The 288,358-nt window shown below is 44.0% G+C and overlaps 1 pseudogene; it reads left to right on the forward strand.

Moving 5' to 3' along the window:
• The first annotated feature begins 41,461 nt into the window (after positions 1-41,461).
• Positions 41,462-185,736, forward strand: LOC148436087 (death-inducer obliterator 1-like; annotated as a pseudogene).
• The last annotated feature ends 102,622 nt before the right edge of the window (positions 185,737-288,358 follow it).

Raw genomic sequence — 288,358 nt, forward strand, 5'->3', positions numbered from 1 at the left:
TAATGAGATCACAGTGTAACAGGTGGGAGGGACAGGTAAGATAGCAGAATAACACCATACAATGATATGATGCTGGGGATGAGCCTACACTAATGAGATCACAGTGTAACAGGTGGGAGGGACAGGTAAGATAGCAGAATAACACCATACAATGATATGATGCTGGGGATGAGCCTACACTAATGAGATCACAGTGTAACAGGTGGGAGGGACAGGTAAGATAGCAGAATAACACCATACAATGATATGATGCTGGGGATGAGCCTACACTAATGAGATCACAGTGTAACAGGTGGGAAGGACAGGTAAGATAGCAGAATAACACCATACAATGATATGATGCTGGGGATGAGCCTACACTAATGAGATCACAGTGTAACAGGTGGGAAGGACAGGTAAGATAGCAGAATAACACCATACAATGACATGATGCTGGGGATGAGCCTACACTAATGAGATCACAGTGTAACAGGTGGGAGGGACAGGTAAGATAGCAGAATAACATCATACAATGACATGATGCTGGGGATGAGCCTACACTAATGAGATCACAGTGTAACAGGTGGGAGGGACAGGTAAGATAGCAGAATAACACCATACAATGACATGATGCTGGGGATGAGCCTACGCTAATGAGATCACAGTGTAACAGGTGGGAGGGACAGGTAAGATAGCAGAATAATACTATACAATGACATGATGCTGGGGATGAGCCTACACTAATGAGATCACAGTGTAACAGGTGGGAGGGACAGGTAAGATAGCAGAATAACACCATACAATGATATGATGCTGGGGATGAGCCTACACTAATGAGATCACAGTGTAACAGGTGGGAGGGACAGGTAAGATAGCAGAATAACACCATACAATGATATGATGCTGGGGATGAGCCTACACTAATGAGATCACAGTGTAACAGGTGGGAGGGACAGGTAAGATAGCAGAGTAACACCATACAATGACATGATGCTGGGGATGAGCCTACACTAATGAGATCACAGTGTAACAGGTGGGAAGGACAGGTAAGATAGCAGAATAACACCATACAATGACATGATGCTGGGGATGAGCCTACACTAATGAGATCACAGTGTAACAGGTGGGAGGGACAGGTAAGATAGCAGAGTAACACCATACAATGACATGATGCTGGGGATGAGCCTACACTAATGAGATCACAGTGTAACAGGTGGGAAGGACAGGTAAGATAGCAGAATAACACCATACAATGACATGATGCTGGGGATGTGCCTACACTAATGAGATCACAGTGTAACAGGTGGGAGGGACAGGTAAGATAGCAGAATAACACCATACAATGACATGATGCTGGGGATGAGCCTACACTAATGAGATCACAGTGTAACAGGTGGGAGGGACAGGTAAGATAGCAGAATAACACCATACAATGATATGATGCTGGGGATGAGCCTACACTAATGACATCACAGTGTAACAGGTGGGAGGGACAGGTAAGATAGCAGAATAACACCATACAATGATATGATGCTGGGGATGAGCCTACACTAATGAGATCACAGTGTAACAGGTGGGAGGGACAGGTAAGATAGCAGAATAACACCATACAATGACATGATGCTGGGGATGAGCCTACACTAATGAGATCACAGTGTAACAGGTGGGGGGGACAGGTAAGATAGCAGAATAACACCATACAATGACATGATGCTGGGGATGAGCCTACACTAATGAGATCACAGTGTAACAGGTGGGAGGGACAGGTAAGATAGCAGAATAACACCATACAATGATATGATGCTGGGGATGAGCCTACACTAATGAGATCACAGTGTAACAGGTGGGAGGGACAGGTAAGATAGCAGAATAACACCATACAATGATATGATGCTGGGGATGAGCCTACACTAATGACATCACAGTATAACAGGTGGGAAGGACAGGTAAGATAGCAGAATAACACCATACAATGACATGATGCTGGGGATGAGCCTACACTAATGAGATCACAGTGTAACAGGTGGGAGGGACAGGTAAGATAGCAGAATAACACCATACAATGACATGATGCTGGGGATGAGCCTACGCTAATGAGATAACAGTGTAACAGGTGAGAGGGACAGGTAAGATAGCAGAATAACACCATACAATGACATGATGCTGGGGATGAGCCTACACTAATGATATCACAGTGTAACAGGTGGGAGGGACAGGTAAGATAGCAGAATAACACCATACAATGATATGATGCTGGGGATGAGCCTACACTAATGACATCACAGTGTAACAGGTGGGAGGGACAGGTAAGATAGCAGAATAACACCATACAATGATATGATGCTGGGGATGAGCCTACACTAATGACATCACAGTGTAACAGGTGGGGGGGACAGGTAAGATAGCAGAATAACACCATACAATGACATGATGCTGGGGATGAGCCTACACTAATGAGATCACAGTGTAACAGGTGGGAGGGACAGGTAAGATAGCAGAATAACACCATACAATGATATGATGCTGGGGATGAGCCTACACTAATGAGATCACAGTGTAACAGGTGGGAGGGACAGGTAAGATAGCAGAATAACACCATACAATGATATGATGCTGGGGATGAGCCTACACTAATGACATCACAGTATAACAGGTGGGAAGGACAGGTAAGATAGCAGAATAACACCATACAATGACATGATGCTGGGGATGAGCCTACACTAATGAGATCACAGTGTAACAGGTGGGAGGGACAGGTAAGATAGCAGAATAACACCATACAATGACATGATGCTGGGGATGAGCCTACACTAATGAGATCACAGTGTAACAGGTGGGAGGGACAGGTAAGATAGCAGAATAACACCATACAATGATATGATGCTGGGGATGAGCCTACACTAATGACATCACAGTATAACAGGTGGGAAGGACAGGTAAGATAGCAGAATAACACCATACAATGACATGATGCTGGGGATGAGCCTACACTAATGAGATCACAGTGTAACAGGTGGGAAGGACAGGTAAGATAGCAGAATAACACCATACAATGACATGATGCTGGGGATGAGCCTACACTAATGAGATCACAGTGTAACAGGTGGGAGGGACAGGTAAGATAGCAGAATAACACCATACAATGACATGATGCTGGGGATGAGCCTACACTAATGAGATCACAGTGTAACAGGTGGGAAGGACAGGTAAGATAGCAGAATAACACCATACAATGACATGATGCTGGGGATGAGCCTACACTAATGAGATCACAGTGTAACAGGTGGGAAGGACAGGTAAGATAGCAGAATAACACCATACAATGATATGATGCTGGGGATGAGCCTACACTAATGACATCACAGTATAACAGGTGGGAGGGACAGGTAAGATAGCAGAATAACACCATACAATGACATGATGCTGGGGATGAGCCTACACTAATGAGATCACAGTGTAACAGGTGGGAGGGACAGGTAAGATAGCAGAATAACACCATACAATGATATGATGCTGGGGATGAGCCTACACTAATGAGATCACAGTGTAACAGGTGGGAAGGACAGGTAAGATAGCAGAATAACACCATACAATGATATGATGCTGGGGATGAGCCTACACTAATGATCTCACAGTTTAACAGGTGGGAGGGACAGGTAAGATAGCAGAATAACACCATATAATGATATGATGCTGGGGATGAGCCTACACTAATGAGATCACAGTGTAACAGGTGGGAGGGACAGGTAAGATAGCAGAATAACACCATACAATGACATGATGCTGGGGATGAGCCTACACTAATGAGATCACAGTGTAACAGGTGGGAGGGACAGGTAAGATAGCAGAATAACACCATACAATGATATGATGTTCGGGATGAGCCTACGCTAATGAGATCACAGTGTAACAGGTGAGAGGGACAGGTAAGATAGCAGAATAACACCATACAATGACATGATGCTGGGGATGAGCCTACGCTAATGAGATCACAGTGTAACAGGTGGGAGGGACAGGTAAGATAGCAGAATAACACCATACAATGACATGATGCTGGGGATGAGCCTACACTAATGACATCACAGTGTAACAGGTGGGAGGGACAGGTAAGATAGCAGAATAACACCATACAATGATATGATGCTGGGGATGAGCCTACACTAATGAGATCACAGTGTAACAGGTGGGAGGGACAGGTAAGATAGCAGAATAACACCATACAATGACATGATGCTGGGGATGAGCCTACACTAATGACATCACAGTGTAACAGGTGGGAGGGACAGGTAAGATAGCAGAGTAACACCATACAATGACATGATGCTGGGGATGAGCCTACACTAATGAGATCACAGTGTAACAGGTGGGAGGGACAGGTAAGATAGCAGAATAACACCATACAATGACATGATGCTGGGGATGAGCCTACGCTAATGAGATCACAGTGTAACAGGTGGGAGGGACAGGTAAGATAGCAGAATAACACCATACAATGACATGATGCTGGGGATGAGCCTACGCTAATGAGATCACAGTGTAACAGGTGGGAAGGACAGGTAAGATAGCAGAATAACACCATGCAATGACATGATGCTGGGGATGAGCCTACACTAATGAGATCACAGTGTAACAGGTGGGAGGGACAGGTAAGATAGCAGAATAACACCATACAATGATATGATGCTGGGGATGAGCCTACACTAATTATCTCACAGTGTAACAGGTGGGAGGGACAGGTAAGATAGCAGAATAACACCATACAATGATATGATGCTGGGGATGAGCCTACACTAATGAGATCACAGTGTAACAGGTGGGAAGGACAGGTAAGATAGCAGAATAACACCATACAATGACATGATGCTGGGGATCAGCCTACACTAATGAGATCACAGTGTAACAGGTGGGAGGGACAGGTAAGATAGCAGAATAACACCATACAATGATATGATGCTGGGGATGAGCCTACACTAATGACATCACAGTGTAACAGGTGGGAGGGACAGGTAAGATAGCAGAATAACACCATACAATGATATGATGCTGGGGATGAGCCTACACTAATGACATCACAGTGTAACAGGTGGGAGGGACAGGTAAGATAGCAGAATAACACCATACAATGACATGATGCTGGGGATGAGCCTACACTAATGAGATCACAGTGTAACAGGTGGGAGGGACAGGTAAGGTAGCAGAATAACACCATACAATGACATGATGCTGGGGATGAGCCTACACTAATGAGATCACAGTGTAACAGGTGGGAGGGACAGGTAAGATAGCAGAATAACACCATACAATGACATGATGCTGGGGATGAGCCTACACTAATGAGATCACAGTGTAACAGGTGGGAGGGACAGGTAAGATAGCAGAATAACACCATACAATGATATGATGCTGGGGATGAGCCTACACTAATTATCTCACAGTGTAACAGGTGGGAGGGACAGGTAAGATAGCAGAATAACACCATACAATGATATGATGCTGGGGATGAGCCTACACTAATGAGATCACAGTGTAACAGGTGGGAAGGACAGGTAAGATAGCAGAATAACACCATACAATGATATGATGCTGGGGATGAGCCTACACTAATGAGATCACAGTGTAACAGGTGGGAGGGACAGGTAAGATAGCAGAATAACACCATACAATGACATGATGCTGGGGATGAGCCTACACTAATGATCTCACAGTGTAACAGGTGGGAGGGACAGGTAAGATAGCAGAGTAACACCATACAATGATATGATGCTGGGGATGAGCCTACACTAATGAGATCACAGTGTAACAGGTGGGAAGGACAGGTAAGATAGCAGAGTAACACCATACAATGATATGATGCTGGGGATGAGCCTACACTAATGAGATCACAGTGTAACAGGTGGGAGGGACAGGTAAGATAGCAGAATAACACCATACAATGACATGATGCTGGGGATGAGCCTACACTAATGAGATCACAGTGTAACAGGTGGGAGGGACAGGTAAGATAGCAGAATAACACCATACAATGACATGATGCTGGGGATGAGCCTACATTAATGAGATCACAGTGTAACAGGTGGGAGGGACAGGTAAGATAGCAGAATAACACCATACAATGACATGATGCTGGGGATGAGCCTACACTAATGAGATCACAGTGTAACAGGTGGGAGGGACAGGTAAGATAGCAGAATAACACCATACAATGACATGATGCTGGGGATGAGCCTACACTAATGAGATCACAGTGTAACAGGTGGGAGGGACAGGTAAGATAGCAGAATAACACCATACAATGACATGATGCTGGGGATGAGCCTACACTAATGAGATCACAGTGTAACAGGTGGGAGGGACAGGTAAGATAGCAGAATAACACCATACAATGATATGATGCTGGGGATGAGCCTACACTAATGAGATCACAGTGTAACAGGTGGGAGGGACAGGTAAGATAGCAGAATAACACCATACAATGATATGATGCTGGGGATGAGCCTACGCTAATGAGATCACAGTGTAACAGGTGGGAGGGACAGGTAAGATAGCAGAATAACACCATACAATGATATGATGCTGGGGATGAGCCTACGCTAATGAGATCACAGTGTAACAGGTGGGAGGGACAGGTAAGATAGCAGAGTAACACCATACAATGACATGATGCTGGGGATGAGCCTACGCTAATGAGATCACAGTGTAACAGGTGGGAGGGACAGGTAAGATAGCAGAATAACACCATACAATGATATGATGCTGGGGATGAGCCTACACTAATGAGATCACAGTGTAACAGGTGGGAGGGACAGGTAAGATAGCAGAATAACACCATACAATGACATGATGCTGGGGATGAGCCTACACTAATGAGATCACAGTGTAACAGGTGGGAGGGACAGGTAAGATAGCAGAATAACACCATACAATGACATGATGCTGGGGATGAGCCTACACTAATGAGATCACAGTGTAACAGGTGGGAGGGACAGGTAAGATAGCAGAATAACACCATACAATGACATGATGCTGGGGATGAGCCTACACTAATGATATCACAGTGTAACAGGTGGGAGGGACAGGTAAGATAGCAGAATAACACCATACAATGATATGATGCTGGGGATGAGCCTACACTAATGAGATCACAGTGTAACAGGTGGGAGGGACAGGTAAGATAGCAGAATAACACCATACAATGACATGATGCTGGGGATGAGCCTACACTAATGAGATCACAGTGTAACAGGTGGGAGGGACAGGTAAGATAGCAGAATAACACCATACAATGACATGATGCTGGGGATGAGCCTACACTAATGAGATCACAGTGTAACAGGTGGGAGGGACAGGTAAGATAGCAGAATAACACCATACAATGACATGATGCTGGGGATGAGCCTACACTAATGAGATCACAGTGTAACAGGTGGGAGGGACAGGTAAGATAGCAGAATAACACCATACAATGATATGATGCTGGGGATGAGCCTACACTAATGAGATCACAGTGTAACAGGTGGGAGGGACAGGTAAGATAGCAGAATAACACCATACAATGATATGATGCTGGGGATGAGCCTACACTAATGAGATCACAGTGTAACAGGTGGGAGGGACAGGTAAGATAGCAGAATAACACCATACAATGATATGATGCTGGGGATGAGCCTACACTAATGAGATCACAGTGTAACAGGTGGGAGGGACAGGTAAGGTAGCAGAATAACACCATACAATGACATGATGCTGGGGATGAGCCTACACTAATGAGATCACAGTGTAACAGGTGGGAGGGACAGGTAAGATAGCAGAATAACACCATACAATGATATGATGCTGGGGATGAGCCTACACTAATGACATCACAGTATAACAGGTGGGAAGGACAGGTAAGATAGCAGAATAACATCATACAATGACATGATGCTGGGGATGAGCCTACACTAATGACATCACAGTGTAACAGGTGGGAGGGACAGGTAAGATAGCAGAATAACACCATACAATGATATGATGCTGGGGATGAGCCTACACTAATGAGATCACAGTGTAACAGGTGGGAAGGACAGGTAAGATAGCAGAATAACACCATACAATGACATGATGCTGGGGATGAGCCTACACTAATGAGATCACAGTGTAACAGGTGGGAGGGACAGGTAAGATAGCAGAATAACACCATACAATGATATGATGCTGGGGATGAGCCTACACTAATGAGATCACAGTGTAACAGGTGGGAAGGACAGGTAAGATAGCAGAATAACACCATACAATGACATGATGCTGGGGATGAGCCTACACTAATGAGATCACAGTGTAACAGGTGGGAAGGACAGGTAAGATAGCAGAATAACACCATACAATGATATGATGCTGGGGATGAGCCTACACTAATGAGATCACAGTGTAACAGGTGGGAGGGACAGGTAAGATAGCAGAATAACACCATACAATGACATGATGCTGGGGATGAGCCTACACTAATGAGATCACAGTGTAACAGGTGGGAAGGACAGGTAAGATAGCAGAATAACACCATACAATGACATGATGCTGGGGATGAGCCTACACTAATGAGATCACAGTGTAACAGGTGGGGGGGACAGGTAAGATAGCAGAATAACACCATACAATGACATGATGCTGGGGATGAGCCTACACTAATGAGATCACAGTGTAACAGGTGGGAGGGACAGGTAAGATAGCAGAATAACACCATACAATGACATGATGCTGGGGATGAGCCTACACTAATGAGATCACAGTGTAACAGGTGGGAGGGACAGGTAAGATAGCAGAATAACACCATACAATGACATGATGCTGGGGATGAGCCTACACTAATGAGATCACAGTGTAACAGGTGGGAGGGACAGGTAAGATAGCAGAATAACACCATACAATGACATGATGCTGGGGATGAGCCTACACTAATGAGATCACAGTGTAACAGGTGGGAAGGACAGGTAAGATAGCAGAATAACACCATACAATGACATGATGCTGGGGATGAGCCTACACTAATGAGATCACAGTGTAACAGGTGGGAGGGACAGGTAAGATAGCAGAATAACACCATACAATGATATCATGCTGGGGATGAGCCTACACTAATGAGATCACATTGTAACAGGTGGGAGGGACAGGTAAGAGCCTACACTAATGAGATCACAGTGTAACAGGTGGGAGGGACAGGTAAGATAGCAGAATAACACCATACAATGACATGATGCTGGGGATGAGCCTACACTAATGAGATCACAGTGTAACAGGTGGGAGGGACAGGTAAGATAGCAGAATAACACCATACAATGATATGATGCTGGGGATGAGCCTACGCTAATGAGATCACAGTGTAACAGGTGAGAGGGACAGGTAAGATAGCAGAATAACACCATACAATGACATGATGCTGGGGATGAGCCTACGCTAATGAGATCACAGTGTAACAGGTGGGAGGGACAGGTAAGATAGCAGAATAACACCATACAATGATATGATGCTGGGGATGAGCCTACACTAATGAGATCACAGTGTAACAGGTGGGAGGGACAGGTAAGATAGCAGAATAACACCATACAATGACATGATGCTGGGGATGAGCCTACAGTAATGAGATCACAGTGTAACAGGTGGGAGGGACAGGTAAGGTAGCAGAATAACACCATACAATGACATGATGCTGGGGATGAGCCTACACTAATGAGATCACAGTGTAACAGGTGGGAAGGACAGGTAAGATAGCAGAATAACACCATACAATGATATGATGCTGGGGATGAGCCTACACTAATGAGATCACAGTGTAACAGGTGGGAAGGACAGGTAAGATAGCAGAATAACAGTTGTAGCTATAGGTGGGGGAACCTATACATGGTACAGACACTGCACTAATTTGTGGCTCCAGGCTGTAGAGCTGGGGTGGGGATTCTTTTTTCTGCCGAGGGCCATTTTGATATATATATATAATGCTACTCTTAGGCCCGATGCAGGCCAGGCCCCTCCGTGTGATGTCACAAGGGGGACGGGCCACAATCTCCTTTGACTACAGCAATGCCCGGATCATCTTGAGGATGCTCCGGGGAGCTGTAAGGGCAGCGATGTGACCATCTGACGCATCCTAAGGTTGCTCCAGGTGACACTGCTGTATAGGTTCTGGTTGCACCACTCTGGGCACCCTGATAGCCAGATGAGGCTAGCAGAGAAAAGCTCCGAGGGCCAGACCAAATGATTCCGGGGGCTTTATACACCCCCCGGGCCTGAGGTTCCCCATCCGTGCTGTAGGTAGATACAGGAACTATCATCGTTATGCGACCAACATCCAATCACATCAGAAAGTAAAAATATTTTCCATTCCTCACAAATTCTTAAACTTTTTGCCCGAGCTCCTAAATTTCACATTAGTTTGTGCCGGACGCTCTACGCCTGATATATTATCGCCATATTATCGCCATATTATCGCCAGCGCTGCTGAGTCTGCAATGCCTGGTAACAAATGATGTCATTGTACTCTGCTTCTTTATATTGGGTGAGTGGTCCCCATAAGGTGAGATTAGAGGCTGGTTTTTACTGACCTGATATAATGTTCTTCCCATGATCCACTGGTGCTTACTGGTTACATAATAAGTTTGATTCATGTTAATCTCCATAGTGTGCGACTTTCTGCATGTAGAATGACTATTGCACCACGTTATTGGGCTCTATAGGCAGACCCTCCAACGTGACCCATTCCATTAGGTATAAAATGCTCTGCTCCTGGACTTCTCTCTTATTTATGATTGCAGCCACCTGTGGTGAAACACCTGTATCACCAATTACCTAGCTCAACACAGGTGACTGCAATTATACATTAGGTGGGAAGTCCAGGAGCAGAGCATTTTGTACCTAATGGAACGGGTCACGTTGGAGGGTAGGTATAGGTCGCCAGATCCCAAGTAAAACGTTGAACCCCTCAGGAGCTGTTTGTGCTGTATGAGGCTCAGGCTGTAGTTAGACATTATTAATGACATTGGATTAGGATTAGCAGTAAGAGATCAGTGAGCCGGTCACGTGTATCTTTGATGGGCCCGGCCCCGAATCTGACGCCTCACATTGTACGTCTGCTCTGGTGAGAGCCGCTGGGTTGGACTAATGTCTGTGGTTTTAGTGTAAACCGTGAATTTCCGTACTGCACATGCACACAGAACACGTGTGTGCCCAACGTCCGTGTGCATCTTACACATAGGCAGCCAATGATACACTGAGGGTGTTTTCTTGTTAATGCAGCTGAGACCTGGACACAGCTACAAATACCCCTGTGAGCGCTGGGGCAACGATTCTGCACAGTGTACAGGAATCAATATTTCTTCTACAGGGTCCATAGGGAGACCTTGGGGTGTAGGTGTTGGAACTGAGGCCTTGATTCAGAGCCGGACGCTCTGACAGAGCGCTCGCTCTGAATCAGGGCCGGCCTTCTGGTTTTTTAGAGCGGCATCCTGGCCGCTCGCTTAGCTGTGGGTGACCACCCACAGCTATAGCGAGCGGCCATGATGATGGTTGCGATGGTCAAGACCATCGCGACCATCGGGCTTGCGACGAGACCCTTGTGGTAGGGTCTCGTTGCCGCAAGCCTCAGAGAGATTTAGGCTCAAACAGAGCCGAAAGCTCTCCCACTGACATCACTAGTGATGTCAGTGGGGCCGGCCCCAGACGGGAGGCGTTCCCATGGGAACGCCTCCGTCTAGGCAGCCACGCCCCCGACCCACCCACCAAAAGGGGGCGTGCTGTCACTCAACATCGACAGCATGCCCCCTTTGGTACGAGAGCATGTGCACTGGGCCACCATGGACCCGCTTGCGAGCACATAGCGCTCACGAGCGGGTCTGAATCAGGCCCTGAATCCAGGCACCCCGCAGTTAAAGCTTTCAGCTCCCAGGATGCACTGGGTCCACTCTCCTTATACCCCGCCCCTGAGGCAGCTCAGTTTTGTTGACGCACGGCCGGAGTCCGGTCTCTTACATGAGTGCGCAGCAGCAGACTGTCCGTGGGACCTCTGCGCTGCCGCCCCGCCACCCCTCTGGAGCTGTGATGCCAGTACTGATCTGGGGATCTTGGCGGGCATTCCTGGGGTCAGCGCTAGCCAAGGCCCCCGCGGAGGACCCAGACATCAGGGGACAGGTCGGCAGTCTATACCTCCGGTCACAGGGGTCAGACCGGAGGTCGCTGGGTGTGGACGCAGGCTCTAGCCACTGCAATCCACTTAACCCCTGGGACGCTGGTTCCCGCACCTAATGTTCCTGGTGGTCAACAACCAACCAGGGAAGACAGCTTCCTCGTTTTAGCGGCTCCCCTCAGCTCACGGCGCCATTCAACTGCGGTCTCTATTCTCTGAGCTGTTCTCCTCGGCCACGCCCCCTCTGAGGTCTCCGGCGGCCATTTTCTTCAGTGGTGCAGTCGCAGCTCTCTCAGGACAGCGCGTGGTTGGTACCACTACATACCTGCCCCCGGAGTAAGCGTATGTAGCGCTATAGCCTATAGTATCTCTGCATTGTATGTGACTTGTGCTAGCGCTGCCTGTCTGTGTCTATTTCTATATCTGTACCCCATTATTTCACTCTACCCTAACGTACAGGTGTAGTCAGGGTGTTTCTTGTACCTCATATCTATAAGACTTCATATTTGTGAGGTTGGTCACCTACAGTTGTGCTTTGCACTCTGCCATATCTGGCTGTGTGTTCCTGCAGCTTGCACCAAGCATCAGACAGGGTCGCTATATTGCTTTTTATTATTATTATCGTTTATTTATATGGTGCCACAAGTGTTCCGCAGCAACTTACACAGTACATAACCAAGAAGGAGACTTAGAGTACAACACAATGCAGAACATGGACATTAATAATATACATTAGTGCCCATAACACCCAGATAAGCAACAGAACATAAGCACCAAGTGTTAGGTGTCCTGGTGGGGAGTAAGAAGTGGATGAAGGTAGAGTAAGGAGAAGCACAAGAGGATAGAGGGCCCTGCTCATAAGAGCTTACATTCTAAAGGGGAGGGGCAGACAGACAGACGTGATACAGAAGGGGAGGAGCAGACAGACAGGGGTGACACAGATGGGGAGGGGCAGACAGACAGGGGTGACACAGATGGGAGGGGCAGACAGACAGGGGTGACACAGATGGGGAGGGGCAGATAGCCAGGGGTGACACAGAAGGAGAGGGGCAGACAGACAGGCGTGACACAGAAGGGGGGGCAGACAGACAGACGTGACACAGAAGGGGAGGGGCAGACAGACAGGCGTGACACAGAAGGGGAGGGGCAGACAGACAGACGTGACACAGAAGGGGAGGGGCAGACAGACAGGGGTGACACAGATGGGGAGGGGCAGATAGCCAGGGGTGACACAGATGGGGAGGGGCAGATAGCCAGGGGTGACACAGAAGGAGAGGGGCAGACAGACAGGCGTGACACAGAAGGGGGGGCAGACAGACAGACGTGACACAGAAGGGGAGGGGCAGACAGACAGGGGTGACACAGAAGGGGGGGCAGACAGACAGACGTGACACAGAAGGGGAGGGGCAGACAGACAGGCGTGACACAGAAGGGGAGGGGCAGACAGACAGGGGTGACACAGAAGGGGAGGGGCAGACAGACAGGGGTGACACAGAAGGGGAGGGGCAGACAGACAGGGGTGACACAGAAGGGGGGGGCAGACAGACAGGGGTGACACAGAAGGGGAGGGGCAGACAGACAGGCATGACACAGAAGGGGAGGGGCAGACAGACAGGCGTGACACAGAAGGGGAGGGGCAGATAGACAGGGGTGACACAGATGGGGAGGGGCAGACAGACAGGGGTGACACAGAAGGGGAGGGGCAGACAGACAGGGGTGACACAGATGGGGTGGGTCAGACAGACAGACGTGACACAGATGGGGAGGAACAGACAGGGGTGACACAGATGGGGAGGGGCAGACAGACAGGCGTGACACAGATGGGGAGGGGCAGACAGACAGACGTGATACAGAAGGGGAGGGGCAGATAGACAGGGGTGACACAGATGGGGAGGGGCAGACAGACAGGGGTGACACAGATGGGGTGGGTCAGACAGACAGGGGTGATACAGATGGGGAGGAACAGACAGGGGTGACACAGATGGGGAGGGGCAGACAGACAGGCGTGACACAGATGGGGAGGGGCAGACAGACAGACGTGATACAGAAGGGGAGGGGCAGATAGACAGGGGTGACACAGATGGGGAGGGGCAGACAGACAGGGGTGACACAGAAGGGGAGGGGCAGACAGACAGACGTGACACAGAAGGGGAGGGGCAGACAGACAGGGGTGACACAGATGGGGAGGGGCAGACAGACAGGGGTGACACAGATGGGGAGGGGCAGATAGCCAGGGGTGACACAGAAGGAGAGGGGCAGACAGACAGGGGTGATACAGAAGGGGAGGACGGGGAGGAGGGAGCATGTATCAGGGAGTTATAATAATTAGCATTTCTACGGGTATCTTACATACTCAGTGGTTGCATTATACCCAGCACCAGATCGCCCTGCAGTTTTGGCTGGCAGAGGAAAGGATAATGAGCAAACTTCTGCCCTAACATACAGGTGTATTCAAGTGTTATCCTGTACCTCACATATACAGAACTGTGGGGCCTATTCATCAACACTAAAATAACGTTTTTAAGGACATTTTCCTTAAATAACGTTATTTTGGTATTCATGAACAGACTTAACACAGGAGATATCACAGATATCTCCTTACTAAGTTCCCCTGCGTTAATTTCCACACTCCCCATACATTAGTACATTAATATTAGTACATTAGTACATTAGTATTAGTACATTAGTACATTAATATTAGTACATTAATATTAGTACATTAGTACATTAGTATTAGTACATTAATATTAGTACATTAGTATTAGTACATTAGTACATTAGTACATTAATATTAGTACATTAGTATTAGTACATTAGTACATTAGTACATTAATATTAGTACATTAGTATTAGTACATTAGTATTTTTACATTAGTACATTAGTATTAGTACATTAGTATTAGTATTAGTACATTAGTACATTAGTACATTAGTATTAGTACATTAGTATTAGTACATTAGTACATTAGTATTAGTACATTAGTATTAGTACATTAGTACATTAGTACATTAATATTAGTACATTAGTATTAGTACATTAGTACATTAGTACATTAATATTAGTACATTAGTATTAGTACATTAGTATTTTTACATTAGTACATTAGTATTAGTACATTAGTATTAGTACATTAGTACATTAGTACATTAGTATTAGTACATTAGTATTAGTACATTAGTACATTAGTATTAGTACATTAGTATTAGTACATTAGTACATTAGTACATTAGTATTAGTACATTAGTATTAGTACATTAGTATTAGTACATTAGTATGGGGATATTAGTACATTAGTATTAGTATTAGTATTAGTACATTAGTACATTAGTATGGGTACATTAGTACATTAGTACATTAGTATTAGTACATTAGTATTAGTACATTAGTACATTAGTATGGGTACATTAGTACATTAGTACATTAGTATTAGTACATTAGTACATTAGTATTAGTACATTAGTATGGGGATATTAGTACATTAGTATTAGTATTAGTACATTAGTACATTAGTATGGGGATGTGGAAATTATGGTATTCATCAAATTCCGAAAATCATGAATTTTCGGAATTTGATGCAGTTACTATTCGCCACTGTGAGGTGGCAAATAGCAGAATCCACTTACCTGTATCCGCGTGTGCAGGTCCCCCGACGAGTCCCTCCGGCGCTCTGCTCCGTCCTCAGGCTCCGGAGGCTGGTCGGACATGTGTGCTCCCAGCAGAACACAAGAAAGTTTAGAAAAAGAAAAAAAAAATTTAATTTTTTTTCTAATCTGTCATGTGGTCTGCTGGGAAACCACATGACAGACCAGCAGGACGGAGCCGGAGGCTGCTGCGCAGACAGGTAAGTCGGGGGGGGGGGGGGGAAGGTGAGCGGAGGGGGGATCGGGGGAGTACGAAACTTAACGCATCTGTAGGCAGTGCTGCGCATGCGCTGGTTTTACAGATGTAACAGCACATGCGCAGCACTGTTTCCAGATGCGATAAGGTAGTGTAGGCAGGAAAAGTATCTATTTCCCGAAAAGCTGTCATCGCAGAAATGACAGGTACCGGAATAGATACTTATGGAGAGGTGGAATGATGAATCCCACCTATAATTAGCTAGAACTCCATGAGAGTTCTAAAGCTAATTATCTCTAGAGAATTTTTAGGTTTAATGAATAGGCCCCTAAGTATTGAGGATATAGATGTGTTATCCTGTACCTCACATATACAGAACTAAGTATTTGTGAGGTTTGTCACATACAGTTGGTCGTTGCACTGTGCCATATTTGGGCTGTGTGCTCCTGCAGCTTACCCAGGCATAAGACGGGACCAGTATATTGCATTACTACTAGTACCCTACATACAGTGGTTGCATTATACCCAGTGCCATATTGTGTGCCAGATTACTCTGCAGCTGTGTCTAGTAAAGGTAAGAGTAACAAACAGGGATCTGCCCCCATACTGCTGTCATGTAACTATGTGCTGCCGGCTTGAGTGAGGAGGATTTGATACAAGAGATGGGTTATGTAGTAAGTGTTATACTTCACCAGGCCCATCAGACAAGAACCCCCCTGTGCTTCATTTTCTCAGGTTCTGGCCACCGGACCCCCTGACGGTTCTGGCTGTCATTCCCCCTATGAGGTTATCACAGCAGGACGTAATGTTACCAGGTGAGAAGCCCTTATCCAGTAAGCCCTCCTAGCGTCTGGTGTTATCGTCACTGTCCACGCATCTCTCAGATTCTGAATATCCTCCGTGGAGGCAGAAGATGCTGATCTCTCTAATCCTGACCCCACTCTGGAGGAGGATGAGAGTCGGTCAAATATAATATTCCTGCCTTGGTGCGAGCTGTCAGATCCATCTTATTAGTAGAAGATGACGAGCAGCCCCTAAATCCAAGCACCCTCTGTACAAACGACAGAAAGTAGCCTCAAGCAGAATTCCCTCTATGGGATCATCTAGCTGAACTCATGGCTGCAGCCGGGCAATCGCCTGGTAAGAGGTTTCATACTGACTAGCATTCCCGCTAGGCTGTTTTAGCGGGGCTCGGCGCCCTGCCCTCCTTCTGGAGGGCAAAAAGCACCCTACCCTCCAGGAGGAGGGCAAAAAGCGCCCTGCCCTCACAGCCTGCGGGAGCCGTTCTCACCCACGGGACGCAGTGTCCCGCGGGTGGACAAACATGCGGTGATCCGGTCGCCGCCGGAGAATAGACGCTGGGCGCATGCGCCCGGCATCTATTCTCCCTTTCTGCAGCGCTTGGGGGCTGCCCGGCATGTCCGTAAGCGCCGGGCACGCCCCCAAGTATGACAAAAAGGGGACGCGTCTTATAGACACGCCCCCTTTTCATAACCACGCCCCCTTTTCATACGCGCGCGCCTTCAGCGCGCTCACAAGATTGCCCTCTCTAGCTCCGGCGCCCTGCCTGCCGCCAGAGCTAGAGGGAACACTACTGACCTCACGTTACTCTCTTCCTGAGGCTCATTGTGCAAAATGGGAAACACCCCCTGCGGTGGATTCACATGTTACACGTTTAATTAAAGCGCTACGTTGCCTATTTCTACAGTTACTTCCTTTTAACGGATTGGAAAGTAGAAACTTCTCTGAAATCGATATACTCTCTTTCAGGGGCCGTTGCCCATCCTGCGATGGCTATTACATGGGTGGCTAACGCTATAGAGAGCTGGGCTGACGCACTTAAAGACTCTTTTCCCTCAGACGCTTTTAGGGATCAGATGTCGTTTGTTGCTCACATTCGAGATCTAAAAAAAGGAAGAAAACTACCCAACTCCCGGCGCTGATAAAAAAGAATATGAACTGTATTAGTGATCAGCCGCAAATGCTTGGCGTTTGGTGTGAAAATATATATATAGAACAACACAGGCAGTGCGCTGCAATCACAGCTGACTATACGCAGTGATCTTTCATACAATTATACACACGCTGAATAAATGTGAATAAATGGATTTTACTTGTAGATACTAATAAAAGGATACAATGTACATACAATACATGAAACATAAAAAGACTTTACGTATAGATATAAAAAAAAATGTAGCAGAAAATGAGTCCTCTAATGAACAAATATAAAACAGTTACAATGTAGCAAATCACTTCAATCGGGTCATATCAAATTCTAGCAGTGATTGGACTGGATATGTCCTTCTGCAAAAGAGTATAAATGCTGTATAAAAATTCTGCATTCTGCATCCATATAAATGAAGAAACTGAAGCTGCTGCTTTTATACCTGTGTATAGGCGGAATATCAATGAGCCGTCCTGGCGTCCCAGCGCAATGACTAGCTCTGATAAATCCAATATTTAGGACTTCTAATAGTGTTTTGAAGTCTCCCCGTAGGAGAGTATGTCCGCCGGCGCAGATGCTGATTTAGCGGCAGACAGGTGGTTTCACTCTCTCGGTGTAGATGTAAAGGAGAGTATGTCTTACCGCTGTGGGGAGCTGGATAGTGGCGCTCCGTGAGACCAATGTCTCAGCTGTCTGTATCTCCACGGTCAATTGATTCGGAAGTCTCTCCGGGGGAACAGGTGTAGAATTTGAAGTGGATGGACTCAACGGCAATGACGTCAACGCGTTTCGTCTCTATATTCTAATGAGTTTTTCAAGACTATAGTCTTGTAGGAGCGCCACTGTCCAGCTCCCCACAGCGGTAAGACACACTCTCTCCTTTACATCTACACCGAGAGAGTGAAACCACCTGTCTGCCGCTAAATCAGCATCTGCGCCGGCGGACATACTCTCCTACGGGGAGACTTCAAAACACTATTAGAAGTCCTAAATATTGGATTTATCAGAGCTAGTCATTACGCTGGGACGCCAGGACGGCTCATTGATATTCCGCCTATACACAGGTATAAAAGCAGCAGCTTCAGTTTGTTCATTTATATGGATGCAGAATGCAGAATTTTTATACAGCATTTATACTCTTTTGCACATCCGAGATGCAGTTTCCTATTTTGGAGCAGAGATGCCAGTCTCCTAACCGCCAGGGTCGTGGCTGAGGCTGTGTCTACCCGCCGTACCCTGTGGCTACACTCATGGAAGGCTGATGCGGATTCCAAGAAAGGCCTAGAAGGTTACCCTACAATGAGGATATCTTGTTGGGTATAGACTTTGACAAGATTGTAACTACTTCTACTAGGCCTCGAAACGCCTAAAGGTCAGTCCTTACCTAGGCAGCCGGTTTCCACTAAGGCATCCAAAGCCAGGACCAAGCAGACCTGGAACACCAGACGGCACGGGCTTCCCTCTGGGATATCCAAGAGTGGGAGGCCAACTTCGTCAGTTCGCCCAGTGCGGGTGTCAAACCACCATGGATACTTGGGTACGAGAAGTGGTCTCAAACAGGTACACCCTCTAATTTCTCAGAAGGTCTTTCCACCAGTGTTTTTACACAAGTCCTCATTTAGACCCGAACAAAGTCTTACAGATCCAGAAAGCCATACAGACCTTGCTGCATACAGGGGTAATTGTACCAGAGAACCAATGTTAATAAATGTGCTCATACTGGTAACACACGGTAAGGAAAAGCAGTATGGCGGCATATACAGAGATACCAGACTAGGGGTAGAGAACCAATGTTAGTAAATGTGCTCATACTGGTAACACACGGTAAGGAAAAGCAGTATGGCGGCATATACAGAGATACCAGACTAGGGGTAGAGAACCAATGTTAGTAAATGTGCTCATGCTGGTAACACACGGTAAGGAAAAGCAGTATGGCGGCATATACAGAGATACCAGACTAGGGGTAGAGAACCAATGTTAGTAAATGTGCTCATACTGGTAACACACGGTAAGGAAAAGGAGTATGGCGGTATATACAGAGATACCAGACTAGGGGTAGAGAACCAATGTTAGTAAATGTGCTCATACTGGTAACACACGGTAAGGAAAAGCAGTATGGCGGCATATACAGAGATACCAGACTAGGGGTAGAGAACCAATGTTAGTAAATGTGCTCATACTGGTAACACACGGTAAGGAAAAGCAGTATGGCGGCATATACAGAGATACCAGACTAGGGGTAGAGAACCAATGTTAGTAAATGTGCTCATACTGGTAACACACGGTAAGGAAAAGGAGTATGGCGGTATATACAGAGATTCCAGACTAGGGGTAGAGAACCAATGTTAGTAAATGTGATCATACTGGTAACACACGGTAAGGAAAAGCAGTATGGCGGCACATACAGAGATACCAGACTAGGGGTAGAGAACCAATGTTAGTAAATGTGCTCATACTGGTAACACACAGTAAGGAAAAGCAGTATGGCGGCATATACAGAGATACCAGACATGGGGTAGAGAACCAATGTTAGTAAATGTGCTCATACTGGTAACACACGGTAAGGAAAAGGAGTATGGCGGCATATACAGAGATTCCAGACTAGGGGTAGAGAACCAATGTTAGTAAATGTGCTCATACTGGTAACACACGATAAGGAAAAGCAGTATGGCGGTATATACAGAGATTCCAGACTAGGGGTAGAGAACCAATGTTAGTAAATGTGCTCATACTGGTAACATACGATAAGGAAAAGCAGTATGGCGGCATATACAGAGATTCCAGACTAGGGGTAGAGAACCAATGTTAGTAATTGTGCTCATACTGGTAACACACGGTAAGGAAAAGCAGTATGGCGGCATATACAGAGATTCCAGACTAGGGGTAGAGAACCAATGTTAGTAAATGTGCTCATGCTGGTAACACACGGTAAGCAAAAGCAGTATGGCGGCATATACAGAGATTCCAGACTAGGGGTAGAGAACCAATGTTAGTAATTGTGCTCATACTGGTAACACATGGTAAGGAAAAGCAGTACGGCGGCATATACAGAGATACCAGACTAGGGGTAGGGAACCAATGTTAGTAAATGTGCTCATACTGGTAACACATGGTAAGGAAAAGCAGTATGGCGGTATATACAGAGATTCCAGACTAGGGGTGGAGAACCAATGTTAGTAAATGTGCTCATACTGGTAACACACGGTAAGGAAAAGCAGTATGGCGGCACATACAGAGATACCAGACATGGGGTAGAGAACCAATGTTAGTAAATGTGCTCATACTGGTAACACACGGTAAGGAAAAGCAGTATGGCGGCACATACAGAAATAACAGACTAGGGGTAGAGAACCAATGTTAGTAAATGTGCTCATACTGGTAACACACGGTAAGGAAAATCAGTATGGCGGTATATACAGAGATACCAGACTAGGGGTAGAGAACCAATGTTAGTAAATGTGCTCATACTGGTAACACACGGTAAGGAAAATCAGTATGGCGGCATATACAGAGATACCAGACTAGGGGTAGAGAACCAATGTTAGTAAATGTGCTCATACTGGTAACAAACGGTAAGGAAAATGAGTATGGCAGCATATACAGAGATACCAGACTAGGGGTAGAGAACCAATGTTAGTAAATGTGCTCATACTGGTAACACACGGTAAGGAAAAGCAGTATGGCGGCATATACAGAGATACCAGACTAGGGGTAGAGAACCAATGTTAGTAAATGTGCTCATACTGGTAACACACAGTAAGGAAAAGCAGTATGGCGGTATATACAGAAATACCAGACTAGGGGTAGAGAACCAATGTTAGTAAATGTGCTCATACTGGTAACACACAGTAAGGAAAAGCAGTATGGCGGCATATACAGAGATTCCAGACTAGGGGTAGAGAACCAATGTTAGTAAATGTGCTCATACTGGTAACACACGGTAAGGAAAAGCAGTATGGTGGCATATACAGAGATACCAGACTAGGGGTAGAGAACCAATGTTAGTAAATGTGCTCATACTGGTAACACACAGTAAGGAAAAGCAGTATGGCGGCATATACAGAGATACCAGACTAGGGGTAGAGAACCAATGTTAGTAAATGTGCTCATACTGGTAACACACGGTAAGGAAAAGCAGTATGGCGGTATATACAGAGATTCCAGACTAGGGGTAGAGAACCAATGTTAGTAAATGTGCTCATACTGGTAACACACAGTAAGGAAAAGGAGTATGGCGGTATATACAGAGATACCAGACTAGGGGTAGAGAACCAATGTTAGTAAATGTGCTCATACTGGTAACACACGGTAAGGAAAAGCAGTATGGCGGCATATACAGAGATACCAGACTAGGGGTAGAGAACCAATGTTAGTAAATGTGCTCATACTGGTAACACACGGTAAGGAAAAGCAGTATGGCGGCATATACAGAGATACCAGACTAGGGGTAGAGAACCAATGTTAGTAAATGTGCTCATACTGGTAACACACGGTAAGGAAAAGGAGTATGGCGGTATATACAGAGATTCCAGACTAGGGGTAGAGAACCAATGTTAGTAAATGTGATCATACTGGTAACACACGGTAAGGAAAAGCAGTATGGCGGCACATACAGAGATACCAGACTAGGGGTAGAGAACCAATGTTAGTAAATGTGCTCATACTGGTAACACACAGTAAGGAAAAGCAGTATGGCGGCATATACAGAGATACCAGACATGGGGTAGAGAACCAATGTTAGTAAATGTGCTCATACTGGTAACACACGGTAAGGAAAAGGAGTATGGCGGCATATACAGAGATTCCAGACTAGGGGTAGAGAACCAATGTTAGTAAATGTGCTCATACTGGTAACACACGATAAGGAAAAGCAGTATGGCGGTATATACAGAGATTCCAGACTAGGGGTAGAGAACCAATGTTAGTAAATGTGCTCATACTGGTAACATACGATAAGGAAAAGCAGTATGGCGGCATATACAGAGATTCCAGACTAGGGGTAGAGAACCAATGTTAGTAATTGTGCTCATACTGGTAACACACGGTAAGGAAAAGCAGTATGGCGGCATATACAGAGATTCCAGACTAGGGGTAGAGAACCAATGTTAGTAAATGTGCTCATGCTGGTAACACACGGTAAGCAAAAGCAGTATGGCGGCATATACAGAGATTCCAGACTAGGGGTAGAGAACCAATGTTAGTAATTGTGCTCATACTGGTAACACACGGTAAGGAAAAGCAGTACGGCGGCATATACAGAGATACCAGACTAGGGGTAGGGAACCAATGTTAGTAAATGTGCTCATACTGGTAACACATGGTAAGGAAAAGCAGTATGGCGGTATATACAGAGATTCCAGACTAGGGGTGGAGAACCAATGTTAGTAAATGTGCTCATACTGGTAACACACGGTAAGGAAAAGCAGTATGGCGGCACATACAGAGATACCAGACATGGGGTAGAGAACCAATGTTAGTAAATGTGCTCATACTGGTAACACACGGTAAGGAAAAGCAGTATGGCGGCACATACAGAAATAACAGACTAGGGGTAGAGAACCAATGTTAGTAAATGTGCTCATACTGGTAACACACGGTAAGGAAAATCAGTATGGCGGTATATACAGAGATACCAGACTAGGGGTAGAGAACCAATGTTAGTAAATGTGCTCATACTGGTAACACACGGTAAGGAAAATCAGTATGGCGGCATATACAGAGATACCAGACTAGGGGTAGAGAACCAATGTTAGTAAATGTGCTCATACTGGTAACAAACGGTAAGGAAAATGAGTATGGCAGCATATACAGAGATACCAGACTAGGGGTAGAGAACCAATGTTAGTAAATGTGCTCATACTGGTAACACACGGTAAGGAAAAGCAGTATGGCGGCATATACAGAGATACCAGACTAGGGGTAGAGAACCAATGTTAGTAAATGTGCTCATACTGGTAACACACAGTAAGGAAAAGCAGTATGGCGGTATATACAGAAATACCAGACTAGGGGTAGAGAACCAATGTTAGTAAATGTGCTCATACTGGTAACACACAGTAAGGAAAAGCAGTATGGCGGTATATACAGAGATTCCAGACTAGGGGTAGAGAACCAATGTTAGTAAATGTGCTCATACTGGTAACACACGGTAAGGAAAAGCAGTATGGCGGCATATACAGAGATACCAGACTAGGGGTAGAGAACCAATGTTAGTAAATGTGCTCATACTGGTAACACACAGTAAGGAAAAGCAGTATGGCGGCATATACAGAGATACCAGACTAGGGGTAGAGAACCAATGTTAGTAAATGTGCTCATACTGGTAACACACGGTAAGGAAAAGCAGTATGGCGGTATATACAGAGATTCCAGACTAGGGGTAGAGAACCAATGTTAGTAAATGTGCTCATACTGGTAACACACGGTAAGGAAAAGCAGTATGGCGGCATTTACAGCGATACCAGACTAGGGGTAGAGAACCAATGTTAGTAAATGTGCTCATACTGGAGGGATCAGTATGATTTACCACCAGCCGCATGTAAATATCGGCTTTGCAATGATCTCTGATTTAGGCCCTGTGTTTGGAGATGAGATGTATCACTTCCCTACAGGTGTTATTTAGTACGTGATAATGGAGTTTATATGATTAGATTATAAAAATCTTGGTTCCAATTATTTGTATTAAAAAATAAACGGCAGAAATGTTTCTGCCCAGAGGGTTCCGGATAGATGGGAGAGGCGGGCGACGAAAGCCAGTGAGGAAGAGGTTACAATAGCTGAGGAGGGAGATATGGAGCATGTGAGTTATAAACCTCAGCGGTGATAAAAGAAATAAAATACATTGATTTACCTTTGAGAGTCTCGTGGCGGACCCTAGGTTTCCTGCCAAACCAAATAAAGTGTCTAACTAATTTATGGAGGTCTCTAAAAAAGGATGGGGGACCCCAATAGGGAGTATTTGGAAATAACACAAAATTATTGGGAGAATATTCATCTTGATTATATTAACTCTCCCAATCCATGAAACATTTTTGGGTTGCCAACCTGGAGATCAGAACCAAGTGGGTAAAATTAGCCTTAAACAGGTCACTAATATCTTTCGTCAACTGGATGCCCGGATATTGGATTAGTGAAGGCTGCTGGCTGAATGAGAAGGACAATTGTAAACCCTGAACCACAGAACCTGGAGCAGCTAAATTAAGGGCCACAGACATTGAGTAGTTAATTTTGAAAATGGACAAAGTGCCAAATTTCTGAAATTCACCTGTCAGATTAGGAAGCGAGACTCCTGGGTGAGAGACAATCGCAAGTAAATCGTGTGCAAAGAGCGCTAATTTGTATTCCATGGATCCCAACCTCACTCCCAGAATGTCCAGGTTACAGCGTATGGCACGTGCAAGAGCCTCCATACACAGTATGAATATAATAGGAGGCAATGGACAACCCTGTCTAGTCCCATTCAAAATCGAGAAAGGGTTAGATAACAACCCATTCCCTTTAACCCATGGCATACAGGACCAAGGCCCACATGCCAGGGCACACCAGTCATAAAATGCCAATCCACCCTATCAAAGGCTGTCTCAGCGTCAGTGGATAGCAACATTGTAGCAATTTGTGATTATACAGCCATAAACATTGGGTCAATCATTTTTTCGTATTATCATTGTATTTGTTGCCTCTCTCCCAAGAACAAAGCCAACTTGATCATTGTGAATTAAAGCAAGGGTTTGAGACGATTTTCTAGCACGTTTGCATATAGCTAAGGTCCACATTGAGCAATGATATTGGCCGGTAGCTCGAACACAGGGTCGGATCTTTGCCTACCTTAGGAATAACAGTAACATGGACTACGAACATTTGGGCAGAAAAATGTTCACGTCAACCTCATTGGATGCCTGGAGCAAAAGAGGAGCCAGATGGGCTTGGAACAATTTGTAATAGGACATGGTAAACCCAACAAGACCTGGGCTCTTGCCAAGTGCAGTAGACTTAATCGCCAACTCCAGCTCAGATAGTGAAATTGTTCTAAATGGTTTTTGTGCTTCATCTGAGATTCTAGGAAAATGAATGGAGGATAAATACTCCTCTACCTCTTTGATACGCAGTGATAGTTGGTCCGCGGACATGAGGAGAGAGGGAGTATAAACCAGAATATTTATGGAAGCAATCTGCTCCGTAAGGAAGCTAACAATACCTTGAAAGTTCCTAATTTTGGAGATAAAGGTTAAAGCTCTCGGGGGGTCATTCAGACCCGCTCGTGAGCGGCAGTACGCTCGCAAGCAGGTCGATGTCCCCAACTGCACATGCGCATGACGGAGGGAGCTCCGTTGTGCGCATGCGCGAGACCCGGAGAGCGACGGGCTCTCCATCGCTCCGGGTCTCGCACCAAAGGGGGCGTGCTGTCGATGTTGATTGACAGCACGCCCCCTTTGGTGGGCATGCTGGGGGCGTTCCTGCCAGACGGAGGCGTTCCCATGGGAACGCCTACCGTCTCAAGCCGGCCCCACTGACATCACTAGTGATGTCAGTGGGAGTGATTTTGGCTCTGATAAAGCCAAAATCACTCCAGGGCTTGCGGCAGCGAGACCCTACCACAGGGTCTCCATCGCAAGCCCGATGGTCGCGATGGTCTTGACCATCGCGACCATCATCATGGACGCTCGCTATAGCTGTGGGTGGTAACCCACAGCTATGCGAGCGTCCATGAGGACGCTCCAAAAAAAGGTAGGAGGGCCCTGATTCAGAGCGAGCGCTCTGGTCAGAGCGTTCAGCTCTGAATCAGGCCCTCTGTTCCCTCAAGAAACATGCAATAAGTTTCCCACATTTGTTGCCCCGTTGGAAATACTTACTGTATATCAGTATTTCCGAATAGCCAGTTTAGTCTTATCCAATAACAATTTATTTAAAATCGGATCAAGTTTTTGCCAACTCCATGCCCACAGTGACATCTACAGAGGATTTGTGTGATGATTCTAAAGCACGGATTGTACACAAGAGCCTCTTCCTAAGCTTCCCTCTCGTTTTTAGCTAAGGAGCCCAATTGGATACGTTTTCCTCGGACCACACATTTCTGAGCTTCCAATGAGGAACATTTACTAACATCAGAAGTATTATTAAAGGTCAGATACTCCTCAATAGTTTTAATACTGATATCTTTATATTTTGGGAGCTGAATTAAACTTTCACAATTTCCAGGACCAACATTTAGGTTTAGACTCCAAAACAAAAACATGTAAAGAAGCTGGAGCATGGTCTGACCACGCGATAGAACCAATGGGCACGTGAGTAATGAGATGTAGGTGTCTATGAGAATATACATTGTGAGGGTGAGAGAAAAAGGTGACATCTTTTACTTTAGGGTGTTGTGTTCTCCAGACATCCAACAACTGGTGACCATGAAAAGTTACCTTACCTTACGCAGATCTTTATAGGATACATTAGAGATAGACCTAGATGTCCAGAGTCGGTCAGATGTCCAGTTGAAGTCAGCACCTATAACAATAATACCCTGTTGCATCGATTCAGCATATTGCAGTACTATAACAAAGAAGCCAGGTTGACCCTTATTTGGAGCATAGATAATTTCAAACGTATACATTTGGTGAGTTTCCCTATAACAACCAAGACTCGCCCTTCAATCACACAATGTGTGACAACTTCTGTGAGGGGGGGCGTCTAGAAAATAAAACGGCAACACCTTTAGTTTTGCCCTCCGGGTTGTCGCTGGTATATGCCCACGGATAATAGTGGTTTATAAATGAAGGGTCATTTCCCTGTTTAAAGTGAATTTCCTGTACAAATTTAATATCAAGCTTTACATTACGGAACTCACAGAGCACAGAGAACCTCTTCTCAGGGACGTTTAATCCCTCCACATTAATGGAAGAAAGTTTTAATATGTCAGAAGCAGGCATAGGGACAAGTCACAGGGATAAACCATATACTAGGGCCCAGAGTACCCGAGGCCCAGAAACGGAACACATAGTGGAACCCGGTGAGTAGACAGAGAGTACGCCACCTGTGGAGACCTAGAGCAACAAGGAAAAAACAAAAGGAGCGCAGACAATACAATAAAAAAAGAAAAACATTTTGTAACATTAATGAAAAACTGATTAAACCTTCTATCGGATGAGGTGTTGTCATGTGTGCAAACCACTTATCATATTAACTTAAAATAAAGACACTGAGACGTGGATTTGGCAGATAACTTGATGGCGATTTATTGGAGCAAATAAATTATTATTATTTATTATTTATTTAAGGATGTATGGTGGCAAAGAAAGGACGGCCAGAAATCAGCCAGATGTGCTATGCCCACACACAAACAACAAAAGGCATAGCAGGCGTAGATCGCCCAGAGTGCATACACATAACCATGTAACTCATATCATCAACAAAGTTAACGCTCACCCCCATCTTGACTTCCCACCCGTTTAAGTGGTGATACTGCCCCCTGTTAGATTGGTACATCCAACTACCAGTCAACGAAGGGAGTGCCCTTAAATCATAATTGCACCCGGACTGGTGCCCTGCCGTTCTTTCCCGCCACCCAAAACCAAACCCACAACATACCAAAATTTATAGGGGAGGGAGGGTGGGGAATCTGGAACAAAGAGGCTTTGCCCCACACTTCTAGCCCTTTATATAATGTTCCTATTGCAAACCCGCCCCTGACTGCCATAGGCTAACTCCCACAAGTCATTTGCATACATGCCTGCCCCCATCCTAGAGGTTTAAATCACCTCTTCTCTTATGTAATCTTTCGGTTTCTCTTACACAAACAAGTACAAGAAATTCGCCCTGGAGAACATGACGCGTCCGAATACACCCATGGCCAGCTAAGAATATGGTGACAAAACATAGGAAAAGAGAGGGGTGGGTAGAGGCAAAGACCCCACAACCTATTACACAATAAAATAAACATAATTTGGACTAGAAAGTTCCTGCACCAGAACTTCAATAATCAGCTACGGAGGAAAAAACAATCCAAGAACCAGAATTGAAATGGATTAAAGCTTCTGTGGAAAGTTCATGACACAAATCACCTATAAATGCAGAACATACTGAACGTCCCTTGGGCAAGTAAAACGATAATACAATCACACAGAAATCTTATAATGTGGTAGAATTTCAGAAGAGACTCCAAAGCAATAGAACAAAATATAATAACATTTATATAGGTAGGATGCCGCTAGGGGCAAATAGGACCATATTGCATACAATTAGGATTATGTCCAGCTGCATGATGGGAGAGAGAAGGGAACCACGTCTCTTTCCACGCACAGTGCGCCATTGTTTAGCTCCAGGAATACTAGGCATGGGCGGGGGATCAGAACGGAAAGATAAGGCAGATGATTTGGGGAGCTCAATCCGAGAAATCTGTAGAAATCACAGAAAGTGGCATTTGCAATTGTGCGCTAGGTTGAGCAAGGAAAAAACCTCGCACCCAATTTAGTAATGCGCGCTCCCGATACCCGCGGTATTCAATTTTAAAAATAGTGGTTGCAGGGTTTTCAGCTCTGAAAACCCAGCGCCATGTAAAAATATGTAAAAATTCTTCACCTACCTGGCCGGGGGTCTCCAGTGGTCTCCGCGGCTTCCGGTGTCTTCCCCTCTCTCTTACTGGAGAGGGGGCTCCCGGGAGTCCCTGGGGCTCCTAGGAGGCTCTAGAGCCTGGTGGGAGGGGCAAGGGCTACTGGGAGATTTAGTTCTCCCAGTGCCCATTCTGGGGGCCACACGGACACTGGGGGGGGCACACTGACAGTGGGGAGTCACACACCCACAACACTCATGCATACACACTTACAAACACCACACACACTGACATACTCACCCTGCCACAGAAGAGCCGGCTCCCGACGCTGGATGAAGAAGACAGCGCTGCAGATGGTAAATAATTAAGGACTAATTAAGCTAATTGGAAATTTCCAATTGCTTAATTAGTCCTAAGGGGGGGTGCCGCCAGGGGCCCAGAGCAAGTCCCACTGATTTTCCCTAAAATTAACGATTTGCAGGAATCACCTCACAGGTGCGGGTTTTTTGCTATTCTCACACCCAATTGAATATGCCCCAAAGAGTGAAAATCCTCTGAATATTTGAGGTAATGGAGAGTACCATTGTGATGTACTAAGATACTTAGTATTTTAGCTGAGTTTCTTTAGTTCATCAGTCAACGGAACCAGAAAATGCCGTTGTTGCAGCGTTTGAAGAGAGATCCCGATAGATTTGTACGAAAGAGCCATTGAAGTCGATGCCCTGTATCTGCAAAATATTGAAGTCGGCATATAATATCACGTGGTTTCTCCTGCTGCACATTTCTAGGTTTAAGCGCCCTACGGGCTCTAACAAACACTATTGGAGCATCCAGAGCCCACTCGAGGACTTCGAATGATGAGAAAGCCAATATTGTCCTGAGTTTGTATATCTTCAGGTATCCCCTGTACCTGCAAGTTGTTTCGCCTGCCATAGTTGTCCATATCATCGGGCCGGCTCTGCATGAGCCGTAATTCGGAGGCATGGGTTGCAGCTGTAAAATGGAAAAAACGGTGATATTCCTCCAGTTGTTCTACCGGTCCTTCAATTCTAATAAGCGATCAGCGACCTGGGCAATAATGGCCTGTAAGACATCACAGAGGCGCTGTTCAGAGGCTAGCAAATCCTGTTTTGTAGAGAGAGAATCCAAACGTTGATGGATGGTGACCAGGTCGCCTTTGGGAGTCAGAGTGTTGGGCTATGATGCCATGGAACAGTCCATGTCAGACAAAGGAGCAGGGACTCGGCCTGGAGAGATAGAGGCCATGGAACAGTCCATGTCAGACAAAGGAGCAGGGACTCGGCCTGGAGATATAGACGCCATGGAACAGTCCATGTCAGACAAAGGAGCAGGAACTCGGCCTGGAGAGATAGAGGCCTGTCAGGGTTCAGCCTAGGATCGGCCTCTCTCACCTCCTTGCCGGCTTCCCCGGACTTCCTTGCGGTCAGACGTCTGGTGCAGTGATGGATGTGAGCTGAGAATTCTGCCTTAGGTGCTTTTTGCAAGCTTCCATGGGCGGCTGTGTGTGCTGGGGATCGGAGTTCCCATCATGGGCTCCGCCATGACAGTTCCTCTCATGTGACAGTACTCCTAACCTATGGTAGCATGATTTCAGTCAGCTGATGCTGTGCTCCAGTAATCTGCTACCCCTGGGTATAAATCCGCCTCCAGAACTCCAGGAAGACGCTGTTCAACTTCGTTATTCCAAGTGCCTGTGTTACTCCCACTGTTGCTCTCTGCTGTCTTTCAGTGTGTTGCTTCAGCCTGCTCACAGTTTCCCAGTTTCCTGTATTAGCTTCCATGCTAAACCTTACTCTGAGACTTTAGCTTTCTCACAAGTACTTCAGTGTTTCATGTCCCTTCCCTGTGTGTCTTTGTATATGTGCTGCTAATTCTATTGCAGCTTTCCTGTGGCTATTACCCTGTATCACGGAAGTGTCAGATTACCTGCTGGTATTAATTAGCTCACAGCTCGTCCTCCCAGCACACGTCTGTGTCAATCTGCTCTGTGTCTTGTCAGTGCAAATCTGCACTTGCAGTTAGCACTCTCCCAGTGTATGCCTATCTTCTCTATATGTCTTGTCTGTGCAATCTGCACCTACATATATAATTATTCCCAGTATTTTGCCCAGTACCAGCATTTCTAGCTCTCCCAGTATTTGGCCTTTGTCCAGTACCACATTTCTAGCATTCCCATTATATTCCTTGAGTCCACTCTACTCTTGTATGTGCAATCCCCAGTATATGTTTGTGCTTTCCTGCAAATTTAGCAAACTCCAGTACCTGTCTATGTCCACATCTCCCTGAGCTGCTGAACTAGTCAGCTCCTGGATTTCTTAGTGATTCTCAGTACTTTCTCAGTAATCTCATGCAAGCCGGTGATCAGGATTTCTAATTGTGTTCCAGTGTATCTCCAGTGTTCTAGCAATAACTTAATATAGTTTCCGGTCTTCTGCCATTCCCAGGTACCTGTCCAGAGGGCCGCGACCTGCTCACTTGGTGCAGCGGAAAACCAAATCCCAATTGGAGGGGTCACTGGAGAAAACCACCAAGTGAGTTAGACTCCGCACCTCTGGGCAGGTCTAGCCAAACCTGGGTTCGGCCGCAAATAGGAGACCTAGCCTCAGTCACTCCGATAGTCACCTGAACCCCCCGGCTCACCGTCCTCCACAGAGGATCACTTTCACCGGATTGTGACAGTTTGAACAGCCTAATATGCAAGCCGCCGGGTTCCAGGTTGAAGCAGGTTTTCAGGATTTACTCTTTCGTGTGTCTGCACAGGAGACAGCTTTGCAATCTGTCAGACAGCAGCTGCAAGAACTCTCTAGTCAAATGACGGTTATTCATTCAGTTCTAGCTGCTTTGTCCCCAGACACACCGCAAGTTCCGCCAGTGAATTCTCCACAGTTCCGTTACGAAGTTTCAATTACCCCTACAGATGAATAATTTTCTGTGCAAGCTAGTGAACCTCTCAAGTGTCCTCTGGTTCCCCAATTTTCTGATATTCGTGACCCTGAACCTTTCAAGAGTTTCTACTGGCTTCTAGAACAACTACAAAATCTCTGTCCTAAAATTTTTCAAGTTATTTCCAAGCTTTCTAGTGCTACTCCTGACTTGACTAACAACTTTTCCAAGCAAACTAAAGTAAAGCATCAAAGTTACCTGCGCCCTAAACTTACTGAGGTTGAACGTCAGCGACGCCAGGAATTGCATCTGTGTTTATATTGCGGTTATGATGATCACTTTCTTAAGGACTGTACTCTGCGCCCACTGAGAAGTGGGGACAAGTGTGTGACTCCTAATGTCTGCGTTTTCAGTTCTCCCCATCATCCATCAGTGATTCCCATTTCTTCAGTTACAGATAAGGAGGTGATGTCCACTAAGCAAAAGAAAGTTCAAGTTTTCGATTGGGGCCCTGCTACAAGATGCTTCAACCCTCGTCTAAGAAATATTGGGAGGATATTTCAACCTTCTAAAGTCAGGGACACTACTCATTCCATTTCTACTGGTCACGGCCCGGACTCCATTTCCATCGGTCCCAGTCCGGATTCTGTTTTTCCCAATATGGGACTCCAGTCAGTAGCCCCAGGAGGGGTCTCAACTTCCTTACCCCGAGTGGAGGTCCCAAGTCTTGCACCCCAGGAGGGGGTCCCAAGTCTCGCTCCTCAAGAGGGGGTCTCAAGTTCCATGCCCCAGAAGGGGGCCTTCATTTCAAGTTTCATGCCCCAGGAGGGGGTTTCAAATCTCTCACCCCAGAAGAGGGTTACAAGTGTTGTACCCCAAGAGGGGGCTTTCATTTCAAGTTTCACGCCCCAGGGAGGGGTCTTCGTTTCGAGTTTCATGCCCCAGGAGGGGGCCTTCGTTTCGAGTTACACGCCTCAAGAGGAGGCCTTCGTTTTGAGTTTCACACCCCAGGAGAGGGCCTTCATTTCAAGTTTCATGCCTCAAGGTGAGGCCTTCGTTTCGAGTGTTATGCCCCAGGAGCGGACCGTAATTTCAAGTGTTACTCCCCAAGAAAGGGTCTCAAGTTCCATACCTCAAGAGGGGGTTCTGAGCCACTCACCCCAGGAGGAAGTTTGTGTTCTTGCATCCCAAAAGGGGGTTTCATATTGCGTACCCCAAAAGGAAAAGCCAAGTCAGCTTCCCCAGAAGGGGGTTTTAGGTCCCATACTCCAACATGGAGTGTCAAGTTCTGTACTCCAGGAGGGGGCCTTGAGTCTCTCACCCCAAAAGAAGGTTTCAAATCTTGTTTCCCAGGAAGGGGACTCAAATGCTATCCCCCAGGAGGGTGTTTCTAGTGTTATACCCCAAGAAGGGATTTCAAGTGTCACGCCCCAAGAGGAAATCCTCATTTCAAGTTCTTTATCCCAGGAGGGGGTTTCAAGCCTCTTACCCAGAGAGAGGGTTCCTAGTGTCCTTCCCCTAGAGGGGACTTCAAGTGTCTCACCCCAGGATGGGGTTCCTAGTGTAATACCCCAGGAGGGGATTTTCAGTGTTACTTTTCAAGAGAAAGTTCTTGTTTCAAGTTCTTCACCCCAGGACAAGGGTCCAAGTATCCTACCCCAGGATGGGGTTTCCAGTGTTATACCCCAGGAGGGGATTTCAAGTGTTACGTTTCAAGAGAAAGTCCTTATTTCAAGTTCTTCACCCCAGGAGGGGGTTTCAAGCCTCGCACCCCAAGAGGGGGTTTCAGTTTCCTCACCCCAGAAGGGGATTTCAAGTGTCTCACCCCAGGATGGGGTTCCCAGTGTTGTGCCCCAAGGGGGAATTTCAAGTGTTATTCTCCAAGATGGGACCTCAAGTGTCTCACCCCAGGATGGGGTTCCAAGTGTTATACCTCAAGATGGGATTCCCAGTGTTATACCCCAGGAGGGGATTTCAAGTGCCTCATCCCAGGATGGGGTTCCCAGTGTAATGCCCCAAGATGGGGTTCGTGGTGCTATTCCCCTGCAGGGGACTTCAAGTGTCTCACCCCACGATGGGATTCCTAGTGCCATCCCCCAGGGGGGGATTTAGAGTATTACATTTCCGAAGAAGAGTTCAAGTGTCTTACCCCAGGAGGGGGTCTCAAGTCTTGTACCCCAAGAACAAGGGTTTCCAAGTGTTACTCCCCAAGATGGGGGGTCAAGCATCATACCTCCAGAGGAGGTTTCTAGTTATGTACCCTGGCAGGGGGTAACAAGTCTCATAGTCCAGGGGAAAGTCTCAAGTCTTACATCTCAAAAAGGGATTTCAAAATCTGTATCCCAAGGAAAGATCTCCGGTTCTTTACTCAAGGAAGAATCTTCTAGTGTTGTGTCAAAGTCAAATGTTTTAGTGCCCCATCAGTTAAGAGGTTCACAAAATGACGCTACCACTATATCTATGGGTATCCTTCAGGATCCATCTGAAGTTTCTATGCCCATTCTTTTTTTTTTTTTTTTTTAAACTCTTTTTAATGAGCAAATCACAGAAAAAACAGTACATTCCAATATTCAAAAATAAGGATTAACACATAACATACTTTTATAGTGGGAACTGTACTATTTCAGAATAATAATATGATATAGTAGAAAATTTTCTCATTATAAAAAAGAGAAGGAATACAGAAGCAAGAGAAAGATCTTGCAGCAACGGTGTGGCAATCCGTTTAAGAAATAGAGAAAAAAATAAAGAGGAAAAAGGAAAAGAAAGACTTTAGGAAAGACAAAGGAGAATAAGAGGATAAGAGGGTGGGCGGACTCCATATAGGATCACTTTCTTTCAGATTAAACATATTAGAGAAAAAATATAAAAGGAAAAAATTAATTGTTAAATGGAGAGGAAACATTTTGGTATGTCAGCCAAGGAGACCATATTTTATCAAAGGTTTTGGATGTATTACGTAATAAAGCTGTCATATATTCCATCTTGTATATATACCAGATGCGTGATAATATTGCCTGCATCGGAGAGGGATGAGGGTTTTCCAATCCGCTGCAATTTGGCAGGTCATAGCAGACACTATATGTCGGAATAACCTATTCTGACACCGGGACAGAGAAGGCAGACCCAAGGGAAGTAGAAAATGCCGAGGATCAGAGGGAATCGTAATATCAAAGAGGTGCGAGAGGAGAGCAAGAACCTCCTGCCATATTCTAGATAGTTTGGGACAAGTCCACCAGATATGCAAAAAACTGCCCTCTCCACCGCAACCCCTCCAACATCTATCCGAAGCATCGGGAAACATTGCTTGTAGCCGCGATGGTACATAATACCATCGGTATAGCAATTTATAAACATTTTCTTTAATTTTGACGCAAATAGAGCTGGTGGCAGCATTGTCCCATATCTCCGTCCAATCCTCAGCGTCTATAGGGTGTCCCAAATCTCGTTCCCACGCTAACTCATGAGGGTCTCGATTAGAGCTTACTTCTTCCCCTAGTAAGGAATAAATAGTAGAAATAAGACCCCTAGTGGAGGGTCTTCTCCAACATAAGGACTCAAAAGAAGTCAAAGGTCTGCTAATCAGAATCGAGCTAATTTTGGAGTGGAAATGTCTAATTTGTAGGAACCGAAAAAAATCTTTGGATGGAACCGCTGCTCTATCCCGGAAGTCAGAAAATTGTGGGAAATTAGTATCTATAGTAATATCATTTACATAATAGATATTGCTCGATGACCAGGCAGTAAAAGATGACTTACATAAACCAGGAGGAAAAGATGGATTATGAAGTAGAGGTATCAAAGGGGACGGGGCCGGAGCTAACTTAAAACATCTATTGGTTAAATCCCAAATTGCTAAAGAACGGGAAATTACAGGATGAGAAGAAACTGTCCGGGGACGATGAATCTTAGGGATCCACAAGAGGGAGGATACAGTAGCCAGTCCCAGCTCCTCGGCCTCGATAGCCGCCCAGACCTTCCCCGCACCGAAGTTACACCACTGAGCACAATGAGAGAGCTGCGCAGCATAATAATATTTTTTAAAATCAGGAATTGCCAAACCCCCACCCCTAGAAGGCCGCTGAAGCAACTTTAGTCTGATCCGCGGGCGTTTCCGGTTCCATATGAAATATGAGGTTTGGTACTGAAGGAATTTGAACACGTATGGAGGGATGCAGATCGGAAGGGTCTGAAATAGATACAAGAGCCGAGGGAGAACGCTCATCTTAACTGAATGTATTCTACCTATCCAAGAAATAAAATAATTGGACCAGTCACACAAATCAGACTTAATACAATCTAGAAGGCGGGGAAAATTTGCCTGAAACAGCTGATGATGATGATGAGTTAGGAAAACACCAAGATATTTAATCTTTTTTTTATGCCAGGTACAAGGGAGCATGGCCTCCAGTGTTTGCTTTAGGGTAGCAGGGATATAGAAATCAAGAACTTCAGTCTTGGTGACATTAATTTTATAACCCGAGTGTTGGGAATATGAATTTATTTCCTCTAGAAGTGAATTTAGGGATCGAGCTGGGTCAGTGAGAGAGACTAAAATATCGTCAGCATATAATGCGATTTTATATTCCGAAGGGCCAGTGGATACTCCCGAGATAGCTCTATTACAACGGATCTTTGCCGCTAGGGGTTCCATAATAAGAGCAAATATTAAGGGAGAGAGGGGACAACCCTGCCGAGTACCGTTAGTTATTCCAAAACTAGAGGAATAGACACCATTAACCAAAACTCGTGCTGAGGGGGAACGGTAAAGTGCTGCAACGCCATCTAAAAATTTGCCTGAAAATCCCATTTTGTCTAAGACAGCGATTATGAAGGGCCAGGAGATGCGATCGAAGGCCTTCTCCGCGTCAAGAGCTAAAATCAGAGAAGGAAGTTTCCTTTTATGAATAGAATGTATCAGATCAATGGCCCGTCTGGTGTTGTCCGATGCCTGACGTCCAGGTATAAACCCGACCTGATCCGGATGTATCAAATAAGAAAGCAAAGGAGCTAACCTAGTCGCTAGGATTTTAGCATAAATTTTCAGGTCGACGTTTAATAATGAAATCGGTCTATAGTTAATACAATGAGTAGGATCATGATCAGGTTTAGGGATCACTACAATGTCTGCCCGAGTTGTATCAGGAGCAAAAGGAGCGCCCTCCAAAATATCATTAAATAGAGATGTAAGATGTGGGGCAAGTTCCTTTGCAAACAGTTTATAATATTGGGCTGTAAATCCATCAGGGCCTGGGGCGGCAGAGGAACGCATTGATCTAATAGCAGCTATTGTCTCTTCATCTGAAATACGGTCATTGAGAGTAGATAATTGGGATTCTGAGAGCCTCGGAAGGAAAGTAGAGGACAAATATGAGTGCACCCCCTCGGCTCCAGCAGAAGTGGGATAAGAAGAATCTGATAAGTTATAAAGGGAACTATAAAAGGTTCGAAACTCCTCAGCCATAACCTCAGGATCATAAGTTAGAGAACCAGAAGACGGAGAGTGTAGTTTGTCTATCGCACCTAATGCTTGTCTGCGACGCAGTTTATTAGCTAACAAAGAATCAATTTTGTCAGATTTATCATAAAAGCGTTGACGAAGTTTTTGCAAGATAAGCGCAGCGCGACGAGACAGAAGGGCATTAAGCTGACCTCGTAGTTTCTCAATTTGGGTTAGCACGGAGGCGCTAGGGGATGTTTTATGCTGAATCAATAGTACTGAAATTTGTGACTCAAGGGAAGTAATTTCTTGTGCAGCCGCTTTCCTAACCGCTGAGGTTTTAGAAATAAGAAAACCCCGTATAGTAGCTTTATGGGCTTCCCAGAGGATACTAGAGGAAATATCAGGGGAGGTATTCTCCTCAAAATAGCGGGTCATCGCCAATTTTATTTCTAGCAGAGCGGGGGATGTTGTAAAAGGGAGTCATCAAGACGCCAGTTACGCCTCCTACGAGGAGAGCGATGTACATTAAAAGAATATAGACACCTGCATGGTCTGTCCATGTAAAGGGGGAAATACCGGCTTCCGTAACTAGAGAGGTAATAGTGGAGGAAATGTGGATCATATCTATGCTGGAATAATGTTGGTGTGGAGCTGAAAAATGAGTATAGTCTTTGCTGTGAGGATGTTTAAGACGCCAGGTATCACTAAGGCCATAATGTTTAAGGGAGGCCAGGAGAGTACGAGAAGCTCTAGGAAGAGACATCCCCGAGGAGTTTGAAGGCGGGTTTGATCTGTCTAACAGGGGGTCAATAATGGTATTAAAATCCCCACATAAAATAATATGGCCCTGCGCAACTCTGCTAATACGCCTGAACAGAGAATCAAAGAATTGGGGCTGGTCTTGATTAGGAGCGTACACTGACACCAGAGTGAAAATCTCAGTACGGAGAGTACCGATCACTATAAGAAATCGACCCTCTGGGTCTGTCACAGTTTTAATGTGGACAAAAGGGATATTACGCCTAATTAAAATGGCTACCCCACGTTTTTTACAATTCGCTGAAGCAAAGAAGGTCTGGGCAAACCACCTACCTCGGAGCTGAGAATGCGGGCCCGTAAGATGCGTCTCTTGTAGAAATGCAACATCGGCGTTCTCCCTCCTACAAGCCCCCAAGAGAACAGTACGTTTCTTAGGAGAATTAAGACCGTTTACATTAACTGATAGCAATTTAAGAGACATGGAAAAATATATAAAGAGGTGCTGCTGACATAACACACAGATATAATAAGTCAAAAATTTGGCCCAAGTAGAGCCACCCTTAGGGACAGAAAGAAGAAAAAAAAAAATTGGAAAAAGAAACAGAAGAGAGCCACAGAGAAAGAAAGGCACACAAAAAAAGGAGAGAAACAGAGAACCCATTCGGGTAACAACCCTGGTAAATTGGGTCCCAATCAAGGACCGCAATAATATCAATCAACATAACATTAATCAAAAATATCAAAGGGAGCATGGGGGGTGGTGAAAGGACCGTCCAATAGAATCAGGACTGCCTGGACCCTTAAATATAAGATCGGCTAAAACCAAATCAAACAAAAATCCCTGTAAAACAGGGATCATAAACCTGTGTCAGTATATAGAAACAAAACAAAACAAAACAAAAAACAAAAAAACAAAAAAAAAGGGGAGGGAGGGAGAAGGAAAATGGGAAAGACAAGGGGAAAAGAGAAAAATTATCTAAACATCGGGATATTCATACAAATAATAACTATTTATGTCGCAGAGAACCACGAGGGGAGGACTGTTCCTCCTAGCAAAATTCAAAAAGAACATTGTAGGGAGCTTAAACCCTATTATAAAGAGAGTATACACCAGGGAGTGACCGAACAGTTCAAGTGGGGTCACAGTCCTTAGCATGGTGACGGGAAACCCTGGTCCAGTCCGGTGAAGGAGGATGGGAGCGTTGAGGTTTGGGAGAGGCTGCATCAGTCACCGGATCAGAAGTCGGTGTCGGAAAAAGATTAAGCTTGGCTAATAAATCTTGACCTTGAGTGAGAGTCTTGACACTATGTACAGTGTTGTTTGCTGAAACCTGAAGCATAAAGGGGAATCCCCAGCGATATCGGATTTGATGCTGCCATAAAATCTTAGTGACTGGCTGAAGATCCCGCCGTTTCTGAATAGTAGAGGGAGCCAGGTCCTGGAAGATTTGTAACTGCATATCTTGGAAAGGAATCACTGGAGAGTCTCGAGTAGCTAACAAGATCCGTTCCTTTGTACGAAAATAGTGCAGGCGAACTATGATGTCTCTAGGAGGTTGAGTAGGAGAGGGCTTCGATCGGAGTGCTCTATGGGCTCTATCACATAAACAATCTTCATTTGTAAGGGCTGGAACTAAGTGTTGAAAAAAGTCTTTTAGAAATGACGGTAAGGAGGGACCAAGGATTGATTCTGCTATATTACGGATACGTAAGTTGTTGCGACGGGAACGATTCTCTTGGTCCTCTTGTCTTTCTTTGAGTGTCTCCACCTCATCATGAAGTCTAGAGAGTTCTTTATCAAGACGATTTTGGGAGCGGCATAAGTCGTCCGATTTAGATTCCAGCGCGTCCGTTCTGTTGCCAAGAGATGTCAATTCTGATTTAAATTCTGTTATAGCCTTTGACAGTTCTTGCTTGAATGCGGATTGAACTCCCTCCAACAAACCAGTCATAACCGCTTGAATTTGAGGATCAATACCAGCTTCGGATGAGCAAGGGGAGGAGGGGGATTCTGGGGGTAATGATGAACTCTGTGAACCCTTGGATTTAGATCCGAAGAAATTTGCAGAGGATGGTGGAGGTTTCTTACCTCTCTGCGACATAGTGAAATAATACAAAAAAAACAAAACAAACTACGGTATAAAAGGTGAGACACAGGGCTCTACAATAATCGTCCAGGCACGTTTGGTGATAATATTAAGCGAACATCTTTAACTCCAGAGGGTTAGTTCTCCATCCAGGAGAACTTCAGCCTCAGAAAAAAGAGTGTGAAAGGCTGGCAGAAAATATAATAGCACATGGAGGTTCGCTAATTGTGGCTGCAAATTGTACTTGAGGTAATTATCACAGAAGACCACAAGAGGGAGCCAGCGTAGAGTAAATGGCAAATATCCACCAGCACAAAAGTAAAAAATGTCAGGGAAAGAGCAAGCTAAGTAGCTGATATGGTTTGAACCTGTTAGGCTAGTGAAAAATAAACTGGATATGTATAGGTGGTCATATAGGAGCTCCAGACATAGAGAGAAGGGCCAACAGGTCACGTGACAATGGAGCAGGTGGAGCAGTGGGATATAGAAATACAATATAATATAATCTCCCCTCAGGGACTCACCACCCTCCCCTTACTCCAGGGAGTCACAGGTAGCAGATAATCCTGTCAGCAAGCGGGGTTGCACTGCCAGTATCCTGGCAGCAATAACCAGCAGCAGCATCAGCGTGGGAGAGAATCAAAGATGGCCGCCGGAGGCTTCAGAACGCTGGGGCTTCCTCCCAAAGATGTCTCCCGGGAGTCCCCAGAAGCAGGGACACCAGCCCTGACACAGCAGCAGGGTAGCCGAGGCTAGAGGGCCGGAGAGGGGTCACGCGATGTGCGGCAGAGAGGACTCCGTCGGGCGCACACCACAGAAATGCCGCCGCCGCCGGAAGTCCACAGCCGCCAGTCCGCGCGCTCCAGTCCCCGGCTCAAAGGGCAGCAGGCCAGCTGCAACCCGCGGAAGCGCCTATTGCGCCTCCCGATTCCGCAGCTTTCACCCACTGGGCCAGTGACAAACCAGGGGAAGGTAAGCAAAGGTCTGGAGGTGTCCGCTGACCGGGATGGGGCTATAGAGGCTAAATTTCCTCTGCACTGGCCCGGAGCTCTAACGAGATGCGGCTTCCTCCATTAACGGTCAGGCCACGCCCCCCCATGCCCATTCTTTTTGATGGAGATATAACGCAGTATTATGCCTTGGTGGATCATTTCATCACTATTATGAAATCCTCGCCATGGTCTGAAATCAAGCCTACTAATGTAGTAAAATTTATAATTTCATCTTTCCGAGGTAAAGCTTGGGACCGGGTTGAGCCTATTTATGATTCAAAGGATCCGATGCTGTCAGATTTAGTAGCCCTTACTGCGGCAGTCATTAAAGAATTTGGTCCAACTTACCCTTACAGTTCTCTCGAGGATACTCATCTCAACAAAGTCTCCAGTTCTGGGGTACCACCCTCTGCTATTAAGCTCAGATGCATTTCTTTGAGTCCTTCTCAAAAAGATCCAGTACAAAAACAACCTGTCCAGAAGGATAAGACTCAAGGAGGCATAAGGATGATGAATTATAACACAGATTCTGACTATGATCCTGAGTACGATGAAAAATCAATGTCGGTAGTTCCCATGAAAGACACTTTGCAACTTAAGTCTTCTTCTTCTTCAAGTGGTTCGAAAAAGTCTCGGAAAAAAAAGAAGAATCGATGACTTCCTGGTGACCAACCTTTCTTGGACCAAGTTGACTATTTTGTCCAATTATTAGTCTCAGAATCCATCTGGTATTGGGAACCTTGCTCTTTTAAATTTTCCAGTTCTTATTGTATCTTCAATCAAGATTTTCAAGTTTCCTGTGTTTTTCAAATATATTTTTTGTGTCTTTCTGAGGAGTTCCAGTTGAGCCTTTATGGGTGTTCGGTGCCCACCCTAAAAGGAGGGGGTACTGTCAGGGTTCAGCCTAGGATCAGCCTCTCTCACCTCCTTGCCGGTTTTCCCTGACTTCCTTGTGGTCAGACGTCTGGTGCAGTGATGGATGTGGGCTGAGTATTCTGCCTTAGGTGCTTTTTGCGAGCTTCCATGGTTGGCTGTGTGTGCTGGGGATCGGAGTTCCCATCATGGGCGCCGCCATGACAGTTCCTCTCATGTGACAGTACTCCTAACCTATGGTAGCATGATTTCAGTCAGCTGATGCTGTGCTCCAGTAATCTGCTACCCCTGGGTATAAATCCACCTCCAGAACTTCAGGAAGACGCTGTTCAACTTCGTTATTCCAAGTGCCTGTGTTACTCCCACTGTTGCTTCAGCCTGCTCACAGTTTCCCAGTTTCCTGTAAAGGAGCAGGGACTCGGCCTGGAGAGATAGAGGCCATGGAACAGTCCATGTCAGACAAAGGAGCAGGGACTCGGCCTGGAGATATAGACGCCATGGAACAGTCCATGTCAGACAAAGGAGCAGGAACTCGGCCTGGAGAGATAGAGGCCTGTCAGGGTTCAGCCTAGGATCGGCCTCTCTCACCTCCTTGCCGGCTTCCCCGGACTTCCTTGCGGTCAGACGTCTGGTGCAGTGATGGATGTGAGCTGAGAATTCTGCCTTAGGTGCTTTTTGCGAGATTCCATGGGCGGCTGTGTGTGCTGGGGATCGGAGTTCCCATCATGGGCTCCGCCATGACAGTTCCTCTCATGTGACAGTACTCCTAACCTATGGTAGCATGATTTCAGTCAGCTGATGCTGTGCTCCAGTAATCTGCTACCCCTGGGTATAAATCCGCCTCCAGAACTCCAGGAAGACGCTGTTCAACTTCGTTATTCCAAGTGCCTGTGTTACTCCCACTGTTGCTCTCTGCTGTCTTTCAGTGTGTTGCTTCAGCCTGCTCACAGTTTCCCAGTTTCCTGTATTAGCTTCCATGCTAAACCACTCTGAGACTTTAGCTTTCTCACAAGTACTTCAGTGTTTCATGTCCCTTCCCTGTGTATCTTTGTATATGTGCTGCTAATTCTATTGCAGCTTTCCTGTGGCTATTACCCTGTATCACGGAAGTGTCAGATTACCTGCTGGTATTAATTAGCTCACAGCTGGTCCTCCCAGCACATGTCTGTGTCAATCTGCTCTGTGTCTTGTCAGTGCAAATCTGCACTTGCAGTTAGCACTCTCCCAGTGTATGCCTATCTTCTCTATATGTCTTGTCTGTGCAATCTGCACCTACATATATAATTATTCCCAGTATTTTGCCCAGTACCAGCATTTCTAGCTCTCCCAGGATTTGGCCTTTGTCCAGTACCACATTTCTAGCATTCCCAATATATACCTTGAGTCCACTCTACTCTTGTATGTGCAATCCCCAGTATATGTTTGCGCTTTCCTGCAAATTTAGCAAACTCCAGTACCTGTCTGTGTCCACATCTCCCTGAGCTGCTGAACTAGTCAGCTCCTGGATTTCTTAGTGATTCTCAGTACTTTCTCAGTAATCTCATGCTAGCCGGTGATCAGGATTTCTAATTGTGTTCCAGTGTATCTCCAGTGTTCTAGCAATAACTTAATATAGTTTCCGGTCTTCTGCCATTCCCAGGTACCTGTCCAGAGGGCCGCGACCTGCTCACTTGGTGCAGCGGAAAACCAAATCCCAATTGGAGGGGTCACTGGAGAAAACCACCAAGTGAGTTAGACTCCGCACCTCTGGGCAGGTCTAGCCAAACCTGGGTTCAGCCGGAAATAGGAGACCTAGCCTCAGTCACTCCGATAGTCACCTGAACCCCCCGGCTCACCGTCCTCCACAGAGGATTACTTTCACCGGATTGTGACAAGGACATGGAACAGTCCATGTCAGACAAAGGAGCAGGGACTCGGCCTGGAGAGATAGAGGCCAATGGAACAGTTCGTGTCAGACAAAGGAGCAGGGACTCGGCCTGGAGAGATAGAGGCGGATGTATTAGTAGATGTGAGAAAATGTTCCAGTTTTGATCGGAGCTATGGGGAAAATTGAGGTTTGCCTTGAGTACTATGGCAAGCAGAGTTCCTTCCTTTCGTCATTCGATAAATTCCAGTGCAGATGTGAGTACTATTGCGAAAAGTATGACATCATTTGTAACAGGAGTGTAGATCCAGGCCCCCCCCCCAATAATTGTTTATATGAGTATCATAAACATTGGCTTGTGAGGATGAGGGTCGAGACAGCCCAGGGTGGATACATATCTGTGCTGCTTCCGAGCTTAATAGCAAAAACGGGACTATTCATCATCGAGGGGCGAATGGCCCCCGATCAGTAAGTATCCAAATCACAGCGGGGGATAGTTTACACCGGAACAATGAATTGCCCTGGTGCGGGTACAAATGCTCAGAATAGCAGCTGTCCCCTCAGTTAGTATCACAGCTACAGAAGTAGCTAATTACTTACCTCCCACGTCAGTGCGTCTACGCATATGTGACCCGAGGTCATGCATGCGCAAAGCCACTGGGGAGGTAGTGAGGAGGCGGCAGAGGAATCCCCTGGAATTCCTCTTCGCATCCCCAGAACTCTATAGATGGAGCTTGTTCTCATAAGCAAACGGAAAGCTTTCAGTTCTCGGCGTTTGCTGAATATCAGGTGATCCATTATTGACCCTGATGATGAATTTCCTGGTAACTTAAATATGCGGAAACTAGCTTCTCTGCATGATTGCCAGGCCGTTTATTGTTTGATGAATAGGCCCCTTTGTGTAAGTAAAAGTGAGCAAGTATGGCTTTAGTATACGTGCAGCTGGCAGCCACCAGGTGGAGCTCCAACAAAGGCTCAGTGACAACTGCTCATTCAGGAATTCTGGAGAGATCCTGAGAGCTGCTTTGAAGCTGAATGGATACCTGAGAAAATGAAGGAGGGGAGCAGAACGGGGAGGATCAGGAGAGATCTAAGTCTAGGGCAAAGGAGTATGGTAGGTAGGAGTGCGATCAGGAGAGATCTAAGTCTAGGGCAAAGGAGTATGGTAGGTAGGAGTGTGATCAGGATAGATCTAAGTCTAGGGCAAAGGAGTATGGTAGGTAGGAGTGCAGCAACCCGACATGCAGTACTTGGCAGAGATCCAACAAATACAGCCGGCACCGAGCTATTGTGTGAGTTGTGGCTGTGGCACTTCCTTTCCCCCCGGCAAAGCAGCGTGGGACTCATGGGGGACCCTTACCACACACTAGATGATTTTCTGCATGATTTGCCCGATTTTGACACATTGGAATGACAAATCGCACATAATATGTGCAAATCGTTAGTTTCCACTGATGATGACATTGCGCGTACCTGCGGGTTGTTGTCGTATCTTCAGATCTTGCCTACAGCAGGCAAGATCTGGCAATCTCGTACACGACGCACTGGAAATCATTAAGGACGCACAATAGGTCGTTGGTCAGTTTGGACACTCCTGGTCCTGGAGTGCCAGGGAGAGTTCAAGGGAAATCATTCACGACATTGCATTGTTTGGTAGTCGTTAGTGTGAGGCCATGTTTAGTATTAGAGGTTAGGGCAGGCTGCATGCAAGAACAAGTTGAGTATACTGCTTTGGTCAGGGCAGGAAACAAGCAAGATCCAAAGACATGTGACAACTAGGAAAATGTCAGGAACACAGGACCAGCACACTGGGTCAGACTGAAGAATTATCACCAGGACAGGTGCTAATAATGCCGCATGTCACATTATCCAGCCAAAAGGTCTCCTAGGTAATAAGCAGCAATATCCGCCAAATTTTATGGGAAGAGGGAGAGAGGTGAAGATGGCTGCTGGCATCTAGCAACCAGCACGGAAAGCCGGAGGAGCTGTGATGGCAGGCTGCATGACGCCGGCCCCCACCTGCACCCTGTGTAATGTAAGCGATATCTGGGGGTCATTCAGACCCGCTCGCGAGCAAAGGTCGCTCGCAAGCGGGTCGATGTTGCGCGAATGCGCATGCGCACGACGGAGGGAGCTCCATCGTGCGTATGCACGAGACCCGGCGAGCGACGAGAAATACGTCGCTCAGGGTCTCGCACCAAAGGGGGCGTGCTGTCGATGGTGACTGACAGCACACCCCCTTTGGTGGGCGTGCCGGAGGCGTGGCTGCCAGATGGAGGCGTTCCCATGGGAACGCCTACTGTCTGAGTCCGGCCCCACTGACATCAGTAATGTCAGTGGGAGTGACTTTGGCTCTGATAGAGCCAAAATCACTCCTGGGCTTGCGGCAGTGAGACCCTACTGCAGGGTCTCGTCGCAAGCCCGATGGTCGCGATGGTCTTTGACCATCGCGACCATCATCATGGATGCTCGCATAAGCTGTGGGTGGTAACCCACAGCTATGCGAGCGTCCAAAAGGCCGCTCCACATTTAAATAGGACGGCCCTGATTCAGAGCGAGCGCTCTGGTCAGAGCGTTCAGCTCTGAATCAGGCCCTCTGTCCTGATATTTCTATGTGCAGATTAAGGAATAAACAGCTCTTCCTACTGAAACTTCCCATTTACAAAAATACGTAAAGAATTGTCTGGTCAAGAAGGGACAAATCATTGAGTTATAAAACAGAGTAACTTAATGGCAGCGAGAACATGTCCATCCTATAGTGAGAGAGGCTACATTCAGACTATTGTACCTATACATCCAGAGCACTAACTTGGATCATTCTCCTTTAAAACAAAAACACTCTAGAGAAAAGTAAATAAGTTACCAGAGAAACGACGCTGCCTTACGCTAGATGTCACCATCGTCTCACCCAGGCAGAGCGCCGCAGTTACAGCAAAGCTCCTCAGACATATATAATATATATTTACATTTATTGTGCTCAAAACATTTGTGATTTCCTGGGAGTTTGGGATTTGCATGAATTGTGAATTTGTATGAGATAGAAAAGCCGAAGCTAATATAGGTGCAGAGTGACAGATGAATGACATGACAGACCTCCTGCGCATTATAGCCAGGTACAAGAGCACCTTTACTACATACACACTAATTATACATGTAAACCGTAACCACACTATATACAGTATATACAGGGAGCACTAACATCAACCACATGTAAAGACTAAGACTATTATAAAAAACACACAAAAGAACCCTTCCCCCCTAGACAGTCAATAATCACCTCAGGACTATGTGAGCACGGACCGCTGCACAGCTGTGAGACTCTGGTGGGCATGGTGCTGCTGGGAGGGGTACTGCTGAACGACTTGCTGGTCTCAGCCACTTGGCCCGAAGGAATTCCGCTACTCGCGAGAGTAGGGCACGCTGCACACATCACCCAGCTCCAGCTGGCACACTAATTGCGTATCTGTCCCTGGTCTCCCTTTGATGAAGTCCGTTGCTGGAAGTCGGTAGGGTCTGCAATCCTGGCTGGGTCTGGAGGTGCCTCAGAAACTCCACGTTGGTCCTGCCTCCATGGCCAGGAACCCCCGAACAAAGAACACAGAGGCCCTTCTCCAGTCCCTTTTTATCCCCCCAGCCCTGTGCAGAGATTGGGTGGATTTTGAATCCCCAGATGTAACTGTCCCTGAGCTGCTGGGACCCCCTGCTGGGCTGCTGCCTGTGTGTATAGTTTATGGCCAGCCAACATTCCTGAGGTGGGATCTGGGCTAGGAGTGAATAACAGGCAGGAGAGAGTTCTCTGGTCACTGGGTGCAATTTAAGAACCAAGGTATTGCCCACACATTCTCTAGCAGAGGTTTGGCAGATTGCTGAGGGGCACCTGCAGTTGTCCGGGTAACTTCCGTGTGATCCCTGTAAAGGAAAAAGGGATCATCACATAGGGGATCCTCACATACCTCCTGTTATGACCAGGATATCTCTTCCCAGGAGCCTGCGGTGCTTACCAGTGTGGACGCTGTGGTGTGGTCCTTCCGGCGGGGGAGCTGGTACTTGGAGACTGGCGCTGGGTGTACGCGGGAGTCTGATGTCTGTGAGTCCTGCTGGCAGGGTAAGGCTATCAGTATCACCATGGTGCGGGTGTCTAGGCGCGGCCATCTTGCCTCAGGGCATGTGACATAGGGAGCCAATCCTGATGCATCAGGTGATCTCTCTCAGCCACTCACGCTCTGCTGCTGGGTACTTAAGGGGGTTTGGAGCTCCCTGTAGTTGCCAGTGCAATGTGTTTCACAGCTTGCTGTGAGAGAGTTTCTGTGCTCCTAAGCCTTGCTCCTGCTCCGGTGCTACCTCTGCCTCCTGTCAGCTAATCAGCTACCACAGATCTCCCAGCACCGCTCTGACCAGTCCCACAGTCTCCAGTCTGGTGGTGACTGCTCTGTCTCCCACAGGTTACCCACTCCTGTGTCCTGAGCCTGTCGTTAACCCCTCATTCAGCCATTCAACAGGATATCAGGATATCTCATTCAAGTCATTCCACAGCATATCAGGATATCTCATTCAGCCATATTTACATCATTTCTGGATTTCACTTCAAACATCTCTGCCACTTTTCTGGACATTGACTTTGTTCTCTCCCACAACAGTGACCTATCATCCACATACCCCGGATCTAAGTTTATTTATATGGGGACTCTACTTACTATTAGAGATCTGCACTGACCCCCGTGTTTTGGTTTTAGATCTGGATCTCCCCTGGTTTTAGATCAGAATTGGTTTTTGCCAAAACCTCACCTCCGTGTTTTGTTTTTCAGCTTTGGTTTTGGATCTGGATTTTTCTTTAAAAATCATCAAAACAGCTAAAATCACATAAAATGGGCCTTTTTTGTTCCTACAGTATTATTAACCTCAATAACATTTATTTCCACTCATTTCCAGTCAATTTTGACCACCTCACAGCTCACTATATTGTTTTCATCCATGCAGGCCAAAAATTTGCACCAAGCTAGCTGGCTGACTAAGATAAGCTGCAGCAGTGGGTGGCACAAACACGTGGCAGTACAACTTCCAACATGGCACATCAGGAAACACTTTTATTATTCAAGAGAGGCCTGAGGGAGTTGGAGTATGTATGTAGATGAAGGCAGGGCAGGGAATGGTTGATTTGATTGTTAGTAAATTTCATTTCATTTTTTGATTTCGAAGAAAATTTATGAGGGAGAAGGGGAGGGGAGGAGGCATTTACAAAAAAAATGTGATACATTCACATCAGTCTTTACCACAGAAGAATCCTTGAACATGGCTGCTGCTGCTGGGAGTTGATTTTCTCATCCCAGAAGGGGAACAGGAAGACTTGTAGTAGTGCTTTCTGCATGAAAAAGCATTTCCAAACCTGTACAGGGACATTAAAAAAACATACTTAGTGGCCTCAAGTGTAAGATCTATGATTTAAGGAAGGGGTAGTCATCTGTGGTCCTCGAGAGCTACCAACAATGCATGTTTGCCAGCTCTCAGAGAATCACAACTATAATAATTAACTCCACCTGTAATCTTTCTAAATGTGTTGGTGAGTAATGAATACACCTGTAGACCAGCTAGGTCATCTGGAAAATGTGAGCTCTCGTGGACCGAGGTTGGCTACCCCTGATTTAAGGCCTTACGTTTTGTCTTTCTTGAGAATCATGTGCCTGCTTCTGTGGCTAGGAGTGGATTTTCATCCCAGAAGGGGACCAGGAAGAGTGCTTCCAAAAACAATTTACTTAAATAATCCGTTGGATTATCTTCTATAAAGGCATTTCCCAACCTGTACAGGGACAGTAAAGAAAACAGAATTAGTTTTAGTGGCCTTAGGGGGTCATTCAGACCCGTTCGCAAGCAAAGGATGCTCGCAAATGGGTCGAAGTTGCCCCACTGCGCATGCACACGACGGAGGGAGCTCCGTCGTGCGCAAGCGCGAGACCCTGACTGCGACAGCCAAGCTGTCGCTCCGGGTCTCGCACCAAAGGGGGCGTGTTGTCGATGTTGATTGACAGCACGCCCCCTTTGGTGGGCGTGCCGGGGGCGTGCCTGCCAGACGGAGGCGTTCCCATGGGAACGCCTACCGTCTCAAGCCGGCCCCACTGACATCACTAGTGATGTCAGTGGGAGTGATTTTGGCTCTGATAGAGCCAAAATCACTCCAGGGTTTGCGGCAGCGAGACCCTACCGCAAGGTCTCCATCGCAAGCCCGATGGTCGCGATGGTCAAGACCATCGTGACCATCATCATGGACGCTCGCTATAGCTGTGGGTGGTAACCCACAGCTATGCGAGCGTCCATGAGAACGCTCCAAAAAAAGGTAGGAGGGCCCTGATTCAGAGCGAGCGTTCTGGTCAGAGCGTTCAGCTCTGAATCAGGCCATTAGTTCAAACTGCCATTGTTCTCACGGTCTACTTAACCATATCAGATATGTGAACAAGCGGAACAGAGCATTAAATGCAACATTTCTTATTTAAGATTTAAATGACGTTGTATCTTTCTTGGGAATTCTTGAGCACCATGCCTGCTTGCTGGGAGTGGATTTTTTTCATCCCAGAAGGGGACCAGGAAGAGTGCTTTCCAAAAAGAAATAAACAATTGACTTAAATAATCCTTTGGATTAGCTTCTGTAAAGGCATTTCCCAACCTATACAGGGACATTAAAAAAAACAGAGTTAGTTAGTGGCCTTCAAATTTAAGCCATAGAAGCGATGGCCACGCTGCCACACCTGGTTTATTATCTGTGACAGCTCCAGAGAAAGCGGTGCGGAGGTGTATCAAGACAGTGAGAAAATGGAAAAACCATTTTATGTGGAACCCGCTAACCCTGCTGTGTCACCACAGAACCATGAATGTTACAGCCCATTGTGATTATTTGAGAAGTTTGGGGTGGAAACTCCATTTAACACCTTGTCTGATCCTAATCCCGATGTACAGTTTATCTCCGTGCTGTAATCTCATGTGAAATGGCAGACAAAGTATTCTTTGGATAACCATATTTCTAAAAATGTGAATGCACTTACTCTGAACAATACCTCAGTGATGGAGAAGATATGCTGGATGATGAAAGAGTCTCTCCTGTTAAAACTAAGAAAGAAGATCAAACTTGCCAGCTGCTAGGATACTGGAATGCAGATTGCAAAGAGTACAGATACTGGATGAGCTGGAGAGTTGTTCTGACTAGATGGGTCAGGGAGAGCACATTTTCATCCAGGATGATGATGATGATGATGGTGACATAATATGTTAAGAGAATGGAGAACAATCTCAGACACACTTAACCACTATGCTTGATACAAAAAGGACAAGAGACCTGTTGGCGAGTCCAGAATCCCTAAACGTACCATAAGAAAGTCAAAAAAGAAAATGTGTAAAAGAATGAAGGTTCTCCTCTCCCTGATGCTGGCTTCAGGCTAGTCACCTAAAGAGATTCGGACAACCACAGTACAGACGCTATATGAAGTTCTGCTGAAGAGAGTTCAGGAGACAAAAAATCTTGATGCGCATCTGGAAACATTGAAAAAAATTGGCAAAGAATGTAGAGAATGAAATTTACAACTTGTATAATACTGGTGTGAGGTACAAAAATAAGTACAGAAGTCTCCTCTTCAATCTGAAAGACCCCAAAAATAAGATTTTCTTTCACCGTGTGGTACTAGGGGAGACCACCCCACAATGTCTTGTGCAGTTGAGCCCAACAGAAATGGCTGGATTGGAGCTGACAAATTGGAGAAACCAAGAGAGACAGAATACTCTGGAGATCATTGAGAAAACAGAAAAAGAGCTCCACCACAAGTGGCAGAAGACTAAACTCACACACAAAGGTTTAATAGAAATAGATACAACACCAGATCAGATGTTTACCCTGGAGGATCTGTCTGATTCATCATGGTGCCCCCAAGATTGTGCAAATTCTGCCAAAAGAGAGACTGACACCGCGGTTAATCATAAGAGTCACCTTCTGGATATGATTGTCTCATTTGCATGGGGACAACCCAACTCTCAGATGAGATGAAAATCACCATTAAAAGTCACAATGGAAGACTACAGTATGGAGAATCTTTCTTCAGTCAGGAGAGGCCTCAGAGAACATGAAAAAAGATGCTCTAGGTGTTGAACTTTAAGGGATTTTTCCATCATGTTCTGCAGTATGAAAAGGTTTCATTCACATGTTTTCTATAAAGCAGTTCAAAGTTACAGCCTTCAAAGTGTCTGGTAATTCCTGCCAAAGGTGGGTGTTATAGATATATGAAGATGGGCGGTAGAACTGCGCTCTCGTTGACCAGGGGGTGGTGTGTTGTGGTTTCGGGGTGTTGCACCTTTGTGTGGGAGTACTTTTCCCACACTGAAAACGTATGGGGGTAGGGGGGGTAAGGTGCGCTCTTCCTGCTAGTAGTGGTGATGGTGATGACTTGTGTGTGTTTGTGAGTGGTGTTAATTAGAATGTTTCTTCTGGTGGTGGTGGTGTTTTGGGAGTGAGGAGGGTGTGATTGGGTATGGAGTGTAGTAGGGAGTAATGTGAAAAGGGGAATGGAATAGGATCAAAATGAGGCCAGCGAGACACAGTAATTTGGGGCAAAATCCTTTATTGAGTAGTCACAATGCTGCTCTGTTAAGATCCCGGGCAGGTGGGTGGGGTTCAGTGATGAGTGGTGATGAGACTGGGGAGGTAGGTGGGCCCTTTTAGGGGGCTCCTTCCCATGTGGTTCAGTGACCTTGCACGTCACCCCTGCTGGACCTATGGTCGACAGTCTAGGAAGTCTCGGGTGGTGGGGGGATTTGCAGAGTGGGTTGGAACACTTGTGCGGCGTCCCGCGTGTTGGTGTGAGTCTTGGCAGTACTTACCTACTGGTAGGTATTTTGTTATGGTGATGTAGGTCGACTTTGCGGCCATTGCAGATAGGTTGGAAGCTGCGGGTTTGTTGGTGAGCTGGATCAGCGTGTTGCTGGTGTGCTGCAGGTGCACGGCTGTTCTGATTGGTCTGCGGAGGTCAGTGACCGGAGTATGCAGCTGAAGTTGGCTCTTGGTCATGCCGCTGGTGGTGCAGAGCCAGAGGTGTGGATGGGTGAGCTGCTGGGAGGCTGGGTTGCAGCGTGTGTGCTGGGACCACCCCTGGGGGGTGGTCTGCCCGGGATACTGATTCAAAAAAAGCCGGGGAGGAGGGGGAATGTGGAAAGTGTGACCGGGATGGAGCTGCTCACTGGCGATGTTGGCTGGGCGGACTTGCGGCCGGATATGCAGGATGCTCTTATCACTGACGGTCCCTCGTGGAAATGGGGATCGACGGTGGAGACACCCCTGGCCAGGAGTGAGTTGCTGAGCACCCTGGGAGCAGGGGGGGAGAGAAGCTGGTCCGGGGTGGAGCCGGTCACTGGAGGTGTGAGCGGTGCGGACCAGCAGGCGGGTGGGCTGAGAACTTTCTGCACTGGTGGTCCCTGGTGGGGATGGGGATCTTTAGTGGTGGTCAGCCTGGATCTGTGTCGGGTTTGATGTGAGGTGTTATAGATAGCCAAAGATTATTACAAGCAAAGGATTCATCTGTCCGGAAACTGCCTGGGAATTCATGGATTGTATTTGGCCTGAATGCACTAAGACATCCAGTGATTCTGTCACTGTGTTCTGTAGCCAACTTTATTCCTACCTGAATCGCAAACTGAAATACGGAATAGTAAGCACAGACAACATGGAGGCCTTTGTTATTACGCTGCCTGCATGCCAACCAATACCTACCAGACTACACCCACTGGTGGGGCCAAGTCTTGTTAATGACCATCCCCATCTGTTGCTAGGACTTCTTCTTCCAAACCATCCATCCTGGACTTCCTGTCCAAAAAGGGTGAGCAGGGTACAGAAAGAGGAGCTAGATGTCCCCAATTATATTTTCATGTATAATAGATGATGTGGAGAGATAAGAGCTTCAGATGTTGGAACAGGGGCTCCCACCTATTAGGCTTCCCTCCAGAGAGCAAACCTCTGTTCCTCAGGAAGTGTCTATGCTTGATCTGATAGGTAGTCTCTGTCTGTTGGTAAACACCCTTCAAGAGATGGCAACCCAGAATAACAACAACTATAATAATGTGTCCACTGATAACCAGCCTGATCCCTTAACAGCAACATACCCCATATGGCCAACTCATAACATGATACCCGGTTTGAAGCCTCCTCTTCCTTATGACACAAATCCAGTCGCCATGGTTGATCAATCAGCCATGTGTAGTCCACCCAATTTTTGGCCTTCTACATTCTTACATCATAATAACACACTAGACCTATAATCTTTGCTTTTGTTTACGTTTTTGAATAGAACAGTTTTAGAATTTAGGATGTCCCCTCTATAGGTTTGTAAATATAGGCTTTAGTTTTTTAGAGCATATACCTTTATAAGCTGTTAGGATAAAATTTTTGCTATGTTTAAGATTAAAAAAAAAAAACTTTTTGTAACCCAATAACTTAAAAAAAAAAGTTTTTCATTGCAATATTCCTGTTTATTTATTTTTTTTAAAAAGAGATTTTTTTTATTACAGGTTTGTTTACAAATAGCAATACAAATATTTATCAAAATTAAAAAAGATAAATAAAAAAATAAAATAAAAATTGTTTTTATTTTTTTCACAGAAATTGTTTTTGTTTTTTTCACACTGGGGGTGAACCCCTGAAAGAGACAGCAGCCCCTTGACAGACAGCAGCACAGCACCTACGTCAATGACAGTGACAGGTGTGGCTAACACGCACACAAAAAAAATTGTTGATTTTTACTTTTTTACATTTTTGGGGGGGCAGCAGCCCTTGACAAACAGCAGCACAGCACCCCTGCACAACTATGCCAATGACAGTGACAGGTGTGGCTAACGCACACAAAAAATATATAGCCAGCCCCTATAGCCAGTAGCCAGCCAGTCCCTATATGGACAACAGTAGCCAGCCAACCCCTATATGGACAACAGTAGCCAGCCAGACCCTATATGGACAACAGTAGCCAGCCAGCCTCTATATGGACAACAGTAGCCAGCCAGCCCCTATATGGACAGCAGTAGCCAGCCAGCCCCTATATGGACAACAGTAGCCAGCCAGTCCCTATATGGACAACAGTAGCCAGCCAGCCCCTATATGGACAACAGTAGCCAGCCAGCCCCTATATGGCCAACAGTAGCCAGCCAGCCCCTATATGGACAACAGTAGCCAGCCAGCCCCTATATGGACAACAGTAGCCAGCCAGCCCCTATATGTATAACAGTAGCCAGCCAGCCCCTATATGGACAACAGTAGCCAGCCAGCCCCTATATGAATAACAGTAGCCAGCCAGCCCCTATATGGATAACAGTAGCCAGCCAGCCCCTATATATATAACTGTAGCCAGCCAGCCCCTATATGGACAACAGTAGCCAGCCAGCCCCTATATGTATAACAGTAGCCAGCCAGCCTCTATATTATGGACAACAGTAGCCAGCCCCTATATGGACAACAGTAGCCAGCCAGCCCCTATATGGACAGCAGTAGCCAGCCAGCCCCTATATGGGCAACAGTAGCAGCCAGCCCCTATATGGATGACAGTAGCCAGCCAGCCCCTATATGGACGACAGTAGCCAGCCAGCCCCTATATGGACGACAGTAGCCAGCAACCTCTATATGTATAACAGTAGCCAGCAAGCCCCTATATGGATAACAGTAGCCAGCCAGCCCCTATATATATAACAGTAGCCAGCCAGCCCCTATATGGACAACAGTAGCCTGCCGGCCCCTATATGTATAACAGTAGCCAGCCAGCCCCTATATGGACAACAGTAACCAGCTAGCCCCTATATATATAACAGTAGCCAGCCAGCCCCTATATGGACAACAGTAGCCAGCCAGCCTCTATATGGACAACAGTAGCCAGCCAGCCCCTATATGGACAGCAGTAGCCAGCCAGCCCCTATATGGACAACAGTAGCCAGCCAGTCCCTATATGGACAACAGTAGCCAGCCAGCCCCTATATGGACAACAGTAGCCAGCCAGCCAGCCCCTATATGGCCAACAGTAGCCAGCCAGCCCCTATATGGACAACAGTAGCCAGCCAGCCCCTATATGGACAACAGTAGCCAGCCAGCCCCTATATGTATAACAGTAGCCAGCCCCTATATGGACAACAGTAGCCAGCCAGCCCCTATATGAATAACAGTAGCCAGCCAGCCCCTATATGGATAACAGTAGCCAGCCAGCCCCTATATATATAACTGTAGCCAGCCAGCCCCTATATGGACAACAGTAGCCAGCCAGCCCCTATATGGACAGCAGTAGCCAGCCAGCCCCTATATGGACAGCAGTAGCCAGCCAGCCCCTATATGGACAACAGTAGCAGCCAGCCCCTATATGGATGACAGTAGCCAGCCAGCCCCTATATGGACGACAGTAGCCAGCCAGCCCCTATATGGACGACAGTAGCCAGCAACCTCTATATGTATAACAGTAGCCAGCAAGCCCCTATATGGATAACAGTAGCCAGCCAGCCCCTATATATATAACAGTAGCCAGCCAGCCCCTATATGGACAACAGTAGCCTGCCGGCCCCTATATGTATAACAGTAGCCAGCCAGCCCCTATATGGACAACAGTAACCAGCTAGCCCCTATATATATAACAGTAGCCAGCCAGCCCCTATATGGATGACAGTAGCCAGCCAGCCTCTATATGTATAACAGTAGCCAGCCAGCCCCTATATGGACAACAGTAGCCAGCCAGCCCCTATATGGATAACAGTAGCCAGCAAGCCCCTATATGGACAACAGTAACCAGCCAGCCCCTATATATATATATAACAGTAGCCAGCCAGCCCCTATATGGACAACAGTAGCCAGCCAGCCCCTATATGTATAACAGTAGCCATCCAGCCCCTATATGGACAACAGCAGCCAGCCAGCCCCTATATGGATAACAGTAGCCTGCCAGCCCCTATATATATAACAGTAGCCAGCCCCTATATGGACAACAGTAGCTAGCCAGCCCCTATATGTATAACAGTAGCCAGCCAGCCCCTATATGGATAACAGTAGCCAGCCAGCCCCTATATATAAATAACAGTAGCCAGCCCCTATATGGACAACAGTAGCCAGCCAGCCCCTATATGAATAACAGTAGCCAGCCAGCCCCTATATGGATAACAGTAGCCAGCCAGCCAGCCCCTATATATATAACTGTAGCCAGCCAGCCCCTATATGGACAACAGTAGCCAGCCAGCCCCTATATGTATAACAGTAGCCAGCCAGCCTCTATATTATGGACAACAGTAGCCAGTCCCTATATGGACAACAGTAGCCAGCCAGCCCCTATATGGACAGCAGTAGCCAGCCAGCCCCTATATGGGCAACAGTAGCAGCCAGCCCCTATATGGATGACAGTAGCCAGCCAGCCCCTATATGGACGACAGTAGCCAGCCAGCCCCTATATGGACGACAGTAGCCAGCAACCTCTATATGTATAACAGTAGCCAGCAAGCCCCTATATGGATAACAGTAGCCAGCCAGCCCCTATATATATAACAGTAGCCAGCCAGCCCCTATATGGACAACAGTAGCCTGCCGGCCCCTATATGTATAACAGTAGCCAGCCAGCCCCTATATGGACAACAGTAACCAGCTAGCCCCTATATATATAACAGTAGCCAGCCAGCCCCTATATGGACGACAGTAGCCAGCCAGCCTCTATATGTATAACAGTAGCCAGCCAGCCCCAAATATGGACAACAGTAGCCAGCCAGCCCCTATATGGATAACAGTAGCCAGCAAGCCCCTATATGGACAACAGTAACCAGCCAGCCCCTATATATATATATAACAGTAGCCAGCCAGCCCCTATATGGACAACAGTAGCCAGCCAGCCCCTATATGTATAACAGTAGCCAGCCAGCCCCTATATGGACAACAGTAGCCAGCCAGCCCCTATATGGATAACAGTAGCCTGCCAGCCCCTATATATATAACAGTAGCCAGCCCCTATATGGACAACAGTAGCTAGCCAGCCCCTATATGTATAACAGTAGCCAGCCAGCCCCTATATGGATAACAGTAGCCAGCCCCTATATATATATAACAGTAGCCAGCCCCTATATGGACAACAGTAGCCAGCCAGCCCCTATATGTATAACAGTAGCCAGCCAGCCCCTATATGGACAACAGTAGCCAGCCAGCCCCTATATGTATAACAGTAGCCAGCCAGAATCCGAGAGCGGGATGATGCCTCGGTTTCAGATCTGAGCCATGCAGGAAAACCCAAGCCGGCTCAGATCTGACTCGGATCCCTGAGAAATGAACCTCCCCTCCAAGTGCCTAACCCTAATCCCACCTTCCCCGCTGCCTAAACCACCTAACCCTAACCTCCCCCCGGGGGTGCCTAACCCAAACATCCCCCCGGGGGTGCCTAACCCTAACCCCCCCTTCCTCTAGCCTAACCCAAAACTCCCTGGGGGGGTGCCTAACCTTAACCTCCCTTCCCCTAGCCTAACCCCAAGTCCCCCCCGGGAACCGTAAACCTAACCCTCCCCCTCTGCGGCTGTCCACACCCAGCTTACTTTCAATCGGTAAGCCGGGTGTTGGGCTCCCGGTGTAGGTCTAATGACAGGCGGCAGGATTGTGACGCCTGTCATTAGACACTTGTTGGGATTAGACAGTCTGGAAGCCGGCAGTCGGGATTAGACAGTCTGGAAGCCGGCGGTCGGGATTAGACAGTCTGGAAGCCGGCGGTCGGGATTCCATCCATCAGCTTCCAGACTGCTTCCCGATTGGAGAGTATCAGTGGAAAGTGTGCTGCCTTATTCTATATGGTATATATCAATTAGTCCGGTTCTTCTGTGGTTAATTAACACCAGGCAAGATGCAGACTGAGTGCAACCAAGCACAAAGCCTGTATAAGTGATGTGTGTTAGTAACGAAGGGTTTAATCGCCCTCATGTCCATACACAGAGGTCTCCTGCCGCCCCCATGTCTCATTATACAGGATGCAAAGCTCAGACATACAGCTAATCCTGGGAGATAAATGCCTCTTACACGGACAGGGAATCATTAGAGGAGGAAGCACTTGGTCATTGAAGTAGTCGCCATCTGAATGTTGTGTCATTTTCATGTCATTTGTATGCGCAGTGTCACCGGCAGATTGTGGAGCATTTTATTCTTCTTTATTTCACATTTCCCAGACACCTAGCAGAGTAATATCAGCTGTCAGACAGTGGGAATCAGCCCTATCCTGCCTATAGCTGGACTGAGCGTACAGGGCCTGATCCAGTGATGCCAGACGCCAGACGCAGAGTAGCGCTTTATTACTACTGCGCATACATCTATGGTAAATGTTGCGGCTCCGCCTGCTCGCTTTAAGCTGTTATTGTCCTGAAATGCGGTAATGAAAATATCTTTGGTAAATATTCCATAAATGATAATATCAGTTATTTGTCTGTGATAAGACAGGATGGTAATTTACTTCCCAAAGTTATGTCATCCCGTTATCAGCCTGTTTCTGTACTGTACAATATTAGGACAGGCTGAGTAGTGGAAGGAAAGTCTGGGGCTGGATTGTAATTAGTGAACTTGTTTAGTAAACATTGTAATGAGAACTATATAGACTGTGTAGCGTTTTTATTTAAAGTTTTTTTTAAGTGTATGTAAGAGTTCCACATGAGTAACTAAGGAGAATACTTTCATTCCTGACAGCTGTAGAACTACTGTACACAAGCGACTGGGCTCTGACCAGCACATGTAATAGCTTTCTCCATAACCAGGACCATCCACACTGACACAACTTCACGGACATTACAAACATTTACCTCTGTGCTTCATGCACTTATTAAGGTTTTATTTAATTTTCCCATACAACAAATCATTATTGAAAATACTCCTATAGCTTATTAATTACACTACTGTAAGTCCTACCAGCATCGTCGTTGCTTAATATCATTCATCAATCTCTACTCCAGGGCGACTTTGAAAGAACAAATGTCACTTATACCCCTTTTACACCGGAGCTAAAACCAGGGTTTTTGAAGGGTTAACCCGGGCAGCTCCCTGGTGTAAAAGGGCAGAGGGATGGATCGCCGGGTCGAGAGACTCGGCAATCCAACCCAGGTAACTAGCAGGGTTTAACACGGGCGTAGCCCGTGAAACCCTGCTATGGGAACAGCGCACTCCGGGTCACGAAGACCTGGAGTGCGCTGCTAGCCGGCCGATTGGTCCGGCTTCAGTGGCACTTGGAGATGACGTCATCTCCAAGCGACCACTTTCACTCCGCAAAAGCCGGGTCTATGCAGACCCGACTGCGGTGTGAGCGGCGCTGACTCGGGAATATCCCGAGTCAGCGCCGGCAAAATTCCGGGTCTGATCCGGATAGGAACTTTGTTCCAACTCCGGGTCAGACCCGTAATTTAGGTGGAAAAGGGGTATTATACGCCTTTCATACCCCTTTCACAAAGACAATCAAATTACCGGGTAAAGCATTTTTACCAGGTAATTTGCAGATCAACAGGTTTTTTTTCTGTGTGAAAGGGTCAACCTGGGACGAAATTGCCAGGACTCTGACACTTTCACACAGAAAAACCTGTAGATCTGCAAATTACCCGGTAAAAGTGCTGACAGGGGCTTGGTGCTGACACCATAGAGGCTGACAGGGACTAGGTGCTGACACCATAGAGGCTGACAGGGACTAGGTGCTGACACCATAGAGGCTGACAGGGACTGGGTGCTGGCACCATAGAGGCTGACAGGGACTAGGTGCTGACACCATAGAGGCTGACAGGGACTGGAAGCTGGCACCATAGAGGCTGACAGGGGCTGGGTTCTGACACCATAGAGGCTGACAGGGACTGGGTGCTGACATCATAGAGGCTGACAGAGACAGGGTGCTGACACCATTGAGGCTGACAGGGACTGGGTGCTGGAACCATAGAGGCTGACAGGGACTGGGTGCTGGCATCATAGAGGCTGACAGGGACTAGGTGCTGACACCATAGAGGCTGACAGGGACTAGGTGCTGACACCATAGAGGCTGACAGGGACTGGGTGCTGGCACCATAGAGGCTGACAGGGACTGGAAGCTGGCACCATAGAGGCTGACAGGGGCTGGGTTCTGACACCATAGAGGCTGACAGGGACTGGGTGCTGACACCATAGAGGCTGACAGGGAGTGAGTGCTGGCACCACAGAGGCTGACAGGGGCTGGGTTCTGATATCATAGAGGCTGATAGGGGCTGGGTTCTGACAAAATAGAGGCTGAGAGGGGCTGGGTTCTGACACCATAGAGGATGATAGGGGCTGGGTGCTGACACCATAGAGGCTGATAGGGGCTGGGTGCTGACACCATAGAGTCTGATAGGGGCTGGGTGCTGACACCATAGAGGCTGATAGGGGCTGGGTGCAGACACCATAGAGTCTGAAAGGGGCTGGGTGCTGACACCATAGAGGCTGATAGGGGCTGGGTGCTGACACCATAGAGTCTGATAGGGGCTGGGTTCTGACACCATAGAGGCTGATAGGGGCTGGGTTCTGACACCATAGAGGCTGATAGGGGCTGGGTGCTGACACCATAGAGTCTGATAGAGGCTGGGTGCTGACACCATAGAGGCTGATAGGGGCTGGGTGCTGACACCATAGAGTCTGATAGGGGCTGGGTTCTGACACCATAGAGACTGATAGGGGCTGGGTTCTGACACCATAGAGGCTGATAGGGGCTGGGTGCTGACACCATAGAATCTGATAGGGGCTGGGTGCTGACACCATAGAGGCTGATAGGGGCTGGGTGCTGACACCATAGAGGCTGATAGGGGCTGGGTGCTGACACCATAGAGGCTGATAGGGGCTGGGTACTGACACCATAGAGGCTGATAGGGGCTCGGTGCTGACACCATAGAGTCTGATAGGGGATGGGTGCTGACACCATAGAGGCTGATAGGGGCTGGGTGCTGGCACCATAGAGGCTGACAGAGGCTGGGTTCTGACACCATAGAGGCTGATAGGGGCTGGGTGCTGACACCATAGAGGCTGATAGGGGCTGGGTGCTGATATCATAGAGGCTGATAGGAGCTGGGTGTTGACACCATAGAGGCTGATTGGAGCTGGGTGCTGACACCATAGAGGCTGATAGGGGCTAGGTTATGACACCATAGAGGCAGATAGGGGTTGGGTGCTGACACCATAGAGGCTGATAGGGGTTCGGTGCTGACACCATAGAAGCTGATAGGGGCTGGGTGCTGACACCATAAAAGCTGATAGGGGCTGGGTGCTGACACCATAGATGCAGATAGGGGATGGGTGCTGTCACCATAGAGGCTGATAGGGACTGGGTGCTGACACCATAGAGGCTGAGAGGGGTTGGGTGCTGGCACCATAGAGGCTGATAGGGGCTGGGTGCTGACACCACAAAACGCTGATAGGGGCTGGGTTCTGACACCATAAACGCTGATAGGGGCTGGGTGCTGACAACATTGAGGCTGATAGGGGTTGGGTGCTGGCACAATAGAGGCTGATAGGGGCTGGGTGCTGACACCATAGAGGCTGATTGGAGCTGGGTGCAGACACCATAGAGGCTGATAGGGGCTGGGTGCTGACACCATAGAGGCTGATAGAGGCTGGGTGCTGACACCATAGAGGCTGATAGGGGCTGGGTGCTGACACCATAGAGGAGACGCTGATAGGGGCTGGGTGCAGACACCATAGAGGCTGATAGTGGCTGGGTGCTGACACCATAGAGGCTGATAGGGGTTGGGTGCTGGCACAATAGAGGCTGATAGGGGCTGGGTGCTGACACCATAGAGGCTGATTGGAGCTGGGTGCTGACACCATAGAGGCTGATAGGGGCTGGGTGCTGACACCATAGAGGCTGATAGGGGCTGGGTGCTGACTCCATAGAGGCTGATAGGGGCTGGGTGCTGACACCATAGAGGCTGATTGGAGCTGGGTGCTGACACCATAGAGGCTGATAGGGGCTGGGTCCTGGCACCATAGAGGCTGAAAGGGGCTGGGTGCTGACACCATAGACGCTGATAGGGGATGGGTGCTGACACCATAGAGGCTGATAGTGGCTGGGTGCTGACACCATAGAGGCTGATAGGGGCTGGGTGCTGACACCATAGAGGCTGATAGGGGTTGGGTGCTGGCTCAATAGCGGCTGATGGAGGCTGGGTGCTGGCACCATAGAGGCTGATAGGGGCTGAGTGCTGTCACCATAGAGGCTGATTGGAGCTGGGTGCTGACACCATAGATTCTGATAGGGGCTCGGTGCTGACACCATAGAGGCTGATAGGGGCTGGGTGCTGGCACCATAGAGGCTGACAGAGGCTGGGTTCTGACACCATAGAGGCTGATAGGGGCTGGGTTCTGACACCATAGAGGCTGATAGGAGTTGGGTGCTGGCACCATAGAGGCTGACAGAGGCTGGGTTCTGACACCATAGAGGCTGAAAGGGGCTGGGTGCTGACATCATAGAGGCTGATAGGAGTTGGGTGTTGACACCATAGAGGCTGATTGGAGCTGGGTGCTGACACCATAGAGGCTGATTGGGGCTAGGTTATGATACCATAGAGGCAGATAGGGGTTGGGTGCTGACACCATAGAGGCTGATAGGGGTTGGGTGCTGACACCATAGAAGATGATAGGGGCTGGGTGCTGACATTATAAAAGCTGATAGGGGCTGGGTGCTGACACCATAGATGCAGATAGGGGATGGGTGCTGTCACCATAGAGGCTGATAGGGACTGGGTGCTGACACCATAAATGCTGATAGGGGCTGGGTGCTGACACCATAGAGGCTGAGAGGGGTTGGGTGCTGGCACCATAGAGGCTGATAGGGGCTGGGTGCTGAAACCATAGAGGCTATTAGGGGCTGGGTGCAGACACCATAGAGGCTATTAGGGGCTGGGTGCTGACACCATAGAGGCTGATAGGGGCTGGGTGCTGAAACCATAGAGGCTGATAGTGGCTGGGTGCTGACACCATAGCGGCTGATAGGGGCTGGGTGCTGGCACTATAGAGGCTGATAGGGGCTGGGTGCTGACACCATAGAGGCTGAAAGGGGCTGGGTTCAGACACCATAGAGGCTGATAGGGGCTGGGTGCTGACACCATAGAGGCTATTAGCGGCTGGGTGCTGACACCATAGAGGCTGATAGGTGCTGGGTGCTGTCACCATAGAGGCTGATAGGGGCTGGGTTCTGACACCATAAACGCTGATAGGAGCTGTGTGCTGACACCATAGAGGCTGAGAGTGGCTGGGTTCTGACACCATAGAGGCTGATAGGGGCTGGGTACTGACACCATAGAGGCTGATTGGGGCTGGGTGCTGACACCATAGAGGCTGATAGGGGCTGGGTGCTGATATCATAGAGGCTGATAGGAGCTGGGTGTTGACACCATAGAGGCTGATTGGGGCTGGGTGCTGGCACCATAAACGCTGATAGGGGCTGTGTGCTGACACCATAGAGGCTGATAGGGGCTGGGTGCTGGCACCATAGAGGCTGACAGAGGCTGGGTTCTGACACCATAGAGGCTGATAGGGGCTGGGTGCTGACACCATAGAGGCTGATAGGGGCTGGGTGCTGATATCATAGAGGCTGATAGGAGCTGGGTGTTGACACCATAGAGGCTGATTGGAGCTGGGTGCTGACACCATAGAGGCTGATAGGGGCTAGGTTATGACACCATAGCGGCAGATAGGGGTTGGGTGCTGACACCATAGAGGCTGATAGGGGTTGGGTGCTGACACCATAGAAGCTGATAGGGGCTGGGTGCTGACAGCATACAAGCTGATAGGGGCTGGGTGCTGACACCATAGATGCAGATAGGGGATGGGTGCTGTCACCATAGAGGCTGATAGGGACTGGGTGCTGACACCATAAATGCTGATAGGGGCTGGGTGCTGACACCATAGAGGCTGAGAGGGGTTGGGTGCTGGCACCATAGAGGCTGATAGGGGCTGGGTGCTGACAACATAGAGGCTATTAGGGGCTGGGTGCAGACACCATAGAGGCTATTAGGGGCTGGGTGCTGACACCATAGAGGCTGATAGGGGCTGGGTGCTGAAACCATAGAGGCTGATAGTGGCTGGGTGCTGACACCATAGCGGCTGATAGGGGCTGGGTGCTGGCACTATAGAGACTGATAGGGGCTGGGTGCTGACACCATAGAGGCTGATAGGGGCTGGGTGCAGACACCATAGAGGCTGATAGGGGCTGGGTGCTGACACCATAGAGGCTATTAGGGGCTGGGTGCTGACACCATAGAGGCTGATAGGTGCTGGGTGCTGTCACCATAGAGGCTGATAGGGGCAGGGTGCTGACACCACAAAACGCTGATAGGGGCTGGGTTCTGACACCATAAACGCTGATAGGGGCTGGGTGCTGACAACATTGAGGCTGATAGGGGTTGGGTGCTGGCACAATAGAGGCTGATTGGGGCTGGGTGCTGACACCATAGAGGCTGATAGGGGCTGGGTGCTGACACCATAGAGGTTTTAGAGGCTGGGTTCTGATACCATAGAGGCTGATAGGGGCTTGGTGCTGACACCATAGAGTCTGATAGGGGCTGGGTGCTGACACCATAGAGGCTGATAGGGGCTGGGTGCTGGCACTATAGAGGCTGACAGGGGCTGGGTTCTGACACCATAGAGGCTGATAGGGGCTGGGTTCTGACACCATAGAAGCTGATAGGGGCTGGCACCATAGAGGCTGAAAGGGATTGGGTGCTGACATCATAGAGGCTGATAGGAGCTGGGTGTTGACACCATAGAGGCTGATTGGAGCTGGGTGCTGACACCATAGAGGCTGATAGGGGCTAGGTTATGACACCATAGAGGCAGATAGGGGCTGGGTGCTGACACCATAGAGGCTGATAGGGGTTGGGTGCTGACACCATAGAAGCTGATAGGGGCTGGGTGCTGACACCATAGAAGCTGATAGGGGCTGGGTGCTGACACCATAGATGCAGATAGGGGATGGGTGCTGTCACCATAGAGGCTGAAAGGGGCTGGGTGCTGACACCATAGAGGCTGATAGGGACTGGGTGCTGACACCATAAACGCTGATAGGGGCTGGGTGCTGACACCATAGAGGCTGACAGGGGTTGGGTGCTGGCAACATAGAGGCTGATAGGGGCTGGGTGCTGACACCACAGAGGCTATTAGGGACTGGGTGCTGACACCATAGAGGCTATTAGGGGCTGGGTGCTGACACCACAGAGGCTGATAGGGGCTGGGTGCTGAAACCATAGAGGCTGATAGGGGCTGGGTGCTGAAACCATAGAGGCTGATAGGGGCTGGGTACTGACACCATAGCGGCAGATACGGTCTGGGTGCTGGCACTATAGAGGCTGATAGGGGCTGGGTGCTGACACCATAGAGGCTGATAGAGGCTCGGTTGCTGACATCATAGAGGCTGATAGGGGCTGGGTGCTGACACCATAGATGAGACGCTGAAAGGGGCTGGGTGCAGACACCATAGAGGCTGATAGGGGCTGGGTACTGACACCATAGAGGCTGATAGGGGCTGGGTGCTGACACCATAGAGGCTGATAGGGGCTGGGTGCTGACACCATAGAGGCTGATAGGGGCTGGGTGCTGACACCATAGAGGAAGATAGGGGATGGGTGCTGGCACCATAGAGGCTGACAGGGGCTGGGTTCTGACACCATAGAGGCTGATAGGGGCTGGGTTCTGACACCATAGAGGCTGATAGGGGCTGGCACCATAGAGGCTGATAGGGGTTGGGTGCTGTCATCATAGAGGCTGATAGGAGCTGGGTGTTGACACCATAGAGGCTGATTGGAGCTGGGTTCTGACACCATAGAGGCTGATATGGGCCAGATTATGACACCATAGAGGCAGTTAGGAGCTGGGTGCTGACACCATAGAGGCTGATAGGGGCTGGGTGCTGACACCATAGAAGCTGATAGGGGCTGGGTGCTGACACCATAGAAGCTGATAGGGGATGGGTGCTGTCACCATAGAGGCTGATAGGGGCTGGGTGCTGACACCATAGAGGCTGATAGGGGTTGGGTCCTGGATCAATAGCGGCTGATAGAGGCTGGGACCTGACACCATAGAGGCTGATAGGGGCTGGGTGCTGAAACCATAGAGGCTGATAGTGGCTGGGTGCTGACACCATAGCGGCTGATAGGGGCTGGGTGCTGGCACTATAGAGGCTGATAGGGGCTGGGTGCTGACACCATAGAGGCTGATAGGGGCTGGGTGCTGACACCATAGATGAGATGCTGATAGGGGCTGCGTGCTGACACCATAGAGGCTATTAGGGGCTGGGTGCTGACACCATAGAGGCTGACAGGGGCTTGGTTCTGACACCATAGAGGCTGATATGGGCTGGGTTCTGACACCATAGAGGCTGATAGGGGCTGGCACCATAGACGCTGATAGGGGTTGGGTGCAGACACCATAGAGGCTGATATGGGCTAGGTTATGACACCATTGAGGCAGATAGGAGCTGGGTGCTGACACCATAGAGGCTGATAGGTGTTGGGTGCTGACACCACAGAAGCTGATAGGGGCTGGGTGCTGACACCATAGAACCTGATAGGGGCTGGGTGCTGACACCATAGATGCAGATAGGGGATGGGTGCTGTCACCATAGAGGCTGATAGGGGCTGGGTGCTGACACCATAGAGGCTGATAGGGGCTGGGTGCTGACACCATAGAGGCTGATAGGGGCTGGGTGCTGACACCATAGAGGCTGATAGGGGTTGGGTGCTGGCACCATAGAGGCTGATAGGGGCTGGGTGCTGACACCATAGAGGCTATTAGGGGCTGGGTGCTGACACCATAGAGGCTGATAGGGGCTGGGTGTTGAAACCATAGAGGCTGATAGTGGCTGGGTGCTGACACCATAGCGGCTGTTAGGGGCTGGGTGCTGGCACTATAGAGGCTGATAGGGGCTGGGTGCTGACACCATAGAGGCTGATAGAGGCTGGGTGCTGACATTATAGAGGCTGATAGGGGCTGGGTGCTGACACCATAGATGAGACGCTGATAGGGGCTGGGTACTGACACCATAGAGGCTATTAGGGGCTGGGTGCTGGCACTATAGAGGCTGATAGCGGCTGGGTGCTGACACCATAGAGGCTGATAGGGGCTGGGTGCTGACACCATAGATGAGATGCTGATAGGGGCTGCATGCTGACACCATAGAGGCTATTAGGGGCTGAGTGCTGACACCATAGAGGCTGACAGGGGCTTGGTTCTGACACCATAGAGGCTGATATGGGCTGGGTTCTGACACCATAGAGGCTGATAGGGGCTTGCACCATAGACGCTGATAGGGGTTGGGTGCAGACACCATAGAGGCTGATATGGGCTAGGTTATGACACCATGGAGGCAGATAGGAGCTGGGTGCTGACACCATAGAGGCTGATAGGTGTTGGGTGCTGACACCACAGAAGCTGATAGGGGCTGGGTGCTGACACCATAGAACCTGATAGGGGCTGGGTGCTGACACCATAGATGCAGATAGGGGATGGGTGCTGTCACCATAGAGGCTGATAGGGGCTGGGTGCTGACACCATAGAGGCTGATAGGGGCTGGGTGCTGACACCATAGAGGCTGATAGGGGCTGGGTGCTGACACCATAGAGGCTGATAGGGGTTGGGTGCTGGCACCATAGAGGCTGATAGGGGCTGGGTGCTGACACCATAGAGGCTATTAGGGGCTGGGTGCTGACACCATAGAGGCTGATAGGGGCTGGGTGTTGAAACCATAGAGGCTGATAGTGGCTGGGTGCTGACACCATAGCGGCTGTTAGGGGCTGGGTGCTGGCACTATAGAGGCTGATAGGGGCTGGGTGCTGACACCATAGAGGCTGATAGAGGCTGGGTGCTGACACCATAGAGGCTGATAGGGGCTGGGTGCTGACACCATAGATGAGACGCTGATAGGGGCTGGGTACTGACACCATAGAGGCTATTAGGGGCTGGGTGCTGACACCATAGAGGCTGATAGGTGCTGGGTGCTGACACCATAGACGCAGATAGGGGATTGGTGCTGTCACCATAGAGGCTGATAGGTGCTGGGTGCTGACACCATAAACGCTGATAGGGGCTGGGTTCTGACACCATAAACGCTGATAGGGGCTGGGTGCTGACAACATTGAGGCTGATAGGGGTTGGGTGCTGGCACATTAGAGGCTAATAGGGGCTGGGTGCTGACACCATAGAGGCTGATAGGAGCTGGGTGCTGACACCATAGAGGCTGATAGGGGCTGGGTGCTGACACCATAGAGGCTGATAGGGGCTGGGTGCTGACTCCATAGAGGCTGATAGGGGCTGGGTGCTGACACCATAGAGGCTGATAGAGGCTGGGTGCTGACACCATAGAGGCTGATAGGGGCTGGGTGCTGACACCATAGATGAGACGATGATAGGGGCTGGGTGCTGACACCATAGAGGCTGATAGGGGCTGGGTGCTGACACCATAGAGGCTGATAGGGGTTGGGTGCTGGCACAATACAGGCTGATAGGGGCTGGGTGCTGACACCATAGAGGCTGAAAGGGGCTGGGTGCTGACACCATAGAGGCTGATAGGGGCTGGGTGCTGACACCAGATAGGCTGATAGGAGCTGGGTGCTGACACCATAGAGGCTGATTGGAGCTGGGTGCTGACACCATAGATGCTGATAGGGGCTGGGTGCTGGCACCATAGAAGTTGAAAGGGGCTGGGTGCTGACACCATAGACGTAGATAGGGGCTGGGTGCTGACACCATAGATGAGACGCTGATAGGGGCTGGGTGCTGACACCATAGAGGGTATTAGGGGCTGGGTGGTGACACCATAGAGGCTGATAGGTGCTGGGTGCTGACACCATAGATGCAGATAGGGGATGGGTGCTGTCACCATAGAGGCTGATAGGGGCTGGGTGCTGACACCATAAACGCTGATAGGGGCTGGGTTCTGACACCATAGACGCTGATAGGGGCTGGGTGCTGACAACATTGAGGCTGATAGGGGCTGGGTGCTGACACCATAGAGGCAAATTGGGCTGGGTGCTGACACCATAGAGGCTGATTGGGGCTGGGTGTTCACACCATAGAGGCTGATAGGGGCTGGGTGCTGACACCATAGAGGCTGATAGGGGCTGGGTGCTTACTCCATAGAGGCTGATAGGGTCTGGGTGATGACACCATAGAGGCTGATAGAGGCTGGGTGCTGACACCATAGAGGCTGATAGGGGCTGGGTGCTGACACCATAGATGAGATGCTGATAGGGTCTGGGTGCAGACACCATAGAGTCTGATAGGGGCTGGTTGCTGACACCATAGAGGCTGATAGGGGTTGGGTGCTGGCACAATAGAGGCTGATAGGGGCTGGGTGCTGACACCATAGAGGCTGATAGGGGCTGGGTGCTGACACCATAGAGGCTGATAGGGGCTGGGTGCTGACTCCATAGAGGCTGATAGGGGCTGGGTGCTGACACCTTAGAGGCTGATTGGATCTGGGAGCTGACACCATAGAGGCTGATTGGAGCTGGGTGCTGACACCATAGAGGCTGATAGGGGCTGGGTGCTGGCACCATTGAGGCTGAAAGGGGCTGGGTGCTGACACCATAGACGCAGATAGGGGCTGGGTGCTGACACCATAGAGGCTAATTGGGCTGGGTGCTGGCACCATAGAGGCTGACAGGGGATGGGTGCTGACACCATATAGGCTGACAGGGGCTGGGTGCTGACACCATAGAGGTTGACAGGGGCTGGGTGCTGATACCATAGAGGCTGATAAGGGCTGGGTGCTGGCACCATAGAGGCTGATATGGGCTGAGTGCTGACAACATAGAGGCTGATAGGGGCTGGGTGCTGACACCATAGAGGCTGATAGGGGCTGGGTGCTGACACCATAGAGGCTGATAGGGGCTGGGTGCTGACTCCATAGAGGCTGATAGGGGCTGGGTGATGACACCATAGACGCTGATAGAGGCTGGGTGCTGACACCATAGAGGCTGACAGGGGCTGGGTGCTGACACCATAGATGAGACGCTGATAGGGTCTGGGTGCAGACACCATAGAGGCTGATAGGGGTTGGGTGCTGACACCATAGAGGCTGATAGGGGTTGGGTGCTGGCACAATAAAGGCTGATAGGGGCTGGGTGCTGACACCATAGAGGCTGATAGGGGCTAGGTGCTGACACCATAAAGGCTGATAGCGGCTGGGTGCTGACTCCATAGAGGCTGATAGGGGCTGGGTGCTGACACCTTAGAGGCTGATTGGATCTGGGTGCTGACACCATAGACGCTGATAGGGGCTGGGTGCTGACAACATTGAGGCTGATAGGGGTTGGGTGCTGGCACAATAGAGGCTAATAGGGGCTGTGTGGTGACACCATAGAGGCTATTAGGGGCTGGGTGGTGACACCATAGAGGCTGATAGGGGCTGGGTGCTGACACCATAGACGCAGATAGGGGATGGGTGCTGTCACCATAGAGGCTGATAGGGGCTGGGGTCTGACACCATAGACGCTGATAGGGGCTGGGTGCTGACAACATTGAGGCTAATAGGGGCTGGGTGCTGACTCCATAGAGGCTGATAGGGGCTGGGTGCTGACACCATAGAGGCTGAGAGGGGCTGGGTGCTGACTCCATAGAGGCTGATAGGGGCTGGGTGCTGACACCTTAGAGGCTGATTGCATCTGGGTGCTGACACCATAGACGCTGATAGGGGCTGGGTGCTGACAACATTGAGGCTGATAGGGGTTGGGTGATGGCACAATAGAGGCTAATAGGGGCTGGGTGGTGTCACCATAGAGGATATTAGGGGCTGGGTGGTGACACCATAGAGGCTGATAGGGGCTGGGTGCTGACACCATAGACGCAGATAGGGGATGGGTGCTGTCACCATAGAGGCTGATAGGGGCTGGGTTTTGACACCATAGACGCTGATAGGGGCTGGGTGCTGACACCATAGATGAGACGCTGATAGTGTCTGGGTGCAGACACCATAGAGGCTGATAGGGGCTGGGTGCTGACACCATAGAGGCTGATAGGGGTTGGGTGCTGGCACAATAGAGGCTGATAGGGGCTGGGTGCTGACACCATAGAGGCTGATAGGGGCTGGATGCTGACACCATAGAGGCTGATAGGGGCTGGATGCTGACACCATAGAGGCTGATAGGGGCTGGGTGCTGACTCCATAGTGGCTGATAGGGGCTGGGTGCTGACACCTTAGAGGCTGAGTGGATCTGGGTGCTGACACCATAGAGGCTGATTGGAGCTGGGTGCTGACACCATAGAGGCTGATAGGGGCTGGGTGCTGGCACCATTGAGGCTGAAAGGGGCTGGGTGCTGACACCATAGATGCAGATAGGGGCTGGGTGCTGACACCATAGAGGCTGATAGGGGCTGGGTGCTGACACCATAGAGGGTGATAGGGGCTGGGTGCTGACACCATAGAGGCTGATAGGGGTTGGGTGCTGGCTCAATACGGCTGATAGAGGCTGGGTGCTGGCACCATAGAGGCTGATAGGGGCTGGATGCTGAAACCATAGAGGCTGATAGTGGCTGGGTGCTGGCACCATAGAGGCTGATAGGGGCTGGGTGCTGAAACCATAGAGGCTGATAGGGGCTGGGTGCTGACACCATAGAGGCTGATAGTGGTTTGGGGCTGACTCCATAGAGGCTGACTGGAGCTGGGGGCTGACACCATAGAGGCTGACAGGGGCTGGGTGCTTACACCATAGAGGCTGATAGGGGCTGGGTGCTGGCACCATAGAGGCTGATAGGGGCTGAGTGATGACAACATAGAGGGTGATAGGAGCTGGGTGCTGACACCATAGAGGCTGATTGGAGCTGGGTGCTGACACCATAGAGGCTGATAGGGGCTGAGTGCTGACACCATAGAGGCTGATAGGGGTTGGGTGCATGCACTATAGAGGCTGATAGGGGCTGGGTGCTGACTCCATAGAGGCTGATAGGGGCTGGGTGCTGACACCATAGAGGCTGATAGGGGCTGGGTGCTGACACCATAGAGGCTGATAGGGGCTGGGTGCTGACACCTTAGAGGCTGATTGGATCTGGGTGCTGACACCATAGACGCTGATAGGGGCTGGGTGCTGACAACATTGAGGCTGATAGGGGTTGGGTGATGGCACAATAGAGGCTAATAGGGGCTGGGTGGTGTCACCATAGAGGATATTAGTGGCTGGGTGGTGACACCATAGAGGCTGATAGGGGCTGGGTGCTGACACCATAGACGCAGATAGGGGATGGGTGCTGGCACCATATAGGCTGATAGGGGCTGGCACCATAGACGCTGATAGGGGCTGGGTGCTGACACCATAGAAGCTAATTGGGCTGGGTGCTGGCACAATAGAGGCTGATAGGGGCTGGGTGCTGACACCATAGAGGCTGACAGGGGCTGGGTGCTGATACCATAGAGGCTGATAGGGGCTGGGTGCAGACACCATAGAGGCTATTAGGGGCTGGGTGCTGACACCATAGAGGCTGATAGGGGCTGGGTGCTGAAACCATAGAGGCTGATAGTGGCTGGGTGCTGACACCATAGCGGCTGATAGGGGCTGGGTGCTGGCACTATAGAGGCTGATAGGGGCTGGGTGCTGACACCATAGAGGCTGAAAGGGGCTGGGTTCAGACACCATAGAGGCTGATAGGGGCTGGGTGCTGACACCATAGAGGCTATTAGCGGCTGGGTGCTGACACCATAGAGGCTGATAGGTGCTGGGTGCTGTCACCATAGAGGCTGATAGGGGCTGGGTTCTGACACCATAAACGCTGATAGGAGCTGTGTGCTGACACCATAGAGGCTGAGAGTGGCTGGGTTCTGACACCATAGAGGCTGATAGGGGCTGGGTACTGACACCATAGAGGCTGATTGGGGCTGGGTGCTGACACCATAGAGGCTGATAGGGGCTGGGTGCTGATATCATAGAGGCTGATAGGAGCTGGGTGTTGACACCATAGAGGCTGATTGGGGCTGGGTGCTGGCACCATAAACGCTGATAGGGGCTGTGTGCTGACACCATAGAGGCTGATAGGGGCTGGGTGCTGGCACCATAGAGGCTGACAGAGGCTGGGTTCTGACACCATAGAGGCTGATAGGGGCTGGGTGCTGACACCATAGAGGCTGATAGGGGCTGGGTGCTGATATCATAGAGGCTGATAGGAGCTGGGTGTTGACACCATAGAGGCTGATTGGAGCTGGGTGCTGACACCATAGAGGCTGATAGGGGCTAGGTTATGACACCATAGCGGCAGATAGGGGTTGGGTGCTGACACCATAGAGGCTGATAGGGGTTGGGTGCTGACACCATAGAAGCTGATAGGGGCTGGGTGCTGACAGCATACAAGCTGATAGGGGCTGGGTGCTGACACCATAGATGCAGATAGGGGATGGGTGCTGTCACCATAGAGGCTGATAGGGACTGGGTGCTGACACCATAAATGCTGATAGGGGCTGGGTGCTGACACCATAGAGGCTGAGAGGGGTTGGGTGCTGGCACCATAGAGGCTGATAGGGGCTGGGTGCTGACAACATAGAGGCTATTAGGGGCTGGGTGCAGACACCATAGAGGCTATTAGGGGCTGGGTGCTGACACCATAGAGGCTGATAGGGGCTGGGTGCTGAAACCATAGAGGCTGATAGTGGCTGGGTGCTGACACCATAGCGGCTGATAGGGGCTGGGTGCTGGCACTATAGAGACTGATAGGGGCTGGGTGCTGACACCATAGAGGCTGATAGGGGCTGGGTGCAGACACCATAGAGGCTGATAGGGGCTGGGTGCTGACACCATAGAGGCTATTAGGGGCTGGGTGCTGACACCATAGAGGCTGATAGGTGCTGGGTGCTGTCACCATAGAGGCTGATAGGGGCAGGGTGCTGACACCACAAAACGCTGATAGGGGCTGGGTTCTGACACCATAAACGCTGATAGGGGCTGGGTGCTGACAACATTGAGGCTGATAGGGGTTGGGTGCTGGCACAATAGAGGCTGATTGGGGCTGGGTGCTGACACCATAGAGGCTGATAGGGGCTGGGTGCTGACACCATAGAGGTTTTAGAGGCTGGGTTCTGATACCATAGAGGCTGATAGGGGCTTGGTGCTGACACCATAGAGTCTGATAGGGGCTGGGTGCTGACACCATAGAGGCTGATAGGGGCTGGGTGCTGGCACTATAGAGGCTGACAGGGGCTGGGTTCTGACACCATAGAGGCTGATAGGGGCTGGGTTCTGACACCATAGAAGCTGATAGGGGCTGGCACCATAGAGGCTGAAAGGGATTGGGTGCTGACATCATAGAGGCTGATAGGAGCTGGGTGTTGACACCATAGAGGCTGATTGGAGCTGGGTGCTGACACCATAGAGGCTGATAGGGGCTAGGTTATGACACCATAGAGGCAGATAGGGGCTGGGTGCTGACACCATAGAGGCTGATAGGGGTTGGGTGCTGACACCATAGAAGCTGATAGGGGCTGGGTGCTGACACCATAGAAGCTGATAGGGGCTGGGTGCTGACACCATAGATGCAGATAGGGGATGGGTGCTGTCACCATAGAGGCTGAAAGGGGCTGGGTGCTGACACCATAGAGGCTGATAGGGACTGGGTGCTGACACCATAAACGCTGATAGGGGCTGGGTGCTGACACCATAGAGGCTGACAGGGGTTGGGTGCTGGCAACATAAAGGCTGATAGGGGCTGGGTGCTGACACCACAGAGGCTATTAGGGACTGGGTGCTGACACCATAGAGGCTATTAGGGGCTGGGTGCTGACACCACAGAGGCTGATAGGGGCTGGGTGCTGAAACCATAGAGGCTGATAGGGGCTGGGTGCTGAAACCATAGAGGCTGATAGGGGCTGGGTACTGACACCATAGCGGCAGATACGGTCTGGGTGCTGGCACTATAGAGGCTGATAGGGGCTGGGTGCTGACACCATAGAGGCTGATAGAGGCTCGGTTGCTGACATCATAGAGGCTGATAGGGGCTGGGTGCTGACACCATAGATGAGACGCTGATAGGGGCTGGGTGCAGACACCATAGAGGCTGATAGGGGCTGGGTACTGACACCATAGAGGCTGATAGGGGCTGGGTGCTGACACCATAGAGGCTGATAGGGGCTGGGTGCTGACACCATAGAGTCTGATAGGGGCTGGGTGCTGACACCATAGAGGAAGATAGGGGATGGGTGCTGGCACCATAGAGGCTGACAGGGGCTGGGTTCTGACACCATAGAGGCTGATAGGGGCTGGGTTCTGACACCATAGAGGCTGATAGGGGCTGGCACCATAGAGGCTGATAGGGGTTGGGTGCTGTCATCATAGAGGCTGATAGGAGCTGGGTGTTGACACCATAGAGGCTGATTGGAGCTGGGTTCTGACACCATAGAGGCTGATATGGGCCAGATTATGACACCATAGAGGCAGTTAGGAGCTGGGTGCTGACACCATAGAGGCTGATAGGGGCTGGGTGCTGACACCATAGAAGCTGATAGGGGCTGGGTGCTGACACCATAGAAGCTGATAGGGGATGGGTGCTGTCACCATAGAGGCTGATAGGGGCTGGGTGCTGACACCATAGAGGCTGATAGGGGTTGGGTCCTGGATCAATAGCGGCTGATAGAGGCTGGGACCTGACACCATAGAGGCTGATAGGGGCTGGGTGCTGAAACCATAGAGGCTGATAGTGGCTGGGTGCTGACACCATAGCGGCTGATAGGGGCTGGGTGCTGGCACTATAGAGGCTGATAGGGGCTGGGTGCTGACACCATAGAGGCTGATAGGGGCTGGGTGCTGACACCATAGATGAGATGCTGATAGGGGCTGCGTGCTGACACCATAGAGGCTATTAGGGGCTGGGTGCTGACACCATAGAGGCTGACAGGGGCTTGGTTCTGACACCATAGAGGCTGATATGGGCTGGGTTCTGACACCATAGAGGCTGATAGGGGCTGGCACCATAGACGCTGATAGGGGTTGGGTGCAGACACCATAGAGGCTGATATGGGCTAGGTTATGACACCATTGAGGCAGATAGGAGCTGGGTGCTGACACCATAGAGGCTGATAGGTGTTGGGTGCTGACACCACAGAAGCTGATAGGGGCTGGGTGCTGACACCATAGAACCTGATAGGGGCTGGGTGCTGACACCATAGATGCAGATAGGGGATGGGTGCTGTCACCATAGAGGCTGATAGGGGCTGGGTGCTGACACCATAGAGGCTGATAGGGGCTGGGTGCTGACACCATAGAGGCTGATAGGGGCTGGGTGCTGACACCATAGAGGCTGATAGGGGTTGGGTGCTGGCACCATAGAGGCTGATAGGGGCTGGGTGCTGACACCATAGAGGCTATTAGGGGCTGGGTGCTGACACCATAGAGGCTGATAGGGGCTGGGTGTTGAAACCATAGAGGCTGATAGTGGCTGGGTGCTGACACCATAGCGGCTGTTAGGGGCTGGGTGCTGGCACTATAGAGGCTGATAGGGGCTGGGTGCTGACACCATAGAGGCTGATAGAGGCTGGGTGCTGACATTATAGAGGCTGATAGGGGCTGGGTGCTGACACCATAGATGAGACGCTGATAGGGGCTGGGTACTGACACCATAGAGGCTATTAGGGGCTGGGTGCTGGCACTATAGAGGCTGATAGCGGCTGGGTGCTGACACCATAGAGGCTGATAGGGGCTGGGTGCTGACACCATAGATGAGATGCTGATAGGGGCTGCGTGCTGACACCATAGAGGCTATTAGGGGCTGAGTGCTGACACCATAGAGGCTGACAGGGGCTTGGTTCTGACACCATAGAGGCTGATATGGGCTGGGTTCTGACACCATAGAGGCTGATAGGGGCTTGCACCATAGACGCTGATAGGGGTTGGGTGCAGACACCATAGAGGCTGATATGGGCTAGGTTATGACACCATGGAGGCAGATAGGAGCTGGGTGCTGACACCATAGAGGCTGATAGGTGTTGGGTGCTGACACCACAGAAGCTGATAGGGGCTGGGTGCTGACACCATAGAACCTGATAGGGGCTGGGTGCTGACACCATAGATGCAGATAGGGGATGGGTGCTGTCACCATAGAGGCTGATAGGGGCTGGGTGCTGACACCATAGAGGCTGATAGGGGCTGGGTGCTGACACCATAGAGGCTGATAGGGGCTGGGTGCTGACACCATAGAGGCTGATAGGGGTTGGGTGCTGGCACCATAGAGGCTGATAGGGGCTGGGTGCTGACACCATAGAGGCTATTAGGGGCTGGGTGCTGACACCATAGAGGCTGATAGGGGCTGGGTGTTGAAACCATAGAGGCTGATAGTGGCTGGGTGCTGACACCATAGCGGCTGTTAGGGGCTGGGTGCTGGCACTATAGAGGCTGATAGGGGCTGGGTGCTGACACCATAGAGGCTGATAGAGGCTGGGTGCTGACACCATAGAGGCTGATAGGGGCTGGGTGCTGACACCATAGATGAGACGCTGATAGGGGCTGGGTACTGACACCATAGAGGCTATTAGGGGCTGGGTGCTGACACCATAGAGGCTGATAGGTGCTGGGTGCTGACACCATAGACGCAGATAGGGGATTGGTGCTGTCACCATAGAGGCTGATAGGTGCTGGGTGCTGACACCATAAACGCTGATAGGGGCTGGGTTCTGACACCATAAACGCTGATAGGGGCTGGGTGCTGACAACATTGAGGCTGATAGGGGTTGGGTGCTGGCACATTAGAGGCTAATAGGGGCTGGGTGCTGACACCATAGAGGCTGATAGGAGCTGGGTGCTGACACCATAGAGGCTGATAGGGGCTGGGTGCTGACACCATAGAGGCTGATAGGGGCTGGGTGCTGACTCCATAGAGGCTGATAGGGGCTGGGTGCTGACACCATAGAGGCTGATAGAGGCTGGGTGCTGACACCATAGAGGCTGATAGGGGCTGGGTGCTGACACCATAGATGAGACGATGATAGGGGCTGGGTGCTGACACCATAGAGGCTGATAGGGACTGGGTGCTGACACCATAAATGCTGATAGGGGCTGGGTGCTGACACCATAGAGGCTGAGAGGGGTTGGGTGCTGGCACCATAGAGGCTGATAGGGGCTGGGTGCTGACAACATAGAGGCTATTAGGGGCTGGGTGCAGACACCATAGAGGCTATTAGGGGCTGGGTGCTGACACCATAGAGGCTGATAGGGGCTGGGTGCTGAAACCATAGAGGCTGATAGTGGCTGGGTGCTGACACCATAGCGGCTGATAGGGGCTGGGTGCTGGCACTATAGAGACTGATAGGGGCTGGGTGCTGACACCATAGAGGCTGATAGGGGCTGGGTGCAGACACCATAGAGGCTGATAGGGGCTGGGTGCTGACACCATAGAGGCTATTAGGGGCTGGGTGCTGACACCATAGAGGCTGATAGGTGCTGGGTGCTGTCACCATAGAGGCTGATAGGGGCAGGGTGCTGACACCACAAAACGCTGATAGGGGCTGGGTTCTGACACCATAAACGCTGATAGGGGCTGGGTGCTGACAACATTGAGGCTGATAGGGGTTGGGTGCTGGCACAATAGAGGCTGATTGGGGCTGGGTGCTGACACCATAGAGGCTGATAGGGGCTGGGTGCTGACACCATAGAGGTTTTAGAGGCTGGGTTCTGATACCATAGAGGCTGATAGGGGCTTGGTGCTGACACCATAGAGTCTGATAGGGGCTGGGTGCTGACACCATAGAGGCTGATAGGGGCTGGGTGCTGGCACTATAGAGGCTGACAGGGGCTGGGTTCTGACACCATAGAGGCTGATAGGGGCTGGGTTCTGACACCATAGAAGCTGATAGGGGCTGGCACCATAGAGGCTGAAAGGGATTGGGTGCTGACATCATAGAGGCTGATAGGAGCTGGGTGTTGACACCATAGAGGCTGATTGGAGCTGGGTGCTGACACCATAGAGGCTGATAGGGGCTAGGTTATGACACCATAGAGGCAGATAGGGGCTGGGTGCTGACACCATAGAGGCTGATAGGGGTTGGGTGCTGACACCATAGAAGCTGATAGGGGCTGGGTGCTGACACCATAGAAGCTGATAGGGGCTGGGTGCTGACACCATAGATGCAGATAGGGGATGGGTGCTGTCACCATAGAGGCTGAAAGGGGCTGGGTGCTGACACCATAGAGGCTGATAGGGACTGGGTGCTGACACCATAAACGCTGATAGGGGCTGGGTGCTGACACCATAGAGGCTGACAGGGGTTGGGTGCTGGCAACATAGAGGCTGATAGGGGCTGGGTGCTGACACCACAGAGGCTATTAGGGACTGGGTGCTGACACCATAGAGGCTATTAGGGGCTGGGTGCTGACACCACAGAGGCTGATAGGGGCTGGGTGCTGAAACCATAGAGGCTGATAGGGGCTGGGTGCTGAAACCATAGAGGCTGATAGGGGCTGGGTACTGACACCATAGCGGCAGATACGGTCTGGGTGCTGGCACTATAGAGGCTGATAGGGGCTGGGTGCTGACACCATAGAGGCTGATAGAGGCTCGGTTGCTGACATCATAGAGGCTGATAGGGGCTGGGTGCTGACACCATAGATGAGACGCTGATAGGGGCTGGGTGCAGACACCATAGAGGCTGATAGGGGCTGGGTACTGACACCATAGAGGCTGATAGGGGCTGGGTGCTGACACCATAGAGGCTGATAGGGGCTGGGTGCTGACACCATAGAGTCTGATAGGGGCTGGGTGCTGACACCATAGAGGAAGATAGGGGATGGGTGCTGGCACCATAGAGGCTGACAGGGGCTGGGTTCTGACACCATAGAGGCTGATAGGGGCTGGGTTCTGACACCATAGAGGCTGATAGGGGCTGGCACCATAGAGGCTGATAGGGGTTGGGTGCTGTCATCATAGAGGCTGATAGGAGCTGGGTGTTGACACCATAGAGGCTGATTGGAGCTGGGTTCTGACACCATAGAGGCTGATATGGGCCAGATTATGACACCATAGAGGCAGTTAGGAGCTGGGTGCTGACACCATAGAGGCTGATAGGGGCTGGGTGCTGACACCATAGAAGCTGATAGGGGCTGGGTGCTGACACCATAGAAGCTGATAGGGGATGGGTGCTGTCACCATAGAGGCTGATAGGGGCTGGGTGCTGACACCATAGAGGCTGATAGGGGTTGGGTCCTGGATCAATAGCGGCTGATAGAGGCTGGGACCTGACACCATAGAGGCTGATAGGGGCTGGGTGCTGAAACCATAGAGGCTGATAGTGGCTGGGTGCTGACACCATAGCGGCTGATAGGGGCTGGGTGCTGGCACTATAGAGGCTGATAGGGGCTGGGTGCTGACACCATAGAGGCTGATAGGGGCTGGGTGCTGACACCATAGATGAGATGCTGATAGGGGCTGCGTGCTGACACCATAGAGGCTATTAGGGGCTGGGTGCTGACACCATAGAGGCTGACAGGGGCTTGGTTCTGACACCATAGAGGCTGATATGGGCTGGGTTCTGACACCATAGAGGCTGATAGGGGCTGGCACCATAGACGCTGATAGGGGTTGGGTGCAGACACCATAGAGGCTGATATGGGCTAGGTTATGACACCATTGAGGCAGATAGGAGCTGGGTGCTGACACCATAGAGGCTGATAGGTGTTGGGTGCTGACACCACAGAAGCTGATAGGGGCTGGGTGCTGACACCATAGAACCTGATAGGGGCTGGGTGCTGACACCATAGATGCAGATAGGGGATGGGTGCTGTCACCATAGAGGCTGATAGGGGCTGGGTGCTGACACCATAGAGGCTGATAGGGGCTGGGTGCTGACACCATAGAGGCTGATAGGGGCTGGGTGCTGACACCATAGAGGCTGATAGGGGTTGGGTGCTGGCACCATAGAGGCTGATAGGGGCTGGGTGCTGACACCATAGAGGCTATTAGGGGCTGGGTGCTGACACCATAGAGGCTGATAGGGGCTGGGTGTTGAAACCATAGAGGCTGATAGTGGCTGGGTGCTGACACCATAGCGGCTGTTAGGGGCTGGGTGCTGGCACTATAGAGGCTGATAGGGGCTGGGTGCTGACACCATAGAGGCTGATAGAGGCTGGGTGCTGACATTATAGAGGCTGATAGGGGCTGGGTGCTGACACCATAGATGAGACGCTGATAGGGGCTGGATACTGACACCATAGAGGCTATTAGGGGCTGGGTGCTGGCACTATAGAGGCTGATAGCGGCTGGGTGCTGACACCATAGAGGCTGATAGGGGCTGGGTGCTGACACCATAGATGAGATGCTGATAGGGGCTGCGTGCTGACACCATAGAGGCTATTAGGGGCTGAGTGCTGACACCATAGAGGCTGACAGGGGCTTGGTTCTGACACCATAGAGGCTGATATGGGCTGGGTTCTGACACCATAGAGGCTGATAGGGGCTTGCACCATAGACGCTGATAGGGGTTGGGTGCAGACACCATAGAGGCTGATATGGGCTAGGTTATGACACCATGGAGGCAGATAGGAGCTGGGTGCTGACACCATAGAGGCTGATAGGTGTTGGGTGCTGACACCACAGAAGCTGATAGGGGCTGGGTGCTGACACCATAGAACCTGATAGGGGCTGGGTGCTGACACCATAGATGCAGATAGGGGATGGGTGCTGTCACCATAGAGGCTGATAGGGGCTGGGTGCTGACACCATAGAGGCTGATAGGGGCTGGGTGCTGACACCATAGAGGCTGATAGGGGCTGGGTGCTGACACCATAGAGGCTGATAGGGGTTGGGTGCTGGCACCATAGAGGCTGATAGGGGCTGGGTGCTGACACCATAGAGGCTATTAGGGGCTGGGTGCTGACACCATAGAGGCTGATAGGGGCTGGGTGTTGAAACCATAGAGGCTGATAGTGGCTGGGTGCTGACACCATAGCGGCTGTTAGGGGCTGGGTGCTGGCACTATAGAGGCTGATAGGGGCTGGGTGCTGACACCATAGAGGCTGATAGAGGCTGGGTGCTGACACCATAGAGGCTGATAGGGGCTGGGTGCTGACACCATAGATGAGACGCTGATAGGGGCTGGGTACTGACACCATAGAGGCTATTAGGGGCTGGGTGCTGACACCATAGAGGCTGATAGGTGCTGGGTGCTGACACCATAGACGCAGATAGGGGATTGGTGCTGTCACCATAGAGGCTGATAGGTGCTGGGTGCTGACACCATAAACGCTGATAGGGGCTGGGTTCTGACACCATAAACGCTGATAGGGGCTGGGTGCTGACAACATTGAGGCTGATAGGGGTTGGGTGCTGGCACATTAGAGGCTAATAGGGGCTGGGTGCTGACACCATAGAGGCTGATAGGAGCTGGGTGCTGACACCATAGAGGCTGATAGGGGCTGGGTGCTGACACCATAGAGGCTGATAGGGGCTGGGTGCTGACTCCATAGAGGCTGATAGGGGCTGGGTGCTGACACCATAGAGGCTGATAGAGGCTGGGTGCTGACACCATAGAGGCTGATAGGGGCTGGGTGCTGACACCATAGATGAGACGATGATAGGGGCTGGGTGCTGACACCATAGAGGCTGATAGGGGCTGGGTGCTGACACCATAGAGGCTGATAGGGGTTGGGTGCTGGCACAATACAGGCTGATAGGGGCTGGGTGCTGACACGATAGAGGCTGAAAGGGGCTGGGTGCTGACACCATAGAGGCTGATAGGGGCTGGGTGCTGACACCAGATAGGCTGATAGGAGCTGGGTGCTGACACCATAGAGGCTGATTGGAGCTGGGTGCTGACACCATAGATGCTGATAGGGGCTGGGTGCTGGCACCATAGAAGTTGAAAGGGGCTGGGTGCTGACACCATAGACGTAGATAGGGGCTGGGTGCTGACACCATAGATGAGACGCTGATAGGGGCTGGGTGCTGACACCATAGAGGGTATTAGGGGCTGGGTGGTGACACCATAGAGGCTGATAGGTGCTGGGTGCTGACACCATAGATGCAGATAGGGGATGGGTGCTGTCACCATAGAGGCTGATAGGGGCTGGGTGCTGACACCATAAACGCTGATAGGGGCTGGGTTCTGACACCATAGACGCTGATAGGGGCTGGGTGCTGACAACATTGAGGCTGATAGGGGCTGGGTGCTGACACCATAGAGGCAAATTGGGCTGGGTGCTGACACCATAGAGGCTGATTGGGGCTGGGTGTTCACACCATAGAGGCTGATAGGGGCTGGGTGCTGACACCATAGAGGCTGATAGGGGCTGGGTGCTTACTCCATAGAGGCTGATAGGGTCTGGGTGATGACACCATAGAGGCTGATAGAGGCTGGGTGCTGACACCATAGAGGCTGATAGGGGCTGGGTGCTGACACCATAGATGAGATGCTGATAGGGTCTGGGTGCAGACACCATAGAGTCTGATAGGGGCTGGTTGCTGACACCATAGAGGCTGATAGGGGTTGGGTGCTGGCACAATAGAGGCTGATAGGGGCTGGGTGCTGACACCATAGAGGCTGATAGGGGCTGGGTGCTGACACCATAGAGGCTGATAGGGGCTGGGTGCTGACTCCATAGAGGCTGATAGGGGCTGGGTGCTGACACCTTAGAGGCTGATTGGATCTGGGAGCTGACACCATAGAGGCTGATTGGAGCTGGGTGCTGACACCATAGAGGCTGATAGGGGCTGGGTGCTGGCACCATTGAGGCTGAAAGGGGCTGGGTGCTGACACCATAGACGCAGATAGGGGCTGGGTGCTGACACCATAGAGGCTAATTGGGCTGGGTGCTGGCACCATAGAGGCTGACAGGGGATGGGTGCTGACACCATATAGGCTGACAGGGGCTGGGTGCTGACACCATAGAGGTTGACAGGGGCTGGGTGCTGATACCATAGAGGCTGATAAGGGCTGGGTGCTGGCACCATAGAGGCTGATATGGGCTGAGTGCTGACAACATAGAGGCTGATAGGGCTGGGTGCTGACACCATAGAGGCTGATAGGGGCTGGGTGCTGACACCATAGAGGTTGATAGGGGCTGGGTGCTGACTCCATAGAGGCTGATAGGGGCTGGGTGATGACACCATAGACGCTGATAGAGGCTGGGTGCTGACACCATAGAGGCTGACAGGGGCTGGGTGCTGACACCATAGATGAGACGCTGATAGGGTCTGGGTGCAGACACCATAGAGGCTGATAGGGGTTGGGTGCTGACACCATAGAGGCTGATAGGGGTTGGGTGCTGGCACAATAAAGGCTGATAGGGGCTGGGTGCTGACACCATAGAGGCTGATAGGGGCTAGGTGCTGACACCATAAAGGCTGATAGCGGCTGGGTGCTGACTCCATAGAGGCTGATAGGGGCTGGGTGCTGACACCTTAGAGGCTGATTGGATCTGGGTGCTGACACCATAGACGCTGATAGGGGCTGGGTGCTGACAACATTGAGGCTGATAGGGGTTGGGTGCTGGCACAATAGAGGCTAATAGGGGCTGTGTGGTGACACCATAGAGGCTATTAGGGGCTGGGTGGTGACACCATAGAGGCTGATAGGGGCTGGGTGCTGACACCATAGACGCAGATAGGGGATGGGTGCTGTCACCATAGAGGCTGATAGGGGCTGGGGTCTGACACCATAGACGCTGATAGGGGCTGGGTGCTGACAACATTGAGGCTAATAGGGGCTGGGTGCTGACTCCATAGAGGCTGATAGGGGCTGGGTGCTGACACCATAGAGGCTGATAGGGGCTGGGTGCTGACTCCATAGAGGCTGATAGGGGCTGGGTGCTGACACCTTAGAGGCTGATTGCATCTGGGTGCTGACACCATAGACGCTGATAGGGGCTGGGTGCTGACAACATTGAGGCTGATAGGGGTTGGGTGATGGCACAATAGAGGCTAATAGGGGCTGGGTGGTGTCTCCATAGAGGATATTAGGGGCTGGGTGGTGACACCATAGAGGCTGATAGGGGCTGGGTGCTGACACCATAGACGCAGATAGGGGATGGGTGCTGTCACCATAGAGGCTGATAGGGGCTGGGTTTTGACACCATAGACGCTGATAGGGGCTGGGTGCTGACACCATAGATGAGACGCTGATAGTGTCTGGGTGCAGACACCATAGAGGCTGATAGGGGCTGGGTGCTGACACCATAGAGGCTGATAGGGGTTGGGTGCTGGCACAATAGAGGCTGATAGGGGCTGGGTGCTGACACCATAGAGGCTGATAGGGGGCATGGATGCTGACACCATAGAGGCTGATAGGGGCTGGATGCTGACACCATAGAGGCTGATAGGGGCTGGGTGCTGACTCCATAGTGGCTGATAGGGGCTGGGTGCTGACACCTTAGAGGCTGAGTGGATCTGGGTGCTGACACCATAGAGGCTGATTGGAGCTGGGTGCTGACACCATAGAGGCTGATAGGGGCTGGGTGCTGGCACCATTGAGGCTGAAAGGGGCTGGGTGCTGACACCATAGATGCAGATAGGGGCTGGGTGCTGACACCATAGAGGCTGATAGGGGCTGGGTGCTGACACCATAGAGGGTGATAGGGGCTGGGTGCTGACACCATAGAGGCTGATAGGGGTTGGGTGCTGGCTCAATACGGCTGATAGAGGCTGGGTGCTGGCACCATAGAGGCTGATAGGGGCTGGATGCTGAAACCATAGAGGCTGATAGTGGCTGGGTGCTGGCACCATAGAGGCTGATAGGGGCTGGGTGCTGAAACCATAGAGGCTGATAGGGGCTGGGTGCTGACACCATAGAGGCTGATAGTGGTTTGGGGCTGACTCCATAGAGGCTGACTGGAGCTGGGGGCTGACACCATAGAGGCTGACAGGGGCTGAGTGCTTACACCATAGAGGCTGATAGGGGCTGGGTGCTGGCACCATAGAGGCTGATAGGGGCTGAGTGATGACAACATAGAGGGTGATAGGAGCTGGGTGCTGACACCATAGAGGCTGATTGGAGCTGGGTGCTGACACCATAGAGGCTGATAGGGGCTGAGTGCTGACACCATAGAGGCTGATAGGGGTTGGGTGCATGCACTATAGAGGCTGATAGGGGCTGGGTGCTGACTCCATAGAGGCTGATAGGGGCTGGGTGCTGACACCATAGAGGCTGATAGGGGCTGGGTGCTGACACCATAGAGGCTGATAGGGGCTGGGTGCTGACACCTTAGAGGCTGATTGGATCTGGGTGCTGACACCATAGACGCTGATAGGGGCTGGGTGCTGACAACATTGAGGCTGATAGGGGTTGGGTGATGGCACAATAGAGGCTAATAGGGGCTGGGTGGTGTCACCATAGAGGATATTAGTGGCTGGGTGGTGACACCATAGAGGCTGATAGGGGCTGGGTGCTGACACCATAGACGCAGATAGGGGATGGGTGCTGGCACCATATAGGCTGATAGGGGCTGGCACCATAGACGCTGATAGGGGCTGGGTGCTGACACCATAGAAGCTAATTGGGCTGGGTGCTGGCACAATAGAGGCTGATAGGGGCTGGGTGCTGACACCATAGAGGCTGACAGGGGCTGGGTGCTGATACCATAGAGGCTGATAGGGGCTGGGTGCTGGCACCATAGAGCCTGATATGGGCTGAGTGCTGACAACATAGAGGCTGATAGGGGCTGGGTGCTGACACCATAGAGGCTGATAGGGGCTGGGTGCTAACAACATAGAGGCTGATAGGGGCTGGGTGCTGACACCATAGAGGCTGATAGGGGCTGCGTGCTGACTCCATAGAGGCTGATAGGGGCTGGGTGAAGACATCATAGAGGCTGATAGAGGCTGGGTGTTGACACCATAGAGGCTGATAAGGGCTGGGTGCTGACTCCATAGATGAGACGCTGATAGGGTCTGGGTGCAGACACCATAGAGGCTGATAGGGGCTGGGTGCTTACACCATAGAGGCAGATAGGGGTTGGGTGCTGGCACAATAGAGGCTGATAGGGGCTGGGTGCTGACACCATAGAGGCTGATAGGGGCTGGGTGCTGACACCATAGAGGCTGATAGGGGCTGGGTGCTGACTCCATAGAGGCTGATAGGGGCTGGGTGCTGATACCTTAGAGGCTGATTGGATCTGGGTGCTGACACCATAGAGGCTGATTGGAGCTGGGTGCTGACACCATAGAGGCTGATAGGGGCTGGGTGCTGGCACCATTGAGGCTGAAAGGGGCTGGGTGCTGGCACCATAGACGCAGATAGGGGCTGGGTGCTGACACCATAGAGGCTGATAGGGGCTGGGTGCTGACACCATAGAGGCTGATAGTGGCTGGGTGCTGACACCATAGAGGCTGATAGTGGCTGGGTGCTGGCTCAATACGGCTGATAGAGGCTGGGTGCTGGCACCATAGAGGCTGATAGGGGCTGGATGCTGAAACCATAGAGGCTGATAGTGGCTGGGTGCTGACACCTTTGAGGCTGATAGGGGCTGGGTGCTGAAACCATAGAGGCTGATAGGGGCTGGGTGCTGACACCATAGAGGCTGATAGTGGTTTGGGGCTGACTCCATAGGGGCTGACTGGAGCTGGGGGCTGACACCATAGAGGCTGACAGGGGCTGGGTGCTGACACCATAGAGGCTGATAGGGGCTGGGTGCTGGCACCATAGAGGCTGATAGGGGCTGGGTGCTGACACCATAGAGGCTGATAGGGGCTGGGTGCTGACACCATAGAGGCTGATTGGTGCTGGGTGCTGACACCATAGACGCTGATAGGGGCTGAGTGCTGACACCATAGAGGCTGATAGGGGTTGGGTGCTTGCACCATAGAGGCTGATAGGGGCTGGGTGCTGACACCATAGTGGCTATTAGGGGCTGGGTGCTGACACCATAGAGGCTGATAGGGGCTGGGTGCTGACACCATAGAGGCTGATAGGGGCTGGGTGCTGACACCATAGAGGCTGATAGGAGCTGGGTGCTGACACCATAGAGGCTGATTGGAGCTGGGTGCTGACACCATAGAGGCTGATAGGGGCAGGGTGATGGCACCATAGAGTCTGATAGGGGCTGGGTGCTGACACCATAGAGGCTGATAGGGGCTGGGTGCTGACACCATAGAGGCTGATAGGGCTGGGTGCTGACTCCGTAGAGGCTGATAGGGGCTTGTTGCTTACACCATAGAGGCTGATTGGAGCTGGGTGCTGACACCATAGAGGCTGATAGGGGCTGGGTGCTGACACCATAGAGGCTGATTGGAGCTGGGTGCTGACACCATAGAGGCTGATAGGGGCTGGGTGCTGACACCATAGAAGCTGATAGGGGCTGGGTTCTGACAAAATAGAGGCTGATAGGGCTGGGTGCTGACACCATATAGGCTGATAGGGGATGGGTGCTGACACCATAAACGCTGATAGGGGCTGGGTGCTGACACCATAGAGGCTGATAAGGGGCCGGGTGCTGACACCATACATGATGAGATGCTGATAGGGACTGGGTGCTGACATCATAGAGGCTGATAGGGGGTGGGTGCTGACACCATATAGGCTGATAGGGGCTGGCACGATAGACGCTGATAGGGGCTGGGTGCTGACACCATAGAGGCTAATTGGGCTGGGTGCTGGCACAATAGAGGCTGATAGGTGCTGGGTGCTGACACCATAGAGGCTGACAGGGGCTGGGTGCTGACACCATAGAAGCCGATAGGGGCTGGGTTCTGACAAAATAGAGGCTGATAGGGCTGGGTGCTGACACCATATAGGCTGATAGGGGATGGGTGCTGACACCATAAACGCTGATAGGGGCTGGGTGCTGACACCATAGAGGCTGATAAGGGGCCGGGTGCTGACACCATACATGATGAGATGCTGATAGGGACTGGGTGCTGACATCATAGAGGCTGATAGGGGCTGGGTGCTGACACCATATATTCTGATAGGGGCTGGCACCATAGACGCTGATAGGGGCTGGGTGCTGACACCATAGAGGCTAATTGGGCTGGGTGCTGGCACAATAGAGGCTGACAGGGGCTGGGTGCTGACACCATAGAGGCTGATAGGGGCTGCGTGCTGACTCCATAGAGGCTGATAGGGGCTGGGTGAAGACATCATAGAGGCTGATAGAGGCTGGGTGTTGACACCATAGAGGCTGATAGGGGCTGGGTGCTGACTCCATAGATGAGACGCTGATAGGGTCTGGGTGCAGACACCATAGAGGCTGATAGGGGCTGGGTGCTTACACCATAGAGGCAGATAGGGGTTGGGTGCTGGCACAATAGAGGCTGATAGGGGCTGGGTGCTGACACCATAGAGGCTGATAGGGGCTGGGTGCTGACACCATAGAGGCTGATAGGGGCTGGGTGCTGACTCCATAGAGGCTGATAGGGGCTGGGTGCTGATACCTTAGAGGCTGATTGGATCTGGGTGCTGACACCATAGAGGCTGATTGGAGCTGGGTGCTGACACCATAGAGGCTGATAGGGGCTGGGTGCTGGCACCATTGAGGCTGAAAGGGGCTGGGTGCTGGCACCATAGACGCAGATAGGGGCTGGGTGCTGACACCATAGAGGCTGATAGGGGCTGGGTGCTGACACCATAGAGGCTGATAGTGGCTGGGTGCTGACACCATAGAGGCTGATAGTGGCTGGGTGCTGGCTCAATACGGCTGATAGAGGCTGGGTGCTGGCACCATAGAGGCTGATAGGGGCTGGATGCTGAAACCATAGAGGCTGATAGTGGCTGGGTGCTGACACCTTTGAGGCTGATAGGGGCTGGGTGCTGAAACCATAGAGGCTGATAGGGGCTGGGTGCTGACACCATAGAGGCTGATAGTGGTTTGGGGCTGACTCCATAGGGGCTGACTGGAGCTGGGGGCTGACACCATAGAGGCTGACAGGGGCTGGGTGCTGACACCATAGAGGCTGATAGGGGCTGGGTGCTGGCACCATAGAGGCTGATAGGGGCTGGGTGCTGACACCATAGAGGCTGATAGGGGCTGGGTGCTGACACCATAGAGGCTGATTGGTGCTGGGTGCTGACACCATAGACGCTGATAGGGGTTTGGGTGCTTGCACCATAGAGGCTGATAGGGGCTGGGTGCTGACACCATAGTGGCTATTAGGGGCTGGGTGCTGACACCATAGAGGCTGATAGGGGCTGGGTGCTGACACCATAGAGGCTGATAGGGGCTGGGTGCTGACACCATAGAGGCTGATAGGAGCTGGGTGCTGACACCATAGAGGCTGATTGGAGCTGGGTGCTGACACCATAGAGGCTGATAGGGGCAGGGTGATGGCACCATAGAGTCTGATAGGGGCTGGGTGCTGACACCATAGAGGCTGATAGGGGCTGGGTGCTGACACCATAGAGGCTGATAGGGGCTGGGTGCTGACTCCGTAGAGGCTGATAGGGGCTTGTTGCTTACACCATAGAGGCTGATTGGAGCTGGGTGCTGACACCATAGAGGCTGATAGGGGCTGGGTGCTGACACCATAGAGGCTGATTGGAGCTGGGTGCTGACACCATAGAGGCTGATAGGGGCTGGGTGCTGACACCATAGAAGCTGATAGGGGCTGGGTTCTGACAAAATAGAGGCTGATAGGGCTGGGTGCTGACACCATATAGGCTGATAGGGGATGGGTGCTGACACCATAAACGCTGATAGGGGCTGGGTGCTGACACCATAGAGGCTGATAAGGGGCCGGGTGCTGACACCATACATGATGAGATGCTGATAGGGACTGGGTGCTGACATCATAGAGGCTGATAGGGGGTGGGTGCTGACACCATATAGGCTGATAGGGGCTGGCACGATAGACGCTGATAGGGGCTGGGTGCTGACACCATAGAGGCTAATTGGGCTGGGTGCTGGCACAATAGAGGCTGATAGGTGCTGGGTGCTGACACCATAGAGGCTGACAGGGGCTGGGTGCTGACACCATAGAAGCCGATAGGGGCTGGGTTCTGACAAAATAGAGGCTGATAGGGCTGGGTGCTGACACCATATAGGCTGATAGGGGATGGGTGCTGACACCATAAACGCTGATAGGGGCTGGGTGCTGACACCATAGAGGCTGATAAGGGGCCGGGTGCTGACACCATACATGATGAGATGCTGATAGGGACTGGGTGCTGACATCATAGAGGCTGATAGGGGCTGGGTGCTGACACCATATATTCTGATAGGGGCTGGCACCATAGACGCTAATAGGGGCTGGGTGCTGACACCATAGAGGCTAATTGGGCTGGGTGCTGGCACAATAGAGGCTGACAGGGGCTGGGTGCTGACACCATAGAGGCTGACAGGGGCTGGGTGCTGACACCATAGAGGCTGACAGGGGCTGGGTGCTGACACCATAGAGGCTGATAGGGGCTGGGTGCTGGCACCATAGAGGCTGATAGGGGCTGAGTGCTGACAACATATAGGCTGATTGGAGCTGGGTGCTGACACCATAGACGCTGATAGGGGCTGAGTGCTGACACCATAGAGGCTGATAGGGTCTGGGTGCTGGCACCATAGAGCCTGATAGGGGCTGAGTGCTGACAACATAGAGGCTGATAGGGGCTGGGTGCTGACACCATAGAGGCTGATAGGGGCTGGGTGCTGACACCATAGAGGCTGATAGGGGCTGCGTGCTGACTCAATAGAGGCTGATAGGGGCTGGGTGAAGACATCATAGAGGCTGATAGAGGCTGGGTGTTGACACCATAGAGGCTGATAGGGGCTGGGTGCTGACTCCATAGATGAGACGCTGATAGGGTCTGGGTGCAGACACCATAGAGGCTGATAGGGGCTGGGTGCTTACACCATAGAGGCAGATAGGGGTTGGGTGCTGGCACAATAGAGGCTGATAGGGGCTGGGTGCTGACACCATAGAGGCTGATAGGGGCTGGGTGCTGACACCATAGAGGCTGATAGGGGCTGGGTGCTGACTCCATAGAGGCTGATAGGGGCTGGGTGCTGATACCTTAGAGGCTGATTGGATCTGGGTGCTGACACCATAGAGGCTGATTGGAGCTGGGTGCTGACACCATAGAGGCTGATAGGGGCTGGGTGCTGGCACCATTGAGGCTGAAAGGGGCTGGGTGCTGACACCATAGACGCAGATAGGGGCTGGGTGCTGACACCATAGAGGCTGATAGGGGCTGGGTGCTGACACCATAGAGGCTGATAGTGGCTGGGTGCTGACACCATAGAGGCTGATAGTGGCTGGGTGCTGGCTCAATACGGCTGATAGAGGCTGGGTGCTGGCACCATAGAGGCTGATAGGGGCTGGATGCTGAAACCATAGAGGCTGATAGTGGCTGGGTGCTGACACCTTAGAGGCTGATAGGGGCTGGGTGCTGAAACCATAGAGGCTGATAGGGGCTGGGTGCTGACACCATAGATGCTGATAGTGGTTTGGGGCTGACTCCATAGGGGCTGACTGGAGCTGGGGGCTGACACCATAGAGGCTGACAGGGGCTGGGTGCTTACACCATAGAGGCTGATAGGGGCTGGGTGCTGGCACCATAGAGGCTGATAGGGGCTGGGTGCTGACACCATAGAGGCTGATAGGGGCTGGGTGCTGACACCATAGAGGCTGATTGGTGCTGGGTGCTGACACCAGAGACGCTGATAGGGGCTGAGTGCTGACACCATAGAGGCTGATAGGGGTTGGGTGCTTGCACCATAGAGGCTGATAGGGGCTGGGTGCTGACACCATAGTGGCTATTAGGGGCAGGGTGCTGACACCATAGAGGCTGATAGGGGCTGGGTGCTGACACCATAGAGGCTGATAGGGGCTGGGTGCTGACACCATAGAGGCTGATAGGAGCTGGGTGCTGACACCATAGAGGCTGATTGGAGCTGGGTGCTGACACCATAGAGGCTGATAGGGGCAGGGTGATGGCACCATAGAGTCTGATAGGGGCTGGGTGCTGACACCATAGAGGCTGATAGGGGCTGGGTGCTGACACCATAGAGGCTGATAGGGGCTGGGTGCTGACTCCGTAGAGGCTGATAGGGGCTGGGTGCTTACACCGTAGAGGCTGATTGGAGCTGGGTGCTGACACCATAGAGGCTGATAGGGGCTGGGTGCTGACACCATAGAGGCTAATTGGGCTGGGTGCTGGCACAATAGAGGCTGATAGGGGCTGGGTGCTGACACCATAGAGGCTGACAGGGGCTGGGTGCTGACACCATAGAAGCCGATAGGGGCTGGGTTCTGACAAAATAGAGGCTGATAGGGCTGGGTGCTGACACCATATAGGCTGATAGGGGATGGGTGCTGACACCATAAACGCTGATAGGGGCTGGGTGCTGACACCATAGAGGCTGATAAGGGGCCGGGTGCTGACACCATACATGATGAGATGCTGATAGGGACTGGGTGCTGACATCATAGAGGCTGATAGGGGCTGGGTGCTGACACCATATAGGCTGATAGGGGCTGGCACCATAGACGCTGATAGGGGCTGGGTGCTGACACCATAGAGGCTAATTGGGCTGGGTGCTGGCACAATAGAGGCTGATAGGGGCTGGGTGCTGACACCATAGAGGCTGACAGGGGCTGGGTGCTGACACCATAGAGGCTGACAGGGGCTGGGTGCTGACACCATAGAGGCTGATAGGGGCTGGGTGCTGGCACCATAGAGGCTGATAGGGGCTGAGTGCTGACAACATAGAGGCTGATTGGAGCTGGGTGCTGACACCATAGACGCTGATAGGGGCTGAGTGCTGACACCATAGAGGCTGATAGGGGTTGGGTGCTGGCACAATAGAGGCAGATGGGGGCTGGGTACTGACACCATAGAGGCTATTAGGGGCTGGGTGCTGACACCATAGAGGCTGATTGGGGCTGGGTGCTGACAGCATAGAGGATGATAGGAGCTGGGTGCTGACACCATAGAGGCTGATTGGAGCTGGGTGCTGACACCATAGAGGCTGATTGGAGCTGGGTGCTGACACCATACTGGCTGATAGGGGCTGGGTGCTGACACCATAGAGGCTGATAGGGGCTGGGTGCTGACACCATAGAGGCTGATTGGGGCTGGGTGCTGACACCATAGAGGCTGATTGGAGCTGGGTACTGAGACCATAGAGGCTGATAGGGGCTGGGTGCTGACACCATAGAAGCTGATAGGGGCTGGGTGCTGACACCATAGAAGCTGATAGGGGATGGGTGCTGTCACCATAGAGGCTGATAGGGGCTGGGTGCTGACACCATAGAGGCTGATAGGGGTTGGGTCCTGGCTCAATAGCGGCTGATAGAGGCTGGGACCTGACACCATAGAGGCTGATAGGGGCTGGGTGCTGAAACCATAGAGGCTGATAGTGGCTGGGTGCTGACACCATAGCGGCTGATAGGGGCTGGGTGCTGGCACTATAGAGGCTGATAGAGGCTGGGTGCTGACACCATAGAGGCCGATAGGGGCTGGGTGCTGACACCATAGATGAGACGCTGATAGGGGCTGCTTGCTGACACCATAGAGGTTATTAGGGGCTGGGTGCTCACACCATAGAGGCTGACAGGGGCTTGGTTCTGACACCATAGAGGCTGATATGGGCTGGGTTCTGACACCATAGAGGCTGATAGGGGCTGGCACCATAGACGCTGATAGGGTTTGGGTGCAGACACCATAGAGGCTTATATGGGCTAGGTTATGACACCATAGAGGCAGATAGGAGCTGGGTGCTGACACCATAGAGGCTGATAGGTGTTGGGTGCTGACACCACAGAAGCTGATAGGGGCTGGGTGTTGACACCATAGATGCAGATAGGGGATGGGTGCTGTCACCATAGAGGCTGATAGGGGCTGGGTGCTGACACCATAGAGGCTGATAGGGGCTGGGTGCTGACACCATAGAGGCTATTAGGGGCTGGGTGCTGACACCATAGAGGCTGATAGGGGCTGGGTGTTGAAACCATAGAGGCTGATAGTGGCTGGGTGCTGACACCATAGCGGCTGTTAGGGGCTGGGTGCTGGCACTATAGAGGCTGATAGGGGCTGGGTGCTGACACCATAGAGGCTGATAGAGGCTGGGTGCTGACACCATAGAGGCTGATAGGGGCTGGGTGCTGACACCATAGATGAGACGCTGATAGGGGCTGGGTACTGACACCATAGAGGCTATTAGGGGCTGGGTGCTGACACCATAGAGGCTGATAGGGGCTGGGTGCTGACTCCATAGAGGCTGATAGGGGCTGGGTGCTGACACCATAGAGGCTGATAGAGGCTGGGTGCTGACACCATAGAGGCTGATAGGGGCTGGGTGCTGACACCATAGATGAGACGCTGATAGGGGCTGGGTGCTGACACCATAGAGGCTGATAGGGGCTGGGTGCTGACTCCATAGAGGCTGATAGGGGCTGGGTGCTGACACCATAGAGGCTGAAAGGGGCTGGGTGCTGACACCATAGAGGCTGAAAGGGGCAGGGTGCTGACACCATAGAGGCTGATAGGGGCTGGGAGCTGACACCAGAGAGGCTGATTGGAGCTTGGTTCTGACACCATAAACGCTGATAGGGGCTGGGTGCTGACAATATTGAGGCTGATAGGGGTTTGGTGCTGGCACATTAGAGGCTAATAGGGGCTGGGTGCTGACACCATAGAGGCTGATAGGAGCTGGGTGCTGACACCATAGAGGCTGATAGGGGCTGGGTGCTGACACCATAGAGGCTGATAGGGGCTGGGTGCTGACTCCATAGAGGCTGATAGGGGCTGGGTGCTGACACCATAGAGGCTGATAGAGGCTGGGTGCTGACACCATAGAGGCTGATAGGGGCTGGGTGCTGACACCATAGATGAGATGCTGATAGGGGCTGGGTGCTGACACCATAGAGGCTGATAGGGGCTGGGTGCTCACACCATAGAGGCTGATAGGGGCTGGGTGCTGACACCATAGAGGCTGAAAGGGGCTGGGTGCTGACACCATAGAGGCTGAAAGGGGCTGGGTGCTGACACCATAGAGGCTGATAGGGGCTGGGTGCTGACACCAGAGGGGCTGATTGGAGCTGGGTGCTGACACCATAGAGGCTGATTGGAGCTGGGTGCTGACACCATAGAGGCTGATAGGGGCTGGGTGCTGGCACCATAGAAGTTGAAAGGGGCTGGGTGCTGACACCATAGACGCAGATAGGGGCTGGGTGCTGACACCATAGATGAGACGCTGATAGGGGCTGGGTGCTGACACCATAGAGGCTACTAGGGGCTGGGTGCTGACACCATAGAGGCTGATAGGTGCTGGGTGCTGACACCATAGATGCAGATAGGGGATGGGTGCTGTCACCATAGAGGCTGATAGGGGCTGGGTGCTGACACCATAAACGCTGATAGGGGCTGGGTTCTGACACCATAGACGCTGATAGGGGCTGGGTGCTGACAACATTTAGGCTGATAGGGGTTGGGTGCTGGCACAATAGAGGCTAATAGGAGCTGGGTGCTGACACCATAGAGGCTGATTGGAGCTGGGTGCTGACACCATAGAGGCTGATAGGGGCTGGGTGCTGACACCATAGAGGCTGATAGGGGCTGGGTGCTTACTCCATAGAGGCTGATAGGGGCTGGGTGATGACACCATAGAGGCTGATAGAGGCTGGATGCTGACACCATAGATGAGATGCTGATAGGGTCTGGGTGCAGACACCATAGAGGCTGATAGGGGCTGGGTGCTGACACCATAGAGGCTGATAGGGGTTGGGTGCTGGCACAATAGAGGCTGATAGGGGCTGGGTGCTGACACCATAGAGGATGATAGGGGCTGGGTGCTGACACCATAGAGGCTGATAGGGGCTGGGGGCTGACTCCATAGAGGCTGATAGGGGCTGGGTGCTGACACCTTAGAGGCTGATTGGATCTGGGAGCTGACACCATAGAGGCTGATTGCAGCTGGGTGCTGACACCATAGAGGCTGATAGGGGCTGGGTGCTGGCACCATTGAGGCTGAAAGGGGCTGGGTGCTGACACCATAGACGCAGATAGGGGCTGGGTGCTGACACCATAGAGGCTAATTGGGCTGGGTGCTGGCACCATAGAGGCTGATAGGGGCTGGGTGCTGACACCATATAGGCTGACAGGGGCTGGGTGCTGACACCATAGAGGTTGACAGGGGCTGGGTGCTGATACCATAGAGGCTGATAGGGGCTGGGTGCTGGCACCATAGAGGCTGATATGGGCTGAGTGCTGACAACATAGAGGCTGATAGGGGCTGGGTGCTGACACCATAGAGGCTGATAGGGGCTGGGTGTTGACACCATAGAGGCTGATAGGGGCTGGGAGCTGACTCCATAGAGGCTGATAGGGGCTGGGTGATGACACCATAGAGGCTGATAGAGGCTGGGTGCTGACACCATAGAGGCTGACAGGGGCTGGGTGCTGACACCATAGATGAGACGCTGATAGGGTCTGGGTGCAGACACCATAGAGGCTGATAGGGGCTGGGTGCTGACACCATAGAGGCTGATAGGGGTTGGGTGCTGGCACAATAATGGCTGATAGGGGCTGGGTGCTGAAACCATAGAGGCTGATAGGGGCTGGGTGCTGACACCACAGAGGCTGATAGCGGCTGGGTGCTGACTCCATAGAGGCTGATAGGGGCTGGGTGCTGACACCTTAGAGGCTGATTGGATCTGGGTGCTGACACCATAGACGCTGATAGGGGCTGGGTGCTGACAACATTGAGGCTGATAGGGGTTGGGTGCTGGCACAATAGAGGCTAATAGGGGCTGTGTGGTCACACCATAGAGGCTAATAGGGGCTGGGTGGTGACACCATAGAGGCTGATAGGGGCTGGGTGCTGACACCATAGACGCAGATAGGGGATGGGTGCTGTCACCATAGAGGCTGATAGGGGCTGGGTTCTGACACCATAGACGCTGATAGGGGCTGGGTGCTGACAACATTGAGGCTGATAGGTGTTGGGTGCTGGCACAATAGAGGCTAATAGGGGCTGGGTGCTGACACCATAGAGGCTGATTGGAGCCGGGTGCTGACACCATAGAGGCTGATAGGGGTTGGGTGCTGGCACAATAAAGGCTGATAGGGGCTGGGTGCTGACTCCATAGAGGCTGATAGGGGCTGGGTGCTGACACCATAGAGGCTGATATGGGCTGGGTGCTGACTCCATAGAGGCTGATAGGGGCTGGGTGCTGACACCTTAGAGGCTGATTGGATCTGGGTGCTGACACCATAGACGCTGATAGGGGCTGGGTGCTGACAACATTGAGGCTGATAGGGGTTGGGTGATGGCACAATAGAGGCTAATAGGGGCTGGGTGGTGACAACATAGAGGCTATTAGGGGCTGGGTGGTGACACCATAGAGGCTGATAGGGGCTGGGTGCTGACACCATAGACGCAGATAGGGGATGGGTGCTGTCACCATAGAGGCTGATAGGTGCTGGGTTTTGACACCATAGACGCTGATAGGGGCTGGGTGCTGACAACATTGAGGCTGATAGGGGTTGGGTGCTGGCACAATAGAGGCTAATAGAGGCTGGGTGCTGACACCATAGAGGCTGATAGGGGCTGGGTGCTGACACCATAGAGGCTCATAGGGGCTTGGTGCTGACTCCATAGAGGCTGATAGGGGCTGGGTGATGACACCATAGAGGCTGATAGAGGCTGGGTGCTGACACCATAGAGGCTGATAGGGGCTGGGTGCTAACACCATAGATGAGACGCTGATAGGGTCTGGGTGCAGACACCATAGAGGCTGATAGGGGCTGGGTGCTGACACCATAGAGGCTAATAGGGGTTGGGTGCTGGCACAATAGAGGTTGATAGGGGCTGGGTGCTGACACCATAGAGGATGATAGGGGCTGGATGCTGACACCATAGAGGCCGATAGGGGCTGGGTACTGACTCCATAGAGGCTGATAGGGGCTGGGTGCTGACTCCATAGTGGCTGATAGGGGCTGGGTGCTGACACCTTAGAGGCTGATTGGATCTGGGTGCTGACACCATAGAGGCTGATTGGAGCTGGGTGCTGACACCATAGAGGCTGATAGGGGCTGGGTGCTGGCACCATTGAGGCTGAAAGGGGCTGGGTGCTGACACCATAGACGCAGATAGGGGCTGGGTGCTGACACCATAGAGGCTGATAGGGGCTGGGTGCTGACACCATAGAGGGTGATAGGGGCTGGGTGCTGACACCATAGAGGCTGATAGGGGTTGGGTGCTGGCTCAATACGGCTGATAGAGGCTGGGTGCTGGCACCATAGAGGCTGATAGGGGCTGGATGCTGAAACCATAGAGGCTGATAGTGGCTGGGTTCTGGCACCATAGAGGCTGATAGGGGCTGGGTGCTGAAACCATAGATTCTGATAGGGGCTGGGTGCTGACACCATAGAGGCTGATAGTGGTTTGGGGCTGACTCCATAGAGGCTGACTGGAGCTGGGGGCTGACACCATAGAGGCTGACAGGGGCTGGGTGCTTACACCATAGAGGCTGATAGGGGCTGGGTGCTGGCACCATAGAGGCTGATAGGGGCTGGGTGCTGACAACATAGAGGGTGATAGGAGCTGGGTGCTGACACCATAGAGGCTGATTGGAGCTGGGTGCTGACACCATAGATGCTGATAGGGGCTGGGTGCTGACACCATAGAGGCTGATAGGGGCTGGGTGCTGACACCATAGAGGCTGATAGGGGCTGGGTGCTGACACCATAGAGGCTGATTGGTGCTGGGTGCTGACACCATAGACGCTGATAGGGGCTGAGTGCTGACACCATAGAGGCTGATAGGGGTTGGGTGCTTGCACTATAGAGGCTGATAGGGGCTGGGTGCTGACACCATAGAGGCTATTAGGGGCTGGGTGCTGACACCATAGAGGCTATTAGGGGCTGGGTGCTGACACCATAGAGGCTGATAGGGGCTGGGTGCTGACACCATAGAGGCTGACAGGGGCTGGGTGCTGACACCATAGAGGCTGATTGGAGCTGGGTGCTGACACCATAGACGCTGATAGGGGCTGAGTGCTGACACCATAGAGGCTGATAGGGGTTGGGTGCTGGCACAATAGAGGCAGATGGGGGCTGGGTACTGACACCATAGAGGCTATTAGGGGCTGGGTGCTGACACCATAGAGGCTGATTGGGGCTGGGTGCTGACAGCATAGAGGATGATAGGAGCTGGGTGCTGACACCATAGAGGCTGATTGGAGCTGGGTGCTGACACCATAGAGGCTGATTGGAGCTGGGTGCTGACACCATACTGGCTGATAGGGGCTGGGTGCTGACACCATAGAGGCTGATAGGGGCTGGGTGCTGACACCATAGAGGCTGATTGGGGCTGGGTGCTGACACCATAGAGGCTGATTGGAGCTGGGTACTGAGACCATAGAGGCTGATAGGGGCTGGGTGCTGACACCATAGAAGCTGATAGGGGCTGGGTGCTGACACCATAGAAGCTGATAGGGGATGGGTGCTGTCACCATAGAGGCTGATAGGGGCTGGGTGCTGACACCATAGAGGCTGATAGGGGTTGGGTCCTGGCTCAATAGCGGCTGATAGAGGCTGGGACCTGACACCATAGAGGCTGATAGGGGCTGGGTGCTGAAACCATAGAGGCTGATAGTGGCTGGGTGCTGACACCATAGCGGCTGATAGGGGCTGGGTGCTGGCACTATAGAGGCTGATAGAGGCTGGGTGCTGACACCATAGAGGCCGATAGGGGCTGGGTGCTGACACCATAGATGAGACGCTGATAGGGGCTGCGTGCTGACACCATAGAGGTTATTAGGGGCTGGGTGCTCACACCATAGAGGCTGACAGGGGTTTGGTTCTGACACCATAGAGGCTGATATGGGCTGGGTTCTGACACCATAGAGGCTGATAGGGGCTGGCACCATAGACGCTGATAGGGTTTGGGTGCAGACACCATAGAGGCTTATATGGGCTAGGTTATGACACCATAGAGGCAGATAGGAGCTGGGTGCTGACACCATAGAGGCTGATAGGTGTTGGGTGCTGACACCACAGAAGCTGATAGGGGCTGGGTGTTGACACCATAGATGCAGATAGGGGATGGGTGCTGTCACCATAGAGGCTGATAGGGGCTGGGTGCTGACACCATAGAGGCTGATAGGGGCTGGGTGCTGACACCATAGAGGCTATTAGGGGCTGGGTGCTGACACCATAGAGGCTGATAGGGGCTGGGTGTTGAAACCATAGAGGCTGATAGTGGCTGGGTGCTGACACCATAGCGGCTGTTAGGGGCTGGGTGCTGGCACTATAGAGGCTGATAGGGGCTGGGTGCTGACACCATAGAGGCTGATAGAGGCTGGGTGCTGACACCATAGAGGCTGATAGGGGCTGGGTGCTGACACCATAGATGAGACGCTGATAGGGGCTGGGTACTGACACCATAGAGGCTATTAGGGGCTGGGTGCTGACACCATAGAGGCTGATAGGGGCTGGGTGCTGACTCCATAGAGGCTGATAGGGGCTGGGTGCTGACACCATAGAGGCTGATAGAGGCTGGGTGCTGACACCATAGAGGCTGATAGGGGCTGGGTGCTGACACCATAGATGAGACGCTGATAGGGGCTGGGTGCTGACACCATAGAGGCTGATAGGGGCTGGGTGCTGACTCCATAGAGGCTGATAGGGGCTGGGTGCTGACACCATAGAGGCTGAAAGGGGCTGGGTGCTGACACCATAGAGGCTGAAAGGGGCAGGGTGCTGACACCATAGAGGCTGATAGGGGCTGGGAGCTGACACCAGAGAGGCTGATTGGAGCTTGGTTCTGACACCATAAACGCTGATAGGGGCTGGGTGCTGACAATATTGAGGCTGATAGGGGTTTGGTGCTGGCACATTAGAGGCTAATAGGGGCTGGGTGCTGACACCATAGAGGCTGATAGGAGCTGGGTGCTGACACCATAGAGGCTGATAGGGGCTGGGTGCTGACACCATAGAGGCTGATAGGGGCTGGGTGCTGACTCCATAGAGGCTGATAGGGGCTGGGTGCTGACACCATAGAGGCTGATAGAGGCTGGGTGCTGACACCATAGAGGCTGATAGGGGCTGGGTGCTGACACCATAGATGAGATGCTGATAGGGGCTGGGTGCTGACACCATAGAGGCTGATAGGGGCTGGGTGCTCACACCATAGAGTCTGATAGGGGCTGGGTGCTGACACCATAGAGGCTGAAAGGGGCTGGGTGCTGACACCATAGAGGCTGAAAGGGGCTGGGTGCTGACACCATAGAGGCTGATAGGGGCTGGGTGCTGACACCAGAGGGGCTGATTGGAGCTGGGTGCTGACACCATAGAGGCTGATTGGAGCTGGGTGCTGACACCATAGAGGCTGATAGGGGCTGGGTGCTGGCACCATAGAAGTTGAAAGGGGCTGGGTGCTGACACCATAGACGCAGATAGGGGCTGGGTGCTGACACCATAGATGAGACGCTGATAGGGGCTGGGTGCTGACACCATAGAGGCTACTAGGGGCTGGGTGCTGACACCATAGAGGCTGATAGGTGCTGGGTGCTGACACCATAGATGCAGATAGGGGATGGGTGCTGTCACCATAGAGGCTGATAGGGGCTGGGTGCTGACACCATAAACGCTGATAGGGGCTGGGTTCTGACACCATAGACGCTGATAGGGGCTGGGTGCTGACAACATTTAGGCTGATAGGGGTTGGGTGCTGGCACAATAGAGGCTAATAGGAGCTGGGTGCTGACACCATAGAGGCTGATTGGAGCTGGGTGCTGACACCATAGAGGCTGATAGGGGCTGGGTGCTGACACCATAGAGGCTGATAGGGGCTGGGTGCTTACTCCATAGAGGCTGATAGGGGCTGGGTGATGACACCATAGAGGCTGATAGAGGCTGGATGCTGACACCATAGATGAGATGCTGATAGGGTCTGGGTGCAGACACCATAGAGGCTGATAGGGGCTGGGTGCTGACACCATAGAGGCTGATAGGGGTTGGGTGCTGGCACAATAGAGGCTGATAGGGGCTGGGTGCTGACACCATAGAGGATGATAGGGGCTGGGTGCTGACACCATAGAGGCTGATAGGGGCTGGGGGCTGACTCCATAGAGGCTGATAGGGGCTGGGTGCTGACACCTTAGAGGCTGATTGGATCTGGGAGCTGACACCATAGAGGCTGATTGCAGCTGGGTGCTGACACCATAGAGGCTGATAGGGGCTGGGTGCTGGCACCATTGAGGCTGAAAGGGGCTGGGTGCTGACACCATAGACGCAGATAGGGGCTGGGTGCTGACACCATAGAGGCTAATTGGGCTGGGTGCTGGCACCATAGAGGCTGATAGGGGCTGGGTGCTGACACCATATAGGCTGACAGGGGCTGGGTGCTGACACCATAGAGGTTGACAGGGGCTGGGTGCTGATACCATAGAGGCTGATAGGGGCTGGGTGCTGGCACCATAGAGGCTGATATGGGCTGAGTGCTGACAACATAGAGGCTGATAGGGGCTGGGTGCTGACACCATAGAGGCTGATAGGGGCTGGGTGTTGACACCATAGAGGCTGATAGGGGCTGGGAGCTGACTCCATAGAGGCTGATAGGGGCTGGGTGATGACACCATAGAGGCTGATAGAGGCTGGGTGCTGACACCATAGAGGCTGACAGGGGCTGGGTGCTGACACCATAGATGAGACGCTGATAGGGTCTGGGTGCAGACACCATAGAGGCTGATAGGGGCTGGGTGCTGACACCATAGAGGCTGATAGGGGTTGGGTGCTGGCACAATAATGGCTGATAGGGGCTGGGTGCTGAAACCATAGAGGCTGATAGGGGCTGGGTGCTGACACCACAGAGGCTGATAGCGGCTGGGTGCTGACTCCATAGAGGCTGATAGGGGCTGGGTGCTGACACCTTAGAGGCTGATTGGATCTGGGTGCTGACACCATAGACGCTGATAGGGGCTGGGTGCTGACAACATTGAGGCTGATAGGGGTTGGGTGCTGGCACAATAGAGGCTAATAGGGGCTGTGTGGTCACACCATAGAGGCTAATAGGGGCTGGGTGGTGACACCATAGAGGCTGATAGGGGCTGGGTGCTGACACCATAGACGCAGATAGGGGATGGGTGCTGTCACCATAGAGGCTGATAGGGGCTGGGTTCTGACACCATAGACGCTGATAGGGGCTGGGTGCTGACAACATTGAGGCTGATAGGTGTTGGGTGCTGGCACAATAGAGGCTAATAGGGGCTGGGTGCTGACACCATAGAGGCTGATTGGAGCCGGGTGCTGACACCATAGAGGCTGATAGGGGTTGGGTGCTGGCACAATAAAGGCTGATAGGGGCTGGGTGCTGACTCCATAGAGGCTGATAGGGGCTGGGTGCTGACACCATAGAGGCTGATATGGGCTGGGTGCTGACTCCATAGAGGCTGATAGGGGCTGGGTGCTGACACCTTAGAGGCTGATTGGATCTGGGTGCTGACACCATAGACGCTTATAGGGGCTGGGTGCTGACAACATTGAGGCTGATAGGGGTTGGGTGATGGCACAATAGAGGCTAATAGGGGCTGGGTGGTGACAACATAGAGGCTATTAGGGGCTGGGTGGTGACACCATAGAGGCTGATAGGGGCTGGGTGCTGACACCATAGACGCAGATAGGGGATGGGTGCTGTCACCATAGAGGCTGATAGGGGCTGGGTTTTGACACCATAGACGCTGATAGGGGCTGGGTGCTGACAACATTGAGGCTGATAGGGGTTGGGTGCTGGCACAATAGAGGCTAATAGAGGCTGGGTGCTGACACCATAGAGGCTGATAGGGGCTGGGTGCTGACACCATAGAGGCTGATAGGGGCTTGGTGCTGACTCCATAGAGGCTGATAGGGGCTGGGTGATGACACCATAGAGGCTGATAGAGGCTGGGTGCTGACACTATAGAGGCTGATAGGGGCTGGGTGCTAACACCATAGATGAGACGCTGATAGGGTCTGGGTGCAGACACCATAGAGGCTGATAGGGGCTGGGTGCTGACACCATAGAGGCTAATAGGGGTTGGGTGCTGGCACAATAGAGGTTGATAGGGGCTGGGTGCTGACACCATAGAGGATGATAGGGGCTGGATGCTGACACCATAGAGGCCGATAGGGGCTGGGTACTGACTCCATAGAGGCTGATAGGGGCTGGGTGCTGACTCCATAGTGGCTGATAGGGGCTGGGTGCTGACACCTTAGAGGCTGATTGGATCTGGGTGCTGACACCATAGAGGCTGATTGGAGCTGGGTGCTGACACCATAGAGGCTGATAGGGGCTGGGTGCTGGCACCATTGAGGCTGAAAGGGGCTGGGTGCTGACACCATAGACGCAGATAGGGGCTGGGTGCTGACACCATAGAGGCTGATAGGGGCTGGGTGCTGACACCATAGAGGGTGATAGGGGCTGGGTGCTGACACCATAGAGGCTGATAGGGGTTGGGTGCTGGCTCAATACGGCTGATAGAGGCTGGGTGCTGGCACCATAGAGGCTGATAGGGGCTGGATGCTGAAACCATAGAGGCTGATAGTGGCTGGGTTCTGGCACCATAGAGGCTGATAGGGGCTGGGTGCTGAAACCATAGATTCTGATAGGGGCTGGGTGCTGACACCATAGAGGCTGATAGTGGTTTGGGGCTGACTCCATAGAGGCTGACTGGAGCTGGGGGCTGACACCATAGAGGCTGACAGGGGCTGGGTGCTTACACCATAGAGGCTGATAGGGGCTGGGTGCTGGCACCATAGAGGCTGATAGGGGCTGGGTGCTGACAACATAGAGGGTGATAGGAGCTGGGTGCTGACACCATAGAGGCTGATTGGAGCTGGGTGCTGACACCATAGATGCTGATAGGGGCTGGGTGCTGACACCATAGAGGCTGATAGGGGCTGGGTGCTGACACCATAGAGGCTGATAGGGGCTGGGTGCTGACACCATAGAGGCTGATTGGTGCTGGGTGCTGACACCATAGACGCTGATAGGGGCTGAGTGCTGACACCATAGAGGCTGATAGGGGTTGGGTGCTTGCACTATAGAGGCTGATAGGGGCTGGGTGCTGACACCATAGAGGCTATTAGGGGCTGGGTGCTGACACCATAGAGGCTATTAGGGGCTGGGTGCTGACACCATAGAGGCTGATAGGGGCTGGGTGCTGACACCATAGAGGCTGACAGGGGCTGGGTGCTGACACCATAGAGGCTGATTGGAGCTGGGTGCTGACACCATAGAGGCTGATAGGGGCTGGGTGCTGACACCATAGAGGCTGATAGGGGCTGGGTGCTGACTCCATAGAGGCTGATAGGGGCTGGGTGCTTACACCATAGAGGCTGATTGGAGCTGGGTGCTGACACCATAGAGGCTGATAGGGGCTGGGTGCTGACACCATAGAAGCTGATAGGGGCTGGGTTCTGACAAAATAGAGGCTGATAGGGCTGGGTGCTGACACCATATAGGCTGATAAGGGCTGGGTGCTGACACCATAAACGCTGATAGGGGCTGGGTGCTGACACCATAGAGGCTGATAGGGGGCCGTGTGCTGACACCATACATGATGAGATGCTGATAGGGACTGGGTGCTGACATCATAGAGGCTGATAGGGGCTGGGTGCTGACACCATATAGGCTGATAGGGGCTGGCACCATAGACGCTGATAGGGGCTGGGTGCTGACACCATAGAAGCTAATTGGGCTGGGTGCTGGCACAATAGAGGCTGATAGGGGCTGGGTGCTGACACCATAGAGGCTGACAGGTGCTGGGTGCTGATACCATAGAGGCTGATAGGGGCTGGGTGCTGGCACCATAGAGCCTGATATGGGCTGAGTGCTGACAACATAGAGGCTGATAGGGGCTGGGTGCTGACACCATAGAGGCTGATAGGGGCTGGGTGCTGACACCATAGAGGCTGATAGGGGCTGCGTGCTGACTCCATAGAGGCTGATAGGGGCTGGGTGATGACACCATAGAGACTGATAGAGGCTGGGTGTTGACACCATAGAGGCTGATAGGGGCTGGGTGCTGACTCCATAGATGAGATGCTGATAGGGTCTGGGTGCAGACACCATAGAGGCTGATAGGGGCTGGGTGCTTACACCATAGAGGCAGATAGGGGTTGGGTGCTGGCACAATAGAGGCTGATAGGGGCTGGGTGCTGACACCATAGAGGCTGATAGGGGCTGGGTGCTGACACCATAAAGGCTGATAGGGGCTGGGTGCTGACTCCATAGAGGCTGATAGGGGCTGGGTGCTGACACCTTAGAGGCTGATTGGATCTGGGTGCTGACACCATAGAGGCTGATTGGAGCTGGGTGCTGACACCATAGAGGCTGATAGGGGCTGGGTGCTGGCACCATTGAGGCTGAAAGGGGCTGGGTGCTGACACCATAGACGCAGATAGGGGCTGGGTGCTGACACCATAGAGGCTGATAGGGGCTGGGTGCTGACACCATAGAGGCTGATAGTGGCTGGGTGCTGACACCATAGAGGCTGATAGGGGTTGGGTGCTGGCTCAATACGGCTGATAGAGGCTCGGTGCTGGCACCATAGAGGCTGATAGGGGCTGGATGCTGAAACCATAGAGGCTGATAGTGGCTGGGTGCTGACACCTTAGAGGCTGATAGGGGCTGGGTGCTGAAACCATAGAGGCTGATAGGGGCTGGGTGCTGACACCATAGAGGCTGATAGTGGTTTGGGGCTGACTCCATAGGGGCTGACTGGAGCTGGGGGCTGACACCATAGAGGCTGACAGGGGCTGGGTGCTTACACCATAGAGGCTGATAGGGGCTGGGTGCTGGCACCATAGAGGCTGATAGGGGCTGGGTGCTGACACCATAGAGGCTGATAGGGGCTGGGTGCTGACACCATAGAGGCTGATTGGTGCTGGGTGCTGACACCATAGACGCTGATAGGGGCTGAGTGCTGACACCATAGAGGCTGATAGGGGTTGGGTGCTTGCACCATAGAGGCTGATAGGGGCTGGGTGCTGACACCATAGTGGCTATTAGGGGCTAGGTGCTGACACCATAGAGGCTATTAGGGGCTGGGTGCTGACACCATAGAGGCTGATAGGGGCTGGGTGCTGACTCCGTAGAGGCTGATAGGGGCTGGGTGCTTACACCATAGAGGCTGATTGGAGCTGGGTGCTGACACCATAGAGGCTGACAGGGGCTGGGTGCTGACACCATAGAGGCTGACAGGGGCTGGGTGCTGACACCATAGAGGCTGATAGGGGCTGGGTGCTGGCACCATAGAGGCTGATAGGGGCTGAGTGCTGACACCATAGAGGCTGATTGGAGCTGGGTGCTGACACCATAGACGCTGATAGGGGCTGAGTGCTGACACCATAGAGGCTGATAGGGGTTGGGTGCTGGCACAATAGAGGCAGATGGGGGCTGGGTGCTGACACCATAGAGGCTATTAGGGGCTTGGTGCTGACACCATAGAGGCTGATTGGGACAGGGTGCTGACACCATAGAGGATGATAGGAGCTGGGTGCTGACACCATAGAGGCTGATAGGGCTGGATGCTGACACCATAGAGGCTGATAGGAGCTGGGTGCTGACACCATAGAGGCTGATTGGAGCTGGGTGCTGACACCATACTGGCAGATAGGGGCTGGGTGCTGGCACCATAGAGGCTGATAGGGGCTGGGTGCTGACACCATAGAGGCTGATAGGGGCCGGGTGCTGACACCATACATTATGAGATGCTGATAGGGGCTGGGTGCTGACATCATAGAGGCTGATAGGGGCTGGGTGCTGACACCATATAGGCTGATAGGGGCTGGCACCATAGATGCTGATAGGGGCTGGGTTCTGACACCATAGAGGCTGATAGGGGCTGGGTGCTGACATGATAGAGGCTGACAGGGGCTGGGTGCTGACACCATAGAGGCTGATAGCAGCTGGGTGCTGACACCATAGAGGCTGATAGGGGCTTGGTGCTGACTCCATAGAGGCTGATAGGGGCTGGGTGCTGACACCATAGAGGCTGATAGGGGCTGGGTGCTGGCACAAAAGAGGCTGATAAGGGCTGGGTGCTGACACCATAGAGGCTGATAGGGGCTGGGTGCTGACACCATAGAGGCTGATAGGGGCTGGGTGCTGGCACCATAGTGGCTGATGGGGGCTGGGTTCTGGCACCATAGAGGCTGATGGGGGCTGGGTGCTGGCACCATAGAGGCTGATAGGGGCTGGGTACTGAGACCATAGAGGCTGATAGGGGCTGGGTGCTGACACCATAGAGGCTGATAGGAACTGGGTGCTGACACCATAGAGGCTGATAGGGGCTGGGTGCTGACACCATAGATGAGACGCTGATAGGGGCTGGGTGCTGACACCATAGAAGCTAATAGGGGCTGGGTGCTGACACCATAGACGCTGATAGGGGCTGGGTTCTGACAAAATAGAGGCTGATAGGGCTGGGTGCTGACACCATAGAGGCTGATAGGAGCTGGGTGCTGACACCATAGAGGCTGATTGGAGCTGGGTGCTGGCACCATAGAGGCTGATAGGGGCTGGGTGCTGGCACCACAGAATCTGATAGGGGCTGGGTGCTGACACCACAGAATCTGATAGGGGCTGGGTGCTGACACCATAGAGGCTATTAGGGGCTGGTTGCTGACACCATAGAGGCTATTAGGGGCTGGGTGCTGGCACCATAGAGGCTGATAGGGGCTGGGTGCTGGCACCATAGAGGCTGATAGGGGCTGGGTGCTGGCACCATAGAATCTGATAGGGGCTGGGTGCTGACACCATAGATGCTGATAGGGGCTGGGTGCTGACACCACAGAAGCTGAAAGGGGCTGGGTGCTGGCACCACAGAAGCTGATAGGGGCTGGGTGCTGACACCATAGACGATGATAGGGGCTGGGTGCTGGCACCACAGAATCTGATAAGGGCTGGGTACTGACACCATAGAGGCTGATAGGGGCTGAGTGCTGGCACAATAGAGGCTGATAGGGTCTGGGTGCTGACACCATAGAGGCTATTAGGGGCTGGGTGCTGACACCATAGAGGCTATTAGGGGCTGGGTGCTGACACCATAGAGGCTATTAGGGGCTGGTTGTAGACATCATAGAGGCTGATAGTGGCTGGGTACTGACACCATAGAGGCTGATAGGGGCTGGGTGCATGTAAAGGTGTACATTACTCTAAGGTGTTATATTAATATCATCGTCTGGCCATTATTTTATTTTATTCAGCGCACATGTTATTGCATGATGTTAAGATTTTATTATATGTTGCTCAATAGTGACTTTTTTGAATAATAAATTATTTACTACTGCCCAGCGCTCTTCATTGTGTTTTTTTACTATGTACATTACTCTGCCTACCAACTAATATATGCATTTAGCTCCGTGCATGTAATGCAGAAACAATTACAGCAGACTTCCATACACCTATGCATCACCCTGACCTGTGACGCGCTACATTCAGCCTGTGTAATGGCCCTTTCCACATTCCATCCCACAGAGCCCAGACGTGCAGAGAGGCTGAGCTGCTCCATAAATACCTTCAGCAGACGGAGCTGTTACAATCACCGTATGAATCCAAAGCTGCAAGGCCCAGACCTGCATCCACCATACTTACACCTATAAATAGGGGCAACGCACAGGAGTCTGAGGGGCTGATTCACAACATAAAACTCATTGGACACAGAACTGGGAGAGTCTTTCCGATTTAGGAAAGTCCCCTAGAACCGACACAGTCCCCAGAATTGGGACAGTCCCTCAATATCAACACAGTCCCCAGAATTGGGACTGTAATCAGTGGATTAAATAGTTAAATTCTACATAGGCATATAAATTGTAAGTTGTAACACACACACATATACCCCTTACTAGGCCTCTTGAGGTTTGAAATGAGATTGTTATATTACAGTTGCTGTTTTTCCATAGAATGGTCAAATGACCTTTTGGGGTCAAATAAGCCATAGTTTGAGGGGCCTACTCTACCTGTCATTTCTATTGCAACTATAAGTATAATGAGCCATTCATAGCCTACATGTTCTTATCAGTTAGCTACACCATCGTAAGCTGTGTAGAGATGCTAAGCATTATGGGTATCTGTTAGTGATGTCCAGACTCTACACACAAAAGAGCCTTGAAATAGAGTAAACCTTCTATCGGATGAGGTGTTGTCATGTGTGCAAACCACTTATCATACTAACATAAAATAAAGACACTGAGACGTGGATTTGGCAGATAACTTGATGGCGATTTATTGGAGCAATAATAATTATTATTTATTTAAGGATGTATGGTGGCAAAGAAAGGACGGCCAGAAATCAGCCAGATCTGCTATGCCCACACACAAACAACAAAAGGCATAGCAGGCGTAGATCGCCCAGAGTGCATACACATAACCATGTAACTCATATCATCAACAAAAGGTAACGCTCACCCCCATCTTGACTTCCCACCCGTTTAGGTGGTGATACTGCCCCCCGTTAGGTTGGTACAGCCAACTACCAGTCAACGAAGGGAGCGCCCTTAAATCATAATTGCACCCGGACTGGCGACCTGCCGTTCTTTCCCGCCACCCAAAACCAAACCCACAACATACCAAAATTTATAGGGGAGGGAGGGTGGGGAATCTGGAACAAAGAGGCTTTGGCCCACACTTTTATCCCACTATATGATGTTCCTGTTACAAACCCGCCCCTGCTTGCCATAGGCTAACTCCCACAAGTAATTTGCATACATGCCTGCCCCCATCCTAGAGGTTTAAAACACCTCTTTTCTTATGCAATCTTTCGGTTTCTCTAAACCTTCTATCGGATGAGGTGTTGTCATGTGTGCAAACCACTTATCATACTAACATAAAATAAAGACACTGAGACGTGGATTTGGCAGATAACTTGATGGCGATTTATTGGAGCAATAATAATTATTATTTATTTAAGGATGTATGGTGGCAAAGAAAGGACGGCCAGAAATCAGCCAGATCTGCTATGCCCACACACAAACAACAAAAGGCATAGCAGGCGTAGATCGCCCAGAGTGCATACACATAACCATGTAACTCATATCATCAACAAAAGGTAACGCTCACCCCCATCTTGACTTCCCACCCGTTTAGGTGGTGATACTGCCCCCCGTTAGGTTGGTACAGCCAACTACCAGTCAACGAAGGGAGCGCCCTTAAATCATAATTGCACCCGGACTGGTGACCTGACGTTCTTTCCCGCCACAGCAAGGTTCTGCTTATAGAACCGCTGCACCGCCACCATACCAAGTACTACCCCAATAACGCCAACTCCTCAAAAAGATCCCCAATAAACAATGACACACCCTCCTCTGTTAAATGAACTCCATCAGGTCTATACATATAACTAAATCGAAATTGAATGTTCTTATGGTAAATGAAACGGCCATAATTGGCCATCACAAATTTGGCAACTGCGAAATTAAGTTTCTTCCTAGCTTCGTCATTAGCAGGAAAACTCCTAACCCCACGCCAGACCTGTCGAGGTACAATGCAAGACCAAATTAATTTACACAAGGGCCAGGCCGATAGCACCCTCGCCAAATCGTTGACAATATCAACTCGTAATTCTACAGTGGACCTCTGCCCTAAGTCGTTGCCTCCTAAATAAGCCACCAAAATACGTGGCCTACCAAAAAGCCTTGCATACTCTAACAGTTTAGGACAAAAGGAATGCCATCTCATACCTCTGGAACCTATCCAACGGACCCTAGCTGAATATTCAAAAATTGGAGCTTGATCTGAACTCAAACCTAGCAGCCCAGAAAATATATGAGTGGCCTATAACCCAAATGTCCTGCGTGTCAAAGAGCAATCCTAAAGGTGGAGGAAAGCAGTAAATAAAAAAATTAGTAATTGTCATAAAACAATAAAATTTTATGGTGTATTAGTGGGATCTGATAGAACATAAGTGAGTATCTGCCAAAAAGAAAAATTTTCTATTGGTCGCCGACTTTACTATTTGAAGTGGCTGAGACAAACAGAAGACACAAAGGGGAAGAATGGGTGGGGGGGAATTGGGAAAAAACAGGTGAACTCGGCAAGAGGTAAAATAAAAACCTGCTGAGGGATGGACTATGGCCTAATTAAATGATTGAGAATAGCCGAATTGAATCCGTCAGTTCAGGTAAAAATTGTAAAATCCCTCAAGACTCCCATTGCCAGCAATGGCGAGTAGCTAATCCCGAGTAGGACGGACAGGGGTAACAGACAAGACAGGACAGTACATGAGACAAGACAAAAACCAGGCAAGCATAAAATATAAACGTAACCGGAACAGACTGTGAAATGACTTTAAAACAAAGGGCCTTCACGCCTAGGTCGAATGTAACCTTTATAACTATCCGATTTCCAACGTCCTAGGGCCTTAATTTCTGATGCCGAGAAACCCGCAGCTGCCGCCGAAGTTGCGGCTCCGATCAGAAACGAGTGTGTACCAAAATCTTGAGGCGGGAGGCCTAAAACTGATACACACCTCTTCAAAAACCAACCAAACTGGTATTTGGTAAGCGGAGTCCTGTCCATATGCATGAGTCATGAACCAGGAACATCCGGCCGCAATAACTCATACCGCATAGCTAGTGCCACGGGGCAGATCTGTTCGTACCTAGATGGACCCAATGAGATCCACCCACCCCTACCAGTCTGGTCGGTCTTTGACCGCCGAATCCTACAGAGAACAGACCTCTCACTGACCAGGATATCCGAGAGGAGCATGGCGGCATCAACCCATTTGGATGATGCCACCAGCTCCGATACCCTCAAGGTGCCGTGAAAAGCCTCTGAAAACACCACTTGAATCAGGACCGCCTCATACGCAGTAAGAGCCACTCCGAGAACAGCCCCTAATACTGCCGGAAGCAGATGAGCGTCCACAGGTCTCCTAAGGTCAGCTACTGGCCGGGAGACCCGTGCCCAACCCTTTAAAGCCTTCACGATCAGAAAACTTTTAGTAAAGTCAGGTTGGCCCTTCAATATACAATAAAATGCAATGCCCCCCAAAGAGCGCGCAACAGAAGCCCTGGATCTGCCAGCCAAATGGAGACTCCAAATAAAAGAAAGCATCGAACGATGCTGACTCTTACCTGCCTGTTTGCTGCTACGGGAATAATCTTCCCATTCATTCCATGCCTGCCGATATGCTCGCAACGTGGAGGGGGCTAAAGACTGTTCTGCTAAGCCCTCCATGCCGGCTCGATCACCTGCCAAACATAAGAGGGGCAAAGCACAACGTCAGCACCAGGGGCCACAGATCGGGACCTAGCCCACTGGAAACGTGATAACGCATCGTCTATCTCATTCTCCACCCCAGGAACGTGTCTTGCCTTAAACATGATGTTACAGCGCAAACATGTGAGCACAGCTGCGCTAGCAAGCGCAAAACCAGCAGGGAAGCCGCATGTTGCTGATTGTATCGCATGGACCACGCCCAGGTTGTCACACCTGATAATGATGCTGCGATTGCGTAACCATTCCCCCCAGATTTCCAAGGAAACCATTATGGGAAAGAGTTTGAGAAGGAGTAAGTCCTTAGTCAAACCCTTTCCCACCCATTCTTCCAGCCAACGGCCAACGCACCAGGAGCCATCAAGGTAACATCCGAACCCTGTGGTGCCTGCTGCATCGGTGAACAGCTGCAGCTGCAAATTGTCAGCGGCTGGAGACATCCACAACCGAACGCCATTAAAATCCCGAAGAAACGAGACCCAGACAGAGAGGTCCTGCTTAATCTCTGAGGATAAACGTAGCAAATGTCTCGGTTAGTGACACCAGCCGTGGCCCTTTCCAATTTACGTGAAAAAGCTCTGCCCATTGGAATTACTTTACAGGCCCAGGAGGGATTGCGCCTGCCGCAGGGTAATTCTACTGGAAGCCGTGCATTCCGCTATGGCATTACTTGACAGGCTTATCGAGAGGAATGCGACAAGAACCCGCTGAGGTACAGATCTCGATACCCAGGAATGACAAGGGGAAGGGCCCTCCGTTTTGTCCGCAGCAACGGGAACTCCAAATGAAAAAACAGCGCTCGTAAAGAAAACAAAAGATAACTGCATCTGCCTGAACCGGAAGGGCCGACACACAGAAAGTCATCGAGATAGTGGGCTATTCCATGACTACCGCAAAAATTAAATAAATAAATTCCGCGCACCAGTGTAGGAAGGTGCTAAAATGCTCGAAAAACGCACAGGACACAGAACACCCCATAGGCAAGCATTTGTCTATGCAATATCCGTTGTCCAAGCTAAAAACCCATAAACTGGAATGACTCTGGGTGCAAAGGAAGTAGACGAAAAGCTGACTCAACATCTATCTTAGCCATCAGTGCGCCCGGACCATAACACCTAATGACGTCCAAAGCATCGTCAAAAGACTGGTACACCACCGAGGAAACCTCAACTGGTATGGCAAAATTTGCTGACGAGCCTGGCGGATAAGACAGATGTTGCATGAGCCTGTATTTTCCTGGAATTTTCTTGGGAACCACTCCCACCGGGGAATTCACAAGATCCCTAATGGGGGTTCTGCAAAAGGCCCTGCAATGCGCCTGACGCTAACCTCGCCAGCCACTTTTTCCCTAAGAATGTGAGGCAATTCAAAGGCAGACTTCAAATTTCTAGGCGAATATGTGTCGACATCCCTGCAAATAGGTAAACGAAAACCAAAACTGAAGCCTTTTAACGAAAATTCTGCGTCCTGCAGAACCGGGTACCAACTCAACCATTTTGCTATCGCTGTGACACGGACAGAGGATGGAACTTTACTTAGCACTTGTGCCTTTTGCTGGCTGTGCAGGCTGCTGCTGGGCACCCCCCTTGAAACACTTGGCAACTGGGTGATTGCCACCACATCGCAAGCAGAGGTGACGAAAATGACATTTTCGTCCCTGCGTACAGGTGGAATTATTAAAGGCGAAGCATTTTCCCCAGACGCCTGCTGTTAGCCCTGACGAACTGAACTAGCTGCTTTGCTCGCGTTGTACCCCTCATAGGCAGGACGCGAAGGCTGCGTGACCTCCAGCAATGTATATTTGTCAAAGTAGGAGCATAGCTGAGAATGGAGCTTCCCGGTGATAGCTGCTTGGGGCAGTGATTGCAATAATAAGCTGTGCACACTGTAGAAATTCACTGTAGCACATGTATTCTGTCTATTTTGTAAGTTAAATGCTCAGAATACAGTATATAATACAATCTCCTCTATTGACTGATAATAACGATTCAAAGGAGATAAAAGCTAGATCTTAGGTGCTATAGATAAATAAAGCAGCGTCAAAGCCATTACCCCTTACTGTCATATAACGCATCACTAAAGCATTCTATTCCCCCAATGATACCTCAATGCCCAGCATAATACTGACACTGTTTGCTGCAACTGTTTTCTATCAGTAAGAGCCATAATCAGCACTTAGACCATCTATAAAATACATCATACGAATGTACTGAATGATATAATTCTGGCATATACAGGACCAGCAGACACAGTAAGTAATTATATGTAGAAGTAGAGCCATCCTGTCTGAGCTGAATCTTTTTATTTCATGTGCCGGCTCCTTTACAGATCATATGAGCAAGTTGGGGAATCTGGGAGAGGGCAGAAAAAGAAACCATGCTCTGTCCTGGACACAGATGCACAGATTGGTCCCCTTATGTACTGGATGGTGTATTATCCAGTATTAATAATTGATCCAATAGGTGATCCATATCAGTGCACCCCGTACAGTGCATGTTTTCCAGATCTAGTTGGTCCACAACAATATTCATTACTGGCTTTTTAACTTTTTCTACTGGCTGACACATTTAAAAGATCAACAGGGACTGTAGTGCTAGTTATTTCATTTGTGACACTGAGGGGATCCTAAAAAACATGCAACTTTAGTATTATATGCTATTTCTATTGTAGTCATCATGGTGTGGGCTGAGGGGGGGTTCAGGCAAGGCACTCATAAACCCCTCCTGCATTTGCCTATGGTGCTGGCCACTGCAGCCACAAAGATGATATTGACCAGGGGCATTAAGGACTGAAGGGAAGCACCCCTCCCCCGCACTGGCACACCTTCCACAAAGCTGCTGCAGCAGCCTGAGGGGGGATAGAACTATCAATAGGGGAACCACACCTGCAGCTCCTAATAACATGGGGAAACTGTGGAGCCAGGGACCAGGGTCTGGGGAGGCTCATTACTAGGCAGGACATAGCTACACCCACCCCCAGCAGAACAAGAAATCAGAAAAGACAGTGATTGAGGACAGAAAGGAAAAGTAAAAGCAATGATATGAAGTAAATGAAAAGAGACTAAATACAATAAGGAAAAGGAGGAGAGAAGAGGAGAAGAAGGAGAAGCACTAAGAGAGTTTTATTAAGGAAAATGACAACTGACAAAATGCACTTCCCTGTCCTGGAGGAATCTGGAACAAAGAGGCTTTGGCCCACACTTCTAGCCCTTTATATAATGTTCCTGTTACAAACCCGCCCCTGCTTGCCATAGGCTAACTCCCACAAGTAATTTGCATACATGCCGGCCCCCATCCTAGAGGTTTAACACACCTCTTTTCTTATGCAATCTTTCGGTTTCTCTTCATCTCCAGACATTAGGACACGTCATTACTGTATTCTCTTTGTCTGAATATCTTAGTGCTTACGGAGCATGTGCATAGAGATAAGTTTGGTCAATGACTGCTTGATACCTAGCACTGTATATAATTGATATGGGCTTAATATCCGGCAAGCCAACACCCCATACTAAGGTATATAAACCAGAGGTACACAAAGGACCCATTGGCTCGTGGTAGATCTGAGACTGCAGTAAGGTGCTGCCAATGTATAATGTAGGGGTGTGCACCGGCCACTTTTCGTGTTTTGTGTTTTGGTTTTGGATCTGGATCTTTCTTCGTGTTTTGGATCTGGATTGGTTTTGCCAAAACCACCCTTCCGTGTTTTGGGTTCTGGGTTTTGTGTTTTGGATCTGTATTTTTTTGAAAAAAAGCATAAAAACAGCTAAAATCACAGAATTTGTAGGTTTTTCTGCTCCTATGCTATTATTAACCTCAATAACCTTAATTTCCACTCATTTCCAGTCTATTCTGAACACCTCACACCTCACAATAGTGTTTTTATGTCCAAAAGGTTGCACCGAGGTAGCTGGATGACTATGCTAAGCGACACGAGTGGGCGGCACAAACACGTGACCCATCTAGGAGTGACACTGCAGTGGCAGACAGGATGGCAGTTAGAAAAACTAGGCCCCAAACTGTACATAATGCAAAGAAAAAAAGAGGTGCAAGATGGAATTGTCCTTGGGCCCTCCCACCCACCCTTATGTTGTATAAACAGGACATGCACACTTTAACAAATCAATCATTTCAGCGCCAGGGTCTGCCACACAACTGTGGCTGAAATGATTGGTTCATTTGGGCCCCCACAAAACAAGCTGGCAATTAATGTGTCCCTGCACAAACTGGCTCTACGGAGGCAAGATGTCATCCTCATCCTCCTCATCCACCGATTCCTCACCCTCTTCAGTGTGTACATCCTCATCCTCACAAAGTATTAACTCGTCCCCACTTGAATCCACCACCACAGGTCCCTCTGTACGTTCTGGAGGCTGGTCTCCCTGGAAGAGCTGATAATTCATTTTGATGAACATCATCTTCTCCACATTCTGTGGAAGCAACCTCCTACGCCTTTCGCTGACAAGGTTCCCGGCTGCACTAAACACTCTTTCGGAGTACACACTGGAGGGGGGGCAACTCAGGTAAAATAGAGCCAGTTTGTACAGGGGCCTCCAAATTGCCTCTTTTTCCTGCCAGTACAGGTATGGACTGTCTGACATGCCTACTTGGATGCTGTCACCGATGTAATCCTCCACCATTCTGTCAATGGTGACAGTATCATATGCAGTGACAGTAGACATGTCAGAAATTGTTGCCAGGTCCTTCAGTCCGGACCAGATGTCCAAACTTGGTCCTGCCTGCCCTGCATCACCGCCAGCGGGTTGCTTAGGATACCTAAGTTTTTTCCTGGCAGCCCCAGTTGCGGGAGAAAATGAAGAAGGAGCCGTTGACGTGTCACGTTCCGCTTCAGCTGACAGTGTGTTCACCAGCAGGTCTTTGCACCTCTGCAGGCTTGTGTCGGCCGGAAAGAGAGACACCACATAGGCTTTAAACCTAGGATCGAGCACGGTGGCCAAAATGTAGTGGTCTGATTTCAACAGATTGACCACCCTGGAATCCTGGCAAAGCGAATGAAGGGCTTCATCCACAAGTCCCACATGCCGAGCGGAATCGCTCCGTCTTAGCTCCTCCTTCACTTTCTCCAGCTGCTTCTGCAAAAGCCTGATGAGGGGAATGACCTGACTCAAGCTGGCAGTGTCTGAACTGACTTCACGTGTGGCAAGTTCGAAGGGCTGAAGAACCTTGCACAACACGGAAATCATTCTCCACTGCGCTTGAGTCAGGTGCATACCCCCTCCTTTGCCTATGTCATAGGTGGATGTATAGGCTTGTATGGCCTTTTGCTGCTCCTCCATCCTCTGAAGCATATAGAGGGTTGAGTTCCACCGCGTCACAACCTCTTGCTTCAGGTGATGGCGGGGCAGGTTCAAGAGTGTTTGCTGGCGCTCCAGTCTTCGGCACGCAGTCGCTGAATGGCGAAAGTGGCCAGAAATTTTTCGGGCCACCCAAAGCGTCTCCTGCACGCCCCTGTCGCTTTTCAGAAAATTCTGCACCACCAAGTTTATTGTGTGAGCAAAACATGGGACGTGCTGGAATTTGCCCAGATGTAATGCCCGCACAATATTGGTGGCGTTGTCAGATATCACAAATCCCCAGGAGAGTCTAAGTGGGGTAAGCCACTGGGCGATGATTTCCCTCAGTTTCTCTAAGAGGTTGTCGGCGGTGTGCCTCTTACTGAAACCGGTGATACACAGCGTAGCCTGCCTTGTAACGAGCTGGCGTTTCTGAGATGCTGCTACTGGTGACGCTGCTGCTGTTGCTGCGTAAGGTGATACATCTACCCAGTGGGCTGTCACAGTCATATAGTCCTTAGTCTGCCCTGTTCCACTTGTCCACATGTCCGTGGTTAAGTGGACATTGTGTACAACGGCATTTTTCAGGACACTGAGGACACTTTTTCTGACGTTTCTGTACAGTCTCGGTATCGCCTGCCTAGTGAAGTGGAATCTAGACGGGATTTGGAACCGGGGACACACTACCTCCATCAATTGTCTATATCCCACTGCACTAATGGCGGATACCGGACGCACGTCTAACACCAACATAGCAGTCAAGGCCTCAGTTATACGTTTTGCTTCAGGATGACTGCTGTCGTACTTCATCCTCCTCGCTAAGGACTGTTGGAGGGTCAATTGTTTAGTAAAAGTAGTGGTGTTCCTACTTCCTCTCTGGGATGATGAACGACTCCCAGCAGCAGCAGCAACAGCAGCAGTGGCAGCAGTAGGCGTAGCAATGCAGGATCCTCCGGAGGAATCCCGGATAGGAGAGTCAGTCATGCCAGTGATATGGCCTGCAGGACTACTTCCGATCCTGACTAAGGAGGAAATTGACGAGGAGGGAGTTGACGGTGTGGTTTGCAGGCGCTTGGATACAACAGGACAACGGGATTTAGGTGTCCCTGGACTGCTTACGGTCTGAGCCAAAGTTTCTGAACTTGACAGTAACTTTTTATGAACGCGCTGCAGGTGCCGTATAAGGGAGGATGTTCCTAGGTGGTTGACGTCCCTACCCCTACTTATTTCACCTTTACATATGGTACATATGGCAAGACAGTTGTTGTCCGGATTTGGATAGAAATATTGCCAGACCAAAGAGGTAGAATGTTTGGTCTTCTGCCCAGGCATGACCGTGATGGGCTTTTTCATCCCACGGACAACAACTGTCTCCCCCGGAGCCTGATTTAAACAAACCACATCACCATCAGAATCCTCCTCGCCAACTTCCTCCTCAGCGCCAGCTACACCAGTATCCTCATCCTGTTGTACTTCAACAGTGACATCTTCAATTTGCATATCAGCAAGTGGACTGTGGGTGCTCCTTTCAGCACTTGCAGGGGGCGTGCAAATGGTGGAAAGAGCCACCTCTTCCCGTCCAGTGCTGGGAAGGTCAGGCATCGCAACCACCACCACACTTGGACTCTCCTTGGGGATTTGTGATATCTTCTTAGAAAGCACAGTTCTTCGCTGTGCTTTTGCCAGCTTAACTCTTTTGATTTTTTTAGTGGGAGGAGTGCTTCCATCGTCATGTGAAGCTGAACCACTAGTCATGAACATACTAGGGATCGACCTTAGCCGTTCCTTGCCACTCCGTGTCGTAAATGGCATATTGGCAAGTTTACGTTTCTCTTCAGCTGATTTAAATGTCTTTTTCAAGGTCATTTTCCTGAACTTTGCCATTTGGGATTGTATGTGCCCTCTACTATGACATTGGGCATCGGCCTTGGCAGACGACGTTGATGGCATGTTATCGTCTATGTCATGACTAGTGGCAGCAGCTTCAGCACTAGGAGGAAGTGGTTCTTGATCTTTCTCTATTTTATTTTTATCGGAGAAAGTTTGGTCCTCCATTTATGTTATATCGATTTGATATATACGTGCGGCTAAACACAGAAAATAATTTTTTTTTTGGTTTGGACTGGAGTGTACTTTGTGGGTTACAGCACCCTTTAACGGTCAAGCCAGCCGGCCCTTTACTTATGACACAGGCGCACGCTTGGCACTACTTTGTTGATGCACGTGCGGCTACTGCGCACACAATTCACAAACACAGAAAATAATTTTTTTTTGGTTTGGACTGGAGTGTACTTTCGGGGGTTACAGCACCCTTTAACGGTCAAGCCAGCCGGCCCTTTACTTATGACACAGGCGCACGCTTGGCACTACTTTGTTGATGCACGTGCGGCTACTGCGCACACAATTCACAAACACAGAAAATAATTTTTTTTTTGGTTTGGACTGGAGTGTACTTTCGGGGGTTACAGCACCCTTAACGGTCAAGCCAGCCGGCCCTTTACTTATGACACAGGCGCACGCTTGGCACTACTTTGTTGATGCACGTGCGGCTACTGCGCACACAATTCACAAACACAGAAAATAATTTTTTTTTGGGTTTGGACTGGAGTGTACTTTCGGGGGTTACAGCACCCTTAACGGTCAAGCCAGCCGGCCCTTTACTTATGACACAGGCGCACGTTTGGCACTACTTTGTTGATGCACGTGCGGCTACTGCGCACACAATTCACAAACACAGAAAATAATTTTTTTTTTGGTTTGGACTGGAGTGTACTTTCGGGGGTTACAGCACCCTTAACGGTCAAGCCAGCCGGCCCTTTACTTATGACACAGGCGCACGTTTGGCACTACTTTGTTGATGCACGTGCGGCTACTGCGCACACAATTCACAAACACAGAAAATAATTTTTTTTTTGGTTTGGACTGGAGTGTACTTTCGGGGGTTACAGCACCCTTAACGGTCAAGCCAGCCGGCCCTTTACTTATGACACAGGCGCACGTTTGGCACTACTTTGTTGATGCACGTGCGGCTACTGCGCACACAATTCACAAACACAGAAAATAATTTTTTTTTTGGTTTGGACTGGAGTGTACTTTCGGGGGTTACAGCACCCTTAACGGTCAAGCCAGCCGGCCCTTTACTTATGACACAGGCGCACGCTTGGCACTACTTTGTTGATGCACGTGCGGCTACTGCGCACACAATTCACAAACACAGAAAATAATTTTTTTTTTGGTTTGGACTGGAGTGTACTTTCGGGGGTTACAGCACCCTTAACGGTCAAGCCAGCCGGCCCTTTACTTATGACACAGGCGCACGTTTGGCACTACTTTGTTGATGCACGTGCGGCTACTGCGCACACAATTCACAAACACAGAAAATAATTTTTTTTTTGGTTTGGACTGGAGTGTACTTTCGGGGGTTACAGCACCCTTAACGGTCAAGCCAGCCGGCCCTTTACTTATGACACAGGCGCACGCTTGGCACTACTTTGTTGATGCACGTGCGGCTACTGCGCACACAATTCACAAACACAGAAAATAATTTTTTTTGGGGTTTGGACTGGAGTGTACTTTCGGGGGTTACAGCACCCTTAACGGTCAAGCCAGCCGGCCCTTTACTTATGACACAGGCGCACGTTTGGCACTACTTTGTTGATGCACGTGCGGCTACTGCGCACACAATTCACAAACACAGAAAATAATTTTTTTTTTGGTTTGGACTGGAGTGTACTTTCGGGGGTTACAGCACCCTTTAACGGTCAAGCCAGCCGGCCCTTTACTTATGACACAGGCGCACGCTTGGCACTACTTTGTTGATGCACGTGCGGCTACTGCGCACACAATTCACAAACACAGAAAATAATTTTTTTTGGGGTTTGGACTGGAGTGTACTTTCGGGGGTTACAGCACCCTTAACGGTCAAGCCAGCCGGCCCTTTACTTATGACACAGGCGCACGTTTGGCACTACTTTGTTGATGCACGTGCGGCTACTGCGCACACAATTCACAAACACAGAAAATAATTTTTTTTTTGGTTTGGACTGGAGTGTACTTTCGGGGGTTACAGCACCCTTAACAGTCAAGCCAGCCGGCCCTTTACTTATGACACAGGCGCACGTTTGGCACTACTTTGTTGATGCACGTGCGGCTACTGCGCACACAATTCACAAACACAGAAAATAATTTTTTTTTTGGTTTGGACTGGAGTGTACTTTCGGGGGTTACAGCACCCTTAACGATCAAGCCAGCCGGCCCTTTACTTATGACACAGGCGCACGCTTGGCACTACTTTGTTGATGCACGTGCGGCTACTGCGCACACAATTCACAAACACAGAAAATAATTTTTTTTTTGGTTTGGACTGGAGTGTACTTTCGGGGGTTACAGCACCCTTAACGGTCAAGCCAGCCGGCCCTTTACTTATGACACAGGTGCACGCTTGGCACTACTTTGTTGATGCACGTGCGGCTACTGCGCACACAATTCACAAACACAGAAAATAATTTTTTTTTGGTTTGGACTGGAGTGTACTTTCGGGGGTTACAGCACCCTTTAACGGTCAAGCCAGCCGGCCCTTTACTTATGACACAGGCGCACGCTTGGCACTACTTTGTTGATGCACGTGCGGCTACTGCGCACACAATTCACAAACACAGAAAATATATTATTTTTTTAGCACTTGGGGGGAGCACCCCTGATGGACAGAGCACCCCCTGGACAACACTACAGCACCCCTTTAGGACTGGGACACTGCACAGGACTTTGGAGTGGACACAGCCCCTATGGAGAACTGACTGCACAACACAGTCCAGCCAGCCCCTATGGACTTTGAAGTAGTGGACAACAGCAGCACTACACTACACTACACTACACTACACAGCACTAACTCCCACCCTCCCTCTTCACTGTCCACAGCCGAGTGAGAAAATGGCGCCGACGCGGGTACCTTATATAGGATCCAAAACCCGCGAGACTCGGAAGGCGGGATGATGACGTTTTGCATCGATGTCAGATCCGAGTCAGGCGGGAAAAGTCGAGCCTGACTCGGATCGGACTCGGATCGGGGGGGCTCGGGGGGGTTCGGATTTCAGAAATCCGAACCCGCTCACCCCTAGTATAATGTATATATTATCTGGGCGTTGTGAAACGATGGCTCCCCAGAGAGAAGAGAAGATAAGATGAAGTACATCTTATGCTGAAGATGATGAATTACCGGTGTCATCTGAATACATAGACAAAAGTTGAGTATACTGTATACTTTGTATGTTGTTTGCTTATTGTTTGTTTGTTACTTGTAAATAAAGTGTGATAATTTGTACTCACTCATATTGGTCACATGTGTGTACTATTTCATTCCGATCAGAACGAAACCCACCGTTATGCAGGGACAGTCCCTCAATATCAACGCAGTCCCCAGAATTAGAGCAGCTGGGCAGAATGTGTAAACATTATGGGCCCCATTTACAAACGAAGGGAAATACCAGCGGGAATTTTCATTTAGTAATACTGACCCCTCCGGCGAGGTCCCGCGAAGTCCAGCGGAGTCCTCGTCCTCGACGAGGTCCTCTTCTGGGCTGCTGGCAGCCTAACGCTGCCAGCAACGGGGCTCCAGGGTCATGCGCATGTGCATGACATGGAGACCCGGCAGTGCCTGGAAGGCTTCGTTGAAGCCGGCAATGGGGCCCGCATCGCTCTCGCCATCTTTTATATGGCGAGAGCGATGCTGTACAAATAGCGGTAATCTAAGATTACTGCTGTTTTCTAAATACAGAAAGAAGGTATAACCCCTTTAGCGAGCGCTCAAGGGGATATATTTCATTTGTGAATGGGGCCCTATATTTGGATGCGCAATATCAATGCTTTCTCCCACCACAATATACTTTCTGTTATCCACAAGTCCATTTTGTTTTTTGGTATAATATGTCCCCGTCAGGAGCTGTGACTGGTGGCTGTATGTGCTGTGTATGTGCTGTGTATGTGCTCTGTATGTGCTGTGTATGTGCTGTGTATGTGCTGTGTATGTGCTGTGTATGTGCTCTGTATGTGCTCTGTATGTGCTCTGTATGTGCTGTGTATGTGCTCTGTATGTGCTGTGTATGTGCTGTGTATGTGCTCTGTATGTGCTCTGTATGTGCTGTGTACGTGCTGTGTACGTGCTGTGTATGTGCTGTGTATGTGCTCTGTATGTGCTGTATATGTGCTCTGTATGTGCTCTGTATGTGCTGTGTATGTGCTCTATATGTGCTCTGTATGTGCTGTGTATGTGCTCTGTATGTGCTCTGTATGTGCTCTGTATGTGCTGTGTATGTGCTCTGTGTTCCTCTATAGACCCTTTGGACACAAACTCGCTGTGTAGCATCAGTGAAGCTTTGAAACACGTAAATGAATCCTCAGCATCTGGCCCGGGGTTATATTGAGAATAAATTGCCATTTAAATTGCTTTGTCCCCAAATGCTGATATAACTGAGCCTCAGACGTGTTACTGATTGAAGCTGTTTTACTGTGAATTGCGTCCTCTGTGTCACAATTATCTGCAGCAGGAAGAGCAGGTAATGTGGCGCATTTACTAACAATCCCCTTGTCAGCAACACAAGTCCTAACAGGACGGACCCAGCTACCAGGAATCTTCCACAATTTAAGGCAAATGGAAAGTGTGAATGATGTGTAAGTGTAATTTATTTTCCAATTTGTGTTGCCGGGTGACTGTGCGCAGTATATGATACCACACATGCTGTCACTATAATCTCTCACCCTATACATGTACAGCAAGTCCTGGGGCCGCCCTACACCCACCAGCAGTTCTGATACCACACGTGCTGTCAGTATAATCTCTCACCCTATACATGTACAGCAAGTCCTGGGGCCACCATACACCCACCGGCAGTTCTGATACCACACGTGCTGTCACTATAATCTCTCCCTATACATGTACAGCAAGTCCTGGGGCCGCCTTACACCCACCGGCAGTTCTGATACCACACGTGCTGTCACTATAATCTCTCCCTATACATGTACAGCAAGTCCTGGGGCCGCCCTACACCCACCGGCAGTTCTGATACCACACGTGCTGTCACTATAATCTCTCCCTATACATGTACAGCAAGTCCTGGGGCCGCCCTACACCCACCGGCAGTTCTGATACCACACGTGCTGTCACTATAATCTCTCCCTATACATGTACAGCAAGTCCTGGGGCCGCCTTACACCCACCGGCAGTTCTGATACCACATGTGCTGTCACTATAATCTCTCCCTATACATGTACATCAAGTCCTGGGGCCGCCTTACACCCACCGGCAGTTCTGATACCACACGTGCTGTCACTATAATCTCTCCCTATACATGTACAGCAAGTCCTGGGGCCGCCTTACACCCACCGGCAGTTCTGATACCACATGTGCTGTCACTATAATCTCTCACCCTATACATGTACAGCAAGTCCTGGGGCCACCATACACCCACCGGCAGTTCTGATACCACACGTGCTGTCACTATAATCTCTCCCTATACATGTACAGCAAGTCCTGGGGCCGCCTTACACCCACTGGCAGTTCTGATACCACACGTGCTGTCACTATAATCTCTCCCTATACATGTACAGCAAGTCCTGGGGCCACCATACACCCACCGGCAGTTCTGATACCACACGTGCTGTCACTATAATCTCTCCCTATACATGTACAGCAAGTCCTGGGGCCGCCTTACACCCACCGGCAGTTCTGATACCACACGTGCTGTCACTATAATCTCTCCCTATACATGTACAGCAAGTCCTGGGGCCACCATACACCCACCGGCAGTTCTGATACCACACGTGCTGTCACTATAATCTCTCCCTATACATGTACAGCAAGTCCTGGGGCCGCCCTACACCCACCGGCAGTTCTGATACCACACGTGCTGTCACTATAATCTCTCCCTATACATGTACAGCAAGTCCTGGGGCCGCCTTACACCCACCGGCAGTTCTGATACCACACGTGCTGTCACTATAATCTCTCTCCCTATACATGTACAGCAAGTCCTGGGGCCGCCCTACACCTACCGGCAGTTCTGATACCACACGTGCTGTCACTATAATCTCTCCCTATACATGTACATCAAGTCCTGGGGCCGCCTTACACCCACCGGCAGTTCTGATACCACACGTGCTGTCACTATAATCTCTCCCTATACATGTACAGCAAGTCCTGGGGCCGCCCTACACCCACCGGCAATTCTGATACCACACGTGCTGTCAGTATAATCTCTCTCCCTATACATGTACAGCAAGTCCTGGGGCCGCCCTACACCCACCGGCAATTCTGATACCACACGTGCTGTCACTATAATCTCTCCCTATACATGTACAGCAAGTCCTGGGGCCGCCCTACACCCACCGGCAATTCTGATACCACACGTGCTGTCACTATAATCTCTCCCTATACATGTACAGCAAGTCCTGGGGCCGCCTTACACCCACCGGCAGTTCTGATACCACATGTGCTGTCACTATAATCTCTCACCCTATACATGTACAGCAAGTCCTGGGGCCACCATACACCCACCGGCAGTTCTGATACCACACGTGCTGTCACTATAATCTCTCCCTATACATGTACAGCAAGTCCTGGGGCCGCCTTACACCCACCGGCAGTTCTGATACCACACGTGCTGTCACTATAATCTCTCCCTATACATGTACAGCAAGTCCTGGGGCCACCATACACCCACTGGCAGTTCTGATACCACACGTGCTGTCACTATAATCTCTCCCTATACATGTACAGCAAGTCCTGGGGCCGCCCTACACCCACCGGCAGTTCTGATACCACACGTGCTGTCACTATAATCTCTCCCTATACATGTACAGCAAGTCCTGGGGCCGCCCTACACCCACCAGCAGTTCTGATACCACACGTGCTGTCACTATAATCTCTCTCCCTATACATGTACAGCAAGTCCTGGGGCCGCCCTACACCTACCGGCAATTCTGATACCACACGTGCTGTCACTATAATCTCTCCCTATACATGTACAGCAAGTCCTGGGGCCGCCCTACACCCACCGGCAGTTCTGATACCACACGTGCTGTCACTATAATCTCTCCCTATACATGTACATCAAGTCCTGGGGCCGCCTTACACCCACCGGCAGTTCTGATACCACACGTGCTGTCACTATAATCTCTCCCTATACATGTACAGCAAGTCCTGGGGCCGCCCTACACCCACCGGCAATTCTGATACCACACGTGCTGTCAGTATAATCTCTCTCCCTATACATGTACAGCAAGTCCTGGGGCCGCCTTACACCCACCGGCAGATCTGATACCACACGTGCTGTCAGTATAATATCTCCCTATACATGTACAGCAAGTCCAGGGGCCGCCTTACACCCTCCGGCAGTTCTGATACCACACGTGCTGTCAGTATAATATCTCCCTATACATGTACAGTAAATCCTGGGGCCGCCCTACACCCACTGGCAGTTCTGATACCACACGTGCTGTCAGTATAATCTCTCTCCCTATACATGTACAGCAAGTCCTGGGGCCACCCTACACCCACCGGCAGTTCTGATACCACACGTGCTGTCACTATAATCTCTCTCCCTATACATGTACAGCAAGTCCTGGGGCCACCCTACACCCACCGGCAGTTCTGATACCACACGTGCTGTCACTATAATCTCTCCCTATACATGTACAGCAAGTCCTGGGGCCGCCCTACACCCACAGGCAGTTCTGATACCACACATGCTGTCACTATAATCTCTCCCTATACATGTACAGCAAGTCCTGGGGCCGCCCTACACCCACCGGCAGTTGTGATACCACACGTGCTGTCACTATAATCTCTCCCTATACATGTACAGCAAATCCTGGGGCCGCCCTACACCCACCGGCAGTATATGATACCACACGTGCTGTCACTATAATATCTCCCTATACATGTACAGCAAGTCCTGGGGCCGCCTTACACCGACCGGCAGTTCTGATACTACACGTGCTGTCACTATAATCTCTCACCCTATACATGTACAGCAAATCCTGGGGACACCCTACACCCACCGGCAGTTCTGATACCACACGTGCTGTCACTATAATCTCTCCCTATACATGTACAGCAAGTCCTGGGGCCGCCATACACCCACCGGCAGTTCTGATACCACACGTGCTGTCAGTATAATATCTCCCTATACATGTACAGCAAGTCCTGGGGCCGCCTTACACCCACCGGCAGTTCTGATACCACACGTGCTGTCACTATAATCTCTCCCTATACATGTACAGCAAGCCCTGGGGCCGCCTTACACCCACCGGCAGTTCTGATAACACACGTGCTGTCACTATAATCTCTCCCTATACATGTACAGCAAGTCCTGGGGCCGCCCTACACCCACCGGCAGTTCTGATACCACACGTGCTGTCACTATAATCTCTCCCTATACATGTACAGCAAGTCCTGGGACCACCTTACACCCACCGGCAGTTCTGATACCACACATACTGTCACTATAATCTCTCTCTATACATGTACAGCAAGTCCTGGGGCCCCCTTACACCCACCGGCAGTTCTGATACCACACGTGCTGTCACTATAATCTCTCCCTATACATGTACAGAAAGTCCTGGGTCCGCCTTACACCCACCGGCAGTTCTGATACCACACGTGCTGTCACTATAATCTCTCCCTATACATGTACAGCAAGTCCTGGGGCCGCCTTACACCCACCGGCAGTTCTGATACCACATGTGCTGTCAGTATAATCTCTCCCTATACATGTACAGCAAGTCCTGGGGCCCCCTTACACCCACCGGCAGTTCTGATACCACACTTGCTGTCACTATAATCTCTCCCTATACATGTACAGCAAGTCCTGGGGCCGCCCTACACCCACCGGCAATTCTGATACCACACGTGCTGTCACTATAATCTCTCCCTATACATGTACAGCAAGTGCTGGGGCCACCCTACACCCACCGGCAGTTCTGATACCACACATACTGTCACTATAATCTCTCCCTATACATGTACAGCAAGTCCTGGGGCCGCCTTACACCCACCGGCAGTTCTGATACCACACGTGCTGTCACTATAATCTCTCCCTATACATCTACAGCAAGTCCTGGGGCCGCCCTACACCCACCGGCAGTTCTGATACCACACGTGCTGTCTCTATAATCTCTCCCTATACATGTACAGCAAATCCTGGGGCCGCCCTACACCCACCGGCAGTTCTGATACCACACGTGCTGTCACTATAATCTCTCCCTATTCTTGTACAGCAAGTCCTGGGGCCGCCTTACACCCACCGGCAGTTCTGATATCACACGTGCTGTCACTATAATCTCTCCCTATACATGTACATCAAGTCCTGGGGCCGCCCTACACCTACCGGCAATTCTGATACCACACGTGCTGTCACTATAATATCTCCCTATACATGTACAGCAAGTCCTGGGGCCGCCTTACACCCACCGGCAGTTCTGATATCACACGTGCTGTCACTATAATCTCTCCCTATACATGTACAGCAAGTCCTGGGGCCGCCTTACACCCACCGGCAGATCTGATACCACACGTGCTGTCACTATAATCTCTCCCTATACATGTACAGCAAGTCCTGGGGCCGCCCTACACCCATCGGCAGTTCTGATACCACACGTGCTGTCACTATAATCTCTCCCTATACATGTACAGCAAGTCCTGGGGCCGCCCTACACCCACAGGCAGTTCTGATACCACACATGCTGTCACTATAATCTCTCCCTATACATGTACAGCAAGTCCTGGGGCCGCCCTACACCCACCGGCAGTTCTGATACCACACGTGCTGTCAGTATAATCTCTCACCCTATACATGTACAGCAAGTCCTGGGGCCGCCCTACACCCACCGGCAGTTGTGATACCACACGTGCTGTCACTATAATCTCTCCCTATACATGTACAGCAAATCCTGGGGCCGCCCTACACCCACCGGCAGTATATGATACCACACGTGCTGTCACTATAATATCTCCCTATACATGTACAGCAAGTCCTGGGGCCGCCTTACACCCACCGGCAGTTCTGATACCACACGTGCTGTCACTATAATCTCTCTCTATACATGTACAGCAAGTCCTGGGGCCGCCTTACACCGACCGGCAGTTCTGATACCACACGTGCTGTCACTATAATCTCTCACCCTATACATGTACAGCAAATCCTGGGGCCGCCCTACACCCACCGGCAGTTCTGATACCACACGTGCTGTCACTATAATCTCTCCCTATACATGTACAGCAAGCCCTGGGGCCGCCTTACACCCACCGGCAGTTCTGATAACACACGTGCTGTCACTATAATCTCTCTCCCTATACATGTACAGCAAGTCCTGGGGCCGCCCTACACCCACCGGCAGTTCTGATACCACAGGTACTGTCACTATAATCTCTCCCTATACATGTACAGCAAGTCCTGGGACCACCTTACACCCACCGGCAGTTCTGATACCACACATACTGTCACTATAATCTCTCTCTATACATGTACAGCAAGTCCTGGGGCCCCCTTACACCCACCGGCAGTTCTGATACCACACGTGCTGTCACTATAATCTCTCCCTATACATGTACAGCAAGTCCTGGGTCCGCCTTACACCCACCGGCAGTTCTGATACCACACGTGCTGTCACTATAATCTCTCCCTATACATGTACAGCAAGTCCTGGGGCCGCCTTACACCCACCGGCAGTTCTGATACCACATGTGCTGTCAGTATAATCTCTCCCTATACATGTACAGCAAGTCCTGGGTCCGCCTTACACCCACCGGCAGTTCTGATACCACACTTGCTGTCACTATAATCTCTCCCTATACATGTACAGCAAGTCCTGGGGCCGCCCTACACCCACCGGCAATTCTGATACCACACGTGCTGTCACTATAATCTCTCCCTATACATGTACAGCAAGTCCTGGGTCCGCCTTACACCCACCGGCAGTTCTGATACCACACATACTGTCACTATAATCTCTCCCTATACATGTACAGCAAGTCCTGGGGCCGCCCTACACCCACCGGAAGATCTGATACCACACGTGCTGTCACTATAATCTATCTCCCTATACATGTACAGCAAGTCCTGGGGCCGCCTTACACCCACCGGCAGTTCTGATACCACACGTGCTGTCAGTATAATCTCTCTCCCTATACATCTACAGCAAGTCCTGGGGCCGCCCTACACCCACCGGCAGTTCTGATACCACACGTGCTGTCACTATAATCTCTCCCTATACATGTACAGCAAGTCCTGGGGCCGCCTTACACCCACCGGCAGTTCTGATACCACACGTGCTGTCACTATAATCTCTCCCTATACATGTACATCAAGTCCTGGGGCCGCCCTACACCCACCGGAAGATCTGATACCACACATACTGTCACTATAATCTCTCCCTATACATGTACAGCAAGTCCTGGGGCCGCCCTACACCCACCGGCAGTTCTGATACCACACTTGCTGTCACTATAATCTCTCCCTATACATGTACAGCAAGTCCTGGGGCCGCCCTACACCCACAGGCAGTTCTGATACCACATGTGCTGTCACTATAATCTCTCCCTATACATGTACAGCAAGTCCTGGGGCCGCCCTACACCCACCGGCAGTTCTGATACCACACGTGCTGTCAGTATAATCTCTCACCCTATACATGTACAGCAAGTCCTGGGGCCGCCTTACACCCACCGGCAGTTCTGATACCACACGTGCTGTCACTATAATCTCTCACCCTATACATGTACAGCAAATCCTGGGGCCGCCCTACACCCACCGGCAGTTCTGATACCACACGTGCTGTCACTATAATCTCTCCCTATACATGTACAGCAAGTCCTGGGGCCGCCTTACACCCACCGGCAGTTCTGATATCACACGTGCTGTCACTATAATCTCTCCCTATACATGTACATCAAGTCCTGGGGCCGCCCTACACCTACCGGCAATTCTGATACCACACGTGCTGTCACTATAATATCTCCCTATACATGTACAGCAAGTCCTGGGGCCGCCCTACACCCACCGGCAGATCTGATACCACACGTGCTGTCACTATAATCTCTCCCTATACATGTACAGCAAGTCCTGGGGCCGCCTTACACCCACCGGCAGATCTGATACCACACGTGCTGTCACTATAATCTCTCCCTATACATGTACAGCAAGTCCTGGGGCCGCCCTACACCCATCGGCAGTTCTGATACCACACGTGCTGTCACTATAATCTCTCCCTATACATGTACAGCAAGTCCTGGGGCCGCCCTACACCCACCGGCAATTCTGATACCACACGTGCTGTCACTATAATCTCTCCCTATACATGTACAGCAAGTCCTGGGTCCGCCTTACACCCACCGGCAGTTCTGATACCACACGTGCTGTCACTATAATCTCACCCTATACATGTACAGCAAGTCCTGGGGCCGCCTTACACCCACCGGCAGTTCTGATACCACACGTGCTGTCACTATAATCTCTCCCTATACATGTACAGCAAGTCCTGGGGCCGCCTTACACCCACCGGCAGTTCTGATTAGGGATGTGCGCCGGACCATTTTTGCCGGATTTGGATTTGGATTTGGTTCTAATTCGTCATCCGGCTTTGGATTTGGATTTGGATTTGCCAAACTGCGGTGACTGGCTTTGGATTTGGATTTGGATTTGGATTTTTTGCCAAAATTGGCAAAAAAAGCTAAAATTACATAAATTGGGCTTTTTTTTCTTCCTAGAGTGTTATTTACCTCAATAACATTAATTTCCAGTCATTTACAGTCAATTTAGACCACCTCACAGCTTAAATTATTGGTTTCACCATTATTGGCCAAAGGTTGCAGTGAGCTGACTGGTGACCAAGCGTCAGAGCAGCGGCGCAGTGGCACAGACACCACAGTTTAAAGCACATCTATGAAACTATGCCACACAGCAGTGGCAGAAATGAAAGGTAGTGCTAGATGGAATTGTCCTTGGGCCCTCCCACCCACCCTTTATGTTGGATCTTAAAAAGGACATGCACACTTTAACAAACAAAGCATTTCAGCGACAGGTACTGCCACTTTGTGGCTGAAGTGCTTGGTTTGTTTGGGCCCCCACAAAAAAATCTTCCAATCTACTAAAGGCAACAGGTCTACAGTGGCATGATGTCACCATCATTGCCATCCTCACCCTCATCAGTGTGTACATCATCCGATTCCTCACACAATATCAGTTCATCCCCGCTGGAATCTACCATTACAGAAGTATCTGTACTGTGACGTGATTGGTGGGAAAGGTTTTCCTCGTGAAATTTCCAGTTCATTTTAATGAACATCATTTTTTCTACATTTTGTGGAAGTAGCCTCCTTCGTCGTTCACTCACAAGGTTCCCGGCTGTACTGAAAACTCTCTCCGAGTACACACTGGAGGGTGGGCAGCTTAAATAATGCAAAGCCAGTTTATACAAGGGTCTCCAAATTGCCTTTTTTTTCTTCCAATATTTGAAGGGACTCTGTGACATGTCTACGTGTATGGTGTCCTGAAAATAATCCTCCACCATTCTTTGGATGGTAATCGTATTAGATGGAGTTGCGGTAGAGGTGTCACTGGTGTTGGGCAAATCTTTTAGACCCGACCAGATGTCAAAATGTTGACTTGACTTATCTGCATCACCACTGGGTCTTTTGGAAAAGGTGCATTTTTTTCTGGCTGCTGCTGCAGAAACCGAAGGAGGAGACGTCATCGTAGTGCCATGTGTCACTTCAGCTGCCAACTTGCTCACCAGGAGCGCTTTGGTTCTTTTAAGATCTGGGTCAGTTGTAAAGAAAGACACAGCATATGACTTGAACCTAGGATCAAGAATGGTTGCTAAAATATAATGATCAGATTTCAAGATCTTGGCCACCCGTGGATCCTGGCGAAGCGAACAAAGGACTTGATCTATCAGTCCAGCATACTTTGCGGAATCACTTTGTTTAATATCATCCTTCAATTTCTCCAGCTGCTTTTCCAAAAGTGAAATCAGGGGAATCACCTTACTCAAGCTAGCAGTGTCAGCACTCACTTCACAAGTGGCAACTTCAAATGGTTTGAGCACCTTGCACAAGACAGAAAGTACTCTCCACTGTGCTGGGGTAAGGTACATTCCCCCTCCTCTCCCAATGTCATGGCTTGTCGTATAGCTATGGATGGCTTTTTGCTGCTCCTCCATCCGCTGAAGCATATACAGGGTTGAGTTCCACCTCGTTACCACTTCTTGCTTCAGTTGATGGCAGGGCAAATTAAACTGCTCTTGCAGGTGCTGCAATCTCCTGCACGCTGTTGCTGAATGCCGAAAATGTCCCGAAATTTTTCGGGCCACAGACAGCATCTCCTGAACGCCCCTGTCGTTTTTTTAAAAAACCCTGCACCACTAAGTTTATTGTGTGAGCAAAACAGGGGATGTGTTGGAATTCACCCAGCTGTAATGCTTTCACTATATTTGTAGCATTGTCAGAAATCACAAATCCTGAGGAGAGTCCAAGTGGGGTAAGCCATGTTTCGATGACATCTCTTAGTTTTTCTAAGAGGTTGTCAGCGGTATGCCTCTTATTGAATCCGGTGATGCACAGAGTTGCCTGCCTCTGAATGAGCTGGTGTTGTTTGTTAGATACTGCTGCTGCTGAAGGCGATTCACCCACCCAGTGGGCTGTCACAGTCATGTAATCTTTAGTTTGTCCACTACCGCTTGTCCACATATCTGTGGTTAAGTGGACAGTGGGTACAATAGCATTTTGCAGACCAATAATTAGGTTCTGTTTAACGTCCTGGTACAGCCGAGGAATGGCTTTTCGGGTAAAATGAAACCGAGATGGAATTTGGTACCGGGGACACATGACCTCAACTAGCTGTGTAAATCCCACTGCATTAATTGAGGATATTGGATGCAGATCTAATATTAGCATAGCTGTCATGGCGTCAGTGATCCGCTGTGCGACAGGGTGAGAGCTGTCATACTTGCTTCCCCTTGCAAGAGACTCTTTAACAGTCAATTGTTTTTTTGGTATACTACTAGTAGTCTTCTTTGTCCACTTCTGGGATGAAGATCCACCAGCAGCAGCAGCAGGCCTAGTGCTCAAAGATTCAGTTTCTTCTGAGGTGTCCTGGAAATTGGAGGAGTCACCGTGACTTAGCACTAATAAATTGGATGTTGTACTACCACTGATCATTCCTGAGGATATTGAGGAGGAAGGTGTTGTCGGCGGAGATTGCAGGTGCTGGGATTTAGTAGAGAGAAGGCATCTAGCTAATGCTGGACTGCTTGTTGTTATTTTTTTTGCAGTAGTTTCTGTTATCAAACACCTGTCATGAGCTCGCTGCAGATGACGTAATAGCGTAGAGGTTCCTAGATGTTTAACGTCCCTACCTCTACTAACTGTGGTCTCACAGAGGCTACAAATGGCTTGACAAACGTTGTCAGGGTTTGGGTAAAAGTAATTCCACACAAAAGATGTGGATTTCTTGGTTCTATGCCCAGGCATGGCAATGGCCTTCTTATCTTGGCCAAGAGCTGCTTCCACTGGTGCCTGACTTATACAAATAATATCCTCATCCTCAACATCCTCATTAGTGCCAGCATCAGCTGCACATATATTCCTCTCATCCTCTTGCAATTCCACGGTGGCATCCTCAATTTCTATGTCCTCGGCAATACTGCTCATCCCCACAACTACAGATGGAAAAGAAACTGTGGAGGGTGGCTTCTCTGAAAGGTCAGGCTTACACATAGAAATGCCACTTGTGGACCCACTTAGACTCTCCTCAGGGATTTCTGACATTTGTGTTTCAAAAAACACAGTTTGTTCGACTGCCTTATTGGTTTTAAATTTTTTCACACTTCTATAGTCTGATTGAAAAGGTCTTTTATCATCACGAGAGGCACAAGATGCCTCACTGACAGCTGCAGAACCACCACTCAGAAATAAAGGGCAAAGCCTGAGTCTTTCCTTGCCGCTACGTGTGGTGAATGGTATGTTGCCAATTTTCTGTTTCTCTGCAAAAGTAGTAGTCTTTAGAGGTTTTTTTTTTGTCTTTACCCCTGTAAAATCTAAATTTTTTGATTTCAGGTTCCCTAAGGTTTTAAAGCCTCTACGCCCTTGAGCATCAGCTTTAGATAAAAGTGATGGACTTCCAGCCGCTGCAATGCTAGCATTTACATGTTGTTTCTGCTCTCCTCTCAGTTCATTCTCGTGATCCATATTACTTTATCACTATGAACTGGAGTCACAGAGCTTGTATACACACAGTGGGCTATGCCCTTTCACGGAGCTTGTATAATAGACACAGTGGGCTATGCCCTGTCACGGAGCTTGTATAATACACTCAGTGGGCTATGCCCTGTCACGGAGCTTGTATAATACTCAGTGGGCTTATGCCCTGTCACGGAGCTTGTATAATAGACACAGTGGGCTATGCCCTGTCACGGAGCTTGTATAATACACTCAGTGGGCTATGCCCTGTCACGAAGCTTGTATAATACTCAGTGGGCTTATGCCCTGTCACGGAGCTTGTATAATAGACTCAGTGGGCTATGCCCTGTCACGGAGCTTGTATAATAGACACAGTGGGCTTATGCCCTGTCACAGAGCTTGTATAATAGACACAGTGGGCTTATGCCCTGTCACGGAGCTTGTATAATACTCAGTGGGCTTATGCCCTGTCACGGAGCTTGTATAATAGACACAGTGGGCTATGCCCTGTCACGGAGCTTGTATAATACACTCAGTGGGCTATGCCCTGTCACAAAGCTTGTATAATACTCAGTGGGCTTATGCCCTGTCACGGAGCTTGTATAATAGACTCAGTGGGCTATGCCCTGTCACGGAGCTTGTATAATACACAGTGGGCTATGCCCTGTCACGGAGCTTGTATAATACTCAGTGGGCTTATGCCCTGTCACGGAGCTTGTATAATAGACACAGTGGGCTATGCCCTGTCACGGAGCTTGTATAATACACTCAGTGGGCTATGCCCTGTCACGAAGCTTGTATAATACTCAGTGGGCTTATGCCCTGTCACGGAGCTTGTATAATAGACACAGTGGGCTATGCCCTGTCACGGAGCTTGTATAATACACTCAGTGGGCTATGCCCTGTCACGAAGCTTGTATAATACTCAGTGGGCTTATGCCCTGTCACGGAGCTTGTATAATAGACTCAGTGGGCTATGCCCTGTCACGGAGCTTGTATAATAGACACAGTGGGCTTATGCCCTGTCACAGAGCTTGTATAATAGACACAGTGGGCTTATGCCCTGTCACGGAGCTTGTATAATACTCAGTGGGCTTATGCCCTGTCACGGAGCTTGTATAATAGACACAGTGGGCTATGCCCTGTCACGGAGCTTGTATAATACACTCAGTGGGCTATGCCCTGTCACGAAGCTTGTATAATACTCAGTGGGCTTATGCCCTGTCACGGAGCTTGTATAATAGACTCAGTGGGCTATGCCCTGTCACGGAGCTTGTATAATACACAGTGGGCTATGCCCTGTCACGGAGCTTGTATAATACTCAGTGGGCTTATGCCCTGTCACGGAGCTTGTATAATAGACACAGTGGGCTATGCCCTGTCACGGAGCTTGTATAATACACTCAGTGGGCTATGCCCTGTCACGAAGCTTGTATAATACTCAGTGGGCTTATGCCCTGTCACGGAGCTTGTATAATAGACTCAGTGGGCTATGCCCTGTCACGGAGCTTGTATAATAGACACAGTGGGCTTATGCCCTGTCACAGAGCTTGTATAATAGACACAGTGGGCTTATGCCCTGTCACGGAGCTTGTATAATACTCAGTGGGCTTATGCCCTGTCACGGAGCTTGTATAATAGACACAGTGGGCTATGCCCTGTCACGGAGCTTGTATAATACACTCAGTGGGCTATGCCCTGTCACGAAGCTTGTATAATACTCAGTGGGCTTATGCCCTGTCACGGAGCTTGTATAATAGACTCAGTGGGCTATGCCCTGTCACGGAGCTTGTATAATAGACACAGTGGGCTTATGCCCTGTCACAGAGCTTGTATAATAGACACAGTGGGCTATGCCCTGTCACGGAGCTTGTATAATACACTCAGTGGGCTATGCCCTGTCACGGAGCTTGTATAATAGACCCAGTGGGCTATGCCCTGTCACAGAGCTTGTATAATAGACACAGTGGGCTATGCCCTGTCACGGAGCTTGTATAATACTCAGTGGGCTTATGCCCTGTCACGGAGCTTGTATAATAGACACAGTGGGCTATGCCCTGTCACGGAGCTTGTATAATACACTCAGTGGGCTATGCCCTGTCACGGAGCTTGTATAATACTCAGTGGGCTTATGCCCTGTCACGGAGCTTGTATAATAGACACAGTGGGCTATGCCCTGTCACGGAGCTTGTATAATACACTCAGTGGGCTATGCCCTGTCACGAAGCTTGTATAATACTCAGTGTGCTTATGCCCTGTCACGGAGCTTGTATAATAGACTCAGTGGGCTATGCCCTGTCACGGAGCTTGTATAATAGACACAGTGGGCTTATGCCCTGTCACAGAGCTTGTATAATAGACACAGTGGGCTTATGCCCTGTCACGGAGCTTGTATAATACTCAGTGGGCTTATGCCCTGTCACGGAGCTTGTATAATACACTCAGTGGGCTATGCCCTGTCACGGAGCTTGTATAATACTCAGTGGGCTTATGCCCTGTCACGGAGCTTGTATAATACTCAGTGGGCTTATGCCCTGTCACGGAGCTTGTATAATACACTCAGTTTGCTATGCCCTGTCACGGAGCTTGTATAATATACACAGTAGGCTATGCCCTGTCACGGAGCTTGTATAATACTCAGTGGGTTTATGCCCTGTCACGGAGCTTGTATAATAGACACAGTGGGCTATGCCCTGTCACGGAGCTTGTATAATACACTCAGTGGGCTATGCCCTGTCACGGAGCTTGTATAATACTCAGTGGGCATATGCCTTGTCACGGAGCTTGTATAATACACTCAGTGGGCTATGCCCTGTCACGGAGCTTGTATAATAGACACAGTGGGCTATGCCCTGTCACAGAGCTTGTATAATAGACACAGTGGGCTATGCCCTGTCAAGGAGCTTGTATAATACTCAGTGGGCTATGCCCTGTCACGGAGCTTGTAAAATACACTCAGTGGGCTATGCCCTGTCACGGAGCTTGTATAATACTCAGTGGGCTTATGCCCTGTCACGGAGCTTGTATAATACACTCAGTGGGCTTATGCCCTGTCACGGAGCTTGTATAATAGACACAGTGGGCTATGCCCTGTCACAGAGCTTGTATAATAGACACAGTGGGCTATGCCCTGTCAAGGAGCTTGTATAATACTCAGTGGGCTATGCCCTGTCACGGAGCTTGTATAATACACTCAGTGGGCTATGCCCTGTCAGTTGTCACGGAGCTTGTATAATACAGTGAGTAGTAGAGTACACATACACACAGTGGGCTTATTATGCCCAGTCACGGAGCACACACAAGGGCTTATGCCCAGTAAAGTCACAGAGCACTGCCTACTCGAATCTATCTAACACTAGAACAGACAGCGCACTAGCTAACTAGCTAACTACCTAACTACGCGTCACGCGAGAAATGGCGCCGACTGCCGGGCGCCGCGCCTTTTTATTGAGGCCTCGAGGTGGAATCCGAGTCAGGCGGGAACTTGCGTTCGGGTGGACTCGGATTCCACCTGTTCGGAGCGGTTCGGATTCCTCAGAATCCGAACCGCTCATCACTAGTTCTGATACCACACGTGCTGTCAGTATAATCTCTCCCTATACATGTACAGCAAGTCCTGGGGCCGCCTTACACCCACCGGCAGTTCTGATACCACACGTGCTGTCAGTATAATCTCTCTCCCTATACATGTACAGCAAGTCCTGGGGCCGCCCTACACCCACCGGCAGTTCTGATACCACACGTGCTATCACTATAATCTCTCCCTATACATGTACAGCAAATCCTGGGGCCGCCTTACACCCACCGGCAGTTCTGATACCACACGTGCTGTCACTATAATCTCTCCCTATACATGTACATCATGTCCTGGGGCCGCCCTACACCCACCGGAAGATCTGATACCACTCATACTGTCACTATAATCTCTCCCTATACATGTACAGCAAGTCCTGGGGCCACCTTACACCCACCGGCAGTTCTGATACCACATGTGCTGTCACTATAATCTCTCCCTATACATGTACAGCAAGTCCTGGGGCCGCCCTACACCCACCGGCAGTTCTGATACCACACGTGCTGTCAGTATAATCTCTCACCCTATACATGTACAGCAAGTCCTGGGGCCGCCCTACACCCACCGGCAGTATATGATACCACACGTGCTGTCACTATAATATCTCCCTATACATGTACAGCAAGTCCTGGGGCCGCCTTACACCGACCGGCAGTTCTGATACCACACGTGCTGTCACTATAATCTCTCACCCTATACATGTACAGCAAATCCTGGGGCCGCCCTACACCCACCGGCAGTTCTGATACCACACGTGCTGTCACTATAATATCTCCCTATACATGTACAGCAAGTCCTGGGGCCGCCTTACACCCACCGGCAGATCTGATACCACACGTGCTGTCACTATAATCTCTCCCTATACATGTACAGCAAGTCCTGGGGCCGCCTTACACCCACCGGCAGTTCTGATACCACACTTGCTGTCACTATAATATCTCCCTATACATGTACAGCAAGTCCTGGGGCCGCCTTACACCCACCGGCAGTTCTGATATCACACGTGCTGTCACTATAATATCTCCCTATACATGTACAGCAAGTCCTGGGGCCGCCTTACACCCACCGGCAGATCTGATACCACACGTGCTGTCACTATAATCTCTCCCTATACATGTACAGCAAGTCCTGGGGCCGCCTTACACCCACCGGCAGTTCTGATACCACACGTGCTGTCAGTATAATCTCTCCCTATACATGTACAGCAAGTCCTGGGGCCGCCTTACACCCACCGGCAGTTCTGATACCACACGTGCTGTCACTATAATCTCTCACCCTATACATGTACAGCAAGTCCTGGGTCCGCCTTACACCCACCGGCAGTTCTGATACCACACGTGCTGTCACTATAATCTCACCCTATACATGTACAGCAAGTCCTGGGGCCGCCCTACACCCACCGGCAGTTCTGATACCACACGTGCTGTCACTATAATCTCTCCCTATACATGTACAGCAAGTCCTGGGTCCGCCTTACACCCACCGGCAGTTCTGATACCACACGTGCTGTCACTATAATCTCACCCTATACATGTACAGCAAGTCCTGGGGCCCCCTTACACCCACCGGCAGTTCTGATACCACACGTGCTGTCACTATAATATCTCCCTATACATGTACAGCAAGTCCTGGGGCCGCCTTACACCCACCGGCAGTTCTGATACCACACGTGCTGTCACTATAATATCTCCCTATACATGTACAGCAAGTCCTGGGGCCGCCTTACACCCACCGGCAGTTCTGATACCACACGTGCTGTCACTATAATCTCTCCCTATACATGTACAGCAAGTCCTGGGGCCGCCCTACACCCACAGGCAGTTCTGATACCACACGTGATGTCACTATAATCTCTCCCTATACATGTACAGCAAGTCCTGGGGCCGCCCTACACCCACCGGCAGTTCTGATACCACACGTGCTGTCACTATAATCTCTCCCTATACATGTACAGCAAGTCCTGGGGCCGCCTTACACCCACCGGCAGATCTGATACCACACGTGCTGTCACTATAATCTCTCCCTATACATGTACAGCAAGTCCTGGGGCCGCCTTACACCCACCGGCAGTTCTGATACCACACGTGCTGTCACTATAATCTCTCTCCCTATACATGTACAGCAAGTCCTGGGGCCGCCCTACACCCACCGGCAGTTCTGATACCACACGTGCTGTCACTATAATCTCTCTCCCTATACATGTACAGCAAGTCCTGGGGCCGCCTTACACCCACCGGCAGTTCTGATACCACACGTGCTGTCACTATAATCTCTCTCCCTATACATGTACAGCAAGTCCTGGGGCCGCCTTACACCCACCGGCAGTTCTGATACCACACGTGCTGTCAGTACAATCTCTCCCTAAACATGTACAGCAAGTCCTGGGGCCGCCTTACACCCACCGGCAGTTCTGATACCACACGTACTGTCACTATAATCTCTCCCTATACATGTACAGCAAGTCCTGGGGCCGCCTTACACCCACCGGCAGTTCTGATACCACACGTGCTGTCACTATAATCTCTCCCTATACATGTACAGCAAGTCCTGGGGCCGCCCTACACCCACCGGCAGTATATGATACCACACGTGCTGTCGCTGTACATGTATAGGGAGATATTATAGTAAGTCCTGGGGCCGCCTTACACCGACCGGCAGTTCTGATACCACACGTGCTGTCACTATAATCTCTCACCCTATACTTGTACAGCAAGTCCTGGGGCCGCCCTACACCCACCGGCAGTTCTGATACCACACGTGCTGTCACTATAATCTCTCCCTATACATGTACAGCAAGTCCTGGGGCCGCCCTACACCCACCGGCAGATCTGTTACCACACGTGCTGTCACTATAATCTCTCACCCTATACTTGTACAGCAAGTCCTGGGGCCGCCCTACACCCACCGGCAGTTCTGATACCACACGTGCTGTCACTATAATCTCTCTCCCTATACATGTACAGCAAGTCCTGGGGCCGCCTTACACCCACCGGCAGTTCTGATACTACACGTGCTGTCACTATAATCTCTCCCTATACATGTACAGCAAGTCCTGGGGCCGCCCTACACCCACCGGCAGTATATGATACCACACGTGCTGTCGCTGTACATGTATAGGGAGATATTATAGTAAGTCCTGGGGCCGCCTTACACCGACCGGCAGTTCTGATACCACACGTGCTGTCACTATAATCTCTCCCTATACATGTACAGCAAGTCCTGGGGCCGCCCTACACCCACCGGCAGATCTGTTACCACACGTGCTGTCACTATAATCTCTCATCCTAAACATGTACAGCAAGTCCTGGGGCCGCCCTACACCCACCGGCAGTTCTGATACCACACGTGCTGTCACTATAATCTCTCCCTATACATGTACAGCAAGTCCTGGGGCCGTCCTACACCCACCGGCAGATCTGTTACCACACGTGCTGTCACTATAATCTCTCACCCTAAACATGTACAGCAAGTCCTGGGGCCGCCCTACACCCACCGGCAGTTCTGATACCACACGTGCTGTCACTATAATCTCTCTCCCTATACATGTACAGCAAGTCCTGGGACCACCTTACACCCACCGGCAATTCTGATACCACACGTGCTGTCACTATAATCTCTCCCTATACATGTACAGCAAGTCCTGGGGCCGCCCTACACCCACCGGCAGATCTGATACCACACGTGCTGTCACTATAATCTCTCTCCCTATACATGTACAGCAAGTCCTGGGGCCGCCTTACACCCACCGGCAGATCTGATACCACACGTGCTGTCACTATAATCTCTCTCCCTATACATGTACATCAAGTCCTGCTGCCGCCTTACACCCACCGGTAGTTCTGATACCACACGTGCTGTCAGTATAATCTCTCCCTAAACATGTACAGCAAGTCCTGGGACCACCTTACACCCACCGGCAGTTCTGATACCACACGTGATGTCACTATAATCTCTCTCCCTATACATGTACAGCAAGTCCTGGGGCCTCCTTACACCCACCGGCAGTTCTGATACCACACGTGCTGTCACTATAATCTCTCCCTATACATGTACAGCAAGTCCTGGGTCCGCCTTACACCCACCGGTAGTTCTGATACCACACGTGCTGTCAGTATAATCTCTCTCCCTATACATGTACAGCAAGTCCTGGGGCCGCCTTACACCCACCGGCAGTTCTGATACCACACGTGCTGTCACTATAATCTCTCTCCCTATACATGTACAGCAAGTCCTGGGACCACCTTACACCCACCGGCAATTCTGATACCACACGTGCTGTCACTATAATCTCTCTCTATACATGTACAGCAAGTCCTGGGGCCGCCTTACACCCACCGGCAGTTCTGATACCACATGTGCTGTCACTATAATCTCTCTCCCTATACATGTACAGCAAGTCCTGGGGCCGCCTTACACCCACCGGCAGTTCTGATACCACATGTGCTGTCACTATAATCTCTCCCTATACATGTACAGCAAGTCCTGGGGCCGCCTTACACCTACCGGCAATTCTGATACCACACGTGCTGTCACTATAATCTCTCTCCCTATACATGTACAGCAAGTCCTGGGGCCGCCTTACACCCACCGGCAGTTCTGATACCACACGTGCTGTCAGTATAATCTCTCACCCTATACATGTACAGCAAATCCTGGGGCCCCCTTACACCCACCGGCAGTTCTGATACCACACGTGCTGTCACTATAATCTCTCCCTATATATGTACAGCAAGTCCTGGGGCAGCCCTACACCCACCGGCAGTTCTGATATCACACGTGCTGTCAGTATAATCTCTCCCTAAACATGTACAGCAAGTCCTGGGACCACCTTACACCCACCGGCAGTTCTGATACCACACGTGATGTCACTATAATCTCTCTCCCTATACATGTACAGCAAGTCCTGGGGCCTCCTTACACCCACCGGCAGTTCTGATACCACACGTGCTGTCACTATAATCTCTCCCTATACATGTACAGCAAGTCCTGGGTCCGCCTTACACCCACCGGTAGTTCTGATACCACACGTGCTGTCAGTATAATCTCTCTCCCTATACATGTACAGCAAGTCCTGGGGCCGCCTTACACCCACCGGCAGTTCTGATACCACACGTGCTGTCACTATAATCTCTCTCCCTATACATGTACAGCAAGTCCTGGGACCACCTTACACCCACCGGCAATTCTGATACCACACGTGCTGTCACTATAATCTCTCTCTATACATGTACAGCAAGTCCTGGGGCCGCCTTACACCCACCGGCAGTTCTGATACCACATGTGCTGTCACTATAATCTCTCTCCCTATACATGTACAGCAAGTCCTGGGGCCGCCTTACACCTACCGGCAATTCTGATACCACACGTGCTGTCACTATAATCTCTCTCCCTATACATGTACAGCAAGTCCTGGGGCCGCCTTACACCCACCGGCAGTTCTGATACCACACGTGCTGTCAGTATAATCTCTCACCCTATACATGTACAGCAAATCCTGGGGCCCCCTTACACCCACCGGCAGTTCTGATACCACACGTGCTGTCACTATAATCTCTCCCTATATATGTACAGCAAGTCCTGGGGCAGCCCTACACCCACCGGCAGTTCTGATATCACACGTGCTGTCACTATAATATCTCCCTATACATGTACAGCAAGTCCTGGGGCCGCCTTACACCCACCGGCAGATCTGATACCACACGTGCTGTCACTATAATCTCACCCTATACATGTACAGCAAGTCCTGGGGCCGCCTTACACCCACCGGCAGTTCTGATACCACACGTGCTGCCACTATAATCTCTCCCTATACATGTACAGCAAGTCCTGGGGCCGCCTTACACCCACCGGCAGTTCTGATACCACACGTGCTGTCACTATAATCTCACCCTATACATGTACAGCAAGTCCTGGGGCCGCCTTACACCCACCGGCAGTTCTGATACCACACGTGCTGTCACTATAATCTCTCTCCCTATACATGTACAGCAAGTCCTGGGGCCGCCTTACACCCACCGGCAGTTCTGATACCACACGTACTGTCACTATAATCTCTCCCTATACATGTACAGCAAGTCCTGGGGCCGCCTTACACCCACCGGCAGTTCTGATACCACACGTGCTGTCACTATAATCTCTCCGTATACATGTACAGCAAGTCCTGGGGCCGCCCTACACCCACCAGCAGTTCTGATACCACACGTGCTGTCACTATAATCTCTCCCTATACATGTACAGCAAGTCCTGGGGCCGCCCTACACCCACCGGCAGTTCTGATACCACACGTGCTGTCAGTATAATCTCTCCCTATACATGTACAGCAAGTCCTGGGGCCGCCTTACACCCACCGGCAGTTCTGTTACCACACGTGCTGTCACTATAATCTCTCCCTATACATGTACAGCAAGTCCTGGGGCCGCCCTACACCCACCGGCAGTTCTGTTACCATACGTGCTGTCACTATAATCTCTCCCTATACATGTACAGCAAGTCCTGGGGCCGCCCTACACCCACCGGCAGTTCTGATACCACACGTGCTGTCAGTATAATCTCTCCCTATACATGTACAGCAAGTCCTGGGGCCGCCTTACACCGACCGGCAGTTCTGATACCACACGTGCTGTCAGTATAATCTCTCCCTATACATGTACAGCAAGTCCTGGGGCCGCCTTACACCCACCGGCAGTTCTGATACCACATGTGCTGTCACTATAATCTCTCCCTATACATGTACAGCAAGTCCTGGGGCCCCCTTACACCCACCGGCAGTTCTGATACCACACGTGCTGTCACTATAATCTCTCACCCTATACATGTACAGCAAGTCCTGGGGCCGCCTTACACCCACCGGCAGTTCTGATACCACACGTGCTGTCACTATAATCTCTCCCTATACATGTACAGCAAGTCCTGGGGCCGCCCTACACCCACCGGCAGTTCTGATACCACCTATACTGTGACTATAATCTCTCCCTATACATGTACAGCAAGTCCTGGGTCCCCCTTACACCCACCGGCAGTTCTGATACCACACGTGCTGTCACTATAATCTCTCCCTATACATGTACAGCAAGTCCTGGGGCCGCCTTACACCCACCGGCAGTTCTGATACCACCTATACTGTGACTATAATCTCTCCCTATACATGTACAGCAAGTCCTGGGTCCCCCTTACACCCACCGGCAGTTCTGATACCACATGTGCTGTCACTATAATCTCTCCCTATACATGTACAGCAAGTCCTGGGGCCGCCTTACACCCACCGGCAGTTCTGATACCACCTATACTGTGACTATAATCTCTCCCTATACATGTACAGCAAGTCCTGGGTCCCCCTTACACCCACCGGCAGTTCTGATACCACCTATACTGTGACTATAATCTCTCCCTATACATGTACAGCAAGTCCTGGGTCCCCCTTACACCCACCGGCAGTTCTGATACCACATGTGCTGTCACTATAATCTCTCCCTATACATGTACAGCAAGTCCTGGGTCCGCCTTACACCCACCGGCAGTTCTGATACCACACGTGCTGTCAGTATAATCTCTCCCTATACATGTACAGCAAGTCCTGGGGCCGCCTTACACCCACCGGCAGTTCTGATACCACACGTGCTGTCACTATAATCTCTCCCTATACATGTACAGCAAGTCCTGGGGCCACCATACACCCACCGGCAGTTCTGAACGCCTGATACAAATACATGTAAGAAGATTAGGGGCCCTTTCACTAAGGGATATTTTATCTACAAAATCATTTACATACAGAAAATTTATCGTGGCAGGAAGACAATGATCACTCTGTCATGGATAATCTTTTCAATGTGATTTGCAATATTTGGAGAGTTTTATAATACATAATCAATATTGTTGCATATAAATAGTGTGTCACATAAATCTGATGCTAAGTTATAAAATTATATTTTAAGACGGATTTCATAAAGTGCATCGGAATATGCTGCACTATAAAAGTGTAGCGATATTTTATTTATGGCTAATAATTAGGGGAGTGTATGTTTAAATATCTGTATGTTTGGTGTATACTTCAAGGTATATATGGATAAACTCTTGTGTTCAGATGTTATTTATTCAGAAAGGATTGTCACTGTAATATAGGTAGGAAATATATATATATATATATATATATATTGAATATATAAGAATATATAACTGCATAAGATAAGATCTATGTAATGGAGTGCTTTATATGTATTATGTATATTGGGTCCTGGAGGTAGAGCCAGTAGCAGTGACATGAGACTACCTAGGAAAGTGTTGTCTATGGCATAAGCAGCTGGGTGGTCTATTAGTAATGCAGGGACAGGAGAGAAGGGTCTGTGCTGCTGGCAGTTAGGGACTGGTCGCACGGCTGTAGAGTAGGGATATAGGCGCTGGGCTGGCAGTTAGGGATTGGTCGCATGGCGGTAGAGTGGGGATATAGGTGCTGGGGAGGCAGTTAGGGACTGGTCGCACGGCTGTAGATTAGGGATATAGGCACTGGGGTGGCAGTTAGGGACTGGTCGCACGGCTGTAGAGTGGGGATATAGGCGCTGGGGTGGCAGTTAGGGACTGGTCGCACGGCTGTAGAGTGGGGATATAGGCGCTGGGGTGGCAGTTAGGGATTGGTCGCATGGCTGTAGAGTAGGGATATAGGCACTGGGCTGGAAGTTAGGGATTGGTCGCATGGCGGTAGAGTGGGGATATAGGCGCTGGGGTGGCAGTTAGGGACTGGTTGCACGGCTGTAGAGTAGGGATATAGGCACTGGGGTGGCAGTTAGGGACTGGTCGCACGGCTGTATAGTGGGGATATAGGCGCTGGGGTGGCAGTTAGGGACTGGTCGCATGGCTGTAGAGTGGGGATATAGGCGCTGGGGTGGCAGTTAGGGACTGGTCGCATGGCTGTAGAGTGGGGATATAGGCGCTGGGGTGGCAGTTAGGGATTGGTCGCATGGCTGTAGATTAGGGATATAGGTACTGGGCTGGCAGTTAGGGATTGGTCGCATGGCGGTAGAGTGGGATATAGGCGCTGGGGTGGCAGTTAGGGACTGGTCGCATGGCTGTATAGTGGGGATATAGGCGCTGAGGTGGCAGTTAGGGATTGGTCGCACGGCTGTATAGTGGGGATATAGGCACTGGGGTGACAGTTAGGGACTGGTCGCATGGCTGTATAGTGGGGATATAGGCACTGGGGTGACAGTTAGGGACTGGTCGCATGGCTGTAGAGTGGGGATATATAGGCACTGGGATGGCAGTTAGGGATTGGTCGCATGGCTGTAGAGTAGGGATATAGGCACTGGGGTGACAGTTAGGGACTGGTTGCATGGCTGTAGAGTAGGGATATAGGCGCTGGGATGGCAGTTAGGGATTGGTCGCACGGCTGTAGAGTAGGGATATAGGCGCTGGGGTGGCAGTTAGGGACTGGTCGCATGGCTGTAGAGTGGGGATATAGGCGCTGGGGTGGCAGTTAGGGACTGGTTGCACGGCTGTAGAGTGGGAATATAGGCGCTGGGGTGGCAGTTAGGGATTGGTCGCACGGCTGTATAGTGGGGATATAGGCACTGGTCTGGCAGTTAGGGACTGGTCGCATGGCGGTAGAGTGGGGATATAGGCGCTGGGGTGGCAGTTAGGGACTGGTCGCACGGCTGTAGAGTGGGGATATAGGCGCTGGGGTGGCAGTTAGGGACTGGTCGCACGGCTGTAGAGTAGGGATATAGGCGCTGGGGTGGCAGTTAGGGACTGGTCGCACGGCTGTATAGTGGGGATATAGGCGCTGGGGTGGCAGCTAGGGACTGGTCGCATGGCTGGTAGAGTGGGGATATAGGCGCTGGGGTGGCAGTTAGGGACTGGTCACATGGCTGTAGAGTGGGGATATAGGCGCTGGGGTGGCAGTTAGGGACTGGTCGCACGGCTGTAGAGTGGGGATATAGGCGCTGGGGTGGCAGTTAGGGATTGGTCGCATGGCTGTAGAGTAGGGATATAGGCACTGGGCTGGCAGTTAGGGATTGGTCGCATGGCGGTAGAGTGGGATATAGGCGCTGGGGTGGCAGTTAGGGACTGGTAGCACGGCTGTAGAGTAGGGATATAGGCACTGGGCTGGCAGTTAGGGATTGGTCGCATGGCGGTAGAGTGGGATATAGGCACTGGGCTGGCAGTTAGGGATTGGTCGCACGGCTGTATAGTGGGGATATAGGCACTGGGGTGACAGTTAGGGACTGGTCGCACGGCTGTAGAGTGGGGATATAGGTGCTGGGCTGGCAGTTAGGGATTGGTCGCATGGCTGTAGAGTGGGGATATAGGCATTGGGGTGACAGTTAGGGACTGGTTGCATGGCTGTAGAGTAGGGATATAGGCGCTGGGATGGCAGTTAGGGATTGGTCGCACGGCTGTAGAGTAGGGATATAGGCGCTGGGGTGGCAGTTAGGGACTGGTCGCATGGCGGTAGAGTGGGGATATAGGCACTGGGGTGGCAGTTAGGGACTGGTTGCACGGCTGTAGAGTGGGGATATAGGCGCTGGGGGTGGCAGTTAGGGATTGGTCGCACGGCTGTATAGTGGGGATATAGGCACTGGGGTGACAGCTAGGGACTGGTTGCATGGCTGTATAGTGGGGATTTAGGCACTGGGGTGACAGTTAGGGACTGGTCGCACGGCTGTAGAGTGGGGATATAGGTACTGGGATGGCAGTTAGGGATTGGTCGCACGGCTGTAGAGTAGGGATATATAGGCACTGGGGTGGCAGTTAGGGACAGTTACAGCGATAGGCAGCTACAGAGGCAGTGCGCGTGGCCTCTATTCGGTCTCCCTGTAGTGTAACAGAGTGGCAGTTACAGGCAGTTACAGCCCTAGCGCACCATTCATGATCAGCTGAGTCGCAGCGCAGGACGGAGCGAGTGAGGAGATAAGGAAAAGTACACTGCCCTGCAAGCAGCACTAAGTAGCCACAGTAATCCACTAATTGCTCTGAACTCAGAGAGACATATATATAGTATAGAAGCTGCCACCCATACTGAGGACACTGAGTGTCAGACTAACAGGGAAAGGAAAGGATAAGACTATAAGACTAATGCAGCCATTGTATGAGACAAAGCTAATTATATGTCTTACATTATCATTTATAGAGGAATCGGGGGGGGGGGAGTGTCAGGAATGCTATTGGCTCTCAGCCAGCTTATATAAGAGAGACAGTATAATATAGCTGTATATATAGCGCTGGCCTTACCTCTACTGACTTATATGTCATTCTGCTACATTTCTCAGTGTATACGGATATATATTTGCAGCAATATTACTAAGGAAGACTGTGTAGAACTTTAATGGACTCTGAACTTCCTTTTGTGCTGCCAGGTGATACTAGGATTATGCTCGGGGGGTTCTGGACATATTAAGGACCTTTATCTGCTACATTAATGACCTTCATAGGCAGAGACTAAAATACTGAGCAACATTTTATATGTACAGGTATTAGACTTTATAATAGTTTATATTAGAGTAAAAGGTATTCCATCTGCATATGGAAGTATAATTGGTGTTTTATATATATATATATATATATATATATATATATATATATATATATATGTAGTGAATCTTGTATCAATATGTTTTTCCTCTGAATTTATGATGTATGTAAAATAAATACAAAGTCTTACCTACTATAAGCAGCGTGCAATACTTACCTCTAGGAATTGGAAGAGCATCATCGAGGGGAGCCTGTGCAGAAAAGTAACAGGTGGTCAATTCATTATAGTACAGTGTTAATGCACCAGTATCATATGAATTACATGTCACATTACATTCATCATATTACACCGTATAACTCACACAGGACATTCCTAGGCTAGCCCTATAACCCCAGCTTAGGTAGGGGCACATATATTGTTACGTATAGTATCTGGTAACCTAGGGTCTCTTTATAAGGTACGGGAGAGAGGGTACATAAGAAACTGATAATACTGTTGATAAATACATTTTTAATCACAAAATCAGTTTTGTTAATGTTATATTTTTTAAAAAATTGAAATTTTGTATTTTCTGAAAACAATTGTTATATAGCCCATAGGGAACAATCGCCAGCAACATCCTATGATGGCGTCGGTGCCGGAGCTAAGCTCCGGGATGCGTCACATTGAGCTGAGCTGGGTACATTTCACATTTGAGGCCATATTCAATTAGAAGCGAAAAGCCGTTTTCCGTGAAAAAGTATCGCCGATCGCGGCTTTTTCTCGTGGTCGGAACTTATCTCCAAATTAAATTTCAGCCGGTTTTCGCCTACGCGGACACTCAATGCAATGTAATAGGCGAAAAAGATTCATCTAAGAATAGCCGGAGCAAAGAAGCGCAACATTTTTATCTTGGGGTGTAAACGTGGGGACAACGTGTGTCAAAAAATCTGGGAAAAAACATAAGAACACCCCAAAAAAGTACTATCATTTTGGGGGTGAAAAAGCACAAACTGGGGGGACAAGCATAACAACTAGTGAAATAGACGACTTGGGGGTCTGCGAGGATTGGTCGGGGGTCTTTATGATGCAGGTGATTGCAGCAGGTGCGTTTTTCATGTTTTTTTTTAGAACATCACTTTAGAGACTTTAAACCATGCTAGCACCCGTTTTCATGTACCCCAAATATGACAGGAGTACTTATTTACACCCAAAAATACTGCTTAATGCCGTTCTTCACCACGTGTGCAAAGACGCTAATAAGAAGTTATTGAAACAACTGCAGCACCCCAATACTTTTATTAGGGCTATTCGGACACTTCTACATAGATCCCCAATGTTACTGCATCTTTTTGGGGGGTTCAGACTGATTTCCCCAATTCTGACAGCTCTTTCCGCCTGTTCTGCATTCGACGTTTTGCCTGGTTAGTAAATGAATAGGGTGAAAAGCGGGACGCGCACGATAAGTTTTCGCATCCAAAACACGTAATGTAGGCGAAAAGTCGGGTAGGTGGAACTTTTTCGCCAAAGCAAATCTAATTGAATACGGCCCTTAGATGTGGAGAGAGCAGCAGGTTAGGAGATGGATCGGGTGTTGCAGTGATAACAATGACTATCAGCAGTAATATCTATCTGCCTCTGATTAGCTGAAAGTACGAAAGTCGTTAGCGTCACTTGGAGCTGTCTATTAGTATTACTTACTCACTGCAGTAAGTACATCCTCATGGGGAAAGCAACAGATGTTTGTATTTAATCTAACTTCGTTTGTATGTTGTATATGTGTTTCTATTTAATTACATTTTATATTCAAAATGTGACTCGAATTTATTAATCAATGTAAATATGTCCTTTTCTCTCGTGTGCATGTGACACTTCATTACATGTAGAGATGTGCGCCGACCCCCGTGTTTTGGTTTTGGATCTGGATCTCCTTGTGTTTTGGATCTGGATCTGGTTTTGGATCTTTTCCCTTGGTTGTTTGTTTTTTGGTTTTGGTTCTGTATTTTTTCCCAAAAATTATAGAAACAGCTAAACCCACATAATTTAAGGCCTATTTTTTGTTCCTGCAGTATAATTAACCTGAATAACAATGATTTTCAGGCATTTCTTGGCATTTTTAACCACCTCACAGCTCACAATATTGATTTCACTATTTTTCACCAATATAGGCCAAAGGCTGCAGCGAGCTGGCCGGCTAAAGTAAGCAACAGAGCAGCGGCACAAACGCACGGCAGTATAAAATAATATAGGACATCTATGAAACATTACCACACAGCAGCGGCAGACAGGATGGCAGTTTAATAAACTATAATAATGTCAGTCGGCAATGCCCCAAATTGTGCCAAACGTAAAGGAAAGAGGTGCAAGATGGAATTGTCCCTCCCACCCACTCTTATGTGGGATAGTAAATAGGACATGCACAGTTTAACAAACCAAGCACTTTAGCCACTAGGACTGACACTTTCATGGCTGAACTCCTTGGTTTGTTTGGGCCCCCACAAAACATTTTTTGGAAGGACTACCTTCAATTACTAAGGAGGAGGTTGATGATGAGGTGTTGGTGGTGGAGATTGCATGTTATGGTCCAAACTGCTGGTAGCTGATACTGGACTGCTTGGTATTAATTTACAAATTATCATTTTGTTAAACAAATCGCATGAACTCGCTGTAAATGACGTAACAGGGAGGAGGTGCCTAGATGGTTAACGTCCCTTCCTCTGCTAACTTTGGGTTTACAAATTCAACAGATGCCTTCACAACTGTTGTTAGAATAAGGATTAAAATAATTCCACACCCAAGACGTGGCTTTTCTGGCTTTCTTTTTACCATGAGCAAGAACTGCTGCCACTGGTGGCTGATTTACGCAAACCACATCCTCATCATAAACATCCCCATTAGCGTCAGATAGGACACAAATTTCCCCCTCATCCTCCTTTTGCACTTCCTCCACACTATCATCCTCATTTTCTATTATTTCACAATCTAATACTAGCACAGCCGTCATGGCGTCAGTGATCCGCTGTGAAACTGGGTAACAGCTGTTATACTTACTTCCTCTATCAAAGGACTGTTTAATAGTCAATTGTTTTTTAAAATTACTACTAGTAGTAGTCTTAATGGTCCCTTTCTGGGATGAAGATCCACCCCCTGCAGCAGCAACAGGCATAGCACTCAAGGATCCTTCTAAGGAATCACGGATAGGAGAGGAGTCAGTGATTCTTATGAAATTGGATGCAGGACTACTTTCGATCATGAATGAGGATGTTGATGATGATGCAAGTGTTGGTGGTGGAGATTGCAGGTGCTTGGATCCAGATAGAAGGGAGCAGCTAGGTGACATTGGACTGATGGTTGTTCGTTTTTTTGTCCCTAAAGTTTCAGAATTTGAAATACCCTTTCCAATTTGATGAATGCGCTGCAAGTGATGTAATAGGGAGGAGGTTCCTAGATGGTTAAGATCCTTACCTCTACTCACTGTTACATGGCAACGGTTACAAATGGCTTGGCAAAATTTGTCCAGATTTGGGAGGAAATAATTCCATACATGAGAAGTGGATTTTTTGGTCCTTTGCCTAAACATGGCAACAATGGGATTTTTCCCACTATGGGCAACAACTGTTGCTTGATTTACAGTTTTTACACAGACATCCTCACCATCAACATGCTCATCAATATCAACATCCTCATCATCCTTGTTGTTATTGTCAACTACATAAATATCCTCCTCATCCTCCTGGTGCAATTCCACAGAAGCATCCTCAATTTCTACATCAGCATGTTCACTTGTGCTGCTCATCCCCATATTTGTAGAGGGCACACAAATGGTGGAAGAAGGATCCAAAAGGTCAGGCTCACACATGGCAACTGCAGACACACTTGGTCTCTACTTGGGGATCTGTGAATTTTCGGAGACCATTTAAATTTTTTTTGTACCTCTCCTATAAGCAGAAGGCTTAAATCATCACAACAAGAACCACAAGTCATTAATCAATGCCAAGGCCTTATCCTTTCCTTGCCAATTCATGTAGTGAATGGCATATTGGCAATTTTTTGTTTCTCTAAAGCTGACTTAGCTTTAGATTTTTTATTCTTTAACAGGGTAAAAGTTGATTTTACATGACATGACTTAAGCCCTGGGGCATCGGCCTTCATAGATGACGTTGACGGCCTTGCATCGTTATCATGACTGCTGCCGGCAGCTACAAGACTGGTATGTGGATCCTCCTCTCCTGTCCTTATGTAGTGCTGAGGTGGCATAGCAATCACAATGAATTAGCATACTATTGCAGTGAGACTGTGTGCGTAATCGCTATTGCATTCGCAATTGTGATCCATAATGAATCAGGCCATGTGTATGGATGCATTTTAGCTCTAGCACAAAAGTTGCTATATTATGTTCAATTCTAAATCAGTCTCTACACTACCACTGTCCTCCATACTCATTGCGGTCTTACAGCAGTGTCACCAAACAATTATAGCGCAGCTTACAGCAGTGTCACCAAGCAATTATAGCGCAGCTTACAGCAGTGTCACCAAGCAATTATAGCGCATCTTACAGAAGTGTCACCAAGCAATTATAGCGCAGCTTACAGCAGTGTCACCAAGCAATTATAGCGCATCTTACAGAAGTGTCACCAAGCAATTATAGCACAGCTTACAGCAGTGTCACCAAGCAATTATAGCGCAGCTTACAGCAGTGTCACCAAGCAATTATAGCGCATCTTACAGAAGTGTCACCAAGCAATTATAGAGCAGCTTACAGAAGTGTCACCAAGCAATTATAGCGCAGCTTACAGCAGTGTCACCAAGCAATTATAGCGCAGCTTACAGCAGTGTAACCAAGCAATTATAGCGCAGCTTACAGCAGTGTCACCAAGCAATTAAAGCGCAGCCTACAGCAGTGTCACCAAGCAATTATAGTGCAACTAATGCACACAACCATACAAAAAAATATATAATTTTGACAGGGGCTGTCCTGTGTGTTGTACGCTGCCCTTCATCAAACTAAATTATTACAGGGGATGTCCTGTGGGTTGTACGCTGTTCTCCATCAAAATAATTATTACAGGGGCTGTCCTGTGTGTTGTACGCTGCCCTTCATCCAACTAATTAATACAGGGGCTGTCCTGTGGGTTGTACGCTGGCCTTCATCAATATAATTATTACAGGGGCTGTCCTGTGTGTTGTACGCTGCCCTTCATCAAACTAAATTATTACATGGGCTGTACTGTGTGGTGTATGCTGCCCTTCATCAATGTAATTTTACAGGGGCTGTCCTGTGGGTTGTACGCTGCCCATCATCAAACTAAATTATTACAGGGGCTGTCTTGTGGGTTGTACGCTGCCCTTCATCAATGTAATTATTACAGGGCTGTCCTGTGGGTTGTACGCTGCCCTTCATCAATGTAATTATTACAGGGCTGTCCTGTGGGTCGTACGCTGCCCTTCATCAAACTAATTATTACAGGGGCTGTCCTGTGTGTTGTACGCTGCCCTTCATCAAACTAATTTTTACAGGGGCTGTCCTGTGGGTTGTACGCTGCCCTTCATCAAACTAAATTATTACAGGGGCTGTCCTGTGGGTTGTACGCTGTTCTCCATCAAAATAATTATTACAGGGGCTGTCCTGTGTGTTGTACGTTGCCCTTCATCCAACTAAATAATACAGGGGCTGTCCTGTGGGTTGTACGCTGCCCTTCATCAATGTAATTTTACAGGGGCTGTCCTGTGTGTTGTACGCTGCCCTTCATCAAACTAATTTTTACAGGGGCTGTCCTGTGTGTTGTACGCTGCTCTTCATTAAACTAAATTATTACAGGGGCTGTCCTGTGGGTTTTACGCTGCCCTTCATCAAACTAATTTTTACAGGGACTGTCCTGTGTGTTGTACGCTGCCCTTCATCAAACTAAATTATTACAGGGGCTGTCCTGTGGGTTGTACGCTGCCCTTCATCAAACTAATTTTTACAGGGGCTGTCCTGTGTGGTGTACGCTGCCCTTCATCAAACTAATTTTTACAGGGTCTGTCCTGTTGGATGTACGCTGCCCATCATCAAACTAAATTATTACAGGGGCTGTCCTGTGTGGTGTACGCTGCCCTTCATCCAACTAATTATTACAGGGGCTGTCCTGTGGGTTGTACACTGCCCTTCATCAATATAATTATTACAGGGGCTGTCCTGTGTGTTGTACGCTGCCCTTCATCAATGTAATTATTACAGGGGCTGTCCTTTGGGTTGTACGCTGCCCTTCATCAAACTAATTTTAACAGGGGCTGTCCTGTGTATTATACGCTGCCCTTCATCAATATAATTTTAACAGGGGCTGTCTTGTGTGTTGTACGCTGCCCTTCATAATCAAAACAATTTTTACAGGGGCTGTCTTGTGTGTTGTACGCTTCCCTTCATCAAACTAATTATTACAGGGGCTGTCCTGTGTGTTGTGCGCTGCCCTTCATCAATGTAATTTTACAGGGGCTGTCCTGTGTGTTGTACCCTGCCCTTCATCAAACTAATTATTACAGGGGCTGTCCTGTGTGGTGTACGCTGCACTTCATCAATGTAATTATTACAGGGGCTGTCCTGTGGGTTGTACGCTGCCCATCATCAATGTAATTTTTACAGGGGCTGTCCTGTGTGATGTACGCTGCCCTTCATCAGAATAATTATTACAGGGGTTGTCCTGTGTGTTGTACGCTGCCCTTCATCAGAATAATTATTACAGGTGCTGTCCTGTGTGGTGTACGCTGCCCTTCATCAAACTAATTTTTACAGGGGCTGTCCTGTGTGTTGTACGCTGCCCTTCATCAGAACAATTATTACAGGGGCTGTCCTGTGGGTTGTACGCTGCCCTTCAAACTAAATTATTTCAGGCGCTGTCCTGTGGGTTGTACGCTGTCCTTCATCAAACTAAATTATTACAGGGTCTGTCCTGTGGGTTGTACGCTGCCCTTCATCAAACAAATTATTACAGGGGTTGTCCTTTGTGTTGTACGCTGCCCTTCATCAAACTAATTATTACAGGGGCTGTCCTGTGTGTTGTACGCTTCCCTTCATCAAACTAATTATTACAGAGGCTGTCCTGTGTGTTGTACGCTGCCCTTCATCCAACTAATTATTACAGGGGCTGTCCTGTGTGGTGTACGCTGCACTTCATCAATGTAATTATTACAGGGGCTGTCCTGTGGGTTGTACGCTGCCCATCATCAATGTAATTTTTACAGGGGCTGTCCTGTGTGTTGTACGCTGCCCATCATCAAACTAAATTATTACAGGGGCTGTCCTGTGGGTTGTATGCTGCCCTTCATCAATGTAATTATTACAGGGGCTGTGCTGTGGGTTGTACGCTGCCCATCATCAATGTAATTTTTACAGGGGCTGTCCTGTGTGTTGTACGCTGCCCATCATCAAACTAAATTATTACAGGGGCTGTCCTGTGGGTTGTATGCTGCCCTTCATCAATGTAATTATTACAGGGGCTGTGCTGTGGGTTGTACGCTGCCCTTCATCAGAATAATTATTACAGGGGCTGTCCTGTGTGGTGTATGCTGCCCTTCCTCAAACTAATTATTACAGGGGTTGTCCTGTGTGTTTTACGCTGCCCTTCATCAGAATAATTATTACAGGTGCTGTCCTGTGTGGTGTACGCTGCCCTTCATCAAACTAATTTTTACAGGGGCTGTCCTGTGTGTTGTACGCTGCCCTTCATCAGAACAATTATTACAGGGGCTGTCCTGTGTAGTGTATGCTGCCCATCATCAAACTAAATTATTACAGGGGCTGTCCTGTGGGTTGTACGCTGCCCTTCAAACTAAATTATTTCAGGCGCTGTCCTGTGGGTTGTACGCTGTCCTTCATCAAACTAAATTATTACAGGGTCTGTCCTGTGGGTTGTACGCTGCCCTTCATCAAACTAATTATTACAGGGGTTGTCCTTTGTGTTGTACGCTGCCCTTCATCAAACTAATTATTACAGGGGCTGTCCTGTGTGTTGTACACTTCCCTTCATCAAACTAATTATTACAGAGGCTGTCCTGTGTGTTGTACGCTGCCCTTCATCAAACTAATTATTACAGGGGCTGTCCTGTGGGTTGTACCCTGCCCTTCATCAAACTAATTAATACAGGGGCTGTCCTGTGGGTTGTACCCTGCCCTTCATCAAACTAATTAATACAGGGGCTGTCCTGTGGGTTGTACGCTGCCCTTCATCAAAGTAAATTTTTACAGGGGCTGTCCTGTGTGTTGTACGCTGCCCTTCATCAGACTCATTATTACAGGGGCTGTCCTGTGTGGTGTACGCTGCACTTCATCATACTAATTATTACAGGGGCTGTCCTGTTGGTTGTACCCTGCCCTTCATCATACTAATTATTACAGGGGCTGTCCTGTGTGGTGTACGCTGCACTTCATCAATGTAATTTTTACAGGGGCTGTCCTGTGTGTTGTACGCTGCCCTTCATCAGACTCATTATTACAGGGGCTGTCCTGTGGGTTGTACCCTGCCCTTCATCAAACTAATTAATACAGGGGCTGTCCTGTGGGTTGTACCCTGCCCTTCATCAAACTAATTAATACAGGGGCTGTCCTGTGGGTTGTACGCTGCCCTTCATCAAAGTAAATTTTTACAGGGGCTGTCCTGTGTGTTGTACGCTGCCCTTCATCAGATTCATTATTACAGGGGCTGTCCTGTGTGGTGTACGCTGCACTTCATCATACTAATTATTACAGGGGCTGTCCTGTTGGTTGTACCCTGCCCTTCATCATACTAATTATTACAGGGGCTGTCCTGTGTGGTGTACGCTGCACTTCATCAATGTAATTTTTACAGGGGCTGTCCTGTGTGTTGTACGCTGCCCTTCATGAAACTAATTTTTACAGGGGTGACTCACTCCATAAAAATAATGCACCTCTTAAAAATAATGGAGAACAAAAATTTTGAGGATGAAATAGGGGAAGATCAAGAACCACTTTCTCCTAGTGCTGAAGCAGCTGCCACTAGTCATGACAGACAATGAAATGCCATCAACGTTGTCTGCCAAGGTCGATGCCCAATGTCATAGTAGAGGGCATATAAAATCCCAAATAACAAAGTTCAGTAAAATGACCCCCCAAAAAAATTATTAAATCGTCTGAGTAGAAACGTAAACTTGCCAATATGCCATTTACGACACGGAGTGGCAAGGAACGGCTAAGGTCTTTCCCTATGTCCATGACTAGTGGTTCAGCTTCACATGATGATGGAAGCCCTCCTCCCGCTAGAAAAATGAAATGAGTTAAGCTGGCAAAAGCACAGCGAAGAGCTGTGTGTTCTAAGAAGATATCACAAATCCCCAAGTGTGGTGGTGGTTGCGATGCCTGACCTTCCCAACACTGGACGGGAAGAGGTGGCTCTTTCCACCATTTGCACGCCCCCTGCAAGTGCTGAAAGGAGCACCCACAGTCCACTTGCTGATATGCAAATTGAAGATGTCACTGTTGAAGTACAACAGGATGAGGATACTGGTGTAGCTGGCACTGAGGAGGATGCTGACAAGGAGGATTCAGATGGTGATGTGGTTTGCTTAAATCAGGCATCGGGGGAGACAGTTATCCGTGGGATGAAAAAGCCCATCATCATGCCTGGGCAGAAGACCAAACATTCCACCTCTTTGTTCTGGAAATACTTTTATCCATATTGGGACAACAACTGTCTTGCCATATGTAAAGGTGAAATAAGTAGGGGTAGAGACGTTAACCACCTAGGAACATCCTCCCTTATACGGCACCTGCAGCGCGTTCATAAAAAGTTACTGCCAAGTTCATAAACTGTGGCAAAGACTGTAAGCAGTCCAGGGACACCTAAATCCCTTTGTCCTGTTGTATCCAAGCACCTGCAAACCGCACAGTCAACTCCCTCCTCGTCAATTTCCTCCTCAGTCAGGATCAGAAGTAGTCCTGCAGGCCATGTCCCTGGCATGACTGACTCTCCTATCCGGGATTCCTCCGGAGGATCCTGCATTGCTACGCCTACTGCTGCCGCTGCTCCTGTTGCTGCTGCTGGGAGTCGTTCATCATCCCAGAGAGGAAGTAGGAACACCACTACTTTTACTAAACAATTGACCCTCCAACAGTTCCTAGCGAGGAGGATGAAGTACGACAGCAGTCATCCTGAAGCAAAACGTATAACTGAGGCCTTGACCGCTATGTTGGTGTTAGACGTGCGTCTGGTATCCACCAATAGTGCAGTGGGATTTAGATAATTGATGGAGGTAGCGTGTCCCTGGTACCAAATCCTATCTAGATTCCACTTCACTAGGCAGGCGATACCGAGAATATACAGAGACGTTAAAAAAGTGTCTTCAGTGTCCTAAAAAATGCAGTTGTACCCAATGTCCACTTAACCACGGACATGTGGAACAGGGCAGACTAAGGACTATATAACTGACAGCCCACTGGGTAGATGTATTGCCTTACACAACAACAGCAGTGTCACCAGTAGCAGCATCTCAGAAACACCAACTCGATCCAAGGCAGGCTACGCTATGTATCACCAGTTTCAGAAAGAGGCACACCGCCGACAACCTCTTAGAGAAACTGAGGGAATCATCGCCCAATTGCTTACCCCACTAAGACTTTCCTGGGGATTTGTGATATCTGACAATGCCACCAATATTGTGCGGGCATTACATCTTTGCAAATTCCAGCACGTCCCATGTTTTGCTCACAAAATAAATTTGGTGGTGCAGAATTTTTTTTAAAATGACAGAGGTGTGTAGGAGATGCTTTGGGTTGGCCAAAAAATTTCTGGCCACTTTTGCCATTCAGTGACTGCGTGCCAAAGACTGGAGCACCAGCAAACACTCTTGAACCTGCCCCGCCATCACCTGAAGCAAGAGGTTGTAACGCGGTGGAACTCAACCCTCTATATGCTTCAGAGGATGGAGGAGCTGCAAAAGGCCATTCAAGCCTTTACATCCACCTATGACATAGGCAAAGGAGGTGGTATGCACCTGACTCAAGCGCAGTGGAGAATGATTTCTGTGTTGTGCAAGGTTCTCCAGCCCTTTGAACTTGCCACACGTGAAGTCAGTTCAGACACTGCCAGCTTGAGTCAGGTCATTCCCCTCATCAGGCTTTTGCAGAAGCAGCTGCAGAAAGTGAAGGAGCTAAGACGGAGCGATTCTGCTCAGTATGTGGGACTTGTGGATGAAGCCCTTCATTCGCTTTGCCAGGATTCCAGGGTGGTCAATCTGTTGAAATCAGACCACTACATTTTGGCCACCATGCTCGATCCTAGGTTTAAAGCCTACGTGGTGTCTCTCTCATTCCGGCAGACACAAGCCTGCAGAGGTGCAAAGACCTGCTGGTGAAAACACTGTCAGCTGAAGCGGACCGTGACATGTCAACAGCTCCTTCTTAATTTTCTCCTGCAATGGGGCTGCCAGGAAACAACTTAGATATCCTAAGCAACCCACTCTTGGTGATGCAGGGTAGGCAGGACCAAGTTTGGACATCTGGTCTAGACTGAAGGACCTGGCAACAATTTCTGACATGTCTACGGTCACTGCATATGATACTATCACCATTGACAGAAAGGTGGAGGATTACATCGGTGAGAGCATCCAAGTAGGCATGTCAGACAGTCCGTACCTGTACTGGCAGGAAAAAGAGGAAATTTGGAGGCCCCTGTACAAACTGTCTCTAATTTACCTAAGTTGCCCCCCCCCCCCCTCCAGTGTGTACTCCAAAATAGTTTTTAGTGCAGCCAGGAACCTTGTCAGAGAAAGAAGTAGGAGGTTGCTTCCACAAAATGTGGAGATTATGTTCATCAAAATGAATTATCAATTCTTGCTGGAAGACCAGCCTCCAGAACGTACAGAGGGACCTGTGGTGGTGGATTCCAGTGGGGACGAATGAATACTCTGTGAGGATGAGGATGTACACAACACTGAAGAGGGTGAGGAATGGGTGGATGAGGAGGATGAGGATGACATCTTGCCTCCGTAGAGCCAGTTTGTGCAGGGACAGATTAATTGCCAGCTTGTTTTGTGGGGGCCCAAACAAACCAATCATTTCAGCCACAGTCGTGTGGCAGACCCTGGTGCTGAAATGATTGATTTGTTAAAGTGTGCATGTCCTGTTTATACAACATAAGGGTGGGTGGGAGGGCCCAAGGACAATTCCATCTTGCACCTCTTTTTATCCTTTGCATTATGTACTGTTTGGGGCCTAGTTTTTCTAACTGCCATCCTGTCTGACACTGCAGTGCCACTCCTAGATGGGCCACGTGTTTGTGCCGCCCACTCGTGTCGCTTAGCATAGTCATTCAGCTACCTCGGTGCGACCTTTTGGACATAAAAACACTATTGTGAGGTGTGAGATGTTCAGAATAGACTGGAAATGAGTGGAAATTAAGGTTATTGAGGTTAATAATAGCATAGGAGCAGAAAAACCTACAAATTCTGTGATTTTAGCTGTTTTTATGCTTTTTTTCCAAAAAAATACAGATCCAAAACACAAAACCAAAACACGTAAAGTGGCCGGTGCACACCCTTACTTAGCACGCATTAAACCATGATTTACTGAGCGGGGAAAATGCTATTTAATTGAATAGCATTTCCCTGTGTGGCGTGATCAATTAGCTGCGTGGAATAACCCATCAATAACTGATCCCCCCACTAGTTATTTTGTCTCTTGGATTCAATTCTTATGATTTATTATCTGGTATTTATAAGATGACATTTCTAGAGATGTACAGTACATGGACCCCTGTTTTTTGGTTTAAGTTCAAAGGGATAAATATAATAGGGTCCGAGTTTTACTTGCGTGACAAACGCGAACCATCTCGTACATGTAAATGTCAGAGTTTGTCCCACAACTGATCAAATGTAATAGCCTACAAATGTGTGAGTTTGAGGCTATTACATTATGGGAGTCTGTGCAAATGTTCCCCTATGTACACTTGGAACTTATAGAGCGTCCTGCTTGCATTACAAGGTCCGAGTTAAACAGAAGCCTTCACAGATCAGTGAGATCCGTGAAGAGGCAAGTAAACAGTAAAAATAAACAATAAATGATGTGTATCCCCCCCACAAGCATAACCAGCCCCGGGCTCTGTAGAGCATGTCCTGGTCCTTAAAATACAGGGGAAAAAAATGTGTAGGGTCCCCTGTATTTCATGAACCAGCACCAGGCTCTGTCAGTCCTAGTTGTGGAAATACAGTGGAGAAAATGAGTAGGATTCCCTGTATTTTCCATAACCAGCGCTGGACTCTTTCTAGCGGGGGTGCAATGCCACAGCCAGGGGAACACTTTAACCGGGTCCTTCAGCCAACGTATTACCGCTAGTCAGCCCAGGCCAGGGATCACTGGGGAGGTGGGGACCCTCCACCTACCCACCAATTTGTTTACACAATCAGTCCGGCAGCCACCATCCAGAAGTGCCAGGGATAGCCCCAGGGTATCAGCCCAGGCCTGGGCCGATACCCTGGGGCTATCCCCAACACCTCTGGGCAGTGGGTGTCGGGTAGATTGTGTAAACATAATAGAATGATTAATATTGTCTTTTACTGGAGAACTATAGGTCCCAGCAAGTCTTCCCTGCATGCTAGTACTTGGAGAACTTCAGGGAGTCAGGGAGATAGCTGCTATGTCTGGTAGTCTCCCTGACAATGAGGGAGAGTTGGCATGTATGTCTGACACTCACACTCTCACACTCTCACACTCTCACGCACACGCACACTCATCAATGTATCCCTGTATACATTCACGTCCACTTGTCCTGTAGCATCCACAACACCATAAAAAAAATTCAATACTCACCTACCCCATTGTTTCGGTCCTCCTCTGTCCCTGTAGCCATTACACGAGCCCATGGACCGGTACCGTCCTTTAAGGATGACACCTCGCGAATGACGGCTCAGCCACTGCATTTCCCAAATGCCTCCAACTCTCTCAGCCAATGAATGGTTCCCACCAGTGACTTCAATTGTGAGAACAGTTCGGTCACTAAAGGTGCCTGTCCGTGGACTCGTGTAATGGCATTTTTTTCTGAAGAAATGGCTGCCTGCAGGGACAGAAAAGGACCAGAACCAAAGGGGTAGGGAAGTATAAATATGTTTTTACAGGTGTTGTGGTGCTACAGGACAAGTGGACGTGAATGGCTACATGAATTATAGATGAGTATGTGTGAGTGTGAATGCGAGTGTGCATGTATGTTTTAATTAAATTATACTTTTATGGTGTGTGTGACTCGTGGTTAATTTAATATTTCTTTTGCAGGTGAACCAGAGGTAAAAGTGGGCCCTTAATGCCCCACATGCTGGTAGTTGTGGTTCTCCAAGTACCAGCATGCAGGCAGAGGTGTAGCGTGTGGCCAGGGTGCCCCAGGCATGTGTGTGCTATGGCGTATAAAAAAGCTAAGGCTTGGGGTATCCTGGAAAGGGGGAACTCCTTTATTGGGGAGGTCCCCACCTCCCCAGGGATCCCCGGCCTGGGCTGACTAGTGGTCAGGTGTCAATGCTTTACACCCCTGCTAGAATAAGCCTGGTGCTGGTTGTGTAGTATGCGGGGGAACCCTACTCATTTTGTCCCCCGTATTTCCACAACCAGGATCAACTCCCTGAGCCTGGTGCTGATTGATGAAAATACAAGAGACCCCTATGTCATTTCCCCCCCATATTTTCTCAATCAGGCTTAACGGAGCCTGGTGCTGGTTCTTAAAATACAGATAAACCTTATGCATTTTGTCCCCTGTATTTTAATAGCCAGAGAGCCCAGGGGCTCGTTATACTGTTAGGGGGGAACCCCATGTTTTTTTTTTAACTGTTTATATTTTATTTTTATACACATTTTTATACACACAGAAGCATGCACAGATCTCACGGATCTGTGCAAGTTTCTGTGTAACTCAGTCCTGCCTAGGCTAGACTCGCTAGCCTAAAGCAGGTCTATCATTTAGCGAGTTTTAGGTCAGTAATAGTGTGCGAGTTAAACGCTCGCACTCTATTACATTGCCCGAGTTGTATCCTCACAATGGCAAAACATCTGGACGCATGTTTTCCCATTGCGAGTTGCGGAGGTATGAGAAACATGCGAGTAGCTTTATACTGGAACATTTTCAAAATTCAGACCCTATTACATTTTGCCCTTTGACCCTGTTGACATTTCAAACTGTCTATACTGTATATTTAATGTCTAAAATATATCCCCATCTAATTTATGTACCTGTCTAAGTTATTATATACCTGTCAACATTTATGTTGCCTAAATATTGCATCTTTCTACATTATGGTGTCTTGGGGCTCTTACTACAATCCGCATTGGTAATGCAGATTGTAGTGTGATATTGCCGACTGAATTCGCATTGCGAATTCAGGCAATATCACAGGGATTTACTACAAATCCCTTGCAGGGACAGAGCTTGCGGTAAAGCTCTGTCCCTGCGAATCCCCTTCGGAGCCTTATCACGGTATTTTCGCAAAAAATACCGTGATTAAGTGCCCGTGCATGTGCCGACCGGTCGCCGCTGCTAACCCCCCTCCGGCACTAAGCCCCACCCCCGGTGTTAAGCCCCGCTCCCCGCGATCGCGGACCCCCCCCCTCCCCCCCCGCGATCCCCCTCTCCCTTACTTACTTACCTGCATGCTCCAGGCCTCCGGTGATGTTCTCCATTCCTCCGGTCAGGTGATCTCCCATACTGCACTGGGGCCCGATCACCAGTCCCTGGAGTCAGGTAAGTACTTTTTTTTTTTTACTATTTTTTTTTACTTTTTTTTGCACTGATCAGCATGTGATCTGTTTAGACCACACAGCTGATTACTGGGACCGACTCCTGGCTCTGCTCTCCCTGTTAGAGCAGGGCAGGAGGCCGGTAACCGGGGGAGACCCTGGATAACGCCACCTCCAGGTAATGTTATTATCACAGGGCTTCCCCCGGTATTTTTTTCACATTTATTTTTAGTAACTCTGGTCAGATCACATTTACCATTACAGTATCTGCTTTACTAAAAATAAGTGATACTTAGGGGTTGGAGTAGAATTTTATGAATTCTACTCCAATTGCCCTGTAATAACTATAGGTGATACTAAAATAATGTGAAAAGGGTGTGACAGCACAAAACAGCCTTTATCACTTTATTTTAGTAAAAATAATGTCAATAAATAGAGCCCTAAGTAATATATCCAAACCGCTATGGGGTAACATAAGTAATCTACTGCAAATCCAGACAGAACTGTGTGCGCCTACCGCCCAGCTTGCATCCCGCTCACCACACAGAACTTCATTTACTGGAACCTGATGTGAATGAAATGTAAAAATGTATTGAAGCAGAGAAAAGCAGATCAGAAGAATCGTACTGGGGCAGAGGAATAATACCGCCTGCTATACAGAGAGAATGCCTGAGGTTTGCAGGTGTCTTGGTTCTATGTGTGAGCTAATAAAATAATCATGATATCCGTGATTCCTATTTATCTAACCTATCACACTTTGCTGAGACCAATACATTGGATTGTGGGTACAATTTACAACCACGGTTACAGCTATTTTCTGAATATATTGTTATTACAGTCACCTAAGACATATATTTGCCATTTAGGGCTCTATTTATTAACATTATTTTTACTAAAATAAAGTGATAAAGGCTGTTTTGTGCTGTCACACCCTTTTCACATTATTTTAGTATCACCTATAGTTATTAAAGGGCAATTGGAGTAGAATTAGTAAAATTCTACTCCAACCCCTAGTATCACTTATTTTTAGTAAAGCAGATCACATTTCCCATAACTGTAATGGGAAATGTGATCCGACCGTAGTCACTAAAAATAAATTGTAAAAAAATACCGGGGGAAGCCCTGTGATGATAACGCCACCTGGAGGTGGTGTTATCCAGGGTCTTCCCCGGTTACCGGGCTCCCACTCTGCTCTAACGGGGAGAGCAGAGGCGGGAGCCGGTACCAGTAATCAGCTGTGTGGTCTAAACAGACCGCAAGCTGATTGCTGTAAAAAAAAGAAAAAAAAAATGGAAATTTTTTTTTTTACTTAGCTGAATCCAGGGACCGGTGATCGGGCCTCCGGTGATGGCTCCTCTCAGCTGGTCTCCCATAGTGCACTGGGGCCCGGTCATCAGGTGATCGGGTCCCAGTGCAGTATGGGAGATCACCTGATCGGAAAGCCCGGAGAAGATCACCGGAGGCCAGGAGGATGCAGGTAAGTGTAATGAAGGGAGAGGGGGGTCGTGGGGGGCTGGGCTTAGCATCGTGGGGGGTAGCAGCGACGGTGGGTCGGTGCATGTGCGGGCTGTTAGTCGCGGTATTTTTTCCGAAAATACCGCGACTAGAGTGCAGATGGGATCCACAGGGACAGAGCTTTATCGCAAGCTCTGTCCCTGCAAGGGATTTATAGTAAATCCCTGTGATATTGCCTGAATTCGCAATGCGAATTCACTCGGTAATATCACACTACAATCCGCATTCAATATGCGGATTGTAGTAAATAGAGCCCCCAGTCACATTACAGCTGCACAAATGACGTTACTACAGCAAACCAATATCCAGGCTCTGTACCCTCTACCAATATCCAGGCTCTGTACCCTCTGTAACAATATCCAGGCTCTGTACCCTCTGTACCAATATCCAGGCTCTGTACCCTCTGTACCAATATCCAGGCTCTGTACCCTCTGTACCAATATCCAGGCTCTGTACCCTCTGGATCTAAACTACGCACCAAAATATGAAGAGAGGCAGCTTGTTAATCCAATAAATCTCTTCTCATGTTCAGAAGAAATGTTACAGTATCTGCTCTGTGGCGTCTGCAGAGACAGGAATTGTTACATCATAAAATATTCATCCTGAGAACCAAGCACGCCAGCTCTCACAGGGCTTCAGACAGTTTTAATTAAGAATAATGGAAGGAAATAGAAGGTACTTGTGGGAAATGTTCATGTTATGGAGAATCTTTCTGTTTTTTTAATCTATTCTACAAATATAGATTTTTTATTTTTTTTAAATGTCGACATATTTCACAGCAACATAATAGTAGGTGTAGTGACCGTGGATAAATCATAAATGTATGCAAACTACTGTCAAAGTCAAATAATTGGATATGGTCGCTTACAATTATCTGACGATATAGTCGTCTATAGTCTGACGATGTATTACCACAATGCTACTTTGCGTCGTGCAATCCAATGCGCACAAATGCGAATCCATCACACACATATACTGACGCACATAACACACACACACATATATACACGTATACATACATACATACACACATATACATACATACATACACACAGACGATCATATGTATAGTGACATACGTACACGTAGACGCTTATATGCGTAGTCACAAACATACCTATGCACATTTGCTATTTCAATATACAGACGCACATATGTGAACGCATACATATAAAATGGTTCCCACACATTATAGTTAATAACCAGTGTTATTAAAGGTATTTGTTATCTAATGATTATGATGTAATATGTACTTAAACGAGATCTAAGGTTTGGAATATAGCGGACATGTCATGTTTGGTATCATACTAAATCCCTGTTTATTTGCAGACTTCCGTATCTATCGGCAAAGAAGTCGCATCATGCGTCCGCTAGTTATGGATGATAGGGAGTTATTGCTTAGAATGTTATTACTTGTATGCAGTGTTGTAGCCAATATTAACCAGTTGTTCGGCGGGAAACTACACAATGTGACCGTTGGAGAACTGAGCCGTACCCCTGATGACACCATATGAAATAACCAAATCATCCAGAAGCAAGAACCAATGGAAACCTGTTAATTAGCCCCTTTGTTAGCTCAGAAACCTGTAAGGTATATAAGCTGTGTCCTGATCCCAGTGTAAAGACATCTTCTTGCGACCGCAGACTTCTGGATTGATGACTGTATACTGGGACCAGTGCGCATGCGTATGTATCAGCTTATACTATATTTAATTGTTTTTTATTCTAATTGTTAAATCTTTCATCGTGTTACTTTTCTTTACATAAATAACTTTTTGTGCTTTGGAACCACACGATTGGACTGGAAAGCAATTCTTAAGCGACTTGCAGCGCTAAATAGCGACTAGCAACTGTTAGGAATCAATACTACAGTGGAGATATCTATAATAAGCAGCTTATACTTCTACCTAGCACTTGCCGAGGGCAGACCCACTGTCCCACCAAGCTCTCAGTGGCTGCTAAGTATAAGATGGCGTGCAGCTCCGCCCCCCTAGAGCTCTCAGTGACTGCTAAGTATAAGATGGCGTGCAGCTCCGCCCCCCTAGAGCTCTCAGTGGCTGCTAAGTATAAGATGGAGTGCAGCTCCGTCCCCCTAGAGCTCTCAGTGGCTGCTAAGTATAAGATGGAGTGCAGCTCCGCCCCCCTAGAGCTCTCAGTGACTGCTAAGTATAAGATGGAGTGCAGCTCCGCCCCCCTAGAGCTCTCAGTGACTGCTAAGTATAAGATGGCGTGCAGCTCCGCCCCCCTAGAGCTCTCAGTGACTGCTAAGTATAAGATGGCGTGCAGCTCCGCCCCCCTAGAGCTCTCAGTGACTGCTAAGTATAAGATGGAGTGCAGCTCCGCCCCCCTAGAGCTCTCAGTGACTGCTAAGTATAAGATGGAGTGCAGCTCCGCCCCCCTAGAGCTCTCAGTGGCTGCTAAGTATAAGATGGAGTGCTGCTCCGCCCCCCCTAGAGCTCTCAGTGGCTGCTAAGTATAAGATGGAGTGCAGCTCCGTCCCCCTAGAGCTCTCAGTGGCTGCTAAGTATAAGATGGAGTGCATCTCCGCCCCCCTAGAGCTCTCAGTGACTGCTAAGTATAAGATGGAGTGCAGCTCCGCCCCCCTAGAGCTCTCAGTGGCTGCTAAGTATAAGATGGCGTGCAGCTCCGCCCTCCTAGAGCTCTCAGTGGCTGCTAAGTATAAGATGGAGTGCAGCTCCGCCCCCCTAGAGCTCTCAGTGGCTGCAAAGTGTAAGATGGAGTGCAGCTCCACCCCCCTAGAGCTCTCAGTGGCTGCTAAGTATAAGATGGCGTGCAGCTCCGCCCCCCTAGAGCTCTCAGTGGCTGCTAAGTATAAGATGGCGTGCAGCTCCGCCCCCCCTAGAGCTCTCAGTGGCTGCAAAGTATAAGATGGAGTGCAGCTCCACCCCCCTAGAGCTCTCAGTGGCTGCAAAGTATAAGATGGCGTGCAGCTCCGCCCCCCTAGAGCTCTCAGTGGCTGCTAAGTATAAGATGGAGTGCAGCTCCACCCCACATAGAGCTTGGAAGAAGCTATGAACCCCTCAAAGCTTTCAGCTGCTGCTAGGGATGGGATGGAGAGCGTCACTGCCCCACTATAAGTGCTCTCAGCGGCTTCTAGGGATGAGATGGAGCGCATCCCTGCCCCACCATCAGAGCTCTCCGTGGCTGCTAGGGATGAGATGGAGTGCGTCACTGTCCCACCATAGGAGCTCTCAGTGGCTGCTAGGGATGAGATGGAGTGCGTCACTACCCCACCATAGGAGCTCTCAGTGGCTGCTAGGGATGAGATGGAGTGCGTCACTACCCCACCATGGGAGCTCTCAGCTGCTGCTATGGATGAGATGGAGTACATCCCTGCCCCACCATCAGAGCTCTCAGCTGCTGCTAGGGATGAGATGGAGTACATCCCTGCCCCACCATCAGAGCTCTAAGCTGCTGCTAGGGATGAGATGGAGTGCATCCTTCAAAAGGAGGTCTAAGTCCAAAATTTCAGCGACGGCTTTTCCCCTGTCAGATCAGCTAGTTGAAGATCTGGAAGCAGCCTTGGAAAACTCCAGGCAGGAGGTTTCAACCGCAGAAATGGTTGGAAGCCACCTATCCATTTGAGGAGAAGTATTTCTCTATATTGGAAACTCCTCCTCAGGTGGATTCTCATATTACACGCCTTGTCAAAAGTGTGATACCTCCTATGCTGTCCATGTCATAATTAAAGGATGTTACGGACAGAAGAGTGGAGGTGTGCCTAAAGTCCATTTACTCCCTCCCGGGGAGGGGGGGGGGGGCGCTAGGCAAGCTATGGCTATATGCTGGGTTGCCATGGCCATGGAATGTTGGGCAAATGCCTTGGAAGCATCCTTGCCTGTAGAGGCTACAAGTGAACAAATTGAACTGGTAGGTTACCTCAGAGACTCGGCTACATATGTGAATGAGGCTGCTTTGGATGTTAGTCTCCTAACATCTCACATTTCATCGGCTAGGCGCTCTCTTTGGTTGCGATCTTGGAGAGTGGATGCTGATTCCAAGAAAGGGTTAGAAGGTTTACCCTTTAATGGCCAGGTCTTATTTGGGCCAGATTTGACCAAAATCGTGGACATTTTGGCTGCTGCCAAGTCTCCCTGTTTACCTTTGGCCCCAATGTCATCAGGATCTGGAACTCAGTCCTTTCGGACTTTCCATCCTCAGGGTAAGGCCAAGGTTCAGTCCTTTCCCAGACCGTCAGGAGCTAAAAAGCTCACAAAGCCGAAGAAGCAGGCTTGAAGTACCAGGCGTCCAGCTGCCAAGCCCGACGCTAAACCCTCAGCCTGATGGGGTGGGCCTATCCTTGGGGGACCCCAAGGTGGGAGGCTGACTTCTTCAGTTCGCCCAGTGTTGGTGACATACCACAACAGACACTTGGGTAAGGGAAGTGGTCTCTCAAGGGTATGCCCTTTCCTTCCAATACAGACCTCCTCATCAATTCTTCCCTACGGGATTTCAGATGGATCAGGAAAAGGCATTGTAGCTGCAGAAAGTTATACGATCTATGCTCCTACAGGGAATTATAGTTCCGTTACCTACTCCCCAGAGGGGAATGGGCTATTATTCCACTCTTTGGTTCCAAAACTGAATGGTGCATACAGGCCTATCCTAAACCTCAAGTTCCTAAACAAGTTTCTCCGAGTGCCTCGGTTCAAAATGGAAACCCTGTGGTCAATTATACTGGCTATGGAACCTGGGGATTTTATGGTGTCTCTGGACATTCAGAATGCCTACCTGCATGTCCCAATAGCTTCAGCTCACCAGAGGTAACTCAGGTTTGCAGTGTTGCAACAACACTTCCAGTTTCAGGCCCTGCCGTTTGGACTGTCCACGGCACCCAGGGTGTTCACCAAACTTATGGCAGTGATGGTGGCCCAACTGTGGCTGCAGGGGGTCCATCTGTTACCCTACCTGGACAACCTACTATTGCTAGCCAGGACTCCGGAATTACTTCAGCATCTACAGCTGACAATAACAGTGCTACAAAGCCACGGTTGGTTGATAAACTGGAAGAAGTCCTTGCTGACGCCCTCACAGAGGATGCTACATCTAGGGGCATTGTTGGATTCTCAACAGAGGATTTTCTTGACCAGGGACAAGATAACCACACTGCAGCAGCAGGTTCACAGCTGCCTGCACAGTCGTCGGGTGCCGGTTCACTCAGAAAAGCAGATACTGGGCTCCATGGTGTTGACCTTTGACATGGTGGAGTATGGCCAGTTCCATTCTCGGCCTCTACAGACACTGATCCTTTCCAGATGGGACAGATCTCCACATGGATATGAACTCAGACATTGGTACTGTCTCCGGAGGTTTGTCTGTCTCTGACTTGGTGGCTCCACATAAGTCACCTTACCAAGGACCACCCCTTTTGGATCCCGGAGTGGGTCCTTCTGACAACGGATGCCTGTCCCCGGGGTTGGGGTGCAGTGATGGGTTCACACCACTTCCAGGGAAGGTGGACAATAGAGGAGTCCATGCTTCCAACATACATATTGGAACTCAGGGCGGTTCTAAGGGCTCTTCAGCAAGCAAGGCTCATACTTCATGGAAAACCTGTGCAAGTCCAGTCAGACAACGCCACCACAGTGGCCTACATAAACCGCCAAGGAGGCACTCGAAGTCAGGCGGCACTAATGGAAGTGTCCTGCATCCTGGCTTGGGCGGAGGAAAATGTCCCAGCCATATCGGCAGTGTTTATCCTGGGAGTCCTGAACTGGGAAGCGGACTTCCTAAGCCGTCACGATGTACACCCATGGGAATGGTCACTTCACCAGGAAGTAGTTCAGCTTCTGGTGAACAAGTGGGAACTTCCCGAAGTTGATCTAATGGCATCTCAGCACAACCACAAGTTGCCAAGGTATGGCTCAAGACGTGGGGGCTCTGCTGGTAGATGCTCTGTCGGTCAAATGGACCTTCCAGTTCACGTACCTGTTTCCTACATTCTCGCTTCTGCCTCGGGTGATTCGGAAGTTCAAGCAAGAAGGAGGTATGCTACTGTTGGTATCTCCAGTGTGGCCCAGACATCACTGGTACACAGATCTTCAGAGTCAATCGATAGACTGATGCGGTTGCCTCAACATCCTGTTCTGTTGTCCCAAGGTCCTTGCCTCTACCCAGACCTGAGTCATCTGTCTTTGACGGCATGGCTCTTGAGACTGTCCTCTTGCATTCCAGGGGTTTTTCCAGCTCAGTGGTGAACACCATGCTCAGAGCTCGCAAGCCTGCTTCTGCGAGAATTTATCACAGAGTGTGGCACACCTTCTTTGAATGGTGTCGCCCCAGAGGTTATAATCCTCAGACATTTGGATTATCCATGATTTTGGCATTCCTATAGGCCTTGATTCTCTGAAGGTACAGGTTTCTGCCCTGTCAGTACTGTTGCACCGTAGAATTGCTACAGATGTACACACCTTTATGCAAGGTGTGCTTCACATCCAACCTCTCTTTATCCCACCGGTGGCTCCTTGGGATTTGACCGTGGTGTTTAGGGCTCTGCAATGACCGCCATTTAAACCACTGGGCTAAGTGGATTTAAAATGGCTCACAAATAAAACTGTTTCTTCTAGCCATTGCTTCAGCCAGAAGGGTGTCAGATTTGGGGGATCTTTCATGTTGCCCCCCCCTTTCTGATTTTTCATAGGGACACGGCGGTTCTTTGTACTCGCCCTGGTTTCCTACCTAAGGTGGTATCCAGCTTCCACATTAATGAGGAAATTGTAGTACCAGCTTTTAACTCCCCAGACCTTTCAGCTGGTAAGGCCTCTTTGGATGTGGTACATGCTCTACAAACTGGGCTGTACCAGCTCATTTCGGAAGTCGGACTCGTTGTTTGTCCTTTTTGGTTTCCGAATAAAAGGATGGCCTGCCACTAAGCAGACTTTGGCAGGCTGGATTCGCCTGGCAATTTCAGAGGTTTACCTTCATGAGGGGCTTCCTGTACTGTCCTCTGTTTAGACTCATTCTACTCGGTCTGTGGGTCCTTCATGGGCAGCTCATCATGGTGCCTCTACTGTTCAGCTGTGCAAGGTGGCCACATGGTCTACTGTCCATACAGTCTTAAGGTATTATGCATTTGATACAATTGCCTCTCAGGATGCTTCCTTCGGGCGGTGGATTCTCCTTTCTGCACAGGAGCATCCCCACCCTTAAGGAGACTGCTTTGGGACATCCCCAAAGTCTCCTGTGGAGCCCTATGGACCCTGCAGTAGAAAATAAGAGATATGGTAAGACCTTACCTTTGTTATATCTATTTCTATGAAGTTCATAGGGATCCACAGGACTCCCGCCCTGTTGCCCCTATGCTGCAGATGGGCTGTGTTCTGGTCACCGGTTTTCTGCCTCCTTTTGTATGTGAGAATGTGATACTTGAGTCTTCCAGAATCTCTTCCTTCTCTCTTCTCCTCCTCCAGCCATTGGCTTGTTATGAAACTGAGGTTCCTTGGCCTGGGGGCAGGGTATAGGAGAGGAGCCCAGTGCATCCTGGGAGCACAAATGTAACTATTGAGGTGCTCGATGACTGATGTCATCAACCTATACCCCAAGGTCTCCTGTGGATCCCTATGGACCTTGTAGAAATAGAGATAACAAAGGTAAGGTCTTACCACATCTCTTATTTTCCCTGCATTGGGTATAAGGCACAATGATCCCTATGGCTACATGTATTAGTATAATTTCCCTGCATTGTGTATAAGGCACAATGATCCCTATGGCTACATGCATTAGTATAATTTCCCTGCATTGGGTATTATTAGGGTAAGCAATAATGAATTTATTGATTAACACATGTGCTATTATAAATGAATGTATGCCTTTAAGATGATTTGCTGTTTTTCCTCTCAGAAGAAGAATTTAGATATTTTCTTTGCCAAATACTGGCTTGCAGGAAATGCTAAGCTTAAAAGAATGAAGAAGTAATATATTATTATGATCGAAACCGCTACTGCTGTAGAAAAACAGGAAGATACAGACCAGTCAAAAATCTCCCTTGCAACAAGTACAAGCTACCATGCCATATATGTCAAACTGTTTTTCTATTAAAATGTACGCCATTATGGCAAGAATTGATTGGATGTTACCATGCTTCAGGAAATATGTTTAATTGGGTGCTTGAAAAATGCACACCTTCAATCTTAAGATATTAATAAAGATGACCAGGAAGTTCTTGAGAGCAGATTTGAACTCTACTAGTTGTTGAGTCCATTTCTCTCGTCGGCTGGCCAGAAGGGGTCTCGAAGGCAGAGTTTCCTAAGATTGGCAACTGAACAACCCTAGTATCTGGGGGCTCGTCTGGGATCAGGTTCCTACACGGGCACTGATCAGACACCACTCTGAATCTCGGGAACAGCAGAATCAAACCTGGGTGAGTGCTACTTTTTGCTCTCTTTTCTGCTCTTCCTAAGTAGTAAGGCGTGGGATCAGGGGGTGTCAGGTAACGGATTTCTTGAACCCTAGCAAATTCTGCCTTTCTATAGAAGTATAAGTTGTTGTTAGAAGCGTATGTATGATGAGAGGTGTGTGCCTGTACATGTACAGAACTGAGATGTATATAAATAAAAGTCTTTAAAAGTACAGTCAAAGACTGCAGTTCCCATCTGCTACTAAAGACTTGTCCTGTCTTTTGGAAACTGTGGCCTCTGGGCTGACTATTCATTGACTTCATAGCTCTCAGTTTTGCTTGAAGTGACATGGAGTGCCTTACTCACGAGGGAAGTGGGTAAGCACGAGAGAACCATGCCCCTTGCATGTTTAGATGTGCCTGCAGTTCTTGGTGTGTGACCCCTAGGGGGCTCCCCAATTCAGGTGTTTGTCTAAATATTTGTATATGCTGCTAGCACACTTCCATGCCATGCAATCTGACAGTAGACACAGTCCAGATAGTCTGCATAGTGGGAGTGGCCATCTTAACAACACTAATTTGCATATTGGGATTTTGGGAGATTCTTAGCTACACACCATCATGTAATTAGGATCCCGCCACACCCACACAATACTCTAAGCATCGGAGGAGAATCTGGACATGATATATGTTTCTGAGGCTACAGCCATAGTGTGTATAGCAGCACTTGCAGTAACAGTGGTGTTGTACTGTTTGTGGGAACTGAGGACAGGAATTTTGGATATAAAGAGATTTACTTGACCCAAACAGCCACACTCAAGTTGAAGTGTAAGGACTGTACAGTGGTCCTATTATTACAGAACAGCAGGATGTCCCTGCAACCAAGACTGATAGGAGTGTTAGCCAAAGAAACCTAGGGCTATACTGTGAAAACAGTTTCACAAAGGCTAGAGTAGGTGTTTGTATCATAATTGGCACACACATGACTGACACAGTGTATCTACAGGGGAGGGCGGGTGAAGACTGGAAGCAGTTAATATCCACACTGCCCAGAAATATAGCAAGCAAACAAACGCCAGTGGTCTGCCCTAACATATCCATAAAAGACCCTCAAAGGCCACATGTTACCAAGCTTTGGCAGCTGCTTTGCCAAATACAGAGAGCATCAAGGGTGCTGCACAACAGACGCTCTTTAGATTACATTGTAAAAGTTGCACAGGAACGCTGGTGTTACAGACCACTAGGTTGTGCCCACTTCCATAATACTTCCTAAAAACACCCCCACAGGAATCTTCATTGAAAAAACAGATTGTAAGCTTGAGAAAGCCTTTATCATAATAGTGGGAACATATAGTAGGAATCTGTCATACTTACAGACACTTCAGGGCCAAGATTGGCAGCTAATCTGCAGGAAGATTCCTAGAAATGTTTGTTCAGTATCTGCACCTTTAGTCTGTCCCAGGGTAAGAATATAGGATCCAACCAGACAATTTGATGCAAGGATTTCCCAAATTTCAAAAGAGGGACCTTTAGATCCAATAAGGTGGGAAACTTTTGCAAGAGACAAAAAACTTGGATCAAGCATAAGGGATATGAACATCAGGTGAACTCATGGACAAAGGTAGCTAAACATGTTCAGAAAAGTGAGGAGGCATTGAGTGTAGAAGCGGGAGAATTTTTAGAGGATTGTGGACCTAATCCACCCTCTGCACCTTTACCTCCAGCAGGATCATACATACCTCCTGCACCCACTGTGCCTCCTGTCAAGTTCAGCAGGAGGAGGGACAATGGTGGGCAGGGCCAGCCCCACCTAGGCCTTTGTACCCCACAATTTCAGAAGTAATGGGAACAACTCCCAGAGCAGGTAGGAAATGCGAAAACTGTGGATTTTGCATACCACCTGCCTACAATACTTGCCCTAATTGTCACAATACAGTTCCAGAAAGAGAGGAACCATGTAATCCAGATCCCCCTCAAATAACATCTGGAGTCTCATACAGTACCCCATCCACACCCCAAGGCCAGTCCCTCTTTCAAAGAAAAATGGGATCAATCCTTGGAACAGTTTAACTAGCCCTTTACGGCCTTATGTGGGGAACAGGGACTGCCATAGACATAAAGTCTGTAAGAAAGCTATGAGCAGGCGGGCTACTGAGCCATGTGACTGCTCCTATTGTAGAGAACCAGAATTTTATTTTGTGCAAGATGCAGAACCACCACCATACCCCAGCAGACATTTTTCTAGTCACTGTTCAGAGGGTCCTTGAACCAGACCCTGCCCACCCAGTTCAGAACATAGTAGTAAGAACACAGGTCCAACACAAGCCCTGGACTTCCAGGGAATTGAATGATATTGTTGTTAAAGCTCCAGACCCTAGAAAGAACCCCACAGGTTTAAAGAAAGATTAGTATCTGTGTGGGGAGCTGTATGGGCGGATCTGGAGGAAATCTGCAGAATGACTATAGGGAGAGGTAGTTTGGGAGAGATACTGGCTCTGCCAGCCAATGACCTTGTAGTTGGCATTCCTGGAGAGGGGGATAAAAAGAATCCAGAATCAGGACCACTCTTTGTTACTAGAGTAAAAGTGTGGTGTGAAATGCAGCAACAACGTATGCCCGTGGTGCCAGAAGCAAGGCAAAGAGTAGGACAATCAGTTAAAGAATATTATAATCAAACCCATCAATCACACCTAGACAGGGGGTTTGAGGATGACAATGAGATGCACCGGTGGATGCTCAGAACTTCCTTTTTAGGGGGATTGTTAGAGAATCTCAGAGTAGAGCTATATCAGAAAAGACCAGAGGCAGGTACCATGATATTGTCAGCAGTACTTGAGGTTTTGGGAGCAATTGAAGTTCAAAATGAAGAAAAGATGAGAAAAGCTCAGAATCAACCAGGGTTACAGTTCATGTAGTTCAGGAAGGTGGTTACAGACCCAAAAATCAGCCTAGGGCAAACAAAAAGGTTAGCCCAGAAGAGATGAAAAAGACAGGATTATGTTTCTTTTGTCAAAAAGCAGGACACATGAAAAGGGATTGTCAGAAGTATAAACAGTGGCTAGAAAATAGGCCAACAGAATCAGACAATGCCCAGGTGTACACTGCATAGGAAATAGGCCCTCCAGTATCACGCCCTCAATTGGATACCATTAATACCCCTGGCCCAAAAGCAGTGGTAACCTTAACACTGCCAGAAGGGGAGCAACTGCAATGCATCGTAGATACTGGAGCCAGTCATACGGTCTTGAGGGTGGCTGATGTCCCTAAGGGGTATTTAACAAAACAGACCATTCCAGGTACAGGACTTACAGGACATAGCATACCTTTGCACATTAGCAAACCAGTAAAGGTATCAGTAGGATCAGAAGAAATAAAGGTACCAGTGGAGTTCCTGACCTCCACATCATTGTCCTGTTAATCTGCTTGGCGCAGATATTTTAAATATCTTGCAGGCCACAATTGAGTATAGGGATGGAAATGTTGTTCTCAAAAGGTAAAACAGGCCAAACCCTGAAGAACCAGATTAAAGCAGCAATTTATCTGTTAGAACATGCAACCCCCAAACACCAGTCCACCCCACCCTGGTTATCAGTAATCCCAGACAAGTTATTGTCAAAGGGAAAAACAGATGTGGTATTACTAAACGTGCAGCCTGCCATGTTGCATCTGAAGGCAGGTATGATCCCTGTTAAGATAAAGCAGTATCCCCTCACCAGAGAACAAGAACAGGCTATACAGCAACAGATAACGGCTTATCTGGCCATGGGGGTAATAAGGGAATGTAGGTCCCCATGGAACACTCCGTTGTTTCTGGTGAAGAAGAAAATAGCCCCCTCTAGTGGAACCCAAGAGTATCGCTTGGTTCATGACCTTAGGGAGGTAAACAAAAGATTGGTAGTGGATGTTCCTATTGTCCCTAATCCACATACCTTGCTAAATCAGATACCACTCACAGCCAAATGCTTCACAGTAATAGACTTTGCCAATGCTTTCTTCTCAGTACCATAACACCAGAATGCCAGTTATATCTGGCATTCACCAGCATGGGAAAACAGTATTGCTGGACCAGACTCCCACAGGGAGGGGCCACATCTCCTTCAAAATTTTCAGAAGCAATGTCTCTAGTGCTGCAAGGGTGGAGACCTCAGCAACCATCTACTCAATTATTGCAGTATGTAGATGACTCACTTCTGTGCACAGATACAGAGGAAATTTGCCAAACTGAGACAATCTCATTGTTGAATTTCCTATGTGAACAGAATTGTAGAGTTTCTAAGGACAAGCTACAGGTTGCTAAGATGCAAGTTACCATTTTGGGACATTGCATTTCACAAGGCACTAGACATCTTACACAAGACAGGGTATCTGCAATACAAAAAGTACCTGAACCCACCACTACTCAAGAGCTGAGAGCCTTCTGTGGTCTGATTGGGTATTGCCGTGATTGGGTCGCCAATGCATCGTGGCTAATGCAGCCATTATATGATGCCCTGACAGATTCAGCAGATAAAAAGATTAGTCTCACTGTACAGCAGAAGCAGGCTTTCTAAAATATCAAGACAATGGTATCCCAGGCACCGGCCTTGGGCCTACCAAGGTATGACAGGCCTTTTATGCTGTTCTGCCATGAGAGGGAGGGGCATGCACAGGGAGTACTAGTGCAGGAACATGGAGGTAAACACAGACCTCTTGCATATTATTCTCTGCAGCTTGATAGCATAATAAAAGGTGCCCCCTCCTGCATCAGAGCTGTAGCAGCAGCTGCACTTCTTAAAGACAAAGCTGCAGAATTAGTCCTGGACAACCACTTAATAGTACAGGTCCCACATTCTGTTACAGAAATTCTAAAATTAAGCCAGAACTAAACACTTATCTGCAGCAAGACTTACCAAGTATGAGGTGGCACTCGTGAGCCCTACAAACATCACAATCAAGAGATGCACAGTGTTGAATCATGCTACGCTGCTCCCAATGCAGGATTCAAGAGAGAGGAAGGAAGGGAGTACAAACACATCTGATGATACTCTTGAGACAGATCCAGATGAGTGTAGCACAGGTAAAGATCAAGATACACTCACACAACAAAATTTTTCCCAACATAATTGTTTTTAATGAAATCTGAAATGCAGGGGCTTGATAACGTTACTGATGTACCACTCCACAACCCAGACTGGGAGCTATTTGTTGATGGCTCAAGATATTACCACAATGGATCCCCAAGAACAGGGTATGCTGTCACTACTCTGGAAGAGGTACTGATTCAGAAACCACTCCCACCTTCCTGTTCTGCACATTAAGCGGAGTTGAGGGCACTCACTGAGGCATGTATAATGGCTGAAAATCAGACAGCAAACATTTACACTGACTCCAGGTACTCCTGGGGGGGTCGCACACGATTTCAGCCCTGTTTGGAAGAGTAGGGATTTCATGGGGGCGGCTGGTAAAACCATTAAGCATGCTGCTCTCATTAGGTCGTTGTTGCAGCCTTGCAGCTTCCCACCAGAGTGGCGATAATCGAGGTGCAGGCACATACAAAGGAGAAAACAGCTGAAGCCAGGGGTAATGCCAAAGCTGATGCTGCGGCCAAGCAAGCGGCCCTGATAGAAGTACCAGCCCTAAATGGTATAGAAACTGACACAACAGATAGTACAAAAAGAGAACAAACAGATATACAGACCCTGATGCAGTTTCAGGAACAAGCACTGACAGGTGAGAAAAAGAGGGAGCCACCTGTGAGGAGAAGTTATGGAGGAAAGGAGACAGGTGGTGCCTCCCCAGGGCCTTATATCCCCTTATGGCTCAGCTGGCCCATAGCCCAGTGCATAACTCGAAGGAGTCAATGACAAACAGCCTCCCAGCACTGGATAGCACCAGGCTTTAATGCAGCAGCCACCGCCTATGTGGCTGCTTGCTTGGTGTGTGGAAAACACAATCCAGGACAGACAGTTAAGACACCACAGAAACATACACCCAGGTCATTGTACCCATTTCAGAGACTGCAGACTGACTACATCCAGTTACCCAGGGTCGGGACATATGAATATGCCCTCGTTTGTACGGACCTATTCAGTAATTGGCTGGAAGCTTTCCCAGTCACTAAGGCTACCGCCAAAACGTCAGAACATAAACTGATCAGTGAAGTGATCTGTAGATATGGGAAAACATTGAATCAGATAGAGGATCACACTTCACTGGAGAAGTGATGCAACACATAATGAAAGCTATGGGGACAGAGCAAGCTTTCCACGCCCCCTACAGACCGCAGGCCAGTCGGCGTGTCGAGAGAGTTAACAGGACTTTAAAACTAAAGATTCAGAAAATGATGGCTGAAACAGTGAAAAAACATGGGTTGATTGTCTACCAGTGGAATTGTATTCAGTTAGGACAACACCCAGTAAGAAACACAAACTGTCACCATATGAAATATTGTTTCTCAGTGCACCAAGGACAGGGTGTTATTTTCCACAGCAGCTCCAGCATAATCATGCAGACTTAACTGAATACGTAGCTGCATTATGTAAGCAAGTAGCTAATACCCATTCTCTAGATATTTCCTACCTTCTAGATCCAGATACAGTTTCAGGTTCACACTCCCTCAAACCAGGAGATTGGGTCTACACAAAGAAATATGTTAGAAGGCCACTGGAACCAAGGTTCGAAGGTCCATTCCAGGTCCTGTTGACCATACCTACCTCAGTAAAGCTTGAAGGACGGCCTACAAGGATACACGCTTCTCATTGCAAGAAACTTAGTCAAGCTGGAACCAGCACAATGAAACCTTTTATCTGGTTGTCAGTGTTTGTAAATGTGATTATGATGAGTATGTGGTCCCACTGTAAGGGTAATCTCAAAAGAGACACAAGAGAGTACCATAAAACACTAAGGGGTAAATTTAGTAAAGGTCGATTTTGCATTTTGAGTGATTTGATGTGCGATTTTCATTCGATTTGGATAAAATTTTGGTTTTGAGTATTTACTAAAGGCCACATCATATGTAAAATCGGACTTCAAATCGACTTTGGGCTCAAGTCGCCCTCAAATTGACCATCGGAAAACATTGGTACTTTTACATGGCCTAACACACAAAACCCTTAATTACTATCATTCGATTTGAAATCGTCCTCAAAAATCGGACTTCAAATCACTCTTCAAATCCCCAATACAATAGACCTGCTTCATACTTTTGATTTGAGCATGAGCAGGTCGGATTCACACAGATACATGCAGACATCAATGAGATGCCTGCATGTATCTCACTGTAAAAAGCATCTAAAGAGTTAAATTAAGAAATAAAAAATGTGAGGTCACCCCCTTAAACAGAACCAGCCCCGGACTTGCCAACCCTGTTCTGGTTGACTAAGTACAGGGAAAAAAATTACATAGGGTCTCCCTGTACTCAGTACAACCAGCACAGGGCTATGGAAAGCAGAGCTGGTTCTGGATTTACAGTGAACATTTGGCGTAGGGTCTCCCTGTAAGATCCAGAACCAGCCCTGGACCCTTTCTAATGGGGGGCTGATGCCACAGCCAGGGGAGCCCTATCACTGGGCCCCCCAGCCACAGCATCAGCCCTGACTGTTAATCAGGCCAGGCCAGGGATCCCTGGTGAGTTGGAGATCCCTTAAAAAAAAGGGGTCTCCCTCTTCAGGGCACCCTTAGCCTGGGCTGATAGATGTATATGATAGATATTGGGTGTATACACTGATAGATATACTGTATATATATGATAGATGTCACGAATGGTGTCTGTGAGTTACCTGTCTCAGGTGATGAGAGGGATTCAACGGAGACCGGCATGACTGGAACCACAGATGACGTAGATAGCTCTTTTGCGAGATTTATGTAGCAGTGAGAACTGCCTTTGATGATGAATGACAGGAACTTGAAGGAACCGGACTGGGACCGGCAGGAAAACTTGTTGAGTTGAACTGGTGAACTTGGAACTTGACTCTGGACTGGAATAACGTGACAATGGCTGAAGGGAAATCAGGTAATGCTGAGACGAGGCCTAAACAGGGTAATCTGGAAATGGTGTGACAAAGGGCTGGAACTCAGGTGCAGGCTGGATAGGGTAATTGGGAATAACAGGTTCAGGAAGGAATGGGTAGGTTTGGGATTTTAGGTTCAGGGAGGGAGTGGGTAGGTAAAAGGAGCAGGAGTTGATCCACAGCAGGAAGCACGATGCAGGTTTGTAAGGGTGCCAGGGACCAACCAGGAGTAGGGCTAGTAGAGCACAGGACTAAGGTCAGGAGCATAGGAACTCACTATTAGCTGATGCTAGCAGGACATCTGGATTGACAGGTATTGCTGTAGCAGGTTTTCTGGATGCACCGGGGGTTGCTGTAGCAGGGTTTCTGGATTGCACCGGGGGTTGCTGTAGCAGGTTTTCTGGATTGAACCGGGGTTTGCTGTAGCAGGTTTTCTGGATTGCACCAGGGGTTGTTGTAGCAGGCTTTCTGGATTGCACCAGGGGTTGCTGTCAGCAGGTTTTCTGGATTGAACCAGGGGTTGCTGTCAGCAGGAGTAATTGATACACCACGGAAATAATGAGATGTTCATTCCCAGAATGCTATCAAGGGAGGATATATATACCCCTGGGCCTGGCTGCCATTGGTGGATACGGACAGGTGGTCGGGCAGTAGCATTCTGAGTGGTGGAAGGCACAACATGCAGAGGGAGTATTCATCTCTGCAGCACTGAGTCAGAACTACACCTGTGATTACAATCAGGGCTAGCAGTGTTCACAGACAGGAAAGGACCCAGGTGATATAATCACTGTGACAGGAATGCAAAGAGAGTAAGGGATGCACTAGAACACAGAACAACAAGCATACACCACGGAAGTAAGCTATATATGATAGATATTGGGTGTACACACTGATAGATATATATGATAGACATTGGGTGTACACACTGAAAGCTATATATGATAGACATTGGGTGTACACACTGATAGATATATATGATAGACATTGGGCGTACACACTGATAGATCTCTATGATAGACATTGGGTGTACACACTGATAGATATATATGATCGACATTGGGTGTACACACTCAGGGATATATATGATAGACATTGGGCGTACACACTGATAGATATATATGATAGATATTGGGTGTACACACTGAAAGATATATATGATAGACATTGGGTGTACACACTGATAGATATATATGATAGACATAGGGTGTACACACTGATAGATATAAATGATGGATATCTATGATAGACATTGGGTGTACACATTGATAGATATATATGACAGACATTGGGTGTACACAATGATAGATATATATGATAGACATTGGGTGTACACATTGATAGATATATATGACAGACATTGGGTGTACACAATGATAGATATATATGATAGACATTGGGTGTACACACTGATAGATATATATGATAGACATTAGGTGTACACACTGATAGATATATATGATAGACATTGTACACACTGATAGATCTATATGATAGACATTGGGTGTACACACTGATAGATCTCTATGATAGATATTGGGTGTACACACTGAGAGATATATATGATAGATATTGTACACACTGATAGATCTATATGATAGACATTGGGTGTACACACTGATAGATCTCTATGATAGATATTGGGTGTACACACTGAAAGATATATATGATAGATATAGAACACACTGATAGATATATATGATAGACATTGGGTGTACACACTGATAGATATATATGATAGACATTGGGTGTACATACTGATATATATGATAGACATTGTGTGTACACACAGATAGATATATATGATAGACATAGGGTGTACACACTGATAGATCTCTATGATAGACATTGGGTGTACACAATGATAGATATATATGATAGACATTGGGTGTACATACTGATATATATGATAGACATTGTGTGAACACATTGATAGATATATATGATAGACATTGGGTGTACACACTGATAGATATATATGATAGACATTGGGTGTACATACTGATATATATGATAGACATTGTGTGTACACACAGATAGATATATATGATAGACATAGAGATCTATCAGTGTGTACACCCTATGATAGACATTGTGTGTACACACTGATAGATATCTATGATAGACATTGCGTGTACACACTGATAGATATACATGAAAGACATTGGGTGTACACACTGATAGATATAAATGATAGACTTTGGGTGTACATACTGATAGATATAAATGATAGATATTGGGTGTACACACTGATAGCTATATATGATAGACGTTGGGTGGACACACTGATAGATATATATGATAGATATTGGGTGTACACACTGATAGATATATATGATAGACATTGGGTGTACACACTGATAGATATACATGATAAACATTGGGTGTACACACTGATAGATATATATGATAGACATTGGGTGTACACACTGATAGATATCTATGATAGACATTGGGCGTACACACTGATAGATATATATAATAGACATTGGGTGTACATATTGATATATATGATAGGCATTGTGTGTACACACTGATAGATATACATGATAGACATTGGGTGTACACACTGATATATATGATAGACATTGGGTGTACACACTGATAGATATCTATGATAGAGATTGGTGTACACACTGATAGATATATATGACAGACATTAGGTGTACACACTGATAGATATATATGATAGACATTGGGTGTACACACTGATAGATCTCTATGATAGATATTGGGTGTACACACTGATAGATATATATGATAGACTTTGGGTGTACATACTGATAGATATATATGATAGATATTGGGTGTACACACTGATAGATATATATGATAGACTTTGGGTGTACACACTGATAGATATATATGAATGATATTGGGTGTACACACTGATAGATATATATGATAGACATTGGGTGTACACACTGATAGATATATATGATAGACATTGGGTGTACTTACTGATATATATGATAGACATTGTGTGTACACACTGATAGATATATATGATAGACATTGGGTGTACACACTGAGAGATATATATGATAGACATGGGGTGTACACACTGATAGATCTCTATGATAGACATTGGGTGTACACAATGATAGATCTCTATGATAGACATTGCGTGTAGACACTGAGAGATATCTATGATAGACATTGGTATACACACTGATAGATATATATGATAGACATTGGGTGTACACACTGATAGATATATATGATAGACATTAGGTGTACACACTGATAGATATATATGATAGACATTGTACACACTGATAGATCTATATGATAGACATTGGGTGTACACACTGATAGATCTCTATGATAGATATTGGGTGTACACACTGAGAGATATATATGATAGATATTGTACACACTGATAGATATATATGATAGACATTAGGTGTACACACTGATAGATAGATATGATAGACATTGTACACACTAATAGATCTATATGATAGACATTGGGTGTACACACTGATAGATCTCTATGATAGATATTGGGTGTACACACTGAAAGATATATATGATAGATATAGAACACACTGATAGATATATATGATAGACATTGGGTGTACACACTGATAGATATATATGATAGACATTGGGTGTACACACTGATAGATATATATGATAGACATTGGGTGTACTTACTGATATATATGATAGACATTGTGTGTACACACTGATAGATATATATGATAGACATAGGGTGTACACACTGATAGATATATATGATAGACATTGGGTGTACATACTGATATATATGATAGACATTGTGTGTACACACAGATAGATCTCTATGATAGACATTGGGTGTACACACTGATAGATATATATGATAGACATAGGGTGTACACACTGATAGATATATATGATAGACATTGGGTGTACATACTGATATATATGATAGACATTGTGTGTACACACAGATAGATCTCTATGATAGACATTGGGTGTACACACAGATAGATATCTATGATAGACATTGCGTGTACACACAGAGATATCTATGATAGACATCTGTATACACACTGATAGATAGATATGATAGACATTGGGTGTACACACTGATAGATATATATGACAGACATTGGGTGTACACACTGATAGATATAAATGATAGACATGGGGTGTACACACTGATAGATCTCTATGATAGATATTGGGTGTACACACTGATAGATATATATGATAGACTTTGGGTGTACATATTGATAGATATATATGAAAGATATTGGGTGTACACACTGATAGCTATATATGATAGACGTTGGGAGTACACACTGATAGACATATATGATAGACAGGTGTACACACTGATAGATATATATGATAGATATTGTACACACTGATAGATAGATATATATGATAGACATTGGGTGTACACACTGATAGATCTATATGATAGACATGGGGTGAACACACTGATAGATCTATATGATAGACATTGGGTGTACACACTAATATATATGATAGACATTGTGTGTACACACTGAGAGATATATATGATAGACATTGGGTGTACATACTGATATGTATGATAGACATTGTGTGTACACACTGATAGATATATATGATAGACATTGGGTGTATTCACTGATTGATCTCTATGATAGACATAGGGTGTACATACTGATATATATGATAGATGTTGTGTGTACACACTGATAGATATATATGATAGACACTGGGTGTACACACTGAGAGATATATATGATAGACATTGTGTGAACACATTGATAGATATATATGATAGACATTGGGTGTACACACTGATAGATCTCTATGTTAGATATTGGGTGTACACACTGAAAGATATATATGATAGATATTGAACACACTGATAGATATATATGATAGATATTGGGTGTACACACTGATAGATATATATGATAGACATTGGGTGTACATACTGATATATATGATAGACATTGTGTGTACACACAGATAGATATATATGATAGACATAGGGTATACACACTGATAGATCTCTATGATAGACATTGGGTGTACACAATGATAGATATATATGATAGACATTGGGTGTACATACTGATATATATGATAGACATTGTGTGAACACATTGATAGATATATATGATAGACATTGGGTGTACATACTGATATATATGATAGACATTGTGTGTACACACAGATAGATATATATGATAGACATAGAGATCTATCAGTGTGTACACCCTATGATAGACATTGTGTGTACACACTGATAGATATCTATGATAGACATTGCGTGTACACACTGATAGATATACATGAAAGACATTGGGTGTACACACTGATAGATATAAATGATAGACTTTGGGTGTACATACTGATAGATATAAATGATAGATATTGGGTGTACACACTGATAGCTATATATGATAGACGTTGGGTGGACACACTGATAGATATATATGATAGATATTGGGTGTACACACTGATAGATATATATGATAGACATTGGGTGTACACACTGATAGATATACATGATAAACATTGGGTGTACACACTGATAGATATATATGATAGACATTGGGTGTACACACTGATAGATATCTATGATAGACATTGGGCGTACACACTGATAGATATATATAATAGACATTGGGTGTACATATTGATATATATGATAGGCATTGTGTGTACACACTGATAGATATACATGATAGACATTGGGTGTACACACTGATATATATGATAGACATTGGGTGTACACACTGATAGATATCTATGATAGAGATTGGTGTACACACTGATAGATATATATGACAGACATTAGGTGTACACACTGATAGATATATATGATAGACATTGGGTGTACACACTGATAGATCTCTATGATAGATTTTGGGTGTACACACTGATAGATATATATGATAGACTTTGGGTGTACATACTGATAGATATATATGATAGATATTGGGTGTACACACTGATAGATATATATGATAGACTTTGGGTGTACACACTGATAGATATATATGAATGATATTGGGTGTACACACTGATAGATATATATGATAGACATTGGGTGTACACACTGATAGATATATATGATAGACATTGGTGTACTTACTGATATATATGATAGACATTGTGTGTACACACTGATAGATATATATGATAGACATTGGGTGTACACACTGAGAGATATATATGATAGACATGGGGTGTACACACTGATAGATCTCTATGATAGACATTGGGTGTACACACAGATAGATATCTATGATAGACATTGCGTGTACACACAGAGATATCTATGATAGACATCTGTATACACACTGATAGATATATATGATAGACATTGGGTGTACACACTGATAGATATATATGACAGACATTGGGTGTACACACTGATAGATATAAATGATAGACATGGGGTGTACACACTGATAGATCTCTATGATAGATATTGGGTGTACACACTGATAGATATATATGATAGACTTTGGGTGTACATATTGATAGATATATATGAAAGATATTGGGTGTACACACTGATAGCTATATATGATAGACGTTGGGAGTACACACTGATAGATATATATGATAGACAGGTGTACACACTGATAGATATATATGATAGATATTGTACACACTGATAGATATATATGATAGACATTGGGTGTACACACTGATAGATCTATATGATAGACATGGGGTGAACACACTGATAGATCTATATGATAGACATTGGGTGTACACACTAATATATATGATAGACATTGTGTGTACACACTGAGAGATATATTTGATAGACATTGGGTGTACATACTGATATGTATGATAGACATTGTGTGTACACACTGATAGATATATATGATAGACATTGGGTGTATTCACTGATTGATCTCTATGATAGACATAGGGTGTACATACTGATATATATGATAGATGTTGTGTGTACACACTGATAGATATATATGATAGACACTGGGTGTACACACTGAGAGATATATATGATAGACATTGTGTGAACACATTGATAGATATATATGATAGACATTGGGTGTACACACTGATAGATATATATGATAGACATTGGGTGTACATACTGATATATATGATAGACATTGTGTGTACACACTGATAGATATATATATGATAGACATAGGGTGTACACACTGATAGATCTCTATGATAGACATTGGGTGTACACACTGAAAGATATCTATGATAGACATTGCGTGTACACACTGATAGATATCTATGATAGACATTGGTATACACACTGATAGATATATATGATAGACATTGGGTGTCCACACTGATAGATATAAATGATAGACTTTGGGTGTACACACTGATAGATATCTATGATAGACATTGGTATACACACTGATAGATATATATGATAGACATTGGGTGTACACACTGATAGATCTATATGATAGACATTGGGTGTACATACTGATAGATATAAATGATAGATATTGGGTGTACACACTGATAGATATACATGATAGACATTGGGTGTACACACTGATAGATATATATGATAGACATCGGGTGTACACACTTATAGATATCTATGATAAACATTGGGTGTACACACTGATAGATATATATGATAGACATTGGGTGTACATATTGATATATATGATAGACATTGTGTGTACACACTGATATATATTTATGATAGACATTGGGTGTACACACTGATAGATATATATGATACACATTGGGTGTACAAACTGATAGATATATATGAAAGATATTGGGTGTACACACTGATAGATATATATGAAAGATATTGGGTGTACACACTGATAGATATATATGATAGAAATTGGATGTATACACTGATAGATATCTATGATAGATATTGGGTGTATACACTGATTGATATCATGATAGACAATGTGTGTACACACTGATATATATGATAGACAATGTGTGTACACACTGATAGATATTTATGATAGACATTGGGTGTACACACTTGTGAGGACATGAGATGTGTGTTACAAATGTACTGGCAGCATCTCAGTCCTTGCAGAGATCAATTTACTTTTTAGTCCTTTTGTGTTCAACTTCCCGTCTCCTAGTGTATGTGTGATCATTCTCAGGACACACATTTTCATTAGCATGTCTATTATGTACTGTAATAATGTAAGTTATTGAAATGTTTAATACTGGATAAGCCTTGATGTTAGCCTGGTCCATATGTCTGTGTTAGAGCAAGGTGACACCTCCCAAAACAAAAGACCATCTAAGTTAATTCCCACCTCCCCAGGGGACGCTCAGGATTTACTCCTCCTTCCATTTGCCTGGTTTGTGCTTCACGTGAACCTGGTAGACTGAACGGAACCATCCCAGCAGGTGTTCGTCAGGGAAGTAATACCCAGAGGAGGTAGGAGAAAGTGACAGCATAAGGGACTCGCACCAATCAGGAAACGGTGCAACCCCCCCTGGGAGGTCACAATATCATGAGAAATTGGAAGATTTTAAAACAGGTCACTGAAGGTAACTCCACATGTTAGTCGCTGACTTAGGCTAAGAGGCCTCGCTCTGCCAAGGTGCTAGTGGAACGCATCACCAGTTCTGTGGATTTATACTTGGAAATTCTGCAAGGACCTATACGCTATTCATTGCTGTGTGTTCTGTGATTAGCTTCTACTGCATGGGGTCCTGGAAATGCTTGATTGTACCCAGGGACTATCACTGCTGTGTGATCTCTGATAGTTTCTACGTGTGGGGTCCTGGAAGTGATTGAGTGGACATACGCTATGCACTGCTGCGTGATCAGTGATAGTTTCTACTGTGGGGACTGAGGGTCTCTAGCTATTTCGTGGAATTGTTCTGGGACATTATACTCTACTGGGACTGCCTCTGTCTGGACTGCTACCTGTTTATTGCCCGTTCACTGGATTTACTGCTTGTCCTGACATATTATCTATTTCTGTGTGCTGTGGAAAAATAAACCATCACGTTGGTTTCATCTGCTCGGTGTCTGGGTGATTGAGTGAACCCCGTATCCTCACAACACTGATAGATATATATGATAGACATTGGGTGTACACACTGATAGATATATATGATAGACATGGGGTGTACACACTGATAGCTCTCTATGATAGACATTGGGTGTACACACTGATAGATATATATGATAGACATGGGGTGTACACAATGATAGATCTCTATGATAGACATTGGGTGTACACAATGATAGATATCTATGATAGACATTGCGTGTAGACACTGAGAGATATCTATGATAGACATTGGTATACACACTGATAGATATATATGATAGACATTGGGTGTACACACTGATAGATATACATGATAGACATTTTGTGTACACACTGATACATATATATGATAGACATTGGGTGTACATACTGATATATATGATAGACTTTGTGTGTACACACTGATAGATATATATGATAGACATTGGGTGTACACACTGATAGATATATATGATAGACATGGGGTGTACACACTGATAGATCTCTATGATAGACATTGGGTGTACACAATGATAGATCTCTATGATAGACATTGCGTGTAGACACTGAGAGATATCTATGATAGACATTGGTATACACACTGATAGATATATATGATAGACATTGGGTGTACACACTTATAGATATACATGATAGACATTTTGTGTACACACTGATAGATATATATGATAGACATTGGGAGTACACACTGATAGATATATATGATAGATATTGGGAGTACACACTGATAGATATATATGATAGACTTTGGGTGTACATACTGATAGATATATATGATAGATATTGGGAGTACACACTGATAGATATATATGAGAGACATTGGGTGTATACACTAATAGATATCTATGATAGATATTGGGTGTATACCCTGATTGATATCATGATAGACAATGGGTGAACACACTGATATATATGATAGACATTGTGTGTGCACACTGATAGATATATATGATAGACATTGGGTGTACACACTGATAGATATATATGATAGACATTGGGTGTACATACTGATATATATGATAGACATTGGGTGTACACACTGATAGATATATATGATAGACATTGGGTGTACACACTGATAGATATATATGATAGACATGGGGTGTACACTCTGATAGATCTCTATGATAGACATTGGGTGTACATATTGATAGATATCTATGATAGACATTGGGTGTACACAATGATAGATATCTATGATAGACATTGCGTGTACACACTGATAGATATCTATGATAGACATTGGTATACACATTCATAGATATATATGATAGACATTGGGTGTACACACTGATTGATATATATGACAGACATTGGGTGTACACACTGATAGATCTCTATGATAGATATTGGTTGTACACACTGATAGATATATATGATAGACTTTGGGTGTACATACTGATAGATATATATGATAGATATTGGGTGTACACACTGATAGCTATATATGATAGACTTTGGGTGTACACACTGATAGATATATATGATAGATTTTGGGTGTACACACGTAGAGATATATATGATAGACATTGGGTGTACACACTGATAGATATACTTGATAGACATTGGGTGTACACACTGATAGATATATATGATAGACATTGGGTGTACACACTGATAGATATCTATGATAGACATTGGGTATACACACTGATATATATGATAGACATTGTGTGTACACACTGATAGATATTTATGATAGACATTGGGTGTACACACTTGTGAGGACATGAGATGTGTGTTACAAATGTACTGGCAGCATCTCAGTCCTTGCAGAGATCAATTTACTTTTTAGTCCTTTTGTGTTCAACTTCCCGTCTCCTAGTGTATGTGTGATCATTCTCAGGACACACATTTTCATTAGCATGTCTATTATGTACTGTAATAATGTAAGTTATTGAAATGTTTAATACTGGATAAGCCTTGATGTTAGCCTGGTCCATATGTCTGTGTTAGAGCAAGGTGACACCTCCCAAAACAAAAGACCCTCTAAGTTAATTCCCACCTCCCCAGGGGACGCTCAGGATTTACTCCTCCTTCCATTTGCCTGTTTTGTGCTTCACGTGAACCTGGTAGACTGAACGGAACCATCCCAGCAGGTGTTCGTCAGGGAAGTAATACCCAGAGGAGGTAGGAGAAAGTGACAGCATAAGGGACTCGCACCAATCAGGAAACGGTGCAACCCCCCCTCTGAGGTCACAATATCGTGAGAAATTGGAAGATTTTAAAACAGGTCACTGAAGGCAACTCCACATGTTAGTCACTGACTTTGGCTAAGAGGCCTCGCTCTGCCAAGGTGCTAGTGGAACGCATCACCAGTTCTGTGGATTTATACTTGGAAATTCTGCAAGGACCTATACGCTATTCATTGCTGTGTGTTCTGTGATTAGCTTCTACTGCATGGGGTCCTGGAAATGCTTGATTGTACCCAGGGACTATCACTGCTGTGTGATCTCTGATAGTTTCTACGTGTGGGGTCCTGGAAGTGATTGAGTGGACATACGCTATGCACTGCTGCGTGATCAGTGATAGTTTCTACTGTGGGGACTGAGGGTCTCTAGCTATTTCGTGGAATTGTTCTGGGACATTATACTCTACTGGGACTGCCTCTGTCTGGACTGCTACCTGTTTATTGCCCGTTCACTGGATTTACTGCTTGTCCTGACATATTATCTATTTCTGTGTGCTGTGGAAAAATAAACCATCACGTTGGTTTCATCTGCTCGGTGTCTGGGTGATTGAGTGAACCCCGTATCCTCACAACACTGATAGATATATATGATAGACATCGGGTGTACACACTTATAGATATCTATGATAAACATTGGGTGTACACACTGATAGATATATATGATAGACATTGGGTGTACATATTGATATATATGATAGACATTGTGTGTACACACTGATATATATTTATGATAGACATTGGGTGTACACACTGATAGATATATATGATACACATTGGGTGTACAAACTGATAGATATATATGAAAGATATTGGGTGTACACACTGATAGATATATATGAAAGATATTGGGTGTACACACTGATAGATATATATGATAGAAATTGGATGTATACACTGATAGATATCTATGATAGATATTGGGTGTATACACTGATTGATATCATGATAGACAATGTGTGTACACACTGATATATATGATAGACAATGTGTGTACACACTGATAGATATTTATGATAGACATTGGGTGTACACACTTGTGAGGACATGAGATGTGTGTTACAAATGTACTGGCAGCATCTCAGTCCTTGCAGAGATCAATTTACTTTTTAGTCCTTTTGTGTTCAACTTCCCGTCTCCTAGTGTATGTGTGATCATTCTCAGGACACACATTTTCATTAGCATGTCTATTATGTACTGTAATAATGTAAGTTATTGAAATGTTTAATACTGGATAAGCCTTGATGTTAGCCTGGTCCATATGTCTGTGTTAGAGCAAGGTGACACCTCCCAAAACAAAAGACCATCTAAGTTAATTCCCACCTCCCCAGGGGACGCTCAGGATTTACTCCTCCTTCCATTTGCCTGGTTTGTGCTTCACGTGAACCTGGTAGACTGAACGGAACCATCCCAGCAGGTGTTCGTCAGGGAAGTAATACCCAGAGGAGGTAGGAGAAAGTGACAGCATAAGGGACTCGCACCAATCAGGAAACGGTGCAACCCCCCCTGGGAGGTCACAATATCATGAGAAATTGGAAGATTTTAAAACAGGTCACTGAAGGTAACTCCACATGTTAGTCGCTGACTTAGGCTAAGAGGCCTCGCTCTGCCAAGGTGCTAGTGGAACGCATCACCAGTTCTGTGGATTTATACTTGGAAATTCTGCAAGGACCTATACGCTATTCATTGCTGTGTGTTCTGTGATTAGCTTCTACTGCATGGGGTCCTGGAAATGCTTGATTGTACCCAGGGACTATCACTGCTGTGTGATCTCTGATAGTTTCTACGTGTGGGGTCCTGGAAGTGATTGAGTGGACATACGCTATGCACTGCTGCGTGATCAGTGATAGTTTCTACTGTGGGGACTGAGGGTCTCTAGCTATTTCGTGGAATTGTTCTGGGACATTATACTCTACTGGGACTGCCTCTGTCTGGACTGCTACCTGTTTATTGCCCGTTCACTGGATTTACTGCTTGTCCTGACATATTATCTATTTCTGTGTGCTGTGGAAAAATAAACCATCACGTTGGTTTCATCTGCTCGGTGTCTGGGTGATTGAGTGAACCCCGTATCCTCACATATATGATAGACATTGGGTGTACACACTGATAGATATATATGATAGACATTGGGTGTACACACTGATACATATATATGATAGATATTGGGTGTACACACTGATACATATATATGATAGACATTGGGTGTACACACTGATAGATATATATGACAGACATTGGGTGTACACACTGATAGATATCTATGATAGACATTGGGTGTACACACTGATAGATCTCTATGATAGACATTCGGTGTACACACTGATAGATATATATGATAGACATTGGGGGTATACACTGATATATATATATATAATATATATGATAGAAATTGGGTGTACACACTGATAGATATATATGATAGATATTGGGTGTACACACTGATAGATATATACGATAGACATTGGGTGTACACACTGATAGATCTATATGACAGACATTGGGTGTACACACTGATATATATGGTAGACATTCTGGGTACACACTGATAGATATCTCTGATAGACATTGGGTGTGTACACTGATAGATATATATGATAGACATTGGGTGTACATACTGATAAATATGATAGACATTGGGTGTACACACTGATAGATATCTATGATAGACATTGCGTGTACACACTGATAGATATCTATGATAGACATTGGTATACACACTGATAGATATATATGATAGACATTGGGTGTACACACTGATAGATATATATGATAGACATTGGGTGTACACACTGATAGATCTCTATGATAGATATTGGGTGTACACACTGATAGATATATATGATAGATTTTGGGTGTACACACTGATAGATATATATGATAGACTTTGGGTGTACATATTGATAGATATATATGATTGATATTGGGTGTACATACTGATAGATATATATGATAGACATTGGGTATATACACTTATAGATATCTATGATAGATATTGGGTGTATACACTGATTGATCTCTATTATAGACAATGGGTGTACACACTGATAGATATATATGATAGTATTGGGTGTACACACTGATAGTTATATATGATAGATATTGGGTGTACACACTGATAGATGTATGTGATAGACATTGTGTGTACACACTGATAGATATATATGATATATATTGGGTGTACTCACTGATACCTATAGATGATAGACATAGGGTGTACACACTGATAGATATATATGATAGATATTGGGTGTATACTCTGACAGATATCTATGATAGACATTGGGTGTATACACTTATAGATATCTATGATAGATATTGGGTGTATACACTGATCTCTATGATAGACAATGGGTGTACACACTGATAGATATATATGATAGATATTGGGTGTACACACTGATAGATATATATGATAGATATTGGGTGTACAAACTGATAGATGTATATGATAGACATTGGGTGTATACACTGATAGATATATATGACAGACATTGGGTGTAAACACTGATAGATATATATGATAGACATTGGGTGTACTCACTGATAGATATATATGATAGACATCGGGTGTACACAATGATAGCTATAGATGATAGACATAGGGTGTACACACTGATAGATATATATGATATATATTGGGTGTATACTCTGACAGATATCTATGATAGACATTGGGTGTACACACTGATAGATCTCTATGATAGACATTGGGTGTACACACTGATAGATGTATATGATAGACATTGGGTGTACACACTGATAGATATATATGATAGACATTGAGTGTACACACTGATAGATGTATATGATAGACATTGGGTGTACACACTGATAGATATATATGATAGACATTGGGTGTACATACTGATACCTATAGATGATAGACATTGGGTGTACACACTGATAGATATATATGATAGACATTGGGTGTGCACAATGATAGATATATATGATAGACATTGGGTGTACAAACTGATACCTATAGATGATAGACATAGGGTGTACACACTGATAGATATATATGATAGATATTGGGTGTATACTCTGACCGATATCTATGATAGACATAGGGTGTACACACTGATAGATCTCTATGATAGATATTGGGTGTACACACTGATAGATATATATGATAGACTTTGGGTGTACATACTGATAGATATATATGATAGACATTGGGTGTACACACTGATAGATATACTTTATAGACATTGGGTGTACACACTGATAGATATATTTGATAGACATAGGGTGTATACTCTTATAGATATCTATGATAGATATTGAGTGTATTCACTGATCTCTATGATAGACATTGGGTGTACACACTGATAGATATACTTGATAGACATTGGGTGTACACACTGATAGATATATTTGATAGACATAGGGTCTACACACTGATAGATCTCTATGATAGATATTGGGTGTACACACTGATAGATATATATGATAGACTTTGGGTGTACATACTGATAGATATATATGATAGATATTGGGTGTACACACTGATAGATATATATGATAGACTTTGGTTGTATACACTTATAGATATGTATGATAGATATTGGGTGTATACACTGATTGATCTCTATTATAGACAATGGGTATACACACTGATAGATACATATGATAGACATTGGGTGTACACACTGATAGATATATATGATAGACATTGGGTGTACATACTGATATATATGATAGACTTTGTGTGTACACACTGATAGATATATATGATAGACATTGGGTGTACACACTGATAGATATATATGATAGACATGGGGTGTACACACTGATAGATCTCTATGATAGACATTGGGTGTACACAATGAAAGATATCTATGATAGACATTGGTATACACACTGATAGATAGATAGATATGATAGACATTGGGTGTACACACTGATAGATATATATGATAGACATTGGGTGTGCACACTGATAGATATCTATGATAAACATTGGGTGTACACACTGATAGATATATATGATAGACATTGGGTGTACACACTGATAGATATAAATGATAGACATTGGGTGTACACACTGATAGATATATATGACAGACTTTGAGTGTACACACTGATAGATATATATGAAAGATATTGGGTGTACACACTGAAAGATATATATGATAGAAATTGGATGTATACACTGATATATATGATAGACATTGTGTGTACACACTGATAGATATATATGATAGATATTGTACACACTGATAGAAATATATGATAGACATTGGGTGTACACACTGATAGATATATATGATAGACAGGTGTACACACTGATAGATATATATGATAGACATTGGGTGTACACACTGAAAGATATAAATGATAGACTTTGGGTGTACATACTGATAGATATAAATGATAGATATTGGGTTTACACACTGATAGATATACATGATAGACATTGGGTGTACACACTGATAGATATATATGATAGACATTGGGTGTACACACTGATAGATATCTATGATAAACATTGGGTGTACACACTGATCGCTATATATGATAGACGTTGGGTGTACACACTGATAGATATATATGATAGATATTGGGTATACACACTGATAGATATATATGATAGACATTGGGTGTACACACTGATAGATATATATGATAGATATTGTACACACTGATAGAAATATATGATAGACATTGGGTGTACACACTGATAGATATATATGATAGACAGGTGTACACACTGATAGATATATATGATAGACATTGGGTGTACACACTGATAGATATATATGATAGACATTGGGTGTACACACTGATAGATATAAATGATAGATATTGGGTGTACACACTGATAGATATACATGATAGACATTGGGTGTACACACTGATAGATATATATGATAGACATTGGGTGTACACACTGATAGATATATATGATAGACATTGGGTGTACACACTGATAGATATAAATGATAGACTTTGGGTGTACATACTGATAGATATAAATGATAGATATTGGGTTTACACACTGATAGATATACATGATAGACATTGGGTGTACACACTGATAGATATCTATGATAAACATTGGGTGTACACACTGATCGCTATATATGATAGACGTTGGGTGTACACACTGATAGATATATATGATAGATATTGGGTATACACACTGATAGATATATATGATAGACATTGGGTGTACACACTGATAGATATATATGATAGATATTGTACACACTGATAGAAATATATGATAGACATTGGGTGTACACACTGATAGATATATATGATAGACAGGTGTACACACTGATAGATATAAATGATAGATATTGGGTGTACACACTGATAGATATACATGATAGACATTGGGTGTACATACTGATAGATATATATGATAGATATTGTACACACTGATAGAAATATATGATAGACATTGGGTGTACACACTGATAGATATATATGATAGACATGGGGTGTACACACTGATAGATCTCTATGATAGACATTGGGTGTACACAATGAAAGATATCTATGATAGACATTGGTATACACACTGATAGATAGATAGATATGATAGACATTGGGTGTAACACACTGATAGATATATATGACAGACATTGGGTGTACACACTGATAGATATAAATGATAGACATGGGGTGTACACACTGATAGATCTCTATGATAGATATTGGGTGTACACACTGATAGATATATATGATAGACTTTGGGTGTACATACTGATAGATATATATGATAGATATTGGGTGTACACACTGATAGCTATATATGATAGACGCTGGATGTACACACTGATAGATATATATGATAGACATTGGGTGTACACACTGATAGATATCTATGATAGACATTGGGAGTACACACAGATAGATATATATGATAGACATTGGGTGAACATACTGATATATATACATGATAGACATTGGGTGTACACACTGATAGATATATATGATAGACATTGGGTGTACACACTGATAGATATCTATGATAGACATTGGGAGTACACACAGATAGATATGTATGATAGACATTGGGTGAACATACTGATATATATGATAGACATTTTGTATACACACTGATAGATATATATGATAGACATTGGGTGTACACACTGATAGATAGATATATATGATAGATATTGGGTGTACACACTGATAGATATATATGATAGACTTTGGGTGTACACACTAATAGATATCTATGATAGATATTGGGTGTATACCCTGATTGATATCATGATAGACAATGGGTGTACACACTGATATATATGATAGACATTGTCTGTGCACACTGATAGATATATATGATAGACATTGGGTGTACATACTGATATATATGATAGACATTGGGTGTACACACTGATAGATATATATGATAGACATTGGGTGTGCACACTGATAGATATATATGATAGACATGGGGTGTACACACGGATAGATCTCTATGATAGACATTGGGTGTACATATTGATAGATATCTATGATAGACATTGCGTGTACACACGGAGAGAAATCTATGATAGACATTGGTATACACACTGATAGATATATATGATAGACATGGGGTGTACACACTGATAGATCTCTATGATAGATATTGGGTGTACACACTGATAGATATATATGATAGACTTTGGGTGTACATACTGATAGATATATATGATAGATATTGGGTGTACACACTGATAGCTATATATGATAGACGTTGGGTGTAAACACTGATAGATATATATGATAGATATTGGGTATACACACTGATATATATATATGATAGACATTGGGTGTATACAATGATAGATATACATGATAGACATTGGGTGTACACCCTGATAGATATATATGATAGACATTGGGTGAACATACTGATATATATGATAGACATTTTGTGTACACACTGATAGATATATATGATAGACATTGGGTGTACACACTGATAGATATATATGATAGACATTGGGTGTACACACTGATAGACATCTATGATAGACATTGGTGTACACACTTATAGATATATATGACAGACATTGGGTGTACACACTGATAGATATATATGATAGACATTGGGTGTGCACACTGATAGATCTCTATGATAGATATTGGGTGTACACACTGATAGATATATATGATAGACTTTGGGTGTACATACTGATAGATATATATGATAGATATTGGGTGTACACACTGATAGATATATATGAGAGACATTGGGTGTATACACTTATAGATATCTATGACAAATATTGGGTGTATACACTGATTGATCTCTATGATGGACATTGCGTGTACACACTAATAGATATATATGATAGATATTAGGTGTACACAGTGATAGATATATATGATAGACATTGGGTGTACACACTGATAGATATATATGATAGACATTGGGTGTACACACTGATAGATGTATATGATAGACATTGGGTGTACACACTGATTGATATATATGATAGACATTGGGTGTACACACTGATAGATATATATGATAGACATTGGGTGTACACACTGATTGATATATATGATAGACATTGGGTGTACACACTGATACATCTCTATGATAGATATTGGGTATAAACACTGATAGATATATATGATAGACTTTGGGTGTACATACTGATAGATATATATGATAGATATTGGGTATACACACTGATATATATATATATGATAGACATTGGGTGTACACACTGATAGATATACATGATAGACATTGGGTGTACACCCTGATAGATATACATGATAGACATTGGGAGTACAAACTGATAGATAGCTATGATAGACATTGGCTGTACACACTGATAGATATACATGATAGACATTGGGTGTACACACTGATATATATATATATATATATATATATATATGATAGTCATTGGGTGTACACACTGATAGATATATATGATAGATATTGGGTGTACACACTGATAGATATATAAGATAGATATTGGGTGTACACACTGATAGATGTATATGATAGACATTGGGTGTACACACTGATAGATCTATATGACAGACATTGGGTGTACACACTGATATATATGGTAGACATTCTGTGTACACACAGATAGATATCTATGATAGACATTGGGTGTGTACACTGATAGATATATATGATAGACATTGGGTGTACATACTGATAAATATGATAGACATTGGGTGTACACACTGATAGATATCTATGATAGACATTGCGTGTACACACTGATAGATATCTATGATAGACATTGGTATACACACTGATAGATATATATGATAGACATTGGGTGTACACACTGATTGATATATATGACAGACATTGGGTGTACACACTGATAGATATATATGATAGACATTGGGTGTACACACTGATAGATCTCTATGATAGATATTGGTTGTACACACTGATAGATATATATGATAGACTTTGGGTGTACATACTGATAGATATATATGATAGATATTGGGTGTACACACTGATAGCTATATATGATAGACTTTGGGTGTACACACTGATAGATATATATGATAGATTTTGGGTGTACACACGTAGAGATATATATGATAGACATTGGGTGTAGACACTGATAGATATACTTGATAGACATTGGGTGTACACACTGAAAGATATATATGATAGACATTGGGTGTACACACTGATAGATATCTATGATAGACATTGGGTGTACACACTGATATATATGATAGACATTGTGTGTACACACTGATAGATATATATGATAGACATTGGGTGTGTACACTGATAGATATATATGATAGACATTGGGTGTACATACTGATAAATATGATAGACATTGGGTGTACACACTGATATATATATATATATATATATATATGATAGACATTGGGTGTACACACTGATAGATATATATGATAGATATTGGGTGTACACACTGATAGATATATATGATAGATATTGGGTGTACACACTGATAGATGTATAAGATAGACATTGGGTGTACACACTGATAGATCTATATGACAGACATTGGGTGTCCACACTGATATATATGGTAGACATTCTGTGTACACACTGATAGATATCTATGATAGACATTGGGTGTGTACACTGATAGATATATATGATAGACATTGGGTGTACATACTGATAAATATGATAGACATTGGGTGTACACACTGATAGATATCTATGATAGACATTGCGTGTACACACTGATAGATATCTATGATAGACTTTGGTATACACACTGATAGATATATATGAAAGACATTGGGTGTACACACTGATAGATATATATGACAGACATTGGGTGTACACACTGATAGATATATATGATAGACATTGAGTGTACACACTGATAGATCTCTATGATATATATTGGGTGTACACACTGATAGATATATATGATAGAATTTGGGTGTACATACTGATAGATATATATGATAAATATTGGGTGTACACTCTGATAGCTATATATTATAGACTTTGGGTGTTCACACTGATTGATATATATGATAGATTTTGGTTGTCCACACGTAGAGATATATATGATAGACATTGGGTGTACACACTGATAGATATACTTGATAGACATTGGGGGTACACACTGATAGATATATATGATAGACATTGGGTGTACACACTGATAGATATCTATGATAGACATTGGGTGTACACACTGATAAATCTCTATGATAGACATTGGGTGTGCACACTGATAGATCTCTATGATAGACATTCAGTGTACACACTGATAGATATATATGATAGACATTGGGTGTATACACTGATAGATATATATGATAGATATTGGGTGTACACACTGATAGATATATATGATAGATATTGGGTGTACACACTGATAGATGTATATGATAGACATTGGGTGTACACACTGATAGATCTATATAACAGACATTGGGTGTACACACTGATGTATATGGTAGACATTCTGTGTACACACTGATAGATATCTATGATAGACATTGGGTGTGTACACTGATAGATATATATGATAGACATTGGGTGTACATACTGATAAATATGATAGACATTGGGTGTACACACTGATAGATATCTATGATAGACATTGGGTGTACACACTGATAGATCTCTATGATAGATATTGGGTGTACACACTGAGAGATATATATGTTAGAATTTGGGTGTACATACTGATAGATATATATGATAGATATTGGGTGTACACACTGATAGCTATATATGATAGACTTGGGGTGTACACACTGATTGATATATATGATAGATTTTGGGTGTACACACGTAGAGATATATATGATAGACATTGGGTGTACACACTGATAGAAATACTTGATAGACATTGGGTGTACACACTGATAGATATATATGATAGACATTGGGTGTACACACTGATATATATCTATGATAGACATTGGGTGTACACACTGATAGATATATATGATAGACATTGGGTGTACATACTGATATATATGATAGACATTGTGTGTACACACTGATAAATATATATGATAGACATTGGGTGTACACACTGATAGATAGATATGATAGAAATTGGGTGTACACACTGATAGATCTCTATGATAGACATTGGGTGTACACACTGATAGATATATATGATAGAGATTGGGTGTACACACTGATAGATATATATGATAAATATTGGGTGTACACACTGATATAGATATATATATATATATATATATATATATATATATATGACATTGGGTGTACACACTGATAGATATATATGAAAGATATTGGGTGTACACACTGATAGATATATATGATAGATATTGGGTGTACACACTGATAGATGTATATGATAGACATTGGGTGTACACACTGATAGATATCTATGATAGACATTGGGTGTACATACTGATAAATATGATAGACATTGGGTGTACACACTGATAGATATATATATATATATATATATATGATAGACATTGGGTGTACACACTGATAGATATATATGATAGATATTGGGTGTACACACTGATAGATATATATGATAGATATTGGGTGTACACACTGATAAATGTATAAGATAGACATTGGGTGTACACACTGATAGATCTATATGACAGACATTGGGTGTCCACACTGATATATATGGTAGACATTCTGTGTACACACTGATAGATATCTATGATAGAGATTGGGTGTGTACACAGATAGATATATATGATAGACATTGGGTGTACATACTGATAAATATGATAGACATTGGGTGTACACACTGATAGATATCTATGATAGACATTGCGTGTACACACTGATAGATATCTATGATAGACTTTGGTATACACACTGATAGATATATATGAAAGACATTGGGTGTACACACTGATAGATATATATGACAGACATTGGGTGTACACACTGATAGATATATATGATAGACATTGAGTGTACACACTGATAGATCTCTATGATATATATTGGGTGTACACACTGATAGATATATATGATAGAATTTGGGTGTACATACTGATAGATATATATGATAAATATTGGGTGTACACTCTGATAGCTATATATGATAGACTTTGGGTGTTCACACTGATTGATATATATGATAGATTTTGGTTGTCCACACGTAGAGATATATATGATAGACATTGGGTGTACACACTGATAGATATACTTGATAGACATTGGGGGTACACACTGATAGATATATATGATAGACATTGGGTGTACACACTGATAGATATCTATGATAGACATTGGGTGTACACACTGATAGATCTCTATGATAGACATTGGGTGTGCACACTGATAGATCTCTATGATAGACATTCAGTGTACACACTGATAGATATATATGATAGACATTGGGTGTATACACTGATAGATATATATGATAGATATTGGGTGTACACACTGATAGATATATATGATAGATATTGGGTGTACACACTGATAGATGTATATGATAGACATTGGGTGTACACACTGATAGATCTATATAACAGACATTGGGTGTACACACTGATGTATATGGTAGACATTCTGTGTACACACTGATAGATATCTATGATAGACATTGGGTGTGTACACTGATAGATATATATGATAGACATTGGGTGTACATACTGATAAATATGATAGACATTGGGTGTACACACTGATAGATATCTATGATAGACATTGGGTGTACACACTGATAGATCTCTATGATAGATATTGGGTGTACACACTGAGAGATATATATGTTAGAATTTGGGTGTACATACTGATAGATATATATGAAAGATATTGGGTGTACACACTGATAGCTATATATGATAGACTTGGGGTGTACACACTGATTGATATATATGATAGATTTTGGGTGTACACACGTAGAGATATATATGATAGACATTGGGTGTACACACTGATAGATATACTTGATAGACATTGGGTGTACACACTGATAGATATATATGATAGACATTGGGTGTACACACTGATATATATCTATGATAGACATTGGGTGTACACACTGATAGATATATATGATAGACATTGGGTGTACATACTGATATATATGATAGATATTGTGTGTACACACTGATAAATATATATGATAGACATTGGGTGTACACACTGATAGATATATATGATAGAAATTGGGTGTACACACTGATAGATCTCTATGATAGACATTGGGTGTACACACTGATAGATATATATGATAGAGATTGGGTGTACACACTGATAGATATATATGATAAATATTGGGTGTACACACTGATATAGATATATATATATATATATATATATATATATATGACATTGGGTGTACACACTGATAGATATATATGAAAGATATTGGGTGTACACACTGATAGATATATATGATAGATATTGGGTGTACACACTGATAGATGTATATGATAGACATTGGGTGTACACACTGATAGATCTATATGACAGACATTGGGTGTACACACTGATATATATGGTAGACATTCTGGGTACACACTGATAGATAAATATGATAGACATTGGGTGTACACACTGATAGATATCTATGATAGACATTGCGTGTACACACTGATAGATATCTATGATAGATATTGGTATACACACTGATAGATATATATGATAGACATTGGGTGTACACACTGATAGATATCTATGACAGACATTGGGTGTACACACTGATAGATATATATGATAGACATTGGGTGTACACACTGATAGATCTCTATGATAGATATTGGGTGTACACACTGATAGATATATATGATAGACTTTGGGTGTACATACTGATAGAAATATATGATAGATATTGGGTGTACACACTGATAGCTATATATGATAGACTTTGGGTGTACACACTGATAGATATATATGATAGACTTTGGGTGTACACACTGATAGATATATATGATAGATTTTGTGTGTACACACTGATAGATATATATGATAGACTTTGGGTGTACATATTGATTGATATATATGATTGCTAATGGGTGTACACACTGATAGATATATATGATAGAAATTGGGTGTACACACTGATAGATATATATGATAGACATTGGGTATATACCCTTATAGATATCTATGATAGATATTGGGTGTATACACTGATTGATCTCTATTATAGACAATGGGTGTACACACTGATAGATATATATGATAGTATTGGGTGTACCCACTGATAGTTATATATGATAGATATTGGGTGTACACACTGATAGATGTATTTGATAGACATTGTGTGTAAACACTGATAGATATATATATAATCGACATTGGGTGTACATACTGATAGATATATATGATAGACATTGGGTGTACACACTGATAGATATATATGATAGACATTGGGTGTACTCACTGATACCTATAGATGATAGACATAGGGTGTACACACAGATATATATATATGATAGATATTGGGTGTATACTCTGACAGATATCTATGATAGACATTGGGTGTACACACTGATAGATCTCTATGATAGACATTGGGTGTACACGCTGATAGATATATATGATAGACATTGGGTGTACACACTGAGATATATATGATAGATATTGGGTGTACAGACTGATAGATGTATATGATAGATATTGGGTGTACACACTGATAGATATATATGATAGACTTTGGGTGTACACACTGATAGATATATATGATAGATATTGGGTGTACACACTGATAGATAAATATGATAGACTTTGGGTGTATACACTAATAGATATCTATGATAGATATTGGGTGTATACACTGATCTCCATGATAGACATTGGGTGTACACACTGATAGATATATATGATAGATATTGGTTGTACACACTGATAGATATATATGATAGATATTGGGTGTACAAACTGATAGATGTATATGATAGACATTGGGTGTACACACTGATAGATATATATGATAGACATTGGGTGTACACACTGATAGATATATATGACAGACATTGGGTGTAAACACTGATAGATATATATGATAGACATTGGGTGTACTCACTGATAGATATATATGATAGACATCGGGTGTACACAATGATAGCTATAGATGATAGACATAGGGTGTACACACTGATAGATATATATGATATATATTGGGTGTATACTCTGACAGATATCTATGATAGACATTGGGTGTACACACTGATAAATCTCTATGATAGACATTGAGTGCACACTGATAGATATATATGATAGACATTGGGTGTACACACTGATAGATATATATTAGATAGATATTGGGAGTACACACTGATAGATATAAATATATGAGAGACATTGGGTCTATACACTTGTAGATATCTATGATAGATATTGGGTGTATACACTGATCTCTATGATAGACATTGGGTGTACACACTGATAGATATATATGATAGATATTGGGTGTACAAACTGATAGATGTAAATGATAGACATTGGGTGTACACATTGATAGATGTATATGATAGACAATGGGTGTGCACACTGATAGATATATATGATAGACATTGGGTGTAAACACTGATAGATATATATGATAGACATCGGGTGTACACACTGATAGCTATAGATGATAGACATAGGGTGTACACACTGATAGATATATATGAGAGACATTGGGTGTATACACTTATAGATATCTATGATAGATATTGGGTGTATACACTGATTGATCTCTATGATAGACATTTGGTGTACACACTAATAGAAATATATGATAGATATTGGGTGTACACTCTGATAGATGTATATGATAGACATTGGGTGTACACACTGATAGATATATATGATAGACATTGGGTGTACATTCTGATAGATATATATGATAGTCATTGGGTGTGCACAATGATAGATATATATGATAGACATTGGGTGTACAAACTGATACCTATAGATGATAGACATAGGGTGTATACACTGATAGATATATATGATAGATATTGGGTGTATACTCTGACCGATATCTATGATAGACATAGGGTGTACACACTGATAGATCTCTATGATAGATATTGGGTGTACACACTGATAGATATATATGATAGACTTTGGGTGTACATACTGATAGATATATATGATAGATATTGGGTGTACACACTGATAGATATATATGATAGACATTGGGTGTATACTCTTATAGATATCTATGATAGATATTGAGTGTATACACTGATCTCTAAGATAGACATTGGGTGTACACACTGATAGATATACTTGATAGACATTGGGTGTACACACTGATAGATATATTTGATAGACATAGGGTCTACACACTGATAGATCTCTATGATAGATATTGGGTGTACACACTGATAGATATATATGATAGACTTTGGGTGTACATACTGCTAGATATATATGATAGATATTGGGTGTACACACTGATAGATATATATGATAGACTTTGGTTGTACACACTGATAGATATATATGATAGATATTGGGTGTACACACTGATAGATATATATGATAGACATTGGGTGTATACTCTTATAGATATCTATGATAGATATTGAGTGTATACACTGATCTCTATGATAGACATTGGGTGTACACACTTATAGATATACTTGATAGACATTGGGTGTACACACTGATTGATATATATGATAGACATTGGGTGTACACACTGATAGATATCTTTGATAGACATTGGGTGTACACACTGATAGATATATATGATAGACTTTGGGTGTACATACTGATAGATATATATGATAGATATTGGGTGTACACACTGATAGATATATATGATAGACTTTGGGCGTACATATTGATAGATATATATGAGAGACATTGGGTATATACCCTTATAGTTATCTATGATAGATATTGGGTGTTTACCCTGATTGATATCATGATAGACAATGGGTGTACACACTGATATATATGATAGACATTGTCTGTGCACACTGATAGATATATATGATAGACATTGGGTGTACACACTGATAGATATATATGATAGACATTGGGTGTACACACTGATATATATATATATATATATATATATATGATAGATATTGGGTGTACACACTGATAGATATACATGATAGACATTGGGTGTATACTCTTATAGATATCTATGATAGATATTGAGTGTATACACTGATCTCTAAGATAGACATTGGGTGTACACACTGATAGATATACTTGATAGACATTGGGTGTACACACTGATAGATATATTTGATAGACATAGGGTGTATACTCTTATAGATATCTATGATAGATATTGAGTGTATACACTGATCTCTATGATAGACATTAGGTGTACACACTGATAGATATACTTGATAGACATTGGGTGTACACACTGATAGATATATTTGATAGACATAGGGTCTACACACTGATAGATCTCTATGATACATATTGGGTGTACACACTGATAGATATATATGATAGACTTTGGGTGTACATACTGCTAGATATATATGATAGATATTGGGTGTACACACTGATAGATATATATGATAGACTTTGGTTGTACACACTGATAGATATATATGATAGATATTGGGTGTACACACTGATAGATATATATGATAGACATTGGGTGTATACTCTTATAGATATCTATGATAGATATTGAGTGTATACACTGATCTCTATGATAGACATTGGGTGTACACACTTATAGATATACTTGATAGACATTGGGTGTACACACTGATTGATATATATGATAGACATTGGGTGTACACACTGATAGATATCTTTGATAGACATTGGGTGTACACACTGATAGATATATATGATAGACTTTGGGTGTACATACTGATAGATATATATGATAGATATTGGGTGTACACACTGATAGATATATATGATAGACTTTGGGCGTACATATTGATAGATATATATGAGAGACATTGGGTATATACCCTTATAGATATCTATGATAGATATTGGGTGTATACACTGATTGATCTCTATTATAGACAATGGGTGAACACACTGATAGATATATATGATAGATATTGGGTGTACACACTGATAGTTATATATGATAGATATTGGGTGTACACACTGATAGATGTATTTGATAGACATTGGGTGTACACACTGATAGATATATATGATAGACATTGGGTGTACATACTGATAGATATATATGATAGACATTGGGTGTACACACTGATAGATATATATGATAAACATTGGGTGTACTCACTGATACCTATAGATGATAGACATAGGGTGTACACACTGATAGATATATATGATAGATATTGGGTGTATACTCTGACAGATATCTATGATAGACATTGGGTATACACACTGATAGATCTCTATGATTGACATTGGGTGTACACACTGATAGATATATATGATAGACATTGGGTGTACACACTGATAGATATATATGATAGATATTGGGTTTACAGACTGATAGATATATATGATAGACATTGGGTGTACACACTGATAGATATATATGAAAGACATTGGGTGTACACACTGATAGATAAATATGATAGATATTGGGTGTACACACTGATAGATGTATATGATAGACATTGGGTGTACACACTGATAGATCTATATAACAGACATTGGGTGTACACACTGATATATATGGTAGACATTCTGTGTACACACTGATAGACATCTATGATAGACATTGGGTGTGTACACTGATAGATATATATGATAGATATTGGGTGTACACACTGATAGCTATATATGATAGACTTTGGGTGTACACACTGATTGATATATATGATAGATTTTGGGTGTACACACGTAGATATAAATATGATAGACATTTGGTGTACACACTGATAGATATACTTGATAGACATTGGGTGTACACACTGATAGATATATATGATAGACATTGGGTGTATACTCTTATAGATATCTATGATAGATATTGAGTGTATACCCTGATCTCTATGATAGACATTGGGTGTACACACTGATAGATATACTTGATAGACATTGGTTGTACACACTGATAGATATATTTGATAGACATTGGGTGTATACTCTTATAGATATCTATGATAGATATTGAGTGTATACACTGATCGCTATGATAGACATTGGGTGTACACACTGATAGATATACTTGATAGACAATGGGTGTATACACTGATAGATATATTTGATAGACATAGGGTCTACACACTGATAGATCTCTATGATAGACATTGGGTGTACACAATGAAAGATATCTATGATATACATTGGTATACACACTGATAGATAGATATGATAGACATTGGGTGTACACACTGATAGATATATATGACAGACATTGGGTGTACACACTGATAGATATAAATGATAGACATGGGGTGTACACACTGATAGATCTCTATGATAGATATTGGGTGTACACACTGATAGATATATATGATAGACTTTGGGTGTACATACTGATAGATATATATGATAGATATTGGGTGTACACACTGATAGCTATATATGATAGACGCTGGATGTACACACTGAAAGATATATATGATAGATATTGGGTATACACACTGATATATATATATATATATATGATAGACATTGGGTGTACACACTGATAGATATACATGATAGACATTGGGTGTACACACTGATAGATATATATGATAGACATTGGGTGTACACACTGATAGATATCTATGATAGACATTGGGTGTACACAAAGATAGATATATATGATAGACATTGGGTGAACACACTGATATATATGATAGACATTTTGTATACACACTGATAGATAGATATATATGATAGATATTGGGTGTACACACTGATAGATATATATGATAGACTTTGGGTGTACATACTGATAGGTATATATGATAGACTTTGGGTGTACATACTGATAGATATATATGATAGATATTGGGTGTACACACTGATAGCTATATATGATAGACGCTGGATGTACACACTGAAAGATATATATGATAGATATTGGGTATACACACTGATATATATATATATATATATGATAGACATTGGGTGTACACACTGATAGATATACATGATAGACATTGGGTGTACACACTGATAGATATATATGATAGACATTGGGTGTACACACTGATAGATATCTATGATAGACATTGGGTGTACACAAAGATAGATATATATGATAGACATTGGGTGTACACACTGATAGATAGATATATATGATAGATATTGGGTGTACACACTGATAGATATATATGATAGACTTTGGGTGTACATACTGATAGGTATATATGAGAGACATTGGGTGTATACACTAATAGATATCTATGATAGATATTGGGTGTTTACCCTGATTGATATCATGATAGACAATGGGTGTACACACTGATATATATGATAGACATTGTCTGTGCACACTGATAGATATATATGATAGACATTGGGTGTACACACTGATAGATATATATGATAGACATTGGGTGTACATACTGATATATATGATAGACATTGGGTGTACACACTGATAGATATATATTATAGACATTGGGTGTACACACTGATAGATATATATGATAGACATGGGGTGTACACACTGATAGATCTCTATGATAGACATTGGGTGTACATATTGATAGATATCTATGATAGACATTGCGTGTACACACTGAGAGAAATCTATGATAGACATTGGTATACACACTGATAGATATATATGATAGACATGGGGTGTACACACTGATAGATCTCTATGATAGATATTGGGTGTACGCACTGATAGATATATATGATAGACTTTGGGTGTACACACTGATAGCTATATATGATAGACGTTGGGTGTAAACACTGATAGATATATATGATAGATATTGGGTATACACACTGATATATATATGATAGACATTGGGTGTACACACTGATAGATATACATGATAGACATTGGGTGTACACCCTGATAGATATATATGATAGACATTGGGTGAACATACTGATATATATGATAGACATTTTGTGTACACACTGATAGATATATATGATAGACATTGGGTGTACACACTGATAGATATATATGATAGACATTGGGTGTACACACTGATAGACATCTGTGATAGACATTGGTGTACACACTTATAGATATATATGACAGACATTGGGTGTACACACTGATAGATATATATGATAGACATTGGGTGTACACACTGATAGATCTATATGATAGATATTGGGTGTACACACTGATAGATATATATGATAGACTTTGGGTGTACATACTGATAGATATATATGATAGATATTGGGTGTACACACTGATAGATATATATGAGAGACATTGGGTGTATACACTTATAGATATCTATGACAGATATTGGGTGTATACACTGATTGATCTCTATGTTGGACATTGCGTGTACACACTAATAGATATATATGATAGATATTAGGTGTACACAGTGATAGATATATATGATAGATATTGGGTGTACACACTGATAGATGTATATGATAGACATTGGGTGTACACACTGATAGATATATATGATAGACATTGGGTGTACATACTGATAGATATATATGATAGACATTGGGTGTACACACTGATTGATATATATGATAGACATTGGGTGTACACACTGATAGATATAAATGATAGACATTGGGTGTACATACTGATAGATATATATGATAGACATTGGGTGTACACACTGATTGATATATATGATAGACATTGGGTGTACACACTGATACATCTCTATGATAGATATTGGGTGTAAACACTGATAGATATATATGATAGACTTTGGGTGTACATACTGATAGATATATATGATAGATATTGGGTATACACACTGATATATATATATGATAGACATTGGGTGTACACACTGATAGATATACATGATAGACATTGGGTGTACACCCTGATAGATATACATGATAGACATTGGGTGTACACACTGATAGATATCTATGATAGACATTGGCTGTACACACTGATAGATATACATGATAGACATTGGGTGTACACACTGATAGATATATATGATAGATATTGGGTGTACACACTGATAGATGTATATGATAGACATGGGTGTACACACTGATATATATATATATATATATATATATATATATATATATATATATGATAGATATTGGGTGTACACACTGATAGATATACATGATAGACATTGGGTGTACACATTGATAGATATCTATGATAGACATTGGCTGTACACACTGATAGATATACATGATAGACATTGGGTGTACACACTGATAGATATCTATGATAGACATTGGGTGTACACACTGATAGATCTCTATGATAGACATTCAGTGTACACACTGATAGATATATATGATAGACATTGGGTGTATACAGTGATATATATATATATATATATATATATATATGATAGTCATTGGGTGTACACACTGATAGATATATATGATAGATATTGGGTGTACACACTGATAGATATATAAGATAGATATTGGGTGTACACACTGATAGATGTATATGATAGACATTGGGTGTACACACTGATAGATCTATATGACAGACATTGGGTGTACACACTGATATATATGGTAGACATTCTGTGTACACACAGATAGATATCTATGATAGACATTGGGTGTGTACACTGATAGATATATATGATAGACATTGGGTGTACATACTGATAAATATGATAGACATTGGGTGTACACACTGATAGATATCTATGATAGACATTGCGTGTACACACTGATAGATATCTATGATAGACATTGGTATACACACTGATAGATATATATGATAGACATTGGGTGTACACACTGATTGATATATATGACAGACATTGGGTGTTCACACTGATAGATATATATGATAGACATTGGGTGTACACACTGATAGATCTCTATGATAGATATTGGTTGTACACACTGATAGATATATATGATAGACTTTGGGTGTACATACTGATAGATATATATGATAGATATTGGGTGTACACACTGATAGCTATATATGATAGACTTTGGGTGTACACACTGATAGATATATATGATAGATTTTGGGTGTACTCACGTAGAGATATTTATGATAGACATTGGGTGTAGACACTGATAGATATACTTGATAGACATTGGGTGTACACACTGAAAGATATATATGATAGACATTGGGTGTACACACTGATAGATATCTATGATAGACATTGGGTGTACACACTGATATATATGATAGACATTGTGTGTACACACTGATAGATATATATGATAGACATTGGGTGTACACACTGATAGATATATATGATACACATTGGGTGTACACACTGATAGATATCTATGATAGACATTGGGTGTACACACTGATAGATCTCTATGATAGACATTCGGTATACACACTGATAGATATATATGATAGACATTGGGTGTATACACTGATATATATATATATATATATATATGATAGACATTGGGTGTACACACTGATAGATATATATGATAGATATTGGGTGTACACACTGATATATATGATAGACATTGTGTGTACACTCTGATAGATATAAATGATAGACATTGGGTGTACACACTGATAGATATATATGATAGACATTGGGTGTACACACTGATAGATATCTATGATAGACATTGGGTGTACACACTGATAGATCTCTATGATAGACATTCGGTGTACACACTGATAGATATATATGATAGACATTGGGTGTATACACTGATATATATATATATATATATATATATATGATAGACTTGGGGTGTACACACTGATTGATATATATGATAGATTTTGGGTGTACACACGTAGAGATATATATGATAGACATTGGGTGTACACACTGATAGATATACTTGATAGACATTGGGGGTACACACTGATAGATATATATGACAGACATTGGGTGTACACACTGATAGATATCTATGATAGACATTGGGTGTACACACTGATAGATCTCTATGATAGACATTGGGTGTGAACACTGATAGATCTCTATGATAGACATTCAGTGTACACACTGATAGATATATATGATAGACATTGGGTGTATACACTGATAGATATATATGATAGATATTGGGTGTACACACTGATAGATATATATATGATAGATATTGGGTGTACACACTGATAGATGTATATGATAGACATTGGGTGTACACACTGATAGATCTATATAACAGACATTGGGTGTACACACTGATATATATGGTAGACATTCTGTGTACACACTGATAGATATCTATGATAGACATTGGGTGTGTACACTGATAGATATATATGATAGACATTGGGTGTACATACTGATAAATATGATAGACATTGGGTGTACACACTGATAGATATCTATGATAGTCATTGGGTGTACACACTGATAGATCTCTATGATAGATATTGGGTGTACACACTGATAGATATATATGTTAGAATTTGGGTGTACATACTGATAGATATATATGATAGATATTGGGTGTACACAGTGATAGCTATATATGATAGACTTGGGGTGTACACACTGATTGATATATATGATAGATTTTGGGTGTACACACGTAGAGATATATATGATAGACATTGGGTGTACACACTGATAGATATACTTGATAGACATTGGGTGTACACACTGATAGATATATATGATAGACATTGGGTGTACACACTGATATATATCTATGATAGACATTGGGTGTACACACTGATAGATATATATGATAGACATTGGGTGTACATACTGATATATATGATAGACATTGTGTGTACACACTGATAAATATATATGATAGACATTGGGTGTACGCACTGATAGATATATATGATAGAAATTGGGTGTACACACTGATAGATCTCTATGATAGACATTGGGTGTACACACTGATAGATATATATGATAGAGATTGGGTGTACACACTGATAGATATATATGATAAATATTGGGTGTACACACTGATATATATATATATATATATATATATATATATATGACATTGGGTGTACACACTGATAGATATATATGATAGATATTGGGTGTACACACTGATAGATATATATGATAGATATTGGGTGTACACACTGATAGATGTATATGATAGACATTGGGTGTACACACTGATAGATCTATATGACAGACATTGGGTGTACACACTGATATATATGGTAGACATTCTGGGTACACACTGATAGATAAATATGATAGACATTGGGTGTACACACTGATAGATATCTATGATAGACATTGCGTGTACACACTGATAGATATCTATGATAGACATTGGTATACACACTGATAGATATATATGATAGACATTGGGTGTACACACTGATAGATATCTATGACAGACATTGGGTGTACACACTGATAGATATATATGATAGACATTGGGTGTACACACTGATAGATCTCTATGATAGATATTGGGTGTACACACTGATAGATATATATGATAGACTTTGGGTGTACACACTGATAGATATATATGATAGACTTTGGGTGTACACACTGATAGATATATATGATAGATTTTGTGTGTACACACTGATAGATATATATGATAGACTTTGGGTGTACATATTGATTGATATATATGATTGATATTGGGTGTACACACTGATAGATATATATGATAGAAATTGGGTGTACACACTGATAGATATATATGATAGACATTGGGTATATACACTTATAGATATCTGTGATAGATATTGGGTGTATACACTGATTGATCTCTATTATAGACAATGGGTGTACACACTGATAGATATATATGATAGTGTTGGGTGTACACACTGATAGTTATATATGATAGATATTGGGTGTACACACTGATAGATGTATTTGATAGACATTGTGTGTAAACACTGATAGATATATATATAATCGACATTGGGTGTACTTACTGATAGATATATATGATAGACATTGGGTGTACACACTGGTAGATATATATGATAGACATTGGGTGTACAGACTGATAGATGTATATGATAGATATTGGGTGTACACACTGATAGATATATATGATAGACTTTGGGTGTACACACTGATAGATATATATGATAGATATTGGGTGTACACACTGATAGATATATATGATAGACATTGGGTGTACACACTGATAGATATATATGATAGACATTGGGTGTACACACTGGTAGATATATATGATAGACATTGGGTGTACAGACTGATAGATGTATATGATAGATATTTGGTGTACACACTGATAGATATATATGATAGATATTGGGTGTACACACTGATAGATATATATGATAGACATTGGGTGTACACACTGATAGATATCTATGATAGACATTGGGAGTACACACTGATAGATATATATGATAGACATTGGGTGTACATACTGATATATATGATAGACATTGGGTGTACACACTGATAGATATATATGACAGACATTGGGTGTACACACTGATAGATATATTTGATAGACATAGGGTGTACACACTGATAGATCTCTATGACAGATATTGGGTGTACACACTGATAGATATATTTGATAGACTTTGGGTGTACATACTGATAGATATATATGATAGATATTGGGTGTACACACTGATAGATATATATGATAGACTTTGGGTGTGCACACTGATAGATATATATGATAGATATTGGGTGTATTCTCTTATAGATATCTATGATAGATATTGAGTGTATACCCTGATCTCTATGATAGACATTGGGTGTACACACTGATAGATATACTTGATAGATTTTGGATGTACACACTGATAGATATATATGATAGATATTGGGTGTACACACTGATAGCTATATATGATAGACTTTGGGTGTACACACTGATTGATATATATGATAGATTTTGGGTGTACACACATAGATATATATATGATAGACATTTGGTGTACACACTGATAGATATACTTGATAGACATTGGGTGTACACACTGATAGATATATATGATAGACATTGGGTGTACACACTGATAGATATCTATGATAGACATTGGGAGTACACACTGATAGATATATATGATAGACATTGGGTGTACATACTGATATATATGATAGACATTGGGTGTACACACTGATAGATATATATGACAGACATTGGGTGTACACACTGATAGATATATTTGATAGACATAGGGTGTACACACTGATAGATCTCTATGACAGATATTGGGTGTACACACTGATAGATATATTTGATAGACTTTGGGTGTACATACTGATAGATATATATGATAGATATTGGGTGTACACACTGATAGATATATATGATAGACTTTGGGTGTGCACACTGATAGATATATATGATAGATATTGGGTGTATACTCTTATAGATATCTATGATAGATATTGAGTGTATACCCTGATCTCTATGATAGACATTGGGTGTACACACTGATAGATATACTTGATAGACATTGGTTGTACACACTGATAGATATATTTGATAGACATTGGGTGTATACTCTTATAGATATCTATGATAGATATTGAGTGTATACACTGATCGCTATGATAGACATTGGGTGTACACACTGATAGATATACTTGATAGACATTGGGTGTATACACTGATAGATATATTTGATAGACCTAGGGTCTACACACTGATAGATCTCTATGATAGATATTGGGTGTACACACTGATAGATATATATGATAGACTTTGGGTGTACAAACTGCTAGATATATATGATAGATATTGGGTGTACACACTGATAGATATATATGATAGACATTGGGTGTACACACTGATAGATAGATATATATGATAGATATTGGGTGTACACACTGATAGATATATATGATGGACATTGGGTTTATACTCTTATAGATATCTATGATAGATATTGAGTGTATACACTGATCTCTATGATAGACATTGGGTGTACATAATGATAGATATATATGATAACTTTGGGTGTACACACTGATAGATATCTTTGATAGATATTGGGTGTACACACTGATAGATATATATGATAGACTTTGGGTGTACATACAGATAGATATATATGATAGATATTGGGTGTACACACTGATAGCTATATATGATAGACTTTGGGTGTACACACTGATAGATATATATGATAGTCTTTGGGTGTACACACTGATAGATATATGTGATAGATTTTGGGTGTACACACTGATAGATATATATGATAGACTTTGGGTGTACATATTGATAGATATATATGATTGATATTGGGTGTACACACTGATAGATATATATGATAGAAATTGGGTGTACACACTGATAGATATATATGATAGACATTGGGTATATACACTTATAGATATCTATGATAGATATTGGGTGTATACACTGATTGATCTCTATTATAGACAATGGGTGTACACACTGATAGATATATATGATAGTATTGGGTGTACACACTGACAGTTTTATATGATAGATATTGGGTGTACACACTGATAGATGTATTTGATAGACATTGTGTGTAAACACTGATAGATATATATGATAGACATTGGGTGTACATACTGATAGATATATATGATAGACATGGGTTGTACACACTGATAGATATATATGATAGACATGGGTGTACTCACTGATACCTATAGATGATAGACATAGGGTGTACACACTGATAGATATATATGATAGATATTGGGTGTATACTCTGACAGATATCTATGATAGACATAGGGTGTACACACTGATAGATCTCTATGATAGACATTGGGTATACACACTGAGATATATATGATAGATATTGGGTGTACAGACTGATAGATGTATATGATAGATATTGGGTGTACACACTGATAGATATATATGATAGACATTGGGTGTACAAACTGATAGATATATATGATAGATATTGGGTATACACACTGATAGATAGATATGATAGATATTGGGTGTACAAACTGATAGATGTATATGATAGACATTGGGTGTACACACTGATAGATGTATATGATAGAAATTGGGTGTACACACTGATAGATATATATGACAGACATGGTGTGTAAACACTGATATATATATATGATAGACATTGGGTGTACTCACTGATAGATATATATGATAGACATCGGGTGTACACAATGATAGCTATAGATGATAGACATAGGGTGTACACACTGATAGATATATATGATATATATAGGGTGTACACACTTGTAGATATATATGATGGACTTTGGGTGTACATACTGCTAGATATATATGATAGATATTGGGTGTACACACTGATAGATATATATGATAGACTTTGGGTGTACACACTGATAGATATATATGATAGATATTGGGTGTACACACTGATAGATATATATGATGGACATAGGGTTTATACTCTTATAGATATCTATGATAGATATTGAGTGTATACACTGATCTCTATGATAGACAATGGGTGTACATAATGATAGATATATATGATAACTTTGGGTGTACACACTGATAGATATCTTTGATAGATATTGGGTGTACACACTGATAGATATATATGATAGACTTTGGGTGTACATACAGATAGATATATATGATAGATATTGGGTGTACACACTGATAGCTATATATGATAGACTTTGGGTGTACACACTGATAGATATATATGATAGTCTTTGGGTGTACACACTGATAGATATATGTGATAGATTTTGGGTGTACACACTGATAGATATATATGATAGACTTTGGGTGTACATATTGATAGATATATATGATTGATATTGGGTGTACACACTGATAGATATATATGATAGAAATTGGGTGTACACACTGATAGATATATATGATAGACATTGGGTATATACACTTATAGATATCTATGATAGATATTGGGTGTATACACTGATTGATCTCTATTATAGACAATGGGTGTACACACTGATAGATATATATGATAGTATTGGGTGTACACATTGATAGTTTTATATGATAGATATTGGGTGTACACACTGATAGATGTATTTGATAGACATTGTGTGTAAACACTGATAGATATATATGATAGACATTGGGTGTACATACTGATAGATATATATGATAGACATGGGTGGTACACACTGATAGATATATATGATAGACATGGGTGTACTCACTGATACCTATAGATGATAGACATAGGGTGTACACACTGATAGATATATATGATAGATATTGGGTGTATACTCTGACAGATATCTATGATAGACATAGGGTGTACACACTGATAGATCTCTATGATAGACATTGGGTATACACACTGAGATATATATGATAGATATTGGGTGTACAGACTGATAGATGCATATGATAGATATTGGGTGTACACACTGATAGATATATATGATAGACTTTGGATGTACACACTGATAGATATATATGATAGATATTGGGTGTACACACTGATAGATATATATGATAGACATTGGGTGTATACACCTATAGATATCTATGATAGATATTGGGTGTATACACTGATCTCTATGATAGACATTGGGTGTACAAACTGATAGATATATATGATAGATATTGGGTATACACACTGATAGATAGATATGATAGATATTGGGTGTACAAACTGATAGATGTATATGATAGACATTGGGTGTACACACTGATAGATGTATATGATAGAAATTGGGTGTACACACTGATAGATATATATGACAGACATGGTGTGTAAACACTGATATATATATATGATAGACATTGGGTGTACTCACTGATAGATATATATGATAGACATCGGGTGTACACAATGATAGCTATAGATGATAGACATAGGGTGTACACACTGATAGATATATATGATATATATTGGGTGTACACACTGATAGATATATATGATGGACTTTGGGTGTACATACTGCTAGATATATATGATAGATATTGGGTGTACACACTGATAGATATATATGATAGACTTTGGGTGTACACACTGATAGATATATATGATAGATATTGGGTGTACACACTGATAGATATATATGATGGACATAGGGTTTATACTCTTATAGATATCTATGATAGATATTGAGTGTATACACTGATCTCTATGATAGACAATGGGTGTACATAATGATAGATATATATGATAACTTTGGGTGTACACACTGATAGATATCTTTGATAGATATTGGGTGTACACACTGATAGATATATATGATAGACTTTGGGTGTACATACTGATAGATATATATGATAGATATTGGGTGTACACACTGATAGCTAAATATGACAGACTTTGGGTTTACACACTGATAGATATATATGAGAGACATTGGGTGTATACACTTATAGATATCTATGATAGATATTGGGTGTATACACTGATTGATCTCTATGATAGACATTGGGTGTACACACTAATAGAAATATATGATAGATATTGGGTGTACACACTGATAGATGTATATGATAGACATTGGGTGTACACACTTATAGATATCTATGATAGATATTGGGTGTATACACTGATTGATCTCTATTATAGACAATGGGTGTACACACTGATAGATATATATGATAGTATTGGGTGTACACACTGATAGTTATATATGATAGATATTGGTGTACACACTGATAGATGTATTTGATAGACATTGTGTGTAAACACTGATAGATATATATGATAGACATTGGGTGTACATACTGATAGATATATATGATAGACATGGGGTGTACACACTGATAGATATATATGATAGACATTGGGTGTACTCACTGATACCTATAGATGATAGACATAGGGTGTACACACTGATAGATATATATGATAGATATTGGGTGTATACTCTGACAGACATCTATGATAGACATAGGGTGTACACACTGATAGATCTCTATGATAGACATTGGGTGTACACACTGATAGATATATATGATAGACATTGGGTATACACACTGAGATATATATGATAGATATTGGGTGTACAGACTGATAGATGTATATGATAGATATTGGGTGTACACACTGATAGATATATATGATAGACTTTGGATGTACACACTGATAGATATATATGATAGATATAGGGTGTACACACTGATAGATATATATGATAGACATTGGGTGTATACACTTATAGATATCTATGATAGATATTGGGTGTATACACTGATCTCTATAATAGACATTGGGTGTACACACTGATAGATATATCTGATAGATATTAGGTATACACACTGATAGATATATATGATAGATATTGTCTGTACAAACTGATAGATGTATATGATAGACATTGGGTGTACACACTGATAGATGTATATGATAGACATTGGGTGTACACACTGATAGATATATATGACAGACATTGGGTGTAAACACTGATAGATATATATGATAGACATTGGGTGTACTCACTGATAGATATATATGATAGACATCGGGTGTACACAATGATAGCTATAGATGATAGACATAGGGTGTACACACTGATAGATATATATGATATATATTGGGTGTATACTCTGTCAGATATCTATGATAGACATTGGGTGTACACACTGATAGATCTCTATGATAGACATTGAGTGTACACACTGATAGATATATATGATAGACATTGGGTGTACACACTGATAGATATATATAAGATAGATATTGGGAGTACACACTGATAGATTTATATATATATGAGAGACATTGGGTGTATACACTTGTAGATATCTATGATAGATATTGGGTGTATACACTGATCTCTATGATAGACATTGGGTGTACACACTGATAGATATATATGATAGATATTGGGTGTACACACTGATAGATATATATGATAGATATTGGGTGTACACACTAATAGATATATATGATAGATATTGGGTGTACAAACTGATAGATGTAAATGATAGACATTGGGTGTACACATTGATAGATGTATATGATAGACAACGGGTGTGTACACTGATAGATATATATGATAGACATTGGGTGTAAACACTGATAGATATATATGATAGATATTGGGTGTACTCACTGATAGATATATATGATAGACATCGGGTGTACACACTGATAGCTATATATGATAGATATTGGGTGTACAAACTGATAGATGTAAATGATAGACATTGGGTGTACACATTGATAGATGTATATGATAGACAATGGGTGTGCACACTGATAGTTATATATGATAGACATTTGGTGTACACACTGATAGATGTATATGATAGACATTGGGTGTACACACTGATAGATATATATGATAGACATTGGGTGTACATACTGATAGATATATATGATAGACATTGGGTGTGCACAATGATAGATATATATGATAGACATTGGGTGTACAAACTGATACCTATAGATGATAGACATATGGTGTACACACTGATAGATATATATGATAGATATTGGGTGTATACTCTGACCGATATCTATGATAGACATAGGGTGTACATACTGATAGATATATATGATAGATATTGGGTGTACACACTGATAGATATATATGATAGACTTTGGGTGTACATATTGATAGATATATATGATAGACTTTGGGTGTACATACTGATAGATATATATGATAGATATTGGGTGTACACACTGATAGATATATATGATAGACTTTGGGTGTACATATTGATAGATATATATGAGAGACATTGGGTGTACACACTGATAGATATATATGATAGACTTTGGGTGTACATATTGATAGATATATATGAGAGACATTGGGTATATACACTTATAGATATCTATGATAGATATTGAGTGTATACACTGATCTCTATGATAGACATTGGGTGTACACACTGATAGATATACTTGATAGACATTGGGTGTACACACTGATTGATATATATGATAGACATTGGGTGTACACACTGATAGATATCTTTGATAGACATTGGGTGTACACACTGATAGATATATATGATAGACTTTGGGTGTACATACTGATAGATATATATGATAGATATTGGGTGTACACACTGATAGATATATATGATAGACTTTGGGTGTACATATTGATAGATATATATGAGAGACATTGGGTATATACACTTATAGATATCTATGATAGATGTTGGGTGTATACACTGATTGATCTCTATTATAGACTATGGGTGAACACACTGATGGATATATATGATAGATATTGGGTGTACACACTGATAGTTATATATGATAGATATTGGGTGTACACACTGATAGATGTATTTGATAGACATTGGTTGTACACACTGATAGATATATATGATAGACATTGGGTGTACATACTGATAGATATATATGATAGACATTGGGTGTACACACTGATAGATATATATGATAAACATTGGGTGTACTCACTGATACCTATAGATGATAGACATAGGGTGTACACACTGATAGATATATATGATAGATATTGGGTGTATACTCTGACAGATATCTATGATAGACATTGGGTGTACACACTGATAGATCTCTATGATAGACATTGGGTGTACACACTGATAGATATATATGATAGACTTTGGGTGTACATACTGATAGACATATATGATAGATATTGGGTGTACACACTGATAGATATATATGATAGACTTTGGGTGTACACACTGATAGATATATCTGATAGATATTGGGTGTACACACTGATAGATATATATGATAGACATTGGGGGTATACTCTTATAGATATCTATGATAGATATTGAGTGTATACACTGATCTCTAAGATAGACATTGGGTGTACACACTGATAGATGTACTTGATAGACATTGGGTGTACACACTGATAGATATACTTGATAGACATAGGGTGTATACTCTTATAGATATCTATGATAGATATTGAGTGTATACACTGATCTCTATGATAGACATTGGGTGTACACACTGATAGATATTCTTGATAGACATTGGGTGTACACACTGATAGATATATTTGATAGACATAGGGTCTACACACTGATAGATCTCTATGATAGATATTGGGTGTACACACTGATAGATATATATGTTAGACTTTGGGTGTACATACTGCTAGATATATATGATAGATATTTTGGTGTACACACTGATAGATATATATGATAGACTTTGGTTGTACACACTGATAGATATATATGATAGATATTGGGTGTACACACTGATAGATATATATGATAGACATTGGGTGTATACTCTTATAGATATCTATGATAGATATTGAGTGTATACACTGATCTCTATGATAGACATTGGGTGTACACACTGATAGATATACTTGATAGACATTGGGTGTACACACTGATTGATATATATGATAGACATTGGGTGTACACACTGATAGATATCTTTGATAGACATTGGGTGTACACACTGATAGATATATATGATAGACTTTGGGTGTACATACTGATAGATATATATGATAGATATTGGGTGTACACACTGATAGATATATATGATAGACTTTGGGTGTACATATTGATAGATATATATGAGAGACATTGGGTATATACACTTATAGATATCTATGATAGATATTGGGTGTATACACTGATTGATCTCTATTATAGACTATGGGTGAACACACTGATGGATATATATGATAGATATTGGGTGTACACACTGATAGTTATATATGATAGATATTGGGTGTACACACTGATAGATGTATTTGATAGACATTGGTTGTACACACTGATAGATATATATGATAGACATTGGGTGTACATACTGATAGATATATATGATAGACATTGGGTGTACACACTGATAGATATATATGATAAACATTGGGTGTACTCACTGATACCTATAGATGATAGACATAGGGTGTACACACTGATAGATATATATGATAGATATTGGGTGTATACTCTGACAGAGATCTATGATAGACATTGGGTGTACACACTGATAGATCTCTATGATAGACATTGGGTGTACACACTGATAGATATATATGATAGACATTGGGTGTACACACTGATAGATATATATGATAGATATTGGGTGTACAGACTGATAGATATATATGATAGACATTGGGTGTACACACTGATAGATATATATGACAGACATTGGGTGTACACACTGATAGATATATATGATAGATATTGGGTGTACACACTGATAGATGTATATGATAGACATTGGGTGTACACACTGATAGATCTATATAACAGACATTGGGTGTACACACTGATATATATGGTAGACATTCTGTGTACACACTGATAGATATCTATGATAGACATTGGGTGTGTACACTGATAGATATATATGATAGAAATCTGGTGTACATACTGATAAATATGATAGACATTGGGTGTACACACTGATAGATTTCTATGATAGACATTGGTATACACACTGATAGATATATATGAAAGACATTGGGTGTACACACTGATAGATATATATGACAGACATTGGGTGTACACACTGATAGATATATTTGATAGACATAGGGTGTACACACTGATAGATCTCTATGATAGATATTGGGTGTACACACTGATAGATATATATGATAGACTTTGGGTGTACATACTGATAGATATATGTGATAGATATTGGGTGTACACACTTATAGATATATATGATAGACTTTGGGTGTACACACTGATGGATATATATGATAGATATTGGGTGTACACACTGATAGATATATATGATAGACATTGGGTGTATACTCTAATAGATATCTGTTATAGATATTGAGTGTATACACTGATCTCTATGATAGACATTGGGTGTACACACTGATAGATATACTTGATAGACATTGGGTGTACACACTGATAGATATATTTGATAGACATTGGGTGTATACTCTTATAGATATCTATGATAGATATTGAGTGTATACACTGATCTCTATGATAGACATTGGGTGTACACACTAATAGATATACTTGATAGACATTGGGTGTACACACTGATAGATATATATGATAGACATTGGGTGTATACACTGATAGATATCTATGATAGACATTGGGTGTACACACTGATAGATATATATGATAGACTTTGGGTGTACACACTGATAGATATATATGATAGATATTGGGTGTACACACTGATAGATATATATGATGGACATTGGGTGTATACTCTTATAGATATCTATGATAGATATTGAGTGTATACACTGATCTCTATGATAGACATTGGGTGTACACACTGATAGATATATATGATAGACATTGGGTGTACACACTGATAGATATCTTTGATAGACATTGGGTGTACACAATGATAGATATATATGATAGACTTTGGGTGTACATACTGATAGATATATATGATTCATATTGGGTGTACACACTGATCTCTATGATAGACTTTGGGTGTACACACTGATAGATATATATGATAGATATTGGGTGTACACACTGATAGATATATATGATAGACATTGGGTGTATACTCTTATATATATCTATGACAGATATTGAGTGTATACACTGATCTCTATGATAGACATTGGGTGTACACACTGATAGATATACTTGATAGACATTGGGTGTACACACTGATTGATATATATGATAGACATTGGGTGTACACACTGATAGATATCTTTGATAGACATTGGGTGTACACACTGATAGATATCTATGATAGATATTGGGTGTATACACTGATTGATCTCTATTATAGACAATGGGTGAACACACTAATAGATATATATGATAGATATTGGGTGTACACACTGATAGTTATATATGATAGATATTGGGTGTACACACTGATAGATGTATTTGATAGACATTGGGTGTACACACTGATAGATATATATGATAGACATAGGGTGTACATACTGATAGATATATATGATAGACATTGGGTGTACACACTGATAGATATATATGATAAACATTGGGTGTACTCACTGATACCTATAGATGATAGACATAGGGTGTACACACTGATAGATATATATGATAGATATTGGGTGTATACTCTGACAGATATCTATGATAGACATTGGGTGTACACACTGATAGATCTCTATGATAGACATTGGGTGTACACACTGATAGATATATATGATAGACATTGGGTGTACACACTGATAGATATATATGATAGATATTGGGTGTACAGACTGATAGATATATATTATAGACTTTGGGTGTACACACTGATAGATATATATGACAGACATTGGGTGTACACACTGATAGATATATATGATAGATATTGGGTGTACACACTGATAGATGTATATGATAGACATTGGGTGTACACACTGATAGATCTATATAACAGACATTGGGTGTACACACTGATATATATGGTAGACATTCTGTGTACACACTGATAGATATCTATGATAGACATTGGGTGTGTACACTGATAGATATATATGATAGACATTGGGTGTACATACTGATAAATATGATAGACATTGGGTATACACACTGATAGATATCTATGATAGACATTGGTATACACACTGATAGATATATATGAAAGACATTGGGTGTACACACTGATAGATATATATGACAGACATTGGGTGTACACACTGATAGATATATATGATAGACATTGGGTGTACACACTGATAGATCTCTATGATAGATATTGGGTGTACACACTGATAGATATATATGATAGAATTTGGGTGTACATACGGATAGATATATATGATAGATATTGGGTGTACACACTGATAGCTATATATGATAGACTTTGGGTGTACACACTGACTGATATATATGATAGATTTTGGGTGTACACACGTAGAGATATATATGATAGACATTTGGTGTACACACTGATAGATATACTTGATAGACATTGGGTGTACACACTGATAGATATATATGATAGACATTGGGTGTACACACTGATAGATATCTATGATAGACATTGGGTGTACACACTGATAGATATATATGATAGACATTGGGTGTACATACTGATATATATGATAGATATTGGGTGTACACACTGATAGATATATATGACAGACATTGGGTGTACACACTGATAGATATATTTGATAGACATAGGGTGTACCAACTGATAGATCTCTATGATAGATATTGGGTGTACACACTGATAGATATATATGATAGACTTTGGGTGTACATACTGATAGATATATATGATAGATATTGGGTGTACACACTGATAGATATATATGATAGACATTGCGTGTACATACTGATATATATGATAGATATTGGGTGTACACACTGATAGATATATATGACAGACATTGGGTGTACACACTGATAGATATATTTGATAGACATAGGGTGTACACACTGATAGATCTCTATGATAGACTTTGGGTGTACACACTGATGGATATATATGATAGATATTGGGTGTACACACTGATAGATATATATGATAGACATTGGGTGTATACTCTTATAGATATCTATGATAGATATTGAGTGTATACACTGATCTCTATGATAGACATTGGGTGTACACACTGATAGATATACTTGATAGACATTGGGTGTACACACTGATAGATATATTTGATAGACATTGGGTGTATACTCTTATAGATATCTATGATAGATATTGAGTGTATACACTGATCTCTATGATAGACATTGGGTGTACACACTGATAGATATACTTGATAGACATTGGGTGTACACACTGATAGATATATTTGATAGACATAGGGTCTACACACTGATAGATCTCTATGATAGATATTGGGTGTACACACTGATAGATATATATGATAGACTTTGGGTGTACATACTGCTATATATATATGATAGATATTGGGTGTACACACTGATAGATATATATGATAGACTTTGGGTGTACACACTGATAGATATATATGATAGATATTGGGTGTACACACTGATAGATATATATGATGGACATTGGGTGTATACTCTTATAGATATCAATGATAGATATTGAGTGTATACACTGATCTCTATGATAGACATTGGGTGTACACACTGATAGATATACTTGATAGACATTGGGTGTACACACTGATAGATATATATGATAGATATTGGGTGTACACACTGATAGATATATATGATGGACATTGGGTGTATACTCTTATAGATATCTATGATAGATATTGAGTGTATACACTGATCTCTATGATAGACATTGGGTGTACACACTGATAGATATATATGATAGACATTGGGTGTACACACTGATAGATATCTTTGATAGACATTGGGTGTACACACTGATAGATATATATGATAGACTTTGAGTGTACATACTGATAGATATATATGATAGATATTGGGTGTACACACTGATAGATATATATGATAGACTTTGGGTGTACACACTGATAGATATATATGATAGATATTGGGTGTACACACTGATAGATATATATGATAGACATTGGGTGTATACTCTTATAGATATCTATGATAGATATTGAGTGTATTCACTGATCTCTATGATAGACATTGGGTGTACACACTGATAGATATACTTGATAGACATTGGGTGTACACACTGATTGATATATATGATAGACATTGGGTGTACACACTGATAGATATTTTTGATAGACATTGGGTGTACACACTGATAGATATCTATGATAGATATTGGGTGTATACACTGATTGATCTCTATTATAGACAATGGGTGAACACACTGATAGATATATATGATAGACATTGGGTGTACACACTGATAGATATATATGATAGATATTGGGTGTACACACTGATAGTTATATATGATAGATATTGGGTGTACACACTGATAGATGTATTTGATAGACATTGGGTGTACACACTGATAGATATATATGATAGACATAGGGTGTACATACTGATAGATATATATGATAGACATTGGGTGTACACACTGATAGATATATATGATAAACATTGGGTGTACTCACTGATACCTATAGATGATAGACATAGGGTGTACACACTGATAGATATATATGATAGATATTGGGTGTATACTCTGACAGATATCTATGATAGACATTGGGTGTACACACTGATAGATCTCTATGATAGACATTGGGTGTACACACTGATAGATATATATGATAGACATTGGGTGTACACACTGATAGATATATATGATAGATATTGGGTGTACAGACTGATAGATATATATTATAGACTTTGGGTGTACACACTGATAGATATATATGACAGACATTGGGTGTATACACTGATAGATATATATGATAGATATTGGGTGTACACACTGATAGATGTATATGATAGACATTGGGTGTACACACTGATAGATCTATATAACAGACATTGGGTGTACACACTGATATATATGGTAGACATTCTGTGTACACACTGATAGATATCTATGATAGACATTGGGTGTGTACACTGATAGATATATATGATAGACATTGGGTGTACATACTGATAAATATGATAGACATTGGGTGTACACACTGATAGATATCTATGATAGACATTGGTATACACACTGATAGATATATATGAAAGACATTGGGTGTACACACTGATAGATATATATGACAGACATTGGGTGTACACACTGATAGATATATTTGATAGACATTGGGTGTACACACTGATAGATCTCTATGATAGATATTGGGTGTACACACTGATAGATATATATGATAGAATTTGGGTGTACATACGGATAGATATATATGATAGATATTGGGTGTACACACTGATAGCTATATATGATAGACTTTGGGTGTACACACTGATTGATATATATGATAGATTTTGGGTGTACACATGTAGAGATATATATGATAGACATTTGGTGTACACACTGATAGATATACTTGATAGACATTGGGTGTACACACTGATAGATATATATGATAGACATTGGGTGTACACACTGATAGATATCTATGATAGACATTGGGTGTACACACTGATAGATATATATGATAGACATTGGGTGTACACACTGATAGATATCTATGATAGACATTGGGTGTACACACTGATAGATATATATGATAGACTTTGGGTGTACACACTGATAGATATATATGATAGATATTGGGTGTACACACTGATAGATATATATGATGGACATTGGGTGTATACTCTTATAGATATCTATGATATATATTGAGTGTATACACTGATCTCTATGATAGACATTGGGTGTACACACTGATAGATATATATGATAGACATTGGGTGTACACACTGATAGATATCTTTGATAGACATTGGGTGTACACACTGATAGATATATATGATAGACTTTGGGTGTACATACTGATAGATATATATGATAGATATTGGGTGTACACACTGATAGATATATATGATAGACTTTGGGTGTACACACTGATAGATATATATGATAGATATTGGGTGTACACACTGATAGATATATATGATAGACATTGGGTGTGTACTCTTATAGATATCTATGATAGATATTGAGTGTATACACTGATCTCTATGATAGACATTGGGTGTACACACTGATAGATATATTTGATAGACATTGGGTGTACACACTGATTGATATATATGATAGACATTGGGTGTACACACTGATAGATATATATGATAGACATTGGGTATACATACTGATATATATGATAGATATTGGGTGTACACACTGATAGATATATATGACAGACATTGGGTGTACACACTGATAGATATATTTGATAGACATAGGGTGTACACACTGATAGATCTCTATGATAGATATTGGGTGTACACACTGATAGATATATATGATAGACTTTGGGTGTACATACTGATAGATATATATGATAGATATTGGGTATACACACTGATAGATATATATGATAGACTTTGGGTGTACACACTGATGGATATATATGATAGATATTGGGTGTACAACCTGATAGATATATATGATAGACATTGGGTGTATACTCTTATAGATATCTATGATAGATATTGAGTGTATACACTGATCTCTATGATAGACATTGGGTGTACATACTGATAGATATATATGATAGACATTGGGTGTACACACTGATAGATATATATGATAAACATTGGGTGTACTCACTGATACCTATAGATGATAGACATAGGGTGTACACACTGATAGATATATATGATAGATATTGGGTGTATACTCTGACAGAGATCTATGATAGACATTGGGTGTACATACTGATAGATCTCTATGATAGACATTGGGTGTACACACTGATAGATATATATGATAGACATTGGGTGTACACACTGATAGATATATATGATAGATATTGGGTGTACAGACTGATAGATATATATGATAGACATTGGGTGTACACACTGATAGATATATATGACAGACATTGGGTGTACACACTGATAGATATATATGATAGATATTGGGTGTACACACTGATAGATGTATATGATAGACATTGGGTGTACACACTGATAGATCTATATAACAGACATTGGGTGTACACACTGATATATATGGTAGACATTCTGTGTACACACTGATAGATATCTATGATAGACATTGGGTGTGTACACTGATAGATATATATGATAGAAATCTGGTGTACATACTGATAAATATGATAGACATTGGGTGTACACACTGATAGATTTCTATGATAGACATTGGTATACACACTGATAGATATATATGAAAGACATTGGGTGTACACACTGATAGATATATATGACAGACATTGGGTGTACACACTGATAGATATATTTGATAGACATAGGGTGTACACACTGATAGATCTCTATGATAGATATTGGGTGTACACACTGATAGATATATATGATAGACTTTGGGTGTACATACTGATAGATATATGTGATAGATATTGGGTGTACACACTTATAGATATATATGATAGACTTTGGGTGTACACACTGATGGATATATATGATAGATATTGGGTGTACACACTGATAGATATATATGATAGACATTGGGTGTATACTCTAATAGATATCTATTATAGATATTGAGTGTATACACTGATCTCTATGATAGACATTGGGTGTACACACTGATACATATACTTGATAGACATTGGGTGTACACACTGATAGATATATTTGATAGACATTGGGTGTATACTCTTATAGATATCTATGATAGATATTGAGTGTATACACTGATCTCTATGATAGACATTGGGTGTACACACTAATAGATATACTTGATAGACATTGGGTGTACACACTGATAGATATATATGATAGACATTGGGTGTATACACTGATAGATATCTATGATAGACATTGGGTGTACACACTGATAGATATATATGATAGACTTTGGGTGTACACACTGATAGATATATATGATAGATATTGGGTGTACACACTGATAGATATATATGATGGACATTGGGTGTATACTCTTATAGATATCTATGATAGATATTGAGTGTATACACTGATCTCTATGATAGACATTGGGTGTACACACTGATAGATATATATGATAGACATTGGGTGTACACACTGATAGATATCTTTGATAGACATTGGGTGTACACAATGATAGATATATATGATAGACTTTGGGTGTACATACTGATAGATATATATGATTCATATTGGGTGTACACACTGATCTCTATGATAGACTTTGGGTGTACACACTGATAGATATATATGATAGATATTGGGTGTACACACTGATAGATATATATGATAGACATTGGGTGTATACACTGATAGATATCTATGATAGACATTGGGTGTACACACTGATAGATATATATGATAGACTTTGGGTGTACACACTGATAGATATATATGATAGATATTGGGTGTACACACTGATAGATATACTTGATAGACATTGGGTGTACACACTGATAGATATATTTGATAGACATAGGGTCTACACACTGATAGATCTCTATGATAGACATTGGGTGTACACACTGATAGATATATATGATAGACATTGGGTGTACATACTGATATATATGGTAGACATTCTGTGTACACACTGATAGATATCTATGATAGACATTGGGTGTGTACACTGATAGATATATATGATAGAAATCTGGTGTACATACTGATAAATATGATAGACATTGGGTGTACACACTGATAGATTTCTATGATAGACATTGGTATACACACTGATAGATATATATGAAAGACATTGGGTGTACACACTGATAGATATATATGACAGACATTGGGTGTACACACTGATAGATATATTTGATAGACATAGGGTGTACACACTGATAGATCTCTATGATAGATATTGGGTGTACACACTGATAGATATATATGATAGACTTTGGGTGTACATACTGATAGATATATGTGATAGATATTGGGTGTACACACTTATAGATATATATGATAGACTTTGGGTGTACACACTGATGGATATATATGATAGATATTGGGTGTACACACTGATAGATATATATGATAGACATTGGGTGTATACTTTAATAGATATCTATTATAGATATTGAGTGTATACACTGATCTCTATGATAGACATTGGGTGTACACACTGATACATATACTTGATAGACATTGGGTGTACACACTGATAGATATATTTGATAGACATTGGGTGTATACTCTTATAGATATCTATGATAGATATTGAGTGTATACACTGATCTCTATGATAGACATTGGGTGTACACACTAATAGATATACTTGATAGACATTGGGTGTACACACTGATAGATATATATGATAGACATTGGGTGTATACACTGATAGATATCTATGATAGACATTGGGTGTACACACTGATAGATATATATGATAGACTTTGGGTGTACACACTGATAGATATATATGATAGATATTGGGTGTACACACTGATAGATATATATGATGGACATTGGGTGTATACTCTTATAGATATCTATGATAGATATTGAGTGTATACACTGATCTCTATGATAGACATTGGGTGTACACACTGATAGATATATATGATAGACATTGGGTGTACACACTGATAGATATCTTTGATAGACATTGGGTGTACACAATGATAGATATATATGATAGACTTTGGGTGTACATACTGATAGATATATATGATTCATATTGGGTGTACACACTGATCTCTATGATAGACTTTGGGTGTACACACTGATAGATATATATGATAGATATTGGGTGTACACACTGATAGATATATATGATAGACATTGGGTGTATACACTGATAGATATCTATGATAGACATTGGGTGTACACACTGATAGATATATATGATAGACTTTGGGTGTACACACTGATAGATATATATGATAGATATTGGGTGTACACACTGATAGATATACTTGATAGACATTGGGTGTACACACTGATAGATATATTTGATAGACATAGGGTCTACACACTGATAGATCTCTATGATAGACATTGGGTGTACACACTGATAGATATATATGATAGACATTGGGTGTACATACTGATATATATGATAGACTTTGGGTGTACACACTGATAGATATATATGATAGATATTGGGTGTACACACTGATAGATATATATGATGGACATTGGGTGTATACTCTTATAGATATCTATGATATATATTGAGTGTATACACTGATCTCTATGATAGACATTGGGTGTACACACTGATAGATATATATGATAGACATTGGGTGTACACACTGATAGATATATATGACAGACATTGGGTGTACACACTGATAGATATATATGATAGATATTGGGTGTACACACTGATAGATGTATATGATAGACATTGGGTGTACACACTGATAGATCTATATAACAGACATTGGGTGTACACACTGATATATATGGTAGACATTCTGTGTACACACTGATAGATATCTATGATAGACATTGGGTGTGTACACTGATAGATATATATGATAGACATTGGGTGTACATACTGATAAATATGATAGACATTGGGTGTACACACTGATAGATATCTATGATAGACATTGGTATACACACTGATAGATATATATGAAAGACATTGGGTGTACACACTGATAGATATATATGACAGACATTGGGTGTACACACTGATAGATATATATGATAGACATTGGGTGTACACACTGATAGATCTCTATGATAGATATTGGGTGTACACACTGATAGATATATATGATAGACTTTGGGTGTACATACTGATAGATATATATGATAGATATTGGGTGTACACACTGATAGATATATATGATAGACTTTGGGTGTACACACTGATAGATATATATGATAGATATTGGGTGTACACACTGATAGATATATATGATAGACATTGGGTGTATACTCTTATAGATATCTATGATAGATATTGAGTGTATACACTGATCTCTATGATAGACATTGGGTGTACACACTGATAGATACACTTGATAGACATTGGGTGTACACACTGATAGATATATTTGATAGACATTGGGTGTATACTCTTATAGATATCTATGATAGATATTGAGTGTATACACTAATCTCTAAGATAGACATTGGGTGTACACACTGATAGATATACTTGATAGACATTGGGTGTACACACTGATAGATATATTTGATAGACATAGGGTCTACACACTGATAGATCTCTATGATAGATATTGGGTGTACACAATGATAGATATATATGATAGACTTTGGGTGTAAATACTGCTAGATATATATGATAGATATTGGGTGTACACACTGATAGATATATATGATAGACTTTGGGTGTACACACTGATAGATATATATGATAGCTATTGGGTGTACACACTGATAGATATATATGATGGACATTGGGTGTATACTTTTATAGATATCTATGATAGATATTGAGTGTATACACTGATCTCTATGATAGACATTGGGTGTACACACTGATAGATAAATATGATAGACATTGGGTGTACACACTGATAGATATCTTTGATAGACATTGTGTGTACACACTGATAGATATATATGATAGGCTTTGGGTGTACATACTGATAGATATATATGATAGATATTGGGTGTACACACTGATAGATATATATGATAGACTTTGGGTGTACATATTGATAGATATATATGAGAGACATTGGGTATATACACTTATAGATATCTATGATAGATATTGGGTGTATACACTGATTGATCTCTATTATAGACAATGGCTGAACACACTGATAGATATATATGATAGATATTGGGTGTACACACTGATAGTTATATATGATAGATATTGGGTGTACACACTGATAGATGTATTTGATAGACATTGGGTGTACACACTGATAGATATATATGATAGACATTGGGTGTACATACTGATAGATATATATGATAGATATTGGGTGTACACACTGATAGATATATATGATAGACTTTGGGAGTACACACTGATAGATATATATGATAGATATTGGGTGTACACACTGATAGATATATATGATAGACATTGGGTGTATACTCTTATAGATATCTATGATAGATATTGAGTGTATACACTGATCTCTATGATAGACATTGGGTGTACACACTGATAGATATACTTGATAGACATTGGGTGTACACACTGATTGATATATATGATAGACATTGGGTGTACACACTGATAGATATCTTTGATAGACATTGGGTGTACACACTGACAGATATCTATGATAGACATTGGGTGTACACACTGATAGATCTCTATGATAGACATTGGGTGTACACACTGATAGATATATATGATAGACATTGGGTGTACACACTGATAGATATATATGATAGATATTGGGTGTACAGACTGATAGATATATATTATAGACTTTGGGTGTACACACTGATAGATATATATGACAGACATTGGGTGTACACACTGATAGATATATATGATAGATATTGGGTGTACACACTGATAGATGTATATGATAGACATTGGGTGTACACACTGATAGATCTATATAACAGACATTGGGTGTACACACTGATATATATGGTAGACATTCTGTGTACACACTGATAGATATCTATGATAGACATTGGGTGTGTACACTGATAGATATATATGATAGACATTGGGTGTACATACTGATAAATATGATAGACATTGGGTGTACACACTGATAGATATCTATGATAGACATTGGTATACACACTGATAGATATATATGAAAGACATTGGGTGTACACACTGATAGATATATATGACAGACATTGGGTGTACACACTGATAGATATATATGATAGACATTGGGTGTACACACTGATAGATCTCTATGATAGATATTGGGTTTACACACTGATAGATAGATATGATAGAATTTGGGTGTACATACGGATAGATATATATGATAGATATTGGGTGTACACACTGATAGCTATATATGATAGACTTTGGGTGTACACACTGATAGATATACATGATAAACATTGGGTGTACACACTGATAGATATATATGATGGACATTGGGTGTATACTCTTATAGATATCTATGATAGATATTGAGTGTATACACTGATCTCTATGATAGACATTGGGTGTACACACTGATAGATATATATGATAGACATTGGGTGTATACACTGATAGATATATATGATAGACATTGGGTGTACACACTGATAGATATCTTTGATAGACATTGGGTGTACACACTGATAGATATATATGATAGACTTTGAGTGTACATAATGATAGATATATATGATAGATATTGGGTGTACACACTGATAGATATATATGATAGACTTTGGGTGTACACACTGATAGATATATATGATAGATATTGGGTGTACACACTGATAGATATATATGATAGACATTGGGTGTATACTCTTATAGATATCTATGATAGATATTGAGTGTATACACTGATCTCTATGATAGACATTGGGTGTACACACTGATAGATATACTTGATAGACATTGGGTGTACACACTGATTGATATATATGATAGACATTGGGTGTACACACTGATAGATATCTTTGATAGACATTGGGTGTACACACTGATAGATATCTATGATAGATATTGGGTGTATACACTGATTGATCTCTATTATAGACAATGGGTGAACACACTGATAGATATATATGATAGACATTGGGTGTACACACTGATAGATATATATGATAGATATTGGGTGTACACACTGATAGTTATATATGATAGATATTGGGTGTACACACTGATAGATGTATTTGATAGACATTGGGTGTACACACTGATAGATATATATGATAGACATAGTGTGTACATACTGATAGATATATATGATAGACATTGGGTGTACACACTGATAGATATATATGATAAACATTGGGTGTACTCACTGATACCTATAGATGATAGACATAGGGTGTACACACTGATAGATATATATGATAGATATTGGGTGTATACTCTGACAGATATCTATGATAGACATTGGGTGTACACACTGATAGATCTCTATGATAGACATTGGGTGTACACACTGATAGATATATATGATAGACATTGGGTGTACACACTGATAGATATATATGATAGATATTGGGTGTACAGACTGATAGAAATATATTATAGACTTTGGGTGTACACACTGATAGATATATATGACAGACATTGGGTGTATACACTGATAGATATATATGATAGATATTGGGTGTACACACTGATAGATGTATATGATAGACATTGGGTGTACACACTGATAGATCTATATAACAGACATTGGGTGTACACACTGATATATATGGTAGACATTCTGTGTACACACTGATAGATATCTATGATAGACATTGGGTGTGTACACTGATAGATATATATGATAGACATTGGGTGTACATACTGATAAATATGATAGACATTGGGTGTACACACTGATAGATATCTATGATAGACATTGGTATACACACTGATAGATATATATGAAAGACATTGGGTGTACACACTGATAGATATATATGACAGACATTGGGTGTACACACTGATAGATATATTTGATAGACATTGGGTGTACACACTGATAGATCTCTATGATAGATATTGGGTGTACACACTGATAGATATATATGATAGAATTTGGGTGTACATACGGATAGATATATATGATAGATATTGGGTGTACACACTGATAGCTATATATGATAGACTTTGGGTGTACACACTGATTGATATATATGATAGATTTTGGGTATACACATGTAGAGATATATATGATAGACATTTGGTGTACACACTGATAGATATACTTGATAGACATTGGGTGTACACACTGATAGATATATATGATAGACATTGGGTGTACACACTGATAGATATCTATGATAGACATTGGGTGTACACACTGATAGATATATATGATAGACATTGGGTGTACACACTGATAGATATCTATGATAGACATTGGGTGTACACACTGATAGATATATATGATAGACTTTGGGTGTACACACTGATAGATATATATGATAGATATTGGGTGTACACACTGATAGATATATATGATGGACATTGGGTGTATACTCTTATAGATATCTATGATATATATTGAGTGTATACACTGATCTCTATGATAGACATTGGGTGTACACACTGATAGATATATATGATAGACATTGGGTGTACACACTGATAGATATCTTTGATAGACATTGGGTGTACACACTGATAGATATATATGATAGACTTTGGGTGTACATACTGATAGATATATATGATAGATATTGGGTGTACACACTGATAGATATATATGATAGACTTTGGGTGTACACACTGATAGATATATATGATAGATATTGGGTGTACACACTGATAGATATATATGATAGACATTGGGTGTGTACTCTTATAGATATCTATGATAGATATTGAGTGTATACACTGATCTCTATGATAGACATTGGGTGTACACACTGATAGATATATTTGATAGACATTGGGTGTACACACTGATTGATATATATGATAGACATTGGGTGTACACACTGATAGATATATATGACAGACATTGGGTGTACACACTGATAGATATATATGATAGATATTGGGTGTACACACTGATAGATGTATATGATAGACATTGGGTGTACACACTGATAGATATATATGATAGATATTGGGTGTACACACTGATAGATATATATGATAGACATTGGGTGTGTACTCTTATAGATATCTATGATAGATATTGAGTGTATACACTGATCTCTATGATAGACATTGGGTGTACACACTGATAGATATATTTGATAGACATTGGGTGTACACACTGATTGATATATATGATAGACATTGGGTGTACACACTGATAGATATATATGATAGACATTGGGTGTACATACTGATATATATGATAGATATTGGGTGTACACACTGATAGATATATATGACAGACATTGGGTGTACACACTGATAGATATATTTGATAGACATAGGGTGTACACACTGATAGATCTCTATAATAGATATTGGGTGTACACACTGATAGATATATATGATAGACTTTGGGTGTACATACTGATAGATATATATGATAGATATTGGGTATACACACTGATAGATATATATGATAGACTTTGGGTGTACACACTGATGGATATATATGATAGATATTGGGTGTACAACCTGATAGATATATATGATAGACATTGGGTGTATACTCTTATAGATATCTATGATAGATATTGAGTGTATACACTGATCTCTATGATAGACATTGGGTGTACACACTGATAGATATACTTGATAGACATTGGGTGTACACACTGATAGATATATTTGATAGACATTGGGTGTATACTCTTATAGATATCTATGATAGATATTGAGTGTATACACTGATCTCTATGATAGACATTGGGTGTACACACTGATAGATATACTTGATAAACATTGGGTGTACACACTGATAGATATATTTGATAGACATAGGGTCTACACACTGATAGATCTCTATGATAGATATTGGGTGTACACACTGATAGATATTTATGATAGACTTTGGGTGTACATACTGCTAGATATATATGATAGATATTGGGTGTACACACTGATAGATATATATGATAGACTTTGGGTGTACACACTGATAGATATATATGATAGATATTGGGTGTACACATTGATAGATATATATGATGGACATTTGGTGTATACTCTTATAGATATCTATGATAGATATTGAGTGTATACACTGATCTCTATGATAGACATTGGGTGTACACAATGATAGATAAATATGATAGACATTGGGTGTACACACAGATAGATATCTTTGATAGACATTGTGTGTACACACTGAGAGATATATATGATAGACTTTGGGTGTACATACTGATAGATATATATGATAGATATTGGGTGTACACACTGATAGATATATATGATAGACTTTGGGTGTACATATTGATAGATATATATGAGAGACATTGGGTATATACACTTATAGATATCTATGATAGATATTTGGTGTATACACTGATTGATCTCTGTTATAGACAATGGCTGAACACACTGATAGATATATATGATAGATATTGGGTGTACACACTGATAGTTATATATGATAGATATTGGGTGTACACACTGATAGATGTATTTGATAGACATTGGGTGTACACACTGATAGATATATATGATAGACATTGGGTGTACATACTGATAGATATATATGATAGACATTGGGTGTACACACTGACAGATATATATGATAAACATTGGGTGTACTCACTGATACCTATAGATGATAGACATAGGGTGTACACACTGATAGATATATATGATAGATATTGGGTGTATACTCTGACAGATATCTATGATAGACATTGGGTGTACAAACTGATAGTTCTCTATGATAGACATTGGGTGTACACACTGATAGATATATTTGATAGACATTGGGTGTACACACTGATAGATATATATGATAGATATTGGGTGTACAGACTGATAGATATATATGATAGACATTGGGTGTACACACTGATAGATATATATGATAGATATTGGGTGTACACACTGATAGATATATATGATAGATATTGGGTGTACACACTGATAGATGTATTTGATAGACATTGGGTGTACACACTGATAGATATATATGATAGACATTGGGTGTACATACTGATAGATATATATGATAGATATTGGGTGTACACACTGATAGATATATATGATAGACTTTGGGAGTACACACTGATAGATATATATGATAGATATTGGGTGTACACACTGATAGATATATATGATAGACATTGGGTGTATACTCTTATAGATATCTATGATAGATATTGAGTGTATACACTGATCTCTATGATAGACATTGGGTGTACACACTGATAGATATACTTGATAGACATTGGGTGTACACACTGATTGATATATATGATAGACATTGGGTGTACACACTGATAGATATCTTTGATAGACATTGGGTGTACACACTGACAGATATCTATGATAGACATTGGGTGTACACACTGATAGATCTCTATGATAGACATTGGGTGTACACACTGATAGATATATATGATAGACATTGGGTGTACACACTGATAGATATATATGATAGATATTGGGTGTACAGACTGATAGATATATATTATAGACTTTGGGTGTACACACTGATAGATATATATGACAGACATTGGGTGTACACACTGATAGATATATATGATAGATATTGGGTGTACACACTGATAGATGTATATGATAGACATTGGGTGTACACACTGATAGATCTATATAACAGACATTGGGTGTACACACTGATATATATGGTAGACATTCTGTGTACACACTGATAGATATCTATGATAGACATTGGGTGTGTACACTGATAGATATATATGATAGACATTGGGTGTACATACTGATAAATATGATAGACATTGGGTGTACACACTGATAGATATCTATGATAGACATTGGTATACACACTGATAGATATATATGAAAGACATTGGGTGTACACACTGATAGATATATATGACAGACATTGGGTGTACACACTGATAGATATATATGATGGACATTGGGTGTATACTCTTATAGATATCTATGATATATATTGAGTGTATACACTGATCTCTATGATAGACATTGGGTGTACACACTGATAGATATATATGATAGACATTGGGTGTACACACTGATAGATATCTTTGATAGACATTGGGTGTACACACTGATAGATATATATGATAGACTTTGGGTGTACATACTGATAGATATATATGATAGATATTGGGTGTACACACTGATAGATATATATGATAGACTTTGGGTGTACACACTGATAGATATATATGATAGATATTGGGTGTACACACTGATAGATATATATGATAGACATTGGGTGTGTACTCTTATAGATATCTATGATAGATATTGAGTGTATACACTGATCTCTATGATAGACATTGGGTGTACACACTGATAGATATATATGACAGACATTGGGTGTACACACTGATAGATATATATGATAGATATTGGGTGTACACACTGATAGATGTATATGATAGACATTGGGTGTACACACTGATAGATCTATATAACAGACATTGGGTGTACACACTGATATATATGGTAGACATTCTGTGTACACACTGATAGATATCTATGATAGACATTGGGTGTGTACACTGATAGATATATATGATAGACATTGGGTGTACATACTGATAAATATGATAGACATTGGGTGTACACACTGATAGATATCTATGATAGACATTGGTATACACACTGATAGATATATATGAAAGACATTGGGTGTACACACTGATAGATATATATGACAGACATTGGGTGTACACACTGATAGATATATATGATAGACATTGGGTGTACACACTGATAGATCTCTATGATAGATATTGGGTTTACACACTGATAGATAGATATGATAGAATTTGGGTGTACATACGGATAGATATATATGATAGATATTGGGTGTACACACTGATAGCTATATATGATAGACTTTGGGTGTACACACTGATAGATATACATGATAAACATTGGGTGTACACACTGATAGATATATATGATGGACATTGGGTGTATACTCTTATAGATATCTATGATAGATATTGAGTGTATACACTGATCTCTATGATAGACATTGGGTGTACACACTGATAGATATATATGATAGACATTGGGTGTATACACTGATAGATATATATGATAGACATTGGGTGTACACACTGATAGATATCTTTGATAGACATTGGGTGTACACACTGATAGATATATATGATAGACTTTGAGTGTACATACTGATAGATATATATGATAGATATTGGGTGTACACACTGATAGATATATATGATAGACTTTGGGTGTACACACTGATAGATATATATGATAGATATTGGGTGTACACACTGATAGATATATATGATAGACATTGGGTGTATACTCTTATAGATATCTATGATAGATATTGAGTGTATACACTGATCTCTATGATAGACATTGGGTGTACACACTGATAGATATACTTGATAGACATTGGGTGTACACACTGATTGATATATATGATAGACATTGGGTGTACACACTGATAGATATCTTTGATAGACATTGGGTGTACACACTGATAGATATCTATGATAGATATTGGGTGTATACACTGATTGATCTCTATTATAGACAATGGGTGAACACACTGATAGATATATATGATAGACATTGGGTGTACACACTGATAGATATATATGATAGATATTGGGTGTACACACTGATAGTTATATATGATAGATATTGGGTGTACACACTGATAGATGTATTTGATAGACATTGGGTGTACACACTGATAGATATATATGATAGACATAGGGTGTACATACTGATAGATATATATGATAGACATTGGGTGTACACACTGATAGATATATATGATAAACATTGGGTGTACTCACTGATACCTATAGATGATAGACATAGGGTGTACACACTGATAGATATATATGATAGATATTGGGTGTATACTCTGACAGATATCTATGATAGACATTGGGTGTACACACTGATAGATCTCTATGATAGACATTGGGTGTACACACTGATAGATATATATGATAGACATTGGGTGTACACACTGATAGATATATATGATAGATATTGGGTGTACAGACTGATAGAAATATATTATAGACTTTGGGTGTACACACTGATAGATATATATGACAGACATTGGGTGTATACACTGATAGATATATATGATAGATATTGGGTGTACACACTGATAGATGTATATGATAGACATTGGGTGTACACACTGATAGATCTATATAACAGACATTGGGTGTACACACTGATATATATGGTAGACATTCTGTGTACACACTGATAGATATCTATGATAGACATTGGGTGTGTACACTGATAGATATATATGATAGACATTGGGTGTACATACTGATAAATATGATAGACATTGGGTGTACACACTGATAGATATCTATGATAGACATTGGTATACACACTGATAGATATATATGAAAGACATTGGGTGTACACACTGATAGATATATATGACAGACATTGGGTGTACACACTGATAGATATATTTGATAGACATTGGGTGTACACACTGATAGATCTCTATGATAGATATTGGGTGTACACACTGATAGATATATATGATAGAATTTGGGTGTACATACGGATAGATATATATGATAGATATTGGGTGTACACACTGATAGCTATATATGATAGACTTTGGGTGTACACACTGATTGATATATATGATAGATTTTGGGTGTACACATGTAGAGATATATATGATAGACATTTGGTGTACACACTGATAGATATACTTGATAGACATTGGGTGTACACACTGATAGATATATATGATAGACATTGGGTGTACACACTGATAGATATCTATGATAGACATTGGGTGTACACACTGATAGATATATATGATAGACATTGGGTGTACACACTGATAGATATATATGATAGACTTTGGGTGTACACACTGATAGATATATATGATAGATATTGGGTGTACACACTGATAGATATATATGATGGACATTGGGTGTATACTCTTATAGATATCTATGATATATATTGAGTGTATACACTGATCTCTATGATAGACATTGGGTGTACACACTGATAGATATATATGATAGACATTGGGTGTACACACTGATAGATATATATGACAGACATTGGGTGTACACACTGATAGATATATATGATAGATATTGGGTGTACACACTGATAGATGTATATGATAGACATTGGGTGTACACACTGATAGATCTATATAACAGACATTGGGTGTACACACTGATATATATGGTAGACATTCTGTGTACACACTGATAGATATCTATGATAGACATTGGGTGTGTACACTGATAGATATATATGATAGACATTGGGTGTACATACTGATAAATATGATAGACATTGGGTGTACACACTGATAGATATCTATGATAGACATTGGTATACACACTGATAGATATATATGAAAGACATTGGGTGTACACACTGATAGATATATATGACAGACATTGGGTGTACACACTGATAGATATATATGATAGACATTGGGTGTACACACTGATAGATCTCTATGATAGATATTGGGTGTACACACTGATAGATATATATGATAGACTTTGGGTGTACATACTGATAGATATATATGATAGATATTGGGTGTACACACTGATAGATATATATGATAGACTTTGGGTGTACACACTGATAGATATATATGATAGATATTGGGTGTACACACTGATAGATATATATGATAGACATTGGGTGTATACTCTTATAGATATCTATGATAGATATTGAGTGTATACACTGATCTCTATGATAGACATTGGGTGTACACACTGATAGATATACTTGATAGACATTGGGTGTACACACTGATAGATATATTTGATAGACATTGGGTGTATACTCTTATAGATATCTATGATAGATATTGAGTGTATACACTAATCTCTAAGATAGACATTGGGTGTACACACTGATAGATATACTTGATAGACATTGGGTGTACACACTGATAGATATATTTGATAGACATAGGGTCTACACACTGATAGATCTCTATGATAGATATTGGGTGTACACACTGATAGATATATATGATAGACTTTGGGTGTAAATACTGCTAGATATATATGATAGATATTGGGTGTACACACTGATAGATATATATGATAGACTTTGGTTGTACACACTGATAGATATATATGATAGATATTGGGTGTACACACTGATAGATATATATGATGGACATTGGGTGTATACTTTTATAGATATCTATGATAGATATTGAGTGTATACACTGATCTCTATGATAGACATTGGGTGTACACACTGATAGATAAATATGATAGACATTGGGTGTACACACTGATAGATATCTTTGATAGACATTGTGTGTACACACTGATAGATATATATGATAGGCTTTGGGTGTACATACTGATAGATATATATGATAGATATTGGGTGTACACACTGATAGATATATATGATAGACTTTGGGTGTACATATTGATAGATATATATGAGAGACATTGGGTATATACACTTATAGATATCTATGATAGATATTGGGTGTATACACTGATTGATCTCTATTATAGACAATGGCTGAACACACTGATAGATATATATGATAGATATTGGGTGTACACACTGATAGTTATATATGATAGATATTGGGTGTACACACTGATAGATGTATTTGATAGACATTGGGTGTACACACTGATAGATATATATGATAGACATTGGGTGTACATACTGATAGATATATATGATAGATATTGGGTGTACACACTGATAGATATATATGATAGACTTTGGGAGTACACACTGATAGATATATATGATAGATATTGGGTGTACACACTGATAGATATATATGATAGACATTGGGTGTATACTCTTATAGATATCTATGATAGATATTGAGTGTATACACTGATCTCTATGATAGACATTGGGTGTACACACTGATAGATATACTTGATAGACATTGGGTGTACACACTGATTGATATATATGATAGACATTGGGTGTACACACTGATAGATATCTTTGATAGACATTGGGTGTACACACTGACAGATATCTATGATAGACATTGGGTGTACACACTGATAGATCTCTATGATAGACATTGGGTGTACACACTGATAGATATATATGATAGACATTGGGTGTACACACTGATAGATATATATGATAGATATTGGGTGTACAGACTGATAGATATATATTATAGACTTTGGGTGTACACACTGATAGATATATATGACAGACATTGGGTGTACACACTGATAGATATATATGATAGATATTGGGTGTACACACTGATAGATGTATATGATAGACATTGGGTGTACACACTGATAGATCTATATAACAGACATTGGGTGTACACACTGATATATATGGTAGACATTCTGTGTACACACTGATAGATATCTATGATAGACATTGGGTGTGTACACTGATAGATGTATATGATAGACATTGGGTGTACATACTGATAAATATGATAGACATTGGGTGTACACACTGATAGATATCTATGATAGACATTGGTATACACACTGATAGATATATATGAAAGACATTGGGTGTACACACTGATAGATATATATGATAGATATTGGGTGTACACACTGATAGATATATATGACAGACATTGGGTGTACACACTGATAGATATATATGATAGACATTGGGTGTACACACTGATAGATCTCTATGATAGATATTGGGTTTACACACTGATAGATAGATATGATAGAATTTGGGTGTACATACGGATAGATATACATGATAAACATTGGGTGTACACACTGATAGATATATATGATGGACATTGGGTGTATACTCTTATAGATATCTATGATAGATATTGAGTGTATACACTGATCTCTATGATAGACATTGGGTGTACACACTGATAGATATATATGATAGACATTGGGTGTACACACTGATAGATATCTTTGATAGACATTGGGTGTACACACTGATAGATATATATGATAGACTTTGAGTGTACATACTGATAGATATATATGATAGATATTGGGTGTACACACTGATAGATATATATGATAGACTTTGGGTGTACACACTGATAGATATATATGATAGATATTGGGTGTACACACTGATAGATATATATGATAGACATTGGGTGTATACTCTTATAGATATCTATGATAGATATTGAGTGTATACACTGATCTCTATGATAGACATTGGGTGTACACACTGATAGATATACTTGATAGACATTGGGTGTACACACTGATTGATATATATGATAGACATTGGGTGTACACACTGATAGATATCTTTGATAGACATTGGGTGTACACACTGATAGATATCTATGATAGATATTGGGTGTATACACTGATTGATCTCTATTATAGACAATGGGTGAACACACTGATAGATATATATGATAGACATTGGGTGTACACACTGATAGATATATATGATAGATATTGGGTGTACACACTGATAGTTATATATGATAGATATTGGGTGTACACACTGATAGATGTATTTGATAGACATTGGGTGTACACACTGATAGATATATATGATAGACATAGGGTGTACATACTGATAGATATATATGATAGACATTGGGTGTACACACTGATAGATATATATGATAAACATTGGGTGTACTCACTGATACCTATAGATGATAGACATAGGGTGTACACACTGATAGATATATATGATAGATATTGGGTGTATACTCTGACAGATATCTATGATAGACATTGGGTGTACACACTGATAGATCTCTATGATAGACATTGGGTGTACACACTGATAGATATATATGATAGACATTGGGTGTACACACTGATAGATATATATGATAGATATTGGGTGTACAGACTGATAGAAATATATTATAGACTTTGGGTGTACACACTGATAGATATATATGACAGACATTGGGTGTATACACTGATAGATATATATGATAGATATTGGGTGTACACACTGATAGATGTATATGATAGACATTGGGTGTACACACTGATAGATCTATATAACAGACATTGGGTGTACACACTGATATATATGGTAGACATTCTGTGTACACACTGATAGATATCTATGATAGACATTGGGTGTGTACACTGATAGATATATATGATAGACATTGGGTGTACATACTGATAAATATGATAGACATTGGGTGTACACACTGATAGATATCTATGATAGACATTGGTATACACACTGATAGATATATATGAAAGACATTGGGTGTACACACTGATAGATATATATGACAGACATTGGGTGTACACACTGATAGATATATTTGATAGACATTGGGTGTACACACTGATAGATCTCTATGATAGATATTGGGTGTACACACTGATAGATATATATGATAGAATTTGGGTGTACATACGGATAGATATATATGATAGATATTGGGTGTACACACTGATAGCTATATATGATAGACTTTGGGTGTACACACTGATTGATATATATGATAGATTTTGGGTGTACACATGTAGAGATATATATGATAGACATTTGGTGTACACACTGATAGATATACTTGATAGACATTGGGTGTACACACTGATAGATATATATGATAGACATTGGGTGTACACACTGATAGATATCTATGATAGACATTGGGTGTACACACTGATAGATATATATGATAGACATTGGGTGTACACACTGATAGATATCTATGATAGACATTGGGTGTACACACTGATAGATATATATGATAGACTTTGGGTGTACACACTGATAGATATATATGATAGATATTGGGTGTACACACTGATAGATATATATGATGGACATTGGGTGTATACTCTTATAGATATCTATGATATATATTGAGTGTATACACTGATCTCTATGATAGACATTGGGTGTACACACTGATAGATATATATGATAGACATTGGGTGTACACACTGATAGATATCTTTGATAGACATTGGGTGTACACACTGATAGATATATATGATAGACTTTGGGTGTACATACTGATAGATATATATGATAGATATTGGGTGTACACACTGATAGATATATATGATAGACTTTGGGTGTACACACTGATAGATATATATGATAGATATTGGGTGTACACACTGATAGATATATATGATAGACATTGGGTGTGTACTCTTATAGATATCTATGATAGATATTGAGTGTATACACTGATCTCTATGATAGACATTGGGTGTACACACTGATAGATATATTTGATAGACATTGGGTGTACACACTGATTGATATATATGATAGACATTGGGTGTACACACTGATAGATATATATGACAGACATTGGGTGTACACACTGATAGATATATATGATAGATATTGGGTGTACACACTGATAGATGTATATGATAGACATTGGGTGTACACACTGATAGATATATATGATAGATATTGGGTGTACACACTGATAGATATATATGATAGACATTGGGTGTGTACTCTTATAGATATCTATGATAGATATTGAGTGTATACACTGATCTCTATGATAGACATTGGGTGTACACACTGATAGATATATTTGATAGACATTGGGTGTACACACTGATTGATATATATGATAGACATTGGGTGTACACACTGATAGATATATATGATAGACATTGGGTGTACATACTGATATATATGATAGATATTGGGTGTACACACTGATAGATATATATGACAGACATTGGGTGTACACACTGATAGATATATATGATAGACATTGGGTGTACACACTGATAGATCTCTATGATAGATATTGGGTTTACACACTGATAGATAGATATGATAGAATTTGGGTGTACATACGGATAGATATACATGATAAACATTGGGTGTACACACTGATAGATATATATGATGGACATTGGGTGTATACTCTTATAGATATCTATGATAGATATTGAGTGTATACACTGATCTCTATGATAGACATTGGGTGTACACACTGATAGATATATATGATAGACATTGGGTGTACACACTGATAGATATCTTTGATAGACATTGGGTGTACACACTGATAGATATATATGATAGACTTTGAGTGTACATACTGATAGATATATATGATAGATATTGGGTGTACACACTGATAGATATATATGATAGACTTTGGGTGTACACACTGATAGATATATATGATAGATATTGGGTGTACACACTGATAGATATATATGATAGACATTGGGTGTATACTCTTATAGATATCTATGATAGATATTGAGTGTATACACTGATCTCTATGATAGACATTGGGTGTACACACTGATAGATATACTTGATAGACATTGGGTGTACACACTGATTGATATATATGATAGACATTGGGTGTACACACTGATAGATATCTTTGATAGACATTGGGTGTACACACTGATAGATATCTATGATAGATATTGGGTGTATACACTGATTGATCTCTATTATAGACAATGGGTGAACACACTGATAGATATATATGATAGACATTGGGTGTACACACTGATAGATATATATGATAGATATTGGGTGTACACACTGATAGTTATATATGATAGATATTGGGTGTACACACTGATAGATGTATTTGATAGACATTGGGTGTACACACTGATAGATATATATGATAGACATAGGGTGTACATACTGATAGATATATATGATAGACATTGGGTGTACACACTGATAGATATATATGATAAACATTGGGTGTACTCACTGATACCTATAGATGATAGACATAGGGTGTACACACTGATAGATATATATGATAGATATTGGGTGTATACTCTGACAGATATCTATGATAGACATTGGGTGTACACACTGATAGATCTCTATGATAGACATTGGGTGTACACACTGATAGATATATATGATAGACATTGGGTGTACACACTGATAGATATATATGATAGATATTGGGTGTACAGACTGATAGAAATATATTATAGACTTTGGGTGTACACACTGATAGATATATATGACAGACATTGGGTGTATACACTGATAGATATATATGATAGATATTGGGTGTACACACTGATAGATGTATATGATAGACATTGGGTGTACACACTGATAGATCTATATAACAGACATTGGGTGTACACACTGATATATATGGTAGACATTCTGTGTACACACTGATAGATATCTATGATAGACATTGGGTGTGTACACTGATAGATATATATGATAGACATTGGGTGTACATACTGATAAATATGATAGACATTGGGTGTACACACTGATAGATATCTATGATAGACATTGGTATACACACTGATAGATATATATGAAAGACATTGGGTGTACACACTGATAGATATATATGACAGACATTGGGTGTACACACTGATAGATATATTTGATAGACATTGGGTGTACACACTGATAGATCTCTATGATAGATATTGGGTGTACACACTGATAGATATATATGATAGAATTTGGGTGTACATACGGATAGATATATATGATAGATATTGGGTGTACACACTGATAGCTATATATGATAGACTTTGGGTGTACACACTGATTGATATATATGATAGATTTTGGGTGTACACATGTAGAGATATATATGATAGACATTTGGTGTACACACTGATAGATATACTTGATAGACATTGGGTGTACACACTGATAGATATATATGATAGACATTGGGTGTACACACTGATAGATATCTATGATAGACATTGGGTGTACACACTGATAGATATATATGATAGACATTGGGTGTACACACTGATAGATATCTATGATAGACATTGGGTGTACACACTGATAGATATATATGATAGACTTTGGGTGTACACACTGATAGATATATATGATAGATATTGGGTGTACACACTGATAGATATATATGATGGACATTGGGTGTATACTCTTATAGATATCTATGATATATATTGAGTGTATACACTGATCTCTATGATAGACATTGGGTGTACACACTGATAGATATATATGATAGACATTGGGTGTACACACTGATAGATATCTTTGATAGACATTGGGTGTACACACTGATAGATATATATGATAGACTTTGGGTGTACATACTGATAGATATATATGATAGATATTGGGTGTACACACTGATAGATATATATGATAGACTTTGGGTGTACACACTGATAGATATATATGATAGATATTGGGTGTACACACTGATAGATATATATGATAGACATTGGGTGTGTACTCTTATAGATATCTATGATAGATATTGAGTGTATACACTGATCTCTATGATAGACATTGGGTGTACACACTGATAGATATATTTGATAGACATTGGGTGTACACACTGATTGATATATATGATAGACATTGGGTGTACACACTGATAGATATATATGACAGACATTGGGTGTACACACTGATAGATATATATGATAGATATTGGGTGTACACACTGATAGATGTATATGATAGACATTGGGTGTACACACTGATAGATATATATGATAGATATTGGGTGTACACACTGATAGATATATATGATAGACATTGGGTGTGTACTCTTATAGATATCTATGATAGATATTGAGTGTATACACTGATCTCTATGATAGACATTGGGTGTACACACTGATAGATATATTTGATAGACATTGGGTGTACACACTGATTGATATATATGATAGACATTGGGTGTACACACTGATAGATATATATGATAGACATTGGGTGTACATACTGATATATATGATAGATATTGGGTGTACACACTGATAGATATATATGACAGACATTGGGTGTACACACTGATAGATATATTTGATAGACATAGGGTGTACACACTGATAGATCTCTATGATAGATATTGGGTGTACACACTGATAGATATATATGATAGACTTTGGGTGTACATACTGATAGATATATATGATAGATATTGGGTATACACACTGATAGATATATATGATAGACTTTGGGTGTACACACTGATGGATATATATGATAGATATTGGGTGTACAACCTGATAGATATATATGATAGACATTGGGTGTATACTCTTATAGATATCTATGATAGATATTGAGTGTATACACTGATCTCTATGATAGACATTGGGTGTACACACTGATAGATATACTTGATAGACATTGGGTGTACACACTGATAGATATATTTGATAGACATTGGGTGTATACTCTTATAGATATCTATGATAGATATTGAGTGTATACACTGATCTCTATGATAGACATTGGGTGTACACACTGATAGATATACTTGATAAACATTGGGTGTACACACTGATAGATATATTTGATAGACATAGGGTCTACACACTGATAGATCTCTATGATAGATATTGGGTGTACACACTGATAGATATTTATGATAGACTTTGGGTGTACATACTGCTAGATATATATGATAGATATTGGGTGTACACACTGATAGATATATATGATAGACTTTGGGTGTTCACACTGATAGATATATATGATAGATATTGGGTGTACACATTGATAGATATATATGATGGACATTTGGTGTATACTCTTATAGATATATATGATAGATATTGAGTGTATACACTGATCTCTATGATAGACATTGGGTGTACACAATGATAGATAAATATGATAGACATTGGGTGTACACACAGATAGATATCTTTGATAGACATTGTGTGTACACACTGAGAGATATATATGATAGACTTTGGGTGTACATACTGATAGATATATATGATAGATATTGGGTGTACACACTGATAGATATATATGATAGACTTTGTGTGTACATATTGATAGATATATATGAGAGACATTGGGTATATACACTTATAGATATCTATGATAGATATTGGGTGTATACACTGATTGATCTCTGTTATAGACAATGGCTGAACACACTGATAGATATATATGATAGATATTGGGTGTACACACTGATAGTTATATATGATAGATATTGGGTGTACACACTGATAGATGTATTTGATAGACATTGGGTGTACACACTGATAGATATATATGATAGACATTGGGTGTACATACTGATAGATATATATGATAGACATTGGGTGTACACACTGACAGATATATATGATAAACATTGGGTGTACTCACTGATACCTATAGATGATAGACATAGGGTGTACACACTGATAGATATATATGATAGATATTGGGTGTATACTCTGACAGATATCTATGATAGACATTGGGTGTACAAACTGATAGATCTCTATGATAGACATTGGGTGTACACACTGATAGATATATTTGATAGACATTGGGTGTACACACTGATAGATATATATGATAGATATTGGGTGTACAGACTGATAGATATATATGATAGACATTGGGTGTACACACTGATAGATATATATGATAGATATTGGGTGTACACACTGATAGATATATATGATAGATATTGGGTGTACACACTGATAGATGTATTTGATAGACATTGGGTGTACACACTGATAGATATATATGATAGACATTGGGTGTACATACTGATAGATATATATGATAGATATTGGGTGTACACACTGATAGATATATATGATAGACTTTGGGAGTACACACTGATAGATATATATGATAGATATTGGGTGTACACACTGATAGATATATATGATAGACATTGGGTGTATACTCTTATAGATATCTATGATAGATATTGAGTGTATACACTGATCTCTATGATAGACATTGGGTGTACACACTGATAGATATACTTGATAGACATTGGGTGTACACACTGATTGATATATATGATAGACATTGGGTGTACACACTGATAGATATCTTTGATAGACATTGGGTGTACACACTGACAGATATCTATGATAGACATTGGGTGTACACACTGATAGATCTCTATGATAGACATTGGGTGTACACACTGATAGATATATATGATAGACATTGGATGTACACACTGATAGATATATATGATAGATATTGGGTGTACAGACTGATAGATATATATTATAGACTTTGGGTGTACACACTGATAGATATATATGACAGACATTGGGTGTACACACTGATAGATATATATGATAGATATTGGGTGTACACACTGATAGATGTATATGATAGACATTGGGTGTACACACTGATAGATCTATATAACAGACATTGGGTGTACACACTGATATATATGGTAGACATTCTGTGTACACACTGATAGATATCTATGATAGACATTGGGTGTGTACACTGATAGATATATATGATAGACATTGGGTGTACATACTGATAAATATGATAGACATTGGGTGTACACACTGATAGATATCTATGATAGACATTGGTATACACACTGATAGATATATATGAAAGACATTGGGTGTACACACTGATAGATATATATGACAGACATTGGGTGTACACACTGATAGATATATATGATGGACATTGGGTGTATACTCTTATAGATATCTATGATATATATTGAGTGTATACACTGATCTCTATGATAGACATTGGGTGTACACACTGATAGATATATATGATAGACATTGGGTGTACACACTGATAGATATCTTTGATAGACATTGGGTGTACACACTGATAGATATATATGATAGACTTTGGGTGTACATACTGATAGATATATATGATAGATATTGGGTGTACACACTGATAGATATATATGATAGACTTTGGGTGTACACACTGATAGATATATATGATAGATATTGGGTGTACACACTGATAGATATATATGATAGACATTGGGTGTGTACTCTTATAGATATCTATGATAGATATTGAGTGTATACACTGATCTCTATGATAGACATTGGGTGTACACACTGATAGATATATTTGATAGACATTGGGTGTACACACTGATTGATATATATGATAGACATTGGGTGTACACACTGATAGATATATATGATAGACATTGGGTGTACATACTGATATATATGATAGATATTGGGTGTACACACTGATAGATATATATGACAGACATTGGGTGTACACACTGATAGATATATTTGATAGACATAGGGTGTACACACTGATAGATCTCTATGATAGATATTGGGTGTACACACTGATAGATATATATGATAGACATTGGGTGTACACACTGATAGATCTCTATGATAGATATTGGGTTTACACACTGATAGATAGATATGATAGAATTTGGGTGTACATACGGATAGATATATATGATAGATATTGGGTGTACACACTGATAGCTATATATGATAGACTTTGGGTGTACACACTGATTGATATATATGATAGATTTTGGGTGTACACACGTAGAGATATATATGATAGACATTTGGTGTACACACTGATAGATATACTTGATAGACATTGGGTGTACACACTGATAGATATATATGATAGACATTGGGTGTACACACTGATAGATATCTATGATAGACATTGGGTGTACACACTGATAGATATATATGATAGACATTGGGTGTACACACTGATAGATATCTATGATAGACATTGGGTGTACACACTGATAGATATATATGATAGAATTTGGGTGTACATACGGATAGATATATATGATAGATATTGGGTGTACACACTGATAGCTATATATGATAGACTTTGGGTGTACACACTGATTGATATATATGATAGATTTTGGGTGTACACACTGATAGATATATATGACAGACATTGGGTGTACACACTGATAGATCTCTATGATAGACATTGGGTGTACACACTGATAGATATATATGATAGACATTGGGTGTACACACTGATAGATATATATGATAGATATTGGGTGTACAGACTGATAGATATATATTATAGACTTTGGGTGTACACACTGATAGATATATATGACAGACATTGGGTGTACACACTGATAGATATATATGATAGATATTGGGTGTACACACTGATAGATGTATATGATAGACATTGGGTGTACACACTGATAGATCTATATAACAGACATTGGGTGTACACACTGATATATATGGTAGACATTCTGTGTACACACTGATAGATATCTATGATAGACATTGGGTGTGTACACTGATAGATATATATGATAGACATTGGGTGTACATACTGATAAATATGATAGACATTGGGTGTACACACTGATAGATATCTATGATAGACATTGGTATACACACTGATAGATATATATGAAAGACATTGGGTGTACACACTGATAGATATATATGACAGACATTGGGTGTACACACTGATAGATATATATGATAGACATTGGGTGTACACACTGATAGATCTCTATGATAGATATTGGGTGTACACACTGATAGATATATATGATAGAATTTGGGTGTACATACGGATAGATATATATGATAGATATTGGGTGTACACACTGATAGCTATATATGATAGACTTTGGGTGTACACACTGATTGATATATATGATAGATTTTGGGTGTACACACGTAGAGATATATATGATAGACATTTGGTGTACACACTGATAGATATACTTGATAGACATTGGGTGTACACACTGATAGATATATATGATAGACATTGGGTGTACACACTGATAGATATCTATGATAGACATTGGGTGTACACACTGATAGATATATATGATAGACATTGGGTGTACATACTGATATATATGATAGATATTGGGTGTACACACTGATAGATATATATGACAGACATTGGGTGTACACACTGATAGATATATTTGATAGACATAGGGTGTACACACTGATAGATCTCTATGATAGATATTGGGTGTACACACTGATAGATATATATGATAGACTTTGGGTGTACATACTGATAGATATATATGATAGATATTGGGTATACACACTGATAGATATATATGATAGACTTTGGGTGTACACACTGATGGATATATATGATAGATATTGGGTGTACAACCTGATAGATATATATGATAGACATTGGGTGTATACTCTTATAGATATCTATGATAGATATTGAGTGTATACACTGATCTCTATGATAGACATTGAGTGTACACACTGATAGATATACTTGATAGACATTGGGTGTACACACTGATAGATATATTTGATAGACATTGGGTGTATACTCTTATAGATATCTATGATAGATATTGAGTGTATACACTGATCTCTATGATAGACATTGGGTGTACACACTGATAGATATACTTGATAAACATTGGGTGTACACACTGATAGATATATTTGATAGACATAGGGTCTACACACTGATAGATCTCTATGATAGATATTGGGTGTACACACTGATAGATATATATGATAGACTTTGGGTGTACATACTGCTAGATATATATGATAGATATTGGGTGTACACACTGATAGATATATATGATAGACTTTGGGTGTACACACTGATAGATATATATGATAGATATTGGGTGTACACATTGATAGATATATATGATAGACATTTGGTGTATACTCTTATAGATATCTATGATAGATATTGAGTGTATACACTGATCTCTATGATAGACATTGGGTGTACACAATGATAGATAAATATGATAGACATTGGGTGTACACACAGATAGATATCTTTGATAGACATTGTGTGTACACACTGAGAGATATATATGATAGACTTTGGGTGTACATACTGATAGATATATATGATAGATATTGGGTGTACACACTGATAGATATATATGATAGACTTTGGGTGTACATATTGATAGATATATATGAGAGACATTGGGTATATACACTTATAGATATCTATGATAGATATTGGGTGTATACACTGATTGATCTCTGTTATAGACAATGGCTGAACACACTGATAGATATATATGATAGATATTGGGTGTACACACTGATAGTTATATATGATAGATATTGGGTGTACACACTGATAGATGTATTTGATAGACATTGGGTGTACACACTGATAGATATATATGATAGACATTGGGTGTACATACTGATAGATATATATGATAGACATTGGGTGTACACACTGACAGATATATATGATAAACATTGGGTGTACTCACTGATACCTATAGATGATAGACATAGGGTGTACACACTGATAGATATATATGATAGATATTGGGTGTATACTCTGACAGATATCTATGATAGACATTGGGTGTACAAACTGATAGATCTCTATGATAGACATTGGGTGTACACACTGATAGATATATTTGATAGACATTGGGTGTACACACTGATAGATATATATGATAGATATTGGGTGTACAGACTGATAGATATATATGATAGACATTGGGTGTACACACTGATAGATATATATGACAGACATTGGGTGTACACACTGATAGATATATATGATAGATATTGGGTGTACATACTGATAGATGTATATGATAGACATTGGGTGTACACACTGATAGATCTATATAACAGACATTGGGTGTACACACTGATATATATGGTAGACATTCTGTGTACACACTGATAGATATCTATGATAGACATTGGGTGTGTACACTGATAGATATATATGATAGACATTGGGTGTACATACTGATAAATATGATAGACATTGGGTGTACACACTGATAGATATCTATGATAGACATTGGTATACACACTGATAGATATATATGAAATACATTGGGTGATCACACTGATAGATTTATATGACAGACAATGGGTGTACACACTGATAGATATATATGATAGACATTGGGTGTACACACTGATAGATCTCTATGATAGATATTGGGTGTACACACTAATAGATAGATATGATAGAATTTGGGTGTACATACGGATAGATATATATGATAGATATTGGGTGTACACACTGATAGCTATATATGATAGACTTTGGGTGTACACACTGATTGATATATATGATAGATTTTGGGTGTACATACGTAGAGATATATATGATAGACATTTGGTGTACACACTGATAGATATACTTGATAGACATTGGGTGTACACACTGATAGATATATATGATAGACATTGGGTGTACACACTGATAGATATCTATGATAGACATTGGGTGTACACACTGATAGATATTTATGATAGACATTGGGTGTACACACTGATAGATATCTATGATAGACATTGGGTGTACACACTGATAGATATATATGATAGACTTTGGGTGTACACACTGATAGATATATATGATAGATATTGGGTGTACACACTGATAGATATATATGATGGACATTGGGTGTATACTCTTATAGATATCTATGATAGATATTGAGTGTATACACTGATCTCTATGATAGACATTGGGTGTACTCACTGATAGATATATATGATAGACATTGGGTGTACACACTGATAGATATCTTTGATAGACATTGGGTGTACACACTGATAGATATATATGATAAACTTTGGGTGTAAATACTGATAGATATATATGATAGATATTGGGTGTACAGACTGATAGATATATATGATAGACTTTGGGTGTACACACTGATAGATATATATGATAGATATTGGGTGTACACACAGATAGATATATATGATAGACATTGGGTGTATACTCTTATAGATATCTATGATAGATATTGAGTGTATACACTGATCTCTATGATAGACATTGGGTGTACACACTGATAGATATACTTGATAGACATTGGGTGTACACACTGATTGATATATATGATAGACATTGGGTGTACACACTGATAGATATCTTTGATAGACATTGGGTGTACACACTGATAGATATCTATGATAGATATTGGGTGTATACACTGATTGATCTCTATTATAGACAATGGGTGAACACACTGATAGATATATATGATAGATATTGGGTGTACACACTGATAGTTATATATGATACATATTGGGTGTACACACTGATAGATGTATTGATAGACATTGGGTGTACACACTGATAGATATATATGATAGACATAGGGTGTACATACTGATAGATATATATGATAGACATTGGGTGTACACACTGATAGATATATATGATAAACATTGGGTGTACTCACTGATACCTATAGATGATAGACATAGGGTGTACACACTGATAGATATATATGATAGATATTGGGTGTATACTCTGACAGATATCTATAATAGACATTGGGTGTACACACTGATAGATCTCTATGATAGACATTGGGTGTACACACTGATAGATATATATGATAGACATTGGGTGTACACACTGATAGATATATATGATAGATATTGGGTGTACAGACTGATAGATATATATTATAGACTTTGGGTGTACACACTGATAGATATATATGACAGACATTGGGTGTACACACTGATAGATATATATGATAGATATTGGGTGTACACACTGATAGATGTATATGATAGACATTGGGTGTACACACTGATAGATCTATATAACAGACATTGGGTGTACACACTGATATATATGGTAGACATTCTGTGTACACACTGATAGATATCTATGATAGACATTGGGTGTGTACACTGATAGATATATATGATAGACATTGGGTGTACATACTGATAAATATGATAGACATTGGGTGTACACACTGATAGATATCTATGATAGACATTGGTATACACACTGATAGATATATATGAAAGACATTGGGTGTACACACTGATAGATATATATGACAGACATTGGGTGTACACACTGATAGATATATATGATAGACATTGGGTGTACACACTGATAGATCTCTATGATAGATATTGGGTGTACACACTGATAGATATATATGATAGACTTTGGGTGTACATACTGATAGATATATATGATAGATATTGGGTGTACACACTGATAGATATATATGATAGACTTTGGGTGTACACACTGATAGATATATATGATAGATATTGGGTGTACACACTGATAGATATATATGATAGACATTGGGTGTATACTCTTATAGATATCTATGATAGATATTGAGTGTATACACTGATCTCTATGATAGACATTGGGTGTACACACTGATAGATATACTTGATAGACATTGGGTGTACACACTGATAGATATATTTGATAGACATTGGGTGTATACTCTTATAGATATCTATGATAGATATTGAGTGTATAAACTAATCTCTAAGATAGACATTGGGTGTACACACTGATAGATATACTTGATAGACATTGGGTGTACACACTGATAGATATATTTGATAGACATAGGGTCTACACACTGATAGATCTCTATGATAGATATTGGGTGTACACACTGATAGATATATATGATAGACTTTGGGTGTAAATACTGCTAGATATATATGATAGATATTGGGTGTACACACTGATAGATATATATGATAGACTTTGGGTGTACACACTGATAGATATATATGATAGATATTGGGTGTACACACTGATAGATATATATGATGGACATTGGGTGTATACTTTTATAGATATCTATGATAGATATTGAGTGTATACACTGATCTCTATGATAGACATTGGGTGTACACACTGATAGATAAATATGATAGACATTGGGTGTACACACTGATAGATATCTTTGATAGACATTGTGTGTACACACTGATAGATATATATGATAGGCTTTGGGTGTACATACTGATAGATATATATGATAGATATTGGGTGTACACACTGATAGATATATATGATAGACTTTGGGTGTACATATTGATAGATATATATGAGAGACATTGGGTATATACACTTATAGATATCTATGATAGATATTGGGTGTATACACTGATTGATCTCTATTATAGACAATGGCTGAACACACTGATAGATATATATGATAGATATTGGGTGTACACACTGATAGTTATATATGATAGATATTGGGTGTACACACTGATAGATGTATTTGATAGACATTGGGTGTACACACTGATAGATATATATGATAGACATTGGGTGTACATACTGATAGATATATATGATAGATATTGGGTGTACACACTGATAGATATATATGATAGACTTTGGGAGTACACACTGATAGATATATATGATAGATATTGGGTGTACACACTGATAGATATATATGATAGACATTGGGTGTATACTCTTATAGATATCTATGATAGATATTGAGTGTATACACTGATCTCTATGATAGACATTGGGTGTACACACTGATAGATATACTTGATAGACATTGGGTGTACACACTGATTGATATATATGATAGACATTGGGTGTACACACTGATAGATATCTTTGATAGACATTGGGTGTACACACTGACAGATATCTATGATAGACATTGGGTGTACACACTGATAGATCTCTATGATAGACATTGGGTGTACACACTGATAGATATATATGATAGACATTGGGTGTACACACTGATAGATATATATGATAGATATTGGGTGTACAGACTGATAGATATATATTATAGACTTTGGGTGTACACACTGATAGATATATATGACAGACATTGGGTGTACACACTGATAGATATATATGATAGATATTGGGTGTACACACTGATAGATGTATATGATAGACATTGGGTGTACACACTGATAGATCTATATAACAGACATTGGGTGTACACACTGATATATATGGTAGACATTCTGTGTACACACTGATAGATATCTATGATAGACATTGGGTGTGTACACTGATAGATATATATGATAGACATTGGGTGTACATACTGATAAATATGATAGACATTGGGTGTACACACTGATAGATATCTATGATAGACATTGGTATACACACTGATAGATATATATGAAAGACATTGGGTGTACACACTGATAGATATATATGACAGACATTGGGTGTACACACTGATAGATATATATGATAGACATTGGGTGTACACACTGATAGATCTCTATGATAGATATTGGGTTTACACACTGATAGATAGATATGATAGAATTTGGGTGTACATACGGATAGATATATATGATAGATATTGGGTGTACACACTGATAGCTATATATGATAGACTTTGGGTGTACACACTGATTGATATATATGATAGATTTTGGGTGTACACACGTAGAGATATATATGATAGACATTTGGTGTACACACTGATAGATATACTTGATAGACATTGGGTGTACACACTGATAGATATATATGATAGACATTGGGTGTACACACTGATAGATATCTATGATAGACATTGGGTGTACACACTGATAGATATATATGATAGACATTGGGTGTACACACTGATAGATATATATGATAGATATTGGGTGTACACACTGATAGATATATATGATGGACATTGGGTGTATACTCTTATAGATATCTATGATAGATATTGAGTGTATACACTGATCTCTATGATAGACATTGGGTGTACACACTGATAGATGTATTTGATAGACATTGGGTGTACACACTGATAGATATATATGATAGATATTGGGTGTATACTCTGACAGATATCTATGATAGACATTGGGTGTACACACTGATAGATCTCTATGATAGACATTGGGTGTACACACTGATAGATATATATGATAGACATTGGGTGTACACACTGATAGATGTATATGATAGATATTGGGTGTACAGACTGATAGATATATATTATAGACTTTGGGTGTACACACTGATAGATATATATGACAGACATTGGGTGTACACACTGATAGATATATATGATAGATATTGGGTGTACACACTGATAGATGTATATGATAGACATTGGGTGTACACACTGATAGATCTATATAACAGACATTGGGTGTACACACTGATATATATGGTAGACATTCTGTGTACACACTGATAGATATCTATGATAGACATTGGGTGTGTACACTGATAGATATATATGATAGACATTGGGTGTACATACTGATAAATATGATAGACATTGGGTGTACACACTGATAGATATCTATGATAGACATTGGTATACACACTGATAGATATATATGAAAGACATTGGGTGTACACACTGATAGATATATATGACAGACATTGGGTGTACACACTGATAGATATATATGATAGACATTGGGTGTACACACTGATAGATCTCTATGATAGATATTGGGTGTACACACTGATAGATATATATGATAGAATTTGGGTGTACATACGGATAGATATATATGATAGATATTGGGTGTACACACTGATAGCTAAATATGATAGACTTTGGGTGTACACACTGATTGATATATATGATAGATTTTGGGTGTACACACGTAGAGATATATATGATAGACATTTGGTGTACACACTGATAGATATACTTGATAGACATTGGGTGTACACACTGATAGATATATATGATAGACATTGGGTGTACACACTGATAGATATCTATGATAGACATTGGGTGTACACACTGATAGATATATATGATAGACATTGGGTGTACATACTGATATATATGATAGATATTGGGTGTACACACTGATAGATATATATGACAGACATTGGGTGTACACACTGATAGATATATTTGATAGACATAGGGTGTACACACTGATAGATCTCTATGATAGATATTGGGTGTACACACTGATAGATATATATGATAGACTTTGGGTGTACATACTGATAGATATATATGATAGATATTGGGTATACACACTGATAGATATATATGATAGACTTTGGGTGTACACACTGATGGATATATATGATAGATATTGGGTGTACAACCTGATAGATATATATGATAGACATTGGGTGTATACTCTTATAGATATCTATGATAGATATTGAGTGTATACACTGATCTCTATGATAGACATTGGGTGTACACACTGATAGATATACTTGATAGACATTGGGTGTACACACTGATAGATATATTTGATAGACATTGGGTGTATACTCTTATAGATATCTATGATAGATATTGAGTGTATACACTGATCTCTATGATAGACATTGGGTGGACACACTGATAGATATACTTGATAAACATTGGGTGTACACACTGATAGATATATTTGATAGACATAGGGTCTACACACTGATAGATCTCTATGATAGATATTGGGTGTACACACTGATAGATATATATGATAGACTTTGGGTGTACATACTGCTAGATATATATGATAGATATTGGGTGTACACACTGATAGATATATATGATAGACTTTGGGTGTACACACTGATAGATATATATGATAGATATTGGGTGTACACATTGATAGATATATATGATGGACATTTGGTGTATACTCTTATAGATATCTATGATAGATATTGAGTGTATACACTGATCTCTATGATAGACATTGGGTGTACACAATGATAGATAAATATGATAGACATTGGGTGTACACACAGATAGATATCTTTGATAGACATTGTGTGTACACACTGAGAGATATATATGATAGACTTTGGGTGTACATACTGATAGATATATATGATAGATATTGGGTGTACACACTGATAGATATATATGATAGACTTTGGGTGTACATATTGATAGATATATATGAGAGACATTGGGTATATACACTTATAGATATCTATGATAGATATTGGGTGTATACACTGATTGATCTCTGTTATAGACAATGGCTGAACACACTGATAGATATATATGATAGATATTGGGTGTACACACTGATAGTTATATATGATAGATATTGGGTGTACACACTGATAGATGTATTTGATAGACATTGGGTGTACACACTGATAGATATATATGATAGACATTGGGTGTACATACTGATAGATATATATGATAGACATTGGGTGTACACACTGACAGATATATATGATAAACATTGGGTGTACTCACTGATACCTATAGATGATAGACATAGGGTGTACACACTGATAGATATATATGATAGATATTGGGTGTATACTCTGACAGATATCTATGATAGACATTGGGTGTACAAACTGATAGATCTCTATGATAGACATTGGGTGTACACACTGATAGATATATTTGATAGACATTGGGTGTACACACTGATAGATATATATGATAGATATTGGGTGTACAGACTGATAGATATATATTATAGACTTTGGGTGTACACACTGATAGATATATATGACAGACATTGGGTGTACACACTGATAGATATATATGATAGATATTGGGTGTACACACTGATAGATGTATATGATAGACATTGGGTGTACACACTGATAGATCTATATAACAGACATTGGGTGTACACACTGATATATATGGTAGACATTCTGTGTACACACTGATAGATATCTATGATAGACATTGGGTGTGTACACTGATAGATATATATGATAGACATTGGGTGTACATACTGATAAATATGATAGACATTGGGTGTACACACTGATAGATATCTATGATAGACATTGGTATACACACTGATAGATATATATGAAAGACATTGGGTGTACACACTGATAGATATATATGACAGACATTGGGTGTACACACTGATAGATATATATGATAGACATTGGGTGTACACACTGATAGATCTCTATGATAGATATTGGGTGTACACACTGATAGATATATATGATAGAATTTGGGTGTACATACGGATAGATATATATGATAGATATTGGGTGTACACACTGATAGCTATATATGATAGACTTTGGGTGTACACACTGATTGATATATATGATAGATTTTGGGTGTACACACGTAGAGATATATATGATAGACATTTGGTGTACACACTGATAGATATACTTGATAGACATTGGGTGTACACACTGATAGATATATATGATAGACATTGGGTGTACACACTGATAGATATCTATGATAGACATTGGGTGTACACACTGATAGATATATATGATAGACATTGGGTGTACATACTGATATATATGATAGATATTGGGTGTACACACTGATAGATATATATGACAGACATTGGGTGTACACACTGATAGATATATTTGATAGACATAGGGTGTACACACTGATAGATCTCTATGATAGATATTGGGTGTACACACTGATAGATATATATGATAGACTTTGGGTGTACATACTGATAGATATATATGATAGATATTGGGTATACACACTGATAGATATATATGATAGACTTTGGGTGTACACACTGATGGATATATATGATAGATATTGGGTGTACACACTGATAGATATATATGATAGACATTGGGTGTATACTCTTATAGATATCTATGATAGATATTGAGTGTATACACTGATCTCTATGATAGACATTGGGTGTACACACTGATAGATATACTTGATAGACATTGGGTGTACACACTGATAGATATATTTGATAGACATTGGGTGTATACTCTTATAGATATATATGATAGATATTGGGTGTACACACTGATAGATATATATGATAGATATTGGGTGTACACACTGATAGATATATATGATGGACATTTGGTGTATACTCTTATAGATATCTATGATAGATATTGAGTGTATACACTGATCTCTATGATAGACATTGGGTGTACACACTGATAGATAAATATGATAGACATTGGGTGTACACACTGATAGATATCTTTGATAGACATTGTGTGTACACACTGATAGATATATATGATAGACTTTGGGTGTACATACTGATAGATATATATGATAGATATTGGGTGTACACACTGATAGATATATATGATAGACTTTGGGTGTACATATTGATAGATATATATGAGAGACATTGGGTATATACACTTATAGATATCTACGATAGATATTGGGTGGATACACTGATTGATCTCTATTATAGACAATGGCTGAACACACTGGTAGATATATATGATAGATATTGGGTGTACACACTGATAGTTATATATGATAGATATTGGGTGTACACACTGATAGATGTATTTTATAGACATTGGGTGTACACACTGATAGATATATATGATAGACATTGGGTGTACATACTGATAGATATATATGATAGACATTGGGTGTACACACTGATAGATATATATGATAAACATTGGGTGTACTCACTGATACCTATAGATGATAGACATAGGGTGTACACACTGATAGATATATATTATAGATATTGGGTGTATACTCTGACAGATATTTATGATAGACATTGGGTGTACAAACTGATAGATCTCTATGATAGACATTGGGTGTACACACTGATAGATATATATGATAGACATTGGGTGTACACACTGATAGATATATATGATAGATATTGGGTGTACAGACTGATAGATATATATGATAGACATTGGGTGTACACACTGATAGATATATTTGACAGACATTGGGTGTACACACTGATAGATATATATGATAGATATTGGGTGTACACACTGATAGATGTATATGATAGACATTGGGTGTACACACTGATAGATCTATATAACAGACATTGGGTGTACACACTGATATATATGGTAGACATTCTGTGTACACACTGATAGATATCTATGATAGATATTGGGTGTGTACACTGATAGATATATATGATAGACATTGGGTGTACATACTGATAAATATGATAGACATTGGGTGTACACTGAAAGATATCTATGATAGACATTGGTATACACACTGATAGATATATATGAAAGACATTGGGTGTACACACTGATAGATATATAGGACAGACATTGGGTGTACACACTGGTAGATATATTTGATAGACATTGAGTGTACACACTGATAGATCTCTATGATAGATATTGGGTGTACACACTGATAGATATATATGATAGAATTTGGGTGTACATACTGATAGATATATATGATAGATATTGGGTGTACACACTGATAGCTATATATGATAGACTTTGGGTGTACACACTGATTGTTATATATGATAGATTTTGGGTGTAAACACGTAGAGATATATATGATAGACATTTGGTGTACACACTGATAGATATACTTGATAGACATTGGGTGTACACACTGATAGATATATATGATAGACATTGGGTGTACACACTGATAGATATCTATGATAGACATTGGGTGTACACACTGATAGATATATATGATAGACATTGGGTGTACATACTGATATATATGATAGACATTGGGTGTACACACTGATAGATATATATGACAGACATTGGGGGTAAACACTGATAGATATATTTGATAGACATAGGATGTACACACTGATAGATCTCTATGATAGATATTGGGTGTACACACTGATAGATATATATGATAGACTTTGGGTGTACATACTGATAGATATATATGATAGATATTGGGTGTACACACTGATAGATATATATGATAGACTTTGGGTGTACACACTGATAGATATATATGATAGATATTGGGTGTACACATTGATAGATATATATGATAGACATTTGGTGTATACTCTTATAGATATCTATGATAGATATTGAGTGTATACACTGATCTCTATGATAGACATTGGGTGTACACACTGACAGATATACTTGATAGACATTGGGTGTACACACTGATAGATATATTTGATAGACATTGGGTGTATACTCTTATAGATATCTATGATAGATATTGAGTGTATACACTGATCTCTATGATAGACATTGGGTGTACACACTGATAGATATACTTGATAGACATTGGGTGTACACACTGATAGATATATTTGATAGACATAGGGTCTACACACTGATAGATCTCTATGATAGATATTGGGTGTACACACTGATAGATATATATGATAGACTTTGGGTGTACATACTGCTAGATATATATGATAGATATTGAGTGTACACACTGATAGATATATATGATAGACTTTGGGTGTACACACTGATAGATATATATGATAGATGTTGGGAGTACAAACACTGATAGATATATATGATGGACATTGGGTATATACTCTTATAGATATCTATAATAGATATTGAGTGTATACACTGATCTCTATGATAGACATTGGGTGTACACACTGATATATATATATATATGATAGACATTGGGTGTACACACTGATAGATATCTTTGATAGACATTGGGTGTACACACTGATAGATATATATGATAGACTTTGGGTGTACATACTGATAGTTATATATGATAGATATTGGGTGTACACACTGATAGATATATATGATAGACTTTGGGTGTACATAAAGATAGATATATATGCGAGACATTGGGTATATACTCTTATAGATATCTATGATAGATATTGGGTGTATACACTGATTGATCTCTATTATAGACAATGGGTGAACACACTGATAGATATATATGATAGATATTGGGTGTACACACTGATAGTTATATATGATAGATATTGGGTGTACACACTGATAGATGTATTTGATAGACATTGGGTGTACACACTGATAGATATATATGATAGACATTGGGTGTACATACTGATAGATATATATGATAGACATTGGGTGTACACACTGATAGATATACATGATAAACATTGGGTGTACTCACTGATTCCTATAGATGATAGACATAGGGTGTACACACTGATAGATATATATGATAGATATTGGGTGTATACTCTGACAGATATCTATGATAGACATTGGGTGTACACACTGATAGATCTCTATGATAGACATTGGGTGTACACACTGATAGATATATATGATAGACATTGGGTGTTCACACTGATAGATATATATGATAGATATTGGGTGTACAGACTGATAGATATATATGATAGACATTGGGTGTACACACTGATAGATATATATGACAGACATTGGGTGTACACACTGATAGATATATTTGATAGACATTGGGTGTACACACTGATAGATCTCTATGATAGATATTGGGTGTACACACTGATAGATATATATGATAGACTTTGGGTGTACATACTGATAGATATATAAGATAGATATAGGGTGTACACACTGATAGATATATATGATAGACTTTGGGTGTACACACTGATAGATATATATGATAGATATTGGGTGTACACACTGATAGATATATATGATAGACATTGGGTGTACACACTGATAGATATATATGATAGATATAGGGTGTACACACTGATAGCTATAGATGATAGACATAGGGTGTACACACTGATAGATATATATGATAGATATAGGGTGTACACACTGATAGCTATAGATGATAGACATAGGGTGTACACACTGATAGATATATATGATATATATTGGGTGTATACTCTGACAGATATCTATGATAGACATTGGGTGTACACATTGATAGATCTCTATGATAGACATTGAGTGTACACACTGATAGATATATATGATAGACATTGGGTGTACACACTGATAGATATATATAAGATAGATATTGTGTGTACACACTGATAGATATATATATATGAGAGTCATTGGTTGTATAGACTTTTAGATATCTATGATAGATATTGGGTGTATACTCTGATTGATCTCAATGATATACATTATGTGTACACACTAATAGATATATATGATAGATATTGGGTGTATACTCTGTCAGATATCTATGATAGACATTGGGTGTACACATTGATAGATCTCTATGATAGACATTGGGTGTACACACTGATAGATATATATGATAGACATTGGGTGTAAACACTGATAGATATATATGATAGATATTGGGTGTACACCCTGATTGATATATATGAGCGACATTGGGTGTATACACTTATAGATATCTATGATAGATATTGGGTGTATACACTGATTGATCTCTATGAAAGACATCTGGTGTACACACTATAAGATATATATGATAGATATTGGGTGTACACACTGATAGTAGTATATGGTAGACATTGGGTGTACACACTGATAGATATATATGATAGACATTGGGTGTACATACTGATAGATATATATGATAGACATTGGGTGTGCACATTGATAGATATATATGATAGACATTGGGTGTACACACTGATTGATATATATGATAGACATTGGGTGTACACACTGATAGATCTCTATGATAGATATTGGGTGTACACACTGATAGATATATTTGATAGACTTTGGGTGTACATACTGATAGATATATATGATAGATATTAGGTGTACACACTGATAGATATATATGATAGACTTTGGGTGTACACACTGATAGATATATATGATAGATATTGGGTGTACACACTGATAGATATATATGATAGACATTGGGTGTATACACTTATAGATATCTATGTTAGATATTGGGTGTATACACTGATCTCTATGATAGACATTGGGTGTACACACTGATAGATATATATGATAGATATAGGGTGTACACACTGATAGATATATATGATAGATATTGGGTGTCCACACTGATAGATGTATATGATAGACATTGGGTGTACACACTGATAGATATATATGATAGACATTGGGTGTACACACTGATAGATATATATGATAGACATTGGGTGTACATACTGATCGATTTATTTGATAGACATTGGGTGTACTCACTGATAGATATATATGATAGACATCGGGTGTACACACTGATAGCTATTAGACATAGGATGTACACACTGATAGATATATATGATATATATTAGGGTGTATACTCTGACAGATATCTATTATAGACATTGGGTGTACACACTGATAGATCTCTATGATAGACATTGAGTGTACACACTGATAGATATATATGATAGACATTGGGTGTACACACTGATAGATATATATATGATAGATATTGGGTGTACACACTGATAGATATATATGAGAGACATTGGGTGTATACAATTATAGATATCTATGATTGATATTGGGTGTATACAATGATTGATCTATATGATAGACATTGGGTGTACACACTAATAGATATATATGATAGATATTGGGTATATACTCTGACAGATATCTATGATAGACATTGGGTGTACACATTGATAGATCTCTATGATAGACATTGGGTGTACACACTGATAGATATATATGATAGACATTGAGTGTGCACACTGATAGATATATATGATAGATATTGGGTGTACACACTGATAGATATATATGTGAGACATTGGGTGTATACACTTATAGATATCTATGATAGATATTGGGTGTATACACTGATAGATCTCTATGATAGACATTGGGTGTACACACTAATAGATATATATGATAGATATTGGGTGTACACACTTATAGATATATATGATAGATATTGGGTGTACACACTGATAGATGTATATGATAGACATTGGTTGTACACACTGATAGATATATATGATAGACATTAGGTGTACACACTGATAGATATATATGATAGACATTGGGTGTACACACTGATAGATATATATGATAGACATTGGTTGTACACACTGATTGATATATATGATAGACATTGGCTGTACACACTGATAGATCTCTATGATAGATATTGGGTATACACACTGATAGATAGATATATATGATAGACTTTGGGTGTACATACTGATAGATATATATGATAGATATTGGGTGGACACACTGATAGATATATATGATAGACTTTGGGTGTACACACTGATAGATATATATGATAGATATTGGGTGTACACACTGATAGATATATATGATAGACATTGGGTGTACACTTATAGATATCTATGATAGATATTGGGTGTATACACTGATCTCTATGATAGACATTGGGTGTACACTCTGATAGATATATACGATAGATATTGGGAGTACACACTGATACATATATATGATAGATATTGGGTGTACACACTGATAGATGTATATGATAGACGTTGGGTGTACACACTGATAGATATATATGATAGACATAGGGCGTACACACTGATAGATATACATGATAGACATTGGGTGTACACACTGATAGATATCTATGATAGACATTGGGTGTACACACTGATAGATCTATATGATAGACATTGGGTGTACACACTGATAGATCTCTATGATAGACATTGGGTGTACACACTGATAGATATATATGATAGACATTGGGTGTACACACTGATAGATATATATGACAGACATTAGGTGGACACACTGATAGATATCTATGATAGACATTGGGTGTACACACTGATAGATATATATGATAGACATTGGGTGTACACACTGATAGATATATATGATAGAGATTGGGTGTACACACTGATAGATATATATATGATAAATATTGGGTGTACACACTGATAGATGTATATGATAGACATTGGGTGTACACACTGATAGATATATATGATAGATATTGGGTGTACACACTGATACATATATATGATAGATATTGGGTGTACACACTGATAGATGTATATGATAGACATTGGGTGTACACACTGATAGATATATATGATAGATATAGGGTGTACACACTGATAGATATATATGATAGACATTGGGTGTACACACTGATAGAAATATATGATAGACATTGGGTGTACTCACTGATAGATATATATGGTAGACATCGGGTGTACACACTGATAGCTATAGATGATAGACATAGGGTGTACACACTGATAGATATATATGATATATACTGGGTGTATACTCTCACAGATATCTATGATAGACATTGGGTGCACACACTTATAGTTCTCTATGATTGACATTGAGTGTACACACTGATAGATATATATGATAGACATTGGGTGTACACACTGATAGATATATATGATAGACATTGGGTG

This window comes from Taudactylus pleione, unplaced genomic scaffold, assembly GCF_031769625.1.
Source record: "Taudactylus pleione unplaced genomic scaffold, aTauple2 ptg001965l, whole genome shotgun sequence".
NCBI lineage: Eukaryota > Metazoa > Chordata > Amphibia > Anura > Myobatrachidae > Taudactylus > Taudactylus pleione.